The sequence below is a fragment of the Saccopteryx bilineata genome, chromosome 3 (assembly GCF_036850765.1).
Source record: "Saccopteryx bilineata isolate mSacBil1 chromosome 3, mSacBil1_pri_phased_curated, whole genome shotgun sequence".
Classification (NCBI taxonomy): Eukaryota; Metazoa; Chordata; class Mammalia; order Chiroptera; family Emballonuridae; genus Saccopteryx; species Saccopteryx bilineata.
Genome location: NC_089492.1, coordinates 292,604,899 through 292,868,765, shown reverse-complemented (window position 1 = coordinate 292,868,765; position 263,867 = coordinate 292,604,899). Strand labels below are relative to the sequence as shown.

Below are 263,867 nucleotides of genomic sequence, written 5' to 3'. Positions count from 1 at the left end.
AGCAATCAATGAACAACTAAAGTGCCCCAACTACCAGTTGGTGCTTCTCATCTCTCTCCCTTCCTGTCCCTGTCTCTCTTTCTAAAAAAAAAAAAAAAAAAAAAAATGCACACCAGCGAGTACAGGTTCTCACTTGCCATACATGCACCTTCTGTGGGGATATTGGTAGTGGGGGAAGTATCTGTACTTGACCCTCAGTTTGCCTGTGAACCTAAAGTTACTCTGAAAAATAAAGCCTATTAAAAAAAAAAGTGGATGATACCTTCACCTTCTTTCATCCAAAAGACATATATACACATAACACATAGACGCAGACAATAGGGTGGCAGTCGCCAGAGGGAAAGGAAGGTGGGGTAAGGTGGGGTGGGCACAGAGGGGGAAAATGGATCCAGGAAGAGACTTTGGTTGGGGTGCATGATGCAGTGCGCAGATGGTGTTTGCTTGTTTTCTTTTGTTTTTTTTACTTTTTTTTCTATTTTTTTTTTTCAGAGAGAAGGATAGACAGGGACAGGCAGACAGGAACGGAGAGATGAGAAGCATCAATCATCAGTTTTTTGTTGCGCATTGCGACACCCTAGTTGTTCATTGATTGCCCTCTCATATGTGCCTTGACTGTGGGCCTTCAGCAGACCAAGTAACCCCTTGCTTGAGCCAGAGACCTTGGGTCCAAGCTGGTGAGCTTTGCTCAAACCTGATGAGCCCGCGCTCAAGCTGGCGACCTCGGGGTCTTGAACCTGGGTCCTTCTGCATCCCAGTCCGAAGCTCTATTCACTGCGCCACCGCCTGCTCAAGCAATGTTTGCTTGTTTTTAAAGATTTTATTTATTGACCATACAGAGAGAGGAGGAGGCAGAGCAAAAAGTATCAACTCATAGTTGCTTCACTTTAGTTGTTCACTGATTGCTTTTCATATGAGCCTTAACTGGGCAAGCCGAGGGTTTTGAACCAGTGACCTCAGCATTCCAGGTCGATGCTCTATTCACTGTACCACCGCAGGTCAGGCAAGGTGCTGTGTTGAGTTGTACACTTGAAACTTGCATGGTTGTTTTGTTTAAATTTGTTTTTTATTAATTGATTTTAGAGAGATGGGGAGAGGAAGGGAGAGAGAGAGAGAGAAGCATCCATTTGTTGTCCTGCTTAGTTGTGCATTCATTGTTTGCCTCCTGTATATGCCTTGACTGGTGATTGAACCCACAACCTTGGCATTTCAGGAGGAAGCTCGAACCAACTGAGTTAACCAGCCAGGGCTGAAACCCACATGGTTTTGAGAACCAATGTCATCCCAATAGATTCAATTTAAAAAAAAAATTAGTGGAGGCCCTGGCCGGTTGGTTCAGCGGTAGAGCGTCAGCCTGGCATGCAGGGGACCCGGGTTCGATTCCCGGCCAGGGCACATAGGAGAAGCGCCCATTTGCTTCTCCACCTCCCCCTTCCTCTCTGTCTTTCTCTTCCCCTCCCGCAGCCAAGGCTCCATTGGAGCAAAGATGGCCCGGGCGCTGGGGATGGCTCCTTGGCCTCTGCCCCAGGCACTAGAGTGGCTCTGGTCGCAATATGGCGATGCCCAGGATGGGCAGAGCATCGCCCCCTGGTGGGCAGAGCATCGCCCCTGGTGGGCGTGCCGGGTGGATCCCGGTCAGGCGCATGCAGGAGTCTGTCTGACTGTCTCTCCCCATTTCCAGCTTCGGAAAAATACAAAAAAAAAAAAAATTAGTGGAGCCCAGCACCTGACCACCAGGAGTCCATTGATTGAAGCTCCAGACACATGTGGGGGTGACCTTGGGGGTTTCCTATGTGTTGGTGCCCTTTAGCCCAAGACCTCCTATCCAGATATCTATGCAAAACCTGTGGCAGCCAGGTCTAGAGAGACATGGTGTGGGTGGGAGGGCAGTGGGAGTGGGTTCTGGATGTGAGTGACAGATTGGGCTCTGAGTCATCATGGGTGAGCAGTGTCCACAAGAGGGCTCGTGCAGGGACACCCCCAATGCAGGTGGGACTCTGTCAAAACTGTCCCCTCTCTGTGGCCCTTGGCTCCCCGCTGAGCCACTCCCATCTCCACCTCCCTGGGGGGAGGGGCAAACACGGGTTTTTAAAGCTCTCCTTGGACTCCAAGAGGGTGTGGGGTTGAAGTCCCTCCATGAAGCCTCTAGACCTCCAGAGTCCACACCCACCAGACCTCAACTCTAAGCTCAGCACCCAGCAGCCTGGGGACCAACCCAGGGATCAGGATGAGCCTTCTCTCCCCGACTTAGCCAATCAGTCCTGGCGGGGCTCTAGCAGCTTGGGATGCCCCCCACACACAAACACACACCTATGGGCTGCAGCCTGCAGACACCCTGCACATGGCTCCCAGGGGAACTTCTCACCCCTCCCAACCCAGGGAGCTCCTCTGGACATGAGAATGTGTAGGTAGGGCTGGTGAGGAAAGGCCAGGGCATTGGCTAAAGCTTGAGGCACCTGAAGCCTGGACTGAAGAACATTCTCAACTTGAAATGGTCCCTTGTCTCTCTGAGCCTGTTTCCCCATATGGCACTGATGAGTTATGGGGCCTACCTCCTCTGTGAAGCTTACCTGGATTGTTCAGCCTTTATTTCCCAGCCTTGCAGTTGAGGCTCACTCAGCACATGAAAGCTGGTGAAGATCGCTGGTGATGCCGGGGATTGGGCAGTGGCGTCTTGGGAATGTGACCAGCGTCTGCTCACGGGCTGGAGTTGTACCGTCTGTGACACAGGCAGACCCAGCAGACCTGGTTCAAGCCCCTCTGAGACCTGGGCAGCTCCTTTTCTTTTTTTCTTTTTTTAATTGAGTAGTTTGTTTTGTTTTGAGAGAGAGAGAGAGAAGGTAGGGAGAAGAGAGAGAGAGAGAAACATGAACTTGTTGTTCCAGCTATCCATGCATTCATTGGTTACTCCTTGTATGTGTCCTGACTGGGGATCAACCTGCAAGGTTAGCATATCAGGACGATCAATGCTCTAACCAACTGAGCTACTTGGCCAGGGCGGCAGCCATTCCTTTTCTGAGGGAAATGATAGGAGTTAGCGGCTTGTGACTCAAGTCTTGTTCTTAAGTCCCAAGATGCACCAGCTCATCCTCAGGGAGGGGACTCCAGGATGGTTGTGGCTTTCAGCTGCCAGAGACTCAGAGGGTAAGGTGGATGGGTGGGGTCGGGGAGCCCTGATATCTCTGTTCAGCTCCTCATGTGGAGATGGGTCTGAGAGCTGGGACCAAAAGGGAGGCCTTCTGGCTGTACTTGAATGCTAGGGTAAAGGTGCTCTGCGTAGAGAATCAGGTGGCTCTGAACCTCTGCTGCTGCTCGAAAAGCGTGAGAGGTCAGGTCTGTGCTAGTATGTGTCACTCAATTTTGGTAAACACTCAATCTATGTGGCCCCAGAAATACCATGAATACCCTACAGTGATGTTTGTCTGCCTGTGTGCTGCATCATGTGGCCCTTCGGGCAGTGCCAACAGTTAGAACCTTCTGGGATTGGTTCATGGGGTGAAGATGGCAGGGAGGCAGCTGAGCTGGGCAGGGATCTGCAGAAAAGAGAAAAGTCCACTGGAGAGGGGGGTTGGGGCCCAAGCCAGCTGCCCTCACCTGCAGGACTATAGACATGGAAGGGCCAGGTTACACGGCCACACAGAAAGTGAGTGAAGGCCCTGGCCGGTTGGCTCAGCGGTAGAGCATCAGCCTGGCGTGCGGGGGACCTGGGTTCGATTCCCGGCCAGGGCACATAGGAGAGGCGCCCATTTGCTTCTCTACTCCCCCCTCCTTCCTCTCTGTCTCTCTCTTCCTCTTCCACAGCCGAGGCTCCATTGGAGCAAAGATGGCCCGGGCGCTGGGGATGGTTCCTTGGCCTCTGCCCCAGGCGCTAGAGTGGCTCTGGTCGCGACAGAGCGACGCCCCGGAGGGGCAGAGCATCGCCCCCTGGTGGGCAGAGCATCGCCCCTGGTGGGCGTGCCGCATGGATCCCGGTCAGGCGCATGTGGGAGTCTGTCTGACTGTCTCTCCCCGTTTCCAGCTTCAGAAAAATACAAAGAAAAAAAAAAAGTGAGTGAAGCCTTTATTTATTTGTTATCGATTGATTGATTTTTAGAGAGAGAGGAAGAGAGAGAGAGAGAGATCGATTTGTCATACCACTTATTTGTGCATTCACTGTTTGTCCTATGTGCCCTGACCGGAGATCAAACCTGCAACCTTGGTCTATCATGACGGTGTTCTAACCCACTCAGCACCCAGCCAGGGCGGTGAACAAAGCCTTTAAAAGGCAAGGGTGACGTCAGGAAGCATTTGTGCCCGTGGCTGCCTTCCTGTCCCAGCCACCGGGGAAGGCCCTTTGAGCTAGCATGGTTTCCGTGAGGGGCAGTGAGACACGCAAGGTGATGATCTCCTTGTCTCCATTTTCCAGTATCTCATGGGCTCTTATAATTTTGCATCATTTATTTCACCTTACAGAAGTAACCCATGTTCGTGCAGCGAGCATCCCAGAGGGAAAGCTGGCATTAACTAGACTGCAGTGTGGAGAGACAGAGAGCTGGCACTCCACAGAGCCAGATGGGGAGCCAGGTGGGGACATGCTGGGTGGGTGCTTGTGGGCCCTGGGGTAGGAGTGGGGGGGGGTACAGCTCAACACCCAGGTCTTGGACTCAGGCATGGAGCCCGGAGAGGAGAAAGTCTGGGGGCTGCCAGCAGAGCCATGGACAGAGCATGGACATGGGCCGTGTAGAAGCAACAAGGTGACCACCGATTGTCCACACATCCGTCTGACAGGGGACATGGAACAGCCAGACTGGGGCTGGGTTTGGGGAGGAAGCTTTTCCCCAAGATTCCAACCTTCTAAGCCCCAAGTTCTGTCACCTCCCACAGACCCCACTTGGGGACCAGTGTCCCCACATCAGAGGTGATGGCATTGTTTCTCACTGTGGGAGCTCAGTGAGCACCTGCTGACTGGAGAAGGATGGCTTCCTTCCATTGCAGCCAGAGGGCCCAGGGACAGGGGTCAGAGGTCTGAGGAAGGACAGATTGGAGGCCTCTGGGGCGACTTTAGAGAGAAAGCTGGCCCGAGGAAGGGGGTGCACTGAGGCTCTGCCAAAGCCAGAGCCCAGAGTCTTCCCAGCTGCGTGCATGTCGGTAATGGTGCCTGTGGCCACAAGGCACCCAGGAACTGTCACGGGCACTGGCAGGTCACCCAGTAGACAGCATGTCCCGGTCAGTGGGACTGGAGGGGTCAGGGAGCAGGAGACAGAGCAGGCCAGGTGCCCAGAGGTGGTCTCAGAGCCAGTCTTTGCCCAGTGCACCATGAAGTCTTATTCACGAGTGGAATGTTTAGTTTCTGATTCTCGCGGCAGCTCCTAGATGTGGTGCAGACACTGTGGGCAGACCCTAGCGAACGTCACGGCTTGTGGTTTCTGCTCACATTGGCTGGTCTCACACAGGTACACGTCAGCATTTCCACGGCTGGATACGGGCTTCCTGTGCACTTCAGCTCAGTTGAGGCGGATGTGTGCAGATTTGCTGAGGGGCAGACCACCTGTGCTCCCTGGACACTGCCTGGGGAGGCCGTCACAGGTGGGCACAGCTGGTCTCCTTCCCAAAGCACCATATATGGCCCATCTATGCTGTGCACAGAGGAGTGGTGTTCCGGAGTGCTGGCCAGCAGCTCATCTGAACACACTGTGATTTCTCTGCCTACCCTGCAGCCGAAGGACATTTGGGTTTCCACTTCCTTTTTTTTTTTTTTTTTTTAATTCATATTTAGAGATGAGAGAGAGAGGGAGAGAAAGAGACAGAGAGAGAGAAAAGAGAGAGACAGAGAGAGAGAGAAGGAGGGAGGAGCTGGAAGCATCAACTCCCATATGTGCCTTAACCAGGCAAGCCCAGGGTTTTGAACTGGCGACCTCAGCATTTCCAGGTCGACGCTTTATCCACTGCACCACCACAGGTCAGGCAGTTTCCACTTCTTTGGGACCTTTTTGTTCGCATCCACTTTTCCAAAGTGGTATTTGATGCCCCACCTGCGGGACTTGGGAGTATGGCCACCTATGAGGACCTCAGGTGGTGCTCGGCCCTAGGCACCCAGAGGGCACCAGGCAGCCTGACAGACTGGTGGGCCTGCAGGCACGGGTGGGGGTCCGGGTCACCACATGCTCAGGGCTGGCCGGTGCATGGGTGGGAGGAGCAGGAGACAACAGTTAGGCTCTTGGAGGAGCACAGAGACGGGGTTGTCCTCAATGCCCCTTTGGGAACAGGGCCTTGGTTTCCCTCTTGTTCCATTAGCAACAGCCCAACCCCCTCTGCTCCAGGCCATGGGCCTCACTGTGGGGACCTCGGCTCCACTTGCCCATGTTTAGAATCTCGCTGTCCAATTGCCCAGGACCTTTGTTTTAGCCTCCACGTCGCCCCACATGTGCTGGGATGTGCCCAGAGAATAGGGAGGACAGTGCCCCAGGGCCTGACAGCGCCCTGTGAGGCCCCTACCCCACGCCCCTGCCTCAGACACTCCCAGCCAGATGGACAAGGTCCCAGCCCCCGTGAACGTGCAGCCCCAGCCCACGGATGCCCAGACAGAGACCCCCATTTGCCAACGTCTTTTATTGGAGGATGCCACCCTGGGCGGGGAGTATGCATAGCATACATAGCTGAGCCCAGGTGCCAGCCCAGAAGCACCTAGAACGGTGCAGGTGACAGGGCACAGGAAGGGGAGTGATAGGGTGACAAGCCGAGGGGGTGACAGGGTGACAAGGTGAGAGGACAACAGGAGCGGACAACAAGCCGATAAGGCACTGGGGTGCCAGGGCGTGGCGGCCGGTGCCTTGGGGACACCCCCCGTCCCCCAGCCTGCTCAGATCTTGGCCAGGGTGGAGTGAACATCTGAGTGCTCCTCTTGGATGGGGGTCCGGAAGCTGTTTCCTCCTGGGGAGGTGCGGGGAGAGGTAGAGGTGAGCCTGAGCCGTGGCCTCGGCCTTCAGGCAGTCTGGCTGGGTTGCAGCGGCACTCACCAGGGGGTTTGATGGCATCGGTCAGCGGCCTCCAAGCCCTGGAGTGCAGGAGCAGAACCAGCACAGCAGCCACTGGGGCCAGCAGGCCCAGGCCCAGCCCCAGGCCCAGGACAGCAGCCAGCATGGAGCCTGTGGGGAGGGCGCTACTGGAGTGAGGTCCGCCAGAGAAGGCCCTGTGGGGCCAGCACAGTCCTACCACACCCTTCCCTCTCCACCCCCAGGTCTCCTTTGGGTTGGGGGCTCTGCTGGGCGAAACCAGGCACCCTCACCCCTGAGGGACTCTGTGGGGGGTGTCGCAGGCGCTTGTGAGGTCCTAGCCCAGGTAGTTGTGGGCTGGTTGGTAGAGGGCCAGGCTGAGGGGCTCTGGGTCTCCCAGGGCCGGGTGGCAGGCACGGTCCTGTCCTCACAGATGGCATCGGAGCTGTTGCTGGCTGCCCGTAGGGTGCGCTTTCCTGCCAGGGTGCAGCTGAGGGGGAGGGGTGTTGTCAGGCCAGGCCCTCCACCCCCCACTCCTCCCGATGGATCTGATGGCCCAGGACAGGGGCAGGACTGTAACAGCACAGGGACTGAGGGAGTCCACACTAGTTCCCTTCAGGCAGCATTAGACTCCAGATAGAAGGCGGTTGGCGAGAGGGGCCAGGACCCTGCCACCCTCCCCACAGAAACTTCAGTTGCATCCTGCAGGGTCTCCACGGCCACCTCTCATGTCCCCTCATCCCCTCACTCTGCTCCCCATGGGTTCCTCCTGACCCTTTCCCACAAACCCCTGCCCAACCACAGAGCCCTGAAGGCTGGGCCTCCCAGCCGTGCTGAGCGGGAGCCTCACACACACTCCTGGGTCCTGGGCTGGGTCTCACGGGTGCCCCACTGCAACCCAGCAGCAAGCACGGCGGGACGAGGCTGGGCAGGGGGACGGGGCCAGGGGCTCCCCCAGATGGTGGCTTCCTGCTTCCAGGCCACCTGTGCCTTTCAGCCCCTGAGACACTCACTTGGTCCAGGGTTTGCAGGCCTCATTGTTGCCAGGAGAGAAGTGTCCTGGTGGGCACGGGGCACAGTCTGCAGCAAAGACAGCAGGGCAGGCTCAGTCCCCGTCAGCCACTGCAGAGGCAAGGCCTGTGCGACTGGGAGCTCATATCCAGAGGCCTCTGGAAGCCCCTCCCTGCCCACATCCCACCCACTGGCACTGACCCAGAGCCCCCAACCCTACCCCACGTCCATATCTTGGCATGACCTGATAGGGGAGGAGCACCAGGCCTGGCCAGGGTTAGGGGTGCTGGGGAGGTGGTGACGTGAACCCGGTGGGAGGGGGAGAGATGGACCCGACCCTGGGCGGGCTCACCGACTCCTCGCTTGAAGCCGCCCTGGGGTTGGGTGCCAGGCTGGCAGCTGCAGACGGTATCTTTCTCCCGTGTGCATGGCTGCTTGATTTTGCTCCCACTTCCTGGGGGCACAGTTGGGGGGCTGGAGGACCAGGCGAAGGGCCCAAAGCCTCTCCCCCAGGCCACCAGCCCCCTTGGAGGCTGGCAGCTCCTCCTCCCCTCTAATCCCTAGATGCTGCATCCCTCCTGACCACATAGTCCAGGAATGGCCCTGTCCCAATCTGGCCTCTCTTCCCACCCTCCCTCCAGCCTGCAGCAGGACTCTGCATGGCCGACAGGCCACGTGGCCGCCGAGTGCTCCATCCTGATCCCACGTGGTCTCGGCCCCCTGGGAGGAGGAACGGAGGTACCCCTGGGGACCCCCAGGCAGAGCAAGCCCCACTGTGGTTTGGGGTTTGTTTCTGTGGCTGTGGGGGCCCCAGGCACCTCCTGTGAATGTGGTCTGGGCGGGCGGGGCGGGGGGAGCTGGGGTGGGCGGCCGGCGCTCACTCTGGTTGCACTGAGTGCAGGGCTTGCAGGGCTCGTAATTCATGTCCTCATTGTAGAAGCCTTGGTCACACGGGTGGCACACAGTGCCATGGTCCTTAGTGCAGCGGCTCTCCATCCCATGACCTATGGGGTTGTTGGGGCTCCTCAAGGCCTGGCCCTCTGCCCCAGGTCCCCCGCCACCCTGAAGCCTCATGCACCCCGTCACCTGAGTCCATTTGTCCCATAATACTTGCATCCCTCCCTCCCTCTCCCTGCATGTCCCTGTCTTCGTTCCCCTGTCCCTGTGTCCCCATCACTTCATCACATCCCATGACCCCGTCTCTTCGTTCTCACGTCTTCCAACCCCGTGTTTCCATGTCCCCCATCCCTGTGTCCCTGCAGGCACCCCTCCCCTAACTCCATGGCCAGGCCACTCACCTGGCTCACACTCCTGACAGCACTCGCTGCCCCTGGGGTAAGTGTGCCCGAGGCACTTGCGCTGGGCCGCGGCGCCCAGCACCAGCGCCAGGAACAGGAGGGCTGAACAGGGCGCTCTGGGCCACTGAGCACCCACACACATCCTCGTCTCACCAGTGATACAGGAGTCTGGGGTTTTTCCTTGCAGGATGTGGCTATAAAAGCTGCAGAGGAGGGGCGGGGAGGGCAGGAGGGAGGAGGGGACCAGAAGGACACCCCTCAACGATTATGTCCACTGACCCCTGGCTTTAGTCCTCCTGCTGTGTGCAGACCCAGGACCAAAGTGAGGAGCTGCAGCTTGACTCCCACTGGGCAGGCCGTGTACCCAGCCGTCTGGTCTACACCCACCCCACACCAGCCCTCCCATGCCATTTTCACAAGGAAATGGAGACCCTTTGGCTGGGTGCCTGGCTGACCCCTGCCCAGCCTGGCCGAAATGCCTGGACAGGGTGATCTCAGGACCCCTCACATGCTTGCTCCTTCTGGAAACACACTGTCCCTGCACAGGGCAGACCCCTCGGGAGCAATGGGGAGACAACAGTGCATGTCAATCCTCACCCCTTAGCAAAAGGCAGAGTACACTGGGTCAGGAGATGGGCTCCTCCTCATCAGCTGCAGGAGAGAGGGGCGCCCTGGGCTCCAGAGCATGATCACCAGCCTGTGCCCAAAGGCAGCTCAGAAGAACAGGGTGGCCAGCAGCCGTGGGGTGAGCGAGTGCGTGCAGGCATGTAAGCAGGTGCCTGAGCCGCTGAGCACCTGAGGGACTACACTGTGTCCCCAAATTCACATGGTGAAGACCTGACCCCCAAGGTGACTGCATTTGATGTGATTAAGGTCAGATGAGGTCATGAGGGTGGGGCCAGGACTGGTGTCCTTGCAAGAAGAGGGAGTGACCCCAGGAGAGCCACACAGAAGTCCATGTGAGGACACGGACAGGTGGCTGTTGGCTGGCTGACACCTGGGGTCGGAGGTCCAGGCCCAGGGCTGGGAACAAAAGCATCTGTCATCTAAGCCACCCATCCTTGGTACTGTCAGGAGAGCCCAAGCAGAGTGCACTCAACTGAGGTGTCTGTCCACTCCTGGGTGCGACGTGGCCTGTGTCCGTGTGGGCGTGGCATGTGTCACTGGCCTTGCGTGCTGGGGTTTGTGTGTATTGCTGCTCCCTGAGCACCTGGGCCTGTCTGTGGAGATCCCAAGGGGACAAACCATCAAGGTTCAGGGTCTTCCCGTGCTCCGCTGGAACAGGGAAGGCTGGAATGACCCAGCCGACCACCCTGGGAGCACATGGTGTCCTCAAACGTACACTTGGACAGTCCCAGGACAGGTGGCCACATGGTGTGTGAAGGGGGAACAGCACATGCACACACATGCACATATTCATACACTAGACACACATGTGAACACACGTCTGGTATCATCGCGTGCTTGAGACAAGGGAGGAACCATTCGTGTTTTTGTATCTTTTGTCTTGCCCATGGAACAGGATTGCCTATGTGACAGCTAATTTAAGTTTCAGGCTGAGAAGCCTCCCACAGGGCCTGGAAAGTCCCCTCCTCCTGAGCTCAGGTAAAAGCTCATTCCCAGCCCACCTGCGGGAAATTCCACCTTAACACTGTGGATCAGTTCTCCCTGAGCCTCAAGAGTGAGAGGGTCCACACGGGGAGGGGGCAGGGCATCCAGGCAGCCTGGCGTGCGTGTGTGTGCATGTGTGAGCACGTGTGCCCCATCTCCCACTGACAGTGGGCAGCACCCTTCTTCCCTGGGGCCTGCGTGGGGCCACCTGCCCTCTAGTAGTGTGGGTCTCTGTTGCCTGAGGTCCCACAGGCCTGGCCCACCTATGAGGTGTCCGCTCACAGGTGACCCGTGGGCACTGAGAACTGCACGTCACCGCAGGTCCTCCATCCTGTGGACCCAGCTGGACCGGGGCTTGGTCCACATCTTTGTCTGAGCTCATACTTGCTCACCACAGCCAGGCCCACCACAACCTCCCTGTTCCTGTCAGTTCTGAAAACAATCTTTGCTTTGTTTGTCTGGAAACCCAGGTGTCATCTCGCCCGTTCCTCTGTGATGGCCCCACCCCATGCTGCTCAGAAGTGGGTCCCTGCAGCAAGGGCTGGTCACATGGGCAGCTCAGGGCGGCCCCTCTGCCCACCCAGCCAGAGCCCCCCATCACAGTGGGACCTTCAGAGGCCTGAGCCAACCTGCTGGCCAGTGGATGAGCTGTACAGTCACCACAAGCCACAGCTCTGGGCTAGGAGGAGACCAGCAAGTGCATGGGGTGCTAGGAGGTGGGGAGCTTGCCAGGGACCTTAAGTCATTTAACCCTTCAAAGCACAATCCACTCCGTCCCCACACACCAACCAAAGCAATAGTCACAGCTGACCCTCCAGGAAGGCTCTGGACAGCAAGCGTGGGACAACCAGCCCCACAGCAGCCTACATTACCCCTCGTGTCCCCAAGTTCTTGGCCCCTTCATGCCTCTCCTGTCCTCAACCCCTGCCCCAACCCTAAAGCAGCGGCCCAGGGCTCGTTCTCAGATGTCCCCTATGCCTGCAGCTTGCACTCTCTCTTGGCCCGCGAGGGCAGTCCCCGCCTGGACCCCAGAGTGGCCCCATTCCACTGCTGTCCCGGCACAGGACACCACACTCAGACCTGGTGTTCTAACCAAACTGCCCACATCAAAAGCACCAAGGGGAAGCCACCTAGCTACAAACATTCCAGAGTGTCATTTTTCCTTCAGTCCACCGAAAAAATACACCTGAGAGAAAAAGGCAACTATATTTTAGAGCAAGTTGATGTGAATCTTGCCACAAGTGTGTGTATATTTCTCGGAGACTGAACACTGACAGCAGCTCTGAGGCCGCCCGCCCGTCGCCACACTGGTTTTCAGCAGGAGGGTCACCACAGCCTCAACCTCTCATCATCAAGGAAACCAGGGAGCTGCATTATTTCCCACGACATGAGGAGCCAGAGGCCCTGATGTGGTCAGTGACCCTGAGCGGCGCCCAGTTCTCAGAAGAACGATGCAGCGATTACGCGGGACTCCTGTGCATGCCGAACACGCCCTATGGGCACGTGACGCAGATGGGCGCAGGCGGGCTCAGAACTCCTCGTGCACGTTGCGGGCGTAGTCCATGAGCTTGCTGCCCGTGAAGAACTCACTATACTTGAGCACCTCCTCGGGCTCCAGGTGCTGGTTCTGGTTCTCATCTGCGATGGCGATCATCTGCTTGGCCTCGTTGAGGGCATTGTACTCGTTCATGGGGTCCATGTACTCCTGCAAGGGCGCCACACCCCTCAGCGGCAGCTTGGCCGTGAGACCCCTGGGACGCACCCTGCCTGCCCAGATGAGTGGCAAGGGCTCAGCACCCTCAGCTGGGGAAGCAGCTGGGCTTTCCCGCCACAGTGAGCTCCACCTTCCCTACAACACCCCGTCAGCTGGGGGCTGCAAGACGTGGGGCAGGCATGTTCTGGAATGTTCTGGAAAGTTGTAGAAGGTGGATGCCAGGCTGGCAGTGGCTCAGGGGCATGTGGGTGCTGCCTCTGTGGTTCCCGGGGGGGGCAGGGAGGGGAGTCCCTGCCCGGTGTGGAACGGGGGGCCAGTGGGTCACATGGGCACAAACACAGACAGACTCAGCCACCAGAACAGTGGTGCCAACAGAAACCCCTGACCCAGAGCTGCCCCCAGCTGTCCCAGGGATCAGAGAATTCTCGCGTAGAATGAAATGACTCATTTAGAACGGGAAAAACAAGCTCCACAGGCACCTACACACGAAGGTGTAAACGTCACACAGGAAGGCGCTGGTTCAGCCCACACCCTTGCTCCGGCACACGAGCAGTGGCCCAACTGCCCGACAGTGGCTTTCAGACCCAGTGGACAGGCACAGCCCCTTCCTTGGCCATGAAAGGCGACGAGGCCATCAGATGCAATTACATGGGCTCAGCCCAGGTCCAGGCCCCACAAAGTGACCAAGTGGCCAGTCACAAGAAGCCAAACCAATTCTGCCGTCCAGTTCAGGACCACCTTGCCGGCGGCTCTCCCGGCCAGGGCACACCCCCAGGGCACCCCACGCTCACCTCCAGCTCCGCCATGGTCACGATCCCGTCGTGGTTGACGTCGATCAGCTCCTCAAACTCCTTCTTCCTGTCTCTCACCCAGCTGTCGTCGATGTCCTGGCCTCGTTGATTCTCCACAGTGCCCACAGGCAGAGAGATAAACTCATGCAGAGAGAGCAGCTTGTCACCGTCTTGGTCTGTGGGGCGAGGGGATGGCATTCAGGACCTCAGAACTCATGAGCACGGGACCCCCTGGCCACTGACAAGAGTCAGCTAAGTGAGTTTTGCTGCTGAATTTTCAGTTTGTGACGTTTTAGACTAAAGCTAAAGAGCTACACCTCACCGAGTCTGCTGGAAGCCTGGCTGAGGCCCGGCGGTGCCCTCATGGCTGGGTTTCTCTTTAGAGCCAAGCCCACAGCCACCCCAGCCCCACATCCACCCACAGTGACTGCCCACCAGGGGAATAGGCGGGACTTAGGACAGCAAGCCCCACTGTCCCAGCCTGGCCACCAGCAGTGAGGATCTGACACCCTCAACAGGGCCCCGGGACGGGCCTCACCCAGATCCCGGACGATCTCCTTGACCATGAACTTGAGCATGCCGCGGCTGTGCTCCGGGTGCAGGAAGGACAGGAACTCGTCTTCGGTCAGCAGCAGGTCCGAGGGGGGGTTGTCCGCCTGGTACCAGCGGTCTTTGAGGTTCTCCAGAACTTCCTGTGCTGAGAGAGGTGCACCTGTGAGCATCCTGGCACTCAGAACACCTGCACATGTTCAGAAAGTTCCGAGACGTGCTGCCTGAATGCAGAGGCCAGCTCAGAACACGACCACGCGAGGCCACTAGCCCTGCCCCAGAGAAGAGCTCAGCCCCTGGCAGCAGTGCAGAACCACCCCTCCAGACACAACCCTCCCCAAAAGAAGCCCCCCAGACACCACAGCCAACTGGAGTCTCAGGCACAGACCCACCCAAAGGTGCAGCCCCCCAGCTTGCTGCCACGTCAGGGAAGTGCGCCCAAACTCAGACTGAAGCAGAACGTTGCCCGCTGCATCTTCCACGAGTGCTGAATGCAGAGGGAGGGCGCTTTCCGCTCCAACTCACATCCTCCACGCCCTCCCTGTGTGGGAAGGCTGCATGGGGAGAGAGCGAGGACTGCCTCCAAGGGCCACGGGAGATCAGTGACCATCTGGGCTCCAACAGAGCAGGGAGAGGCTGGAGGCAGAGGTCTTTCCACTGTCCACTGCCCCTGATCCCACCAGGTTTCAGGAGGGAACAGGGATTCCTGGGCCTAATCCAGTCACAGCAGGGTCACCCCACACATTTACTGCCTTCTGATGGACAGAGGTCCCTGCTGGCCGACTGTTAAGTGGCAAACGGGGAGCAGCTGGTGGTTCTGCACCTGCCCCACTGCAGGGACAAGAGTGGGGAACACAGACTTGTGTCTCCCTGGAGCCTATAAACCGACCTGACTTGGAGAAAAGGTCTTCGCAGCTGCACTGAGTTACAGATCCAAGATGAGGTCAGCCGGGATTTAGGGTGAGCCCTACACCCAGTGGCAGGTGCCCTTTGTGAGGGGACACACAAGACAGACTGGAGTGACATGGCCACATGCAAGGACACCAGCAGCACCAGCTGGAGGGACACTTGGGACAGACCCAGGCCCCAAGCAGCCCCCGCCCTCTGTCTGCTCCCCAAGACTGAAAGGGAAACAAGGACTTGTTCAACGTGCAGGAGTGCAGGGATAAGAGTGAGGGACAGGCTGAGAGATCACAGAGTGGATCTCTACATTGCCTCCTCCAAGCCCCAAAGGGAGGACATGTCCCAGCACCCAGACACACCAGCTCCTTAAAGCAGGAGGGGCGGGGCAGGCGTCCGCCAGTCACTTTCTAACAGCCATCCAGAAGCCAGCGCCAAGTTGCCAACTCTGGCAGGAGGAGGACAAGGGCCAGGACCCCAGAGGCCCTCAGAGGACAGCCTGAGCCCCACAGGGGAAACACAAACTGAAACAAGCACTTGAAAGAGGCAAACTCCGTCCCAGAGAGGACCCAGGGGCGCCCAGCCCCGCAAGGAGGGAGCCGCCTGCTGTTCAGGAGGAGAGCCACTGCGGGACGGTTACACAGGCTGAGCAGCAACAATGCCGGCGTGAGGCAGACATGGGGCAGACCAGGCAGCCCCAAGGGATGCAGAAGTGGCCAAGTCAGGGCACCACTGACAGAAGGGAATGTCAGTCTCTAAATCTCACATCAGCTGAGGGGGAAAATAGAAGGAAGAAAAAATAAAAATGTAAATGATGGCCCTGGCCGGTTGGCTCAGCGGTAGAGCGTCGGCCTGGCGTGCGGGGGACCCGGGTTCGATTCCCGGCCAGGGCACATAGGAGAGGCGCCCATTTGCTTCTCCACCCTCCCCCCCTTCCTCTCTGTCTCTCTCTTCCCCTCCCGCAGCCAAGGCTCCATTGGAGCAAAGATGGCCCGGGCTCTGGGGATGGCTCCTTGGCCTCTGCCCCAGGCGCTAGAGTGGCTCTGGTTGCGGCAGAGCGACACCCCCGGAGGGGCACAGCATCGCCTCCTGGTGGGCAGAGCATCGCCCCTGGTGGGCGTGCCGGGTGGATCCCGGTCGGGCGCATGTGGGAGTCTGACTGACTATCTCTCCCCGTTTCCAGCTTCAGAAAATCTTTAAAAAGAAAAAAGGTAAATGGGCTTAACTCACCCGTTAGCACGGCTCACAAAACAAAAACAAACGCTTTAGGAAAAATGAGAGTGAAGGCTCCCTGATGAGCCAACAGGTGGCCAAGAGGAGAGTCCACCCACCCTGCGGCCTCAGCTGGGAGACAGAAATGGGGGGTTGGGGGGAAATGATACTTTCTGACTGATCTGTGAGGTGGCTTCACCCCATCCCCCAGACCAGACAAATGTGAGGAAAAAAAACTGCAGACCTGCATCTCCCGTGAACCTAGATGCAAAATCATCAAAAGAAAAAAAAAATCAGCAAATTGAATGCAACAGGGTATAAAAAGTTACCTCCACGAGCAGGTGGGACTTATCTCAGGTGTGTAAGGCTGGTTTGTATCTGAAAATCAGCCCATCGTGTGAACAGGCTAAAGAAAAAGCCACGGTCATGTCACTAGACACACAGAAAGCATCTGACGAAGCCCAACACCGTTCACAATCTCGGCAAACTGACAGAGAGCTCCTACCACACATACAGCTACACCATGCTCATTGGCAAGATACACAAAGCTCACCCACCAAGGTCAAGAGAGACAGGAAACCCCTCTGGCCACCCTCCTCAGCATTGTCCTGGAAGCCCCCGCCCACACAGGAAGACAAGATGAGGAAAGAGAGGTAGGGTTGAGAAGGACATGAGCTGCTTGTTAGCAGACATCACATCACTTGTACAGCCCTCTGGGACGATGGCAGCCGCAGCAGGCTGACACACATGCACCAGTCACTTTCTTGTGCACCAGAGTAGAATACATGAGTTTGCGATTAAAAACCAAAGGGAAATGCAAGCAGCAAGAAGGCAGGATTGCAGGGCTGAGGCAGACAGGGTTGCAGAAACAGTAGCACCCAGCCCACGTGAAGACACGGCAAAAGAACATGGTGGCCATGGTGCCTTCACAAAGCAGAGGACAGAGGGCACTGGGGACACCACTGAGGCTGTAACACAGTTCACCCAACAGCCAGTGGACACGACACACATGGCATCAACATCAGCAGAGATGCCTCCTAGGAACTTCCGCACGTCCAAGAGAAAATGACAACTGTAGGCTCTGGGACCACGGCACACCCCAGAGCAGAAAGAGCAGGACCAAGAGGCACCACACGGCACGTCCATGAGGCCCCAACAAGCCCAACCAACACAGGGCTGCGGACAGCTCCCCAGGGCAGGGTGGGTGGCAAGCTGGAGGCAGTGCCCAGTGAAGGGCTCGAGTCTTCTTGGTGACGTGGTGGAAAGGGCTAAGACCCTTGTGCGTCAAGTTTATTCTAGTGACATTAGCTTTTAAAGGGACATCTCTGAGAACGGGGAGGGAAGGAACTGTCCCAGCTCCCACTGGCCAGCTCGCTGGGTTCTGTCCAACACGAGGCCCCCACACAGCACCCTGCTGGTGCTGCAACCCTGGGTCCGGCACTCACTCTCCTCGTCCACTTTCAGCTCCTGGTTGTTCTTGATCTTCTCAGCAACTTCCCTCTCGTCGTGGCCTTTGCTCGCCAAGAACTTCACCTTGTACTCATCCCACGACACACGGCCTGAAAGAGCAACCAGCAGGCTGACAATGAGTATGCTTAATGACATCTGATCATGCTAAGGTGTCTGTTAAAAACCCGTATGCGAGAGCAGCTGTGGAGGCAGATGCACCCAGGCACCGGCTCTGACCGTGTGCTTAGCCCCCATGCCGGCCCACAGAGCACCCTGGGAAGTGGCACCCATGAAGGGCCATCTGGCTTTCATGTTGTCTGTTCCAGTCCCCAGGCCCGTCAGGGTCAGGGTCAAGGCTGTACCGTCGCCATCAGGGTCCACTGCACGGAAGTGCGCCCTGCTCTCATCCACGGCCTCCTGGAAGTGCTCGGCCGTCTTCTCCACAATCCAGCGCTGCATCTCCTTAGCACTGATTCTCCTGTCGGCGTTCACATCCACCCTGCAAGTGGACAGGCCAGATCAGACAAGGCCTGGGACCCTGATTGGCAGGAGAACAGAAGGACACAGGATAGCCGGGGCAGCTGTGAAACTGCCACGAACAGCAACACTCTGTACCCACTGGGAACATCAGGGACAGGGAGGACACCGGGGGACATCGGGAGCCATGGGCAGTTCGCTCTACAGCTCTGCGTCACCACCCAGCAGTTTTAGGCCCACGGGCAGGTGAAGGGACTCTCCCTACCTGGCTGCTCAACGGCAGAACTACCACCCACACCTACAGACCCAGACACACAGACAGACCAGCAAGTCCCTGGGAATTGGATTATCAGTGAAACGCCAGAGCAAGGTGCAGAAACAGGTGCACACATGTACACGCTGGCACACACGCACGCATACACACACCGGGCAGTGCACGCATGTGTTCCCACAGGCAGTGACACCCGGACAGCAGTCGCACACCCAGTCCTGGGTCTGGGGCTGCAAGTATCACTCTCCAGCAGAAGAGATCAGGCTCCCAGAGACATGGCCACTTCCAGGGCTGAGAGAGGGACAGGAGATGAACCTGGAGCATCTGGTGGCACCAGAAAGGAAGGAGTGCTCCAAAACCAGCAGATGCAGCACATCCCAGAGACACAGGGCAGCCCCCTCCCAACCTAGTTCGCCCAGGGCAGGTCCAAGTAGCCCAGCTCCCCTGGTGTCTTCAGCTCTGTGCCTTACCCAGCCCACCCAGTGATGCAGACCAGTGATTTTAAACCTTTTTATACTTGGGGACCGGTGACCTACCAGCTGGAAATGGAAATACGCAACAAATAAAGTTTTATCTTTTTTTTTATTTTTTATTTTTTTTACTTTTTTTTTTTTTACCTAATTGTCCATGTTAGTCTGTCATGATTTTACCTGCATTAAGGCAAAATCAAAAACACACACGGTTTTCTTTCAGCAGGATAAATGGCAGTTACTTCCACACAATGAAGCACTGTAATTGCAACCTGCTTTAATAAAGTTTTATCTTAATGGCAATAACAGTGCAACACGATACAAGCTGGTGCTTAATTTTCTAACTCCGCATGTACGATGCATTGAATGCAACGTAAATTTGTATGAATTTTTTGTCTGTTGCACATGATTTGTAAATGCTCTGCACATGCAAAAGATTGTTCAAACAAAGCTACAAATTTCAAAGATATTTAAGACAACCTCAATAGTATTTTCATCAGTGATGCATGCTAATGAGTGGCAGTCACCCTGAACATAAGCAAATTTGACTAAGATAGTTGGATCTATGATTTTCATACAACATCAGGGTGGTTGACTCTTCCATGAACTGGCATTTGAAAAACACTGGTGTAGACCACCCTCCGCAGGCCGCCTGAGAAGGTGGCTCTCAGAGAGTCCGGGAGAGCCTAGCAGCTGGGAGATTAGCTGGCCAATCAGTATCAGATTAAGGGGTCACGTTAAGAGAAACATACACTGCCTCACACCATCCGCCTCTCCTCCCAACACCCTTCCTGGGGAAGTCCTTTGGGGCACCACGGAGAGGAAGGGACAGGGGCACCAGCTCCACCTCCTTTTGTGGCCCTGGCTCCACCTGATCGCTAAGAAACCACCTGCCACCTGCTGGCACAGTTCACAGATTCCTTCCTCTGCTCACCTGACACATCAAACTTCAAAGACCAGCGAGGTGTGCGTGATGGACCAGGCTCTGGTGCCTCCAACTCAGTTCTGCACACCTGGTGAGGAGCCATCCAAGAGGGTGATGCCGGCCAGGCTCAACGAGCTGACTGCTGCCCGCCCCCTGGCGGCTCCTTTTCTGGCCCCTCCCTTCTCCTGAGCACTGAATCTCAAAGGCGCTGGTCTGGCCATGGCCCTCTCTCCAACATTTCACCCAGTGCCCAAACATCACCCTCGATGCCATCAGTGGCGCACTTGATGACGGGCCCCTGGTGTCTCGCTGCTAGGCTTCATCTAACTGGTAGTGTGACCTGCTGTGACCACTGCCCATGACCGACGGTCTTTCAGCACAGCAGATGCTGGCATGTGGCCACCACACGCGAAGCAGGCCCCATTCTAGGCCATCCTGCATCCCTCCCGGCTGTAAGGTCCTGACACGGCTGGCCCTCTGAGCCCCTCTTGACCTGCATGCTGCTCAGGGCTGCACGTTACTCAGCCTGACCCTTGCAAACACTCTCCGAGTGTTGTCAACCAAGGGCAAAGGTCACAGCACCTTCCTCCAAAGCATGTCGGAGAGTGGGCCCCACGTCACTTCCCGCACCGTGCAAAGCCAGGACTGGTCCAACAGGGTAGCCAATGCCGCTCCCCCCACCCCATACTCCCACAGCCCCCGCCCGGGCACCTACTTGGAGAAAATGACCATCAGCTTCCTCCGGCTCTTCCGAGGCTCCGCATCTTCCTCGAACCCATCCGTGTCCTTCCCCAGGAAGACCTCCTGGTGGAAGTCCTTGTTGAGGTGCCCATCCATCTCCAGCTTCACTCCATTCAGGTGGTCTGGGGGCAGGATCTCATTGTCCTCCCTGTGGCCTGCTCTGTCTCGGGCAGAAGAGTGGTTGGCAGGCCGGGCGGACACGTCCATCAGAAGGGTGACACCCAGGAGCCAGAGGCAGCAAGAAGCCAGGCCACAGCAGAGAGCCTGCCTGGACGCCATGGCCCTTTGGGTCCAGACCACAGGATGGCCTTCAAGGGTGGCCAGGAGCTGGGGAGCAAGGAGAGACAGGTGAGGAAGTGAGGCCACAGCCCATAGCCACCAGACCCCAACAAGTGGTTAATGTTCTACAGAGAGGATGCAGAGCCATTGCTGGACAGGGCCCCAGAAAATACTTGACTGAAAAAGACAGTTTCTTTGTAATGCAAAATAAAAGTCCTCGATTTCCAGGACCCACATGAGGAACAGTGTTACTCCTTCTTCAAAGACACTGGGTTTCCAGCTCCTTCCCACCTTCCCATCTCGATGACCCCATGCATGTTCACATGTCTCCCACTGAGGGGAAGCAGCCCCTCCTCAGTGCCCACAGCAGCTGCTCCCAGCATTGTCTCCACCCCTCCCGGCATCCAGGCTGACCCCAGAGTCATGGTAACTCACTCTCTAGATTCCAATTCAGCACTTGAGAGCTTTGTGACCTTGGTTAAGCCACTTGACCTCCCCAGCCTATTTCCCTCTATGAAACAGGAAGCCCCCTTCTCTACCCCAAGGCTTTATGAGGAGTGGGCCTGGTGCAGCAAACACACAAGCCCAGTAGGGCACCAGCCCCCTTCCACCTCAATGACCCCTGTGCATGCTCACATACATATGTACACATACATGCATGCGCCCAGGCACATACACATACACTACACACATAGCACAAGCACATGCACACACACATACACACCTGCTTGTGTATAACCAGACACACATGCATACACAGCCACATATACATGTCCTTGTTCATGTTCAGGCAGGAGCACCCAGGAAGTCTGTCATCCTGCATGTACCTGGGCCTGGCAGCAAAGGAACAAGGCCACCCTTCTGTCCAAGTGGCCGTGCGAGGCATCCCATGGCCACAGCCTTCACCCACACCTGTCCCTCATACCCTGGGCTCCTTTCCCAGGGTCCCTCTGAGCTGGGAACAGGGCCTAGCTGCCTCCCCAGCTCCCCGCTTGGACCTTCACGCTTCACCTCTCCCAAATGGAACTCTAGCTCCTCCCTGCCCCTTATCTCTTCCTCTTGTAGTCTGTCTACCTAGTAAACACCTGCTGTCCTTCCAAGTACAGTGAGGCCCCACCTCCTCTGGCAGTTTTTACAGGAAGGAGCAGCGGAGGAAAGCTCACTGGCACCTGGGGCCCAGGGGTGGTAACCCTGCGCATACTCTTCCCAGGCCTGGGTGCTATCGGCAGCCAAGCTGGGGCATGGGGGGGTTCAGGAACCAGGGCCTGGCCCCAACCCACACCCTGAGGGCGCATAGGGATGGGATGGCCAGCAGCTACCCCAGCTGGCCTGGCAGCGCTGACAGATGCCACCACTTGCTTCTCTGATGCCTCCTTTCTACCCCACCTATTTCTGACTGACACCATGATGAGCTAATGCCTTTGCATGTAAGCCTCTGAACCCAAGTGCCACTTGGGCCCTTCAACGAGGTCTTGTCTTCTGGTCTCATTCCTTTGAGGGAATAATTCTCAGAGAGCAGCCTGACATCCCTTCTTCCAGGACGGGGGTGACCCTTGTCCTCCCTACACCCACTGGAGTCCACGAGCTGCTGCCCTGGGCTCTCTGTGCTATAACTGACCTGAGCCACATTTACAGGAACCCCCGTTTGGTGCCTGTCAAGGACACAGGACCCTGTCTTCCTCAGATTCGGCATCCCAGCACCTGTCACACTACCCACACACAGCACACAGGCAACAAAAGTGAGTGAATAAATGCAGGCGTTTCTGCTACATCACCACGTGGGGGTTTCGGAAGATGCCAGCATCCTGCAAAAGTCAACACCGAACAGCCCTGGCCAGGTAGCTCAGTCGGTTATAGCACGCTGTGCGGATACACCCGGTCAGGGCACATACAAGAAGCAATCAATGAATACGTAAATAAAGCAGAACAACACATCGATGTTTCTCTATCTCTCCTTCTTCGTCTCACTCGACAAGCAATTCTTTAAAAAGGGGCACACCAAAGGCCGCAGGACAGGTGACTCCAAACTGTAACTCGAGTGGGATGACCCGATTGCCCAGGTAAGCAGCTGGGAGGGGGGTATGAAAAGTGGACACCCTGGACGCAGGCGAGAGGCAATGCCAGGTGGCTGTGGTTAAGCCCCCCCCCCCCCGCAGGGTGCAGTCTTCTGCTTGCTGGGATGTGTGCTCCTGCGACGTCCCAGCTCTCCTGCCCAGCAAGGCCTTGCGCAAGCCAAGAAAGACAGCCAGCCCCTGGCATTCGCAGCGGCCATAAAACACGCCTCCCAACGGCTGCACTTGGCTCCTTGACCGAGAGTCCAGTCTCGAACTTACTCCTCCCGGCCGTAGGGCGCGGGGGGGGACCTGCGCACAGCGCTTCCCACCCACCGAGGCCCCAAGCTGCACGGACGGGAGACGGGCCAGGCGCCCCCCGGCCTCGGTCCAGCGTTTATCTGCATCCCCTGCTGACGTCCTGGAGGCGACCGCTCCCGAGACGCGCCCCTCCATAGCCGCCTCTAGGTGCCCGTCCTGGGGCAACTCATTTCTTGTTGCCCCAAAACCCGAACGTTTATCCTTAAAAGCTGCTCCAGGCTCCGGAGTCGCAGGCGGACTCCGGGTCTTCACCGAGTCCTAAGCCGCTGGCGTCACGGCCCCCGTTTCGCAACGAGGACAGCAGTGAGGTCGCCCCGCGCTGAACGCGGGGTCCATAACCTCCCGTGACAGCGTCCCTCGGCCTGTGTCACCGACACCCACGGGCCGGGCCGCCCAGGAACCCCGTCCAGCCTCCGCGCCCCTGCCCCCACGCCCCGTCTGGGGCCTCACTCACTCACTCACCGCCAAGACCCGCCGAGCGCGGCCGAGCGCCGTGACGGGACTCGGCTAGGCTGCGGCCATCTTTCTTCCGGGAAGAGGCGGGCCTCCGAGCGGAGAAGGTGGGCGCGGCCTGTGCGCGAGGACACCGGGCTGCCATCTTATCTCCGGGCGGAAGCGGCCGCGAAGTTCTCCCGGGGGCGACCAATGAAAAGGGCGCGTGGGGCCACGTGACGGGCGGCCGAGAATCGGCTAGCTGCCTTGCGACCCGCGGACCCCCGGGACCTCCGCGCGTCCGCTGGCCGGCCGTCGGGCCATGAAGCTGCCGCGGCGCGCGTGGCGGCACCGGACGGCGCTGGGCCTGGGCGGCCTGGCGCTGTGCGGCGCCGCACTGCTCTACCTAGCGCGCTGCACGGCCGAGGGCCCTCGCCCGCCTCCCGGCCGCGGCCCCGGGCCCCCGCTCGCCGAGCCCGCGCGCGCCGCCGCTTTCCTGGCCGTGCTGGTGGCCAGCGCGCCGCGGTCGGCCGAGCGGCGCAGCGTGGTCCGCGGCACGTGGCTGGGGGCGGCGCGGCGCGGCGGCCCCGGAGATGTGTGGGCGCGCTTCGCGGTGGGCACGGGCGGCCTGGGCGCCGAGGAGCGGCGCGCCCTGGAGCGCGAGCAGGCGCGGCACGGCGACCTGCTGCTGCTGCCCGCGCTGCGCGATGCCTACGAGAACCTCACCGCCAAGGTGCTGGCCATGTTGGCCTGGCTCGACGAGCACGTGGCCTTCGAGTTCGTGCTCAAGGCGGACGACGACTCATTCGCGCGGCTGGACGCGCTGCTAGCCGAGCTGCGCGCCCGCGACCCCGCGCGCCGCCGCCGCCTATACTGGGGCTTCTTCTCGGGTCGTGGCCGCGTCAAGCCTGGGGGCCGCTGGCGTGAGGCGGCCTGGCAGCTCTGCGACTACTACCTGCCCTACGCGCTGGGGGGCGGCTACGTGCTTTCTGCCGACCTGGTGCACTACCTGCACCGCAGCCGGGAGTACCTGCGCGCCTGGCAGAGCGAGGACGTGTCCATGGGCGCGTGGCTGGCGCCCGTGGACGTGCAGCGCGAGCACGACCCACGCTTCGACACCGAGTACAAGTCTCGGGGCTGCAGCAACCAGTACCTGGTGACGCACAAGCAGAGCCTGGAGGACATGCTGGAGAAGCACCAGACTCTGACACGCGATGGCCGCCTGTGCAAGCAGGAGGTGCAGCTGCGCCTCTCCTACGTCTATGACTGGTCTGCACCGCCCTCGCAGTGTTGTCAGAGGAAGGAGGGCATCCCCTGAGTCCTGACGCCTCTGTCGCAGAGAGGTGGCCAGAATGGGACACCTCAGGAGACGGTGGCAGCTCCAAGTCCTTTGGGAACCACCACCTCCACTCCCCACCCCTCCGCCTTACACTGGAGCAGAAGCTGGCAGGTCTGGCTGGTTGTCTGGGTTAAGTCCAGTACTCAAGAGGGACCTAGTTTATCTGGTGACTGGTAGGGTTTCAGGCAGATGCCATGCAACAGCGGACAGCTTATAAGCCCTAGCTCCAGTCTGCACCCAGGAGTGCATACGTCAGTGGCCATACCTACAGCCTAGCTCAAGAGTATCTTGTTTTGGGGTCTGGGAGACACCGGAGCTTGCCAGGGCAATGCATCATGTCCGGGTAGAAGTGTCCTGCCCCTGAATTTCAGCCAGCGTTTGTCTGGACTGAGAAGATGCTCAGCTTTGTGTATGAGTCAGGAAGAACCTCCTGGGTTTGCAGGGGCTTACAGACTTGTCTCCCCACCCCACCGCCTGTCCCCTGCTGTCCTGCCCAAAGGCAGTGACAGGAAGCTGAAGGCTGGAGCTGACCAACACTTGCGGAACCTGACCCCAAACACATACCTTACTTGTTCTGGTTGGGGACTGTGTCATGTCCTGCATCCAGTGTATTGACCCCCCAACTAGGAAGTCTCACTCTGCACCAAGAGCTTCTACTGCTATAAACTGACCGCAGGCCCTGGCCAGTTGCAACCGCCTCTGTTCTGTTCGGTCAGGTTACCTCCCTTATGTTTCCTGTTGGTGTCATTTATGTGTAAGTCTGACATCGAACTTTATTTCATGTTAATTAGTTTTGGTCTTTGTGTTTCCCTAGAGTGAATTTGTGGTCAGTGCTATTCCGTGCTTGTCTGTGATTTATTTATGAATATTGTAAATTTCTGTAGATAAGAGTTTTCAGTTGGGAGCGTTATGGGTCTTGGTATTTTTAAAATTATTTGAGAAGGCTTTCTATCAGAACTTGGAATTTGTGGATTAATCTGTTTTTACAGAGTGAGCTGTAGACCCGGTGCTGCATGTGTGTTTAAACAGGGAAGAATTTTAAAACTGTCCATTTCTCTTTTCAGTTTACACAGAAGTCAGTCCTATTGTCTCTTTCTGAAAAGACTTTCCTTTTAAGGCCTCCTCACGGCCACACAGGGGCAAGTGTTTCTCACTTCGGCGTCTGTTATTGTGCCCCAGTTCCAGGAATCTGAACCCTGGGAAGCGTGATGAAGTTTCCCACATTCTGTCTTAAGAATAACAGGCTAGCTGGCCGGCGTGTCCTCTTGGAGAAGAACGCCAGGATGTGCGCCAGGCGGTCGCTTCGCATACCCTCCCATCCTCAGGAGACCGAGCTTCCCTTCTATCCCCCATTAAATGTGAAAAGTGGGTGCTGTGGTCATGGCAAAAGTGAAATAAAGTGTCTGCAGGACATCCACGAGCCCTCCCCAGGCCGACACATGCGCACACTGGACTCTGTCCGGGTGACCAGGCTGTGCTGCCTGGCCTCTCGGGTCCACACTGGGGCCAGGTGAATGGGGGTACAAACTTCTGATTTGCCTCTTCATTGCCGTTCTTTTACATTTCAGGTGTCTTCATCAGCTCAGTCACCGTAAAAGATCCCACAGACCTGCGGCTTAGATAGCAGACAGTTACTGCTTGCGGCTCTATAGGCTGGAGGTCCGAGGTCAGGGTGCCCACAGGGTCGGGATATGGTGAGACCTCTTCTTGGTGTACAGATGCTCCCTTCTTGTGTCCTCTCTTCTAAGGACACTAATCCTGCCAGTGGGGGGCACCCTCATGACTTTTATGTCACCCGAGTCACCTCCGTGAGGTCCCACCTAACACCCTCACACTGAGGGGTTAGGGCTTCAACCTGAATTTGGGGGACACAGTCTATAGCAGCAGGTTTGGGTTATGTTTGTTTGAAGATAGAACATGTGACCTGACAGGTGGTGGCACAGTGGATAAAGCATCCACCTAGGATGCTGAGGACCCAGGTTTGAAACAAGGGCACTGGCTTGAGCGTGGGATCATAGACATGATCCCATGTTTGCTGGCTTGAAGCGTAAGGTCACTGGCTTGGCTGGATTACCCCAGTCAAGGCACATATGAGAAGCTATCAACTTTACTAAAGTGCCACAGCTATGAGTTGATGCTTCTCATCTCCCTTTGTTCCTGTCTTTCTCTTGGAAGGAGGGAGGGAGGAAAAGAAAGAATATGTGGAACTCAGGATCTTGGCTCAGAAAATGGGAAGAGTGGGGGTAACCTGAATGCAATTCAGCTGCCTTCAGAAGGTGGAGATTGAACCTCAGAGATCCCATGATTCCACACTGTCTGATTACAAGGTGAATGTGAGCTCTCTGATTGGCTGCTTTGAGCCAGGACTGACAGCTGTTGTGTACACCTTGTTCACAGGACAAGGGTCTATATCAGGTTTGGGGGCACCAGGGTGAGTATAACAGGGCCCTGCCTCCCCCAGGGGGATACTGACGACATCAGGACCCAATTCCTGCCAGCTCTTGTTACCTGGGATGTTTCATCAGAGTGGTTGGTGTGTACAGCCTCTCGGCTTTCAGACAAGGAGTAGGTGCTTGAAGAGACTGGAGCACTTGCTGAGGCCAGTACGACCAGTGGCACAGCTGGCATTCTGGTCAAGGTCTGGACCCCTGATTCCTGCCCCTCACCACCTAGTCCTGCCATAGCTTCCAGGTTTCTCCAGAGAGTGGACCCCACAGAAAGCATGGCAGCAGTGCCCAAGACTCCCCAGTAGAACGTCTGCAAGTCCAGGCACATGTTCTCGGGGAAACCTGAACTTTCGCATTCAGCCGAACCACACGTGCAACCAGATTTGACCTACAAAAGTGGAACTCTCATATTCAACCTGAAACATTGCATTTTGAAACAAAACAAACCCTATGTTGACCGCACTACAACCACACTGCAGTTGATGTGATGTCAGGATTCAGTTGAAGCTAAAGACAAGGGATCTCGGCCCTGGCCGGTTGGCTCAGCGGTAGAGCGTCGGCCTGGCGTGCAGGGAACCCAGGTTCGATTCCCGGCCAGGGCACATAGGAGAAATGCCCATTTGCTTCTCCACCCCCACCCCCTCCTTCCTCTCTGTCTCTCTCTTCCCCTCCCGCAGCCAAGGCTCCATTGGAGCAAAGATGGCCCGGGCGCTGGGGATGGCTCCTTGGCCTCTGCCCCAGGCGCTAGAGTGGCTCTGGTCGCGGCAGAGCGACGCCCCGGAGGGCAGAGCATCGCCCCTGGTGGGCGTGCCGGGTGGATCCCAGTCGGGCGCATGCGGGAGTCTGTCTATCCCCGTTTCCAGCTTCAGAAAAAATACAAAAAAAAAAAAAAAAAGACAAGGGATCTCTTCCTAGAATGACCCACACAATCCTGGTATCTGTGGTCCTGGAGCCTGCCATGAACTTGAGAACCTCCAGCCCTGGGTGGAGTCTGCCCTTCTCAGGTCTCTGCCTCTCAGCTGCTCTCTGGCGGATTCTCTCAGCCACGGTGCTGGCCCCGCACGCTCCCTAGCACCTTCCCCCTGCCCCATGGCTCCTCTTAACTGTGGACTGGCCACGGTGACCCACGCCCCCAGGCAGCCCTCCAAAGTAGGCAGCATGGGGTCTGTGCCGTCAGGAGACCTGTGTGTCCTGTGGACCAGGGCCAAGCTCAGGCTGTCTGAACCTAGTGCCAGCCCGGGGCCCAGGAGAGAACAGGCCCCCAGGAGATCGGAGAGTCGGGCAGGGAATCACTCAAGGGGAGGGGGAGGCAGAGAGGGGTGGCCTCATGGTGTGTACTGCTGGAGTCACCACACAGAGTCCTGAGGTGGTTCTGGGGGTGGCATGAGGCTCATAGTGGGCCAGAGCACCCACAGCTGGGCCCATAGGATGGGTGAAACATCTACCCATCTCTGAGGTCTGGGTGAAGACCTCTCCCTCCCCTTCCAGGCCCCCAAAGCCTGAGTCCACCAGATATGGTGGAGTTGGCAAAACCCAGGAACGGCCAGGGACTTGGGGCTGGGGGAGGGGAGAGGCCATACTGTCAGGTTTGTCCCGGATACATATCTGCCAGAGGACAGCTGGTTCAGGAAGGGCTGAAGGCTGGGGGTAAAGTCTCAGAGCCTGGCGGGAGCACAGAGAAGGTAAGCACCCCTCAGCGCTGGGGGCACTTTGTAGGCCCTGCGCCCTCCTGGCCACCCTCTGGACCCTGTGCACATGCTGGCTCCTGGTCACCCATGAGTGGCAGGACCCGGCCCCCCAGTGTTGCTGTGTATACGAGGTTTAGCTGGTAACTTCTGGCCCCAGGAAGATCCCTAGTTTCCATAAGCCCATGTTAAAAATAGAAACATTCAGATGCAAAGACCTGTCCAGTCTCCAAGCTGCAGCCAGGGGTCTGGTTCCCTGAGCACTGAGTTGTGCTCACAGATTTAGGGAGGAGGCCCAGGGAAAGACAGGCAGCCCCCAAGATGCCTACATCGTCAGGGTGGGGGCCATCGATGCTGTCCCCCCCCCCGGCCACCTCCAGCCCAGCCTGGCACTTGGAGCAGGAGGGTGAGCAGGGCACCAGGGGTCTGCAGCCACTGCCCCAGCCACCTGAGCCTTCTCAATGTGAGCTGTACTCAAAGTATACCCTTGGCCCTAAGGCCTGTCCCTTCACCTCTTCACCCTGAGGCTCCTGCCCACCATCTCACACATCCCCTGCTCCAGCCTCCACCATCCCTGGTTCTCTGGAATGTTACCCCTCCTGGGGGAGGCCTATTCAGACCACCCACCAACTGCAAGGCCCCAGGGGTGAGACTGGCTCAGGAGCCCCTCACCTGTCTACCTGGGTCCCTCTAGACAGGACAGGTGGCTACCTAGTCTCCCTGATTGCAGCCTCAGGATGCAAAATGCTGGTTATGCCTGGGTCCTCTCAGACCTTCACTGAGATCTTCATCCATCCACCCCCGAGTGGGGCCTTTGTTTGGCTGTGGTGACGGTTCTCAGAGATGTGCTCTGGATGGAATTGTGTTTCTCCAAAAGTATGTTCAAGTGTTGTCCCCAGTTCCTGTGCATGTAGCCTTATTTGCAGATGTACTTAAGGTTAAGCTGGGGTCATTAAAGGGGGGCCACTGCAGTACACCTGGTGTCCCTATGAGGAGACAGCCCTGGCTGGACAGCTCAGCTGGTTAGAGCATCATTTCAAAGCCTGGTGGTTGCCAGTTTGATCCCTGGTCAGGGTACATACAGAAACAAATTGATGTTCCTGTCTCTTTCTCTTTTCTTCTCTCATGGAAATCAACAAATAAAAAGAGGCAGAGGGCCACGGAGGAGACAGCATGTGACATCAGGCAGCAACAGAGTGATGCAGCTGAGCCAGATGCCACAATTGCCACCTCCAGAGGCTGGGAGAGGCCAGGAAGGGTTATACCCAGAGTCCTGGGGGAGTGCAGCCCTGCTAAGCCAGCACCTAGCTTCAAAGCAAACATGGGATCTTGAGAGGTCTCTTTCCAACCCCTGTGGGTCTCCTTGTTCTGAGACCATGAGGTCTGGGTCTCCCTAGAGCAAGGGTCCCCAAACTTTTTACACAAGGGGCCAGTTCACTGTCCCTCAGACCGTTGGAGGGCCGGACTATAAAAAAAACTATGAACAAATCCCTGTGCACACTGCACATATCTTATTTTAAAGTAAAAAAACAAAACAGGAACAAATACAATATTTAAAATAAAAAACAAGTAAATTTAAATCAAGAAACTGACCAGTATTTCAATGGGAACTATGGGCCTGCTTTTGGCTAATGAGATGGTCAATGTGCTCCTTTCAATGACCACCAATGAAAGAGGTGCCCCTTCCGGAAGTGCAGCGGGGGCCGGATAAATGGCCTCAGGGGGCCACATGTGGCCCGCGGGCCGTAGTTTGGGGACCCCTGCCCTAGAGGTCACCTCCCAGCTCCTGCACAAAGGACCCTCCCCACAGCATTGGGAGCTGGAACAGATCCCTTCACCTGGCCCCTATGACCACCCATTCCCCTTTCTTTGGGACCAGTATGAGCTCACACCCTCAGTTCTACTCCCCACAGAAAGTGCTCATCACAATCCCACCCTCTCCACTGTGCCCCCACAATCCCACCCTCTCTCCCTTCCCCCCAACATCCCTCTCCACTTGTCTCCAGTGCCCTTCTTGTTCCCAGCCCTTTCTGTCCCCACACAGTGAGTGAGTGCTGCTGGCTCCCCCCACCCACCCTGCTTCTGGCCCTCCTGCAGAAGACCCATGCAAGCTGGCCTCTCCTACCTTCCTGCTGGCCAGCCTCAAGGCTCTGCTTCTGCAGCAGTGACCCATGAGACCTGCAGCGTGACCTCGGCAGACGTCCCATGCCTGTGGCAGGAGCTCCCCGCTCTGCCCCGGGCCAAGGCTGGCAGGAGTTCAGAGGAAGCTCGTGGCCACAGTGGGTGGGGCTGGGGGGCTATACTCTCCATAGGTGCCTTGAAGCCCTTCTCACTGGCTGTGCCCTTGACCCACAAGGGAAACAAGAGACTCGAGAAAGATTAGCAACCCCTGGGAGGCAGGGGCCAGGTACCTGGGGACCTTCAGACCAGAGCCAGAGGGACCCTACTCTGGAAGCCAGCCACAGTTGCCCAGGTCAGAAGTCTAGACTGAGGTGCTGTCCCCAGTCCCGGCACCAACAGGCACCTGGGGGTCTACCAGCCCCACTGGACTAGTAGGCCCTGTAGAGATGGAGGCTCAGAGAGGGACAAGGTCTGCCCAAGCTGGTCCCAGAGAATCAGCCTTGGCAGAAGCTGAGTGTGAGAGTAAGAAGGCTCCTGTCCTTGCCCGGGACACACTAAGGGGCTGCAGCTGAGCCATCCCAGAGTGGGCGTGGGGGCCCCTCAGGCAGTGGTGAGGATCAAGGGTCTCTACCAAGGAGTCTCTCCTCGAGTCTAGAAATGAAAGCCAAAAAAAAAAAAAAAAAAGATAAAAAGAAGCCTGACCAGGCGGTGGCACAGTGGAAAGAGCGTCAGACTGGGATGCAGAGGACCCAGGTTCGAGACCCTGAGGTCGCCAGCTTGAGCACCTACTTATCTGGTTTGAGCAAAAGCCCACCAGCTGGGACCCAAGGTCGCTGGCTCCAATAAGGGGCTAATCGGTCTGTTGAAGGCCCACGGTCAAGGCACATATGAGAAAGCAATCAATGAACAACTAAGGTGTTGCAACATGCAATGAAAAACTAATGATTGATGCTTCTCATCTCTTTCCGTTCCTGTCTGTCTGTCCCTGTCTATCCCTCTCTCTGAGTCCCTCTCTGTCTCTGTAAAAAAAAAAAAAAAAGATAGAAATGAAAGCCACCCCTGCCCAGAAAGGGGACTCTGTTGCTGGGTGGGCAGCCAGACCTGGAGCCCCAGGGAGGCCCAGTAGTGAGGAGCAAGGGGGTCCACAAGGGGCAGCTGCTGGCCTAGCTACTCAGCAGGACAGTCCCACAGACACCTGTACCCACACACACAGGTGGTGCCCCGTGTGGCCTCTGCCCCCAGGTCCCTATACTTTTCCTGCACACAGTCCCAGGGCCCCTGATCCTGGCCAGCAGGATCCACCGGGCAAGGCTCAGCTGGCCATGGAGCTGGGTGAGCTCAAGGCTGGGAGAAACCAGGGGCTGTAGCATGTGGCCCTGGGAACCTGGACATTGTTCAGCAACATCCTCTAGAGCAGGGCTAGGCAACCTTTTTATACCTACCGCCCACTTTTGTATCTCTGTTAGTAGTAAAATTTTCTAACCGCCCACCGGTTCCACAGGAATGCTGATTTATAAAGTAGGGAAGAAACTTTACTTTATAAAATTTATAAAACAGAGTTACAGCAAGTTAAAGCATATAATAATAATTACTTACCAAGTACTTTATGTTGGATTTTTGCTAAGTTTGGCAGAATAAATCTTTATAAAACAACTTACTATAGTTAAATCTATCTTTTTATTTATACTTTGGTTGCTCTGCTACCACCCACCATGAAAGCTGGAATGCCCACTAGTGGGCAGTAGGGACCAGGTTGACTGCCACTGCCCTAGAGTAAACACCGCAGGCAGCAGCCAAACCTCTATGGCCTAACTGAAGGACAGGAGCCCAGGGAGAAGGCACTTGTCCAGCTCCCACCTCCTCTTAACCAAGGGCCTGACCCACCCCATGACCCGAAGAGAAGAAATCCAAGCCCCAGCCCCTCCCACCAGTGGCATCTGAGGGTCTCAGCAGCCCAGCCTCCAAGGGGCCCTCACACCCCACCAGCCACAGCTGCCCACCTGATCCCAACAAGAAGTGAGGGACAGATGGCCATAACCAGGAGCAAGCCCCTAGACATGTCTCCTCAGAGAAGGGATTGGTCAGCCTCCACAGGGGAGACATGAGATGTCTCCTGGGGTCTGGCCTTGGTGCATGGGGCTGTAGGGGGCCTCCTGCAGTCGGCAGGGAAATGAGAGGCTAAGAGACACTTCACTTCAGAAACGGAGCTATCTTGCCTGGCCTGTGGTGGCGCAGTGGATAGCACATCAACCTAGAACTCTGCGGTTGCCAGTTCGAAACCTGGGGCTTGCCCAGTCAAGACACATGCAGCAAGCAATGGACAACTCAAGTGAAGCAGCTGTGAGTCAATCCTCTCTCACCACTGCTCCGTAAAATCAATAAAATCTTTTTTATTTTTTTAAGAAAGAAATGGAGTTTTCTCAGCCTTCTGCTGACCCTCCCTGTTTCCTGCTGTTCTCCACCCCCTCACACACCCAGTCTCTGACAGGACAGCTTGGAGGGGCCGCGGGCACCAGCGAGGGTCCCTCCTGCTCTTGCCGCCGCCGCCCCGGTGTATGTGACACGGCGGCTGTTGCAAAACTGATGTTATCAGCCAGAGGAAGCTGTGAGTCATTGCGTGAGAGCAGGGCTGCACCCCAAACTCTCCCAAACAAAGGCCCTTTGTCCCCAAGCACCCCGTTCCTCACCAGGCCGCCTGGGCATACCGTCAGACACGCGGGCGGCCAGATGGGCCGATAGCGCCAGGCACAGGCGTGGGCAGGATGAGATCCTCAGCTGCCTTCACCCAGCTGCAGGGGGCAGGCCACGGGAGACCCAGGGCCGTGGGAGGCCCTGGGCTTTGAAGGCCTCAGCTCCTTGTTCCACTCAGGTTGCAGGGGCTGGAGATCCAGCATGTCCTTGACCCTGGGCAGGGCACTGAGGTCATGCAGAGGTCAGAGCCCAGAGGGCACACTGGACAAACCCAGTCAGTGAACAAAGGCCTCAAGACACAGCACCCTCTGCTCCCTGACAACAGCGCTGCCCCCAGGCAGCAATCTGTGCAGTACAGAGGCCTCAGACACCATAAGGGCTCCCTGCTACCCTCAGGGAGCTCCTGCCCCACTACCCATTGCTGGAAAGCTGTCCTTGAAGGAGGACACTCTTCCCTCATCCCACTGCCTGGGGTCCATCCCCACCTCAGGGTCCAGCAGTTGTGTGGCCGCCAGCCTGACCACCCAGCACGATGGGCTCCTTGGCTAGACCAATGCCATCAGGTATCCCCGACACCAAAGACCACAACCACAGCCAAGCCGGAGCAGTTACTGGCCAACCAGGGCTCCAGCCACCATGTCCCAGACACCGGCCCTGTGTCTGCTCCCAAGGGGTTTGGTGACTTTAGCTCTGCCAAGAGAGGCCAGGTCCCAGGGAGGAGACAGAGCGGACAGAGAGACCCCACTCCATACACGTCACACAGACACAGTTCCCTTTGAGCAGAGACAGTATCACAGCCACCAAGGATGCATGGGATCAGCACGAAGAGCCTGAGTACGCAGACCCAGAGAGAGGAGCATGAACATATCCACCTAGGTCCCCATGCCCCCCATGTCCCCCACATGCCTCTCTACCCCCTACACATGCCCCCATCCCCCTTATGCGCCCAGGCCACTCTCAGTCCTTGGCCCAGGCTACAGGAGTTCAGGATGTCTTGTCTGGGTGTGAGAACCTCCCAGGTCTGCAGGGAAGGGCCTGCCTAGGGACAGACAGCCCGAGGGATCCTTGGAGTAGACCCAGTGGTGGGATTCGGCTAGTTCGCACCACTCGCACCAGTTTGGCAGAACTGATACCTAACTTTTTTGTTGATATTGGCAAACCGGTTGTAAAAATGGCAGTTGTCATCAGGGTTCTCTCTAAGGTGGGTACCTGGGCAGCCACCCAATGTGGAAATCACAAATTTATATTCCCTACTCTCTTTTAACATTCGTCAGCACAACAGCGTATTCTTTCTTTTTTTTTTTCTGAAGTTGGAAACGGGGAGGCAGAGAGACAGACTCCCACATGCACCCGACCAGGATCCACCTGGTATGCCCACCAGGGGGCGATGCTCTGCCCATCTGGGGCATCGCTCTGTTGAGACTAGAGCCATTCTAGTGCCTGAGGCAGAGGCCATGGAGCCATCCTCAGCGCCTGGGCCAACCTTGCTCCAGTGGAGCCTCGGCTGTGGGAGGGGAATAGAGAGAAAGAGAGGAAGGAGAGGGGGAGGGGTGGAGAAGCAGATGGGCGCCTTCCCTGTGTGCCCTGGCCAGGAATCGAACCTGGGACTCCCGCACGCCAGGCTGATGCTCTACCACTGAGCCAACTGGCCAGGGCTCACAACAGAGTATTCTAAGTGCTTGTAGTCATGTTCATTTTGTCCATAGGGGGAAAAAATTGCAAATGAAGACACAAATCAAGAAGCAATATGGGGCCCTGGCTGGTTGGCTCAGCAGTAAGAGTGTCAACCCAGCATGTGGAAGTCCCGAGTTTGAGTTCCAACCAAGGCACACAGGAGAAGCAACCATCTGCTTTTCCACCTCCCCCCTCTAGCTCTTCTCTCTTCTCCTCCGGCGGCCAGCGTTCAAATGGTTCAAGCAAAAGTTGGCCTGGGCGCTGAGGATGGCTCCACAGCCTCCCCCTCAGACACTAAAATGACTCTGGTTGCAACAGAGCAATGGCCCCAGATGGGCAGAGCATCACCCCTACTGGGCTTGCCAAGTGAATCCCGGTCGAGTGCATGCAGGAGGAGTATGTCTCTGCCTCCCTGCCTCTCATTTAATAAAAATAAATAGCCTGACCTGTGGTGGCGCAGTGGATAAAGCATCGACCTGGAAATGCTGAGGTCGCCGGTTCGAAACCCTGGGCTTGCCTGGTCAAGGCACATATGGGAGTTGATGCTTCCTGCTCCTCCCCCCATCTCTCTCTCTCTCTTTCTCTCTCTCTCTCTCTCTCTCTCCTTTCTAAAATGAATAAATAAAATAAAAATAAAAATAAAAAAAAGAGACTTTAAAAAAAAAAGAAAAAGAAAAAAATAAAAATAAATAAATAAATTAATTAATTAATTTAAAAAACCAGAAAAGCGGCCCTGGCCGGTTGGCTCAGCGGTAGAGTGTCGGCCTGGCGTGTGGGAGACCCGGGTTCGATTCCTGGCCAGGGCACATAGGAGAAGCGCCCATTTGCTTCTCCACCCCCACCCCCTCCTTCCTCTCTGTCTCTCTCTTCCCCTCCTGCAGCCAAGGCTCCATTGGAGCAAAGATGGCCCGGGCACTGGGGATGGCTTCTTGGCCTCTGCCCCAGGCGCTAGAGTGGCTCTGGTCGTGGCAGAGCGTCGCCCCCGGAGGGGCAGAGCATCGCCCCCTGGTGGGCAGAGCATCGCCCCTGGTGGGCATACCGGGTGGATCCCGTTCAAGCGCATGCGGGAGTCTGTCTGACTGTCTCTCCCCGTTTCCAGCTTCAGAAAAATACAAAAAATAAAAATAAAAAACCCAGAAAAGCAATATGGAAATAAATAAGTTCTATTGTTTTTTGTCAGGTATCATTTAATATTTTTTCATTAATATTTTAAAACTCTTTCTTGGCCCTGGCCGGTTGGCTCAGCGGTAGAGCGTCGGCCTAGCGTGCGGAGGACCCGGGTTCGATTCCCGGCCAGGGCACACAGGAGAAGCGCCCATTTGCTTCTCCACCCCTCCGCCGCGCTTTCCTCTCTGTCTCTCTCTTCCCCTCCCGCAGCCAAGGCTCCATTGGAGCAAAGATGGCCCGGGCTCTGGGGATGGCTCTGTGGCCTCTCCCTCAGGCGCTAGAGTGGCTCTGGTCGCAATATGGCGATGCCCAGGATGGGCAGAGCATCGCCCCCTGGTGGGCAGAGCGTCGCCCCTGGTGGGCATGCCGGGTGAATCCCGGTTGGGCGCATGCGGGAGTCTGACTGTCTCTCCCCGTTTCCAGCTTCAGAAAAATACAAAAAAAAAAACAAACAAAAAAACAAAAAAACTCTTTCTTATCACATAATCTAGTTTGTGTACCTCTTTTATTATTCTTGTTTAATTATTAAATGTATAAAATAATAAACTACCTTTTGGTATATTGTTTTTTTTTATAGAGACAGAGAGAGGGATAGACAGGGACAGACAGACAGGACCGGAGAGAGATGAGAAGCATCAATTATTAGTTTTTCATTGCGCGTTGCAACACCTTAGTTGTTCATTGATTGCTTTCTCATATGTGCCTTGACCGCGGGCCTTCAGCAGACCGAGTAACCCGTTGCTGGAGCCAGCAACCTTTGGTTCAAGCTGGTGGGCTTTTGCTCAAACCAGATGAGCCCGTACTCAAGCTGGCGACTTCGGGGTCTCGAACCTGGGTCCTCTGCATCTCAGTCTGACGCTCTATCCACTGTGCCACCGCCTGGTCAGGCTTTTTTGGTTTTTTTTAAAGATTTTATTTATTCATTATAGGGAGGGAAGAGAGAGAGAGAGAGAGAGAGAGAGAGAGAGAGAGAGAAGGGGGGAGGAGCAGGAAGCATCAACTCCCATATGTGCCTTGACCAGGCAAGCCCAGGGTTTTGAACCGGCAACCTCAGCGTTTCCAGGTTGACGCTTTATCCACTGCGCCACCACAGATCAGGCCGGTATATATTTTTTTATACTTAAAACGGTCATTAGGGCGCAGAACGAGTTGTTAAATTATTTGAATCCCACCACTGAGTAGACCTCCCTCCCAGCCTCAGAATCAACCTGATGGGGGCAAAGTTAGCCCTAAAGCTCGACTCTGGACACAAAGGGCTGGCCTATCTTAGCTGTACCTTAAGTTTACGAGTACTCTACAGCCCAGGCCAGGTGAACAGTCTCTCCTGAAAGCCTCACTCCAACCTGTCCCTACCTGTGCCATCTCACCACCCCAGAGGGGATCATGGGAGGGGGGCCAGGCAGCCTCTTGCTCACAGTTGGGAGCCCCCAACCCTGCCTACCCCACCTCTCCCTGCTCCTGCCATAGCCTGGGATGGGGCCCGGCTGTCCAGTCCAGAGCTGCTCCTGGCCCCTGAGAGGACTTTCCAGCTATCCTGAGCCAAACATCTACATTCCTGTCTGCATTCAAACCGGACAGAAGCTGAAGGCGCTTGGGGAGTTGGCTCTGACCCAACACAGAGATCTATCTGTCCCTAGCACTCCAGGGCCACATAGGGGCCAGGAAAGGCCAATCAGCCCTGGGCCTGGCTATATCCCCAAGACCGGAGTTTGTGAAGCACTCAGCCAAGGTCCTCCCCTCAGCCCCCGTCCGGCAGGCAGCAGGTCAGACAGAGGTTCTGGGAAGTGAGCCCTAGGAGGGGTCAGCAAGGTCAGCCCAGCACCTCCCGCTGCTCCGGGTGGGGCTCCAGTCAGGGGTCAATCTGAGGCCAACTAGCAGTGTACTGGCCACTTGGCTCTGGCCATAGCCAGACGCTCAGGCCACCCCAAAGCCCAGCTCTACAACCGGAGACCAGTCCAGGGAGAGAGCCCAAACTCCCAGGCTCCTCTACCCCTGGGATCCCCAGCAAGCCCCCTGCCTTCAGCAGCAGCAGGTCTGGCTCAGTCTGCATATTATCCATAGGACCCCTGCTCAGGCTGGGTGAGCATGACCACAAAAACCCAAGGCCCTTTAGGGGGACTCTAGACCTCTCCCGAGGCCCCTGAGCAGCTTGTCAACACCGCAGTTTGGGCCGGGCCTAGGAGACGGTGCGACTGAGATGGGTGGGACAGCTGATCCAGGGTAGGGGGTCTTTGGGGGCTCACCTTGCGTTGACCCTTTGTATGCCCTGGGCGGGACAGCCTGTGTCCTTCAGGGCTGTTGTGAGCTTGGGGCCTAAACCCTGAGCCCTGAGCACCGCCCCCCAATTCATGTCCCTGGACCTCCTTACACCAGTAACCACTCTCCGCCCCCCACCCCTTGCTCCTGCACTCCAGCTGTGGGGGCTGGAGACAGCACATTCCAGGGGAGTCACAGCTAAGTGGCAATGACCTGAGATTAGGGGTCAGAGACAGGGGGGCAGGTGGAGCTGGGCGCCAGGACGCCGCTTCCCCAGCCCTGGCCACCTGCCCACGGCGAGCTCCTCGGGGCTGGCCTGGCCTTCCCTCTCCCCATCTCTCGTCTCCTCGTCTCTCGTCTCTTGTCTGTTCGCTGCACTTTGCAGAGCCCTGGGCCCCGTCTCTGGGTCTAGGTCTCCATCTCTGTCATCACAACTCCCTGCAGCAGGTCTGGATGGGGAGGTGAGACCTGCCCCCCTCTTGGGCCAGACAGGTCAGGGGACTGGCTGGTGTTGATGGACAGTCAGGAGAGCCCCCTGCTTTTGAGGACCCAGGAATGGCTGATGGGGTCTGGCTGGAGCCTGGCTGTGGTCCCTCAGCATTCCCACTGATAGCCCAGGGCGGTCGCCTCTGTAAACCGGCAGTCAGCACTTAACAGGTACCTATAGCCAAGCAGGCTGGCGCTCTGGCTCCGGGCAGCAGCCCCGTACAGGCCCCCAGGATGAGAGGTGGGGGCAGGGACTCATTCCTGCGCCTCCCTGGCTACCCTTCTTCTCCCCACCTCCTCACAGGGACTGCAGCCCGCACCCCCGCCTCATGGGCTGCCGGGACATCCCCACTCGGGCCAGGCTGGCGCCTACAGTCGCTGTGAAGCAGAGACACCTCCAGACTCCCCCAGCCTCTGACGCCACCCCGGGGGGACTAGAGGGAGAGGTGGGGACGGGTCAGTGGCCAAGCCCAGTGCTGCACAGACCAGCGCCCGACAGGCACCGAGGCTCTGCTGCCTCATTACCCAGCCAGGCCGGCCAGGGTCCCTGGGGGGAGGGGCTGGGTAATGGCCCTCAGGCTCCAGGCTCCACCTGCCCCACCTCCTACTCCTGCCCTCTGAGCCTGCAGACCGACCCCCAACCCCTGCAACTCCTCCAGCCCCCGCCCCCATCTACAGGATAAGGACTCTCTCCTCTTGTCTGCTCAGCCTTGAACTGGGGTCTCCAGGCTCTCGTGCTGTGGAGCAGAGTCGCCCCACACACCCCCGGGGCGTCTGCCAGGGGTCAGGGGCCAGCCTCATGCTCCAGGCGGCTGCCTGCCCAGAGCCCAGGTGCCAACCAGAGATGGTATCTCGACAGTTCCTCAGAGGCCTGGACATCCCGGGACCAATTTACATTCTTTGGTCTGGGTTTGCTGGAGCCGAAATGGGGTGGGGGCAGGGACCCCAAATCCAAAGGACCTACAGACCCCATCACTGGGGTAAGGTGTGGCAGCCACCAAGGGAAAGGTGGCCAGAAGCTAAGTGCCCTGCTGGTCTGGGCCTGGACAACCTTTGCTTAGCACCCCCACACACGCGCACACACAAACATGTGCAGTCAGCACACCTGGGCGGGCAGGGTCACCCTTCAGATTCACACTTGGTGCCTGTGGCCTGCACATGTGTATGCAGTCCTGTGCATTGCCCACACCCCATGCACTGCCCGTGCCTACCCCCACAGGATAAGGCTTCCAAGCCCCTCTCTGCTCCCCAGACACACACAGCACATGGCACATCGTCCTGCTCACCAAGTTCTGGGGCTTCGAGCACCCCAGGCTGAACGCATCTGTACCCTTGGCTCTGCAGGGGTCTACAGGCTGCTGTCCTGCAAGGCTGAACCAGCCCTGGGCAAGCAGAGGAGTGGTGTCAGGTGGTGGGCAAGACTACGCAGGGACCTGGCTGGACATCAGTCCTTGTCCTCAGGGTAAACAAGTACCTTGGCAGGCACAGGGCCTGTGGGGGCTACAGCTGAAGGATGCTCAGCTGGAGCCTTGCCTCCCCACACCACCCCCAGCTGAGGACTGTGTCCCAAGACCACGTGTTCCTCCATACCTACACTCCCACCCCCCACGGCAAGACAGTGACCAGACGACAGCAGCGAGGGCTAGGGATACTTTATTGCTGTGACCACATGTTTAACAGAGGGCAGTGGGGGTGGGTGACCAGGTAGTGTCCCATGGCCCTGAGAGTCCTCTTGATGCAGTTCCTCTGGGACCCGTCAGTGCCCTCACGTGCCCAGGAGCAGGCCGGAGAAGCTGGAGCCACTCTGGATGGTGAGGGCTGCCCCGGAGCCATTGTCCACGAAGATTGACGCATACTGTCCAGCCTGCAGACCCCCCACAGTGAATATCACCACCCACAGCACCCACATGCCCACAGGGAGCACATGGAGCACTCACCCCAGGTTTGTGGGGTCCCAAGGTCCTGAGTGGCCAAATGGCCGATGTTTGTCCATGTGCTGGGCTGGGGAAGCCCCTCTGAAGCTCAGAGGCACAGGACCCCTCCTTCCTGCCCAGCCCCTTCGGCCTCACCTGCAGCTGAAGCAGCCCCTGAACCAGCACTGTGAAGATCCTGCCACTGCCATCCAGGCCTGAGATGGCCTCCAGTGACCTGGACACAGTGCCCAGGGTGAGAGTCAGTGAAGTCCTGTGTGGGGACAGCTCCTCCACTCTCCATGGGCAGGGCAGTCCACACCCGGGCACCTACACCCAGCTCCCTATAATCCCCCAGTGTCAAGGGAGGCCCCCAGGAGGGCCCGCTCACGTGTGGCGATGGCACAGGGACTCGATGCAGATGAGCACCCGCACTGTGTCCCGGGCCCGGGCTCTGCCCTGCATCCCCCTGCGGTCTGCAGAGACAACCAGCTGCAGTGGCCCTCGGGGAGGATGGAGCAGAGAGGCGGGGGCTGGGGCTGGGGGCTTCGAGGCACACTGTCCAAGACAGGCCCAGGAGTGGCTGCTGGTTGAGGATGTGGGCGTTGGACCCCGTCCAAGCCCCCCATGGGAGCCAGGTTTGGAGCAGGAGGCAGCTCTGCCGTGGGACCCAGGCCTGGGACCTGCGATGTCAGGGCCTACCTGGGAGGGCCAGCCCCCACCCCACCCTGGCCCGGCCCCGCTCACCCACATGCAGGCTGGCGGAGAACTGGAAGATGGCGGTCACCGGGGCTGTGAATCGGCCAGACGCCAGGCTTAGGCCCGATCCCCGCAGGAAGGCGCCCTGGGCAGTGGGCTGCAGGGACAGCAGGTAAGTATAGTCTGCAGAACCCAGACACCCAGCCTGGGAGGCACCTGAGACCAACAGCCCCTGCCCCGAGAACACCCCAGGTGGACAGAACAGAGTATGACCTGTGCGTCTGCACCTACCTGGGCCTCTGGCCACAGGCTTCAGGCCCCTGGGCAGAAGAGGCCCCAAGAGCCCCCACAGAGAGGTAACTCTGCTGCCTGGCCACCTTGAACCCCATGCAAAGGCTTGGTGCAAGGTGGGGGTCTGGGCACATGGGACCTAGCCCTGACCATGGTGGCCACTTCCCCAGGGGCCCACTGCGTGCATGTGCTGTGGGCCCGCTCACTGTGGGGGACCCCTCAACATCCTGCCCCCAGCAGTGCTCCCAGAGACAACCAGGCTTTGCGGGGTCCCTGTGGGTGTCCCTCTAGCTCACTCACAGCCTGGAAGCCCTGCAGCTCCACCAGCGTCTTCTTGTCCACTATCACGGGACCCTTCAGCCGGCAGTGGAAGGCTTCAGCCACTAGCTGCCCACCCATCTCCTTGGGCAGCAACGAACCCCAAAACCCCGAGAATCGACGCTCAGTGGCCTCTGTGGGGCAAGAGCAGGGACAGCAGGTTGAGGCACCCTAGGGCCTGGGGGGCCCTCCTGAGTCTCTGGGAGGAGTCAGGGCAGAAGCACCTCACCTCTCAGCATCTCCTGAAACTCCTGCAGCAGAGCCTCCTGTGTGACTTCCGCACCAGCGGGCCCAGGGGGGCCCGGCGGCCCTGGGGGTCCTGGGGGGCCAGAGAGGCCTCGCTGGGGAAGGCAGGAGGACTTGAGGATCCCAGTAGGAGCCACTGCCACCCCAACCCTGGGCTCAGACCCCAGGCTCAGACTCCAGGCTCACCGACTTCTTGTCCCGGCCTCTGCACCGTTTCTTCGAGGCCCCATCATCCGGCCGCCGGACAAAGTTCAGCCATGTCATGTGGGCATCTGAGAACTCAGGCCCCGAGGCCTCAGGCAGCTAATAGGCCAAGGGGCAGATCTAGTGTTCTGATCTGGTCCCCACTGGGTCCTCTCTGCTGCCTCAGGGAAGAGTGGGGACCCTCAGGGCACAGGCCACCTCCGGCAGTACTTGGGGCACACACAGAAAGATGGTGCAAAGGCAGAGAAGGCCACTCCTGGGGACTCAGACCAGGACCTCAGGCAGGGTAATGGCTTAGGGCCTTGCTGGAAGCCAAGCCTGACATCCAGGCTCTGGCTGTGTGTTGGAGTTACCTGTCCCCTCCCACTGCACCCTGTTCCCAAGCAGACAGGCACACCTGTGCCTCCACAGAGGCTTGTTCCAGGCTGAGGCGGGTAGTGGAGGACAGGAGTAAGTTTTCCAAAGGTCTTTCTGAGAGTCCCAGAGCACCCCACTAAGCTGGGGAGGGGCCAAATGGGACCTGCTCCATGCTGGGCATTAAACATGCAAGCAAGCAGCCTGGAGCTCAGGCTGGCCCTGCTTCTCAAGCTTGAACCCGGGCCCCCAGCCACTGGCCAGAGCTCCCTGAGACTGTGCTCCCAACTCTCCAACCACTCTCCTGAGCTCCACACTGGGGGTAGAGGAAGAAACAGCCCTGCCTGTGTCAGAGAAGGAGATCTGTGCTCAGTAAGAGAGTGTGGCTGCAGAGACGGCCATCTCTGAGGAAGTCTGTGCAGGACTCAGACAGAAAGCTCATAAAAATGGGTAGGAGCAAAGCAAATGCTAGCCTGGCTTGATAGCCACTGCCTAGAAGCCAGCAGAATCTTGACAGTCCCCGGAGAGCCGTCCCAGGCTGGGCAAGACCAGGAGTCCTGGCCCCAGGTCTAGTCCCAGTCAACCCTCAGCCCAAGGCACAGATAGAGCAGCCTCCTGACCAGGGAAGACTGGGCTCTTTCCCAGTGGACCAGACAGGCCTCTGTCCTGAGGGGTTGGGAGAGGCAGGCAGGGTAGAGAGAACTTCCATCCCTGACCTGGACCCTACCAGGGAAGAGAGAGAAGCCAAGAACATTCATATGTCCCCTGAGTTCTGCCTGTGCCCCTGGCCACCACAGACCCTGGCTGTACCTGAGGTACGCAGGCATCGTAGAAGGCCAGGCGGGGGCGGATGAAGAACAGGGGTCCTGCCATGCAGGGAGGGTCGCCCTGGGGCATGTGTTACATGGCCCGTGGGTACTCCCATGGAGGCCCTGCCCTGGATAGAGGTCCACCTATCTGTCCCCAGATGGCCCTGTGCACTTGCTAGGTCAGCAACCACTCTTCTCTGGCTGGCAGGGCCCAGGGACGCACTCTCCTCACCTGCCCATCTGGAAAATGGTGCCTCCGGCTCAGTGGGGCCGCGTGGGCTGAGAGCAGCCGCTCTGGCCGCCACAAAGACGCCCTTGGGTGGAGGGAGGCTGGGATCAAAGGCACAAGGGCTGGCGGGGGGCCTGTCCTGGCAACTGCCGCTCCCCTCCCAATCCTGCGGCCCATGGGGTCAGTTCCAAGACCTCTCAGGAGATCCTCAGCCAACGATGGTGAGACCCAGGGCTGAGGCAGGTGTGGGGGTCTCAGATCTCAGAGGGGACCCGGGACAGGCTGGGGCCAGAAGAACCCTAAGGACAGGGGCACTCCCAAGCCAGAGGCCATGGGGTGGGAGAGTGCTGGCTACATAACAGAGTTGAGGGTGAGTACCTCCAGGAAGCACAGGTTCAGGCTAGCCTTGGCCTCTCCGATCCTGGCAATGTTGGGGGCCTGTTCTCAACAGAGGGTCTACTGGACAGCCGAGGAGCAGGCTACCCCAAGTGCCTCCCCAACCCCTCCTGAACTAGCAATTACACTTAAAGGCAGTAGGCTGCTAGGGCAGGACAGCCTAGGGCTTCAAAGCATTGGGTGCAGCCCTACTAGGAAGTCTCTCCTCTACCCCTATCCTCCCAGACTCATCGCAGGTCAGAGGCTAGCCCCAAATCCCTCTGCAGCAGATCCTGCCCAAAGCCCCACCCCACCAAGATGAAGAGGAAACCTGGACAGCCCGGTGGGCAAAACCTGCAGGTGAGAGCACAGTGCCCAGCCAGTCAAAGCCCCCTGAAACAAGAGGCGACCACAAGTGTGCTGCAAGCCCGCGCCCACGTGTGCTGGTCTGCGCGTACCTTGGGGGAGCCAAGCAGCCCCTCGCTGTTGGCTACGGTGGCGTTGGGGAGCTCAGTGTGCTGGCCCGGCTGCCGCGGCCTCTTTTGCTCCCGCCGGGCCCCGACGCCCCGGAGGAGCGTGAGCTGCGGCCAGAGGAGGACCACGGCCGCGGCCCAGGCCCAGCGCATGGCGGCAGCCCGCAGCTCCGGACCTCGGCGGCGGCTCAGCGCTGCATGTAGGGGCGCCCGGACGCGTTCATGGCTCAGAGCCCCCACGCGGAGGCGCTGCCCCGGGGAACGCCTGGCCGCCGCCAGTGCATGTCTGTGCGGGACGAGCCAGGCGCGGCGGCGCGGCGGGCAACCCGACGGGCAGATGGCCCGAGGGACGCGGCGGATCGCGCTCCTATCCCCGCAGGTTCGGCCAGCACCGGCTTTCCCTCGGGCGCACACTGCCCTCGCTTGCCCGCGCCGCCGCCAAATAAACCCTCCTCTCCGCCCCAAAGCTCCCGGGCTCCAAGGGGGAGGGCTCACAGGGATGATCCGTCAGCGAACTCCCAGGATGGCTGGGGGCGTGGACGGGGTCGGGCGCCCCCACTGACCACGCGCCTCCGCACTTGTACTAAGAAGCCAGCGTTTGTGGAGGAGCTCTCCTCCTCAGCCTTTCCCACGTGCTTTGGAAAGAGCCCCCACTCCTTCCCAGGAGACGGACTCACCCTGAGAACCGTTAACAAGGACTTGTCCTTCCCCCCATCCAAGCTAGGCTCCTGGCTTTTCACACTCGCCCCTTCAGGATGGTGCCCCAGAAACCCCAGGGTGGAGACACACATCAACCCCCTCCTGTGACCCACCTCCTTCAGGCTCTCCTGGATCCTGCTGGCCCTGCCAGGTTCCCCTGCCAGGGGTCCTGGAAACACTGAAAGCCTGGCCCGAGCCCTGCCCCTGGGAAAGGAACCATGGAAATGGAGCAGACCCACAAGGTTACCAGCCTTCTTTGGCCTTGACCACCCTGGGTGCTGCTTTTCCACTGTGCCTGGCGTGCCAGCAGGGGAGTGATGGACTGTTTGACCTCAAAGCAGTGACAGGTGGCCCCTCCTCATCTTGGGGGACAGGGCCAGTCCTTACTGCCCTCAGCCAGCCAGGACTCTTGGCTTCCTGAGCCAGCAGGGAAAGGGGGACTAGTCCCCAGGCCAGTCCCCTCAGAGGTCAGTACAAGCGTGAGCCCCAACTGACTGTCCCCTTCAAGAAGAGCCCATTCCCCCCACAGCCATCCTGCCCCAGGAGAGCGAGCATGTCCCTCCAGCTGGACCTGAGCAACAGTGTATGGGGAGTCCCCAGAGAGGCTTGGGGACTCTAACCACCTCTAGACTTCCAGATTTTCAAGCAGGACAGCTGGCGCCAGTTCAAGTCCACAAGCCCTGTGGACTGTTGCTGCATGGGGACCCAGGTGGAGCTCAAAGCCTGAGCCCAGACCCCAGCTGCCCATTGGGTGGTATAGATCAAGGCTAACGATGCAGAGCCATAGCTGGTCCCCAAAGGAGCCGCTGCTTATAGTGCAGCCTCAAGGAAGGTGGGGCACACTGGTCCCGGTGGACAGCACATTAGAGCCCTCCAGACCCTCTTTTATTTCTAGACATCTGCCAGGAATGACAGAGGCAGCCAAGCAGAAGACCCCAGCTCAAGCTATACCCATGGTCGGCTACAGGCAGAGCCAGCCCAGAGACAAGCTGGTGGGAAGATGTGAGGTGTGTCCACCCAGGAACACCCATCCTCCCTCCTGGCTCAGGCAGAGATGGTCACATCAAGGACAACAGTGCCAGTTCTGGTGACCTTGAGCTCACTTGAAGCCTCAGCTCCCTCATGTGTCCGGATCCAGGCACCTGGGTCTTGGGGGCCACATGGCAAAAGATTCCCTTCTCACCCCACCCAGCTGGACCCCTAGATACGACCTCCACCCTGTACTGGGTCAGGAAAGGTGGCCCAGGAGACTGCCAAGCTGCCAGACCTCTCCTCAGAGGCTGGGCACCTGCTTTTCACCTGGGTCCTGGTGGCCCAGTCATCCAAAGCCGGAGCATATACCAATGAGTGTGGCTGGCAGTGTTTTTGACAGGCTGCTGTGCCAGCCCCTAGCAGCCCCATGGTTGATGGCTCTGCCACTGGACAGGGAGCCACACAGCACAGGTAAGAGAGGCTGGGCCACAAACAGTTCTGACCCGACCCGAAACTCTGGGCTCAGCTCTCAGCTCCAGGAACCTTCACAAGCAGGAAGCAGGAAGCAGGAAACAGTGCTCTGGTCTACCAGTCTGTGTGCATGAGCTAGGCCACGCTCTGCAGTGGGGACACTGCATCCTCAGCTCAGGGCTGGGAGTGGCTTGTGTGACTGGAAACTGCCTCCTGGCTTTCCAGTGCCCCTCCCCCACATCCTGTGGCTCCTTCCAGGGTCCAGCTCTGGACCAGACACCTGGTAAAGGACCAGACCCTGTGGAGTCGTCAAGCCTTCCTGCTAGTTACCAGCTGCCCCAGAGGGGATACTCGGACCAGTGCTGGTGTCCTCACCCAGCCAGCTCACAGCCCAGACCTGGCCACCCTGACCCCCTGGGGGAGGACAGGACCACGGAACTTGGCATAGCTCCTACCGCAGGCCACCCATCAGGTCCTCCGAGCAGGAGTTAACTCTAGCCTCTCAGACTGAGACCTCTCAGTGTGAAAGCCTTAACTTCGGGGAGAGACGCAGGAAGTACTCTTATCCAGGGGCACTCTCCACACCAAAGCTGGCTTTGCAGGTATCCGTGAAACAGGATTTTGTTGGGTTCTGCTCCCTGATGTAGGCAGTTTTCACAACACAGCCTGCACGATGAAGGGTTCAGCTATGCGGACTGGCAGGGACACATATGCCCAAGGGGTGGTCTAAGGACATACAACTGTCCTGCACTTGTGGGTCATATAGCTGACTCTGGGGACACCAATGAAGGCTCTGCACAACGACAACCTACCTCCACCCCTGAGATCTCACATACAGAAAGGATGTAATTCTACTGTGACATTCTGCCCCTGTGAGCCGCAGGAAACATGAGTGTGTGGAGCACTGACCACCCCCCAGACATGCCTGCCAGCTGGCTGAGGGCAGAGGGTAAGGCCCAGCAGCATGGCATTGCCACCAGGGTCCACTGTCAGTCCCAGGGCACTGCCTCTGCTGCGGCCCCTCAGGTCAAGCCTGCAGCCCTCCCACAGGCCACTCGACGCACTTCCTCCAACAGATTCCAACAGCACAAAATTTAGGAACAAAGATGTAATGAAAGACTTTTTTCACAAGAGTGGATTAAACACATACAAGTGGTATAGGGCAGTTTTAAATAAATCGATCAAAAAACAAAGTCAAAGATGTAAAAACACATGGCTGCAATTTCCGTGTTCCTGCTGGCCTCTGCAGCGAGGTCACAGCGTGTCATCCAGTAGCTCCCAGGTGAAATCAGTAAACACAGACGGAGAACAGGAGGATGTCCAGGGGCCATGGGCTCTGCCCCTGAACTTGGCTGTGTCCTTCCAGGGCGGCCTTTCCCTTCTGTGATGCCCAGTGCCCTGTGTGGCCTTCTAGGAAGGGCCAGTACCTGATGTGGATCCACTATGAAGAGGGACAAGAGCCTACCTTTCAGGTCAACAACCCAAGGTTTGGACCAAGAGTGAGGTAAGTTCCAAAGTGCACAGAGCCTGCCTGCTGGGTGGGGACCTTCTGGGGCTGTAGGGGTCTCCAGGCACAGAAAGGGGCGCCTGGGCCACCCAAACCCAAGAAATGCATAGCTTCTGGGGGCACCAGAAGCGTAGAGGAGGCCAAGGTCCAGCAAGACACAGCAGCTCTGCCTCTCCACTCCCAGCCATTTCTTTAAGTAAAGGGTGACACCTTGTGGTCACAGTGAGCAGACTCTTAACTTTAGCCAAAGAGCAGGCTTTCCAGGGAAGTAACTGCTTCCCTCGAAAGTGAACACAAAGCCCATTCTCCTGGAACCGGTCCAAGCCTGTGGCAGCCCTGGGCCCCCCACTAGGCCCCCACCCATGTGGCCAACCGCAGTGTGGGACCAGCCGCTGCCTGGAGGGTCAGAGCTCCACTGGACTAAGAACACACGCAGAGTATTTGATAGGCATCGAGTTTTATATTTTTAAGTGACCAAATCTATAAAATGAAAAACAGTTTTACTAAAACAGGTCCAAAAGACAATACAGGAGATAAGCTATAAAACCAAAGCGTGAGGCCCCTCCTTCCAACCCCCGAGCTCCACAGCCCAAGACCCAGGGTGAGAACAGGGCTGGGAACTCGTGTCTGTATGCTCCAAATCCAAACCACAAGCTTTGGTTTTTGTTTTCCTCTTAATGGTTTTTAAAAAGCTAACCCCAGGAGTCAGGCGGGTCCACCCTGTGCTTGACGACATGTCCAGCCAGCGTAAGCGTGGGCCCAGTGTCCCTTGTTTTCAACCACCTCGGTGGCTGTGGCGTGTGGCTCACTCCTGCGCTATGCTTCTCAGCACGTACTTGACTGTGTAGGCAAAGGCTGCAAATCCAACTATAACAAACAAGTTCGCCAGGGCGCCGCCCAGGAGTCCGTGGTGCCGGTTGGCCTGCTGGAGCCCTGCAAGGTGTGGCCCAGCGCCCGGCGCACGCCCATTGAGGAGCTGAAGCCCATTCTGGCCGTGGTGCGTGTCCCCATCTGGGACCACATCTGGTAGGGGGAGTGCCTGGGGTCTGTTGCTGAGCTCCTCTTGTGCTTTCTGTTTCTGTTTAATTTCCTAAGAGAAAAACAGAGAGAGACAGAGGTGGGTCTGAACAAACCCACTCCCTGAGACCAGGAAGGGTCCTGTGATACCCACAAAGACCCTGAGCTGTCAGTGGTCACTGCCATTTCACAGATATAAGGGCCAAGTGACTTGCCAAATCACCAATCATTATCTAGTGGGCCCCGGACTGAGCCAGATATGAATGACACAATCACTATGACCTTGAATTGCACACAGCGCAGCCTCCCCTGCTCATGGCCACCAGAACCAGGGAGCATCCAATCCACCACACCAGGGCCCTCCCCCACTCCTCGCCCACCCAGGACCTTGGCAGCCCATGTTCAGCTGGCCAGCTCCACGTCCTTGGTGAGGACCGACCCAGTCCCTGCGCCCCCTGACCTCTCCCGGATCTGACAGCCCCATCTCCACAGTACCCGGGAACCTTAGGGGGAAAGGTCTGCTGCTCCTGCACCTAAAGCGATATGGTGACAAGTGCTCTTTCATGCTCTGTCTGCAGCACAGGACACATAGAAGCACACGTGCTCTGAAAAGAACTGAACTTCAGTGTTTCTGACCGAAGGAAGCAAAGCAGAGGCCAGCTTTCACTCTTACCTCCACGACTTCAGGAAACAGTTCACAGAAGACTTTGTCTTTTAAATTAAACACTAAACTCTGCGCTGCCAGTTGTCTTTTCTAGGAATAAAGAGAAGGGAATTGTCAGCCCAAAGGCTAACTTCAATTCTTCAAAGTTCTAAAAGCAGATGATTTTACAGCCAAGAGCTGCTATCTTCAGGTTGCTGGACACACTCAGCAAGCTTGCTCTCCACAGCAAGCTAATTCACAGTCATAAAGGCTTAGCTATGTCTCCATTATCATCAATTAATGATGATAAACTTGCTTCTCACTTAAACAACAGAACTAGTCAAAAGATGGAGTAGCACCGGGCGCGCAGGTAACACCATCAGTTCTGTGGAGCTGCCCAGGAAGCTCGGCTAAGAACGAGGGACCCCAGGGCCAGCCTCCATGATGCCTGGGGAGCAGGGACACAGGCAGGAGTACCCAACACACCAACCTGCTCTCTACCCCTCACCGTGAAGTCCGATGTCTCTATGCTGCCCAGGGTGGGGCCTTTCTCCACCATGAAGCTCAGGAGTCCAGTCAAGATGGTGGAGACAGACCAGGCCGGGTTCCACGTATCTGGGTGGAAATCCGTGATGGAAAGACACAGTCTGCAAAAAAGGGACCCACTCAATAGAGCACACGCTCGCCATGACCACAGCCACGATCCAGGTGCAGGGCGGAAATGCCTTACCTTGTATTGCACTTAAATCTTCCATTGGGGGTTATCATATAAATACTAGGAGGTTTAAAGGGAAATTCTCTGGGAAAAATTAGTTTTCCATGGTAATAGCCACCTGTAACAAAACAGAGAAAGAGCCCTGTCACGGTCCACAAAGCCACTCTAGGCCTTACCCCCGCACCCACTCCATCCCGGCTCACAGGCCCAACCTCATGCCCACCTGCCAACTGTCCCTGAACACACTGCGAGATCAGCTCCAAGGCTCCCACATGCCCCTCACCTAGCACAGAGCCTCAGATGAGCACACATGTGCTCTCCTCACCACCCCCTCATTCACACACAGGTGCACTGGCTGAGGTCACCCTACCCTAGGTCCTCTCTGACACACGACCTGTTCCTCCTCCATCAAACCATACCCAGCAGCAGGCAAACCTACCACTTCTCCCACCTTAAAAAAAACAAAACAAATCTCCGACCTCCACCCTGTAAGATTCCTGCCACCTGTGCCCCTCTTCTGTACAATCCCTGGGAGCATATCCAGGGCTGCTATCTCTCCAGTTCACCTTCCATCATGGCCCTCCAGACTTCACCTCAAGGTCACCAGACATCCCCACTGGGGGGTGACCACATTTATGGCTTCATGACCACTCCTGACCCTGCCTCCTTGGGCCCCACCTGGCTTGGCCCGCCCCTCCTGTGCTCACCACCCCCAGGTGCGGGCTGCCCAGCTCCTGTGGTGCTCTAGCTCCAGAATCACACTCCTGGGGTCTCACCTGGACTCATGTGACAGGGAGGAACGGTAATGACTCTCTAACTGGCACCTCCACCTGGACCTCTGGAGCCCTCTCCAAACTCCAGACCCATGTCCCAATCTTACTGTCCAGGCCAACAGTGCCCCAGAAAGGTCCAAGACATATTCCTGCTACTTCCCCCATACAGCAACTCCATCCTCTCTGTTGTTCAGACTAAAATCTGTGATCCCCATCACACCTGATTCATCCACAAATCCTACTGGTCCCACCTGCCAATTGATCCAGAGCCCTTCTCGCCGGCCTCACCGCTCCCACCCCTGCCGGTCAGCTCAAGGTCGCATCTGCCTATCCTCAACCAAGACCTCACAAGCTTGCTCCTGGACAGCCCCAGGAGTGTTGGAAGTGCAGAGCCTCAAGCCCACCCAGACCAGTGCTATATTTAAGTGTGCATGTGTGCATGTGCACATGCAGTGAGGCTTGAGGAGCGCTGCCCTGTCCTCACCAGGCGTGTTCCCATCTCAAGGACAGGCACACGCAGTTCCAAATGGGCACAGGGCTCTGCCCCAAGGCCACTCTTGGGTACAGCCTGCTACCACCCTATATGGCTGAATGCCCCAGCTGCCTCCCACAACTGCTGCCCCTTCCACTCCAAGGATCAGCTATGGGGCCAGCTCCACAGGCGGACAAGCCCCAGTGCAAGATGAGTGCTCAATGTGGTACTCAGAGCACCCACACACACCCTCACCCACACTCACTCAGAGCACCCTCACCCACACTCAAAGTACACTCACTCACACTGAGACAAACCCGACACACACTCAGGCAGTGTCCCCAAAAGGAAGGACAACAGCCTGTACACACGGGAACCCTGTCTGGCTCCAGTGCTAACCAGGAAGTGACCCGAATGAACAGCAAGTATCGTGCCACTGTGAGCGCCGTGGAGGGCAGTGTGGGGGGCAGCCCCGCCTCACTGAGGGGCACCGCGCTCCTCCTCCCACCACCCACCTGAGAAATAAAGGCAGCCCAGGGCACAAGAACCACTACGGGCCAAAGCCAGCGAACACCCACTTGTCCTCAGAGGTCAGGGCTCCAGGCCCAGCTCCGGGGCTGTCCAGTCCGTGGAGGAGCAGACTGCAGGCTGCACAGCTCAGGGAGAAGACAGCACACTGTGAGCCACACACATTAAACCCAGAACCTATAAAGATGTGCACCCCACATCTCAGAGAGGGAACTCTGGGAGAGCCTATGCTTGAAGGGAGCCTCGGGGGTGTCACTGAGGATGGCAAGAGGCAAGGCAGGGGCACCCGGAGAGCAATCCCCTCCATCCCAGCAGCCTGCACCCCAAGAGGGTGCAAGTGTGCAGGGGGACCGAGCCTGGGGAAGGGAGACCCCTGTGGGCAGCACGGCGCCTCCTCTCCACTGGACTGTCTTCGTAACTCGGTCAGCAATACATGTGGGCCACTGCAGTGCAAGCTGTCCTGCATCCCCCACCCTGTCCTGTCCCCATCCTCTCCTTCCAGACACAAGTCATCAGGCAAAGGGACTCTTTCCACTTTATTCTTTTTAAAAATGTGAGCTATTCTAGGCCCTTTGCCTTCCCATGTAAATTTTAGAGTAAGAACTTTAGAATAAGCTTCTGTGTTCTATGAAAAAGCTTGCCAGGATCTGAAGGGATTGGGTGAAGTCTGTAAATCAGCCTCGGAGGACCCTGTGGCAGCGCTGGGTGATGGGAAGCAGCTGTGAACTGTAGGGACTGGTTGTGCCCAGAGAGAGCTGGACAATGTGAGTGTGAACAGCGACGGGCATGGACGTGAGAGAGAAGCAGGGAGACCAGGAAGGGTGGGTGAGAACACCCAGGAGCCGGAGGAGGAGCAAGGAGGATAGTCACACCCTTAGGGCCCAAACAGCTGTCCCTACCACCTCCCCACCCCCCCTACACACACGGGGGGGGGGGGGGGGGGGCGGATGACAACATAGCAGCTCAGACTGGTCCCTTGAAGACCTTGCCGGGAGCAGTCAGCAGAGGGCAGCCCTGAGCTGAGCTGAGCTGAGCTGAGCTGAGGGGGCCTGGCAGCTTGTTCCATCCAAGTTTGTTAAAAAACACGTGCACCTTAATACGGCCTGTACAATGACCTGAGGCCCATCTTTGCTGTATATCTAGGAACTCCACCTGGACAAGGCTATCATCAAGCCCACACCCAGCTGCTGGACGCTGTCACAATCCCCAACGTTATCTTCTAGCAACACCCCCACCCTACAGATCTGCTTCTGTACACGCATTTCCTGGGGCAGATCCTCCCAGAACCAGGGCCCTGGGCCATAGAAGCATTGTGTGAAGCTAGTGACATATGTGCCAAACCACCTTGAGACAGCTGGGCCTCCTCAGCTGCCCACAGCTTTGACACCAGGAGTGGCTCTCACACTTTCTTCTCTGCTGCATAACTCCTCTCTAGTGAAACTCCTACGCAAACCCTCACATGTTGCTCCAGTCACTGCAGGACAGGAACCAGCAGCTAGAAAGCTGAAGGCACTGCCCACCAGGGCATAGCTGTGCCCTGGGCTTGTTCGGCCACGGCTCAGGTCTCCACCAAGGCTAGTGCACAGAGACCTCCTGACTGACAGCTCTAAGGTCTACTTTGTAAACAACACCAGGACCCTAGGTGGCATCAGCAGAGCAGCATGAGCACCAGTTAGGAGAGCAGAGGTGCTCAGATGACGCAGGGCAGGTCCCGCAGCCTCCCTCAGCCTCAGTGCCCTGTCCATACAAGGTGCCCACCACTGAGGCCCCAGGACTCGCCCAGAGAGAACAGTCACAGACCTGTCTTCTTCTTGACAACAGCCACCCTTCAGGAACACTAGGAGAACCTGGCGTGTTTTTTTTTTTTTTTTTTTTTTGCATTTTTCTGAAGCTGGAAACAGGGAGAGATAGTCAGACAGACTCCCGCATGCGCCCGACCGGGATCCACCCGGCACGCCCACCATGGGGCGATGCTCTGCCCACCAGGGGGCGATGCTCTGCCCATCCTGGGCGTCGCCATGTTGCAACCAGAGCCACTCTAGCGCCTGAGGCAGAGGCCACAGAGCCATCCCCAGCGCCCGGGCCATCTTTGCTCCAGCGCCCGGGCCATCTTTGCTCCAATGGAGCCTTGGCTGCGGGAGGGGAAGAGAGAGACAGAGAGGAAAGCGCGGCGGAGGGGTGGAGAAGCAAATGGGCGCTTCTCCTATGTGCCCTGGCCGGGAATCGAACCCGGGTCCTCCGCACGCTAGGCCGACGCTCTACCGCTGAGCCAACCGGCCAGGGCCGAACCTGGCGTGTTTTATTATTCACTGAGCTCTGACCTCAGACACACTGGAGACACGGCGTGACTACAGTACTTACAGATAGTCACTGAAACCCACGAGCAAAACCAAACTCTGAGCAAACACCTCCAGGACGGAGAAATACTAGGATGAATTCCAAAGGAGTCCAACATGGAAAGACTGTTATTTACAAGTACAGGGCATTTACCAGTCAAGATCTACTCAGAGTACACCACTACCTCTTGTTCTAATTCAGGCCAATGACTTACCTTCATAAGGAGTCATCTCAGGGCCTCGGACCACATAGTGCCTGAGGGAGAGAGAAAAGTTAGCTGGCTTTCGGGATGGCACACTCCCCAAATCTGAGTCATGCCAAGGCCAGGGGTTTGCCGGGCCACCAAAACCAGACACTCACAAACAGTTCATGACACTGAAGGTCAAGGCCCAACCAGCAAGGCCATTCACAGCCCTCAGGCTCTCCGGCAGCCAATGTTTTAGTCGTTTTTTAACAGATGTAGTATCTTCTAACTTTTCCACAAAGTACTTTGTCTCCACAATACAATATAAAAGCTAATCCTAACCACGAACATCAACTGTAAATTTTTAAAAACTTAATTTCACACCATTCTTGAGAACTTGAAATTCTGTATTTTTCTGTGTGCCCAAGTATCATGCAGAAGATGAAACAAGGGGCAGCTGGTGAGCAAAAATGACTGTGTCCCCCAGACTCCACCTCAGAGTGGCTGTCCTCAGGCAGGAGCAATGGGGATAGCCACGACGGTCACCACAGTCCACACACGGAGCCCGAGGGGTGCGTGTACCCCCACTCCCTACATCGATAACACAGGCTTCAGCTCTATGTCAAGAGGTGTTTGGACTTTTGGGTTTTCAAACACAACAAAAAAGCACAAAGGAGAAAGCTGAAGGAAGTTAAGCATAAATGTCAGACCAGACACAGCTGCACACCCACACTGTGCCTCCCAACCCCAGGGCATACATGGCAGGCTGTGGTAACACCACCCATCCATCAGACACCTGCTATCTGCTGGCTGATACATTTTATTTAAAAAAAATAAAACAAAAAAAACCCGCTTGACCGGGCAGTGGCGCAGAGGATAGAGCGTTGAACTGGGATACAGAGGACCCAGGTTCAAGACCCCGAGGTCGCCAGCTTGAGCGTGGGCTCATTCTGGTTTGAGCAAAGCTCACCAGCTTGGACCCAAGGTCACTGGTTCGCACAAGGGGTTACTCGGTCTGCTGAAGGCCCGCGGTCAAGGCACATGTGAGAAAGCAATCAATGAACAACTAAGGTGTTGCAAGGAAAAACTGATGATTGATGCTTCTCATCTCTCTCCGTTCCTGTCTGTCCCTATCTATCCCTTTCTCTGACTCTCTGTCTCTGTAAAAAATAAATAAATAAATAATTTTTTAAAAAAAAGTGTGCATCTACATCGGCCGACCAGGACCAGCCTTCAGAGCACATAACACACTCAGGAACATGGCCTTAATTGGTCACTGCTCCAGTTCCCGTGCCAACCTGGGCATACCAGGGAAGGAGGTACATGGGGTGGGGGGTAGGAGAGGCTGAGAGTGAGGCCAGGCAGCACAGGGCTCAGAGGACAGGCTTCCGGAAGAGGGCTTCCCCGCTCTCTGATGAGGGCCGACAAAGTGGTCCTCGCCACGTCTGAGTTGGATGTGCTGACAGGAAGCCTGCTTTCCTGTGGGGAGCCTAGAATTCTGCTGGATGCCAGGCAGAGGTACCTATGAGAGCCTCCCCCATTGGAACGGCTGGGCACTGGGCCTCTAACAGGCTTCCTGAGTGAAAAGCACCTCATACACGCTGTCCCTGTGGGACAGGAAGTGGTGCCTGGTCTCCCGTGGGCTCTACCCCCTGTGCCTTTCCCCTTTGCTGAGTGTTGTGTCTTTTTTCTTTTTTTAGATTTTTTATTCATTTTTAAAGAGAGAGAGAAGTGGGGAGGAACAGGAAGCATTAACTCCCATATGTGCCTTGACCAGGCAAGCCCAGGATTTTGAACTGGCAACCTCAGCATTCCAGGTTGACGCTTTATCCACTGGGCCACCACAGGTCAGGCGAGTGTTGTGTCTTTTCACTGTAATAAACCTTGGCAGTGGGTCTTCCTAGCAAATGACTGAATCTGGGGACCCCGACACCATGTAGGGAGGGGTCCCTGTGCCTGTGGTGAAACCAGCCCCTCTATCTGCCGACGATGGACTTTATCACTTGAGGTAGGGTGAGCTCTGCTGTGACACTGTGATCCCATTCAGACACTGGGGCCCGCATCACCCTGCAAGCACTCCAACCCACCTGGCCAGAGCTGGCCTTGGCCTAGTCTATAGGCCAAGGAAGGTGGACCTAGAATCCTTGAACACCTGGTCCCATCTGGGAAATACTTCTTATTAACTCAGTTGAACGTCTTTTTTCTGGATTTAAAAACAGTTTTAAGTACTTTTTAAAATAAAAATGTAAAACACTCTTCAAACAAGAGAAAATGCTTCTTAATATTTTGGCTCTACACCTTATTTCTCACAAAGCCACCAGCAAACCTATTAAGGGCAGCATTTCCACAGAGGTGTGTAGCCTCCTAACCCCACACTTTTAACACAGCAAAGAGCTACCACAGAGTCCATGTCCAAAAGTCACAGAGCCCCTCATATCACCTGCCTGGGCCAGTGACAGGGGCTGCAGCATCTGTTCCCTCTGTCACGCACTCTCCAGAGCAGAACAGGCTACTTCACAGAGCCCAGAAGTAAAAGAGCAGAGAAGAATCTAGAAATGCAGCTTCTCCTCCAACAGCTGTGAGGCCTGCATCAAAACCTCCCCTTTGGGCCCCCCAGATCCAGTCCTCTCCCAGGAAGGACCCTCTTCAACCCCAGCGTGCAGGAAGCAAGGACAACTGTCCTGGCTGCCATCTACTATGAGCCTGCAAGTTCACAATATCTATCGACACCTCGGACTGGTGCAGGCACCTCTTTCCGAGCTCCATGACGGGAGCACCGAGCCCACCAGCCCAGACCACAGGGAACCTGGGTGAGTCAGTGCGGGTGCATGAGGACGCAGAGCCTTACCATTCAAGAATATTGGAAGGGAGGGGCTCAGCACAGATGTAAGGCACTGGGTCTTTCTTAATTCGAAGGTAGTCCTGTTTCAGTCGCTGGGTGGCTGTGGTTGGAGCTCTCTTATTGCTGTTGCTGCTCATCTATTGAAAGTAAACACTGGAATTCACAAGAGACAAGGACATGGAGCCACCACATCCCTGCTCGGAGCCCCAACAGTCCACACTTGTGCACATCTCATGAACCCAGGGCCTCACTGGCTGTCCTGATTCGCCCACCCACTCAGACACCACAGGCTGTGCAGATTCTGTGTTTTCATCTGCCTGCCATAACCTTCATGTATGCAATGTCAGATGTAAAGATTTTTTAAAAACTTGATCTAATTTCAAACCATTGGTGGAGGTGTCTAAAGCCTGGACCAGACCCCGGGCAATGGCGCACACTGATCCAGCTCTGGGCTGGCGTCATGGCGTCAGGACACACCCACACCAGCCTCCTATAAAAGCCCACTCCCTGCACGTTCACCACTGTCAAGTGTGTGGGAGCAACAGGGGAACACAGAGCCTCTCTGAGACTGGAGAGAAACATGGGACCCCTGAAAGACTTGTACACAATTGCTAGGCAGAGTGGGAAGAAAAACCTTCCAAGGCAGAAGGCCTAAGAGAAGATTGTGCCCAGGAACAGCACTGGGTCACTGGGTCAGGAGCCAAAGCAGAATGGATTCTGGCTAACAAGTCCAGCCAGGGAGGCCAGGCCAGGTGGCCAAGCAGTGCTCCAGAAGGGTCTTAGGTCCACGTCTTAAGGTATATCTGACCTTCTTTTAGAAAGGTCACTTTGGTGGTTCAGTGTAGGATGGATGAACAGCATGGGACAAACAGGATGATGTGGAACAGACAGGATGGTGCAGGACAGCGATGGTGACAGACCAGGAGTGAAGCAGTGGCCATCATTCATCCCAGACATGGCCTAGGGAACCCTGGGACACTTCAGCTCTGCTCCAGAGGTGGAGGGGATGCTGGTCACCCCACTCTCACAGGCACCAGAACAGCTCCACCCAACTGCTCTAAACACCGGAGTTTCTCATAATGTAAGATGGAAAAACAAAAACGTTGTGCTGCTAAAAATGAAGTGTGAAAGCCACGGGCCCAGAACATGAAAGAGAGAGGACATGCAGGGTGTGCAGAAGTGGGAGAAGGAGGTGAGTCCAGGCCACAGGGGTGGCAGAGTAGAGGTGGGCAGGGGAGCAGGGGCCACACTCACCCCACTCAGCCCAGTGCTACCGACATTCTGCCACTCAAGTGTGCCCAACTCATCTTCCCGCAGCACTGGACACCGATAGCCAGGCTCACTTTCCACCCTGACTTCCTTATCTGTACAAACCTGAAGTCACTCATCCCCTCACTGTGCCTGCCCCTTCTCAGCCTCAGGCCATTGCACCTTTGGTTCCCTAGGGACAGCCACAGGACCACTCCTTCCCTCCCTTCAGCTTCAGCTTCTGCATCCCCTGTCAGAGAGGTCTGTGGACTCCTGCCCTGTGCCTATCTGATCGCTCCTCAGAGCACTACCCCCAACCATGACCAACTTAGTGTGCTCACTCTGCACCCCCAGGACCTACAGCCTGGGGCTCAGCCAGGGTACCCACAGGTGCACCATCATGCACCCCTGCTATTGGCTCTGGAGTCCGTCACCCTCAGAATCCTGCTTCCCCTTATCCCCAACCCACTCTAATGCAGGGGGTCGTTAGTTTTCCCATCATGACCCCAGCAGCCTCCCAACTGGCCTCTTGGCTTCTGTCTCTCCCCATTTTAGTCCATCTTGAACACTTAAGTCAGATTAACTTTGTCACCACAGTTCTGATCACAGCCCTTTAAGATCTGCCCAAACAGATAAACGCTAACACCTCCCCTGCTTGCCAGCCCCTCTTGGAAGCAACACCAGACAGTCCACCCAGTTCCCAACTCCCAAGGCTACTGAATGGTCTGAGGTCCAAATCCCCTTCTCATGCTAAAGCACTTGGCTGCTTCCCCACCCAGTCCACTGGCAGAAAACCCACCTACTCCCTTCCCAGTCTAGCTCAAAAGCCAAGTCTCTCAAAAGCCTCCCTGATTTCCCTGACCTAGCCAGATAGCTCTGTTGGTAGAGCACTGTCCTGAAGCACAGAGGTTGCCAGTTCAATCCCTGGATGGAGCACATACAGGAACAGATCTATGTTCCTGTCTCTCTCTCTCTCCCTTCCTCTCTAGCTAAAATCAATACATAAAAAATAAAATTTTAAAAAGCCTTCCTTGATTTCCTAGTCAAATGACACCACATTCTGTCCTTCACTAGCCTCCCAGTGGCCCAGCTCCATTAACCCAAGTGCCCAGCAGACAACTGGTGTGCCTGAAGCAGGCCCCAGACCAGCCTAGGAAGGCAGGTTCCCCACACAGCACTGCTCCCAAGCTCCTGGCTGGAGACGCCCAATGGGCCAGGTAGCTCACCTTGGGCCAACACCTAATAACAAACACAGCAAAAACAAACCACCACAGGGCTTGTCATTTCTTTTCAATGTTCATGCTGAAGTTAACACTCTGCCATCCACAAAACAATTCACCAGACAATTCAAATACAACTGAGATAAGTGGCCAGGCTAGACACTTAGTAGCAGGTTAATGGGCAGCCACACAAAACAAAATTGATCATGCCGGTCAGGAACAAACTTCTGGCTCATTTTTGCTTCCAAAGCTGTAATATGTTTACGTTCAACTACTGAGTTCACACAAAGGAAAGGGCTCCCTCCTTTGCCTCACACAGAACAGTGCTCTAGGTGATTTCAGGTGAGGCGGTTTCTCCCAATTTTTCCCATCAGAACAGAATGTATAGCACAGACCATGACGTGTCTCAGGGCTCCCTTCACACCAAGTCCCCACAGGCAGAACACATAAGGTGTATTAGAATGAAGAAAAAGACGTGGTATGGGTTAAAAAGAGAAAGTACACCCAAAGGCTGAAGGAAAGCAACCAACCCACTTACAGGACCCGAGTCCCTTCAGGCTCATATTGAGACAGAGTGTCTGCCCAGCATCTGTTCACCCAGCTCCTCTTCTCTTGGGACATCTCTCCTGCTCTATGTACGTGTAGCTCAGGTGATGGTGTGGCATGAGACCTTGGCCTGACCGACCAGATGGGCACGTGACACACCCCCGCCCAGAACTTTGAGAGAAGTCTCTCAGATCTCCACCAGGATTGCTTCACAGGCTGGACAGAAGCCCGGGCTGATGGAAGTAGCCCCACCACTCACACACCTGCCCAAGGACAGAGCTGCCACAGAGATAAGCCCTACCAAGGCACTAGATTATTAACTGCAGGTTTTGGGCACTGAGATCCAACTGTGCCTGAAGTTTGCACACTAGGCTTTTCAGTGAAGTGAGACCCTAAAGTTCCTTTCTCTTGAAGCTGGATCCCCTGGCTTCCTCTGCCTGGAATGAACGGAACCCCGCCCCACTGCGAGGTGTATCTCTTACCCACTTTTAGCTCTACTTGAGCTGTTTTGTGCCTGAGCCCCCAGCAATGGTTGGGAAACAGAACTGAATTAAGGTCAGCTAAGTGTGGCGTTAGTTGAAAAAGAAACTAGAAGTTTACACCTAGCCAGACTCTGAGAGTATAACTCTATTACTGCAGGTAACTAGCAGATAAGGAGTGAAGCCCACGCAGACGGGGCTTCCTGTATGTGCTCCAATCCAGGGATTGAACCGGCAACCTCTGTGCTTCGGGACAGTGCTCTACCAACACTGTCCAGACCCCAAATCCCACTCCAGCTGCCAGCGATGGAGTCATGCCGCCTGAATGCCCCCTCAGCTACCACCCCAAGGGGCACAACCCCGGGCACCCTCACTCCTCGGGGACTGGGGAAGCTGTTTAGGGTTCTAACTGTTCAGGTGAAGCAGCGGCAAGCTGAACGGTACCACCTCCATCCACCCCAACGGATTCCCAAGATACATTTACAAACCAAGATCTATGTCAGCTCATCCTGGAGGTGCCCGCAAGTGTGCCACTAACAGGGGCCTTTCCGCAGGAGACCCACCGTGTGGCCGGGCAACCAAATGCCCGAGCTGGCCGCAGGACCACCGCGGCCGGAGCCACGGGCGCCCCGCTGTAACCGACTTCGGGTTCCGCGCACGGGAGCTCCAGGCCGGAGCCCCGCGAGCGACGGATCGGACGGGGACGGGCAGTCCAGTGGCCCCGAGGCCCCGAGTCTCCTGCCCCCGCTCGGGCCGGCGCCGGCGGGTGGGACCAGCGGCCGAGTCCCCGGCGCAGGCGCACACTCACCTCTCCCCGTCGCCGCGCGTGGGCCGCCGCCGCGCTCAGGCTCGCCGTGGTCGAGGCCGGAGCAAGAAGCGGAGAGTGGGGCCCGCGCCGGAGAGCCGCACCGCCCCGGGACCGAGCCCACCGCACCGCCGCAGCGCCGCCGCCGCCGCCTCAGCTTCCAAGATGGACGCTCTCGTGGGTCGGGGCCATCCTCGCTTCCGATTCCGGTGCGCGGCTCGCCGGGACGGCCGCTCTAGGCGACCGGGAGGACGTAGCCCGAATCTCGCTGCTGCCTTCCGATCCCCGAGGTGGGGACTCAGCGCATGCGCACTGGCGGGCAGCTCCGCGGGGCGGAGCCCAAGATAGACAGTCGGCGCGTGCGCACTGGCGGGCAGCTCCGCAGGCGGGGCCCAAAATGGAGACAGTAGGCGCGTGCGCACTGGCGGGCAGTTCCGCGGGTTGGTACCCTGAAACCCTTGGCTGGTTTGGTCAGGCTGTCATCGCCCTCCCTGGCATCCCTCGGAAATACCTCCTTCCGGTGGGAAGCCCCGGAGGCAGTCCTCCTCTGAGACTATACCTCTTCACCCTATACCTCGGGCCAGAGGGTTTCCAGCCCAGAGCGGGGCGCGCCCAGATAAAGGGTGACCCCGGCGGTGCTGGCGTGAGCCCAGCCCTGAGTCACTGATACCGATTCCCCCACTAGCCACCTTCCAGAGGATTGGCCCAGTCCGGCTGGGCCCAGTTCTTCTGAGCACTTAATAGAAAAGAGCCAGGCAGCCGAGGTCTCCGGCCTATCAGTGACCCAACCGGCTCAGGGCCCCTGAAAATCAAGTCCTGGGTGCCCCGTGTCTGGTCTCTGCCAGAACCTGTGCCAGGTGGGGTCCGCCGTGGGCAAGCTTGCCCAGCCCCTGCCCATGGGGAGAGCCGTTCTCGTAAAAATAGTTCCACTGTTTCCCGACCGAAGTTTCCACCCAGCCTGTGAATAGGGTTATTATGCATCAGTGGACAGAGCATTGAGGCTTGCTTTCCGCTCCCACGGTCCCCTCCCTGGCCCTGGGGGCGGGGCGGGGGGCGTAGAGCCTGGCCACCCCACCATGTGAGTGGAACTGAAGCAAGCAAGTGGGGGGCCAGGGCCAGGACCAGGGTGGGGGTCTGGGAGGAGGGTACTGTTGTTTCCAGACAGCATTTGGATCCCTGAATGCATGGGCCTGGAGCTGGTACTCTCCACCTCACATATGCCATGGAGGAATGTTTGGAAGGACAGGAGGATGGCAGACAGGTGCGGGTGGGACGGCTGCTATCTGAACCAGGGAAGTGTTGGGTTGCTGGGTAGGCTAGAACATTTCCCACCACACTCCCTCAAGAGGCAGCCCACGATAGGACCATGTCAGGAACTGGAGTGTGCTGCATATTGACTGTGAGGCAGACAGTGGTCACCAGCCTGTACAGATCCAGAGGGGCCATCACTGTACAGGGCCACATGGCTCTGTGCAGCCGGGCTGGGATTCAAACCCTAACTCCTCATCCTCTGCTGCAACCCCGGCTGCCTCTCCGAATAGGTTGATCGACCACACAATTGACGCTGGACGCCAAGCAATAAGAGCCCCAGCAATAACCACTGACATAGGGTGGGAGGGCAGCCAGGCTCACCAGTTTTGGTGCATCCAGGGCACCTGGGACAGGATCTGAGCGACTGCTTCAGGGCTGGTCCCAGGTCCTATGCAGAACCCAGGACTGCACATCATCCCTCAGTCGACCGCCGCAAGTCAGCCCATGGGAATCCAGCCTGCTTCCTCTTTATGCACCTCATTCCTTCTGGGAAGGCTGACTTCCCCTGATTGCAGCTCCTGCTGCCTCTCACCTTTACTCCTCCACTTCCTCCACCTCCTCCTCCTCCTCCTCTTCCTCAGAGCTCACCATCCCCAAGCAGGGCTGGCCCAGCTGTTTTTAGCTTGTGGGAAATTACATAAGGAAGGTCACCCCAAGACACCTGGGGTTCAAGTACAGTGTGTCTAGTACATGCCCACCCACACATGCAGAGCACAGTGTGGGGCTGGGGCCTCACTTTGTCTCAATGGGAAGGTAGCAGAGGGAGGCTCAACTCTGAAGCCCCAGAATCAACTGCCAGCCTGCTGCTCACCACGCACCCAAGTTGCACCGTGAGGGAGTAGGTGCCTTAGATAGGTGTGGCCAGCAAACTGCCAAGACCCCACAACCTCCCCTCACCAAATCCACATATGCTACCTTCTTCTCAGCAAGACCCAGGCTGCCCAGCTCTCTGGCCATACAGCTGGTGGCCTCAGCAATTGGGATGGAAACGGGCAATTAGGATGGTGGCAGGTGGTAACTAAGACCTTCTCAACCCCAAAGCTGCCCTCTGGAGCAAGAGAGGCTGGGGTTAGGCTTTGGGGGGAACTTCCTGACAGCTAGTACTATAGATGGCCAAGCTGCAGGAAGAGGACAGGGGCATCTACCCCTGAGCACCTTGAATGAAAGGCCCACCCTCTGTGTCATAAGAGCTTCCAAGAAACCAAAAAGGGTTAGAACCAGGAAAACATGCCTCCATCTATGGCTGCCGCCCCTTCCCAGAGCAAGACGTGAAGGCCTCAGTCACATCTGACCAGTAAGAACTGTCTGGTCAGAGCACAGAAGAACCAGCCTGGAGGGGACGAGGAGGAAGTGTGCACACACCCTACCCCTTCCACCCGGAGACACATGGACAGACCCTCAGTCCCACAGAGGCGTGTCACACACTCTACACCCTCAGCCGGCAGGGAGGAGCCTCTGGGAGCGCCCTCTGTGGTGGCCAAAGGCACTGTTTGGCACTGCAGTCAGTGGTTGGGAAGGAGGGGTGACCTGCCATGGCACCAAGGAGGTCCATAACTTCCCGGGACAGGGACTCCAGAGGGGTCAGCCCCCATGCTCCACCCACAGGAAGTCAATGTGCCTGCAGAGCCCATGGGCTCAGACTTCGTGTTGCATCAGAACCCCACCACCACCACCACCACCACCACCACAGGCCAACTCTGACCTGCCTCTGAGGGTGAGGATGCCCACAGGGGAGGAAACCGAGCCTGGGGGGGGGGGGGGCTCATAAAATGTCAAGTACCACTCAGTATCCAGGGCACTCTGGCCTAGAAGGGTTCATCTTGATACCCCTAGGCCCAGGCCTTCTCTAAGGCATTCTCCCCTCCCCAGTGGCCCAGATATAGGTGTGGACCCAGTCACAGACCCTCAGCCCCCAGGACCTTCTGTTGGAATCTTGGCTGTTCTCAGGACATTCCCCAAGGAAGAAGTAAGGATGGTTTGTGTCTTCTGACTAGAGAAGCTCTGACTCCAGTCCCACAGTGTTTGGGTAATTGAAGGCAAGCTCTAACCCCTAGCCAGGGCTCCCTCACCCACAGGAAGGCCAAGGTTCCTGCCTGCAAGCTGCCTTTAGCTGGCCAGAGTTCTCTGAAGCAGGCCTCTGCAGTCCCCCTTTCCAGACAGCTCACTCTGCAACTTCATGATACTGGGTTCATGAAGGTTGAACCCAGAGGGTTCGGGGGCTTCCTCTTCTGCCGAGAGGCCTCTCCCAGGGCAGTGTGACCCTTTAGTCACCTCGATAACATGGCCTACCCCCTAAATGAAAGTTGTTCAGGCCTTTGCTGAGTCTGTGGGCTCTCACACAGGCCCAAGGAGTGAAGTCTACACACCAGAGACATCAGCTGGTCCTACCTCTGAGCCTGAGCATGGAGTGGCACCTCAGCCTCTTGAACTTAAGGAAATGGGCTCAGAGAGGTTGAGTAATTCAGGAAAGGTCACAGCAAGCGAGTGGAGAGTCATGATTCGCACCCACACCCTGATTAGTCCAAGACCAATTCTTCCCTCAACATGACTTCCATTCCCAGGTATTACCAGGAGCCATCTACCTCCTTCCAAAGTCACAAGGCTGGTGACCTCACCCCTCCTCAGAGACATGGCTACCAGCACAGCGTGTTGGGTCTAGGGATCTTTTTCTCATCTTAGCCCAGCTCCTCAGTACTGATATGGGGTGGGGTGTCAGGGACCCACAGCCTGTCTTGAGGAGGGAGCAGTAGGGCCTGAGCTGATCTCTCAAACCTGGGACCGGGCTGAGGTTTTGGTCATCTGATATGGTGAGGCTTCTGGGTCAGCATGGGGAAATGTTGGGCTCCCCAGTGGGACCAGTGTTGGTGGGTTATTCTGTGGGCTGAGTATTGGATCATCCTCCCTTCAACAAACCGTTTGGCCTCCCACAACCACACTTAGGCTGAGGATTCCAGCCTCAGAGACAGTGTGGTTTGGACTATGGATGCCATGTGTGTTGTTAACATGTGGTGTGTGGTCTTAGTATGTGTGTGGCCATGACATGGGGTGTGTTATCTTCATGAATGATATGTCATCTGAGTGTGCATGGAGTATGGTCTCAGGATGTGGGGGATAGTCCTGGCGTCTGGCGTGTTATTTTAGTGTGTGGTATGTTCAGTGGTGGCCTTAATGTCAGATGGGGACGTTGAGCCTTAGGACATCAAAGTGCCATCTTCACACCCAGGCCCCAGGTGGTTCCCACAATTAGTTCCCACCCCAGTGGCTGGGTGGCTGGCCTTGGGGGACACCTGGGTTCTTGAAACAGAGGCCCCCACCCAGCGTCTCTTGGCCACAAACACCTGTGCTCAGAGCTGGCAGAGTGAGCTGGGCAGGCAGTGGTGAGCAAGCAGGGAAGTGAGGGACCAGGACACACAGGATCTGCTGGGAACAGGAAGAGCAGATGTCCCACCTGAGGGATATCTGAGCTTTAGGGGCCAGAAGTGTCAGCTCAGGGAGGTGCAGATCAGGCATCCAAAGGGGTCCCAGCCCAACACAGGACCCTCCTCTCCCTCCAGAAACCTGAACCTGTTCATCTCCTGCCAGCATCTGGGTCCCAGGCCTCGTTTCCAGGGCTCTGGGCTTTGGGGACAGGGATGGGGGAGGGACCCCCATCCCTGTCCCCAAAGGCTTCCCCTTCCGTGTCCAGAGCAGGCGTGGCTGCCCCCAGTGGCTGGCCCCTCCCCAACACCTCGCCCCACGCCAGCCTGTTATAAATAGGAGGCTGCCCAGCCAGTGTTGGGCCACATCTCTTTGTTACCTGCTGGATCTGCCACCGTTGGGCCACCTACCCTAGGAGGATGGAGGCACCTGCACAGGTACCTGAGGTGGGCAATTTGGCAGCCATGTCCTGGGGTTTCCCTAGCCTGGAGTGGAGGGAGTGTGTCTCACATGTCACCTCAAGCCTGCATGTTTGTACACACACACAGGACAAGGGCAGGAGAGGCATGAAGGCTTCCTGAGGGCTTGTGAGTGTGCATATGTGTGCATGTGTGACAGGGCAAGCACCCTGTTCCTGCTGTGTCTGAGGTGTCTTGGACTTTGAGGGCCCCCATTTGCCCCAGTGTGTCTGGGGCCCCATCTTAGGAAGCTCTGGAGGCCTCTAATAGTAGAGGCCTATCTCCACCATCTCCAGAGCTCCCCTTCTGCCCCCGTAGCCCCAGCTGGGGTGGGTTGGGCTGGTCTGGGCTGCATGTCTGGGGGGAAAGAGACACGATGGTTCCTGGAGTCAGAAAGCATCTTCCAGAGCCTCCTTTGCCTCACCTGCAATAAACAGTTGAGGGTCCTACGTTCCCTGTGAGGGCTCAGAGTGATCATGGGGAGGGGAACACAGATGTGTGCAGAACTCTGTGCCATGTGGAAGCCACCATCAGAACCTTGTGGTGGCACGTGCGCCTGACTGCGAGGCAAGCAGGGGGCCCACAAACCTGAAGCCACAGGGTGGGGAGACCCACCCGGGGAGACCCACCCCCACCCCATACCAAGGGTCCTACAAAGCTGACTGGCTTGCTGGGACACTCATGTTTCCAGAATACATGGAGCAGCCTGCCTGGACGTACCTGGCTGGCATCTGCCTCCTTCCCCAGCTCAGCCCCCTCCCCAGGTGCCCCAGGCCCAGTCAGTGGGAGGGGCCAGCACCCAGGAGGCTGCACCCAGTTGCAAGGAGACCTAATGATTCACTCAGACCAAGATGGGGACAGTGTGGAAAGTCCACAGCAAGCCCATGCAGTGACTCAGTGTGTGTCCAGAGCCAGCTAGACTGGCCTCGTCAGGGCCCCATGTCCCTGTGTGCTACAGGAACTAGGGGTCTAGAAGCCCTAGATCTTGGGACACTGGAACGTCCAGGGCATGCCTGGGGCCAGGCAGGCCATGGCCCTACTCCCTGGGTCACCACCACTGGCTGGCCCACTGGCCCCCTGCCCACTTTTCCTGAAGCCCAAAGTTCACAAACGGGGCTTGCCCAGAGTCTCAGCTCAGTGGACCATTCCACGCCCTGGGCCCACAACACTGAACAACACTCAGGCCTGACCCTTGGCCCAGACATGGCCAGCCGGCCTGGCTCGTCACCTGCAATCAAATGTGCTCACTCTGGCTATTGGGCGTTGGAGGAGGACATCACGGCCCAGAATCAAGCCTTCCCAGGTTCCCCCCATATTGGGTTCTGGGGAATGGCAGCAGAGACCTACCCAGCCTTGTCTGCAAACAGTGCCGGGCAGGGCCCGGACACTGGTCCCCTGCTGTCGCTGCCCCCACTGCCCAGGCTGGGCTCTGCCCTGATAAGACATGACTGCCCAGGCTGAGTAGTGCCCTGCCAGGCATCATGGGGTTGGCTGCAGGGTCAGTCTCCAGCATGGACAAGCCTCTGATGTTGTCTCTTTCAAGCTTCAGCAGGCTGGGCCGTACCATTGGTGGCCAAGGACATGGCTGTCCTGGGAGTTCACAGGGACAGAAAATGGAAGTCCAACTGGTTGGGGGTGGAGACACCTGGGTGGGCGTCAGGCTGGCTCAGGCCCTGCTGAGGCTCGCTTCTCAGACACAGGCTGGAGCAGCGGCTCAAGCTGCTGGTGTGGGTCTCAGGACCTGGAAGTCCCCCCAGGCCCAGCCGCCACCGCCACCACCGACTGAGGAAGGGCATGGGGAGAGGCTGGTGGAGCTCCACACCTCCTTCAGGGAGCTGTTCACCTTCTTCTGTGCCAACGCCACCATACACGGTGCCATCCGTCTCGTCTGCTCCAGCCAGAACCGCCTCAAGACGGCATTCTGGGGGCTGTTGTTCCTGGGTGCCCTAGGCGTGCTCTACTGGCAGTTTGGGCTCCTTTTTGAGCAATACTGGAGTTACCCCGTCATCATGACCGTGTCCCTACACTCAGATCGAAAGCTCTTCCCATCCATCACTCTGTGTGACATGAACCCGCACAGGTGAGGGTTGGGGTTAGGGGGTGGGGGTGGGGATGGAAGGCCAGGCTGGGGCTAGGGGTCCGGATGAGGGTTCCTGAATCCTTACCTCTGCAGCCTGTGGCATGGCTTCAGATGTGCCTGGGTTACTGATGACTCCACCTCACCCCAGCCCTGTGCACAGTCAGGATCTCTGAGACCTCTGTGCCCTGGGGGTGGGTGTTAAAAGAGAAGGAAGAGCCAGGTGAAGGTTGGTGTGATCAGTGCAACCTGGCGGACACCCAGGTGCCAAGCAGCTGGGGAGGGTGAGGAGAGCTGGGAAGGGGCTTTAGTGGTGGGAGTCCCTCAGGAGAAGGGAAGAGAGCAGCATTTCAGGTGGGCAGACAGCAGGAACAAAGACAGAGAGGCTGTGAAATCCATAAGGGGCTAGGCCAGACTGGGGGGCCTGACTTCAGAACCTCCTTCTGGGTATCCCAAGGTGGGGAAGGGGCTTCTGTGCACTGATTTGGGGCTGAGAGGCTGGCCCTAGCAATGTCCTGTGACCAATGTAGGGGACCTTGGGGGCTGCCTCTGACCCAGCTCATCCCTCCCTCACAGACCCAGACTGGTGCGCAGACACCTGCAGGCCTTGGATGAGTTTGCCCACGAGAACATCTATGCCCTCTATAAGTTCAACTTCACTGAGAGTGGGGACACCCCCTTTGCAGAGGACCCAGGCCCAGAGCCCACCTTCCAGCTGGATCGCAGAATCCGCCTGCAGAGGCTGAGCGGCACGGGCGGCCAGAACGAAGTGGGTTTCAGACTGGTGAGTGTCCCCTGCAGGGCACAGCATTGGGTGTGGGCAAGTCAGGTGGGTGGGGGTCTGTGCTGAGCTGACATCTGCACCCCAGTGTAACAGCACAGGCGGAGACTGCTTCTACCGCGCCTACTCATCAGGCGTGACAGCCGTACAAGCATGGTACCGCTTCCACTATATGAACATCTTGGCTACGCTGCCCCCAGACCATGAGGACAACCACCTAGGCCACGGTGGCCACTTTGTCTTCTCTTGTCGCTACAATGGTCAGGACTGCCAGGCCCGGTGAGTGGGGGCAGGGCAGTGGCCACTCCCCTCGGCCCCACCCAGAGGGCATAGGTGCCACTCATGGGGTCCCGCCAGCTGCAAACAGCTCTCTATGAAGATAAGGCAGGCTGTGGTCCCTCAGGCCACACGCAATGGGTGATGAGTCAAAGGTATGTGCTGGTCTGAGCGTGGCCCTTGGTTCCAGGCACTTCCAGACGTTCTACCACCCCACCTACGGCAGCTGCTATACCTTCAATGGCATGTGGGCCGCGCAGCCAGGCATCACCCACGGTGAATACTAGCCTGGGGCTGGGTGTGGGCTGGGTGCTCCCACCAACCTGGCCTCACCCCCAGCCTTCCGCAGGGATCAGCCTGGTCCTCAGGGCTGAGCAGCAGGACCATCTCCCGTTGCTATCCACGGAGGCTGGCATCAAGGTCATGGTTCACAAGCGTGACCACATACCTTTCTTGGAGCACCCTGGCTTCAGCATCCGGCCAGGGACTGAGACCACCATCGGTATCCGAGAGGTGTGATGGCCCCCAGGGGCGGGCAGAGGAGGGGCCCCAACCCTCACTCTGGACCTCCCTGCCCAGCTCTGGTGCCTGAGGGCCAGGTTGGTCTTGTAGAACTGAAGGGGCCTCCTCCCCGCAGGACGAGGTGCACCGGCTTGGGAGCCCCTACAGCCGCTGCACTGACGGCGCAGAGGGCCTGGACGTACAGCTACTGTACAACGCCTCATACACCATGCAGGTGAGTCTGGGGCAGTGGCCGGGGGAAGGGGGAGCGGGGGAGACGGCAGGGGGGGGGGCTGGGGCGGCCCGGGATAGGGTGGGGAGTCGGAAAATGCAGAAGGCCGGGGGAGGACAGGTGGGCCGTTGAGAGGACATTGAACCGGGCCGGCAGGTAGGCAGGCCCTAGGGGAGGGATAGCTGTTCCCGGGAACCCCCTTCCAGTCCCCTGCTGTTCCCGCAGGCCTGCCTGGTCTCCTGCTTCCAGCAGCTGATGGTGAACACCTGCTCCTGCGGCTACTACTTCTACCCCCTGCCGGCGGGGGCTGAGTACTGCAGCTCGGCGCGGCACCGGGCCTGGGGTGAGCCCCGCCCACAGCCCCGCCCCGCCCACCTGCGCGGGGCCGCTGGGGCCCTATCCTACTCAGGCACGCCTGTCAACATGCAAACTTCCCCGCCACCACTGGGTCTCTCCTAAAGAGTTCACCTGTGGCAATCCCCCTCCCCAGGCCACTGCTTCTACCGCCTCTACAGACAACTGGAGACCCACAAGCTTCCCTGCTTCTCACGCTGCCCCAGGCCCTGCAGGTAAGTGGGGAATCCTGGAATCGGGGGTCATAACCCTGGGCACCACAGTAGAGGTGTTAAAGGGATCTGTCTCTCCTAGGGAGTCTTCATACAAGCTCTCTGCTGGGACCTCCAGGTGGCCTTCCTCCAAGTCAGAGGTGAGTCCCTGAAGGGGTGGGGTGAGAGATAGACAAGCAGACCAGCCTCATGGGTTCCACAGTGCCGACCCTAGACTAGCCTCTGCCCCTGTGGTCCCTGCCCTTGCACGGGCCTTCAGTGCCTCGAAGGCTGGGAGGAGCAGCGGCCACAAGGAGCCTTCTATGTGCAGGACTGGATCCTGACCGTACTGGGCAAGCAGAGTCACTGGAGCCCTAGCCAGAGCCTGCACCCCAGGTGGGTGTACTCCTCCTCCTCCTTCAGAGGTTGTGTCCTGGCCCCTCCTCCTGCCAACCTCACCCTTCAGGGCCTGAGCATGCAGGTCCAGGGCCCAAACCTTCCCATCTCTGCCCCACCCTAGGAGCAATGTGGCCAAGGTGAACATATTCTACCAAGAGCTCAACTACCGCACAGTGGACGAGACCCCTGTCTACTCTGTGAGCGGGCCAGGGACCAAGGGCTGGGGGCAGGGGCAGCATCTGGTCAGGCACAGAGGGGTGCCGTTCCAGCATAGCTCTGTACACTGACGTGCGCAAGTACATGAGGCTCCTGTACTCACTGTTCACTGATGCCAACAGGTGCCGCAGCTGCTGTCAGCCATGGGCAGCCTCTGGAGCCTGTGGTTCGGCTCATCTGTTCTCTCCGTTCTGGAGCTGCTGGAGCTGCTGCTTGATGCCATAGCCCTCACCCTGCTGCTGGGCTGCCGCTGGCTCCACTGCATGCAGATGTCCCATCCAGGGGCAGCCCACACCAAGCCAGAGGCTAACCAGCTGCCCAGTGACTGCAGGCATGATGTCAAACGCCCAGGAGCCCAGCTGGCAATGTTTCCCAGGGCTCTGGACCCAGAGTCTCAGATGAAAAGTTAGGTCTTGTGTGGGTCCCCCAAGACTCCCAACACTTGAACTAATCTGAACTTTGTCTGATCCTGGGGGCTGTGACCAGTAGTGGGCCCTCTAAGCTGCCCAGAGTGGGTCAGACCCACACCACAGGGCCTCCCTGGCCAACCAAGCAAAGCCTACAGCCCAGGGATCAGCAGCACCAGAGCCCAAAGGCTGGCAGGCAGGCACTAGAGTGCCCAGCACATGAGGGCCTCATTGGTACAGCCTTCCTGCTGAGTGGTGGCCTCACAGTTCTCAAGGAGCCTGGGGGCAGGGAGGGGTGTCCCCACCACTCTGGATTTCCATTTTCCAGGCATGAATGAGCATCTGTGCATGCGGGTGTGTATGCACAGGAACCAGTACACATCTGTGCATGCGTGTGCATGTGCATGTGCATGTGCATGTGCATGTGTGGGGGGTGCCTCCACACAGGAGCATGTCTGTGTTTGGTATCATGTTTACCTCTGTCAACACATCTACCTATACCTGTGTGTAGGTGTGTGCAGGTATCAGCTCAGGGCATGTGGGAGAGGAAAGGGAGGGCCAGGCCCAGGCACTTGGTAAACTTTAGGCTGCTTTGTAATAAAACTGACAATTCCACCTGGTGGTTAGAACATTTATGTGCGTCCCCAAACAGGAGTGAGCTGAAAACCTCAGGTTGTACCTCCACATTCTTTTTTTTTTTTTTTTTTTTTTTTTTTTCATTTTTCTGAAGCTGGAAACAGGGAGAGACAGTCAGACTCCCGCATGCGCCCGACCAGGATCCACCACCAGGGGCTACGCTCTGCCCACCAGGGGGCGATGCTCTGCCCATCCTGGGTGTCGCCATGTTGCGACCAGAGCCACTCTAGCGCCTGAGGCAGAGGCCACAGAGCCATCCCCAGCGCCCGGGCCATCTTTGCTCCAATGGAGCCTTGGCTGCGGGAGGGGAAGAGAGAGACAGAGAGGAAAGCGCGGCGGAGGGGTGGAGAAGCAAGTGGGCGCTTCTCCTGTGTGCCCTGGCCGGGAATCGAACCCGGGTCCTCCGCACGCTAGGCCGACGCTCTACCGCTGAGCCAACCGGCCAGGGCTGTCACCTCCACATTCTTTAGAGCCACAGACACTTTGGAGGTTGGGGGACAGGACACTGGGCATGGGGCCACCTTGCCCAGGAGTCAAGACCAGGCCCAGGTATCCTTGCCAGTTGGTATCTACCTTGACTCCCACTAGGAACCACAGTCCAGGTGAGAGAAGGGCAGAGGGTCCAAGGAATGGGGGCTGAGGTATCAGGGGTCAGTTTTCATCAAAGAAGCCCCAGGCCCTACATCAGACCCCTGGTTCTGGCTTACTATAACCTTTTGAGGCCCCGGTGCAACCCTACTCAGGGCCGCTCCCCAGGAAAGGCAGGGGACCCAGATACACCCCCTCCCCAGCTAAGACAGTGGAGTGAGGCGGGTGAGCCAATGACAGGCAGTGGTGCAAGCGGCAGTTTATTACTGAGTGATCTGGAGTGGGCAGTCCCTCCAGCCTGAGACCCAGGCATGAGGCCTTGACAGGCAGTGGGGTGGGAGGTGGGGGCAGAGCTCAAGCAGGAAGGGAAAAAGGAGTTAATTCTGTTCTTTAGGGGTCACAGCCAGCAAGTGAAGGATTTGAGGGGCCTGGTCAGTGCCCACCTTGCCACCCATGGAGCCTCCTTGGGCAGTCTTTGCATAGTGACCAGCCAACTGGCCATGGCCTGACCAATGACCCAGGTTGGGGAGAGACCCAGCGGCTGCCCCAGGGCTCTGGAAACAGGGAATGCAGAAGGCATTGTGGGCCCTGGGTAGTGAGTTGAGGGACCTCTGGACCCATCCGAGGGACCAGCCCAAGCAGTGAGCTGGCAAGTGCAGGACAGAGCTGCAGGGGCATCCCCCCAGCCGCAGACAGAGCTGGGGTCCAGGCGGTCCTCCAGAGTCAACAGAGAAAAGAGGCAAGACAAAGTGAGAAGTAGGTGGCTGTAGAAAATCCACTCAGTCCATGACAAAACATCGGATGCAAGGGTGCAAAGTGCCAAAGTCTTTTATGCACCTGCTCTGGGCCAAGTACTTCTGGAGGAGGCAGGGACCAGTCTAGGGCCACACGGTATGGGGCCTGCGTGGCCAGCCACGTGGCCTCGGGACGCCTGCGTCCAGCCAGGGCTGAGGCTCCATGCCAGATCTGCCCCAGCACCCGAGAAGCCCAGCCTGGACACTGGGGTCACTAAGTGAGGTACACGGGTTGATTCCCTGGATGGGCTGCCCCTTCTGCCCTCTTAGGGGCTGGTGGCCAGCCACCAGCCTCAGGGCATAGTGGAGGGGCTCTGGGGTGTGTAGGAGGGACCCAACTAGCAGGTCAGTGTCTGGAGCAATAAAAGTTGGGGCACACGGTGAAATAGGCCCCTGGGACAGAGGGACAGAGGTGACACAGGCCCCTGGGGCTGAGGGACAGAGGTGACATGGGCCCCTGGACAAAGGGACATAAGGTGACATAGTTCCTGGGGACAGAGGGACATGAGGTGGCACAGGCCCCGAGGACAGGGGGACATGAGGTGGCAAGAGCCTTCAGAGTGGTTTGTGACATGAGCAACCCAAGCCCCAGAGGAAGGAGTCACCTGAAGACATAGGGTCCCACACAGGTTGAGGGGCACCAGATGACGCAGCACCTCTAGGGAAATGTAGGGCTTTCAGAAGACTCAGTGCGGGGGTCCCTCCCCCTGATCTGGGGCTCCAGGCAGCGCTGAGGAGGGCAGAGCAGGCTGCTGGGGCCCCAGGAGTGCCCAGGCACCAGAACTCTCAGGAAATGGGCCAGGCAGCAGGGCTTGGCTGCTTCCCAGTCTGCCCGCCCTAGCTCTCCTCCAGGTGGAGGCTGATGAACTCCTGGATGCACCTGCGGTACTGGAGCTCCGTGGGGCTGCTGCTGGCCAGGGGGCCTGGCTGGCCTGGGGGCGCCTCAGCTTCCCGCATCTCCTCAGCCATGCGCGCCAGACGTAGCCTGATGGAAGCCCAGCATGAGGGTGCCACCCAGGTGCCACAGCACCCCACCCCCCATGGCGCCCCGCCCTCCGCTCCAGCACCCCCAAGCTGCCTGACACTCACAGTGTGACAATATCGGCATTAGCCTCCTGTATCGCGATGCTCAGCGGGTCCTGCTGCTCCTGATCCAAAGAGTGCTGGTCGGCACCCCGCTTCAAGAACAAGCACACCTGGCTGAGGGGCAGAGGAGCCGAGTTGGGGCGCCGCACGCAGGGGACACAGCCCAAAGGCAAGCAGGAAGGGCACCTGTGACTCACCCAGTGTGGCCCAGGAGCGTGGCATGGTGCAGGGGCGCCCGGCCTCGGCTGTCTCTTTGGTTCACATCCGCTCCATTTTGCAGGAGGTACTCGCAGATGATCAAGGAGCCCTGGGGAGCCAGGGGGCAGGTCAGACTGAACCCAGGAGATGGCCCCTTGGAGGGCCCTGTGTACAAGCCCCTGAAGCGGCAGGCCTGAAGATGCCAATGTGTCAGCATGCACCTGTGTCCGGCCCCCGGCCCCAGGCCTGCTCACCCCTAGCACGGCCTGCACCAATGGCGTCTTGCCCTCGTCCTCTGTGTCTGCCCAGTTGACCTCGGCCCCGTGGGCCAGCGCGGCAGCCAGTGCAGGAAGGTCGCGGGTACGTGCTGCACGGTGTGCCAGCAGACCAGGGTGCAGCTCCCGCACGTCCGCCAGGCCCCAGGCCTCTGCCTCTCCATCTGCCTCGCCACTGGACTCTTCAGACTCTGCACCCTCTGCGAGGATGGCGGGGGGGGGGGTAGTCAGGGACAGTGATCTAGCCTACTGCAGAGGGGAGGAAGAGCTGGGGAGGGACTGCAGCAGAGAGGTGGGGAGGTGTGCACCCACCTTCCTCAGTGACGCTGTCCACCATGGAACCTGCACCAAAGGCCAGAACATCCGAGCTGCCGTCGGAGCTACCACCTAAGCCACTGTCGCTGCTCAGACCTGCGGGGTCCGTGGGCAGACGGGGTACTGAGCATCCCTGACTCCTCCCCCAAACCCCAACCATCCTCCAGGGGATGCCCCCAGGGGCAGGACCAGCTCCCTCTAGGGAACACGGGGGAGCATGGCCCAGGATAAGAGGAAAGGGGAGAAAACAAATAATGGGCAGCTGCACATGGACACCCACCCTCAGGCAGGTCAGTCCCAGCAGGACGGGTGAGCATGTGCAGGCTGCGGGTGTTTAGCCCTGTTTGTGGCCAGTGCATGCCGGGAGGTCACTGTCCAGTGATGGAGTCTTGGCCAAGCCCTGGAGATGGGCCCCAGGCAGCACTGAGCAAGCTGTCAGTCCAGCTCACCCTAGGGGCAACCCTTGCAGAAGAGCACTGGGCTCAGGATGGTGAGGCAGCGCCCTCTGCTGCCCATGGTCACTCCCTGTCACCCCATCAGCCCTGCGCTTTCTTTCTTAGTGAGGGCCACGCCTTCTGCCCACACTGCCCAGACTGGTGGGTGCTGACCAACCATTAGCAGGCAGCCTTCAGGGAGGGCTCGACATGTAGCAGTTGTCCCCAACTCCAACAGAAGCAAGAAAAATGTGCATCATTGTGCAACGAGCTTTCTGGACCCCCAGCACACCGGTGCGCATACACTCACCCATCTGGACACCTGTGTGTACTCTGACCCACACATCCCTCTTGTGTGCACACAGCACATGCACACTCACACATATCACTCAAGGGTCATGGCCCCAGCTTTCAAGTCAGTGCTCAAGTTATCCCCAGCCCCTCAAGGTATAATCCCAGTCTTAGCTCTGCTTGACCCCGTCTTCCCCACTCCAAGACCAGCCTCTATGGTACCACCTCCTAACCTTGTCGCTTCTGCAAGTAACACCTGTCCTGCCAGTCCCCAAGTGAGTGGCCACAGTGATCCACCCTATTGGTGAGTCATGCCTGGTCCTGCCCTGCTGCCCTGGCTGGGCTGAGGGGTAGGCAGCAGGGGCTGGGGAGCTTGCAGCACTTACTGCGTGGACCAGCCGCAGCAGCCCCTGCATCAAAATAGGAGAAGAGGGAGTCCAGCTCATCAGGGCAGAAGAGGGAATCCCGGCGGAACCTGCGCTCCACAGCACCTGCACAGGAGTGGGAGACCCAAGGCCGTCATGCTGTGTGCCCCTGTGAGCCCTGTCTCCTGCCCTGCCCTGCCCCGACCTCCCTGGGGTCTGGGCTTAGTGGCTCACCCCGGCTAGAGCCCTCTCCCACCCACCGTCCAAGTGAGCTGACAGCCCTCCCACCTGAGGACAGAGCAGCCACGGAGGGCAGGACAGGCTCCATCCGGACCTTGCGGCGGGCGGTGGGGACACGGGGGGAGTTGTGGTGGCCTGGGCACTTAAGGGCCCGCCAGCGCCGTGGGGCCTCCCGGGCTGATGTGGAGGGCGGCTTCCGGAGGAACTTCTTTTCTACGTACTTGTCCTTGATCCAGGCCTCCTTGTCCTGCCTGGACCAGGGTAGACATGAGGCCACATTCAAGGCTGGGGCTCGCTGCCCCATCCCTGCTGCACCCACCTCACCTGGGGCTGCTGGCCGTGGGCTTCCTGCTGCCTGGCCCCTCACACTGGGCCTCGTAGATCTGGTTCATGGTGCTGTTTCCAAGCTCACACATCAGCTGGCAGGAGACAGGGGGTGCAGGCCTCAGGCCAGCTCACAGACACCCTCAGCTTACAGACCCAGCCCTCCCCACACCTCCACCAGGGGCTGTCAGCCTGCGATGGTCCCACACATACCTTTAGCAGCTCCGGCTCCCACGAGTCCAGAGTCAGGGACCGCACCTTGGAGCAGTGGACACCCAGGCTCCTAGGTGGTGGGGAGGCAGGGGTGAGTCAGAGGTGGCTCGGACTAGCGCCCCTGCCCACCCACCTGGTGGGCCTACCTGTGGATGCCTGAGCACTCGATGCACAGCAGCACACCCAGGTTGATGCTGGCCCAGCGAGGGTCGGGCTGGCCGCAGTCACCACACTGGCTATTGCCGGACACACCCTGCATGCGCTGAAGCACACTCTCGCCCTTGACACCGCGCTCCCGGGAGTCTGTGGCAGAGTCGATGCTGCTTGTGGATGGGGACGCCGTGCGGTCCAGCCTCTGGGGACGGTGTGAGGGGCCGTTCAGCCCTTCAGGAGCTGCAGTCTCAGTTTCCCCAGCAGGGCCCCACCCCCACTCCCCCCCCCAGCCAGAAGTGCCAGCTCAGGCTAGGACCCCCAACCAAAGCCCATGCTTACATGTGTGCAGGCACACTCACACATACCCACAATGCACACACATGTACATGCACACTTGCACTGCCCATACACACTTGCATGCGACCTGCAGGGGCTGTGTGCACACATGTGCAGGGTGCTGGCCGGGCCACACCTCGCTGTAGCAGCTGTCCGGGCTCTCCCGGTAGGCGGAGGCGATGCTTGCTTGCACGGCTTGGACCCAGGCCTGCCGCAACTTCTCAGAATCAGCCTGCAGCATGCAGCTCCTGGGGGGGAGGGGTCGTCAGGCCAGGCAGGCAGGGGCCCCCTCCCCAACCCTGCCAGGCTGGGGCTCCTCACTTGGTGGGTGACACGACCTCAAAGCAGAACCTCCGCTCGATGTCCTCGCATGGCTTTACGGAGCACAGGCGGAGGTCGTCCACCACCACCGTCAGCACATCCTGTGGGCAGCACACGGTGGCCCCTCCCACTCAACACGCAGCCCTGACCACCCACTGATCGCTCTGCCTTACAGACACAGACTGTCTGAGACCCAAGGGCTCTCTGTCCGCCTGACCACTCAGGCTGTGATGCCCGTCACTGTTCTCAGCCCACCTGAGCACCCCGGTGGAGAGGGGCCCTGTGCATACCTTCAGCCTCTTCTGGTAGACTAGCTGGCTGTTCTGGATGGAGAACCAGCGCCTGGGCAGGTGAATGGGCCAGGAGGGGTCAGGCAGGGCCAGCCTTATGACCCCACTGCCCCGGCCCCCAGGAAGGCTCTCTCACCGGTTCCATGTCTTAAAGGCATTGCTGGCCCTTTTGAAGAGGTAGCCCTCCATCACCACACCGCTGGGCGCATCTACATCGAACTCTGCTTTGGGCTCATCATAGGAGAAGTCCTGGGGGGGCAGTCAGAGCCGGGTTCCCAGTGAATGCTCACCCTGAACTGAAGCAAGGCCCCTGCCCAAAAGCCCCTGGGGGCAGTAGCCTCACATCACGGCTGGGGCCCCAGAGCCCAGGCCCTCACACCCCGCACCCTAGCCTTGTAGGAACAGCAGGCTCTGGGATCAGGAAGGAAGCTGCCTCCCCCATCCCGGGTCCCCCATTCATGTCGCCAGCTGGGCCCGCTCCCCTCCTGACAGAGCGCCATTCACCAGGCTGGGAGACACTGAGTCTTGTCCTGTGTGTCCAGCAGTGGGAGAGGAGGCCCAGCCACCTGCTTCCCTGGCTAAGCGGGGGGCAGGAAGGGACAGCTGCTGCCGCTCCCATGGGGGGGGAAGGGGGATGCATCCCGCCTCAGCTCGAGTCCTTGCTGGTGCCAGCCACCGCTTACAGCGAAGCGCCCACAGGTGCCTGGGGAGCTCTGAGGCCCGTGGGAGGTGTCCTTGGTGCTGAAGTGCCGGGGGGGGGGGAGGGCAGAGGCCCCGCCTATCTGGTCCCCCCTTTATTCCCTCTCCCTAGGGTGGACACCCACTCACCTGCAGCAGCGTCTGTGGCAGAGCAGGAGGGGTGGATGAGAGGAAGAAGAGAATGCCCGTGAGTGACAGCTCCACCCCCAGCCCCCCACCTGTCCAAGTTCTCCATGACTCTTTTTTTTTTTTTTTTTTCTTCTGAAGCTGGAAACGGGGAGAGACAGTCAGACAGACTCCCGCATGCGCCCGACCGGGATCCACCCGGCATGCCCACCAGGGGTGACGCTCTGCCCACCAGGGGGCGATGCTCTGCCCCTCCGGGGGTCGCTCTGCGGCGACCAGAGCCACTCTAGCGCCTGGGGCAGAGGCCAAGGAGCCACCCCAGCGCCCGGGCCATCTTTGCTCCAATGGAGCCTTGGCTGCGGGAGGGGAAGAGAGAGACAGAGAGGAAGGAGGGGGTGGGGGGTGGAGAAGCAAATGGGCGCTTCTCCTATGTGCCCTGGCCGGGAATCGAACCCGGGTCCCCCGCACACCAGGCTGACGCTCTACCGCTGAGCCAACCGGCCAGGGCCCAAGTTCTCCATGACTCTTAAATGGCAGGTTCCCCTGCAGCTCCCCCTGTCCTGGGCAGTGTGGGGGCGACTGTCTGGCAAGTGACCAAAGAAGCTCCAGGAGGAGCCATCGACTGAGGACCCAAAAGCTACCATTGACCTTGAAGGAAGGCCCCAGCATTTGTGCGCTGAGGAAGCTGGCCATCTACCCATCCTTACCCTGGCCTCTAAGTGGCCAGAGGGCTGCCCAAATCCTCCTGCTGTTGAGGCCCCTAAAGATGGGGACCCCAGAAGAGAGGGTAGGTCTGAGGGAAGGGTCAGAGAGTGTATATGTGCCAGTGGACCTCCCAGGTCAGCGGTATGGAGAGGGATGGAGGTGGTGGCCTCTTGGGGTCCTCCTATCATGTGCAGGGGGGTTGGGGCCTCACCCGTTGCTGGATGGCAGCATGTCTGTGCTCCATCTCCCGCTTCTCCACTGCTGAGTCAATCACCAGCTGGTCCAGCTGTGGGGACAGGTGTCAGGAGGGAAAGGAGCCTGAGACCTGGACTGGGGTTCCCCCCTCCCCACAGGCTCACCTCGGCTGCCAGCTTCTTCATGTAGGGGTCTAGCTGGTGCAGCAGGCTGTAGCCTTGCTGGAAGAAGCTGTACTGGGCGTGCATGAAGGACAGCATCTGCAGGTAGGAGGCACTGGTGAGGCCACCCACACCTGGCACACTTGCTGCACATGCCTGTATTCAAGGGCAGCTGCCCCCCCCCCACCTGCCCCTCACCGGGCACTCACAGAATCCAAAATCTCAAACTTCTTCTTGGCCTGAAGGACATTGATCTGCCAGGGGAGAAACGAATAGGGGAAGGGTGTCAGGGCTGAGATAGCCATGGCCTGCACCTTGCTACACAAAGTCCACTCTGGCTGCTTGTGGTTCCCTGAGATCCCCAGCTCATCTTCATATCCCTGCACTAGCACCAGCCCTATCTTCCTACTGCCTATATTCCTTCCCATGTCAACAATGGATCTGTTCCAGAGTCAAAGCCAGAAATTCTCACTTCTGCTCAAGGCCCTCTAAGCCCACCCTCAGTGAGGTCTCCCAGGCCTCCACCCCTTCAGCCTGCAGTCCCTGGCTTTTCCCAGCCCATCCCCACCTCTGGACCTTTGCCAGCCCCCCACCATGTTCCTTCCCGAGATATGATATTGAAAGCTTTCTCAAGATAGAGAAGCCTCTGTGGATGGCAGCTCTGTCTATCCACAGGAACACAGAGACACCTCCCCCCCCCTCACCCTAGGACCCAACCCTTCTATGCCCTGCACTGACCTGGAGCACATAGTCTAGTGCCAGGTGGCGGAAGCACTTGCGGGTTAGGGTCAGGGCACTTGTAGCCTCCTCCACCTCATGGGGCCGGTGCCTTGGGGCCTGGGCGTTCCTCACCAGGGACAGCTCCAGGTCCTCCCGTACTTTGTCAAACTGCTTCTTGGTCTCTTTGAACTTCCGCACATCCCTGGAGGCAGGAGTGTGAGGTCAGGGGCTTCCAGGAGGGGCGAATGTAGAGACTCCACCGTCATGAAACTCCCTTGCAATGCTCCCAGCCACACTCATGGCTCCTGGGAAGGGCCTGCCTCCCTTCCTCACCTCCCTGCCCACACCACACTGCAGCCTTAACCCCCTGCAGCCATTGCACTAGGTGTCCCCTTCCCCTTCCTCTCCACCTCCAGGCCCCTTTTTCCTGATCTAGGGCCCACCCTGGCCCTTCACCACCTCACTCCCAGGTCCAGCCTAGGATGACCCCCAACTTCAACCCAGACTCCAGGATCATATACCCAGCTTCAACATGACATCATTCGGGGGTCCCATAGGTACCCCAACTGCACACACAGGTGCTGAGCTCAGACCCCACCCAGCCCTCACCTCTTCCCACCACCACCCTGATTCTTTCCATGGTCATGCCCTCACCTGTCGCCTGAGGCCCTCATCCTACCCTCCAGCCCTGTCTGCCCTTCCAACACTTTGCTCTGGCTGAGCGCCCTGACCCAGAGCCCTGAGGCCTCGGGCCAAGGCCCCTCAGAAGCAAGCTCCAGGATCCTCCCAGGTCAAGCACAGCTGCGTCTGTCTGCTCCCTGACTCCAGCCAAGAGATCACCACTGATCTGTCCCAGGCTAGGAAAGGCCAGGCCTCCCTTCAGGTCTGGGGGCATTGAGCCACTCACTCTTTAATAAAGTTGTGGAGCTGTTGCCGCACGGACCTCTGGGCCTGGTCAAACAGGATCTGGGGACCAAGAGACAGTGTGTGGGGGGGTGAGAGTTCAGTCTCCATATGACCCCAGGGGCCAGGCCCCTGTCCCTCCCAGGTGAGAACCAGGGGAAGCCCCAGCCAGCCAGCCTGGACCTCCACTTGTCATCCCCACAAAGCCAGCCTCACAGGGCCCAGGGGAGTGGATGTGGCCGCCTAGGCGTGGGTTGGTGCCGAGAGGCGGCAGCTGTGGCCACCTGCCCATCTCTCCTCCTGATTCTAGGCCAGACTAGAGGCCAAAGCTATCCCTGATGGGCCCTTCCCATGGCCCCACCCCACACTGGCCCAATGGGAGAGGCCCACACAGAGCACCTGGTGATACCCACAGCCTCCTGTCCCTGGGAGGCCACATTGAGGATGACCAGCCCTGCAATAGGAAGGATTGGGTTGGAGCCGGAGCTCCCAAAGGACCTGGCCTAATGAGCAGAGTAGGTGGTTGTCAGGAGCTGGAGGGCTCCCCACAGCACTTATGGGACCCAAAATCAGAGCCTCCCACATGAGGGACTCTCTCAGGAAGCAGACAGACAGATAGACATGGCAGGACAAGCTGTTCTGAGATGGTTTATTTCTGAACTTCCCCTACGGGGGTGGGGCCCCTTGTTTAGTCTGGGGCTCTAGTTCCCAGGCCACTGTACAACCACCCACGTGTGCCTCAAGCCCTTTTCCATATATCTGTGCTGGGGGCCCTGAGGGCTCGAGGTCACCCAGCTCCAGCCCGGGTAGCAGTGAAGTTGGACTCGTCCAGGGGCCATAGGGTCAGCCTGGGAGATGCTTCTGCTACAAGGGCTGGATACCCCTGTGTGGTTAGGGGACCCTGGATGAACCTCCAAGACCTCTCCCTCCCTGAGACCCCACTGTCCCCAGTGCCTCCCTCACCCTCCCCACTGTCTGGCCCTCACCTGGGACACAGCAGAGAGCCTCATGACATCCCTCACCGCACAGACTAGAAGACCCAAAATGTGGCCTCTCCCAAAGATGACCCCGCCAGCCAGCTCAACTTCCTGATGGGCCCTTGGACAGACCCTCACACACATCACCCCCACCCTGGCAGCACTTACCATGTGGTAGTTGACCATCTCCTGCAGGCTGTCTCCAAACCTCTGCAGACATTCCTGGAGGGGCAGGATGAGGAGACCCTTCACTCAGGTGGAACAGCCATGCCCCCGAGTGGCCAGCACCTCCCCAGCCAAAGCCTATAGAACCATCCCTGCCACCCAGCACAGATGCCCACCTGCTCCCAGGCCTGGGCACCCTCGAGGGGTTGCCTGCCCATGCCCACCCCTAACTAACGGTCAGAGGTCAGCTGCCCCCCTCACCGAGATGACGGTGTCACCCTGGCATTGCTGAGACAGGTCTCGGACACCGCTCACGAAGAGCCTGTTGGTTGTGACGTAGGCCTTGCCAGCCTCGATCATGCCGCTGCACAGCTTGACCAGCTGTGGACAGGGTGGAGGGAATGACACTCAAGGCACCTGCCTTCACCAGCCCCCACCACTGCCAAGAGGCTGGGCCAGAGGAAGGCCAATCAGGGCCCAGTAGTGCCCAGAATACAACTGCTCTAAGCAGCCTGAGGCTGGGAAAGGACCTCCACTGCCTGCCTTCCATCGCAAGCCCACTGGGCACCAGGACAGCATGGTGCCACCTGGGCTTTGGCTACAGAGCAGGAGGTTGGAGCAGGACAAGGAAGCCTGAGCAGGGAGCTTAGGGCTGGGGTTGGCATGTCACCCTGGCCAACCAGCAGCTGTCTCCAGCCCTAAAGGTACACTGGAGAGAACACCTGAAGGCCCACCACCACCTAATGGGAGACCCAAGGGCAGACATACGTGTGTGCTGTGTATGTACCTAGGACAGTCATGGTAGGCATAGCTGGGGTGGTTGGGACAACACGTAGGCTGCATGCCCCATGTGCAACACAGCTGTGCTCACACACACATGCACACAAACAGGTGGCTAGCCGTGGGGGACAGAGAGCAGCACTGGACCCCTGTGCACCTTGGTCCCCTCACCTTGTCCAGTTTGGCCTCGATCTCGACCACATCTGTCTCCACCTCATCGATAGTTGCCCTGCAATGGGAACAGCAGCTGGAGATCAGCCTACAGCCCGCTTCCCTGACCACCTGGCAGACTGGGTCTTCACCCTCACGTGCATCTCCCCAAGGGGGCTGCTGAGCCAGTGGCTGCTTGCTCCTGTCAGCCAACCTACAGCCACATGGCCCCACGGGTCTCAGACAGGCCAGAAAATGGAAGTTGAGAGAGGTCGCTGCCACCCAGGAAGAGGAGTCAGGACAGGGACCCAGGCCTAGCTGACTCTAGAGCTGCCCAGTGCCCACCACAACCCCATGCAGGAAAAGGCCCAGTTGGATGTGATGTCCCCATCTGGGGTCAAGCTACTGGGGCCCGGGATAGAGGTCAGACAAGTCTGAGGACAGAGGGAGGGGCTGGAACCCCAGGGCAGGTGTGTGTAGACAAGGCAAGTCAGCTATTCTTGCCTAATGCCAAGACCCAGGGTTGATCCCAGACTCCACCTGGAACTGCCCCCCCCAAGCCTGGTGGCCCTGGTGGCAAATTTGTCTCAGTTGGAGCCGAGAACATGAGGCGGCCGCTCTCTCTCATTCCCTCGGCACCATGAGACCCCCAAGTCTCCGAACCTCAAAACACAGAATGGCACTGTAAGCTTGGAGAAAGGGGTAGGCTTTGGAGGAGCCCACTCCCCTGGGCAGCTTGACAATGGGCTATCTCGGGGAGGGGAGAGTTAACACATGACATCACCAGAGAAGCCGTGGACAGGAGAATCCCCGGAAGGCAGAGGCAGATGGATCAGGCACGTGACACCACCCCCCCCCAACCCCATGCTCCGAGAACAGGAAATAGGAAAATCAGGCCAGGATCCCGGTGCCCCCAACCCCCTCAGCTGGTGAGCTGGGCCCATCTGGCCTCCTGGGGATGAGGGACAATGGGAATAGGGCTCAGACCAGGGGCGGGAGGCAGGCCTCCAGGGACAGGCCTTGGGTGGAGTCAGGCAAAGGGGAGGGGGCAGGGGGAGGGACATATCCCAGGGTTTCTCAGGCCTGGGTGGTAGGACCTAGTCACCTCACTTGGGGTGTAGCTCAGAATGATCTCCATTAGGAGCTGGGGTGGGGAAGAGCACCCAGGGATTTTGTAAGGTCCCCCCCCCTGGCAGGACTCCTTCTGAGCACCGCCCATCCCTTCTGGAGGGGCTCAGGGGACTCTATTCTGGAGCAGAGAGGGTCAGAAAGGTTGTCTGCTTGGACTGGAGGTGGCCCAGGCCCCAATGGGGTGCCCTGCACCCCACCTAGGACTGCCCCTCTGAACCACTCGGTGGTGTGGCCTGAAATATGTAAGGCTGACTGCAGGAGGCTGCAGTCAGGGACCCCAGGGACCCTGACCTCTGCTGTAGCCTCTCCTGTCCCTCTCAGAGGATCCCAAGGCAAGGAAGGAGCACCCCACCCAGAAGAGGATGCCGCAGAGGGAGACACAGCCTTGGTGCTCCAACCACCCCAAATATCCTGGACAGCTGTACAGAGAGCTGCCACCCTTGGGCCTGGGCACCTGGTGCTTGGAGCAAGGCATGGGTGGGGTTGTACCAGGAGACAGTGTGCCAGCTCTCCTTCCCTAGCCCCTGAGGACCAGAGGCCTCCTCTCCTGCCCTCCCTCCAGGCTTTCCTCAGCAGCTTGGAGGATGAGATTGAGGGAGAGGCCAGTCCCCCCCAAAGCCATGACTCAGTGCCTGAAGCCCCACCCAAGGGAGGGGGCACCAAGAACAAGGGGTGGGAGGAGGCCCCACGCCTGTCTGGGAGAGTCTGGACCCCTGAGCCACATGCTCTCTCCAGGTCAAGAGTGTACAGGCAGGGTCCCCCTTCCCAGGGCTAGGGCCACATGGTCTCACATCACTGACCACATCCTCCTGGCCTGCCCCCCCACCCCCACCCTAGGCCAACCTCCAGGAAGCCCAAGTTTCATCTTCAGCTGCACCTAAGGCTGAGCAGACAGAGGGACTTCAGGGTGGCCTCAAACCCTTATTAAACCTCAACCCAACCCTGAAACCTAGAGCAAGGCTTCTGTGGCCCAGGGTTCCAGTGACTTCACTGAGCCCCTCCCCCAGGTCAGGCTGGGCACTTTCACTAGGGCAACTCCTCCCTACCAGAGGGAGCATGGCAAAGCCACCATAATCACTGCAGGCGCCACCAGCAGAACAGGCTAGTGTAGGAAGGAAGACCAGGAGGTAAATGGGATGCCTATGCCCCCATCTGACCAGGCAAGGTGGACCTGGACCCTTCTATGCAAGGGAAGGAGGAGCATGAGTCTCTGCAGGAGGTGCCAGAACAAGGCCAGTATGCCTCAGCAAAGTCCAAGCCCCCAGACTAGTCCCTGGCTGCACCTCCCCCCACAGCTTGGGTCCTGGAGAACAGTGGGCAGAGGTGGGGGTTACTCACACCCCCTCCCTTCATCAGTCATCAACAGAGGATGGGCAAACAGATGGTCATCCCCCACCTCTCTGCCCAGGGCCTGGGCCACCCTCTGGGCTGACAAAACCCCTTATCCATAGCCTCCCTTGTGAGGTGATTGTGCAAGAAGCTGGCTCCAGGGGCCCAGGAGTAAGAGTACTGATGCCTAGCCCCACTGGTGCAAGCACACATAGGCCCTCTTACTGGCAAACCCCAGAGACCCAGCACGCACACCACACATGACCAAGTGCACACATTCATAGAGACACGGTAGATATGCTCCTGTGCCATCCCATGTGCATGCATGCAGTGGCACAGTACACACACACACACACACACGTGCAGAGACGTGTGTCCTAGTGCTGGAATATGCATGAGCAAACTAACATGGGTGTTTAGTACCAACACTCATACCAACATGATAAACACCAAGAAGTGACACGCGACACATGTTCATGGACCTATCACTAGTCTACACACATGTATCAAGCATGCCAGCACAGAGTATACAGCTCATTTACACATTCACATCCAGGGTCTGCCACCTCAGGCAGGGTGTAGACGGACATAGCTCCCATGTGTACACCTGGCAAATATGCACACATAGTGAATGTGTAATGCACACAGGAGAACACACCTGCACTCCCAGAAAGCACTAAAAACACAAACCCAGAGCAGACCACAGCCCAAAACCTCCCACCAGAACCTCCAAACCAGTCTGCTCATCCCAGCCCCCACCATTCCAGGCTTCGAGGTCACGAGGTCACCCCCTGCCCAGCAGCCAGCCCCAGGCCCCACACGTGGCTCCGGCTGACTGTCCCCCGTGCACTGCTCTGGGCACATGGGCCAATGCAGAATCCAGAGACATACGCCCCACGTGCCCAGACAACCCTGGTCAGAGTAGCAATGCAGGGCCGGGGAGGGTCTCAGTCTTCTGCAGGTGACCAGCACGAAGGTGCAGACACAAAGCAGGAGTGGACACTCCCACGGAGAGGTGGCTTGCCGGCGGCAGCCCCGCCTCCACGCGCGCGCCCTCCGCGCGAGGTGACCAGCACAAGGGGCATCTTTTGTTCTGTCCCTTCGTCCTGGGGCGCTGCGGGCTTTGTCCGAGGCGGGGTCCTCCAGCTTCTGTCATCGGCTTCAGCGCCCGGCACAAAACGGGCACCGACACCCCCACCCCGCGCCCATCCCGCGTCCACCCCGGGTCCCCCAGGGGGCGGCGACCCCAGTGACCACAAAGGGCGCGCCCCGCGTGCACACCTGAAACGCGGCGAGTCCTTGATGCACTCCTCGAACTCCACCGTCATGGCTGCGACCGCGCGCGGCGCTCACTGGCACGAGGACCACGGCGCCCCGAGCAGCATCCTCGGCCAGCCCGGCCCGCTCGTCCACCCGCCCGCGCCGCGCTCGGCGCCCGCCCGCCCCGGAACGAGGCCGCTGAGCCGCCGCTCCGCCCCGCCTGTCACCGCCGGGGAGCGTCGCCAAAGTCCGCAGCGTGCGCGCGCCTCCCGCTGTCACCGCCGGGGAGCGTCGCCAAAGTCCGCCGCCCACGGGCGCCGCCCGCTGTCACTGCCGGGGAGCGTCGCCAAACACCCCTCCCTGAGGCCACAGGCACGCCCGGCTCCGGCGCGGACGCCCCGACATTCCGCCCCTCTTCGTTCCGAGGCCACTCCAGGTCGGGTAGGTAGGTGGGTTCAGCAACAGTAGGGCGTCGGGAGCTGTCTGCCGGGCCGCCGGATGCTGGGAGGGTCCGGGCACCGCCCTCTCCAGCGATCCGGTAGTTGCGCAACTAGGGGCGTTTGCAAAACCCGCTAGGCCGGAATGAGGCAGAAGGACAAGCTCCACGAGGATGGGGCGAGAGTTGCTGTGTGGGTAGGTGGGTGGATGAGTGCACGCACGAGGGGGCATGCAGGTCTGCACGTGGTTGTGAGAGCGTCTCCCAGGACGCCGCTGCCCGTATCGGGCCCACGCGCTCCGCAGTGCGCCGGCACTTTGCACCCACTCCCTAAGCCTGACCCCGCCTCCGCTTCCCCTCCCCCCGCCCCTGGCGGCCGTGGGGCGGGTGTGCAAAGCTGCCGGGGCCAGGCGAACGCAAAGACGCAGGCGCGGGAGCGTGTTCGGGAGGACGAGTCAGGCTGCATGAGCGCGCACGGGGTTCACGTGCAGCTCCCGCTCTTCTTAGTACCTCTCAGTCCGGTCCTGCACGGCCATGGGCTCGGTCCCGGCCGCGGGCTCGGTGCGGGCGCGCTACCTCGTGTACTTCCAGTACGTGGGCACCGACTTTAAGTACGTACCCCGGACCTTCCCCCACCCCGTGCCCGTGACCCCCACGTGCAGCCCGGCGCCGCGCGGAGCTAATCTCTGAGGGCAGCTGGCGCGCGAGGCAACGGCGGGAGCTATATTTAGGATCCGCAAGTCTGGTCTCTGGCCCCGACGCCGAGGAATGGCTGAGTTGCAGCAGAGGGTGGGGCCCGGGCGGGACGACCTCCTTCCACTGACCTACGCCCGCCTCTCCCCACAGCGGAGTCGCAGCTGTCAGGGGCGCCCAGCGCGCTGTCGGGGTCCAGAACTACTTAGAGGTGAGATCCACCGGCCTGTCGCCTAGGACGGAGGAGGGCGACTTCTGGGGGCGACCTGTGGGAGCCCCACGCCTGTGAAAGCATGGGGTCTGCTCTCTGCAGCTGCCCGCCCCGCCGCCTGCGGCTTTGTCTCCGTAGGAGGCCGCAGAGAAGCTGAAATCGGTCCTGCCGGTCAAGTTCATCATTTCCAGCCGAACGGATGCTGGGGTTCACGCCCTGAGCAACGCGGCGCACTTGGACGTCCAGCGCCGCTCAGGCCAGCCGCCCTTCTCCCCTGAGGTCCTGACAGAGGCCCTCAACACCCACCTGAGGCACCCCGCTATCCGGTGTGCAGTCTCTGCTCTAACCCACTTGTCCACTGTGGGTAGAGGTGGTGGTCAGGAGGAAGTGTGTGTCTGGACAGAACTTTTTGGGAGTAATAGGATTGACAGCAAGGCATCACTTGTGTGTGTGCGCGCGCAGTGGGGGTGGGGGTTGGGAGTCATTCCTCTAGTGTGCCTAACTTTACTCCCACAGGGTCCTGCAGGCCTTCCGTGTGCCCAGTGACTTCCATGCCCGCCACTCCGCCACATCCAGGACATACCTGTACCGCCTGGCCACTGGCTGCCCCAGGCCTGACCAGCTATCTGTGTTTGAACGAAACCGATGCTGGGCGCTGCGGGCAGAGTGAGTGTGGGGTTGTGTGACGGTGACTTGGGGGTGGGGGTGGGTTTACCAGGCCCCCCTGGCTGGCCACTTTCTCCTGATCACTCTCACCTGGTTTCCTATAGTGGCTTGGACTTGGCTGCCATGCAGGAGGCTGCCCAACACCTCCTGGGGACACATGACTTCAGTGCCTTCCAGTCGGCTGGCAGCCCATCCATTAGCTCAGTGCGCACACTGCGCAGAGCCTCTGTGTCTCCTGATTCAGCCAGCCCCTTTATCCTCCCTGAGGAAGGCAGGTGAGAGGCAGCCTGCATGCTGGTATGGAGGCTGTGGGGGCTGGAGTTAACTCCAGCACCTTTCCTGGTGAGGGCAGTGCAGAAGCAGGATGTCCTGGGCACCTGTTGAGAGCACACTGGGTGCCCAGGAACCTGCAGCTGTGCCCCACCCCCCAAGCTAGGGAACAGAACAGAATGCTGCCTTTCTTTGAGGACTCCCAGCTTTGCCCAAAGCTCACTGCCTAGTGGATGGATCTTGCCAGCTGCTGAAAAGGTCCCACTGGGGAAGAAGCACCAGGCCAGTGGTTCCAGCACAGCCTGATGGGATTGGTTCCACTGCTAACTGCACTGCCCCAAGGGTCTCCGGCCACATGGCAGCTGCTGACTTCTAGAATCTTCCTAGTTTGGGTCAGCACTGAAGGGAAGAGGGACTTCTTTACAGTCAGCTCTCGCAAGTGAGCTGCCCCAGAGACTATAATACTAGGACCTTAGCTCCTCTGAGGGCCCTGCCCCCACAGCAAGGCTCCCAGAAGTCTGCTGTCCCTCCCTCTCACAAGTGCTAGTTATCTGGTTTTAAATCTCTCCTACTGGTTTCCCTTAGGGGTAGGGTGGTCAGGGGAATCCCCTAAGGTGAAAGAGGGTGGGCACCAGTCTTTCCAGGTCCCTTGCCCTGCCCAGCCCAGCCCACTTCCCTTGTCTGGGGCCAAACTGGGCTGGGGCTCCCCTATGACCCGGACATCACAGGGTGCCTGTGTTCCCAGGAGGTTGCGGTTCTGGAACCTGGAATTTGAGAGCCAATCCTTCCTGTACAGGCAGGTGGGCTCTGTTCTGGGGTTCTCCTGGGGAGGGGGCAGCTCCGACCACAGTGGCAATCTTGGCCTTGGTTTGCAGGTGCGGAGGATGACAGCAATTCTGGTGGCTGTGGGGCTGGGGGCTTTGGCACCTGCTCAGGTGAAGATGATTCTGGAGAGCTGCGACCCCTTGGGCAAGCATCAGACCCGTGTGGCTCCAGCCCAAGGCTTGTTCCTGAAGTCAGTGCTATATGCGTGCCTCGGTAAGAGGTGGTAGCCCAAGGTCCCTGCTTGTACCCCACTGATTGACCCCCTCTCCAGGCTGGGTCCTTGGTGGCAGTGCAGTCAGTCCTCATCTGTCATTCTCGCAGCTGGGAGTCCAGCCTGTGTTGAGCAATAAAGCCAGGGCCCCGGGGGCAGAGAGGCCCCACTTTGGCCAGAAGACTTCCAGCTGGAAACCAGTGACCTAAAGGCAGGTGGCCTTGAGTGAGGTGCCCAGTTCTCTCAGGGCCACAGACCCCTCAGCCCATAGCCCACAAGTTCCCAAGTTCCCTCTAAGAGGGGAGGCTCCTAGAACTGAGCAGGGGCTTCCCAGCCCCTGCAGAGAACTCCCTGTCTCCAAGCTGACCTAAGATCTGTCCACAAGTCCTGCCTCCAGCAGCCCCAAAGCTTCCAGTTTCATGTGGTCTGCAGGGTCTACAGCACTGAAGTCACAGATGATCCCCAGTCAAGGTCAAGGCAGCCCTGGCTCCACTCCCTAAGGCAGGCCACTGGACCCTGCCCAGCTCTGCATACCACATGCCCTATGTTGTCGAGCACTCGGCTCCCTGGGGCTACAACAGGCCTACTACCTCCCCAAGTCTCCACTGCCCTGGGTACCCTTCTGCCTCAAGTGGGCTGCCACACGGTAGGCACAAGAGCCAGGTGTGAGCATCAAGACGGGAACACAAACAGCCTTTCCTTCTATTTTTACTTGAAGTTGCCCAGAAGTAGAAATAAAATGTGAAGAGGCCTCAAGGGCTATTTATTTCTTCCACCAAAAATGATTATTTAGGCAGAAGCGTGACACTGGTATTATCTCCAAAGATGAAGTCTGTGGCCAGGTGTGGGCTGCACATCCATAGAAGGAAGACCAGGACACACACACCATCCTAGAGCCAAAGCCCAGGTTCCTCTGATTGAGGAAAGAGGAGTGTGGCCTGCTGGTGGTCAGCTGCCTCCACTGGGAGCCTGGGGCAGACCCTTCTTGAGCAGGGATGTGAGGTAGCTCCCCAGCTCTTCATCCTACAACAGGATACCAGGGGCTGTTGTCCCCTCCTCACCACCCCACCCCACCCAGGCAGCTCAGGATGATGGGATGGCCCCGCCTGTCCTGACCCACTGCCAGGTGTAAGACCTAGGTCCTGCTACATACCTGGTAGGTCCACGAGACCAGCAGCACCTTGGTGCCTGGGTCTTCTGAATGGGCGGCAGCCTGGATGAGGATGGACTCCACAGTCACAGAGCCATCAGGAAGGTGCTGCACACAGTGGTCCTTGAGGAGGCTGCAGGGAGGCATGGTGAGACCCCCACCTCCAGGCCAATTGCACCCCGCCCCTCAGAGCCAGAAGAGGCCAGCTGGCACTCACCTCTTCAGGTGGCTGTAGACACGCATGGCTGTCTCCTGCTCTTTCCGTGTATCGTGCAGGTGCACACGGCAGGTGAAGCGCAGCTGGTGCTCGGCCAGGCCCAGCTCCTTGAGGGCCTGCTCTGAGGACACCAGCCGGAAGTTCTGAGGGGCAGAGGCAGGTCAGGCAGTGTGGGAACCCCGTAACCCACCCCCACCCCCACGATTGCCTGCGCACTCACACTGTCCTTCATGATCAGGGTGCCATGCAGGAGCCGGGGCTTTTTGGAGTCAGAGAGCAGCCCTTGATAGAAGGACAAGGATCAGAGTGGTCAGGCCCCCTTGCCTGGCCCCACCCTGCCCCAAGCATGCCTGCCCTGTGTACCCTGTGCCATCTCCCTCTTCAGTAGCCCCAGTGAGATGCCCACAGGGATGCTGGGGCTTGTGGGCAGCGTCACCGTCTCTCCATTGGCCGGCATGTAGCAACTGACTCCTAGGATGAGGGGCAAAGAGAGAGTCAGTAGGGCGGGCTGGCTGGCTCTGCCTTGCTGACTCTGTGAGTGGCCCCTGCCCACATCCCCCTGCCCTGGCGAGCCCACCCCCCACCCCTTTCCCAGGCTGCCTACGGAACTCCTGCTCAATCTTCTGCTTCAGGAACTCCATCTTCTTGGCCTCGCCGTGCACCAACAGCACACTCTCGGGCTCTGCCTGGCCCACCAGCTGCATGATGCCCTTGGCATCCGCGTGGGCGCTGAAGGACATGTACTCCACCTGCATCCGCACTTCTAGCTGCAGTGGCACAATGCACAGGACGTCACCACCTACCTGAGGAGCCCTAGGAGCTGGGGGAGGGTGGCACTCACCACCTGCCGCCCTTCCATCTCCAGCTTGCGCTGTCCACTGAGGATCTTGTGGCCCACAGTGCCCTGAACACAGTAGCCAGGCATGATGACCTGCAGGGAAAAAAAGGACAGAGCTGGTGTCCACCGTCAGGGACTACACACACCTGCCTTAGGGCCTCTTACCTCAGGACTTCCTCTCTGGACACTCCCACCCCACTTTTCTGCTCTTCTGAACCATGGGTGGAAGCCCCTTCCCCTTGCTGGCCCCACTGCAGATTCAGGTGGCCTTAGAGGTCTTGGGCTCAAGTCTGTCCAGGCCTGACCACCATGACCTCTACTCAGGACAGGGGGAATCCTGACCAGTACAGACAAAGTGGCAGTCTGAGCTGCCTAGGTCAGACACCAGGTCCCAGGGTACTGAGCCCCTCCTGACAGCAGTATCCCCAAGCCAGGGGAGCCCCTGCCCCCCACCACTATTCAACCTCAGTGGCCATCCAAACCCTGTCCTGGGGCCAGACCTCTCACCATGTTCTTCTCGTTTCCTGCCCACTTTCGGAATATCTGCAGGGACTGGCCAGCATGCAGCATTCCCGGTGTAGCAAACACGACCTGGGGGGTGGCCACAGGGACAGTCAGGGCAGCCCACACCACGACTGCCCAAGGACCAGGCTCCACAGCAAGCCTGGTCCCTCCCCCACCCTCAAAGCCTTCTGCTGCACCCACCATAGCCCCTCTCACCCCCAACCTTCGCCTCTCCCCAATCATGGGTGCAGCCCACCCCCCAGGTGACCACAGGCAGGGATCCCTGGCAGGCACCAGACATGTAGGAGGAATGCACATGTGGACACCCAGTGCCAGCCCATGCTCCAGCCTGGTGGCAAACCTTGACTATAGCAGACACAGATGGCCACATCCACCCATCCTGACTAGGGCCTCACCATTGGACCCGGGTTGTCAGCAAAAGCTCGGTCGAAGGCCTTGATGTGCTTGAACTCAAACATGTTTCTCTGAACGAAGGTCTTCCGGATCTTCTGATTGGTCCAGGTGATAAAGAGCTTGTAGTAGTGGTTGGCCTTCTCCGTCAGGCCCGTGGAGAAGTAGATGGGGGCCTTCAGGTTCATGCGCTCCCTGTGGACAGTGAGGGGGCCACCCAGGAGGAGATGCAGGGTGGGACTGGCTGTGTCAGCCCCAGACCTGCAGCCTGGGTTGAGCCAGGTGTCCTTCTATAAAGTGTTGGAGCTGACGTGTATGGAGGCTCAGTGCAAGAGGGTGGTGCCCGTGTACCACTAACAGGCCTGAGTAAGGCAGCACCCCCACAGCCATCGGGTGTCCTGCTCTCTACTGTCCCCTCCAGCCAGGAGCCCGGCTGCTATCGTGGCAGCACCTACCAGAAGGTCTCCAGCAGGATGCACAGCTCCTGAGCACGGCCCAGTGCAAACACAGGGATCAGCACCTATGGAGCAGGGGCCAAGACTGGCATGGGTGGAAGCCATGGCTCAGATGTTGGCCACACTGCCCACCCAGGTCAAGCCAACATCTGAGCACAGTGGGTGGACAGTTGCTCCCTGTGGCCACCTTGTCAGGAAGCAGCTTGCTATGAAGATGGGCCCTACTGGCAGCTCTTATAGCCAGAGGCCACATCCACTGAGAGGTCATGGCCAGCCATCCCTGAGAGCTGGAGGCCCCAGCCACATTCTGCCCCGACTCCTGCCTCCACAGGGGTCCCTGGTAGATGCTCTGGTCAGTCCTGTGATAGGACCTGAGCCGTGAGAGAAAACCAGTGCCCCACAGAGGTCACTGTGGAGCTCTTCCCAATGCTCAGCAAGCCCAGAATCACAGCACCTGGCCCCTGGCCACAAAGTCCAGAGCCCTGCCTAATGTCCCTGATGGAAATGGCTACCTTCCCACCACGCTCCACCGTCTCATGGACCTTCTTGAGGAAGTCTCGTTCCCGACAGCGCTTAGAGTCACGGATGGTCGTGGCATACGTGGATTCTGTGATGAGCAGGTTGGGGCGGCACTTGTCAATCCAGGCAGCTCTGGAACAGAGTGGGTGAGGCCCGAGGTGGACAGTCCACATGGCCACAATGTTGGGAGCAACAAACTGGATCCCAGCCCTGTTCACAGCCAAGGCCTTCTAGGACTGCTGGCTGGCAGCCTCCCCTGCACAGGCCCAGGCCACAGAATGTTATGAGCAGCACTCGAGGGAAGAAGACAGTAGAAGAGACTCTGCCTTACACGGGGACACATGGGAAACACTGACGGTGCTCAGGCACCTAGTACACCCTTGAAGGTCAATGCACTCCTGGGCCACGGGGACTTCACAAGATGAAACCAACACACCATCCGACTCACCCCAGGTGCCGGTCCGGGGTCATGTTGTAATCGCCCTGCAGAAGAGCAGCATTAAGGTAGGCGCCTCCTCCCCCGCCCCCCCCCCCCGGCCCAGATAGCCTTCCCGTGCCCTGAACACTTCCACTGACCGTGTAGACCACAGACTCCGAGCCCACTCTGATCTGGAACATGGCTGCCCCCAGTACATGGCCTGCATAGTAGGCCTTGATCTGCAGCTCCTCATCCACCTGGGAGGAGAGGGCTGAGTCAGGGCGGTGGTGGTGCTGGGTGGAGTCAGTCAAGCAAGAACAGCAGAGGGACTGGAAGAGGAAGACTGGGGAGGCAGTGCGCGCAAGTGGATGATGTTGTTCTAGGCCTTTCATTTCCTGCTTTTCACAGAAGATGTCATTTTCAACCAAAAGCAACTCAACACAAGAGATGAGACAACAGGGCTGGAAATAAGAGAAACAGCAGCCCGGAGGGGCAGACTCAAGAGCTCTCAGTTTTCAGATGGAGACTTCAAAAGGAGGTAATTAGTATATCCAGAGATAAAAGATAGGATTCAGAATGTTGGCAATAAAATCAGAAACTAATTTTAAAAAAATGGAAATTCTTGGCCCTGGCCGGTTGGCTCAGTGGTAGAGCGTCGGCTTGGCGTGCGGAAGTCCAGGGTTCGATTCCTGGCCAGGGCACACAGGAGAAGTGCCCATCTGCTTCTCCACCCCTCCCCCTCTCCTTCCTCTCTGTCTCTCTCTTCCCCTCCCGCAGCCGAGGTTCCATTGGAGCAAAGATGGCCCGGGCGCTGGGGATGGCTCCTTGGCCTCTGCCCCAGGCGCTAGAGTGACTCTGGTCACAACAGAGCGACGCCCTGGAGGGGCAGAGCATCGCCCCCTGGTGGGCAGAGCTTCGCCCCCTGGTGGGCGTGCCTGGTGGATCCTGGTTGGGCACATGCGGGAGTCTGTCTGACTGTCTCTCCCCGTTTCCAGCTTCAGAAAAATACAAAAAGAAAAAAAAAAAGGAAATTCTAAGACCAGAAACTATAATAACCCAAACTAGAATTCAGTGGAGAAACTTAGCAGCCCATTAAATATAACTAAAAACAATTACGAACTGAGGTACACAGAAGGCAGCACCCAGCAAGAGGCACAGACAGAAGGCAGACAGAGGACTAGCAGATATCTGACATTCACAGAGGGAGCCCCAGGCTGCAGGGCAACAGGCGGAGCAGCACGCAGCACAAAGAAGGTGAAGGAAATAGCCAAAATCACAGGTACATTACAGCAATAGCCAGAGGAAAAGAGGGGTGGAGGTGGGGGAGGGCAAAGGGGGGAAATGGGGTAGAAAGAAACTTGGCATGGGGCACGGGGGCGGCACAACGCGGGTGTCGAGGGTATTGTATTGAGTAGGACACTTGAAACCATGGTAACCCAATAAATTAAAAATCAAAATTAAAGCCCTGGCCAGATAGCTTGTTTGGTTGGAGCGCCATCCCAAGGTACAGAGGTTGCAGGTTCAATCCCCAGGTCAGGGCACATTCAGGAACAGATGGAATGTTCCTGTCTCTCCCCCACCCTTCCTCTCTCCCTAAAATCAATAAATAAAATTGTTTTTAAATTTTAAGAATTAAAATAAAAATAAAAAAAGACATCATGCCACAGATCCAAGAGCCCTGCACAGAGCCCAAGAAAAGGATTCTCTTCCAAGCAGCAGCTGGGAAGACGTATTCAGAGAACTGAGAGGAAGTAGTTTCCAACCTAGAATTCTGTACCTAATGAAAAAGTCCTCCCACAGTGAGGGTTAAGCAAGTCCATTTCAGGCAAATAATAGTTGAGATTCATCACCAGCAGATCCATGCTGGTGTTCTTCAGGCAAAAGGTAAATTATCCCAAATAAGGACTGGCCCTGGCTGGTTGGCTCAGTGGATAGAACGTCGGCCCAGTATGCGATATCCTGAGTTCAATCTCCCGTCAGGGCGCACATGAGAAGTGACCCAACTGTTTCTCTCCCCCTCTTTCCCTCTCACAGCCAGTGGCTCGACTGGTTCAAGTGTTGGCCCGGGGCACTGAAGACAGCTCAGTTGGTCTGATCATCAGCCCCAGATGGGGATTGCCGGATGGAAACCAGTCGGGGCATATGCGGACGTCTATCTCCGCTCCTCTCACTTGAAAAAAGAAGCAGTTAAGGACCACAGATAGATAAGAACAGCAAGAAGTGTGAAGAGCCAGCCAGCACACCAACACTCTGCCAGGCTAATATCAACTGAGGGAGTTAAAACACAGAAACAAGAGCCTATGCGTTGGGGGTGGGGGGGCTAAACAAGCTGAAAATGTTAAGACCCCTGTACTATCCAGGAAAGATCAAGTATCTTAGACGTTTGTTGTCGTGGATACATTTAGTTATGTCTACCCCTAAAATAATTAGAATATATAATTACTAACCAAATAAAACAAGAAATAGTTTTTTTTCAAATAAAATCTTTTTAAAAAAATGTATTGACTGATTTTAGAAAAAGAAGAAGGAAGGGAGAGGGTAGGGAAGGAGGGAGGGAGGGAAAAAAAGAGAGAGAAAGAGAGACAGAAACATAGATCTATTCCTGTAACATGCCCTGACCAGGGAATCGAACCCCCAACCTTTTCTTATCAGGATGATGCGCTAACCAATCGAGCTATCTGGCCAGGGTGAGAACAAGAATATTTTTTTAATCCATCCAGCCTGACCAGTAGTGGCACAATGGATAGAGTGTCAACTTGGTGCGCTGAGGTCCCAGGTTCGAAACCCTAAGGTCACCACCTTGAGCGCAGGATCACCGGCTTGAGCATAGCGTTACTAACATGTTCACATGGTTATTGTCTTGAGCAAGGGGTCACTGGCTCAGCTGGACTGTCCCCAACAAAGCCCACATGGGAAGCAATCAATGAATAACTAAAGTGATACAACTACGAGTTGATACTTCCCATCTCTCTCCTTTCTCTTTCTCAAAAAAAAAAAAAAAATCAAAAACCAATCCAAAAAAGGCAGCAAAGATAAGAAAAATCGCCTGACCAGGCAGTGGCGCAGTGGATATAGCATCGGACTGGGATGCGGAGGACCCAGGTTCGAGACCCGGAGGTTGCCAGCTTGAGCGCAGGATCATCTGCTTTGAGCAAAAAGCTCACCAGCTTGGACCCAAAGTCGCTGGCTCGAGTAAGGGGTTACTCGGTCTGCTGAAGGCCCGCAGTCAAGGCACATATGAGAAAGCAATCAATGAACTAAGATGTCGCAATGAAAAACTGATGATTGATGCTTCTCATATCTCTCCATTCCTGTCTGTCTGTCCCTGTCTATCCCTCTGACTCTCTCTTCTCTCTTCCTGTAAAGAAAAAAAAAGAAAAAGAAAAATCGTGGAGTATACAAGATATAGGAAGTGAATGATGACAGCACAGCCAAGCCCAAGTTCCCTTACGAAATGTAGAATCTAAATGCTCATCTAGGCCCTGGCTGGTTGGTTCAGTGGTAGAGCATCAGCCTGGCATGCAGGAGTCCCGGGTTCGATTCCCGGCCAGGGCACACAGGAGAAGTGCCCATCTGCTTCTCCACCCCTCCCCCTCTCCTTCCTCTCTGTCTCTCTCTTCCCCTCCCGCAGCCAAGGTTCCATTGGAGCAAAGTTGGCCCGGGCGCTGAGGATGGCTCTGTGGCCTCTGCCTCAGGCACTAGAATGGCTCTGGATGCAACAGAGCAGCGCCCCAGACGGGCAGAACATCGCCCCCTGGTGGGCATGCTGGGTGGATCTCAGTCAGGCGCATGCGGGAGTCTGTCTGACTGCCATTCCGTTTCCAACTTCAGAAAAATAAAAAATAAAAAAATAAATGCTCATCTAAAGAACAGGTAGCAGGTTGAATTTTAAAAAGTCCTAACCACAGCCTGGCCTTTGGTGGCACAGTATACAGACGACCTGGAATGCTGAGGTCACTAGTTCAAAACCCTGGGCTTGCCCAGTCAGGGCACACACAAGCAACAAGCAATCAACAACTAAAGTGAAGCAAGTTTGAGTTGCTACTTCTTGCTCCACCCACCTCCCCGCTCTGTAAAATCAATAAATAAAACCTTAAAAGAAAAGTGTTAAATTAAAAACAGAACATAACACTCTAACCACATACTAAAGAACCACATTTAAAATATGATACAGAAAAGCTGAAAGTAAAAGGATAGAAAAATGTATACTATGCAAACATTAACCGAAGGTGGGGGAAGTGAGAATGGTGTCAGCATACTACCAGAAAAACAGACTTTAAGATGAAAAGCATTACTTAAGATAGGCAACATAAACACTCCACATTTACAGAAGGTTCAACCAGGATAAAATGACCCAAGATGACACCTACTAACAAGCAAAACTCCAAGGAGAAATGAACAGATCCAACACCTCTGATCAATGTCTCACATGCTCTCAGCCCTCTACCTCCCCCGGAACCCACACACAGCAGTTATTGAGAGGGATCCCAAAGCCCAGAGCCCAGCACCATGCAGTACTGCCCCACTCCCTACCCCGGGTCAGCACATCAGAGCTCCATTATGCTCAGGTGGCAGAAGTGTCCCACAAGCCTGTTCCACTCCCACCAAATGCTGAATCTGGGCTGGGCCCTCTGCTGCCTCCAGGTGGCCCCAAGTGACTGACAGAGACACGGGGTTGGCCAGACCTGACCTGAACCGTCTGGTGGAGGTGGACAGCCACCACCTTCTTCATACAGTCTTTGATCATCTGGGAGGTGAAGAAGTTGGCCTCGCCCTTCTTGTCCACAGCGATCTTGCGGTAGTCCTCCAGCAGAATGGGGCAGATGGCCTGGGTGGGGTGGGTCATGTAGATGGGCCCGTCGTAGCCCACCATCTCGCTGAAGTAGGGCAGTGCCCCGCAGTGATCCAGGTGGAAGTGGCTGGGGGCGCAGCATGGTTAGCAGGCCACTGCACCCCACCCCTCCAGAGACCCTCCACACCAGGATCAACCTGCCTGCTCACTCATTCGCTCCCTCGCTGAGTGCTTGCTGTGCATCAGGAACTGTCCTGAGCACCAGTGAGTGTGGAATGGAATGAGCAAACAGACAGAAACTCCCGTCCTCCTGGACCTTACAGTCTAAACATCTAGTTTAGCAATAAGCAAGTAAGTAGCTAAAATGTGTACCAGGGGGTGACATGTTCCCTGAAGAAATGGGAAGCAACTAAAGGGACAGTGTACCAGAGCTGCCATCTTTGGTGGGTGGCCAAGGCCCCCATGGCACGTGTACCAAAGCAAAAAGGATGTGAGATACGAGGCCTGGAAGGGCACTGGGGCAGTGGGAACAGCAGTGCCAAGCCAGCCCATAGCTGAGGCAGATGCAGAAGCGCAAGTCCTTGTCTAGGAGGGATCCTCAGAGCAGTTGAGCATGGGGCATGACACAGGGCACCTCTGGCTGCAGTGGTGAGGAACCAGCAGCAGGCTGCTGTAGTCATCCAGGCGGTGTGAAGGTTGGGGTTGTGAGAGGCTGGATCCCAGAAAGGTTTGTGACTATCTAGGTGGAGCATGAGGGAGAGGAGGGAAGGCGGGGCCCCATTCAGCCGGGCAGGGAAACCTGAAGGTCAGGGGCAGGACAGACAAGATCATCTGGGAAGCTCGTCGAGAACTGAGGACTGGTGGGGCGGGGGCAGGACAGTCATTGCTGTAGATGGGCCCATTAAAGCCCACCATCTGGAGGCCTGACACAACCTCATCTTCCTGGGGCACCTAGGCTCTCGTCCACAACAGTTGAGGGGCACAGCACTGTCCACCCCTGACCCTCACAGGGCTGGTTAGAGTCTACCAAGCAGCAGCCATGAACACTGCGACCACACAAACAGACACCACCACTAGAGCCAGCATCCAGAGGTGGGCAGAGTCAGACCTAGAGGTGAGCCACAAAGGCAACCTGGGACAGGGCCCAGGCCAGCGACACCCCATGGCCTGCAGCCTCCACAGGCCCAGAGCAGCTCTCCTAGGCTCCTGAGGGTCCTGGAGGTAGGGAAGGCTCGAGCCAGCACAGTACAGCACTGTCATCAGCAGCCCTGTGATGGGGGCCCACCTAATTATCACACAGTCCAGGAAGTCGGTCAGCCGGCCATTGCGAGTGATGTAGGAAAAGTCGGGGAAGCGCCTCTGAAAAGTCAAAAGCAAGCATCAGAACGCAGCGGCTGCCCAGGTCTCCCGGTGACAGGAGGGCAGCCAGTGCTCCAGGGAGTAACTGGACACCAACATCCCAGTCCAGAAGGCTGCACCAGGACTGCTGACTGCTCACAGCCCCTGAGCACAGGGGGAGTCAAAGGCTGGAACCAATAACCAAGCCAAGCCCACCCCACACAACTCTGCAGAAGCCCACAAGCCCCCTCTCTATACAGACCAACCCCTATGCAGGGCACCCCATCTGTCATGTGATGGTGGGGGGCTGCCCAGAAATACAGTGACCCCAGACCCACCTGCCTCCGACACTACCCACTTGTCCACAAGTGTCCCCATTTCATAGGTCGGAGCCTGAGGCTCTGAGTCCCACGGTCCTCAAAAAGGAGCAGGCTGGGTGACAGACTCTCCCCAGCCCCCGGGGTGGCCTTCAGGCAGCCCGTTCACAGGACTCACGTCATCATTGAAGCCCATGTGCATCCCGCAGTCCAACATGACGTTCTTGCCCCCAATGGAGACCAGGATGCAGCTTCGGCCCACATCCTGGCCAGCCCCTGCAGGGACAGGTGAGGTGCTGCCACACCCTTCCTCCTTCCCCCCAGAGCCCTCTGCCCCTCCCCACACCGCAAGCAACAGCCCCAACCTCAAGGCTAAGGCCCAACTGCCTGCCCCAGGCCTCCACGGACACTCTGGGTCCCTGGCCCTGCAGACCCTTAAGTGCACTGGGAAACAACCCCATGCCTGCTGTGTGGACATGTGAGGTGAGAACACTGCCACCTCTAAAAGCATACAGGAAGAAGATGGAAGAAATAAAGCACCAAGTACCCCATGTGAGTTCTGGCCCAAGTATCCTCCCCCAATATGACTCCAGCCTCAGGCCTTCCCTGTGTTGCCCAGGCTGAGATGGAAGAAGGTTGCAGCCACTAGCTGTGACCCACCTGTACCCTCAAAGGCCAAGAGCTGAGTAACAAGTGCCGGACTGGTCCCAGCACCAACAGAGGCAAGTGGGTGCTCTGCAGGACCTCACCACACCTCCTGAAACCTGGGTGAGGGGTCACATCTGGGCTGTGGGACCCCTCCCCCAGGACCTGCCCCCCAAGAGGTGTCAGGTACTTTCTGGTGGTACCACCGCAGAGGTTCCCCTGTGGCTTTGGCCTAGCCATGGGGAAACAAGGCCCCAGATGTCCAGCAATGATCAACTACCGTGACCAGGCCTGAACCTGAGTCCGATCCATGTTCCTGACCTCCAAGCGCTGCCCCACTGCTCCAGTCACACAGCAAGACACGTCCTGGCCACTGCCTATGACCACCTGTAGCCTCCTCTGGGGCCCGGGGGCCCAGAAGGAAAGGACTACAACCTTCCAGGCACTGGTGACTGCGAATAGCCTGCTTCCCATCTTGAACCCTACAAGCCTCTGCCAGCCACCTGACCTTCTGTTGGCACTATAGACACCAGGGTAACTTCGCCACACCCAGAGTGGGATGAGGGCTGGCTTCAAGAAGCCTGTCACCCTGGCAACAGCGAGGGACACCAGCCAACAGCTTGGCCTGCACGCCTCAGGCAGCCCAGCAACAAGTGGTGGCCTGGATGTCTCTTATAGGCCTGCTCCTGTTCTCACAAGGATATGCTTTTTTAAGGGCAAGGTTGGAGCTGTCTGTTCCCTGCTAGGCCCCCCAGTCCTGGAGCCATGCCAGCTCATATGCCTTCCCGACATTTGTGGGTGAGGGAAGGACCCCCCTTTACAAATGAGGTGTGAAGCCACAGAGGTCATGAGATCAACCCCCTCCTCCATGCACATGACTTTAAAGCACTGGGGCCAGGATGGCCTTCCAGATTTCAAATCCCAGCTCTAGGCACTGGCCATGTGCCCCCAAGAGGAAACACAACAATCTTAGGGAGCAAAGACAGTGGCCTGAACTGGGCAGGAGATATGGGAAACAGTCCAGGGCACACAGGAGTGGGCAAGACTCAGGAGAAAACAAAGGAGACACCCTGTCTGCAGGGAGCTCATGTTCCAGGGCAAGGTGACAGATGATGAGCACGCGGACAAGACACACGGAGTGCATCAGGTGGAGATGAGCACCAGGGAGGTAAGTTAAGCAGAGAAGAGAACACAAACTTCCAGAACCATACAGGCTTATGACCTCCAAGCAGGGGGACAGACACACCAAGGGGGTATATGTGCACAGGCCCTGTGGCCTAGGTCACTTAGGAGACTCTCCATACCTGGCCCAGGTGAGGAGGGAGCCCATAAGGCAGAAACTGACAAAGGGAGACAGCAGAGAAACAGTTAGCTTTGGTGATGCTGAGGCTGAGTGACCTTGGGGGCACACCCAGGTATAGACTGGGTTCACAAAAGATAAGGACTGATTAAAGGTAGTAGGCATTGAGAAAGGAGCGAAATGGAAAAGGGGTTGGAAGGAGGGTCCTACAGAGGCCCTTGGAGAGGAGCCAGGGTCAGGAGCAGGTATGGGGCCACAGCAGCCCAAGGGTACCCTGTGCCAACAGCTACAAGAGACCATGGGGCCTGACCAGGCAGTGGCGCAGTGGATAGAGCGTCGGACTGGGATGCGGAGGACCCAGGTTCGAGACCCCGAGGTCGCCAGCTTGAGTGCGTGCTCATCTGGTTTGAGCAAAGCTCACCAGCTTGGACCAAAGGTCGCTGGCTCAAGCAAGGGGTTACTTGGTCTGCTGAAGGCCCACGGTCAAGGCACATATGAGAAAGCAATCAATGAACTAAGGTGTCGCAACGAAAAACTGATAATTGATGCTTCTCATCTCTCTCCGTTCCTGTCTGTTTGTCCCTAGCTATCCCTCTCTCTGACTGAGTCTCTGTAAAAAAAAAATAATAATAATAATAATAATAATAAATAAATAAAGTAAAATGGGAGTAATATACTGCTCACAAAAATTAGAAAACATTAAAAAAAAGAGACCATGGGTGAGGTAGGGCATATGGAGGTGAGCTGGCAAAGGCAGGGGAATTCGCTGTCAATGTGGCTGTTAACTCAGAGTCACTACTGAGTCTGAGGAAGAGTTCACACCATGAGGAAGGACATGAGAGGTGCGTAGGGCATCTGAAAGAGAAGACGCTGCGGACACACAGCCCAGTGAAGAAGGTAGGTGTTGGAACAGCGCATGTCATGTGTACAGGAAAAACATCCAGAGAAATCTGGAGGGTGGCCACCAAAATGACAACCCCAGTTGTTTCTGGGACCCTAGATGCTGAGTGATCTTTCTTGCTTCATACTGTTCAGGCTTTTAAAAGTGCACGTGTGCCTGACGTTTGGTGGCGCAGTGTATAAAGCATCGACCTGGAATGCTTAGGTTGCCAGTTCAAAACCCTGGGCTTGCCCAGTCAAGGCACATATGAGAAGCTACTATACTAATTGGTGCTTCCTGCTCCTCCTCCACCCCTTTCTCTCTCCTCTCTCTAAAAATCAATAAATTTTTTTTTTTTGAAAAGTGCACGTGTATTTTTTTTTAATTTACAGAAGTCAAGTAAACCAAGGGCTAAACTAATGGTAGACGGGCAAGCTGGGTAGATGGGAGGCTGCAGGCAGCCAGGCGCGAGACAGACGGAGAAGGCGGGAGAAAAAGAACGGTGAGGAAGGGGAGGCGGAAGGGGGGAAGCAAGGGCGGCCTGAGCATCAGTCCACGTGCAACGGAAGGGGCAATGCGGCCGCGGCGTCGCCCAGGGCCCGCTTTAGGCGATCTCGTCTTCACCTCGTTTTTAGGAAAAAACGAGGACCCTGCATAGCAGCAGGCCAAGAAGCAAGCCTAAGGCCATCCCCCCAACGTCCCTCCACGCCCGGCTTGAGCCGGGCGGGACTGCGGCCTCCGGGGACCACCGACGCCGTCACAGCGCCCCTTACTCACCCAGGGGGGTGACCCTGATCTCGGGCATCCTGCCCAGACGCGCTCTCAAGCCCCGTCGCTTCGGTGCTCTCTTAGCCGCGCGCCCACCTCACGGGACAAGACCCAGAAAGCTGCAGCCAAAACAACACAAGAGACCTGACTCGCGGGGACGCAGAACGCAAGAGCATCCCCAACGGCGCCAGCTTCCGGTGAGCGCGCCGGAAACGCGGGCCGCGCTCCGTCTGCTCATTGGGCGGCCAGCAACCAATCCTGAGCGGCCGGGGACGCCGGGGGCGGGGCGGTGGGTCGAAGGTGGGTCGGGTGGCGGCTGCAGCGGCGGCGTCGCAGGTGAGCGCGGAGCCGCAGATTCAGGTGAGCGCCGGGGGGACTCAAACGAGCCGGCCGGGCTGGCCTGGGCATCGCCGAGGAGCCGGGCGCTGAAGGGGGCGGCCGAGGACTCAGCTTTCACGCCTGCTAAGACCCCGGACCCTGGACCCCTGCTCCATCCCTGGGCCTGGACCCGGACCCGCTCAAGACTCGGCCCCCACCCGATCCAGCGCTACCTGGTGCCCCTTTCCAGGCGAGCCCGACTTGCAGGACTTATTGGGCCGGCCGCCGCTCCCACCCTCTGGGCCTAAGTGCCAGGGTGGGTGCCCCCTTCTCCTGGGGGACTTAAGCCTGCTGTCAGCAGTAGGACTCTGGTGCTCAGGTCGCTCTCCGGCTGAGCCCTGACCTTGAGGCCAAGGGGGAGCGTTGGCGGTGCCTTGCATCACCTTCCTAGACCTGGCAGGCGGCCCACCCCCAGCTGCACAGCCACTGCCCTTCCTGTTTCCAGGCTCTGAAAAGATCCTGGCAGCTCCTCTTGGCTGCTGACTTGGGTTCTGGTCAGGAAGGCTGGCCCACAGGATATCTGGTGGCCAGGAAGGTAACCCTGAGTGCCTGGAGACCATCTGCTCAGTATACAGAAAACTGAGGCCCTGGGAGGTGGGGATGCTGGAAGTCTCCAGAGCCATCTTCCTGAGGCCTGGAATGGCTGCCTCTCCCCACCTGAAGACAGGATGAACTCACCTCTGTGTCCTCCACCTGATGCCAGGCATTAGGCCCAACCCTTGGGGCCTTCAGGGCCTCTACACCCACTGGGCCCCGTCAATCACTCCCACAGCCTGGGCAGTGGACAGAGCAGGGTGTGCTGGCCCATTTTCCTCCGAGGTGAAGGAACAAGTCTTAGGATGGTGAGTGACCTGCCCACAAAGTGAGAGGCAGAGCATGCACAGGCTCCCAGGTGTCCAGTTCCTAGCTGCCAGGTCCCTCCATTGCCAGGTCCCCACAGGGCACCCAGCAACAAAAGCACAGGAACCCCCAGGCCCAGTGCGATCAGAGCTTATCCTGGACATGAGATGAGATGCTGCTGAGTCCTCAGGGCCCATAATAGCCACACTTCGGTGCTGGCCCTGGGCACCCAGGGAAGCAGGGGCTAGGGTGCTCAGTGGCACCCATTTGATGTATGGGTGCTTGGATGTTTGTGGAGTGACTGTATGAGTGCAAGCAGAATCCAGAGCAGGAAAAGACTGGTGTCTGTCCATCTGTCTATCATGTGCTGACTCGCAGCCTCTGCACTGGCTTTCAGGATGGATGTAACTGTAAGCGAGGAGGGACAAGGCTGCCCAACCCCCTCCCTGGCCATCCCACCTCAGTCCACTGTCTTTTTACATAGTACTGACTCTCTTTTAGCTACCTTGTTGCAATTTCCCATCTTTGTTATTGTGTGACCCCTTGCTCCATGATAATGTTGCCCTGACCAAGCTGGGCTGTTTGTCTCTGTCCCCGAGTGCTTAGAAGTGTACCTGGCCCTGGGTGGGGACTCAGCACATATTTCTCTAAGGAGTAAAGATAGATATTCTAGCAGTAGACAAATAATGCGAGCAGAGACATCTGCTGCAGGTAAGATGTGGCAAGAGTGGTTTGACGAAGCCCAAGTGACAGGGAGGGGCGGGACGAAGGCCTGTGGGCACCTGTTCTGGGAAAGGGCACAGTGGTGTCAGGTGGATTTCAGAGAGAGTGCTGCCCAAGCAGAGTGAGGTGGGCTCCTGGGGAGCAATGAGACCCCAACTGTTTCTTTTCTACTGCTCCTGCCCCCCTTCCCAAAGGAGTAAGCTGATTTCTCAGTGAGACAACCCACAGCCCTATTGAAAATGGACGACTTGGAGTCAAACTTCAATCTGAAAGTCGTCCTGGTCAGTTTCAAGCAGAGTCTCAACGAGAAGGAAGAGGTTCTGCTGGAGCACTACCTCGCTGGCTGGAAGGGGTTGGTCAGGTGCGTGGAGGGGCCACTGCCCAGGCGGAGCTCCCCCAGCCACACCCCCTGGATGGTGGGCACTGCTGCACCCCAGGCCCTGTACCCCAGGCTCAGCCCCTGCCTCCCTTTTCAGGTTCCTGAACAGCCTGGGTGCCATCTTTTCGTTCATCTCCAAGGATGTGATAACAAAGCTGCAGATCATGGAGCACCTGTGCAGCGGCCCCCAGCGGGACCACTACAGCAGCCTGCAGTCCATGGTAGCCTATGAGGTAGGCAACCAGCTGGTGGACCTGGAGCGCCGCTCCCGCCACCCGGACTCTGGCTGCCGGACAGTGCTCCGGCTACACCGGGCACTGCGCTGGCTACAGCTCTTCCTGGAGGGCCTGCGCACCAGCCCTGAGGATGCGCGCACTGCCGTGCTCTGCACCGACTCCTACAATGCCTCGCTGGCTGCCTACCACCCCTGGATCATCCGCCGGGCTGTCACCGTGGCCTTCTGCACTCTGCCCACGCGCAAGGTCTTCCTGGAGGCCATGAATGTGGGATCCCCTGAGCAGGCTGTGGAGATGCTGGGCGAGGCCCTGCCGTTCATCGAGCACGTGTACAATATCTCCCAGAAGCTCTATGCCGAGCATGCTCTGCTGGACCTGCCCTAGGGGCTGGAGGGCCCTGGCTGGGAGGGCATCCCCTTCTTTGGAGCTGGGCTGGGGCAGCCAGGGCCTGTCAGTCCCACCATGGAGCTTTCCGAGTGCCCCAGGAGCAGGAAAACCACTGTCTCCTCTGCAAGCTGAGCTTGTGGGGAGCCACATACCCAGTGTGACCCACTTGGGCTACAGACAGAGAAGGTGCTGGCAATGGATACAGTGCAGTACACAGGGAAGGTGGGGGCAGGATCAGTGTTCATCCAAAAGCCCTGGAGGCTGTCCTTACCTGGGGGTCAAGTCTGTGAAATGAGTGAGTCCCTAGAGTATAGACTCTTCAGCCAATGCACTCTGCTGGTGCAGGTCTCCAGGTCCATTGGGGCCCAGGTCCAGGACCGAGTATCTGTGGCCCCTCCATACCAGGCTGGCTATCTCCAGGACATAGAGGGAATCTGGGCAGCCATTGGCACTGCATCTTGTTCCCTGCCCCTCACCTTTTTGTTATCCAGGGGCCCACCTGTCCTCAGCGGTCACAGCCAGGAGCTGGAGCCTTGAGCATGGGCCTGCCCTGCCTCTGTAGGCCTGCACATATCAGCTGCCTCCTGCAGCCACACTGTTGCTGGGTGCTCTGCCAGAGCCCCCAAGAACCCCTGACTACTGGGCCAGCTGACCTCCCCCTCCTTGGCAGCCAGTGACATGCTGTATTCCCTCTCCTCTACCCCTTGCTACCTGTCCCCGTGGAGCTCAGCTGACCCACAATAAATGGCACAGGGCAGGGCATGGACCCCTTTGCCTAACAGGCTGGCAGACAGCCACACCCTGGGAGCCTGGACTATTCCACTAGCTCCTCACTGATCTCAACATCTTGGGTGTCAAGGATCCACCATGCAGCAGCTGTGCATGAGTGTGAGCTTGTGGGGACCTTTGGAAACTGTAATACAGGTGATGGTATTTCCAACATAAATAAATTACAATTTCAGCTCTGGCCAGATAGCTCAGTTGGTTGGAGCATTATCCCAAAGCACAGAGGTTGCTGGTTCGACCCCCAGTCAGGGCACATACAGGAACAAATCAATGTCCCTGTCTCCCTCGCTAAAATCAATAAATAAACTTTTTTTTTTTAAGTTACAATTAATTTTTATTTTATTTATTTTTATTTTTTACAGAGACAGAGTGAGTCAGAGAGAGGGATAGACAGGGACAGACAGGAACGGAGAGAGATGAGAAGCATCAATCATCAGTTTTTCATTGCGCGTTGCAACACCTTAGTTGTTCATTGATTGCTCTCTCACATGTGCCTTGACCGCGGGCCTTCAGTAGACCAAGTAACCCCTTGCTGGAGCCAGCGACCCTGGGTTCAAGCTGGTGGGCTTTCCCCTCAAACCAGATGAACCCGCACTCATGCTGGCGACCACAGGGTCTCGAACCCAGGTCCTCTGCATCCCAGTCCGATGCTCCATCCACTGCGCCACCACCTGGTCAGGCTTAAGTTACAATTAAAGAAGCAGATTCTGCATTCCAGGACGGGGTTGTGGAGTGTGCCAGGCCTCTGCTTACCAAGGGGGAGGGGTCCACGGCCCCACCGCCTATATGGCTGGACTGTCAACCACGGGAAATTAAGCAGGGCTGCTGCCTAGCTGTCCCTGTGCAGGGTTTAGCTTGGTCCCCCCACCCTGACCCTTGTTGAGGTCCACAGGACTATCATTTTATTGGTAAATCAGATGTGGAATCACCCAAGGTGCTGGATTAGAAGGGTAGGCCTGGGCCAGCTGCACACCCTGCAGAAAGAAAGACCTGCCCAGCTGCAGCCAGTGGAGCAGGGACTGCTCTGGGCCACAGCTGTGGTCCACAGAAAGGACACGTATCAAGAAGGGTCCTCACCTGACTAGGCGGTGGTGCAGTGGATAGAGCGTCGGACTGAGATGTGGAGGACCCAGGTTCGAGACCCCGAGGTCGCCAGCTTGAGCGCGTGCTCATCTGGTTTGAGCAAGGCTCACCAGCTTGGACCCAAGGTCACTGGCTTGAGCAAGGGGTTACTTGGTCTGCTGAAGGCCCACGGTCAAGGCACATATGAGAAAGCAATCAGTGAACAACTAAGGTGTCACAACGAAAAATTGATGATTGATGCTTCTCATCTCTCTGTTCCTGTCTGTCTGTCCCTATCTACCCGTCTCTCTGTCTCTGTAAAAAAAGAAGAAGAAGGGTCCTCTTGGACATTCAGTGTCAGCCAATGCCAGGCTCTGCTGCTGCACCCTGTCCAATTCTGCCCCACACCAAGCAGAGACCACAGCCCTGTGTGGTGCCAGCTAAGGCCAATGACAATGAAGAACTTGCTTGGGAGAACAACCTGGGGTCTACACAGGCCAATGAACAAAGGCTGCACATGTATATCCACATATGTGTGTGGGTGCAGTGTGTGCATGTATTGTGTATGTCATGCAGGTGCAGTGCAATAGCATGTGTGTATCATGGGTGTGCAGGTGCAATGCGCTGTGTGCCTTGTGTGTATGTATCATACAGTGCACTGGTGTATTTATCATGTTCAGGTGCAGAGCACTCTGTGTGTGTGTGTGTATTGTGCACATGCAGGTGTCCTACAATGTGTTGTATACATGCATGTGCATGTCCTGAGTGTGCTGAACAACGTGAACCCTCCCCACAGGCCAGTGCAGGTGGGCAAACATTGGTCCCCAGACCATCTGTAAAAGTCTGCAGGCACAGCCAGGGTTGAGACACCCAGAGCTCCTACCCCAGGGGAATCACCAGCCTCCCCCAGCTCCTCTGGGTACACTTCCACCCCCAAGCCTGGTATCAGTGAGGTGCCCAGGTAGGGGGAGATGGGTTCCTAGGAACTGCTGCACACCTGGTGCTGACTCAACTGCGGTGGCCCATTTGGTTACAGTTTTTCCTCCCTCCTTTGCATGCAACTCCCCTGCAGGTCCAGCTGGGAACCCTGTCCCCATAGGGGGGAACTTGCTGTGTCAGGTGCACAGACCTGGGAAGCAGAGCCAGCCACAGAGCTCCTGAAGCTTCCAAGCCCCAGGCCACTGCTGGAGGAATCACCCAAGCCCCCAAGATGCATTGTTCCCAGGCAAGCTGAGAAGCCAGGGCCCCCACAGCAGGACTGTCTCCAGCCACAGGGTGGAGGCCAGGCTGGCCAGCTGGCCACTGTCCTCCTGGCTAGTGTGCAGGCCTGTGGGACACCCCCCTCAGGCTGTCCCTGGGCTTGCAGATAGAGTTGCCGCTGCAGTCTCCTCCTGACCGCTGATGGTGCCTCCCTAGGGCTGGAGAGAGGTGCTTCTGTGCCCACTTCCCAGGGTACAAAGACCTCCACGCCCCTCCCACAGGGAGCTGCCTAGGACCCTCTGACAGAGAAATCCTGGGTGTCTCTTTCGCTCTCCAGGAATGGGGTGGGTGCCAAAGGGCTTGGGTACAAGCAGGTAATGGTCATGCTCAGTGGCTGCTCAAAGCCTGCCTGCCCGGGTCACTGTCAGCCAAAGGGCCTGGTAGCATCAGGATAACAGCAAATGATGTATGGAAATCTTGGGCCCAGGAAAGGAAGGCCATCTCCAGGGGCCCCTGGGCATGGCAGGTGAGAATGGGTGAGGGTTTTGCTAAACAAATCCTCCAACCCCTCCTAAGCCTCAACTCACCATATCTGGGCCCCTACCCAGCTCATGCACTTGCGGTCCCTGCCAGAAGATGCCACCCAGCATGTCAGTCCTGGCTTTCCTGGGCCTCTCCGCTCTACTGGGCTTTGAAGTGGGGGCCCCATTGTGCCTGTCCCGGCAGCTTAGGATGCAGGGGGACTATGTGCTGGGTGGGCTATTCCCTCTGGGCTCAGCAGAGGACAGAGGTCTCCGTGACAGGACACAGCCCAACACCACCGTGTGCACCAGGTAGGAGGTGGGGGGGGATGGCCCTGTGGGGGGGCGGTTTCCAGAGCAGGAATGAGGTGTTCCTGCCTACAATCCTGTGTGGTCCCAGGTTCTCGTCGCTTGGCCTGCTCTGGGCACTCGCTGTGAAGATGGCCGTGGAGGAGATCAACAGAGGGTCCACCCTGCTGCCTGGGCTGCACCTGGGCTACGACCTCTTCGACACATGCTCAGAGCCTGCGGTTGCCATGAAGCCTAGCCTTGTGTTCATGGCCAAGGCTGGCAGCCGCAACATTGCCACCTACTGTGACTACAGGCAGTACCAGCCCCGTGTGCTGGCCGTCATCGGCCCCCACTCCTCCGAGCTCGCCCTCGTCACCGCCAAGCTCTTCGGTTTCTTCCTCATGCCCCAGGTGCGCCCCATCTCTCCCCCATCACCTACCCTTGCCAGCCCTGCCCGCAGATCACCCCTGCCCCACCATTGGAACACATCTCCTGGCCACTGCAGGTCAGCTACGGTGCCAGCACAGACCGGCTGAGTGACCGAGAGGCCTTCCCATCCTTCTTCCGCACGGTGCCCAGTGACCGAGTGCAGGTGGCAGCCATGGTGGAGCTGCTGCATGCGCTCAGGTGGAACTGGGTCGCTGCCGTGGGCAGTGACGACGAGTATGGCCGCCAGGGCCTGAGCCTCTTCTCCAGCCAAGCCAACTCACGGGGCATTTGCATCGCACACGAGGGCCTGGTGCCGCTGCCTGGTGCCCGCAGCCTCTGGCAGCGCAGCCTGCTGGGGCTGCTGCGCCAGGTGAACCAGAGCAGCGTGGAGGTGGTGGTCCTCTTCTCCTCCGTCCAGGCTGCCCGTGTTTTCTTCCACTATAGCATCCACTACAGGCTCTTGCCCAAGGTGTGGGTGGCCAGTGAGGCCTGGCTGACCTCGGACCTGGTCATGACACTACCCGGCATGGCCCAGATGGGCACTGTGCTGGGCTTCCTGCAGCGGGGCGCCTCGATGCCTGACTTCTCATCCTACGTGCAGACCCGCCTGGCCCTGGCTGCTGACCCTGCCTTCTGCGCCTCACTGGAGGCGGAACAGCCAGACCTAGAGGAGCATGTGGTAGGGCCGCGCTGCCCCCAGTGCAACCACATATCACTGGAGAACGTGTCTGCCGGCCTGCTGCACCAACAGACCTTCGCGGCCTATGCAGCAGTCTACAGTGTGGCCCAGGCCCTGCACAACACGCTGCTCTGCAATGCCTCGGGCTGCCCCACACAAGTGCCCGTGCAGCCCTGGCAGGTGAGAACGTGGGAGCTGTGCCGGCCAGCGTGCGCCCAAGGGAAAAGGACAGTGGGGAGGCAGTCAAGGCTGCAGGCAGCTGGCCTGGTCCCACCCACTGCTCAACATGCCCACCAGCTCCTGGAGAACATGTACAACATGAGCTTCCGGGCACGCGGTCTCGCGCTGAGGTTCGACACCAGCGGGAACATAAACATGGACTACGACCTGAAGTTATGGGTGTGGCAAGGCCCGATGCCCGAGCTGCGCAACGTGGGCGGCTTTAATGGCCACCTACAGCTGCAGCTATCCCAGATGTGCTGGCACACCCCAAAGAACATGGTGAGCACTGGGCTGTCCCTTGCTGCACAGCAGCTCCAGATAAAGGTCTGCCCCACCTGAGGGGGGTGAGGGCGGCAGTAGGGGGGCATCCCCAGGTCCCGGGCGGGTACACCCAGCCCAATGGAGCCTGCCTGAGTCCTGAGGTCCGCACCAGAAGCCCGTGTCCCAGTGCTCGAGGCAGTGCAAGGTGGGCCAGGTGCGCCGTATGAAGGGTTTCCATTCCTGCTGCTACGACTGTGTGGACTGCAAAGCAGGCAGCTACCGGCGCAACCCAGGTGAGTCCCTTCCCAGACCAGCCATCTGCCCTGCGGGCCCAGGTGAGATCCCTCCCCAGGTCAGCCCTTTCTCAGGTCAGCCACATTTCCTGTAGGGCCCAGGCCATTCCCTTCGCTGCTGGTCTACACAAGCTGAGGCAGGGAAGGTGGGGAAGGGACCTGCAGGGTCCTGGTACATCCTGGCTCAGAAGCTGTCTCCTGGGCCAGAGCCTGTGGTGGGGGAAAGCCCAGGGGAGGCTGTGCTCCCAACACCCTCTCTCTCTTCCCGTACTCCAGACGACTTCCTCTGTACCCCGTGTGACCAGGACCAGTGGTCCCCAGACAGGAGTCTGCACTGCTTCCCCCGCAGGCCCAAGTTCCTGACGTGGGGGGAGCCTGCTGTGCTGGTGCTGCTGGTGCTGCTGGGCCTGGTGCTGGGGCTGGTGCTGGCCGCCCTGGGACTATTCATCTGGCACCAGGACAGCCCCCTAGTTCGGGCCTCGGGCGGGCCACAGGCCTGCTTTGGCCTGGCCTGCCTGGGCCTCGTCTGTCTCAGTGTCCTCCTGTTCCCTGGCCAGCCCAGCCCCGCCAGCTGCCTGGCCCAGCAGCCGCTGCTGCACCTCCCGCTCACCGGCTGCCTGAGCACCCTCTTTCTGCAGGCGGCCGAGATATTCGTGGAGTCAGAGCTGCCGCAGAGCTGGGCAGACCACCTGCGTGGCCACCTGCGGGGGCCCCGGGCCTGGCTGGTGGTGCTGCTCGCCTTGCTGGCAGAGGGGGCACTGTGCACCTGGTACCTGGTGGCCTTCCCACCGGAGGTGGTGATGGACTGGCGGGTGCTGCCCACGGAGGTGCTGGTGCACTGCCGTGTGCGCTCCTGGGTCAGCTTTGGCCTGGTGCACGCCGCCAACGCCGGGCTGGCCTGTCTGTGCTTCCTGGGCACCTTCCTGGTGCCCAGCCAGCCTGGCCGCTACAACAGCGCCTACAGCCTGACCTTTGCCATGCTGGCCTACTTCATCACCTGGGTCTCCTTCGTGCCCCTCTTTGCCAACGTGCATGTGGCCTACCAGCCGACTGTGCAGATGGGTGCCAGCCTCCTCTGTGCTCTGGGCATCCTGGCCACCTTCCACCTGCCCAAGTGCTACCTGCTGCTGTGGCAGCCAGAAAGAAACACTCCCGAGTTCTTCCTGGGAGGGGGTCCTGGCAATGCCAGGGGGCAGCACAGCAGCGGGGGTGGAGAGGAGACTCAGCAAAAACAAGTGACCCATGACCCGGTGACCTCACCCCAGTGAACCCAGACCTAGAAATGATACAGCAACCTGCAGACTATGCTGGACTCTGCTGAGACACCCTCACCTCCAGATTCTAACCCCAGGCTGACTGTTGACTCCATAACCCCAGGCCTCCACTGGGCATGAGGGGTCTTAGCCCTGTGAGATCTCACTACCCGGGGCCTCAGAGTCAGGTATGGTCTAGAGCTACACTGACCATGAACCCCAGTGCAGAACAGAGACCCACTCAAGGAGAAGGGGGACACCAGCTTCCTTCTCTCTCCCTGGCCTGGCATGTGCAGGTAGAATAGGGTCAACTCATCCCTAGCGCTGCATACAGAGTTGGGGGGGGGGGGGTAAGCACCAAGGCCAGAGCCAGCCGCCAGGACAGCTGGATGCAGGAGCCAGCACCACAGGCAGAAAATTTCCCACTGTGGACTTGCCTGCTGCCAGCACCAAGTGAGAGAGCCTTGTCACTGAGCTGGATCCAGAGGACAGCACCTGGCCGGTCCTGGGTCAGCTCTGGCCAGACCCTGGAGAGCCTGGACTAACCTCTATACCCCAATCATCTACGGCAGTTGGGCAAGACAAAAGAGACAGGCCACACGTCAGCCCCATAAAATTAAATGCTTTTTAGTGTTTAAAATAGCATTTACACAGAAGCAGCTCTATCAACTCTATCCAATGGTGCTCTGACTTGGTACAGTTATCTACAGCGCAGACTTGTGCAGGCCAGAGTCGCTGGGTAGCAGTGTGCACGGTGGGTGGTCACCTGAGGACAACAGGAAGGGCGGGCTGGCTGCCCCTCTCCCCCAGACCTGCCCAATACAGCTGAGCACCTGTGGGGCATGTGCCACTTCTCTGGCTGCTAAGATGCGCCCCGCTCCTGGGTCCCCCTCACCACCACCCCCCACCACATTTTCAGACACAACCTGTATCCCTGTATTCACTCTGAGACCCAGTAGGGGGGGCATGCAAACTGCTCCAGCTGGGTGTGGGGGCCGTCTGGGCCACCACCTTCCCCAGAGGAACACAGGCCAAGCAATAAATAAATAAATTATACCCCTACCCTAGGCAGCCAGAAAGGTCCGGGGGGTCCGATTCCACTCCTGACATGGCCCCCCCAGCCTGAACAAGATGGGCAGGGCCTGCACACAGGGTGACCAGTGGGGCCCAAGCCCAGCAGCCACCTCTCATCTTGGCCTGGGGCACTGTACGCAGCACTGGGGTGCACACCAAGGAAGCAAGTCAGCTCTGCTGGGAACAGAGGCGCCCCTGCAGGGTCCGCTTGAACACAGCTGCTCTGACCAGGAACGGACGGCTGCTGAGTGCAGATCATGGAGCTCGGGCTGCACTCCAGGCTGACCCTGCAGCATGGCCCCCGTGCACATGGAGAGCTGTCCTGACCTAGGACAACCACCGCTAAGGCAAGGCCACACAAGCTCCAGATGCAGTGCCCTCCTGCGGGAGCAGCAGGACCCCCGACGACCCCATTGCAAGGCCTGCAGAAGGCACACTGTCCTCAGTCACATGATGTCAACAAAGAACTCGCAGGGGTTCCCCATGGCCTTCTGGAAGGACTGTCGGCTGCCCGTCAGCTCTGGGGGGACAGCGGCCAGCTCCCGGACGGGGGGCCCTCCAGGTGGCCCGCCCACCACCGAGTACGCCTTTGTCAGGGGGTGCAGCGGGGGGAGCCCCGGGGCGGTGGCTGAAGCCTGGCTTTGTGGGCTGCTGCCACGACTGAGCTGGCTGGAGGGACGCTCACGCCAACCGCCACTGCCCGTTCCACTCGGTGCTGTGGGGTCTGACTCGCTGCCACTGCCCCCAGCTCCAGGTCCCCGGCGCTCCTGTTCTCGGCCCGGGGCCCGACGGCTGCTCCCGCCCGCACTCCGGGTGGACCCGCTGCTTTTGCTTCCTGGGGTGGAGAAGGAGGAATGTCCGGATGGTCAGTGCCAGGCCCTACCTCTTCCAGGACAACTGACCACTGCTAGAAAGCCAAGGGCAGAGCCTGGTGGTCCCAAGCCACAGTGGGGTAGGAGAGGCAGCCATGCAGACAAAAGGGCAGGACTGGCCCTGCTCAGAGACACAGGGGCAACTGCAGCAGGCAGGGAGAAAGGGGACAGTGGCAGGCAGGCAGGGGACACGCTGGGGCCAGCTCAGTGCCCCCACACCTCACCTCAGTACCTGCACCAAGGGCCTGGTCTTGCAGCTGAGAAACTGAGACACCAGTGAAAGCCCTGTGTGCTGGCTCCCACTGGCCATCCTGGGCCCCCACCCAGAAACCCACCTTCCATCGGACCCCAGGGCCCTGGCCAACTGCTCGGCGCAGCGTTGTCCTGGGTTCTCAGGAAGCGTTGGGAACCCGAGGACGACAGCTGGACAGGGACATGCCGAGAGGGACGCCGGGCAGGACCCTGGCTTACCGGCCCCGAGGGTCCATTCCGCTAGTCCTTCAGTCTAAGGCTTGCTCAGCACAAAGCAAGGGATAGCACAAGTTACACACCAGGCCCAGCCCAGGCACCCACGCGCCTACCAGAGCGTGCCCGCTACCAGCTTTCCCTCTGGCACCGCAGCCCTCCAACCCGCTCTGTCTGGGTCCTCTGGGCCCACTGTCTGACCTCTCCCCAGACCCCGCAGGCCTCGCCTGCCAAAAACTTGCTGGTACCACTCAGACTCATTCTCAGGCCACCGTTCTTTCTCAGGGATACCTCCGACCTCTTCCCTCAGCTCCCCACACATCCCAGTGTGGGGAGGAGGTTATCTGTGAGGTTGGCCACCTCTGGCTCCATGCCAGGCTACAGGTGTCCAGAGAAGCTGCCTGTCCTCCACTGTGTCCTGGGGCCCCTCTGCATCCACCCCCCCCATGCCAGGCCACCACACGGCCCTTCCCACTCCTGGCCTCCTGCCTCTGCCCCACAACCCCCAAAGCCTCCAGCTTCTACCTCCCACCTCCCTCAACCATTCACCCCCTCGCAAAGAAGCCCACCCAGAACCCAAGCAACAGCAGGCAGAGTGCATGGGGCAGAGCCAGGCAGCAGGCGCAGGGAACCGGGCACCAGCATGCTCTCACCTTCACTCTGCTGACTCCCGGCACTGCCGCTGCCATAGCTGAAGCCAGGGTCCTGGTATGCGGGCGGAAAGCAGGGAGGCCCCGGGTACTGGTAGGGGTAGCCCTGACCCAGGGGCCAGGGAGCCGGGTGGGGTAGCGGGGCCAGTGTGTCCTGATCCGAGGCCCCACTGGAGCCGCTGTTCAGGTTCAGGGCTTCGAGATCTGGCAGGAGGGGAGGGGAGGGGAGGGCAGGTGAGGGTGGCGTGGGCTCCCCCGCTCCGGGCACCTGGACCCGCACCTCCACACTCACTGCTGCACAGGTCCCCAAAGACGTAGTAGCACTGCTCGGAGAAGGTGACCTTGTTCACCGTATGCCGCAGGAAGCCACGCTTCAGCATGCTGCTGGCATACTTGCGGGCCTCCCGCCGCTCCTTGAAGCCCTCCACGTGCGTGTACAGCCAGTCCACCACGTCCGCCCCTACCAAGGATCACGTCAAGCAGAAGCCCAGCCACCGCCTGGCCTGCAGCGGCACCCAGCAGACCACTCACCGATGACAGCGTTGGCGATGGTGATCTTGAGCCACATGCGGTCACGAATCTCGAGTCCGGAGTCCGGCAGCTGCATGACCCGGACCACAGCATTCATGTCGCTCTTCACTGTCAGCGGCGCCTCCTCCAGCTCTGCAAGGCACGGCCCCTCCTCAGTGCGCAGCCCTGGGCTCTCAGGATGGACCGGCGCCCGCCCACTGCCACCCCTCAGAGGCTGGTGGCTAGGCTGTGGGGCCCCCAGGGCTGGTGGGGGGTTGGGGGACTGGTCTCCTACTCCTGCATATATTCAACAGGATTTGGGCCTAAACCAGGGCAAGGCCGTCCCCACCACAACCCAGAGCCACAAAGGGATATTGGCCTCTTCCTGCCCACCCCCTTCTCAATGCCATTAGTCGTGTTAGCCACAGAAAGCAGGAGGGGCTCCATGCATGCATGCACACACCTGCCCACCCCTGGACAGGGACCCAGGCTGGCCTGGCTCCTCAAGGCACCTCCACTCCCACCACACGAGACACGCATGCACTGGGAGGAGTGTGAGGCTGAGGCGCGTGCGGGCCCTGCATCCGCCCACAGGGGCCTCACAGCAGCATGGACACTGAGGCTGGCATGGCCTCGGGCGTGACCACGCCCAGTGGTACCTCGGCCTGGTCCTTGGCCCCGGTGCCTCAGTTCCCTGAACTAAGAGCTGCCACTTACGTGGGGCGCCGGGCACAGAGCTGGTTAGTGAGGAGGAGCTGGTGCGCGTGACGGCACTGGAGCAGGGGCTCGTACCGTAGCGGGGCAGGGCTCCAGTCAGCGCCGCCGTGTGGGACAGCCAGGCGGCCGGGTCGATGGGCCGAACAGGGTCAGCTGGGTGGCCGCCGTGTGACAACAGACAAATGGATGGACAGACATAGGGGAGAAAGTGGAGCACAGGGGCACAGAGGAGAGAGGCCCTCAGGCTGGGCCGGGCACCCCACCCCCTGCCCACCAGCCCCGTGGGCGCACTCACCCCTCGGGACCGTGAAGTAGCTCCGGGGGGTCGGGTCCCAGCACTTGGCCACCGTGAGGCTGATGGGCCTGCAGGGCAAGAACGGGCGAGGCCCCACATGACCTCACACCCTGTGACTCCTGGGGCCACCCCCGCCTGTCCCCACACCTCACCCTGTCTGGGACACGATCTCCCGCAGCACCCGCACAGCGTCGTCATTGCTCATGTTCTCAAAGTTGACATCATTCACCTGGGGGCACAAGGGATCAGTGCCCAGGGTGGGGGTGCCGACCTCTTGGCCCCTCGGCAGTTCCTCAAGCCCCCACCTGCAGCAGCATGTCACCGGGCTCGATGCGGCCATCTGCCGCCACAGCTCCGCCCTTCATGATGGAGCCAATGTAGATGCCGCCGTCCCCCCGGTCATTGCTCTGACCCACGATGCTGATTCCCAGGAAGTGGTGCCTCTCTGTGGGGTGTGGGGTCCAGTTAGCAGCCCAGTCCAGGGACCCCTGTTCCCATCTTGGGACCCCACACCTGCTCGGGGATGCCACGAAAGCCTCACCCATGTTGAGTGTGACAGTAATGATGTTCAGAGACATGGTGGAGTCTGTGATGCTGCTGAAGGACGAGGCCTGCAAAGGGGGCTGGGTGAGGGGCTGTGGGCAGCAGTGCAGACCCCACCCCCGGACCACCACCACCTACGCGGTCCGCCTGCCGCAGGCGCTGCTTTCGCCGCCGCCGCTTGTGCTTGCGAATGAGCCGTGACGAGGTGCTCTGCTGGGTGGAGCTGCTTAGCCTGGCAGGGAAGTAGGGGGGTGTGGAGGTCAGAGGGCATGAAGGTCAGAAGTGCAGAGGTCAGGGGTCAGGCTAAGGAAGAGGTACAACAGGGAGGAGGTGGCCAAGAGCAGACACCCCACCTTCTCCACAGAGGCAAGTGGAGGGAACCAAAGGTGGCAGGTGGGGCTCAGCTCCTGGCTGCATACACCCCACCCTGCACGCGTGACACACAAACCCCACACCTATGGGGATTGTTTCCCTCTGGCAAACACCAGAAAAGCTAGCATGGCCACCCACACTGGCACATACTCGTGTGTGTAGAAAGTGCACATGGACACACACCTGTGCACATATACGCATGTATACAACATAAACAGACCACTGTAAAACATCATGCATGCACACACACCCATGACATACACCCACCTATGCGCACACTCACATGCACACACATGGCTCATGCATACACCCACAGCCACAATGCACACCCATATACACTCACAACCACTGTATGCACACGCTCACACACGCACATGCTTGCACACATATACCAAAACGCACGGCACATGCTGCACATACACCCACACACTCATGCCGTCATGCATGCACACCTGCACGCACACACCTGAACACAAGTATACGCCCACACACCGGCTAGTATTGTCGTCCTCATCAGAGTCAATGAAACTGCTGGACTCGAGTTCACTGCTCAGCACTGTGGATGCGCTGTCAGGGGGCAGGCCCAGGTCCCGCCGCCGGTCCCCCCTCGGGTGCCCATTGGCCCGAGTGGCTGTGGGGACAGAAGGGAAGGAGGATTGCTGGAGGTCATGGGTGGCTTGTGCATCTCAAGCCCCTGTTGACCAGAGAGTGGGCAATGTGACTACAGGGCTGCTGAGGGGTCAGTGAGGTCCTTGGGTAGCTGGGTCTGGGACCTTTCCCCAGAGACCCCCATTTCCTAGAGCAGTAACTCGTGTCAGCAGGGATCAGGGGTGTGCTGTGGGGTATGGGATCCAGGGTGCGGCCTATTACCCTCTTCCCGGTTCCGGCGTCGTGTTCTCTCACGCCGGTGGCTGACCATGGACTCCATGCCAGTCTCATTGTCCATCCCATCACGGCTGCTGGCCACATTTGGGCTGTGCCAACAAGAGTGTTGGGCAAGTTAAACTCCCATCAGACCCCACTCCGTCCCTTGCCTCCCCTTGCCTGGTGAGGCCCTGACTCCACAGGGACCCTCGTCCACCCACCTGCCCAATCTGAGCCTCTCTGACAACCCCTCCTCTGCTGACCAGCTCCTACTGGCCATGAGTCCCTGCTCAGCTTCCCACCCCGACTTGGTAGAGGTCCTACAGGACCACTAGGCTCAGACGCACCGCCCAGAATTCTTACTGGAAAGAGGGGGGCCGGGAGTCTCCGATGCCACCCATCCGCTCCAGAGGTGGAGGCAGATCAGCATGGCCGTCGGTGGCCTGAGAGCCTGTGTCCGAGTGTGCACCCTCAGCCAGGACCAGCTGCGAAGGACAGCAAGGTTCAGAGATGCTGCAGGCATCTAGCCACCCCCCCCCATAGGTCACACCACCTGTGCCCTGGGAGACCAGCCTCCCACTCACACACTCAACTTGCCTGGGCCCAGCCCCCTGCCACTCCGGAACCAGCCCCACCCCAGCCTCTGCCAATGTCCCACAGCCTCACCCAGGAGACCACGCGGCCATTGAAGCAGGGCAGCCTGGCATTATCAGCAGAGATTTCCTCCTTCACCACCCTGTGGGCAAACACTTCAGTGAGACCACTGTACAGGGGCTGCTCCCACCAGTGGGCTCTGGAGATGAGACCCCCCCCCAACCCACCAGGATGCCTGCTACAAGCCCAGCTGTCAGTCTGTGTGGATGCCCCACCCACCACATTCTCTTCCTGGGGGGACTCTCATCCTCCTCATGAGGGTCACTTCCAGCCCAAGGAATCCAGACTGCCGACCCTCTGACACCAGGCTGCGACTGCCTGCAGCTCCCTATAATGCAAGTTCTGCCCTGCTCTGTATCTGTGCGCACCATGGGATAGATCCATGAGGGAGGGCTCTGTCTGGCTTCTTTCGTACCTACAGACACACCCCCATCTACAGCCCAGTACAGAACCTGGTTCAGAGCAGGTCTCAGCACAGATACAGACATGAGGTGGCACGGCACATACACCACCGCCACCACCCGTGCATGCACACACAAACACAGACTCCAAGGGCAGGCCACCTGCCCAGCCAGGGAAACAAGCAGACCCCACTTGCTACACAAGCCTAACAACTCAAGACCTGAGAGGACAGCTGTGCCCGCTCACAAGTCAACCTCAGAGGTCAGCAAGCCCTATTGGCCACACCACTGCACAGCCACCAGTCAAGCCTATTTCTTAATGCTGCCCCAGATCAGCCTGGGCTTGAGGGTTGGGAAAGTCAGGATGCAGCAGACCAGGACAACACTAACTAGAAAGGAAGCCCATGACCCCAGGGTCAGAAAACAGAGTCCAGGTTCCAAGTTCAAAGAGGTGAGGAGTACAGTAGCCAACACAGCTGGCAAGGGGCTGGGGACACGGGGCAGACATGGGCTGTGGCCCCTGGACGCCCAAGGAGTACTCTAGGCAGGGTAGGGGCCTGAAGCAGAAGGAGGCACAGACGCCCTGCCTCCCTGGAGCTCATCCCTGCCCAGTACAGCAGGATTTCCTCGCCCAAGACTTGGGCCCAGTTGAGAAACAGGAGCCAGGAGACTAGGCAGGAAGAAGCCTCAACTTGACCAGTCCTGGGCAGCAGCAAGTGGCAGGAAGTTCCCAGAGCTAGCACCCCATACTCCCGCCCAGAGAGCAAGGCCTCCATTCACCCTGCCCCCTGGGAGGGCAGAGTGGATGGAGGACAGGGTCAACCTGGGGGTGGGGGAGGAGCACCCACCAGGGCCCCGGGGCCGGCCCCACCTGTGACAATAAGGAGCACAGCCCAACCTGCAGAAAACATCATTTCTCAGTGTCCTCACTCCCCAGTAAGGGCCCAACCCCATGTCTGCCACACCCATTCACGCACCACAGCCCTGCAGAGCTGAGCTAGGGAGGCCAGGACCTGGCCCAGACCTGGACAAGGACACTCAAGAGGCTGTCACCATTGGAGGACCTGGGGTGGCACAGAGATATCTGGGACCCTGCCAGCTGCAGTTATCAGATTGGGGGGGGGGGAGCAGGCCGAGAGCACTGTCTATGATGGACAGCAGCAATGGAGACCTGGGTGGGACCTGGTCCCCACCCAGCTCAGGAGGCTCCCCCGGTATCCCCCCTGCTACACCCAAGCTCCTGACCTTTCCAACTCGCCCACAGGAAGGCAAGTGAGTACCCCCAGCCCCCATACCACAGGGCCTCCCTGGCTTCCCCAGAGGCCCCGGGGCATCCCAAGCCCCTACTGCCCACTCAGCCAGGGCCTGTAGATGACCCATCACCCAGGGCTACCCAAGGCCTCTGAGCCCCCTACCCAGGCAGAGACACCCCTCCCAGGTACAAGAGGTCCAGCTTCCCAAGCCCTCCCCAGCCTGAAGAACCGCCATCCTGCACTCACAACAGACATCCTTCCTTCCATCTGGGCTGGGGCAATGGGGGCTCTACAGGCCCCAGCCCAGCTAGGCCAGGTCAGCAGGGAGGGAGGACACAGAGGCCAGAGACCGCAGGACAATGGGCACAGGGCTCTCCTCAAAGTGTGCCCCACTGCTGGCTGGGAGCCAAGGGGTGAGGGTCAGGGGAAACACCTCCCAATAATTATGAGGCCCCTCCTCGACAGGCCTCACTAGGTGGGACAGCAGAGCCCTGGAGCAGTCTTCCCTGACCCTCAGAGGTGGCCACCCAGGCACCTGTGGCATCTTGCCCCAGATCCCAGTTAACCTTCGACTTGTGGCTGCCCAACCCCACCCGCCACCCCCGCAGACACCTCCCCACTGAGGAATCTGTTCAGTGCAGGGCCCTGGGAGCTGAGCATGGTCAAGGGCCCAGGAGGACTCAAGGGGCTCCCAAGGCCACAGCACACCATGGCCAGCCCTTCCCAATGGGACAGCCCTAAGTGCGTCCCCAGAGGCCCAGGTTCCGCCCATCCTCCCTTCCCGCCACAAAGCAGGAAGTTGGCAGAGAAAGCTGGCATAGACAAGGAAGCAAAGGTCATTCCCCAAGCCCCCAAGGAGTTTCCCCCACCAGGCTCAGACTCTGCAGGCTCCAGGGCAAGGGGAGCTCAGTCCTCCACACCCTGCCATAAGCTCTAGGGGGTGACCAACACTTCTAGGAGCCAGTGACCCCAAATGGCACAGCTGTGGAGAGCAAAGTGGGACTCACCCAGGCTAAGTGAGCACTCCCTGCCCTGTAGCCCCGACCCAGCACCCTGGGCCCATAGGCAGGTGGCCCCAGAGATAAGAGGTCCTGGCCCAGAAATACTGGGGCCTAGGCCACACCAGATGAGCTAAGTGCCTAGTTCAGCCAGGCTAAGGATCAGCCCAGCAGCCCTGATAGAGGGGCCATGAGCCCAGTCCTCTCAATCTCCACTTCACGGAACCGGAGAACTGGGTCCAGACACTCCCTGCCCTGCACCACTGCTCACCACAGGCCGAGACCTCCCCCAGCTTTGCTGGGTCAGAACAGCTGTGACATGCACAGGAAAAGTGAGGTGTGGGTTCAGGACTCTCTTCTCACTTTGCCAAAGACACCCCTGGAAAGTGAGGCCTGGTCCCACGTTATACTCCCCCTTCCCTCCTAGGTGGCCAGCCATGACCAGGAACAGAGACTCAGGGAACGCAGGACCCAGACCACAGTGGGATAGGGGTGGGAGTAAGAGCCTAGGCTCACCAGGGCACTCTTCACAGCCCCCCATCTGAGGCCACTCTACCCTGTCATAGGGGGGGGAGCTGCCCCAGCCCCACAGGACCTGCCGGCACTCCCCTCGCCTCCAGCCATGTCCTCTAGGCATCCAGGTCTCTTCACACTAAAATGTAACTGAATGCCCCTCCCAGAGAGAGTTTATCCCACTGAATAAATGACTCTATAGGAAACACAGACCTTAGGGCTCTGCAGATAAGACTCAGGGGAGGGGAGAAAAGAGGTAGCTGGTGGGGGTCCTCGGCCACCAGGTTACCAGCCAGAGATCCAGGGAGGAAATGAGGTGAGCTTCCCCCATTCTGACTGCCCACTGTGCCTGCCAACCCCTCCCCCTGTCCCCACCCACCTCGACCTCACAGCTGCCCCTTCCTCCCAGCCAGGTCCTGTTCCCTTCCTCACATCTCACCCATTTCCAGACCTGCCTAGATAAGCTAAAGAACTCCATCCAGTCCTGCTCCAAGACCCCGATGGTCAGCCCACCTGCCTCCTTCACTAGGGCACCCATGGGTCCTGCAAATACCCCAGCAGGCTGGCCTCTGCTGAGAATGAATGTGGGATGGGGGGGGGGGGTGTCTCTGCAGCTTGTGGGTGGCCCGCAGTGGCTCTTGGATACATGAGAAGCAGCAGGCCCTCAGGACACAGTCCAGAACATGGTCCGAGGACAGCAAATGGTCTGGGCACATGCCTTGCCATACCACACACTCTCTGCTGACTTCCATTAATGACAGAGAGCATAAGTGACTTCAGTAGTTTTTGTTAAAATAAACTAAGTTAAAAACAAAAGTGCTCTTTCACATTGCCAATGGTCATTGCCAAAGAAGCCCAGACCCAGAGAAGCAAATTTCATGAGTTTTCCCAGTAAGGGCAGAGAGGTATGGGATGCTGCACCCATGGAGCCTGGCCCCATGTGGGCTCCTAACCGGAGGTAGCAAGAAGGCCAGCTAGGCAGGGCCTGGAGCATCCAGCCTTCCAAGGCAGTGGTCCCCAACCTTCGGGCCGCGAACCGGTACCGGTCCATGGGCCATTTGGTACCGGTCCACAGAGAAAGAATAAATAACTTACATTATCTCCGTTTTATTTAAATTTAAGTCTGAATGATGTTTTATTTTTAAAAATTGACCAGATTCCCTCTGTTACATCCGTCTAAGACTCATTCTTGACACTTGTCTCGGTCACGTGATACATTTATCCGTCCCACCCTAAAGGCCGGTCTGTGAAAATATTTTCTGACATTAAACTGGTCCGTGGCCCAAAAAAGGTTGGGGACCACTGTTCCAAGGCTTCCAGGGACACACCCACCTCTCTCTGCCTCTCCCTGGTGGTGGTGGTGGGGGCAGTAAAGTCCAGTTGTCCAAAAAATCTTCAGGTCCCTAAAAGCTACAGAGTAGCCCCAGCTTGACCTGACCTGGGGCTGCCCAAGGCCCAGGCAAATCACAGAATCCAGGAAATGGCTTCAATGTCAAAGTCCCCAGACACAGCCACGCACAAGGACATGGGCTGCCTGAGGGCAGCCAGGCACACCTGCTCAGCCCACAGAGCCTCTGGCTCCCCCTCCTCAGCACTGCTGAGCTGGGGACTCAGGTTACGGTAGTTGTGCTGGGTCAGGCCTTGAGCAGACAGCCTCCTGCTCACTGTCCCAGAGACCCAGCCAGTGCAAGTGGGAAGTTCTCCCAGGGGAGGAAGCCACCATAAGACCAGACGCTGGGACGCTGACCTAGAGACTGCTCCCAGGACTCCAAGTGCTGTGTGGCTCAGCAGAGACAGAGGCCCAATGGCAAGCAATCCCAGGGCAGGGGTGTGCAGAGTGACCCTTAACCTCTGCCCTGCCCTCAGGATCCTGGAGGAGGGGATCAGAGGTAGGCAGTCTTGAGCCTCTGGAAATTTTTACAGATGCCAGCAAACAGATCAGTACCCTTGTCCCAGATCTCCTTATTTCCTCCCATGCTATTTAGGGGACCCACTGGGTGGCTGGGACTCTCTGCCCCTACTTTGACCCTTCCCCCCCCACACACACTCCAACAGACACTCCTCTGACTCCATGCCCCATAAATCACAAACTCTCCAGGCCAGCCCTAAGCACCTGCCCCACCGCAGAAGAGGGTAGCGGGCCCTGAGTATGAAGGGTCCCAAAGTAGGACTGCAGGGTCGCCCTGGGCCACAGACTCTGACCCGCACGCAGATTGCACACACTCAGGTACACAAGAACAGGCCCAAGATAGGCAAAGAAGCCTGCCCACCGTCCAGAGTTTTCAGGCTCCTGGGCTGACAGAGAGCCCCAAGGCTCCCCAGCTTAGGACACAGACAGGTGGACATAAATCACCCCGGAGCGTGGTGGCACGGCTCGGATCACAGCCCCAAGATCCCAAAGACGGCCCTGCCCGTACGCAGACAGGTGCCAACAAGCGCGCCGCGCCCAAGCCCACTGACCCGAAGTCCTGGTCCATGGACTTGAAGAAGAATTTGTAGGCGTGCACCGGCCGGTTGCTGAGCACGCTCTTGAAGTCGGCCAGCGTGACGCGCTCGGGCGCCACCGGCAGCTTGACGAGGTACGGCGTCTCCTCTTCGTCCATATGATAGATGATCTTGGTTTCCGCCATGGCGTGGAGACAGCGGCGGAGGGCGCGGAGCCCGAGCGGTGCTCAGGCCCGGCCCGGGGCTCGGGCGCGGGCGCCTCCCCGCCGCCGGCCTGCGCCCCACCCGCCCGCCGCTCCCGGACCGGCCACCACCACCCCGGCCTCGCCCGCCCCGCCGCCCGCGGCTCCGCGCTCGCCCTGGCTGCTGCCCCGCGGCCCGCGGCCGCCCATCCGCCCACCGTCCCGGAGACGCAGGCAGGGAGCGCGCGAGGCCCGGCCGCTTCCGTGCGCCCCGCCGCCCCCTCCGGCCGCGCAGTTCCAGGGACCGCCCGGCACCCGGCTGAGCGCGCCGCCCGCTGGGGGCGCCCGAGAGCGCGGCGGGGCCTGACGTCACCCGGCCGCCTGCGGCGCGGGGCGTGGCTGCGCACGCGCGGGAGGACGTGGTGCGCGCGTGGGATGGGACCTCCTGTGCGCGCGGAGGTGGTGGAACTAGCGTGTGCGCGCACGCGCGCGGCCTCTAACTTGCTCTCCCGGGGATCTCACCCCTTGCCCCCTCGCGCGGAGGCGTCGGAACATGCTCTGGACCCGGGCTGTCCGCGGGTGGGCAGACAGGGGCGCGCTCGCGGGGCAGGAGGTGGGTGCGGACCCACCTGCACGTCGCGCCCCCAGCTGTCAGAAGGGAGACCCTCAACCCGGGCCACGCCCCACCGGGAGACCCCCTAAGTGTCGCTCGACGGGGTTCCGGTCCTTCGCCCCCTCGCGCGGGCTCCTGGTTCCGTGGATGCCCAGAGTCCGAAGGCTTCCTGGTCACATCGGCAGGTTTCTGGGGACTTCGCAGGAAATTGAGGACTGTGTCACCACCTCCAGGAGCGGAGGACACCCGGACACTTTGCGCCTCTGCGCCAGCTACGACCCCATATAACCTCTGCCGGGACCCATGAGGGATTTTGAGAAACACGGGTCAAGTGAATGCGGGGTGGACTAGGGAGTGTAGGTGTGAGCACAAGTATGTGATGAGAAGGTGACAGCGAGCGGGCAGCACGGCCGCTGTGCGCGCGCACGTATGCACAGAAATGCTCAGGAATGGTGTTTCTGGCTGCAGGTGAAGGAATTTTTTACCCCGGCCGCTGTCAGTCGAACCAGCCTGAGGTCCTCCGTCAAGGACGACCCTGAGCAGCGTCCCTTGGGCTGTGACGTGTCCAGCCACATGCTGCTCCCACTGGAGTGAGGGAATCTCCCTCCCCTCACCCTCAGGAGGAAGTCCAGCGTCCACTAGAGGGTGTTCCACACTGGCGAGAGTAACAAGAAGAGGGGCGGCCCTAGAATGGGACTCAAGAATGATGATGGGGTAGGGTTGTGTGACGATCCCTGTGAGGAGACCTCAGGACACCCTTAAAGCTAGCTGGAGCTGGGGACTCACCCATCTGCCTGGTTGTGGCCATTTTCAGGCAGTGAGCCAGCACAGGAAAAGACCCCACCAGTCCACCACTGACTGGAAGAGCCAGAGTGTGTACGTCCCTGAGCTCAGGAGTCCTGACCTCCATTCCCCTAGGCCCTGTGAGGTTGTCATCCATTTGGCAAAGCCTGAGCTTTCTTGCTTTGGGTCTCAATTTCCCTTGAGGTAAATCTGAGGAAGCCAGGCAGGATGGGTTTGGAGGGAAGGTCCATGTCCATCACAGCTCTCTGCTGGCTGTCCAGGGAAGGAGAAAGATAGTGCCTGCCCTGAGAGCTCACAGAGTGACCAGCATCCTCCAAATGGCTGCTGGCACACACATGCAGAGGGTCTCATGCCCCAGTAGAACTCCAGTCCCAAGATTATCTATCTCACTTGACAGCCCAAGTCATAGGAAAGAAGCTCACTGTCAACCCCAGCTGATGCCACTGTGGTCAGGCTCAGGCCCCGAGGGGGTGAATGAGTTTATGGCCAGAGCCTAAGCCCTTACAGGTGGGGCCTGGTGGCCACTGTGGGCCCATGGGTCACTGGGCTGGAAGGGAAGCACATTCTCAAGCAAGCTACAGCTCCCAGGCCAGCCTCCCTCCCTGCCTTTCCCACTATGGGCTCTTGGAGGGGGGAGGGGAGTGGAGACAGCTGTCTGAGTCATCACCTGGGCATTTTACAGTGTGACAACACTGCTCACACCAGCATCTGGACTCAGATAAGCACCCGAGCTTAGGATTCCCACCCAAGTTCCCACCTTGCTTTTCCTGGGCACCTTTTAGAATAACCACTCAGTCTTGGCCAGTTCTCAGTGGCTAGAGTATCGGCCTAGTGTGCAGATGTCCTGGGTTCAATCCCCAGTCAGGGCACACATGAGAAGCAATGATCTGCTCCCCCTTCTCTCTCTTTTCTCCTCTCACAGCCAGTGTTTAAATTGGTTAGAGTGTCAGCCCCAGATGGAGGTTGCCAGATGGATCCTGGTCAGGGCACATGAGGGAGTCTGTCTTTCTATCCCCCTTCCTCTCACTTAAAAAATAAATAACCACTCAAAGTTGAGGTTGTGAAAAATTAGTAACCTCTACCCCAACTGCCTTATAAGTTACAGGTGCTTCCTTTCACCCTGCTCTGTTTCCTGCTGGCTTGTGACCTGGGACACAAGCCTTCCCACTGCCCCTGTTTCTGGGATCCACAAAGTAATAAATCTTGTGACTTTATTTCCTTTGTGTGCATTTATTGACACTGCGTCTTCATGAAAACAGCCCCGGAGTTTTCATTTCCTCAGTGGGAACTCTGATTCCCACCTGTGTTGGTGGCTTCTGCCTCCTCACTCAGCAGGTCATATTCTTAAGCATACCAGCTCGGGGGTGAAAGTCAAGCTTTCCTGCTCCCTGCTGTCACAGGAGGGCTTTGGAGTATGGGGTCAGGGTTGGGGAAACAACAGGCTCCTTCCAACCACAGCCCCTCCCTTCCACAGGAGTGTCACACCCGCACCCAGTGGTACCTCCTCCTGCCACCTCCACCTGTACCTTCACATATCCAGTCCCATCTGCCTCTCAGAGGACTGGACCAACACCACCCCCTCTGTCCTCACATCCACCAGTATACCCCCCCTTCCCCATATCCAAATAAACCTTCAACTCAGGAGCTGATCTCAAACTCCGTTCCAACCATGCACAAGTGCTGCAGAATTCTGAGGTCGCTCTTCCCAGGGCACCCACCCAGACCTTCCACTCCAATGGGTGCTGATGGTAGGACTTTAGATGAAAGAAAATATTTGGGGGTTCCCAGGCTCAGACTCTGCCCCCAGGGAGCTGGAGGGGGCCAGCAGAGGCATACCTGGGGCCAAGTCTAAAAATCAGACAGGGTCTTTATTGCGATGGTGGCAATTTCCCAAGAGGAGCAAATATGGGTGTGGGAAGTGGCCGCACAGGCCACTCTAGAACCATCTTCACCCCCTTCCTGGTCCTCAGACAAAATAGATGCCAAATGATGACCCAGCTTCAGACTCAGCCCAGGGAGGGGCCAAAAGTCAGCTGGAGCCCATCGACTGTCAAGGCAGCTTTTTGGAAAGGAGGCTGGAGCAGGGTGGAAAGCAGAGAAAGGGCCCAGGTGGCTGAAGGCAGCACAGAAGGGTATGACCCCAGGACCAGGGGTGTGCCATCCTCAAGTCCCCGTGCAGAGCCTATGGCAACCTGGCTGGGTAACAAATACAGTGCAGTCTGGGAGTCAGCAGGCAGCTGCCCCCCGGAAAGCATGAAGAAGGGGGCAGTGCCAGCCCTGAGGTTGACCCCAGCTCCAAGAGTCCCTGCTGAGTTTCCCTGCCAGGGTGTCTTGCAGCCCTACTCGGGCAGAGGCCTGGGAAGCCTGAGGGCTTGGTGAACATCAGCGAGGGCTTGGCTGTACCAGAAGGGGACAGGACCAGCAGTGAGCGCCTGCAGAGGGCTGCCGAGCGGGAGGCTGCAGCAGCAGCAGGCAGGGTTCCAAGGAGGCCGCTGTTGCTTGTGAGGATGAGGGCGGCTCTCAGGAGGGGGCTCCAGAGGCAGCCCACCCTGCACCAGTTCAAGCCAAGTTCCAGCACAGCGGGACCAGCCGCTGGAGGGGGGCCAGGTGGGTCGCATGGGGGTCAGTCAGGAAGACATGCTCCGTACAGATAAACAGGAGTTGGCAGAGCTGCTGGCCAGCCAGGAGCCCCAATCGCCTTATTTGCAGTACTCCTTCCTGAACTCTGGAAACCAAGGGGACAGGTGGGTGGGTGGCTGCCCTCTGCCCCTCCACCCAGCAAGACTGCCCAAGGATTCTGGAGCACAGAGATGGCCATGGACTCCTCCCCAGGGGGCTGGCTGGTGCCTTCTGAGAGGGAGTGGAGTGGGACTTGGCCTGGCTCGATGGGCAGAGGTCTCCCTCCAAGCCACTCACCTTTGTTCAAGTCGATATGCTTGGCAGGCAGAGGGCAGTGAGCCAGCTCAGCCCTCTCCTTCAGGATGTTGTTTTTGTAATCTGGTGCAGGGAGAGAGCAGGGTGAGCCTCTCCAGCCAGGGCATGGAGCCTCCCTCACTCCCTGCCTTTGTGTGTGGGGATGGGATGGGGGGGCAGGGAGGCCTCACCTAGTTGGATGTCCTCACTCCTGTAAAAAGCTTGGTCCCCTGTGGCCACAGCAAACTCTGCCATGTTCACATCCTTCCTGGAGGAGGGAGGGTGATGGGAGGTTTAGCAGCAGGTGGGGCGAGGCCTGGCAACCCAGGACAGAGGGAGGAGCACTCACCCCTTTGACTTCCTTGACCTCTTGTCCGAGTATTCATAACCTGGGAAGGGAGACTCATGTTCAGAGCAGTCTGGTCTCCTCACCGGCACAAACAGCCCAGAGGAATCCTTCCACCCCATCAAGGAGATTCACCGGGCCCCCTGCTTGTCCTCTGCTCAGACACTGCACCCCAAGATCCCCCTTTGGCCAGCAGGGAGAGGGTTCCTTGTTTTGGCCTCACTCCTGCTCTCCAAAGCAGGGCTCACCTCCGCAGCGGCGCTGACGAGTGGCCAGAATGACTGTGATGAGCAGCAGGATAAAGAGCAGCAGGGTGGCCAGCACATAGCCCAGCTGCTGGAAGAAGTGGGCCCGGCCCTCGGGGACGATGACGTTGATAACGCTGCTGCGGCCGCGCACCAGCGTGGGGTCTGCAGGGGCCATGTGGGGACAGGTCAGGGAATTCACCACGTGGCTGACCACACGGTGCACCCGACCCAAGCTGCCCCTGCTGTGCAACGTAGATCTCGGGAAGGGACAGGCGGTCCTGCAGCCCGTAGGGGCCTCCCCTCGCTGACACTGAGTTCCCTTATGTGGGACAGGGAGGGGCCCGGTTGGCTCCCACTAGATGGTCCTGGCCATTCTCAGCCCTTAGACATCCCCTGGAGCCCAGGGCGGCCTCCTGCACCTGGGGCCGGGGCGCTGCTGTGGATGGAACCGTTGCCCGGCGAGTCCCGTTGGGGCGGCTCGGGGGCGGCGGGCTCGGTGACTCTCAGGTGGAAGACGCGACGCTCATGCAGGCCGCAGTAGTGGTGGTGCAGGTGGCAGGAGTAGGTGCCCTCGTCGGCCGGCTCCAGCGGGTCAATGCGCAGCGAAAAGTCGCCGCGCTCAAAGGCGTCTGCTTCCACCGCCACGCGGTCGCGAAGGAAGGACGGCCCGTAGGCACGGCGCTCGCCTGACGCATACAGGTCAAGCAGGCGGTCGGCGCGGTCGTGCGGGACCCCAGGTGGCTGCCGGTCCCAGTGCACCACCTGCTGCGCCTCCTCCAGGTGATGGTCGGTCCACACATGAGCGCGGTTCACGCAAGTCAGAAGCGCGGGCGCACCGCGCTCCACCACCAGCACCTCTTTCTCGCCATCCCAGTGCGCGCCGGCGGCGTGGGCTGTAGGGCGCAGGTCTGTCAGCACCCGGGGCAGGGGAGGGGAGAGGGAGGGAACAGGGAGAGAGGGAGGGAACAGGGAGAGAGGGAGGGAACAGGGAGAGAGGGGTCCGCCGGGGCTGGCGCACTCACGGTTGTCTGTGACCTCCAGGCGGATGGGCAGGTTCTCGTAGAGGTGGCAGTAATGATGGTGCAGGTTACAGGTGTACAACCCCTCGTCTGTCTCTTCCACCGCTACGCACACAGAAGGAAACCACTCATGAACTTCCAGGCCCTGAAACCAGCCATGAACTCCCGGGCCCCTGCCCGTGCTGCGGTTCAAGGTCCTCATACCGCGGATAAGCAGCGAGAAGTTGCCATCGTGGAAGGCGGAGGGCGACAGCAGGAGGCGGTCGCGGTCGCGCGGCTCATACACACGCTGCTCGCCCGCGGAATACATGTCCACTAGTCGGCGCGCGGGCCCGGCTGGGCCACCGCTGAGGTCCCAGTGGACCACGCGCTGGCGGTCGTGCAACCGGTCTTGGGTCCATACCATGCGCGGGCTCTGACAAAGCAGCACAGCCCGAGCACCGGCTGCCCAGCTCACTGCAGACTCAGACACCACGGAGCTGCCTCCTGTCATGGACCCAGATGGCCCTGGTGGGAAGGGGAGTCACTGGAGGATGGGTGGGACCTAAGGGGACAGGTACTAGGTGGGTCTGGCCACACAGGAAGGGGACATTTGTGGTGGACAGGGGAGGGTATCATTTACCTGAGGACAGAATGACTGCAGAGCCTGGAAGGAGAGGAAGAGCGAGTGTCACATGGGGGGAGGGCGATTTGAGTGTTTATATCCAAGTCACCAACACAGTGGGAGGAGCACTTGCCCCCCCCCCCCCCCGTCCCTTTTATAGTCTTAGCTCAGGTGGGTGCTAATAACACCATTAATGGACGGTGATAAAGTCAAAGGAGCCAAGAGGAAACATGGGTACAGGGTGGGGTCTCCTCTAGCCCCACATGGCACAGGCACCTCTCCCATGGGCCCCCACTTAATCCTCACAGCCACTGCAGCTGGACTGCAGGGGACAGCACTAGTCCTTTCGGGGATGAGTGGTGGGGCTAGGGTTATACCACCCCCTCACTGGCTGGCTCTGGAGTGCATGCTGGTCAGGACCTGTGGCTGCCATCCCCATCACTGCAGCACGGCCACCAGACCCTGATGCATGGGGGGAAGCTGGTATCCAGTGTGGCAGGCACTGCACCTGCTAAGGGCCATACCACATGAGCCTGTGGAGGTCCTCTGTCCACTGGGAGCCACCCCCTAACACCAGTGCTCAGGGCCAGAGCCCCACTGGCCTTTCTGAAGGGCAGAGATCTGAAGCACAAAAAGGCTGGATGTGGAGAGCGACCCCACCATCTGCCACCTCACGGCCAAGTTCCTGCTCCAGAGAAGTGGCTGAGTGCCCAGGACAGAGGAATGTGCCGGGTCAGCAGGCCAGGCTTGGGGCGGGCTCAGGGGTCCGGAAGCCTAGGAAGGAAGCTAGAACAGACCCTGCAAGCCCCACAGTTCCCAGGCCCCCACAATCCCCAGCCGGCTCCCCTCCTGACAACGGGGAGTACAGGCCTGGGGGGCTTCCCCCAGCAGTGGGGTGCACGAGGGAAATAGTCTCCTGCCTCAACCTCCCTGCCTTTCTTGGCCTCTGGCTCTGCTTTGCTTCTGTGTGACAGGAAGTTCTGGAGGATGTCTAAAGATTCACAATCTCCTGGGTCCTGGAGACCCTTATCATCATGAGCTGCTCCCTCTGAGGCACCCCAGACCTGTCCCTTTCCGAGCCCCAGTGGGGACATCCTACCTCTCTGGGCTCAAGTTCAGACAGGCGGATTTACCTAAAGCCCCAAGCTCACTCAGACCCACTGGCAGTCTGCACCTCCTGACCCCCACAGCCCAAACTCACTCTGCAGAAGCAGAAGTTTCCAGAGTAAGACTCCGGACTGTAGCTCCATGGCTCCTGCCGCCAGCACGGCCCTGCCGGCCTCGCTTTGTCTCACTTCCTCCAGCTCTAACTCTCCAGAAAAACAGCCAGCCCCCTCCCCCTCCTTAGCACCCGCCATGACATCACGGAGCCCTGGGCTGGTCGGCAGTCTGCAGACCGCCCCCTAGCTCCTGCCCGGCCCCTTGGCCTCCCCGCCTCCTCTCCTGGCCTGGTGGGGAGGGGGACGCTGTGGCTACTATGTCCCAGACAGTGGGGGCAGTCCAGGCAGACCTGACCCCCTATCTGGCTTGGGTCCTGGAGAGGGGGCAACAGCCCAGCCCTTGGAAGGCAGGAGGACCTGAGGGCACAGTCTCAGATGCCATGTGACACATGGGGCCCTTCTGGGCTTGCTGCAGGGCTGGAGTTCTGGGGTGAGCATCCCCTCACCCCACCTCTGTAGGGAGACACTGCCACAAGGCATTCCCCTACATGGGCAGCCTTGCCAGAGCGCTGGGTGGGGTCCTCCCTTCTGCTTGCTGTGGAGCTGAAGGCTAGCAGAAAGGCATCCCGGGGCAGGGACCCCCAAGGACCCAGGCTGCCAGACCATGCCCTTCTTCTTTGGGGCTGCATTTCTTCATCTGCGAAATGGGGATCAGGATAGCACCAGCGCTGGCGGGATTAGGGGGGGAAGCCTGGGGAGAACATGAAGGCCCTGCTGTCTACCAATCATCTTTACCCCCATATTAGCTAGGGAGATGAGTGGTGGGGACCCTGAGCCCTGAGGAGGCCCGTGGGTGAGCAACACCCACCTCTCTGGCCTGCCCTGCCAAACCTTTTCCCCACCATCAAGGCGGAGTCTGGTGTCCCTGAAACCAAACCCGGGTTACACTGCTCCTAGGACCACCCCAGCCAGACCCAGTGAGAGTGCTCCAGGGAGCACCTCACCCATGCAGTGGAGAGGGAGAGAAGAGAAAAGAGAGGGTATGGGAGTCGCTATCCCCTCCCAGAAGGCACAAATTTGAAACTTTGGGAAAACCTACAAAGTCACATAAACAAATGCGAAATAACAGAGCATACACTGTGTACCAAACCCACTCCTTCTAGTTAAGCAAACCTCAGGGGAAAAAAAAAATCCAAACAACCACAAAAACCCATAGCGCATTTTTAGACAGTCCATTTGGATTGAATTATAGTCACAAGCCCCAGTCCCCGACAGGCTGGGGTCTCATCCTTGAACCCTGCCCTGGTCCCAAGTCCTCAGACAAGCCAGGAGCCTAGCCCAGCTCCAGGCAGGGGAGGAGGCCAAAGTTGCTGCAGAGGGGACAGGGGTGACAACAGGGAGGCCCACACCCACCCACATAACAGACAGATGTTCCTTAGCAGTATCCAGAGCCTGAGGGGTGGAGCCCATTTTCCAAACTGGAGTCAGAGCTCCATCCCCAGCTCCTCCCTGGGCCTTTCATTCTGGAAAAACAAGCCTGCCTGGCCAGCCTTGAGGCCTGGCCTGCCCTCCTGTTTTTCTAACTGGTTTATATTAGTGCTGGTGGCCGCCCTCCCGCTCTCCACACTCTGTGCCCTGCCTGCCCGTGTCTGCCTCTCCATCTCTGTCCTCTTTTCCTCCACGGAGGGAAGATGTCTAAGCAATGCTGGAGAGAGGCAGAGATGGCCCAGGGCAGACGGCTTGGTCTGGGGGGACCTTATCAGCTCTCAGCCCTGAACTAGGAGCCTGGGGGTGCCTGGTTAGCCTCTAAAGTCCCTGCACAGCCCTCCCTCTCCCAGCAGGTCCCTGGCATCAGGCCTGCTGTGCTGAGGTCTGGTGGGGCCTTCCTGCTGCAGGCCCAGACCTCACCTCAACCCAAATGCAGAAAGAAGTCTGAGGGGAGTGTCACTGAGGGCAAGTGGAGCCCCATGCCCCACTGGGCAAGGATGGACAGATTTAGTGGAGGGCTGCAACCCCCTCTTCCCTGCCCCATCCTGTTCTTTCTGCTCTGAGGCAAAGGGCTGCTGCACCCCCACCCTGCCGATCCTTGGATCCATGGCAGGAAATGGCCACAGAGGACAGCAGCCAGAGCCTGAGTCCCCCAGCTCCTGGAGTGCCTGTGGGCTGCTGACCCCCTAGCTCTGCCTGGCACCTCCATCTGAGAAGAGGACAGAACAGGACAGACAATGACAGTGATTTCACCACAGTTCCACCTCGAGAGCTCTGGCTGAGTCCCCAGCCATACCAGAGCCCTGGAGCCACCGCTCCTCTCCTAGGAGGCGTGACCGAACCGGGGCTCAGCCAGCAGCCCCGCTGAGGACTTGGACATTCCAGGCAGCCTAGCTCATTGGGAAGAAAAACCACAGGCACTCAGCCTGACCTGCCTGACCTGTGGTAACACAGTGTGAATAAAGCCTCAACCTGGAACGCTGAGGTCGCCAGTTCAAAACCCCCGGCTTGCCTGATCAAGGAACAAGAAGCAACTACTGCACAGTTGAAGTTTCCTGTGCCTCTCCCCCCTCCCTTTTTTTTCTCTCTCTCCTCCCTCTAAAATCAATAAATAAAGCAAAGAAAGAAAGAAAGAAAGAAAGAAAGAAAGAAAGAAAGAAAGAAAGAAGAAAGAAAGAAAGAAAGAAAGAAAGAAAGAAAGAAAGAAAGAAAGAAAGAAAGAAAACCTGACCAGGTGGTGGCGCAGTGGATAGAGCGTCGGACTGGGATGCTGAGAACCCAGATTCGAGACCCCGAGGTCGCCAGTTTGAGCGCAGGCTCATCTGGTTTGAGCAAAAGCTCACCAGCTTGGACCCAAGGTCACTGGCTTGAGCAAGGGGTTACTCGGTCTGCTGAACGCCCAAGGTCAAGGCACATATGAGAAAGCAATCAATGAACAACTAAGGTGTCACAATGAAAAACTGATAATTGATGCTTCTCATCTCTCTCCATTCCGGCCTGTCTGTTCCTATCTATCCCTCTCTCTGACTCTCTCTCTGTCTCTGTAAGAAAAAAAGAAAGAGAGAGAGAGAGAAAAAGACACAGAGGCACTCAGAGACTCAACCAGACACTCACACATATGGTTCACATGGATCTGCTGTTGAGCACCTACTGTGTGCCAGGCAGGGGAATCAGTGTGGCTCCCGCCCAGTTGAAGCCCTTGGAGGAACGGGAGCCATGCTGGATGATCAATAAGTTCATTTTATGCTCTGTGAGAAGTACTGTCAGGAGAATAAGACAGGGCTACTTCCCGACTGACCGCAATGGCCTCTGAGAGAGCTACACCCACCAAGTCCATGGCCCAGGGAAGCTACCTCCCAGGTGAGGACCAGTGGTGCTGGCGTGGTCTGGCTTCCACACCACCGCCACTGAAAGGAGAAAGCGTGGGCCTGGAAGAAATTAAGTGCCGGAGGGATGTGGTCTGGTGATACAGGAAATGCCAAGACAGTTAGTTTAGAGCTGTCAGGAGTCCCATGCACATACAAGGAAGACAGCTGTCTGCGGGCCAGGTTCTAAGAGACTCCCAGAGCTCTGGCTGCCATGTCCACACCCTGTGTCCTGCCCTCGAGTGGGCAGGAGTGGTGATTACAGGGGAATAGTGCTTCACACCCACATGACAAGGTGCTAAGATGTCACTCCCTGATTCAGAATCCCCATCACAGCTCACTGGAGTCAGCTTCCCCTGCCGGCTGCTGCACAGTGAAAACGCTCATGGAGGGGACCACATGGCAGCCCTGGCTGTGAGCCAATGAGAACGCAGACTTCCATCATACAACCGCAAAAAGCTGGAAGATCAGGAAGCTACTGGCACCACCGGTGAGGACGCAGGCCCCACTGAAGCAGGTTTCACCTGGCGAGACCCTCAGCCTGATCCATCGAAGCTGTATGGTGACAAATATGCTGTATTAAGCTGCTCAGTTTGTGGCAATTTTTAAATTCTTTAATTTTTCCATGGATTTGAGAGGGAGGGAGGGGGAGAGAGAGAGAAAGAGAGAGAGAGAGAGAGAGAGAGAGAGAGAGAAGCATCAACTCACTGTTCCACTGAGTTGTCCCATCTAGTTGTGCGCTCATTGGTGGGTTCTCCTACGTGCCCTGATTGAAGACTGAACCCTTGACCTCGGCATGTCAGCACGACGCTCTATCCACCAAGCCTCCAGGCCAGGTACAGTTTGTGGTGGTTTGTGATGCAGCCACTGAAGACAAATACAGCTGTGTCCCGGAGCAAAGCCAGGACTTAAGAAGGCAAGAGCCACCAAGTTGCACAAGGGGAAGTGATTGGAGTCTCTGTTCAGGATGGGCTGGTGGCCATGGAGCATGGTGTGGGTGACAGTGGAGCCACAAGGTGTCCTGGCATTTCCTCGGACGTGTGTTGATACAGCCTACTATTGAGGTCAGAGGGCAGAATGCAGCATAGACCATAGCAAGGTCACACTCACGCTCTTTCTACTGTTTTTTTGTTTGTTTGTTTGTTGTTGTTGTTTTTTACAGAGACAGAGAGTCAGAGAGAGGGATAAATAGGAACAGACAGACAGGAACGGAGAGAGAAGAATCAGTCATCAGTTTTTCGTTGCAACACCTTAGTTGTTCATTGATTGCTTTCTCATATGTGCCTTGACCGTGGGCCTTCAGCAGACCAAGTAACCCCTTGCTCGAGCCAGCGACCTTGGGTCCAAGCTGGTGAGCTTTGCTCAAACCAGATGAGCCTGCGCTCAAGCTGGCAACCTCGGGGTCTCGAATCTGGGTCCTCCACATCCCAGTCCAACGCTCTATCCACTGCGCCACCACCCGGTCAGGCTCTTTCTACTGGTTTTGACCCATCTTCCTGGCAGCGGTCACTTGCACATGTGTTTGTCCTGCCTCTGGAGTCCCGATGGTTTGCCACAAGGCATGGGGCTCTGCAGACCCTGGGTCTGAGACTTGGGTATGTCTCATGGAAGGCAGGGCTCTCATCTTCTCCTGGGGGAGAATCACCTGTCCCAATGGCTGGGGGACCATCGATGCACATTGTGATGTGAAAATATAGATAAGAAGACTTGGAAATATCTGAACAATATTTCATAGGCAGCCGACCTTTTATCCTGAGAAAATGTCAAGAAACCAAGGTCAAATGCGGGTGATTGCTCGTATTTGGCTTGATCCATGTGCAGGTTGGGGAGGCCAGTTGATGGATATGCAGAAAACTGCTTGTTGGGTTTGCAGATGAGAACTGTCACCTGGGTGCCTCTCTACTTTAATCTCTCCTCTTGTGCCAGTAATAGTTCCTGTTGTCCCTATCCACTGACCTGTTTTGAAATCTGCTTGTATCAGATTTCACCGGTTGTGCCTCTTAACTGTGGGACTGATGTTCGACCACATTCCCGGGAGGGAGGCAGGAAGGGATGATCTTTCTTTTGGAAAGCTGGGGTCCACAAGTATAGAGCAGCCCTTGGACCAGCTTTCTGCGTCCACACGTGACGTATATCCGGGTTCTGTAGCAGTGGCTTCCGACCCTAACCTGGGTGATTTGCCTTTAAATGTGACATCCAGGTGGTCGGTTTATGTGAATAGACCCTGACAGGAAAGGGACAGGCTTGCCCTGATCCTGCCTCCGCAACAGACACCCTCCTCTGCAAGCGCCGGGGTTCTAGTTAATTCATTTGGCATCTTGGCTTCAGAGTGAGCACCAGGGTTAGCTCTGCCAGCTGAGGGTGGGTGGCGGGGCAGGAGGAAGGGGTTCACGTGTGGCTACTGTGTCAGAGGTATCATGCCCATGGCACAGTCCCTCGCCATTCCCGCGTCTTGGCCTGGCCACAGTAATCTTCCTGCAGCCCTGTTAATATGGAAAACAACCCCTGCACTGGCCCCCGGGGGCTGCCCAGTGCTTTTCTGGCACCTGCAGACCAGCCCCAGCTGGTGCCAACCAAGGGCTTCCTGGGGAGGGTGCCAAGCAACCCTCGGAGCCTGTGATGCCTCTCCTGCAGCAGACGGGACAGGAGGCCCTGGGTGCAATGGTGCACCAATCCCGCCGTCCCAGTGCTTCTCGGGATAGGCCCAGTGAATATCTTGCATTGCTTCCTAGAGAATTCTAGGTTTTCCTGGGACTTATTGGCTTTTCAGGGATATAAGGTGCTTCACTACTTGCTCCTGAATTCAGTGGGTGAGTTGAAAAGAGACACTGTTCACAGAACCTCCCTGTGGCCTGTGCAGCCCTCCTGCCAGACCGAGAGTTAAAGCACAAATACAAATGGCTACTTGTGGAAATGGTTATAGACACATGTGTGCACGTGGGTAACCAAAATTACTTTCTAGCTTTGTTGTCTGAGAAGATGCAGAGGCAACGATCACACCCCGCACCCAGATGGGGAAATGGCTTGTTTGGGACTTGGGGTGGGGAGGAGGAGGATATACAAGGTCAAGCCGCAGAACCTGCTGACCCAACATGGAAGGAAGTGCTAACAAAATGATGGGGCATGCCCTGGCTGGTTGGCTCAGCAGTCGAGTGTCGGCCAGGCGTATGGAAGTCCCAGGTTCGATTCCCAGTTAGGTTACACAGGAGAAGCGCCCATCTGCTTCTCTACCCTCCCCCCTCTCCTTTCTCTCTTTCTCTTCCCCTCCCACAGCCAAGGCTCCATTGGAGTAAAGTTGGCCCGGGCGCTGAGGATGGCTCCATGGCCTCTGCCTCAGACACTAAAATGGCTCCAGTTGCAATGGAGCAATGCCCCAGATGGGAAGAGCATCGCCCCCTGGTGGGCATGCCAGGTGGATCCTGGTCGGGCGCATGCGGGAGTCTGTCTCTCTGCCTCCCTACTTCTTGCTTCAGGAAAAAAAAAATAAATAAATAAAGATGGGAGGTGTCCAATGGGCACAGGAGCCATTTGACAGAGCTTCCAGGGGCTATGATGTATCAAATGAAGCAGTAGCTAGCTACCCAGGAGTCCATCCTAACAGAAACGAGTGAATACACAGAATTCTTCCTTGCAGAGTTCCATATTACTTCAGCAGTTGCAGCAGGAATGTGGCATGCAGCATTCCAGCCCCTCATGCACAGCAGAGCACCGGTCAGGTCACCTTTCACCTTGTGGGTCAGACAGAGGTCCAGCTAGGGCTTGACAGGCCAGCTTGTCCATGCTCCACCTGGGAATGGCAGGGGTGGCTGGGTCCAGACAGCTTTACCCTGGCGGCTGGGCCTCAGCGTGGTCATCAGCTGGGTCTGCTCAGTCCATGGGGCCCTCACTCTGCCCACATGGCCCTAACCCTCTGCATGAGCTCCTCGCTCAGCGATCCGGGCCAGGCTTCCTCCTGTCACGGGTGGACACTGCCAGCCCTACAAGGCCTGAGGTCAGCAGCATTGTACCACATGCTATTGGTCAGAGCAGGTCACAACCCAGATCAAGGGAGGGGACACAGACCCTGGCTTTCGATGGAGGGACAGCAAAACCACATAGCCAAGGGGCTTGTGTACAGAAAAGGGGAAATGGTGACATTTTTACTGATGACACACAGGAGGCTAGAGACAAACAAAATAATGAAAGGCAGATAACTCAGAGAATTGTCTGAGGTTTACAAGAACACATCCTTTATGAAAGCTGTTTTTTAATCTAATATAGTTAAACATATATCTTAACATTGAAAAGACCAGAAAATATTTTTCTTGAAGAAAAATAACTTACCTGACTCATAAAAACCAGGTTAGAAAATTTAGGAAAGTTTAAGTGTTGCATAAGAAAATGCCTAATTCTTCCAGAAGCTATAATATCAAGTCACATTATCTTTCACACCTTCATAAAGCCTGAAGTCTGGAAAAGATACACAGCTGTTTTAAATCATAAGTATGAAACCAATCTGATTTGTCCAAGGATTCATCTTTTTTTTTTTTTTTTTTTTTTACAGATACAGAGCGACAGTCAGAGAGAGGGATAGACAGGGACAGACAGACAGAAACGCAGAGATGAGAAGCATCAATCATCAGTTTTTTGTTGTGGCACTTTAGTTGTTCATTGCTTGCTTTCTCATATGTGCCTTGACCTTGGGGTTACAGCAGACTGAGTAACCCCTGCTCAAGCCAGCAACCTTGGGTCCAAGCTGGTGAGCTTTTTGCTCAAACCAGATGAGCCCGCGCTCAAGCTGGTGAGCTCGGGGTTTTGAACCTGGGTCCTCGGCATCCCAGTCCGACGCTCCATCCACTGCGCCACCGCCTGGTCAGGCCAAAGATTCATCTTGATTAAAAATATCACCTGAGGCCTGACCTGCAGTGGCACAGTGGATAAAGTCTCAACCTGGAATGCTGAGGTTGCTGGTTCAAAACCCTGGGCTTGCCTGATCAAAGCACCTATGGGAGTTGATGCTTCCTGATCCTCCCCCTTTCTCTTCTTTTCTCTCTAAAATGAATAAAAGTCTTAAAATATTAAAGAATATATATCAACTGAGCCTAACCGATGGTGGCTCAGGGGATAGGCCGATAGGGCATCAACCTGAAACACTGAGGTCCCAGGTTTGAAACCCTGAGGCTGCCAATTTGAGCATAGGGTCCCTGGCTTGAGAGCAAGATCATCAACATGATCCCAAGGTTGTTGGCTTAAGCAAGGAGTCACTGGCTCAGGTTGATGCCCCCAGTCAAGGCACATGTGAGAAGCAATCAATGAACAATAAAGTGAAGCAACTATAGGTTGATGCTTCTCACTCTCTCCTCACTGTTTCTCTCCACTTTCCTGTGTGTCTCTCTCAAAAGTCAATTATGTGTGTGTACACATAGATCACCTGAACTTTTTCTAATATAAATTGTAAAAGTTCATACTTCCCAGCCTGACTTCAACACTGAAATCACTACGTGAGATAAAGTCTCCTTGGCAATATTTGCTCTCTGCATGAATTTACATTTTATCCAACAATCAACCTCTATCCTACCTTTTCTTTTCTCTTTCCTCTCTCTCTCTTTCTAGCTGTAGATTCTGCCTGGCTCCTTCGTTGGCCTACCATGTGGGCAGGAATGCCCAGGCCAGAAGACACCAGCTATGCCCCAGGCATGGAATAGCTGCCGAAGAGGTAGGGTCCCCAGCAAATACCCCCAGGCCACCCCCATCAGCTCTGGCCTTGGCTGGGGCCTACCCCAGCTGGTATGCAAGTCCTAGGGACCTGCTAGGGGAGGCCGAGGGGAGAGGCAGGCTAGAAGCCGGGACCACACCCCACAGGCAGCCCGTTGGCCCCCACTGACTCACCCCACCCACCTCTGTACTCTGATTCAGGGGGTGCCCAGGGCCAGGGCAGAGGAGACAACAGGGAGAAGGGGCTGCACTTTCCACAGCTTGGAGGCTTCACAGGGAAGAGAAGAGAGGCAGCCTCTTGCAGCCTGGGAGGAGCTGCAGATAAAAATAAAACCCAGAATTCCCTCCTGTGTTTGTGGTCCAGGCCCAAAGGCATCCAAGCCACAGGCAGCACAAGCTGTGTACACGCCACCCAGTAGGGGCAGGGAGAGAGGGGTGCCACAGTCCAGGCCCTGTAGAGGAAGAGGGGGCTGGGAAGACCCTGGAGCTACCTTGACAGGATCAGTGGAATCTGGACCAGGGGTCTTGACTATGATGCTTGGGGCTAATTATTCTAAGAGAGCTGAGGGGCTGCCCTGCAGACAGTAGGACATTTAGCACATCCCTGACCTCCAACCACTGTTGTCAGTACAACCCACACTGTGACAACCAAGATGTCTCTAGATGTTGCCAGGTGCCCTGGAGGCCACAGGCCACCCACCTCCAGCAGGCCCCCCAGCTGGTGCCCAGCCCAGGATGAAGGAGGCTAGAGCAGACGGGCCCTGTGGTGCTCTGCCAGCCCCCAGGTCCTGGTTCTGTGCAGGCTTGCCAGCTGCACAGCCCAGATCCTGACCGAAGCTTTGTCTCCAATGCTCTAACCAAGGACCACATTTCTCCTCCCACTACCCCAGGAAGGGTGGGGTGAGCCAAGGGGCGGCTACACTGCAGAAGCCCTGTTGCAGAGCTGAGACCAGACTTGGCAACAGCAGGGAATGGTCCACTCCACCCCAGGGTGGCTCCACCACTGAGGCTCTGGCCCTGGAACCCCCATGCCACCCACAATTAAAGAAACCAAGACGTAGGAAGGATGTCCTTGACCCCTTCCAGAACTGGGGGCCTTCCAGAGGTGCCCTGGGTCCCCTTAGGCAACGGAGCCAGCAGGGAACGCCATCCTCAGCCCAGACCCCAGGAGCCTGACTGCTGCCCCCTGGCGGCCACCAGCAGAAGCAGGCTTGCGCCATGAATAGCCACAAGACCTCTCCAGGTCATGTATGGCCAGCTGCATCTTTTTCCCTGTCCAGCAGACACAGCTGGTGAGTGCAGGTCCTACCAGCGCCTCTGTCCCCTGACGGGCCCAACGGTCAGAAGCCTGCCTGCCCACCTAGCACACACAGGCAGGGGCCTGCCTGACCCTGTGAAGCTACGTTAGTTGCCACGGCATGATCTGCTCTGTTCCAGGCAAACCACGGGGAAACCTGTGCTCAAGCCTCCCCAAGATCTGCCTTCTCCACAGGGAACTCAAACCCAGGCTCTGCACACACCCCTGTGACAGGGCTATAGAAGGCCCAACAGCCCCATGGGAAGTGGCATGGCCCTTCAAGGGTGGGGGAACACGGGACAGCTCGGGAAGGATGCACTGGCTTCCATCCCTTTCACTCACGATGTCAGGGAGCAGAGCCAGTGCTGAGGGTGAGAACCAGCCTTCCCTACCTCAGCCCAGCCCCTGCCCCCAGACCCACACAGAAGCACAAGGCCCCTCCAGGACCCCACTATTAGGGATAATGCATTCCTCCTCCCTACCCAGAAGGAATCTGGAGTTACCAGGGGCCACGGGCTCACGCCAAGGATCCAGAACTTTTACAGTTCCACACATGGCAACTTCCTCAGCCCACCCCAACCCTGAACCTGCCAGAGCACACCCTCCAGGCTACCCCCATTCAGGCCGCAGGAAGTGGTAAAGGACAAGGAGCCCATAGCCAGCCAGAGGTGCCCACAGCCCAGCCCTAGCTGAGCAGAGTGGCTCAGACGCTCACATAAGGTTCAGGTCATTAGGATCTGCAGGGCACTGTCCGTTATCTCCGGGGCACCAGGGCCTTACCTGCCTCCCTCCCCATTCTCCCGTGAGGCCCTCCCTGAACCCGCCCCCCCCCCACACACACACACTCGCATATCTAAGCATGGGTGTTCTCTGACCTCTAGGGTTATCTGTGGCCCCTGCCATCTGTGTGGCAATTGAGACTGCTTCCCCTGGTAGACTGTAACCACGCTAAAGGCAGGGCTGGGCCTCTGTTCACAGCTATTCCCACGACATACACTCATAGACTGTCGTTCCTGCAGGCTCAGCACCAGGACAAGAGCCAGCTTGGGGTAAAGGACCGCCAGTCTGCTACCCAGAGCCTTTGTGACTTGTCTGACACCAGAAGTTGGTGTCAGTCTCAATCCCGAAGGCAGCTCATGCCAGGCAGAAGAAGGTCCAGGCCCATGGGAACATCTGAGCTCTGTGAACATTTATTACAATGGGGGTTGGTGGCAGTCTATACTCATTTGGCTTTCAGATAGATCTTCGGGGTCTGCCAGCCCACAGGGGCTTCCTTCAGGCCTGCTTTCAGCCAGATGCGCCGCAGGTCTCTCTCGAACTTGATCTGTGAGGGCAGAGAGAGGGACTGCTGACTGGTCTGTGGCACGGTCATGCACTCTTGGCCACCTTAATCCACCCTGGGCCCAGAGCCTGCATGTACCTGCTTCCGTTTCAGGCGTCCTTCCCGGACCTTCCTCCGCAGGAACCGGGTCCTCTTGACCAGTTTGCGGTACTTATGATGGTTCATCTTCCGCCGGCGGATCTTCAGCACATTTTTGCACTGCATCTGGGGTATATCCTGGACCCCCTTGTCCCCCTGCTCAGCACCTTCCTCCACCTGGCTAGGGGGACAGTCGTAGAGCTGGGCTGGAGCCATAGTCTCTGGGGTCCCAGCATCCCGTCTGGGCAGGAGGTACTGGGCGGCCAGCCAGCTCTCCAGGGGGCTGATGGACATCTTCCTGGGGACCAGCATCTCCTCAAGCTCCAGCTGGACCCCCTTGCCCAGGAGGATGGCAACCCCACTGGGGCCTGTTGGCTGTGTGCTGTAGCCAGGCCTGTAAACATGGCTGCCCAGCACTCCTGAGATAGACCAGGGCCGCCAGAGTCCTGCAGGAAACACGGGGGTAGTTACCATCCATAGGGATACCATAGACCTAAGCATGGTCACCTGGAGCTGATGGGCAAGACCTCCATTGCAACCTGACTAGGCAGTGGTGCACTGGATAGAGCGTCGGACTGAGATGTAGAGGACCCAGGTTTGAAACCCTGAGGTCACCAGTTGAGCGCGGGCTCATCTGGTTTGAGCAAGGCTCACCAGCTTGAGCCCAAGGTCGCTGGCTTGAGCAAGGGGTCACTCAGTCTACTATAGCCACCCCTATTCAAGGCACATATGAGAAAGCAATCAATGAACAATTAAGGTGTCACAACGAAAAATTGATGCTTCTCATCTCTCTTCCTTCCTGCCTGTCTGTCCCTCTTTCTGTCTCTGTCACACACACACACACAAGATCTCCATCGCAGACTGGGAGGACCTGCACACCCGTTGATGTTGGGGGGGGGCAGACTTCCTGCTTGAGATGCTTGGATGTGAACAGGGCAGTTGGTGTGGGCAGGCCCTGGCCTCCAGCTGGTGAGGCACCCATTCCTAATCCCGTTGTGTATCCCGCCCATCCACCCCACGGGACTTCTTACCTGGCCTGGGAGCAGCCTTGAGCAGCTGAGAGGTCAGGCGCAGCAGGAACATAGTCCGTGGGTGGCGTAGGGCCCGGACGTTGATGGGAGCTGGAACACAGGTGCACGCGGAGGTCACGCAGGAGCGGCCAGGCAGCCAGGACTGGGTACTGCAGTCCCGCCCCGACCGTGCATCCCGTCACCGTCTCACCCTCTCCCGCCCCGAGGACGTTACTTCAAACATCGCTTCCTCCCTCCAACGACCAGATGCGAGGATAAACCCCGCCCCTGCCAATCAATGCGTGAACGTGGGCAGGTCACCGACCCTGCCTGGGCCCCAGCTTCACCCCGAGGCAACCTCCACGCGGGTCGGAGTCGACGCTCGAACGCCCGGAAGGCGAGGAGGGGCGCCCCAAGGCCGCGGCTGGGCTCTGGTCCCTGGAGCCCGCACGCCGCGGGCGCCCAACCACCCTCTCTCTCCAGGCCGGACCCAGGGACTAAAACTGACCATTCCACCGCCGCTCTCGGACACTTCCGGTCCCTTCCTAAACCAGTCTCCAGCCCCGAAAGTGGCCTCCCGGCAATTCCGACGTGAAACGCCTCCTGCCGTCCCTACGAAGCCCGACTCCTCGTTGGCTCAGGCCCCACCAGGCCCAGAAAGCCACGGTTTCCGGCCAGAGGACCCGCCCCCACTTCCGCCACGCCCCCAGCTCTGCCCGGCCCTTCCGGAGAAAACTACGTCTCCCACAATCCCAAGGGACGCCTTCTGCGCCTGCACTGTTCGAATTCGCAGGGGAAAGGTAGTCCAGAAAGGCAGGCGAAGTAGCGTTTCGGGACTGCGAAAGAAACGTGATCCTAGCGACGGAAGTGTTCGCACGGCGCCGGAAGTGGCTGGAATGCGGCGCCCCCTGAGGCTGGGGGCGAAAGACCCAGAGCTACTGGACTTGCGGGGTGCGTCCTCCCGCGACTCTTCTCCGCAGTCAGGACGTGAAGGTGGTGGAAAGGCGAGGGCGGCCCGGCCTGGGCTCCGCTCCCGCAGCTCGGGCACCAGGGGCGCCGCCCTTTGGCTTGGCGATGCCGGTACTCTGTGGAGTCCCGTTGGTGGCTCTACCAGCGAGTCTTAACAGTATGTGCCAAGCCTGGTCATCCCCAGGCCCCAATATAGCTAAGCCATGAGCTGTACACGCCCATGCGGAGGGCAGACACCCCAGGCTTCAGGCCGCGATATCCAAAGGAGGTCACAGGATGACGCTGCATGCTCCCTTCCAGAGGACTGCTCAAGTAGGAAGGTCTGTGAACATGCCTGTCAGCCCCTCTCGCCAACCGCAGGGCATCCCAAGCTTTTATGATTTGGTCATAAAGAGCACACCACCTGGTGCTGACCCTGTCACTTCCATAGTCCTTGGCTGTATGACTTCCATATGCCTTTCTCCAGGCCCCCTGGCATCAGGAAAGTCATATCCAGACCTGCACAGACGTGCTAGTCTGGGGAAAGCCAACACAGAGCATATGACAGGCCCTAACAGCCCTCACTCCTCACAGCCCACTCAGGACTGGAAAACAGCACCAGACCTACCCTTCTGACCTGCACTGCTACCTGTCCCATTCACTTGCCACTAACCCTGAGGGGAACAGTGGCAGGGGTGATGCTCCCAGGGCCTTGTTCCCAACACACCACGGGTTACAAACCAGTGTCCCTCAGGTGCAAGCTGTTTGTTTTTTTTTTTTAAGTGAGAGGGACAGAGGAAAGGAGAGATGAGAAGCACCAATTCATAGGTGGCACCATCTTAGTTGTCCATTGATTGCCTTCTTATGTGTGCCTTGATGTGGGTGGGGTGGTCCAGCTGATCTAGTAACCTCTTGCTCAAGCCAGTGACCTCTAGGCTGAAGCCAGGGACTTCAGAGTTTCGAACCTAGGTCTGTAGCATCAGGCCAATGCTCTATTCACCTCGCCAGTGCCTGGTTAGCCTATTTGTACTTTTTCTTTTTTTGAGAGAAAGATACGGACAGATAGGGATGGACAGACAGGAAGGGAAAGAGATGAGAAGCATCAATTCTTTATTGCAGCACCTTAGTTGTTCATTAATTGCTTTCTCATATGTGCCTCTACTGGAGGGGGGGAGCACAGCAGAGTGAGTGACTCCTTGCTCAAGTCAGTGACTTTGGGCTCAAGCCAGCAACCTTGGACTTCAAGCTAGCAACAATGGGGTCATGTCTATGACCCCAAACTCAGAGACCTAACGCTCAAGCTGGAAGAGCCCGCACTCAAGCTGGCAATCTCGGGGTTTCAAACCTGGGTCCTATACACCCCAGTCTGATGCTCTATCCACTGTACCACTGCCTGGTCAGGCCTATTTGTACTTTTCAAACCTTCCCTACTTTGCCCACAGAAAGCAGCTTTTCAGAACATGCAGACAGCTGAGGCCCCTATAAGCCTTTGACAGAAGAGCAGGCGCACAGCAGCTCAATACAAAACAACTTTAATGAGATCAGAGACGGCAGCGCGAACACACCACTAGAACGGGTGCTGCGGGCTGTGTGCAGTAACAAGCAAGCAGAAGGACAAACTACAAATTCTTTAATGTTCCAAATATCCTGAGTAGAGAGAATTGTGTTTATTTAACCACATAAAATGCATATATAGGAAACCTCTATTTAGGAGCTGGTGACCTGCACTCAGCATCGCAGATAAAAATATACGACTTTCAACACAGATATCAATACCTTCACATTTTAAAAATCAGAATTCTCTACACAAGTGTTAAGCTGACAGAATTCAAATTCTGAGTTCTCATATATAGCTTTAACTTGTATTAAACACGTTTATTTATAATGTGGATAGAGAATACAGGGCTATTAAGGCCATTTTCTCATTGTGAAACACTGAAAATATGTACATAAGTACAACCTAATATAGGCAAAGGTTCTTAGTCATTTTCTTGGTTGAACGTAATTGAGTATCAGTATAATGAAGACAGCCTGTCGTTAGCACCAATCCACACCACCAGGATGTGTCTTATCTACTTCTGCAGCTCACTACCGCAGAGCTGCGGCCAGGGTGGGCCCTGTGCCAGGACCAGTGTGCACCATGCCCAGGCCAGCCTGAAGGGCACCTTGCCAGCCTCTCGATTCCATCTCCAAATTCATCACAAGGTCCAGAGCCAACAAGCACTTACAAAGAGTTGCGTCACAGGCCAGAGGTGTGCAGGGTAAGGGCAGCCCTCCGGGACCCCCGCACCTCACCTCCGATGCCTGCTGTGCCCAGGGTGGTCCCGCTCATAGCGATGGCCTGTTCGTTCATAAGACCGCGAACGCTCCCGTCGCTGATCTCTATAGTAATGACTTTTTTTCTTGTACTTTCCAGAATGATCTGCTCTTTCCCGTGAACGGCTTCGAGAGCGGGAGGAGCTCCGGCTCCGAGACTTGTGTGGTTTCTGGGCGGGATACTTGCAGTCCTTGGACTTCCGGTAGCTCCTCACCTTGGAGCCCTTGTAGGGAGCGCCGCGGTGTGCCTGTCTTGGTGGTGAGTCACTCCGGCTCCGTGAGCGGCTCTGGGACTTGGACCCACCAGACGTTGAGCCACTGTCACTTTTCCTATGAAGGAAACACCACCAAGCGGGTGACCAATGGCCCCAACACCCGAGGGGTGGCCACATCACCTCTGCACCCTGGGGAAAATGCCCTCCCACGAGGCACAGGACCCCAGGGCACACACCTCCTCTTAGGAGAAGCGGATCTCGATGGGGACCTTGAGTAGCTCTGCTCACGGCTCCCACTTCGACTTCGACTGCCTCGTCCCTTTGGCAAGCTGAGAACAAGCGGTAGCAGTTACAAACCTGAACTCCACCGACCCCCATGGCCTCTGGGCACTCAGGCACTCACCCATTCACAGGGCTGTCAGCCTTGGCTTTCTTCACGCCCTCTGCTTTCCTCTTGGTGTTCTTCACAGAGAGTGGGGAAGCCTTGTTCCCTTTACCTTCTTTGGGAGATTCCGCTAGAACCACATACAAGAAGTTAATAACTCAACCATCAGAAAGCTTACAAAGAGGTTAAACAGAGCAAAACAGCACTTCCATAGGACTCATGGAGACACATGCCAATCTTAACTTCCTGCTCCCAGCCTGGGACCTGGCATCTAAACATGCACCAGAGAGATGCAGAGGGCCACCTGTCTGGCGCAACTTCCCTCAGGAGCTGGGAAAAAGTGTCACGCTAAATCTAGGGTCTGACAACACAGATCTACTGCTCTAGATCTATACAACTGGGTAGGCTGGGCAAACAAAAGCATTTGAAAAGCCTGTCCATAGCCCTTGCTAATAAAAATTAAACAATGACGAAAGCTAACTCCTTTCGGAGTCCCATTCCATTTCAAAGAGCACCAAGAGTTTGCTGTAGGCTCTGGTGCCTGTGGTACCCAGACAAGTTTGGAGGAAGGAGGGTTGTCTTGCAGAGAGCAGAATGACTTACTGGGCTTGGGAGCAGGTGAGAACCCCGCAGTGCCATCCAGGGCCTGGGTACCGCCTGGCAGCAAGCCCTTGGCTTGCGCCTTTGCCTCTTCAATGGCGTGCTTTCTCTTTTCCACCTCATTTTCCAGATGTGTCAGATCGACCTATAAAAGTCAAAATCCATCTGTTCAGAACCAAAGGCTTCTAGTCAAACACAAATTATATGTTACACACACAAAAAAAAAAACACAGGAGAACCTTTTTCCGAGTATAAAGCTGCAGGATTTTTAAACAGATTTCTTGAATTTCTTCTTCAGTTGCTCCAAACAAAAGAAACCAATGGGGACGATTGGGCAATGGAATCTGCAAACACAAATGCCACTAGTGAGCCTTTCCTCATGGCCAAAAAGGTTCTTAGTACAATAAAAACATGGCTGCTGGTCACTAAGAAATAGGCTTCTTATTGGCACCAGTGAGCATAGTTCGAAGAACACTATGTGAACATGTACTGGAGGCTGGAGAAAGGGTTGGACTGGAACCCGCGGTGGAGCAGCACTGACCTCCAGTGTCCGGGCGGCGAGATAAATGCAGGCACAGGCGATGCTCTCAGGCTGGAACCTCACAAACACGTCCGTGCGGAGGCTGTCATTCATGTAATTCCTGAAACCAAAAACAAGAAGAACTGCAACACCATGGCAACCCAGGACACCCGTCTGCGTTATCTACAGAGGTCACTGCTCCTCTAAGGAATCTACTGCTAGGACTGGAGCTACACAGTCCTGTGACTCCTGAGTTCAGGGAAAAAAGTTCTAACTGCTTTTTCTGGACAGGACAGAAAAATGGGGAAATTGTTGGCAAAAATTTTTTAGGCTGGCTGAATGTCAGACAATTCGTGTTGCTATGAAAGAGAACCAACTTTAACTTTACTTTTCCCTCTCAACTTTGGCCTGCTCTCATGCAAAGCACAATGCCTCAGAAAGAAAACGGCTACTGTAGGGGTGAGAAAGTACTTGATTAAAGAAATCTAAACGCTCGGAATCCATAGTGCAGAGAAACATGCAAACTCAATGGACTGCTGAGCACGGAGCCGTGAGGCTTTTCTGAGACAAGCCATCCTCTCGCATTCCTCTTCCTTCAAGTGTCCACAGCCCGGCCGTTCTTCATCCTCAAGGAAGTCCGCTCGGAAAGGGGGAAACGCCCTGGGAGCATGGGAACATCACGCTGAGGAGGGCTCAGTGCCCAGAGGGCAGTCCTCTTCTCAGGCTTATCAAAGACCTGTTTCTAAATTGTCCCATTTCAACAAGGAGTCTTAAAATGAACATTCATAAAATCAGACAAAAGCAAAGAAACACTACAGGCTTCACCACAATCAATACATTTATAAACTTTACCATAATTTAAAAAATAGAAAAATACAAAACATTTGCATTTTTAATTTAAAAGGTTTTAAAATGGCTACACATAACATTTCCTCTCATATATATTGCTCTAAGATTTAACAGATCAAATTCAGACCTCATGTTGTTAAACATTATCAATATTGCATACAAGAATTAATCCCATGAGAAAACTGAACAGGGGGGATAGATTCACTGCTCCCAACATAGCCCAGTATGGCAAGCCTTAGTCAGGCTGCATCCACAGTAAACCAAATCATTCTGTGCTCTGACTGATACACACCCCACCCCCACATACACACACCCCCATCCTGGTATCCTTGCTCCTAAACCCCGGAGAAGGTGACATACAAACCCACTCTGAAATTTTTCAATGATAAAGCTACCCGCACTGACTAGCAGCACCCGGCTCTGGAAGCCCTTGCTCCAGGCCATCGAGAGGTGATCAAGAGAAGTCTGTGTGTTGGCACCACGGCCACACAGACCAGAGCATTGTAAGTGAACAGTTCAAACATTTTTATAAACATAACCATCAAGAACTTTGGTTCTAATAAAAAATGTTAAGTACTCAAATAGTGATAAAAACATTAATCCATTAACTTTTAAGTTCTAAAAACAAAACAAAGTCCTCAAAACATATATTTAAACTTACTGCTATATTTGAAATATTACAATATAAAGTGTCCATGGAATAATTTAAAGATGCAAACCTTTTTTACTAATGTGTATCAAAACTTAGCTGCTGAAAGGAGCAACTTTAGAATTTCCAGAAACAATGCCATAATCCCATACTGAAATTTCAACTCCCATCAGCCAATTCTTACAGCTTTCCATAGAATATTTTTCAAAGAAAGGTATTGCATCTTTATTGCACAGGTAGGTACAGCAATTTTAAAAGGCAAAATTCAAGTCAAGACAGTTATCAAGTCTAATCAATACAGTTACCAACGCACGACAGAGGTTAACAAGAAGCACAACCGTGAGCACCACAGCAGCAGTCGGCCAGCACTAGACTATCGTGAGCATACCACCATCTAGAGCCAGCCTTCGGTGGAGAGCCTGCACGGGAGTGGCTGCAGACGACCGCTGTCCCTGCACCGAAGCGCTTGGACAGTAGAGGAGAAGTCTTAGTCACTTACCCTCAGAGGCTACCCTTTGATTGAAAGAGTACAGAAAAGAAAAGTCAAAATAGGTTCTCTATTAGACATAGCATAGCACCAGACAATTCAGGCAGCAAAAATATGACCCATATAGACTTTACTTTGTGGGAAAATTCTACAAAGCACCCAGCACTGAACTGTTACTTCAGGCTTCATTTCTAACATATGCATTAAAATCACTCCCCAGAATTGTAGACAAACTTTACAACCCTCCCCTTTTCTCCCACAGGATTCTCTTTAGCTGACACAACTAGGAGCAACTTCACAGGATATACAGGACCACTAAGTCCATGCTGGCATCCATGGGAAAGATCCCGGGGTGCCCAGTCAACACCCCCACAGTAAGCCCACTGACTGCTCCAGGGACAAGAAGGACTGTGGGCCACCTTACCGTTACACTAGTGCCTGTTATTTGGGAGGCTGGTTGGAATTTACACTGCAGGAACACTGGGCATAGACAAATCCAGCCCACAGCCAAGTCATGGGACTGACTACCCACTGCCCAAGTGCCTCAAATAAACATATTCCTGCACTGCCCTTGCTGGTCTCATAAAACAAGGAAGGTCAACTCACCATGAAGTCTGGACCAGGTGTTGGTTACGCTCACACTCTAACACCTGAAGGTACATAACGATTATCTGGAAGATACGGGTCAGGCAGTTATTACCAAGAACCCTGGGAACCCAGAACTCAGATCTTGAGGGCATCCATGCAGCAAATAAGAGCCTCATGCTAGATTCCAGCGTGGCTCCTGGTCACACGCCCGGTGCACAGCTCAGGTGGAGGGTTTGTGCTGATGTGCCTGCACCCTGCCTTCACAGCCGGGCCGCAGGAAAGCATGAGGCCCACGCTGCACCCATGGAGAAGGTCTTGTTTATCACATGTGTTCACCCGTGAAATCAACCCGCCTTACACAACTCTGTACCCAGTCTCCAACTTACACAAACACAGTGTGAAAACACTGCCGCAAATGAAGAAAAGTTCTCACACCTACGAGTAATTTACTGAGACTCTGGGTTAATGCCAGAAAGTCATATAAGCAAAAGAGAGAATATCAAGAAACCCATCAATAAAAAGGGGATAAAAGCAAAGACACAAACAGCAATCTGTTTTTGAAACAAGCTTTGTGTGTGAGTAGAATACAGAAGGAACACAGGGCATTGTACAGCAGACAGCAGCCACACTCTTCAACTAACACTAGCTGCAAAACTGCTTCTTTTCCAAATAAAAGGATTCAGAATTCTTCCAAATCCCCCAGAAGAGGAAATGAGGCCGTAACTAAAGCAACTTTAGAAGTGAACTCTTAACAGAGAAAAATGTAAACTGGCATACATTTTTTTTAAGTTCATCACTATCTTTGAAAGCTCAAACTTATAAGATTCCACTTCCAAAACTCTTAAGAACACGTTACTAAAATTAACATAACACAACAAATCTAATGAGTAAAGAGTATTTTCAGGCTATAGATATAAACTGGAAAACCAAGTTGGGGACATATTTAATCCTCTTCAGAGTTTTATATCTTGGTGTGAATTGAACAAGTGGCTTGGTGGGCTCATGGGGCAATGGGGCCTCATACCCACCTTGTGAGGGTGCTTCACATGGACACAGAAACCCAGCTCTTTGAGAACTCGTCTTTCCGCCTTTATAATTTGGTTCTTTAAATTAACATAATCTTGATCCAACACTAGAGGCACAGGTTTCCTACAAAGACATAGCATGGCAGATCAAATAAAACAAACTCTTTCAAATCCCAATTACTCTAAAACAACGAAAATCTACTGTAAACACCACAAAACAGATGTGGCAAACAAGTTCATTTCCTTCCAAATCTTCATCCAACCCCAACACTAACCGGACCTCACTGCACATGTACCAACTACACTCTGGCTAAAGGCACAAGGGTATGGATGAATGAAAATCCAAAGAACCAAAGGAAGCACAACCATCAAACAGCCAGGCTGTGTTCTCCACAGGACTACCATCAGTTTCATTTTTACTTTAAAAAAATTTTTTTTTGTTTATTCATCTTAGAGAGGAGAGTGAAGGGGTATGTCACAGAAATATCAACTCCCACATGTGCCTTCACCAAGCAAGCCCAGGGTATCCAACCACACCCTAAGTGTTGCAAGTCGATGCTTTATTCACTGCGCCACCACAGGTCAGGCTCCATCAGCTTTAGAAGTGTAAAGTCTAGAAAGTAAGGTCTGAGGAGTAGTTCCCAATTCGGGGCACTTGTGCTGTCCTGGGGCCACATCTGGAGATGTTTTGGCCATTGAAACCTAAGGAGCAGCTGTTTGCATCTAGTGTGCAAGGGCCAAGGAGTTTGCTGAACACCCAACAATAAGCAGGACAGACTACACAACACAGAATCCACCATCCTGAAATGTCAACAGTGCAAAGGTGGAGAACCCAGCTCTGGAGCTTTCAGAGACTGACATGGGAAAACCAGGAAGCCAATGCCAGCAAACTGTAGCCACTGTGGGATGCCCTCCCTACCATGGTCCCTGCCCACATTCAACAGGACTTTGGGGACATGCTGGGCACACCCTGAATTTTGTTTCAAAAACATGAGTGTCATTTAATAACCATAGAAACAACACAGATGTTCTTAACAAATCTGATATAAACTCACTTTTTCTCTCTCAGATGTCGAAGGCGATGAAACACGTTCATGACATCCCGTATCCGTCTTGGAGCCTCTTCAATTTTGGAGGCCAGGTGAACACAGGCCATTGACACGTGCTGAAATGTAAGCATTGCAACACACAGATGTTTCCGTGTTGATGGCCTCCAACAGCTTAAGGGCGATAAAGAGCAAAGAGCAGGTGCACCGGAGGAAGAGGTCACCTGGGTCACAAGTAGGGGCTTCCCAATCCCTCCAGTGCAGCGCTCTGAATGGAAAAAAGGCAGGGACTCTCTTATGAGTAACCCGGCAAAACAATAAACCCAAGTTTCCTCCCAACACGTTTCTGTGGGTAAGAAACGCTGGCAGAACCCCCTTACCTCCATGGAATGCTTCACAAAGGACTTGGTATAAAAGAACCGCTGGAACAACACCTGCCCAGTAGCCATAGCCACCTGGAAAACACAAAAACAAAGGTTGCCATTGTTTTAAGTGCGCACAGTTCGGAATTTTGGGGTTCCCAACACAGTCAAAATACACGTTTTCCACGTCCTCCGGGGTCTTCGCGTCCGTTGCCTCGCCGCCCTCACCACCTGTGGCGGACCGATGGCGGAGAAGCGTTGGGCCCGGTCCCGGGCGGGGACAGGCCTGGATCGGGGGCGGGCGCTGGGCCCGCGTCCCGGGCTGACAAGAACCGGGGTAGGGGTGGGCGCTAGGCCCCGGCCCCAGGTCCCGGCGGGGACAAGATCGGGGGTCGGCGCTGGGCGGGCGGGCACCCCACCAACAAAGGGCCCGGCCACTTCCCCCGGCGCGGCGGTTACCTCGGCCCGAGACTCGCGGCTGCGCCCTCACCTGCGGCAGGCGGAGCAGGATGCCGGCCGCCTGGATGAGCTCGCAGCCCACCACGCGGAGGTCGGTCTCCGTGTCGGTGTCGAGACCACTCGACATGGACGGGGTGAAGCGGAGCTTGTCGTCAGGCAGGAGACAGTTCTCCAAGGTGATGAGCACCCCGGAGTACAGCCGGTCCCCAATCAGCACCCCCTGCGACCCGGGGGCTGTGCTCCCCGAGCCCGCGGTCCCGGCCCCTGCTGCGGGGGCCGCTGACCCCGGAGCCCCGGCCACGGCTGTAGCAGCCGCTGCCGCCGCCGCCGCCATTTTGTGCCGCCGACTCTTCTTCGGGCTCCTTCCCGGCAGGGCGGCTCCTGGCGAACTTCTGCTGCTGCGATCGCCCCGCCCAGCCACGTGTCATTGGTCCGAACGGCGGACAGCCAGGCGCCACCTTGCCACTATTGGCTAAATGACCTGCCCGTAAAAGTGGCAGCCGACGCCGGAACTCGGTGCGGGTGGGGGTGCGCTCGTTACCCAGAGGACCCCGCGGGGCCCGGGGTAGGCGCGGTCTGGGCCTCGACCCGGAAGCATTACCTGCCGGTGCTGTCCTGGGCCATTCTGGCGCGTGTGCACATTTCTCACGTAGAGTTGGGAACTCTTTAGTCCTGCGCTGCAGCCCGAAGTCTCCTTACTGGGGATCTCGCTATTCCCGAAGGGGTTTTCGGGAAGTCCGCAGGCACTGAGGGTTCGGGCCGCGGGCGGTGCGACTAGGCGGGACGACCCCTCCCAGAAGGGTGCGTTTAGAGATCGGCGGCTGTCCTTCCGCTGCTGGATTATGTTTCACGAACCAGTGGGAACCAGGACTTGGGAGGAGGCCTCCTGGAGGTGTCTGAGGATGTCAACATTTATGATAAACGTTAACTAAGTCAGGACGTGTGGGAGGGGCTCTTACACTCTGTCATCGGGAAAACCCTGCAGGGACAGCTTTAGAGCTAAGACCGACATCCACGACAGTGACTGCCCCTGTCCATAACTTCCTCTTTCCGCTCTTGAAAGTACTTCCCCCATTTTCCTCCGGGCGGAAACCTCCACCGGGTTGGCCTTCGCTGCACATTCTGGATTGCAGTCTTTATCCCCCTGAGTAAATTATTTTTGCTGAATTAACACCTGGACGATGTTTTCTTTATGTCGGCATATTTGGAGCTCATTCGGGATCCAGAGGACCCCCCCATAGCTCCAGGGCTGGTGAGCAAACAGGTGTGGCGCCCACAGAGCCATCTAAGCTCCGCTTTTCTCCTTGGGACCTTAAGGGTAAGTCCTGGATCCGAACTTCTGCTTTTATGTTCTGATGTTTTCTGGGCTCTAGACTCAGGATCTATTTAGAGGGCATTCTTGTTTGCCTAAATTAATACGTGGCCGCTGGCGTGGTCATTCCACTCCAGATCTTAGTGAATCCAGGTTTTGAGGTACAAATATTAACACCAGAGCATCACAGTTAATGCCTTTAGAATAGTCCAAAAGAAAAATTAAACAAGGAAAAAAATCAGTTGAGTACACAGGGAAGAGGAGTACACTGAACTTACTGTTTCTACAAAGCCCATGGGATCATGAGGAAAGGCTTAAGTTCCTGCAGGAGTTGTGAGTTGGCATCGCCAGCCTGGAATGCCTCAGGAGCCATGGTAAGGGGGCTTGGACTTCCCCCTACAGTGGGAGCCCTTAACATATTTACACATTTATGAACCCCTCTTGACTCTACTGACCCTCCACTTCCTCACTGGTTATACCAGGTACTCTCTGGGTTAGTGACTGCCAACCTCTGGTGGTATTTAAATCACCTGACTGCGTGCTGCTATGACATCTATAACAGAGGAGCAGATGCAGTATTAGATATCTGTTGCTACAGTTACCCCAAACGTTAGCCAGGACTAATGGTGGGAAAGGAGGAATTTCTTGTCTGTAAACCCAGACAAGCAAACAGCTTATCATTGGCCCTGCCCTGACTACTTGTCCATCCCCAGAACAAAGACTGGCTAGAGGAGAGGGAAAAGCTGATGGCTATAGCCAGTCAGGATCAGGTCGTGGGACGGAAAGGGGTCCAGTAGTTGGGAGGAGGAGGAAGTACTGGGAGCCTCCCAGTTGTCTGCCACACGCCCATCATCCTTTTTTTTTTTTTTTTTCTTTTCATTTTTCCAAAGCTGGAAACGGGGAGGCAGTCATACAGACTTCCGCATGCGCCCGACTGGGATCCACCCGGCATGCCCACTAGGGGGCGATGCTCTGCCCCTCTGGGGCATCGCTCTGTTGCATCCAGAACCATTCTAGCGCCTGAGGCAGAGGCCACAGAGCCATCCCCAGCGCGGGGCCGCAGGAGGGGAAGAGAGAGACAGAGAGGAAGGAGAGAGGGAGGGGTGGAGAAGCAGATGGGCGCTTCTCCAGTGTGCCCTGGCCAGGAATCGAACCTGGGATTCCTGCACGCCAGGCCGACGCTCTACCACTGAGCCAACCGGCCAGGGCCCGCCCATCATCCTTTATTGAGATAAAGGCAGCTTCTCTAGTGCTGTGCTTTGTGCTCCACCCCTTTACCCAAGCAATAGCCATTTACCAATGAGCATGTGCATTGAAGACCTTGTGCACATAGCTGGGCACTGTATGAGGTGCAACTAAAAAGTGACTCATCCTCAGGCCTCCAAATGTTTTTGGTCTAGTGGCCATCAATACACACGGTGAAAGGACCAGGAGGGGTTTTTTAGGAGGCCAGTGCAGTGATTGGAGGCGGAAGAGAAGCTGGCCTACAATGAGGATGGAGAAAAGTGGACAGACTCAGATCACTAGGCAGTAGATGACCTAGACTTGATTGGCTCTGGATGGCATTGAAGGTGGGTGTTGAGTCCAAGGAATAAACCCGGAAGGACCTCCAAGGGGACTGCTGGCAAAGGAGGGACGGAATAACCCACAGAACCCAGTGTGGGAGCATTAAGAATGGGGCAACGTAGGTGTGCATTACCAGATAAATATAGGAGTCACCAACAGGCAGTGAATGCTACCTTGGGCCTGCAGAGCTTCCCTAGGGCAGGGCCCTGGGGGGAGTGAGGAGAGAAGGAAGCGCGTGGTCCTTAGAAGCCACGGGCTGACAGTTTTCACTGAACTTGGTTCTAGAAGATGGCTCTGTTGAGTGCCACTGAGGCCAACTGCAGACTCGGAGACAGAAGGCTAGAGGTAGAGACCAGAGCAGGGTTAAGAGGAAGGAAAGCATACTTGAGGTGGAAGGGGCTCACAATATGGATGGGAAACCCTGGCCCTGAGCAGGAGGGGGCACATCCTGTATCTCTGGGTGGTAATGGTCAGAGGACATGTGGGGGGTATATAAGGGAGGTACAGAGCTGGCATCTCTGGATCCTATCAGTGGAGTTAGGGTACTAAGAACTCATTCCTGGGCTTGACTCTGGACTCCGTGAAGTAGTTATCTGGGGAAGGACCTCCCCAGGTGATCCAATGGTTACCCAACTTGTGGGAGTTATGGTGAGATGGACCAGAAGAGCAACTCTGCCTGCTGTTCCTTCTGGGTTGGGGAGTGAGGGAGATGGCAGGGAAAGGCTAGCCCACAGCATGGCTGAAGAGCTGAGCCACGGGTCCCTGCTGGAAAGGTGAGAAGGGTAGAGGGTAACGTCAAGCACAGGTAGGGCCAGAGTGGGGCTGGGGGCCTTGGGCGCTAGACGGGCACCCACAACCCCAAGGGGAGCCAGGGTCAGAGTCCCGGTGTAAACACCGCACTTGCAGGAGAGGATCTAAGGTTCTGAGAGGAAGGCAAATGCTCAGGTGACCCCTCCCCCCACAAGGAAGCAGGTGACAGGCACTGGAGGCAGAGCACACCAGGTGTGTTTGCTTGATGCCAGAGGACACAACTTAAGACACTGACCACCACACAAGCTTTATTTGCACAATCTACGTGAAATGTTTCTGGTCTGTCCCAAGGAGGACAAACAGGCCTTTCTCTCATACCTGTTCCTGAAATGTAAATTAACACAATTGCAAATCAAAATTAACACAGTCTTGGCAAATGATTCTTACCCCTTTCCAGTTATGATCATTGGGGTGGAAGCCTTTTTCTAAGACACTCGGCTGCAGATGGCAGGTGGTGTCAGCGTCCCCCTCAGTAGTACTGTACCACTCTGGAAAAGATGCCTTCAGGCTCCTTCCCGTCCCCCAAGGCAGCAGCAAATCCTTCCTCTCGCCTCCTTTTGGCCAAAGCAGCCAAGGATTTAAAAGTCTTTGGTTCATAGATGGCTAGATCAGCCAGTACTTTCCTGTTGAGCTCCACTTGGCACTGGAAAGAGAATTAGAGACTGTGTCAGCATCCAAAATGCATTTTCCTGAAGCAGGAAAAGAGAATGCCGCTGAGCACCGCTAAGCACATAAGCTTGGGCATCTCAAAGGAGCACCTTCTGCACTGTTCCAGGGCAGACTCTGCCCTCATAAGACACAGTGTCTGTTTAGGGAGGGGGGAGGAGGAAGGTGAGAAGAGAGTGGTGAATTCCATCCAAGCGGAATGTTGGAAGATGAATGTGGACAAGGAGGGAAAGGCATTCCTGCAGGAGGTGACTGGAGAGGAGGCTAGCATCCAGTCCTGATGCCAGGAAACCAAGGAACCTGTTTACGGTGAACAGTCATCACCCAGACAGAACTACCCCTGCAGGGCTAGGGGTCATCCTTGAAGTCAGTTCAGAAAAATGACAATTCCCATTTACAAACAATGAAACAAGATGAGCAGAGGAAGCAGGGACCAAAACGGGACATTCCCAAGTCCCACAAAATCATCTGCCATGTAAAACTACAGGTGACTTCAGAAAACCAGAGAAGAGGTGGGATGGTGTCCAGGCATTACATGCAGGAGGGGAGCCTGTTCCACCAGCTGGGACCTGTGCCCTAGGCAAAGTCTTCTTTCTAAACCTCAGTTCCCCAGCAAGACCCCAAAGATCTTTGTACAGTACCAAAGACAGGAACTGGTTCAAGGTAGAAGCTCAACACCCACCCTCCTTAGGGAACAGTATAATCACCAGATAAAACAATTACCAAAAACAAAACAATAACCAAGATTTGGTGACACATATTTACTTTCCTCCTCCAAAACGTTTTCCTCCTTTCTAATCGCATGAATTTCAACTTTATCTGCTGCCTCATCAGAACTCAATCAAGGTAAAAACTCTGAAATTAAACTTTAAAGTTAGAGCCAAGTTTTTCCCTTGATGGGGAAACACCAGGGCTCATGTCTTGCTACCCCATACTCATTTCCAATTCTGCCACCAGGAAGTCAAGAGCAACATGGAAATGGGGAGTCCCTGAACTAGCCAGAGCTCCACCCAGAAGACAAAAGCAGTGTTCAGGTGCTAACACTGTGCTGCCCTGCTGTGGGGCCAGGCCAGCTTGGGCTGGTTTCTGTAGACGTTCAGCGTCTTGTTAGAACCACATCCTCAACCATACCTTAACTAAATTGGCAATGAACGCTGAGTACTTCAGGCCATGTTCCTGGGAGGCAGCTGTAATTCGATTAATCCAGAGCTGAAATAAGAAAACATTGAGATGCTTAAGAACTAACTCTATATTATCTCCACATCTCCCAGCAACGGTTCTGACTGAACTAGGTTTTTTGTAAAAATGCAAAAGTCCGTGTTTTCTGTTCGAGTAGTGAGCAAAAGCTGGTGCTGTTCGTGCACACCCCAGCTTCTTTCTCAGCAAGTAGGGAAGTGGTGGGTCGTGAAACTAAATTCAAAACCCAGTTAGGCACTGGGAACACAAAGAAGGGCTAGAGACCGTAGCAGACACAGCTCCGGCTCTGAGTAAGGAAAGGATTGGATCCATGTGGTGAGTTGCAGCAGCCTCTGAGATGAGTGCTGCCATGTGGGATGAAACACTTGGAGGGAAACTTAAAGAACAGCTTGAGGAAGAGCAGGGCTGGGCGGAGGGAGGACCTGGCTGGCAAGGAGCCGCCGGGTATTCCAGGGCAGGGGAGTCGAGGCTAGGGCAGGACCAGGAGAGATCTGGAAGGATGAGCCAGTGATGCACATGCTTCTGAATGGGATCTTTTCTAATTTTTTTTTTTTTTTTTTTTTGGTATTTTTCCGAAGTTGGAAACAGGAAGGCATTCAGACAGACTCCCGCATGCACCCGACTGGGATCCACCCGGCATGCCCACCAGGGGGTGATGCTCTGCCCATCTGGGGCATTGCTCTGTTGCAATCAGAGCCATTCTAGCACCTAAGGCAGAGGCCATAGAGCCATCCTCAGCGCCCGGGCCATCTCTGCTCCATGGAGCCCTGGCTGCGGGAGGGGAAGAGAGAAACAGAGAGGAAGAAGAGGAGGAGGGGTGGAGAAGCAGATGGGTGCCTCTCCTGTGTGCCCTGGCCGGGAATCGAACCCGGGACTCCTGCACGCCAGGCCAACGCTCTATCACTGAGCCAACCAGCCAGGAATGGGATCTTTTCTGTTACATAAAGATTCTCTTAAGCCACTCTTGACTCAATGTGAAGACTCCAGTCCACTTTCTTCCCCTCCTTCAGTGGTTCTCAAGTTTAATCGTGCATCAGAATTACCCATAGATTTGATAAAATATTGTTGGGCTCCACTTCTGGGTTTCTGCTTCAGTAGGTACAGGTGTGGCCTGAGAGTCTGCATTTCTAACACGTTCCCACAAGACACTGCAGCTGTGCAGGGACTCCACTCTGGGAACCTCTGCTCCCTCTGTGGCAGTCCACATGCATATGCCAGCAGCCACTGCTCACAAACCTTCATACCACTTTCGGACAGATGCACCGTTGGATTCCTGGGGGCCCCTGGGGCATGCACCTCCTCTATCCCATGCTGAGAAAACCCACAGGCCCAAACAACAGTGCTGGTCCGCAAAAGGCACTCTTCATTAACCGTAGATTAGACCCCACACATGTGGGTCTGTACCTGAGACCCACATGCGTGGGGTCTAATCTACGGTTAATGAAGCACCTATGATTGATTATAAAGGCTCAGAATTACCACACACACACACACACACACACACACACACACACGTTCCTTATTCATTCAGCCCATATTTGCAGAGTGTTACTAATCTGGACCCTGGGGTCACAGCATTCAGCAGCATAAAGATCCCTTGTGAAATCTACATTCTAGTGGCAGTGGCAGAGGATCAATAAACAACTGACCAAGTAAAAATATGACGCCCTGAATGCTGAATTCACAAGGGTGCTAAGCTGCGCTGACCTGAGAAGGTGGCACTCCGTGGAAACCCAAGTGCAAACTGCTTGGGAGGGATCAGGTGAGCAGGGGCGTGGAGGTGCTCCAGGACAAAGCCAGAGTAACCAAGTCCCCTGCATTCGACTTTCCTTACGAGTGGGATGGACAGCCACACAAACAAGGTCTCAGGCAGAGGGGCGTGAGAGCAGCAGACACAGCAGAGTGGTTGGGGGAGCAGGGATACTGGCGAGGGGGCTGCTCTGGTGGCGCAGGCGGGAGGTGGCGATGAGGGCGCGGTACCCTGGGCACCGGAATCCTGCCCGGGTTTGAGGGTGGGGGTGAGAACAAGACACACAAAAGCACTGAGGGAGGTGCTGAGGTTTCTGCCTCGGCAGCATGAGGATAGAGAAGTCATCCCCTGAGATGCGGGGTCTGGCTTCAGGCACGCCGGCGGTCCTAGCGGGAGGGAGGGCGGCGGGCCAGGCCCCTCCTCCACCTGCAGAGACACGGCTCCAGGGCCACGACGCGGGGTGGGATGACGGGACCCCCAGGTCCAGGCTCACCGTCCTCAATATCCTCCTTTTCATTCTCCGGGCTTTCGTGCATTTCACAAACGCTCTCGTTACAGCCCGGACTGCCAGCCGGTAGCAGCGGTTCTTCCTTCCCCGGAAATGCTGGGTCAAGAAACGGAAGAGGGTTGGCGGTGTAGCCAGCAGGCTCCCGGGACGTGCAGGGGACGCGGGGCGTCGGCAGCCAACTCACCCGCGCGTGTTTCAGCACTTCCTGGACCCGCCAGTAGCGGTCGGTGACGCGGTTCCGCAGCCAGAGCTGCGCAGTGATGAAGACCATAGCACCCCGGGTTTGGGGGTCCTCTGCTCAAAGACACGCGCCGCGCCAGCCGAGCGCTTCCGGGTTAGCGCCCTACCCCCACCCTACTCCGGGAACTTCCGGGGCATCGCTCATGCGCTCCAACCCTACTGTGGCTTCCAGTGCGTGCTCAGCCTCCTGGGAATCCGGGAAGAAGACGTGGGAAAGAAAAGAGGTACCCCATGCCTAAGTTGGGGCCTGTCCGTGTGCCGTGCGAAGATTGTTTATTTTTGTTTTTGTTTTTTACAGAGGCAGAGATAGACAGGGACAGACAGACAGAAACGGAGAGAGATGAGAAGCATCAATCATTCGTTTTTCGTTGCGCCTTGCGACTTCTTAGTTGTTCATTGATTGCTTTCTCATATGTGCCTTGACCACGGGCCTTCAGCAGACCGAGTAACCCTTTGCTGGAGCCAGCGACCTTGGGTCCAAGCTGGTGAGCTTTTTTGCTCAAGCCAGATGAGCCCGCGCTCAAGCTGGCGACCTCGGGGTCTCGAACCTGGGTCCTTCCGCATCCCAGTCTGACGCTCTATCCACTGCGCCACCACCTGGTCAGGCGCCGTGCGGAGATTGAAGGACCCACGCACTCGCCGCTGGGTGAACCTGGCGGAAAACGGCAGGGCTCAAAGGCTACGTGTTATGCGGTTCCGTCCTACGGAATGCCTGGAATAGGCCGATCCACCGACACCGAGCCCACGGGGACGGGCTGGGAGCTGGGGGGTGGCTGCCAGGGGACTGGGTTTCCTTTCGGGTGATAACAGGTTGTGCAGTTGAATAGTGGTGGCGGTTGCATAACACTGTGAAAGTCCTAAACGCCACTTAATTGGACCCTTTGAAGTACTTAAACTGGTAAATTTTACAGTATGTGTATTTTACCACAATAAAAAAATAGTGAGGAGGCCCGGGCAGAGTAGCTCAGTTAAAGCATCTTTTCTACACGCCAGGGTTGGGGGCTGATCCCTAGTTAGTGCACATACAACAAGCAACAATGAATGCATAACTAAGTGATTCAACAAATGGATGATTCTCTCCTCCCTACCCCCTTTCTCCCTAAAAATAAATAAATAAAATTTAAATCCGACTGACAATCTTTACCTGTGTGCAGGATCTGATCACTTTTCACCTCTTGTATAAAATAATAATAATAAATTGTGCCTGAGCTGTGGTGACCCAGTGGATAAAGCATCAATCTGGAATGCTGAGGTTGCTGGTTTCAGGCCCTAGGCTTTCCTGGTCAAGGCACATATGGGAACTTACTACTAGGAATTGATGTTTCCCACTCCTCCACCTCCCTTTCTCTCTCTCTAAAATCAATAAATAAAATCTTAAAAGGACCCCCACAAGACTTGCAACCAGAGGAGCAATGGGCAGCAGCAGCTTGTCCCAGGCTAACCCCCTAAACCTGTCTCCAAGGCCCCCTTTTCTCTGACTCCAGTGAGTTACAGCCGCCCCACCTAGGCTCTCTCCTGTTGCTTCTTTCATCCTAAGCCCTTCCTTGTTTCACTAACCACAGCTTTAATAAAGGTACTCTTAAGCAAAAAGATGGTAGCTGCTGCTTTGAGAAAGGACTGCAGAGGCAAGTGCTCAAGCAGGAAGACCAGTTAGACTGGAGCTGGCCTGGCTGTGGCAACATCCCAGGCAGGACTGATGGTGGCTTGGACCATAGTACATGCAGGGGAGGAAGTGAAACACAGTAGGCTCTGGGTGAGCTCTGAAGGTAGAACTCACAGGCTGTGTATCTGCTCTCCCCATCTGATAAAAGGTCTACCACCTACCCCTCCACCTCAGGCCCAAGCCTCCCTAGGAGTCACTGTTATTTCTCCCTTCCCCTAGCCCCCACGTCCAACCCAAAAGCAAGTCCAGAGGACTCTGCCCACAGAATCATTCAATTCTGCTCATTTCTCCCACCTCCACTGCCACAACCACCATCTCACTGGTCTCCTCATGCCCAGGTACAGCCCACTCTGCACTTGGCAGGTGGAGTAAGCTGAGTGGGTCATGTAATACATGCACAAATCCCCTAAAGGCTTCCCATTGCCTTGGGAGTAAAATCCAAGCCCTTCCATGGCCCTAAGCAGAGGTGCTCACAGAGTATGAAAATTTTCACTCTTTATGGGTGAACTCTGTCCTGTAAAAGCTATTCTTTCAGAAAAAGTATACTTTTTTTTTTTTTAAGTGAGAGGAGGGGAGATAGACAACTCCCACATGCACCCTGACCAGGATCCACCCAGCAACCTGGGGTTGGTGCTCAAATCAACCAATGTATCCTTAGTGCCTGAGCCTGACACTCGGACCCCAATCCTGGGCACCTAGGGCCTACATTCAAACCAACTGAGCCATGGGCTGAGAGAGGGGACGAGAGAGAGAAGGGGGATAGGGAGGGGAAGTGAAGCAGATGGTCGCTTCTCATGTATGCCCTGACCAAGGATTGAACTGTGGACATCCATACACCGGGCCAACACTCTATCCACTAAGCCAACTGGCCAGGGCCAAAGTATACTTTTTAAAAATTTTTTTTATTTATTCATTTTAGAGAAGAGAGAATGAGAGTGAGAGAGAGAAAGGAGGAGGAGCAAGAAGCATCAACTCCCATATGTGCCTTGACCAGGCAAGCCCAGGGTTTTGAACTGGTGACCTCAGCATTCTAGGTCAACTTTATCCACTGCGCCACCACAGGCCAGGCCCAAAGTATACTTTTTTTTTTTTTTTTTTTTTTTTTTACAGAGGCAGAGATAGACAGGGACAGACAGACAGGAACGGAGAGAGATGAGAAGCATCAATCATCAGTTTCTCGTTGAGCATTGCGACTTCTTAGTTGTTCATTGATTGCTTTCTCACATGTGCCTTGACCGCGGGCCTTCAGCAGACCGAGTAACCCCCTGCTGGAGCCAGCGACCTTGGGTCTAAGCTGGTGAGCTCTTTGCTCAAGCCAGATGAGCCCGCGCTCAAGCTGGCGACCTCAGGGTCTCGAACCTGGGTCCTTCCACATCCCAGTCCGATGCTCTATCCACTGCGCCACCACCTGGTCAGGCCCAAAGTATACTTTTAAATTGAGCAAAGGCAATGATTTTCTATGACGGTACTGAAGTGGGCAGTCAGAGAAAACTATGTTTCAACTGTACCAGGGTATTTTCATTTATGGAGATGGCTGAGTGGCAATATGGAGGGATGGATGCCATAGAAAGATTTTTATTACTTACTTTTCCCAACAGGAGGGGACACTCCAGGGACACAGGGAGACCAGTATCAGTGAGGAGGCAAGAGGGAGAGAAAATTTAGCAGAACCTTTACTGGGTTTCCAGCAGGAAAGGCAAGGCAGGGCAGGAGAATCTTTTAGAACTGTTTTATTTGAAAATCCCAGTGGGCCTTGCTGTAGAGGGGCTGTCTCTAGCTGTCTAGTACCTGGCCCTGGTGATTTGGGCAGGGAGTATCAGCTGGGTGTGTGGGCTCAGGATCACAGAACTGTAAACAACTTTGGCTGTGGGATTGTCCCTGTAATTAATGGGTGCAAATAGACAAATGCTAAATCTGAGAAAACACAGTAAGGCCTTGACTGGATAGCTCTGTTGGTTAGAGCAGTGGCCCCCAACCCCGGGGACGCGGACCGGTACCGGTCTGTGGGCCATTTGGTACCAGTCCACAGAGAAAGAATAAATAACTTACATTATTTCCATTTTATTTATATTTAAGTCTGAATGATGTTTTATTTTTAAAAAATGACCAGATTCCCTCTGTTACATCCATCTAAGACTCACTCTTGACACTTGTCTCGTAAGTTCGACAATTGTATTTAAAAATACCACAGTTTTTACGCCGGTCGCATAATTTTATTTTGTGCATTTATCCGTCCCACCCTAAAGGCCGGTGCATGAAAATATTTTCTGACATTAAACCAGTTCGCGGCCCAAAAAGGTTGGGGACCACTGGGTTAGAGCATTGTCTGGAAGCACAGAAGTGCCCAGTTTGATTCTCCATCAAGGCACATGAGGAAACAGATTGATGTTCCTGTCTCTCTCTCTCTCTCTCCCCCTTCCTCCCTCACTAAAATCAATAAATAAAAAATTAAAAAAAAAAACACACAGTAAGAACACCTCCATGTACAGAGAGAGCAGCTGAAGGTGACACCATCATGGTGGACGAAGAGGAGACCATCAGCCTGACCAGGTGCTGGTTCAGTGGATAGAGTGTCAGACTGAGATGCAGAGAACCCAGGTTCAAAACCCCAAGATCACCGGCTTAAGCTGGGCTCATCCAGCTTGAGCACGGGGTTGCTGGCTTCAGCATGGGATCATAGACATGATCTCATGGTTGCTGGCTTGAGCCCAAATGTCACTAACTTGAAGCCCAAGGTCACTGGCTTGAGCCCAAGGTCGCTGCCTTAAGCAAGAGGTCACTCACTCTGCAGCTCCCCGGTCAAGGGACATATAAGAAGCAATCAATGAACAACTAAGGTGCTACAATGAAGAATTGATGCTTCTCATCTCTCTCTCTTCCTATCTATCCCTTTCTCTGTACTTCTCTCTCTGTCTCTGTCATAAAAAAAAGAGAGAGAGAGAAACTTATGTTTTTGTGAAATCTATGGCCATGACTCAGTCTCTGTACCAAAGATGGTGAAGAAGGCTGGAGCTACAGAGGTGATGCACCCCCGGGAGTCATGGGGCAGTCTCAGGTCAGGCCCTAGGCCCATTGCTGGAGTTCAAGCCACTGTCTCCTTGTCCTCCGGGAATGTCTCAGTTGTCCTCCCCTCCACCCAGGCAGGTGGCCTCAGCCTAGAAAAGAGTAGCCTGGCACACTCCCAAGGCTGTGAGAGCCAGGAGTCTTCTGCCCTGCACTGGCCATGCAGGCTCAGACCTCCATAGCTGTGTGCCCCTAGCAGTCATTCTGTTCTCTGCCCCAGGGTTGATGCCTGGGGCAGACCACCCTCAGACACCAGGTCCTGGGCCACCTCACCCCACTGTGTTCTCAGTGTGGGGTTGGCCCCTTGACTCAGTAAAAGTTCTGTGGTGGGGCCGTGGCCACGCTCCATAGCGAGGTGCAGGGGTGTCTTGTGGAGCCAGCCAGTAGCATTGACCTTTGCACCCCTGTGCAGGAGGTGGCTGGCAACTTCCATGTGGCCCCCTCGAGCGGCATAGTGCAGGGGTGTGAGGCCCAATGAGTCTTGAGTGTCCACCTCAGCTCCCCAGGCTGCCAGTAGCTGGACAGCAGTCAGATGTCCACTAGTGGCAGCCCTATGGAGTGCAGAGCGTCTGTGTATATCCTTGAGGCTTGGGTCTGCCCCGTGGTCAAGCAGCACCTCCATAACCTGGAAGGGGGGGAGACAAGACAGAGGTCAGCCTTGGCCAGACAGGTGAGGGCCTGGGGCCATGCTTCCATTTGCCAGACCCAGACTTCATCTGGCCTATCGCCTAACCACCTCATTCTCTACGGTGTTTTCCCAGTTAGTAAATGAGGCAGCACCTATAAGCACCCTGGAGGGGCCCTGCTTAGAGATTTCCATTTGTCTCCCTAATCGTCCTTAGATCAAACCCAAGACTTGCAACCACCTGCTGCCCCTCTCACCGTCTAGGGGCTGGCTAAATTTGAGCACGTGCCTGATCAATAAATATTTGTTGCTGCCGGTCACTGGAATAAAGTCCAAATGACCGGTCAAGCGTCCTCCTCTGCCTTCCCTGAGACGGTTACAAACCCGGAACATAGTCAAGACGGCGCTCAGGCCTCCGGCAGCCAACTCCTTCCCCCCATCCTCCAGCCCTGCAGCCTTGAGCGGTTCCTCCCCAACTCCTCCGTCTGCCCAAGAGATCTGCGCCCTCCCGGCACCTCGGGTGGATGGTTCAGCCCCTGGCACTAAGGCTTCTCTTCAACACCCGCCCAGTTACTTGGGGATCTGGCCGGAACGTACCTGCCGGTGGCCCAAACCGGCGGCGACACCCAGAGCGGTGGCCCCCATACCGTCCCGGGCGTCAACCCGCGCGCCGCTCGCCAGTAGGAGGCGCAGCGCCGCCGCGCGCCCGGCAGCGGCAGCCACAAGCAGGGCGCCGTCCAGGTCCGCGCCGCCGCCCGCAGCCAGCAGCTCCAGCACCGGCAACCGGCCGCCCGCGGCCGCCCAGTGCGCCGCAGTCCAGCCCCGCGCATCCGCGTCCACGTAGCCCACGCCCGGCGCGCCCAGCAGGAGCCCGACCAGCAGCGTTCGGCCCAGCGCGGCCGCCCAGTGCAGCGGCGTGAGGCCGGCCCCGGAGCGCGCCGCCGTCGGGGCTCCGCGCCGCAGCAGCAGCTCCGCCACATGCGAGTGACCCAGCCAGGAGGTCTCGTGTAGCGGCGTGCGCCCCGCGCGGTCGGCGGCTCCTACTGGCGCCCCACGCTGCAGCAGGAGCCGCACCAGGGGCACATGGCCCCGCAGGACGGCCAGATGGAGCGGGGTCCTTCCCGCGTTGTCCCTGTGAGGCATGACAGCTGCATGGGCGAGGGCAGCGGGTGCCCAGGTATAAAACCCTGACCTGCCCCAACTAGCAAGGGGGGCCCTGCCCTCCCTCCCCAGTTTAGCGAAGGGGCCAGCTACTTTACCCATGAGGGAACCCCCTCCTTTCCTGCTCAGAGAAAAAACCTCTGTTCCCCACCCCCTTCCAGTGAAGAGACCCTGTCCTGCCCTGAGGCTCACCTCTCCTCCACACTGGCTCCTTGCCTCAGAAGCTGTGTTGTGAGGCCCAGGTGACCGCTCCACGCAGCCTGCAGCAGGCGCCCCCAGGCCTGTGGGGTACTGGGCTCCTCTGCCTCTGCTCCCAGAACCTCCTGGGAACCCAGCTCTATCCACCTGAATTCCTGCTTTGCTTCTGCTTCTGTTAGGTCCTGCTTCCTGAGCTCTGAGCAACCAGAGTTCATCTGGGAAGAACAGGAATTCTGCATAAATGCTGGAGGCTGGGGGCCAGCCCCAGCCCACCTGTCCCCAGGCCCATGTGGAAACCCCCTATTCTCTCCCCTCCCCACCCAGGAGGCAACCAGTTAGGCTTGGCTCTTAGTTACCCCCAGAGGGAGACTGCCTAGGGACTCTGTCTGCTGGCCGGGGGGCCTCTCCATGCTGATGCTGGTCCAGCCACAACGTGGTGGCCCTCTCAAGAAACTCCTTGAAGGTGTGGAGGTGGGGGTGTCTGCTCCCAGAAGGCTAGAGCTGCGGTTGCCTGTGTCTGTGGTGGGTGAATGGGGGAGTAGAGCTGATTCCTAAGCCTGGATAAGTGACACTTCTCCACACTGTTTACCCAGCAACTTAAGCAGAGGCCCTGCCTGGTGGCCACAGCCCCTGCCCCAACACCCATCCTCCACGGCCAACTGCCAGAGCTCCAGGGAGACAAAGGCCAGGCAAGCAGGAGCACGCCCACAGACTTGACCGCTGCTCCTTCAAGAACACAGCCTTTGATGTGCCAGGACTTGTCTGCCTTCCCCTCACCCACATGCCTTCTTTTTTTTTTTTTTTTTTTTTTTTTACAGAGGCAGAGATAGACAGGGACAGACAGACAGGAACAGAGAGAGATGAGAAGCATCAATCATCAGTTTCTCGTTGCGCATTGCGACTTCTTAGTTGTTCATTGATTGCTTTCTCACATGTGCCTTGACCGTGGGCCTTCAGCAGACCGAGTAACCCTTTGCTGGAGCCAGCGACCTTGGGTCCAAGCTGGCGAGCTCTTTGCTCAAGCCAGATGAGCCCGCGCGCGACCTCGGAGTCTCGAACCTGGGTATTTCCGCATCCCAGTCCGACGCTCTATCCACTGCGCCACCGTCCGGTCAGGCACCCACATGCCTTCTTATGGGTTCTTCCCTCAGACCCTGCCTGTCACCTCTACTCCTGTCCCTGCTGACTAAGACCACCTCCTAGCTGCAGCCTGGCCTATAGTTGGATTCCAGGCTGGGGAGGTAGACAGGTTGAGGTGGGACCCTTCCCTCCCTAAACCAGGCAATCTGGATAAGGGAGTCTGGAAAAAAAAAAAAAAAGATAAGGGAGTCTGAGGTAGGAAGCCCCTTGTGATGTTGAGGCAAGTCAGTGGAGCTGGTGATGGGCAGAATGCTGGGCAGTAGGAGGAGGGAGCCAGGCAAAGGCAGCATTTTTAGGACAGGAGACTAGAAGCACCTGGAAATGGTGCTGAAGGAAGGGGCCGGAGTAAGGCCTGCAGGGTGGGTCAGCTTGATTTCCGGGGCCTGGAGCAGGGGCAGGGTGGGTCAGATGGGGGCTGGCCCTACCTTCCCATACCCCAATCCCTGGAGAAAGCCACCTATCCACAGCCCTGACAGGAAAAAGAGGTGGTCCAATGGCCTCTTATGACTGTCCACCGGAAGGCAGCACAGCTTTGGGGCTGTTGCTCCATCCCAGCTCCCACCCTTGGGCTCCCAGGGATGTGTCTGTCATGTGGGCCCTGCCCTGTGTCCCCACCACACCCCTCACCCCAGCACTACACACACACACACACACACACACACACACACACACACACACACACAAGAGGAGCAACAGAGCCTTGGCCCCTCCTCCACCTCCCTAGAAAGCAGCACTTCCAGGTGCCAGGTCCACAGGATGGGGTCTCCAGGCAAGAGACTGATGGACCCTATCTCAACACCAAGCCACACGGACCCCATCCCATAAGCCTCAGTCACTCTGCTCAGATGTCACCTCCCCAGAAGAGCCCTCCAGCCTGACCACCAATCTGAGGCATCCCTGTCCCCAATTGGGTTTTATCACTCCACAAAAGTATGCTTTATTTTTTTAAACCTTTTTTTTAAGCCTTTTTTATTTATTTATTCATTTTAAAGAGGAGAGGGAGAGACAGAGAGAGAGGAGAGACAAAGAGAGAGAAGGGGGGGAGGAGCTGGAAGCATCAACTCCCATATGTGCCTTGACCAGGCAAGCCCAGGGTTTCGAACCAGCAACCTCAGCATTTCCAGGTTGACGCTTTATCCACTGCGCCACCACAGGTCAGGCTTTATTTTTTAATGTTATTGATTTGAAAGAGAGAGAGAGAGAGACAGGAAGGGAGAAAGCTTTACTTTTTAGATACTTATTGATTGCTTCTCATATATGCCTTGACTGGGGGGAGGGGCAAAGCTGAGCCAGTGACTTCTTGCTCACGCCAGTGATCTTGGGTTTAAGCCAGTGACCTTGAGCTTTAAGTCAGTGACCTTAGGATCATGTAAATAAGCCCACGCTCAAGCTGACTAGCCCATGCTCCAACCTTGGTGCTTCAAATTGGGGACCTCAGTGTTCTGGGCCGATGCTCTATCCACTGCACCACCACAGGTCAAGCAGTCTTCCCACCTTCTGCCATGGCCTAGGGGACCTCTGTAGGTTTGTGCAAGGCCATCAGGACACCTGCACAGAGCCATCCCCTCTGTCAGCTTCACTCACCACTGAATCCACATGGCCTAGAGTCGTGCCTGCCAGGCACCCAGTGGGAGCTCAATGAGTGTTTGTTGATGACCAATCTGAAGAGAGGGTGGGGCTAGAAAGATGAGACAGGTATCTTTGCCTTCTGTACTCTCTATCCAAATATTACCATCCACAGCATTTTTTACCCTACATTCACTGTCTGGTTAAATAGCTACTATAAGATCTTGGTATGTGTGAGCTGTGTTTGTGTCTAGCGACAGAACATAGCACGAGTTGCAGAGGAGCCTCTGTTGTCCTGATGGGGTCTTTCACAGCCTTGCGCTCCTTGAACATGCCTCCACTATTGCTGTCATCTCCTCCACTCAAAGGTGTCCGAAGGGAGCTGGAACCCGTTAGAAAAAAAAAGGTAACTGCCAAAGAGTGAAAGGGAAATCAGTACCTGATGCCCATGGCCTCCTATTCAGCTCATAGGCAATCTGTTCATTAGCTTGAGTCAATTCATTATGCAAGGAAAATCTGGGGATCTGGGAAGTGGTAAGAGTATTTTAGTGATATTAGGGGACATTTGTTGGGGTTTTCAGAGGGGCAGGGAATGCTTTTTCCCCACTTGAGATAACAGAATCTGTGCTCTCAGTTTCCAGGATGGATTGGACCCCAACAAGGATGCCTGTCATGGTGCTTGCTGTTACTGTGCACCAACTCTGTGCTGGGTCCCACGTGCCCTCTCAACAGCCCGAGGATGTAGGCACCAGCCTCTTCCCTGTTTTGTGGAGGCTGAGAGGGGCCAGGTTCAGAGATGAGGGGACCAGCAAGGGCTAGGGCTGGGAAGTGGGATGGATGGATGGTAATCTCTACATGACAGCTCCTGATGGGGCTGTTGTCAGAGTCAAGACCTATGAGATGACATCATTGTGGGGGGAAGTTGGGAGGGGGAGAAGGCGGGACAAAGAAGGAGGACAGCCCCAGTGCTAGGTCGTAGGGACAGCTGGGCAAGCCCTGACCAGAGCACAGAGGAACTGGCTACAGAGGCTGGCCACAACCAGAGCTGTAGTTGCCTGGCAAAGAGAAATCTAACCCAGCAGTGGGGGAAACTGAGGTAGGGGTGTGACCGTGGAGACTTGATGGACAGGGCTGGACCTACCTGGCCTGGGGTCCTGCCCTCCAGCAAGGTCCATTATCTGGCCGCTGGGATCTGAGAAGGGGTCTGACCTGGCAACCCTAGAGCTGAGCTCGGAAGTCTCAGTCACTGTCTGACTCCTGCTGTAGGCCACCAGGCCCATTGTCTGAGAGAGCATGAGTGAGCAGGAGAGGGAGACAGAGGAGGATGAGGGAGGGGGCACTTCAGACACAGCACCCATGCTGCCCCGAAGGCGTCCTGACCGTCCAGCATCAGCCCTGATGTCTTCAGGGTGGGCAGACCTGGCTGCCCGAGACCTCAACACCCTGCTGCTGCCCAGCCGGATTCTGGCCTGCCTCCTGCTCCACCTGCTGCTGCCTGTGATCGTGTTCCTGCTGGTGTTGATGCCAGCAGCCGCCATCATCTTCCTGGGATTCCTGTGTCACTCCAGGGTGAGCTGGCCCTTCCATGGTTGGGGCACTGGCTGGGATCACTGGGGAGTGGGGTCCTATGGAAGTTCAGGGCCCTGGGCCTGAAGGTGAATCTTCCCCCTTCTGGCATGGACTCCTTGTTTCCAGAGACATGTGTGCCATGCCTGGAGAGCAGTTCTTCTGCCAAACCCTCCCCCATCAGCCACAGCAGAAGAAGGGCTTTGTTCCCCACTGGGGGTGGTAGTGACAAATCTCTCCCCTCCCCTAAGGCCTCCCTCCCAGCTTTGTACCAGGGGCCACCAGGACCTGGACAGCTGGGTAGGGTGGGAGGAGATGTCAGATGTCACCAATCCACAGCCCTCCCCCACCCCTCACCCCTGACACACAGCTCATGGTAGACCCCTCCTGCCCTGGGCTAAATGTCCCCATGTGCAATGGGCTGTGTTTTGGTCCGGGGCAGGGAGGGTGTAAGCCCATGTGCTCCCATATCCCCTTTCTAGAGGCATAGGCAGGGGCGTGGGACTGAACATGGGCCACTGAAGAGCAGGTGACGCCAGCTGGTGACACCCACGGGTTCGGGGCTTCTGGTCAGATGCCACCATGGAGAAAGGCCATGGAAGAGCAGTGGTTGCGAGGGAGGGAAGCAGGGCGTCAGGCAACCGCGGGGAAGGAAGGGAATTCTCTGAGCCTCCCTTCAAGGGATTCCTACTCTGGTCATGTGGAACCCATTGGGTTCCACATCTCCCATCATCCCCTCAGAAATGACAGGCCCATAGCTGGCTCCAGCCGGGGTCTCCACCATACCTCAGGCCCCGCCCCTGGCTTAGCGGTTGGCAGTGCGCTCCCCCGCCCTGCCCGGGTCCACCTGCTCCCCCGCCCGCCCCTCCGGGTCCTGCCCCTCTGGCCCCGCCCCTGCTGACCGCCTGCACCGTCCGGGTCCACCTGCTCCCTGGCCCGCCCCTCCAGGTCCTGCCCCTGCTGACCGCCCGCACCGCTTCCAGGTCCACCCGGCGCCCAGCCCCACGTGTCGCGCGCTCTTCTCGGATCGCAGCTCCGCGACGCTCATCGTGTTGGGCTTCCTCCTGCTGCCTCCGCTGCTGGTGCTCGCCTCGGCCGCCCGCGCCCGCCTGGCCCGGCGCCTCAGCTCGCTGCTGCCGCCCCCTACTTGGACCCCCGGACCCCGCCGCCACCCAGGGTCCAGCGACCGGGGGCGTTCGGAACGCCACCCCAACGAGGAGAAGCAGCTCTGCGCTTGGGTGTGACCCCGGAAACCCTCTAAAGGACCTGAGACATCCAGGTCCCTGGAGGACCCCGAACTCCTCTCTTTCCCCGTGACTCCCATAAGATGGCTCAAGGCCGGCGAGTTCGCGGTCTGTACCCAGGTCTGGCCAAGGAAATCGCGTGCGTGCCTCGGGCTCGTGCGCAGTGCTCCTGGTGGCCGCGAGGTGGCACTGGACTCCCCCAGAGGCTGAGAAGCCCGCAGGGAGGCGGGATGGCTCTCGGAGAAGGGTCACAGTGGCCAGGCTCAGAGAAAGGTAGCCTTTCTGGCTTCTGCCACTGTGGCTGCCCTGGGCTCCTGCTCCTCACAAAGGACAGCCCCTGCGGGCCCCAGGGAGCTTCCAGCAAGTTTTAGAGGTGGTGAGAGTTCCACATTCCACCAGGGAACATGTTTCCAGAAGCTCAGCAATGGCCAGCTGCACCAGGGTGTACAAGGTTCAGCCTGAGACTCGGGCCAGGGTTCAGTGTGTGACCAGAGTCAGGGCTCAGCCTGCGACCGGGATCAGGACTCACCATGTGACCAAGGTCAGAGCTCAGCCTGAGACCGGGGTCAGAGGTTAGTCTGAGGCAGGAGTTAAGGATCAGCTAGTGCCCAAGTGTTAGCGTTTAAATAGGCACCAAAGGCCCTGGCCGGTTGGCTCAGCGGTAGAGCGTCGGCCTAGCGTGCGGAGGGCCCGGGTTCGATTCCCGGCCAGGGCACACAGGAGAAGCGCCCATTTGCTTCTCCAACCCTCCGCCGCGCTTTCCTCTCTGTCTCTCTTTTCCCCTCCCGCAGCCAAGGCTCCATTGGAGCAGGGATGGCCCCGGGCGCTGGGGATGGCTCTGTGGCCTCTGCCTCAGGCGCTAGAGTGGCTCTGGTCGCAATATGGCGATGCCCAGGATGGGCAGAGCATCGCCCCCTGGTGGGCAGAGCGTCGCCCCTGGTGGGCGTGCCGGGTGGATCCCGGTCGGGCGCATGCAGGAGTCTGTCTGACTGTCTCTCCCCGTTTCCAGCTTCAGAAAAATGAAAAAATGAAAAGAAAAAAAAAAAAATAGGCACCAAAGTAAAGGCTCAGTCTGTTCTCTCTGGATAATTTTAAGATCTTCTCTGTCTTCTGCATTCTGTTCTATGCTTTAAGCTTGTTTCTAGTCATGGAATGTGTTCTTAATCATCCATTTGGTATACACAGTGTTTCCCGTTCCTAGGGATTTATATATTTCATCAGTTCTGGAGAGTTCTCAACCAATATCCCTTGAATTCTGCCTCTGATCCCATGTTCATTTTGGGAAAAGCTTCACCCTCTCCTTTGACCTCTATGTCAATTCATCTCTCTCATATTTTCCATCTCATTGTCTCTCTCTGCTGCCTTCCGGGCAATTCTTTCAGATCTAATCGCTGAGTCTAATCTGCCAATTAACTCACCCACTTAATTTTAAATTACGATAACTAAAAGTTATGCTCGCTTCCTTTTCCAATCAGGTAATTTTTTGATGGTCTCTTGGTGGCGGGCTTGATGTTTGGATTCCAGCTTGGATTTCTTGAACATTTCACAGTTATTTTATATTCTCTACCTAACCATTGCAGTGTGTCAGTCTTTGAGGGTCTGTGTTATGTGTTATTTCTTCTGATTCTCACTAATAACATTGTTTCTCTGAAAGTTGGCTAGTGTTTCTTCCTCAGCCCATACCTGTGAAAACTCTGAGGTCACTTCTCTCCAGAGAATTCTCTTTGGAGGCACCAGCAGCCTGGGGCCCGTTTGGCCCTGGTTTGGTGGCACCTGTGCAGTGCCACACTGGCTCCCTGACTGCAGGGTGGCTCCCCACCCTGTGTCCAGAGAATCCACTGCCTCCCTGTCCACTTTCCTCCATATTCCTGGGTTTCTGCTCACTATTCCACTGTTTATTTTCAGTGTTTAATTTTGGAGGGAACTTGAAGATATTTACTTCCTTGTAAGCCCAGCAGTGTATTAAAAATGTATGCTTGTTGTAATCTGTCCCGAGCCTCGTGGTAGCTGAAAAGCCTTTTAAAGTATCTAGCACACCATGTGGCCAACTGGACTCTGCCTGTGGTCAGCAGAGTCAGATCTCAGGTGTGCCCAAAGATGGCAGCTCACGGTTCTGGGTCTGACCAGGGTCAGGGCTCGTTCCATGGCCTTGAGCAGAGCCCGCTGTGTGGCTGGCTCAGGTCCAGCAGGAGTTCTCGGGGTTTTCCAATTGTCTGAGCCCAGCCCTGATGCTGTTCCTAGTCAGACAGGAGCCTGGCCAGCCGCCCAGCTGCCAAGGCTAACTTCCCTTGGTCCAAGGCCGCCTTCCTTCCCCTCCTGCCCAGGATTGGGCCAGCTCTGGCCGGCGTCTAGAATGAGGACTCTCCTGAGGATCCGCTGGCCCTGGAGTCATCAAACAGCTGGGCCTGGTGGGGGTGGGGAGCAAGGTAGAGAGCTCAACTGCCTGAGCCTGCAGGATTCCTAAGGTGTGTCCCAGTGTCACAGGCCACCCCTGAGCCTTGAGCCTCGGGGGAAGTCCTGTCTCAGCCCGGGCTCTGCCCCACCCACTTGCAGAAGGACACCTGTGGGGGGCTGTGGGAGGTTCACAGAGGGGCCTTGGGATCTGCTTTTAGAGGGCCAGCTGTCAGGTAAATTGGGACACTGCATGCTGGGATCAGGGACTCACCCAGCAGAGAGAACCAGAAACAGGCCCCAGGGTCTGGGAAGGCTCAGGAGAACCTTCCATTCTTTTTTTTTTTTTTTTAATGGTTTTTATTTATCTATTTATTTATTTATTTATTTATTTTTTTAAATTCATTTTAGAGAGGAGAGAGAAAGGGAGAGAGAGAAGAGAGAGAGACAGAGATAGAAGGTGGGGAGGAGCTGGAAGCATCAACTCCCATATGTGCCTTGACCAGGCAAGCCCAGGGTTTTGAACCAGCGACCTCAGCATTTCCAGGTCGACGCTTTATCCACTGCGCCACCACAGGTCAGGCGAACCTTCCATTCTTTTGAGTGTCCTAGGTGCTCTTCCTCATCTGCCACCATTTGGACAGGTTCCTGTAAGGGGGTGGGGTGTCTGGGCTAAGAGAGGAGCAGGGCCCTGGCCCTCCAGCCACAAGACTCCCCCTCCTCAAGGCCTATCATTCAGACAGCCTATCCTGGCCCTTCTATTCCCCTGCCTGGGCAGGACCATTCCCATTGGGACCCCACAGATCTCTGCCTCTAACCTTTGCCCAGCACAGAGCTCCCCCGCTCGGCCCTGGACTGTACTCCCACCTCTGGGAAGTCCCCCTCCCCAAGGTGTTAACTCAGGTCTGTACCTTCCTGCTCTCTCCTTCTCCATGCAAACTTGTCTGTACCCTGCCTGGGACCAGGGCAGGGTACAGTGGTCACCTCCTTGTAACAGAAGGTTCCAGCAGAGGGAACCAAAGTTAGGGGTCCCACCTCTGGAGGACACTACTGTTAGTTCCCTGCACAGGCTGAAAACCCAAGAGTTTCAGCTTGTCTGAATGCTTGCCTTTCTCTCTAATTCCTCTGACAGCGGCTACCCAGGTGTCCTCTCTGTGGCATCAGCCCCACCCTACCCATGATTCTTGAGCTGCCCCAAGAAGGCCCTACAGCCCACGTCCACCCTCTCTACACCGCTCAGTGCTTCCTTACTGCTCTCATACACACCTGCCTGTGCCCACCCCAGGGTCTTAGCACTTCCTGTATGTAGCTCCTGGTCTGACATGGCCCCACCCTCTCTGGGGAAAATCAGTAGACAAGAATCTTTGCAAAGCACACCACTATTCATTCCCCTTCTAACTTGACAGATTGGGAGGATGAGGGCTGTGTCCAGCACCTGCATGTGCCCTCTGCAGAATCTGCCTATGGCCAGGCTCAGCACAGAGGATGGCTGAATGCAGATGGGGTGGCACCCACCCCACACCCAGGCTACCCACCCCACCACCATCTTCCCTGCCACCCTGGCAGGGGGAATGGGTAAAGCTCGGCTCTGGCACCACAGGGTGCAGACCTGGGCTCCTGGGGAGGGAGAGGCTGGGACCTGCAGACCCCCAGACAGGTCCTCAGGCTCTGGCACACCCCTGACCACAAACAGGCAGGTTGAGTCTAGAAGAATATTCGAGTGGGGCAGCTGGGTGGGCTGCAGAAAGGGCCTCTGTGCCCTGCTTGCTGCTCTTGGCTGCTACTCTCTGTGTCCCACTTACTATTGTGGGGTGGAGTCAGGGGGCCTTAGCTTGTCTCACATCCCAGCTCCAGGCCTAGGGCAGCCATCCATCCCCCTTTCCTGTTTCTTCCCCACCCCACGTCCCATGCGTGGGTGGGTAGATATAAAACCATAAAAAACAGCTGAAGGGCACACCCCCGCATAGTGAGGACCAGAGCCCAGGCCCATCTGCCCCTCAGACCCAGCAGAGAGTCCTAGGCAGGGGTCAGGGGTGAGGTCAGAGGCCCTGGGGAGCTGCCCTTTTTCTTGGGATCAACATGACCACAGTGAGCTGGGGACAAAAGGCCCTTCTTCGCTGAGGCCTGGATTGTGCGGAGGAGGGAGCATTCTAGGATCCGGTGGGGGCAGGGGCGGTGCCTGCAGAGCAGCTTCCCGGTTTCCCGGAACCCTCTCCACCTGCCTGTGAACAGACAGGCGGGGTTGGCCAGCTCTGGGAAGTGATGCACGGGGGCTCCCAAATGGGCCAAGGCCAGGACACCAGGACTAAGCAGGCCAGGGGAAGGGAAAGGCCTGGGGTCCAGGGCCTGCTGTGTTCCAGTGCCCCTGTTCTTCTCTGTCTAACCCCACCCCACTTGCTCCCAGTCTGCCTTTTTCAGAGACGAGCTTTCCGGACCATTATATTTGTGCTTCCTCTGGCGTCTGCCGCGAGCTCAGCCCTGGCCCTGACCATTACACCCCTGGCTGACCCCTAGCTCCATAGGGACTCTGTCTGCCCATGTCTCTCCAGAGCAGTATGTGGGGGGGCTGCAGGACATAGAAATGAGACTTGGGCCTGACCAGGCGGTGGCGCAGTGGATAGAGCGTCGGACTGGGATGCGGAAGTACCCAGGTTCGAGACTCCGAGGTCGCGCGCGGGCTCATCTGGCTTGAGCAAAGAGCTCGCCAGCTTGGACCCAAGGTCTCTGGCTCCAGCAAGGGGTTACTCGGTCTGCTGAAGGCCCACGGTCAAGGAACATGTGAGAAAGCAATCAATGAACAACTAAGAAGTCGCAATGCGCAACGAGAAACTGATGATTGATGCTTCTCATCTCTCTCTGTTCCTGTCTGTCTGTCCCTGTCTATCTCTGCCTCTGTAAAAAAAAAAAAAAAAAAAAAAAAAAGAAATGAGACTTGGAATCTCTGGGAGCAAAGCCTATGACCAGGCAGGGGGAGTCTCCTGGGGTCGGGCTGGAGCTCAGCGTGAGCAGCAGAAGTGACTCTGGGAAGAGCTGAGGATGAGTTCTCGGCCAGGGCAGGTGGCCGAGCTCAGGGGAAGGCTGAGCAGAGGCCCTGGCTGACAACTTAGGCCTCCCATCCCGTCTCTCTCTGATGCTAGGCTGGAGGCAGTAGGGCGGCTGCTTCCTCGAGGGCTTGAGTCCCAGCCAAGGAGACCCGCTCAGTTTTTCCAAAAGGGACGGAAACTTCCCCATCAGTCCTGCAGCACAAGCCTTGCTGTGACTGTGGGCCCGTCCGCTGGGTAGGAGTGGAGGACAAGTGGGAAAGCCACTGCCTCGCCACAGGGGGGACCCAACCATGGCCCAGCTCGCTGTCTCGGCAGGTGGGTACCCAGGGAGATGGAGGAGGAACCAAGAAGTGTTTATATGTGTCTACATGGGTGTGCCAGCCCCAGGGCCCCCTGGGCTTCCTCCGGCTGTTGCTCCTGCCTGACCTTGGCCTCTGCTCATGAACTCCATCTCCCCAGCAGCCCTTGTTAGACTTGTGTGCCGGGGAGCCAGAGGCCAAGTGGGGCCCCTCTGGGTAGCACACCCTGGGCTTTGGGGGCTCAAGCCGAATGTTCCCCCCACAGGGCCCAGGCGGAAGCACCAGGCAGCTTCTGGTCCCCGCTGAGGGCTGAGGTCTGTGGAGCTAAGCCAGCATGGTCACTGCCAAGATTCCCGGGGAGGGGTGGGGGTGGGGGCGGCGGGGACACAGTTCTCATTTTGTTCCTGCCCCAGCTCCTCAGGCTCCACGGAGCTGCTTCCTTTTTTAGGCAAAGTGGAGCTCAGCCTGCCTGCCGGCTTCTCACCTGCCAGAAAGGGAGGAAGGAAAACCATTGAGTCTCATCTTCCTCGCAGAGCATCCCCTGGGAGGGTGGGAAGGGAGGGAACATCCTGGCAGAATTGCCCACGGGGACCTGTGCCCGCATCAGCAGAAGGGAGTGGCTGGGAGATAGGGCAGTGGTTACCCCACAGGGAGGAGTCTTAACAGTGAAGGGTTCGGGATCTCCTGGGGACACTGCCCCACCCCACCTAAAGGCAGGAAATCTGCCCTGGGGGGCTAAGTGCCTCTCAGGATGCCCCCTGCAGCTGGCTACCTCTGGTCTGGCCTAGCAAAGCATGCAAGGCTCACCAGCGTGTCCCTCCAATGGCTTGCTGAGGGTCTGTCCTCAGGTGTGGAGTTTGACCTCAGCCCAGGATCTGGGCCCCTCAAGGGGCAAGGTGTAGAGGGACAGCAATAAGTCTAGTATGGTCACACTGGACGGGGCTTGAACCAGCCATTCCCAGATCCCATGCCTTTTCCGCCAAGGAGCTTGGTGGGTTGGGGATTTTGCATCCCCCAAAAAGTCAGCCTTCACGTTAGAGGCTTCAAGTGTCTCAGGCTTCTGTGCTATGTCCAATGCCCTGCATCTTCTCTAAGTTAGGCCCTTCCGATTCCTGTTGGTCAGTCCTTGGGAACACATGTCCCAGCCCCCAGACAACTCCCGCTCCCCCAGCCCTGTGACCCAGTGGAGGCCAGAGCTGAACCTTGTTATGGGCACGCTGTTATCGGTGTCACACCCCAACCTCTCACACCCTCTGGCTCCTCTTGGGCCTGGCTTCAGGGACTCCCAGTACTGCTAAGACATGGGCAGTGGGCCTGGGGATGACCCAGCTTGGTGGACCCCTGTCTCTTCCTGGCTGGGAGCAGGGGGCAGAGCGGACGCCAAGTCTGACAGCCCAAAATGAAGACTTTAGTCTGTGCGCGCGCGCCCGGTACCTTTGGGCACGCGCCTCCCCCACCCCACCCCGCCCCAGTCTGTGCGTCTCAGCACGCGGCTGAGTGCGCGCACCGGGGCGGGGCTTCTGGGGGGCGGGGCCCGGGTCCAGCCCTTGCGGCGGCGCGCATTGCTGCCCAGGAGCCAGCCAGCGAGGGGCGAGCCGAGTCCAAGCGCGCCCGGTTCCGTCGCGCGCGATGCTACCCTGGACGGCGCTCGTCCTGGCCCTGAGCCTGGCGCTGGCGCGGAGCGGCGCAGAGCGCGGTAAGTGCGGCGGACGGCGGGGCCGGGCTCCGGCGCCCCCCTTCACATCCCACTGCTCGCTCTGGGCCATCGCTCTCCTCTCGCGGCCGCGGGGCGGGGGTGGCCGGCAGGGCACCCCACCCACCTGTGGCGGGCGGACCCAGATGCCCCAGGCGGCTCGACCGAGTGCCGGGACGTGGAGGCCACCGTCTGCCCCGTCGGCAACTCCGCCGGATGGTGGGGCCTGGACAGGAGGGGGAGGTGTCTGTCAAGGAGACTGTCCCTGCCTCAGTTTCCCTTTCCTTGGAATGACCCTTAGAAGAGGGATGACAAGAAGGTTGGAGTCGCCCCACCGAATTAAGGAAAACTGAGGCCCCCAAGGCCCAGACCAGAATGGAGACACGCCAGCTCCTGTCTGCCCATGGCCCAGTGGTGGAGGGGCCCATCTCCTCTCCCGGGGTGCGGGGAGGAAGAGGGAGGCCCGGGAGGTGCTGGTGGAATCCTAAGGCTTCTGCATCAGGTAATTTGCTTTCTGGGTTCAGATGGAGCCGAAGATGGGGGCCAGGGGAGGGGTGACATCATCTGTAAGTGGGGTTAGAGCTCCAGCCTGGCCATCTGGGTTGTGGGAGGGGCTGTGATCAGTGCTCTGTCTCCCACATCTTTCCATCTCCGCCCCCAGTGTTCCCGGCTGCTTTGTGCCCCACTGCCCCGTGTCCCACCTGGTGCCTTACTTGGAGGCTGAGCCCTATGGCTGAACTCCAGCCTGGGGGTGCTTCTTTGGAGGACAAACCTGAGGGAGCAGCCCCTCACTGCCCAAGCGGGTCCACCTGCCACTCCTGAGCACTGGGCCAGGACCCTTGACTCCAGCCTGCTTGCCATCTGCTGAGGAAATGGAGTGTGTGGGGGCTTGGAGGAGTCAGCTTTCCTTTACAGATGAGATATGAGCCCAGAGAATGCCCCAGATTCATGGCCAGGGTTCAGAGATGGGACCCACTGAGAATGTAGACCTCTGTTGGCTCAGGACCCTCTGCTCCCTGGATGTCACCTCCAGGACCTTTGGGGTGAGACTTAGCAGGCTTTCAGGCCCTACTTGGGTGAAGGCAAGTGCCAGCTTAGGGAAAGCCCAAACCCTGGGGGTTCTACCATGGGTGTGGGGCTGTCTGGGAGCCGCCACCTGGGGCTGAACCCTCCCTTTCTCCCCCAGGACTCCCAGCACCAGCCCCCCAAGGCGACCTGCTTTTTCTGTTGGACAGCTCAGCCAGCGTGTCTCATTATGAGTTTTCCCGAGTTCGGGAGTTTCTGGGACAGCTGGCAGCCCCACTGCCCCTGGGCCCTGGGGCCCTCCGTGCCAGCCTGGTGCATGTCAGCAGCCAGCCACACACCGAGTTCCCCTTCAACCAACACAGTTCAGGGGCAGATGTCCAGGATGCCATACGTGCTGCAACCCAGCTCATGGGTGACACCAACACTGGCCTAGCGCTGGCATATGCCAAGGAGCAGCTGTTTGCTGAAGCGGCAGGGGCCCGGCCAGGAGTCCCCAAGGTGTTGGTGTGGGTGACAGATGGTGGCTCCAGCGACCCCGTGGGACCCCCCATGCAGGAGCTGAAGGATCTGGGTGTCACCGTCTTCATCATCAGTACTGGCCGAGGCAACCTCCTGGAGCTGTCGGCAGCCGCCTCAGCCCCTGCTGAGAAGCACCTGCACTTTGTGGATGTGGATGACCTGCACATCATCGCCCAGGAGCTGAGGGGCTCCATTCTCGGTAGGTGGGAAGAGAAAGGGCCTGGGGTGGGGACCCCAGCTAGAATCCAGGAAGAGAGCTGGGGTGAGACTTTTAGGAGGAACTTGTGTATCTGGAGCAGGGACCAGGGCTGCAACATAGGGGTGATTCCCAGGGGTTCATCAGGGAGATGCCCCACTACCTGGGCTGTGAAGGGACAGGGAAGGCCTATGGAAACAACTCCAGGTGGGGTTCTTTCTGAGGGGCCCAGCCCATTGCTGAAGGCCTCACGATGTGGGGCGCCTGTTGTGGACCCAGGGACCGAGGGCTGTCCTGGTGGAATGTAGCTAAGTGGAGAGGAAGAGGAAGGAGGTTCCAAGCTTGAGGACTCTGCAGGAGGGCAGCAGGTGCTCCTGTATATGTGCCAGGGTCCAACATGCCTGGCGCTTGGAGCTCCCTAGGGCTCTCCTTCCCTCCATTGCCCCCCCTGGGTGAGGACAGCTAGAAGGCTTTAAGCAGATTTGCTAGTAGCTCTCTGCAGACTTTCTTCTGGACCCCTGATCCAGCCAACCCACAGGAGGCAGGGCTGGAAATGAAGGGTCTGGTCACTGGCTCGGCCTGTTATAGCCACTGAAAGATGCCACTAAACCCCAGGGTTCTTCCCAAGTCTCCGCCTGTGGGTTAATCATCCATCCCAAACCGGAAGGGGTTGGATTGTGGGTTGTAGAGGGGTACAGGGTGCTTCTGAAGATCTATCTCCTCCAGGGATACCTGGCTCCTGGTTACTCCAGGTCAACCACTGTGGCTGGGCCTGGAGGACAGCAGGAGAAAGAGCAAGCAGCTGGACAGGAAAAAAACGAAGGCTGCAGGACAGTCAGGCAGTGTGGGGGCTCTTGGGATGGGGAGTAGGTCTGTGAGGTGGGGGGGCTGGGCAGGAGAGTGAGTGCCAGGCTGGCAGTTGGGGCCCCCAGCATCAGAGAAGGAAGCAACAGGATCACAACGGGCTTAACCTTGCCCAGACATGTATTAGCCATACCGCCAACATGGTCATAGATGGCTCAGGAGTAATACACATTTTGGGGAATCCCGCTTTGGGGGTCATACTCTCCTGGGGACCTGAGGCAGAGAGCATGCCCGACCCCAGGTCCAGCAGCTCCCTGGGGTTATCACATGTCCACCACCCTTCAGGGCGTCCCCTAGTGGCCTCCCATTTCCTGTCCACACCATCCGCCCATTTGCCTTGACAATCCAGAGGTAAGGGGTCCAGAGCTGACCCCAGACTCTGTGCCATTCTGGCTGTGTTGGGGGTTAGTCCCCTGTTCTCAGACACTACCTGGGGCCCTGCCACTTTTAAGGGGACCTTGTGCTTGTCCAGGCCACTGGACTGAGTGGGAGGTGGCTGAGATAGCTTCCCAGCCATCTGGGGCTGGGACTGAGGCAGCAGGGAAGTTTCTGATGGGGCCAGAAGTTGGGGGACTACATTCCTGAACTTTCCCCAGGCCTGTCACTGGTCTGCGTATTATTAGCATCTGCTGGGCTAGCTCCCAGCGTTCCTATTCTGTGGTTCTCCCTGATGAGTGGCCCCTACCCCTGAATTAGATGTCGATCTTGTGTGTGTGGGGGTGTCTTCCCTAAGTCAGCAGTTAGGGCCCCCTGACTGGGCGTGAGTAGGTGACATTGGTTCCCTGACCTCCTCCACCACCTGCAGACGCTGTGCAGCCGCAGCAGCTGCGTGCCTCTGAGGTCACGTCCAGCGGCTTCCGTCTGGCCTGGCCAGCCCTGCTGACAGCCGACTCCGGCTATTACGTGTTGGAGCTGGCACCTAGCGCGGAGCCGGGAACCGTGCGTCGCCAGCAGCTGCTGGGGAACGCCACCGGCTGGACTTGGGTTGACCTGCACCCCGACACGGACTACGACGTGGCACTGGTACCCGAGTCCAACGTACAGCCGGTGAGACCGCAGCACTTGCGGGTGCGCACGCTACCAGGTGAGGCGCGGATGCGGGTCGCGGGGTCGCGGGCGGAGGAGCCCGGGTAGAGGGCGCGCTCAGTGATGGGCGAGGGGGTGGGGGCCGCGCCTCACAGGCGTTTCCCCTCCCTCCAGAAGAGGCAGGACCGGAGCGCATCGTCATCTCGCATGTCAGACCACGCAGCCTGCGCGTGAGCTGGGATCCAGTGCTGGGCCCCGACGCGGCGCTTGGCTACCACGTGCAGTTCGGGCCCCTGCGGGGCGGGGCGGCGCAGCGCGTGGACGTACCCGCGGGCCACAACAGCACCACGCTGCAGGGCCTGGCGCCTGGCACCGCATACCTGGTGACCGTGACTGCGGCCTTCCGCTCGGGCCGCGAGAGGGCACTGTCGGCCAAGGCCTGCACGCCGGACAGCGAGCGCAGCCGCGCCCCGCGCCCCCCGCCGCCGCCGGGGGCCGGGGGCCGAGGGCCGTGAGCCGACCGCCCCGCGCCATCGAGGGCCCCTTCTCCCGATCCCAGTGGGGGAGGCGCCCGCCGCCGAAACCAGGGTCTTGTCCTGGGGGTTGGGGGTGCGGGCCGGGCCTTTGCCGCGCGGCGACTCGACGTGACCCCTAAGTCCTCTCCCCGCGGCCGGAGCCTGACTCAACGGCCTGATGACCCTCCGCTGCAGCTCTGGCCGCAGCACTGGCCATCGTGACCCCTCCCTTACCTGGCCCAGAGCTGGGCACTCGGTGGTGTCCTTTGGGTAGAATTTCGCAGGGAGATGGATAGGGAGTCTGGGTGAGGGTTGAGAACATCAGACCCAGGACAGGCACCCCCGCCCAGGACAGGAGGGCGGCTGAGCAGAGCCGGACCTCCCATTTATGTGAAGGGCTAGTCCCTCTGGGGTGAGAGCTGGCATCGGGAGCTTGGTCCAACTGGCCACTCAGGTCTAGGATATTGATAGAAAGGTGAATGGGGGCAGAGGAGGAGCTGGCTCTGGCCAGGTCCCAAAGGCTTCCTTAGAGAAGACAGGATCTGCAGAAAGGGTTGGGAGGAGTGTTGGAAGGTGGACGCTGTGTGTGGTCAGTAGCTGGTGGGAGGAAAGGTAGTCTTAAGCAGGACGCTCAGCTGGCGGTGTGGGGGCAGTGCCTGCCAGGGACAGTGGCCCTGTCTTCCAGCTACAGGCTCCTTCTGAGAGGACCAGAGCCTGGCATTCAGGATCCTGGGGACAGCACTGGCAGGAAGCCTCCTCTTGCTTCTGGATGGGGGCCTTCCGTGCTGTGATGGGGACAAACAAGGTTCCCCTGGGTAGATTCACCCCAGTGATCCTCTGCATCTTCTGATACCCACTCTTCTGTCACTACTTACTATCTGGGGCCACCAGACCAGTCCAGTCCCAAGGGCAGTCGGTACTGCTGACCCCCAGCCCCACCAGGCACATCCTCTGCGTCTTCCCTACTAACATCCATACTTTAAAATACAGTAAAACAAATGTAAACTGAGTCCTGCAGTCTCTTTAGAATACTTTACTCCTTGTCAAACAGCCCCATAAAAGGCCTCAGGGAGTGGATCTGTGGTGCACAGGATGGGGCTGGGGGGGGGCACCTTCTGTGACGCCTCTGTACACCTCCTATTCAGAGAGCCCTGGCCATTTCTGTAGGCCTGGATTCCACCCTCAGCCGGCAGGATGATGCCCTCAACTGCAGTGCAAGTTTCTGACTTTCTGTGCCAACTGAGTGACTGCAGGGTTGAGAGATGGCCTCCTGGCCCTGCCCTGGTCTCCGCGCGCACCTTTGAACATCACATGGCCCCTGCCCAAGTGCCGAGACCTGCACCACAGACTAGTTCAGTGTGCTACGTGTTGGTGGGGGGCCTGCTGTGTGGCAGCACAGGGGTTGCTTGTGTGATGGTGGCATGAGAGACAAAACCCTCTGCCCACCCTGACAGTGTGAGCAGAGGGAGGAGATTGGGAAGTGGGGCTAAGGTGGTGGGTCCTGGGCCACGGGGACAGTTGACAGTGCCCAGCCAGGCCAGAATTGGTGGGGTGGGGGGCTCTGTCAGGTGGGTGTTGGGTTTTTCCTCCATTTCCTTCAATGCTCTTGAGTAAGACTCAGGAGCCAGCCTGACCAGGTGGTGGCGCAGTGGATAGAGCGTCGGACTGGGATGCAGGAGACCTAGGTTCGAGACCCCGAGGTCGCCAGCTTGAGTGCAGGCTCATCTGGTTTGAGCAAAGCTCACCAGCATGGACCCAAGGTCGCTGGCTCGAGCAAGGGGTTACTCAGTCTGCTGAAGGCCTGTAGTCAAAGCACATATGAGAAAGCAGTCAATGAACAACTAAGGTGTCGCAACAAAAAACTGATGATTGATGCTTCTCATCTCTCTCTCCGTTCCTGTCTGTCCCTATCTATCCCTCTCTCTGTCTCTGAAAAAAAAAAAAAAAAAAGACTCAGGAGCTAGAGTGGGACTGTTGCCTATGTATGCTCTGTGGGTTTCTGCTTACACCCTGACTGGTGGTCAGCAGACAGCCGAGAATCATGACTCCTGTGACTTCACAAGCTGCCTTGTCCAGTGGCTGGTGGATGTGAACAGCAGAGTTCCAGGACCCTAGGCAACAAGAGGAATGCTTCCTGGGCCTGGGTCTGGGCCTTGGGCCTGATTTGTGGATGAGGGTCAGAATTTCCCTCATGCAAGCTCATGTCTTCTGGTGCTTATAGGTCCAAGACCACTGGCCACTTGGAGAGGTCCCCCTTCCACACTGAGCCCCTGCCTGCTGGCTAGTCCTTTCCAAATGGCTCAGTCACCCACTGAGTGATGAGACAAGCTGAGTGATGAGCCCCTTCCCCCAAAACATGCCTGCAACCCCAAGAGAGGACAGAGTGGCTGAACAAACGCCCACACCCTCTGGAAGAGGTTCCGGTTCCCCTCATGTCTGATGGACGCCAAGGCCCAGGGAGAGGGGCCCCATTCACATCTCCCTCCCAAAGAATACCTCTCCTGGCGGCCCTTATCTTGGAAGCACTGCCTTTTGCATCGTCCCAGGCGGTTCTTAAAGGTCTTTGAGTCTGGGCCACAGCTGGGAACATTCTGGAGGAAAACAATTTTGTCCACGCCTCCTCCCCTCCCCTGACCCCTCAGTCCCCTCTGAATCCAGGGCCCTGACCGACGCCTGCCAGGACTGACACCCTTCACACATAAGGCAACTAACTATGGGCTCCCCCATCCCTCCCTGGAAACCAGAAAGAACTGTGCTGGGGTTGCTTCTGGTTGAGGAGGTTGAGATCCATGCAGCAGGCTGGTGTCCGCATGGCAGGGAGGGTCCTGGACACTGGGAGGTGACCCCAAGGGGATGCTCTTCCAGTGCATGGGGACACACACGTGAGAGCTGTTTTCACAGCTGTGCCGGTTCTGCTGACGTCCTCCATTTGATGAGAGAGCCGCGTGTTCACTCATCCTCACGGGGCCTTTGCCGCTGCCAACTGCATGGCCGGGGGATGGCTTTTCAGCTTTATGTGCTCTTGGACCAAAGCTGTCAGTGAGGAGGACAGATGGCGGCTGGGGTCTGGAGCCCCAGGTCTCAGTTAGTGAAATGTCCACCAGGGTGGGGTGCAGCCAGCTCACAATTCCCTCAGGCAGAAGCTGTTTCCATGGCAACAGTCCCACTTGAGGGACAGGCTGGCTGCTAGTCCTCAGTCTCCAGCTGGAGAAAGGGGACCGTTAAGGAAAATGAGAACTCAAGGGCACAACTGTGTGTCTGGGATGCAAAGTTTTATTCCAACCTTTAAAACAAAAGGCCAGTGGAAGTCAGATCTCCTCCTAGAAGCGAGTATGCTGAGGTGGGGGCACAGGGAGACCTTGCCCCTGGGACCCAGCCCCAGGCAGGGGGGCTCCTAACTCTGTTGCCATTCTCCAGAAGAGTTGAGGTCTCCTGGGCAGAGGCGGGATTTGATGGGAATGAAACCTATTTACTATGTTCTCCTTAAAACACCTGCCACCGCCTGACCCGTGGTGGCGCTGTGGATAACACATCGACCTGGAATGCTGAGGTCTCCGGTTCCAAACACCACGCTTGCCTGGTCAAAGCACATACAAGAAGCAACTACTATGAGTTGATGCTTCCTGTTCCTCCTCCCCTTCTCTCTCACTCTCCTCTAAAATCAATAAATAAAATCTTTACAAATTAACTTCAAATTAAAAATTAAATTAAAATATAACACCTGCCACTAATTGCCCACATTTCAGAAATACAGGTGAAGGCACCCATGACAAATGATAGCATCTTTTTTTTTTTTTTTTTTTTTGCATTTTTCTGAAGCTGGAAACAGGGAGAGACAGACTCCCGCATGCGCCCGACTGGGATCCACCTGGCATGCCCACCATGGGGCGATGCTCTGCCCATCCTGGGCGTCGCCATGTTGCGACCAGAGCCACTCTAGCGCCTGAGGCAGAGGCCACAGAGCCATCCCCAGCGCCCGGGCCATCTTTGCTCCAGTGGAGCCTTGGCTGCGGGAGGGGAAGAGAGAGACAGAGAGGAAGGCGTGGCGGAGAGGTGGAGAAGCAAATGGGTGCTTCTCCTGTGTGCCCTGGCCGGGAATTGAACCCGGGTCCTCCGCACAAATAATAGCATCTTAGCCAACAATGTGAGAGCTTTGCTGGAAGAAATAGAAGAGAGCCCCTGGCTACACCTTCCGCAGGGGCAGAGGCCAAGGCCCACCTGGGTGCGCAGTGCTGCCAGGGAGAGGGTGTAAGCCATGAACTTCTCAACTCACCATGCGGCTGGGCCCAGCTAGTTCCTGCTCCTGCTGCCTCCTCTGCTCCAGGGCCAGCCCTTACTGGGCATGAAAGTGCCCCAGGACGGGCTGGAGTCTCCTCCAGGGGCCCCTCTCCCAGGCGCCTACTTACAGCCCCTCCCAGAGGACACCAGAGCTCCCTGAGTGGCCATGGGGTTTGAAGGACTGTTGCTTCTGAGGTCTTTCCAGACTGTGTAACTGACCTGATCTTCTCCTAAGAAGGCAGAGGTCTGGCTCAGCCCTGTAAAGGGCCAGCAAGTGCTCAAAGCATGCATCTTGTCATCAGGGCAAGAGAGCAACCCAGTGCCTGCGTTCAGATTGCCCCACGCCAAGTGCCTCTGGGGATGGCCTAGCCATGCCAACCTTCTGCTGGATAGCTCTTCTCTTTGGGTTCAGCTGGTGAGTGGGAGGAGCCTCCGTAGAGGACAGATCAGTGGGCTGAGGCACCCAAGTAGGCAACTGTTTACCTAAATGCAAACATCTTGCAGGAGGACAAGCCTGGAGGGGCAGCGAGCTTTGGGTTGGTCCTCAGTCCCTCTCCGGTGCTGAGCTCAAGGCAGCATGTGTCCAAGGGTTCAGCGTGGCCATTCCCCATACTTAACCCCGGGGCCATGGGAAGCAGCTGCAGGGCCCTTACAGAGAGCTGGGAGCCTGCATGTTTTTTCTTTCAGCCATTTTTTTTGTTTACACTTTGTGTTCAATGCAAATCAATTCCATAACAGGAGAAGTTACTATGAATCAAAGCATAAATACACAAAAACAATATACAACCCACAACAGATGCACAGCATTCATGTATGAGACAAAAATCAGTGTCCTTCACGGGGTAGCTTGAGATCTGTCAGACATTGTGTTCCTGTGGCGGTTTCCAAACCTGAGAAAAAGGACTTTGGTTACCTAATTTACTATTTTGGCTCCTTCACATAGTTGTAATTCCAATCTTAAGCTTTGTCAATTTTACCTTTAAAATAGATCTCTTTTGGCCCTGGCCGGTTGGCTCAGTGGTAGAGCATCGGCCTGGCGTGCAGGAGTCCCGGGTTCGATTCCCAGCCAGGGCACACAGGAGAAGCGCCCATCTGCTTCTCCACCCCTCCCCCTCTCCTTCCTCTCTGTCTCTCTTCCCCTCCCGCAGCCAAGGCTCCATTGGAGCAAAGTTGGCCAGGGCGCTGAGGATGGCTCCATGGCCTCTGCCTCAGGCGCTAGAATGGCTCTGGTCGCAACAGAGCAACGCCCCAGATGGGCACAGCATTGCCCCCTGGTGGGCATACCAGGTGGATCCCGGTTGGGCGCATGCAGGTCTGTCTACCACCCGGTTTCCAACTTCAGAAAAATAACACACACAAAAAAAATATAGATCTCTTTTGCCTGACCAGGCAGTGGCGCAGTGGATAGAGCATCAGACTGGGATGCGGAGGACCCAGGTTTGAGACCCCAAGGTCGCCAGCTTGAGCATGGGCTCATCTGGTTTGAGCAAAGCTTACCAGCTTGGACCCAAAGTCTCTGGCTAGAGCAAGGGGTTACTCAGTCTGCTGAAGGCCTGCGGTCAAAGCACATATGAGAAAGCAATCAATGAACAACTAAGGTGTCGCAATGCACAATGAAAAACTAATGATGGATGCTTCTCATCTCTTCGTTCCTGCCTGTCTGTCCCTGTCTACCCCTCTCTCTGACTCTGTCTCTATTAAAAAAAAACCAAAAAAAATCTTTTTACTGCAAAACGTACTCAACATGTGCAGAAGTAAAAGGCATTTTGACATTAGTTGAGGTCTGTGTACTTCCCTACTCTGTGGAATTAGTGTAAGGAGACAAATCAGGTTCTCTTGTTGAGTAGGAACAGGTGGTAAGTATATATAAGCAAGCTTTACTCATTATGCTTGTATCTGGAGTAGATTCTCATCCATTTTGCCAAAAGGATGTCAATTATCATATAAAGCATCAAATGTAATGCCTCAGAGGAGAGTTCAGTTTCCAAGAGAACAGTGATAGTGTAGCAATGTAAAACTTTGTATAGAGTTGCATGGGCATTAAATCAGAGCTATGAAGCAGCACAGGGACCCCGAGAATTCCTTCTAATGTGCGCATAAATATAATCTTAGAAGATTTCTATGTTATGTAACTTTTATGGCTTTACAGCTCTAATGAACCAAATGAAAACCAACCTCTATTCCATATTCCATCCTTTATGTCTAGACAGAGAAGCAACAACTTGTAGTTGTGTCGATTTAGTTATTCACCAGTTGCTTTTCGTATATGCCTTGACCAGGAACTCCAGTCAAGCCAGAGACCCCCTTGCTCAAGCCACCGACCTTTGGGCTCAAGCCCACAACCATGGGGTCATGTCTATGATCCCATGCTCAAGCCAGTGACCTCAAGGTTTTGAACCTGGCTTCTCAGCATCTCAGGTTGACACTCTATCCACTGCACTACCACTGGTCAGGCATCTGTTTTCAAGGTAGAGTTTTATGTGTATCTCCTTCTTAAGCCACATATAAGGAAATCATCTCTCAACTAATTTTGGATGTATGACTCATCTGGAGCACGACACTCTAGATTTAATATTGGCATTCATCATCTCGTCAAATCAGGCACATGCTCTTTAGACCAATCAAATTTGGACAGGCTTCTGCACAAGTGCCATGCAGGGGAGACACCAGACAGGTTGGTGTCTGCAGCCCTGGTGATGAGAAGTCCAGGCTTACAGGGGCCCTTGCACTGAGTGGAAGGCCACAGCTCTGGTATGCTGTGCAGATCCCCAGAGGTCTAGTTCGGATCAGGGGACTCAGAAGCCATGCCTGCTGCCAGGAGTCTGAGGGCAGAGTGCTCTGCATTTAGCCTGAGTGGGGCCTACTCTGCTTCTATTGGCCTGTGCAACTGTGTCTTCCCTCTCTGGGCTCAAGGTCAGGCTGAAGGCCAAGCTTCCACCTACATCTTTAACCTGTGCAATCTCCCCTCCAGGTCTTCAAGGTTGGAGGGCTCCTTTAGAAGAAAGCCGTGCTGTGGGAAGGGGGGATGTTGGGGGAATCCCGCCAGCAAAAAAGGCTGAGCATGAGCAGAGGTGAACACCCTATTTGCCAAGCAAATGTGACTGCATCACATAGAAAGCACCATCCTAGTCCCTTTTATTAACTTAGTGTCTTTAGGAAAGGTGTGTCTGTCCTCCCCAATGGCTTCCTGTCTGAGACTTTTAAGTGACAAACACAAGTGGACTGGATATTTTGCAGGGTCCATTGGAAATCGGAAAATATGGAGTTACAGTGCTCAGATGAGGGAAACTGGAGGGAACATCTCGATCAATTACCTAAATCTTCAGACAGCAATCAACACTTTCTTTTTTTGTATTTTTCCGAAGCTGGAAATGGGGAGGCAGTCAGACAGACTCCCGCATGCACCCGACCAGGATCCACCCGGCATGCCCACCAGGGGGCGATGCTCTGCCCATCTTGGGGCGTCACTCTGCCACAATCAGAGCCATTCTAGCACCTGAGGCAGAGGCCACAGAGCCATCCTCAGCGCCCGGGCCAACTTTGCTCCAATGGAGCCTTGGCTGCGGGAGGGGAAGAGAGAGACAGAGAGGAAGGAGAGGGGGAAGGGTGGAGAAGCAGATGGGCGCTTCTCCTGTGTGCCCTGGCCGGGAATCGAACCCAGGACTCCTGCACGCCAGGCCGATGCTCTACTACTGAGCCAACCGGCCAGGGCCCAGCAATCAACATTTTTAACACTTTCTTTTGATTTTTTAAAAATTTCAAGTACAGTTGACATATAATACTATGTCTATTGCAGGTGTACAACATGATTACCTACTGCCTAGCTCAGATGGTACAACATGAGACTCTTTAACACACATATAACTTATGAAGTGATCACTCCTACAACCCATTTACACCATAGCTATTACATTGTTTTGAAACTAAAACAACTTTAATGAATCTATGTGTTTTTTTAAATTTTTATTTATTTATTCATTTTAGAGAGAGAGAGTTAGAATGAGAGAGAGAGAGAGAGAGAGAAAGGGGGGAGGAGCAGGAAGCATCAACTCCCATATATGCCTTGACCAGGCAAGCCCAGGGTTTTGAACCGGTGACCTCAGTGTTCCAGGTCAATGCTTTATCCACTGCACCACCACAGGTCAGGCTGATGTGTTTTCTCTTTAAAATAACTTTAAATGCAGAGCTATATTCTCAGTTATTCCTTTTTGTATAAAAGTAAGCCAGCTTGCCTGACTTGTGGTGGCCCAGAGGATCAAGCGTTGACCTGGAATGCTGAGGTCACCAGTTTGAAACCCAGGTCAAGGCACATATGGGAGTTGATGCTTCCTGCTCCCCCCCCCACACACACACACTTCTCTCTCTCCATCTCTCTTCTCTCTATATAAAAAACAAAACAAAACAAAAAAACTCCGAATAAATAAAATCTTTAAAAAAACCAACGCAACACAACACTACATGAGTTTGCCAAGTGCAGGCCTGCAGACAGACCTAGAGAGGGGCCTGTGGCCAAGTGTGTGAGCAAGAGCTTGGGCCTTTTACCTATTTCCTCTTGATCCAGCCAAGCGCTGGCAGGGCTGCTGAGGGAGGAAGGGTTTGTGACTAGTCCATGAAAACCTTGAATATGGCCACTGGGGGGGGGGGGCTCTGGCTGGAAAACGCATTTGGTTTTACTCTTCATTGGGGGTGGGAATCACAAAATCATTCTTGAAATTTTTTTCTCTTTTTATTCAGGTTTACACTTGTTTTCATTCTCGTGGGGAAACTTACTCTCTATAATTCCAAGGACTCAACCAATTCTATAAGGAAAGAACGAAGGGGCTAGTTGGACTTTTATTACTTTTGGACACTACACTGTGGTTCCTAGAGCAACCCTGGCCTGTGCCCACCCTTGTTTCCCTCTGTCCCAGGAGGGTCTTGCCTGCCCCTTTGTCCACGCAGCAGGCATGTGCCCTTTATAAGTTCCCAAGAAGTCCTTACCAGAGACTAGAAGCCAGGAACCTAAGTTCTCCTTCAGCGAGGGCACCCTCTGTGGGGCTTTGGTGGCCTGCTCTGCCTTTGCAGGTCGGAGATCTGTCCCCGTCCCTTCTGAGCCACTTCTGAGTGACACAAAAGATCACACAACCATGCCTGACCAGGCGGTGGCGCAGTGGATAGAGCGTCGGACTGGGATGCAGAGGACCCAGGTTCGAGACCCCAAGGTCGCCAGCTTGAGCGCGGGCTCATCTGGTTTGAGCAAAAATCCCACCAGCTTGAGGTCGCTCAGTCTGCTGAAGGCCCGCGGTCAAGGCACATATGAGAAAGCAATCAATGAACAACTAAGGTGTTGCAACGAGCAATGAAAAACTAATGATTGATGCTTCTCATCTCTCTCCGTTCCTGTCTGTCCCTGTCTATCCCTCTCTCTGACTCACCCTCTGTCTCTGTAAAAAAAAAAAAAAAAAAAAAAGATCACACAACCACAGACCACTGTAACTCCATGAGACAGCGAGAGGAGGATCGGCAGGGCCTCACTCCAGTCCGGCACTTCATCCAGGGGAGGTTGCGGGAGACTGGCCTGGAACCACGCTTCTACCCTTTCATCGCCGTACTGAGCGCAGCCTCACGCTCCAGAACCGCGCTCGCCCGCCCGGCACAGGCTCCACCTCTTCGGCCCCTGGCGGGCGCTGCGCCAGGACCACGTGACCGCGGAAACCGGCCGCTGCGGGAGGCGGTCGAAAGTGCCGCACGGGGTGTCAATGCCAAGCCTCGCACCACAGGTGGGGTTTTCCCCCGCGGTTTAGCCGCTTCCGCAGGCTCCTCCTCTCGCAGCCTCTCCGGTCCCCGCTGCACATCAAGAAGCCTCTCCGCGGCCGCGGCGTCTGGACCTCTGCGGGCGCCCAGGGCAACGGGACACGCCGTTGCTATGCAGAACTGGTATCCCAGGACGCATACGCTTCCAGCCCATGAATTCTGTCCCCGACCTGATCCCGTAACGGAGCCCCGCCCCACCCTAGGCGGCCAGCCCCAGAGCACGTTCGGCAATCACGGCGCCGACTCTAATGACGTCATGGTCACCTCAGTCAATCCAAAGGCCGCGCGCGGGACGGGGTCCACACGCGCTTCCGTCGCCCCGGAGGAAGAGGCGTGTGTCGCGCCTGCGCAGTGGCTCTGACCGCCGGCTCACAGCGCGTGGAGGCTGCTCCGACTCGCTCGTGTCAGCTCGGCTTCGGGTCCAGGCTGCTGCGGCGGCGCGCAGCGCTCGCGGGCTATGTCGTGGCTCTTCGGAATCAAGAGCCCCAAGGGCGAAGGCGAGGGTCCACCGCTGTCCCTGCCGCCAGCGCCGCCTGGGGCCGCGGGCGGCGGGGACCGCGGCGCGGGAGACCGGCCGGGACCCAAGGACAAATGGAGCAACTTCGATCCGACGGGCCTGGAGCGCGCGGCCAAGGCGGCGCGCGAGCTGGAGCACTCGCGTGAGTGCGGCGGCGTGGGCGTGGGCGAGGGTGTGACGGGCCCGGGCGGGGGCTCCTCTACAGAGAGCCAGTTCACCGAGCGCCCGGCCATCTGGGGGTCTTTAGCCCCTTAGTCGTCTGAGCAATAGAGTGGCACGTGGCTGTCAACAGCCCTACTTGTCAGATGAGGATACTGACCTTCGGAAGTGAATCTGCCCGAGCTACCTTGCCTGGAGGGAGGTTTGGGATCCTATCGCCCTTGGCACCTTCCCAGCTGACACTTGCCCTTCAGGTGAGGAAACCAGCGCAGAGAGGACTTTCAGAGATAACAAGTAGCAGGTTCCAGGGCTGGGCCTTGGTCTTCAGTTCCTGCTGTGTGCGGCAGTTCCTGTCCCCCTCTTGCTGCTTCCACGTGGAACGGCCAAGGCGTGGCCAGATCCGGGGTCCTGTTGTAGCGGTCGCTAGTAGTTTTCCACTGAAGAAGCATGGTCGAGGGTCATTGGTTTTAAGAAGAATATAGCAAGATTAGGACACCTTAGCTTTCAGGCAGGCGAGGTCTGTAAAGCAACGAGTCAGACAGCCCTGGCACAGCCTGATGACCTACCTTCCTGACCCAGGGCCTTCAAGGCATCAGCAGCAACTGGAGCTTCACTAAGCCCACATCTTTTCTCCAACTTTCCTTTCTCCCGTGGCTTTAACCATTTGTTTCAAGATGTAGTATAAAGTTAAGAGCCTGGAATGTAGAAGACGTTGAATAAACATTGAAAGAATACAATGGCTCTCAAACTTTTGTCTAAGCAGAGGTGCCCTTTTTTCCAAAGGATACCTTGTAGAGAAGCCTTGTAAGCTGGTATGAGCTTAACATCCCTGTCACTTTGTGGCTCAGTCCCCACCCTTCTCCGGAGGCTATACAAACATCCTGGGCAAAGGTCTCTGGACCTGTCTGGCTCTCAGATCCTAGAGCAGGGGTTGGGAACCTATGACTCGCGAGCCAGATGTGGCTCCTTTGATGGCTGCATCTGGCTCGCAGACAAATCTTTAATAAAAAAAATAATAACGTTAAAAATATAAAACATTCTCATGTATTACAATCCATTCATTTCCTACCGCTCATGTTCATGGGACAACACCAAATTTTTATTGGATAATGCATAACATGTACATAGGTCATTGTAATGGCTCTCACGGAATTACATTTTAAAATATGTGGCGTTCATGGCTTTCTCAGCCATGTTTCCCAACCCCTGTCCTAGAGGGACATTCAAAACATCTAGACATCTGGTCCAGGCCCAGAACAGTTTTATGTCTAGCTGGGACACACTGAACCCAGCCTAGGTGTATTAAGCTTTCTAGGCAATTTTAATCATCAGGTTGGGTACGGAAACAATAGAGCACCTCAGATGATAACAGACTTCTGACATGTGACCTGATTTTTTGTTAAAGGCTTAGTTGGGGGACACCTTTCTATCCCAGATCCTGTGGTTTTTGCCCACTTACCACATCCAGAATGCCAAAGTTTTCCCACTTTTAGAAGCTGAGCCCTGACTGTTGGCTCCCCCACTCCACGTAGGCATACAGGCTGGGCTAGCAGCCTTGTGTGTATGAGGGGACAGCTCCTGCCTGCTCATGCCCCAAGATGCTCCCATGTCTCCTGCCCCAGAACGTTCCAGAATGTTTTCCACGTGGTCCCCAGGACCTCTCTCTGCTCTCCTAGCACCAAGCCCTCACTCTCCCACCAAGCAGCACGTCCTATAGAGTTCTCAGGTGCTGCTACCACCTACACTTATATTCCCATCGGTCTCCTCATCCAGTGACTATTCCAGATGTGGTCTCTACCTCATTTTTGTTCCTGCTGTCCTTCCTGGTCTCATCGCTGCCCAGTGGGAGAGGATTTGCCATGGTGCCCCGCCCCTTCCTGTCCCAAGCCGGTCTTCCCAGGGTGCCTCATGCCCCTGTGTCTCATCCCCTCTGCAAGCCCATCCTTTCTAGACACCTGGTTCTCAACCAGCAGCACCTGAAGTGCTTGGCCTCAGCCTGCTCTCTTGAAGCCAACTGGAGCTGTCCTTAGCTGTTCCTTGCAGGGGGGCTGCCATCGCGGTCCCTTGGGCCCCTGGTGCACCCTGTGTCCCAGGTCTCCGGCCCTTGGAGGCCAGAACACATTTGGTCTTGAGCAGCCTGTGAGCTCCAGTCTACCTGCCTGTACATTCCAGGAAGACAGGTGCCTAAAAGAGCACCCTGCCCGTGGTGGCTGCTGCTTGATGCTGTGGGGTATGTGTCTCCTGGTGCAGAATGATTTCAAGGTGATGAACTGTTACTGTTAGTGCCAATATTGCAGCCTGTGGCCATCCGGGAAGCTGGGTGTCAGGCCTGTGGCGAGCAGTTCACCTGCTTCCTCATTTCACTCCAAGAGTCGGGGTTGGATCTTGGGTGTGTGTGTGGGAGGGACTTTGCTTGCTCCCTTGTCAGGCGAGGTGCTCAAAGGTTAACCTGGCTTGCCAGGGGTCACATGAGGAAACTGGCAGCTGGGATTCGGTCTCAGTGTGGTGGGCCTCTGACACCCATGTTCTGATGTTCTGTCTTGTGCTCTCTGCTCCCTCTGCATCATTTGTTGAAAGGCCTCCTCTGGTCTGTTCAGTTCTCAGCTCTGGGTTCCCACACTCACCAGTGCAGTGGGCTGGGGCTCTTTTGCCCTCATGCCTCCTCTCAGAAGGGTCCTGATATAATATAATCAGCCTCCTGTCACCATCACCAGAGACCCTGGGGAGGCTTGGCAGTGGGGCTCTAGGAGGTCCTTCCCCAGATTTGACACTAGATCCATATCACTGTATACCCCAGCAGACCGTGCAAACACGGGGGCTTCTTCCACATCTAATGTGTGGGGTACACTTGCAGTGGCAATTTGACTCCCCCCCTCAAAAGCCCCAGGACTGTAAACAGGTGTTATGCTTTAGTTAATGACATGTTTGCTGCAGGGAGTGATGGAAACTGAGGTCCACAGTTTCCTTTGAAGGCTTCGAAACGTAAGACAAATCATGGGGGATAAAAGGATGGACAAGCTAAGGGAGCCAACTACGAATGTGGTAGTATCAGGGATCTGGGTTCACGGAGCCCCTGCCTTCTTTCCAGGCTTTTGCCTGGCAGAAGACTTCCAGCTGACTCGTGGACAACGCAGGGGTCAGGGCCACCCACCTCCATCCACCCAGTTTGTACAACTTGGGTCGGCCTTCCATATATGCGGTTTCATAACCTCAGATAGAAAATACTGTTTTCAGCCCACAGTTGGCTGAATCCATGAAGATGAAATCCAGGGATACTGAGGGCCAACAGTGTGTTGATTGGAAAAAGTCCCGTGTATGAGTGGACCCGTGGAGCTCGTGTTCAAGAGTCAGCTACGTTGTGCTCGGGAGAACTGGGTCACAACAGTGGTGCTTGAGTGACCTGGTCTTTCTCAGCCAAGAAGGGACCAGAAGTCAATTTCTTTTCCAAAGCACCCAAACGTAGATGTGAATTCTACGTTATGAAGGAAGTGCCTGTGGAAGGCATTACAATACATGTGAAGAGCTGCCTCCTGGTGCACACAGCTTGTTTCCGAGTTACTTCTCATTTGCTTTCCATTCGTCTTCTCACTTGCCTGTGCTAGTAGGTCGATAACATGTCGGAGGTTTAAGAGAAATGTACGGACCATGAGGAACAAGGGACATTTGCCACGGGCTTGCTGTTTGTTTAATTGGGAAAGGATTGCCGTGTTGACCTCAGTGCCCATGGGTCAGCCTTTCTGATGGAGCCTTCTGGAATGTGATGACCCTCTGGGGGACAGGCCCTGGCACAGGCGTGGGGGTCATTCTCTTTGGGGCAGATCAGACATGAGTGATGGTCACTGGGCAAGGTCTGACCAGGATGAGGTGGAGCACATGTCCTTTGAGGTTGGGGTGAGCTGTGGTCTCCCTGGCAGCATGAACGCACACCCGGGCCCGTGAGTCCTAAGGCCCATATCTCCCGTGCTCCTCGCAGGACACGCGAAGGAGGCACTGAAGCTGGCGCAGATGCAGGAGCAGACGCTGCAGCTGGAGCAGCAGTCCAAGCTCAAAGTGAGTAGTGGCGTGGGGCTGCAGGGCAGCTCCAGCGGAGGAGAGGGGGTGACCTTGAGTGATGGGTGCCTCCTTCCGCAGTGTATAGGCTGGGAGCAGGGAGCGGCCAGAGATTGGTGCTCGGTGCACGGTGGGTTCCTGCAGCAGAGCCTGGGCCCAAGCACTTCACAGACCTGTCCACCCCCATGTATACGCGGAATGGGAGGGGCTGTTGGGCTGCCCAAGCCTGCGTTGGGAGTCCTGAGCCTCAGCGGGTTTGTGTCCACAGGAGTATGAAGCCGCCGTGGAGCAGCTGAAGAATGAGCAGGTCCGCGTGCAGGCCGAAGAGCGCAGGAAGACCCTGAGTGAGGAGACGCGGCAGCACCAGGCCGTAAGGGCCACGGGGCCACTCCACTCAGGCAGGGGGGGGCCTGGGTGACCAGGAGGGGATCCGGGGGTGCACCATGTCCCACATGCAGTCAGGGTCACCTGTTGACCCATCAAGTACCTAGGGTGGCCTTGCACACACACTGGAGACCCACGGGTCCCTCAGTGTTGGATATTCCGGGAGCCTGTGTATCTGCACGTGTGTGCTCGCTGACAATGCAGGCAGGGCTGGGGGGCTTCTCTGAGGCCCCAGCGCCCAGTCGAGTCTGAGTCCACGTGTTGGTTTTGGATGATCCACCAGCTTCTTCAGCTGAGCTGTGTTCACGCTGCTCTCTCCCTTCCTAGAGGGCCCAGTACCAGGACAAGCTGGCCCGGCAGCGCTACGATGACCAGCTGAGGCAGCAGGTGAGGTGGCACACCTGCACGGGAGGGTGCCTCGTCCTCCCTGAGAGCATGGTGTCTTCTGGGGCAGGTGATGGGCCCCAGGCCGGGGCTGTGGACATGTGGGTCATGCTGGCTCCTGGGGGATCTTTTTTTTTTTTTTTTTTTTTTTTTTTTCTGAAGCTGGAAACAGGGAGAGACAGTCAGACAGACTCCCGCATGCGCCCAACCGGGATCCACCCAGCACGCCCACCAGGGGCGACGCTCTGCCCACCACGGGGCGATGCTCTGCCCATCCTGGGCGTCGCCATGTTGCGACCAGAGCCACTCTAGCGCCTGAGGCAGAGGCCACAGAGCCTCCCCAGCGCCCGGGCCATCTTTGCTCCAATGGAGCCTTGGCTGCGGGAGGGGAAGAGAGAGACAGAGAGGAAAGCGTGGCGAAGGGGTGGAGAAGCAAATGGGCGCTTCTCCTGTGTGCCCTGGCCGGGAATTGAACCCGGGTCCTCCGCACGCTAGGCTGACGCTCTACCGCTGAGCCAACCGGCCAGGGCCACCTGGGGGATCTTTTGTCAGACACCCACACGTGTACACAGGTGCATGCACACGGGAGAAACACACCTCCCGGCTCCTGCCACACAGCGTGCTGTGTCCCCTCCATGGCAGAGGCACCACTCTCAGGGTTCTCCAGGTGGGATGAGACCAGAAACCTGGCTGTGACAGGGTCACGGGAGGTTTTAAATGTTCGTGCCTGCCTGACCTGTGATGGCACAGTGGATAAAGCGTTGACCTGGAAAGCTGAGGTTACAGGTTCAAAACCCTGGGCTTGCCCAGTCAAGGCACATACGGGAGTTCATGCTTCCTGCTCCTCCCCCCATGTGTCTCCCTTCTCTCTCTCTCTCTCTCTCTCTCTCTCTCTTTCTCTCTCTCTCCCCTTAAATGAATAAATCTTAAAAAAAATATATTCGTGCCTGACACAGGCATTATAGCTTTAAAACTTAACAGTCAGTCAAAACCACAGTAGAGCTGTGCTGGTGGTAAGGGCTCCTGAGCCTGGCCCCTCAGGACATGCATGTCCCCAGCCATGTTCAGACCTGCCTGCCACGGACTATGGATTACGCAGGTGTCTGGTCGCTTGGCCCAGAGGAGGTCTGAGCGTCTGGAGTGGTGGACCCTTCCACAGCTGGAGCAGCTGCCCTCTTAATTGGATGCTGTTTCCTGACTCTGAAAGTGTTCCCTCTCTCTTGTGGCTTCTCAGCAACTTCTCAATGAGGAGAATTTACGGAAGCAGGAGGAGTCCGTGCAGAAGCAGGAGGCCATGAAGCGAGGTAGAGTTGCCAGTTTGCCCAGGGTGCTGGGGGTCGTGTCCTCAGAGCCAGCCTAGGAGGCTGCCACTCAAAAAAAGGCTTGCAGGCTTGTGGGTGGGTAGATGCTGCTTCAGACCCTTCGAGCCCTGGCCAGGCTTCCTGAGACCCACAGTGGGGGCTTTGCCTTCTGAGCTGGGGCTTCAAAGTAGAAACTGGGGGACTGGGCATTCTGGGACTCACCCTTCTGCCCCGGGTACCCCAGGTCTCCGTGAATTACTCCCCTTTGAGAAGGGTGCTTGGGCCTCAGGTCCATATTCACGGCTCTGTTGAGGACCGGTGTAGCCCCAGTGAGCAGAGTGGTGGCGGCCGGGTACATTGGGCCTGGGGCTGAGAGCTGCACCCTGCATCCCCGCGGCAGCCACCGTAGAGCGGGAGATGGAGCTGCGGCACAAGCATGAGATGATGCGGGTGGAGGCCGAGGCACGCGCCCGGGCCAAGGCCGAGCGCGAGAATGCCGACATCATCCGGGAGCAGATCCGTCTGCAGGCTGCCGAGCGCCGCCAGACCATTCTGGAGTCAATCAGGTGAGGCCATGCTGAGGTCCCCGCGGATCCCGTGATCCGCATGCTGACGGGAAAACTTTCTGCTGGGGCCCTTGCCCTCTCTCCAGCCAGGTGCACAGGCCCAGTTCCCTCCTGGTCACATCAGTGCTCCCCCTACAGGACGGCTGGCACCCTGTTTGGTGAAGGATTCCGTGCCTTTGTGACAGACTGGGACAAAGTGACAGCCACGGTAAGCACCACTGCTACCATGGGGTCTGGTGCCTTTGCTGAGCCTCATCCCTGTCCCACGGGAAGGTGGCTGCTGGGCCTCCCGCTGCCCCCATGCATACTGCACATGACGGAGTCTCCAGGTTTGGGCACTTGAAACAATTCCGCGTTGATACCAGCAGCATTGGGTAAAGGGCATTGGGTTACCAACCTTCGGCTACAAGGGTAGCATGGGAAGCGTGTGCTAGGGTCTAGTTCTCCATCACCCTTTGGGAAGTGTCGCTAAGTGCCTGGCAGCGTCAGTGGTGGGACCCAGCTGAGACAGCAGGTCAGGGTCATGCTGGGGAGCCCCCCTCCAAATGAGCTTCTGTGGGGGTTTCCACCATCCAGCAGGAAGCAGTGGTTGTTCCAGTGAGGCCATAGGGCCATGGGCCCACACTCTGAAAGCCCACTGCTGTGCCCTGTACTTCGGGGTGCTGGCATCGGCTGGAGTAGCTCCTGGAAACCCTCTAGCTGGGCAGCGCTTCCCACACACGGCCCCGGGCTGAGGCCTGATGCCCCAACGCGGCTCAGACAGCACATGTGCTGATCCCCAGCCCGGTGGCCAAGTGGTGAGGAGCCAGGTATCCCAAAGCACCTGTGTTCCTGGAGCCCTTCCACAATGTCCTGTTCTGCACACGGTTCCAGCCTCACTCTGGGAATGGAGGGGCATGAGGTCAGGCTATACCTCAAGGAAAGCAGGGACTGGACTGTCCTGGTAAGACAGTTGGACCTCCCATTGAGGGACCTTGCAGCTGGTCAGTCAGACTGGTGGTTCTTACATTGGCCCTAGAGCTGTCCTCCTCAGGCCAGCGATGTGGGTGGACACGGGCTCCTGTCATACTCTACTAAAAATGTGTTGTGAGTAATGTGCTGGGGACCCTAGCCCTCGGCGTGGGGGCCCTGAATAACGCGGGTCCAGGTTCTGAGAGTCCAGTCTGCCGCCCAGTTGGACCGAGTGAGCTTGGCAGGTTCTCAGGCTTCTGAGCAGGGCTGCCTTGAGTTGAGTGCCGGTTCTAAGTGCCGGCCACCTCCTTCTCTTCCCTCTTTCCGTTCCCTGCTTCACACAGCCAGCTGCTTGGGTGGCAGCCTCTTCCAAATTGACTCTGTCCTGCCTCCCCTCATGTCTCTGCGCAGAGTGGCGTTCATAGGAGGGAGACCTGGTGTTGGGGTCTGTTCTGCAGAGGCTGTGGGTTTGGCTCCATGTCCTCAGTGTCCTTGCCCAGCACGCGGGAGTTGCTCAGGTCCTGCTGTGGCCTCAGCTGCCGAGTGTTTGCACGGAAAGCCTCAGAGGAGACAGTTGCGACTGGTGGTTAGACCCTCAGGACTCTCACCAGCTTGGTCGTGATCGTCACAGGAAGTTAAGGGCAGGACTTAAAAGAGGTTAATAAGCCTTGGCCGGTTGGTTCAGTGATAGAGCGTCAGCCCGGCATGTGGAAGTCCCGCGTTTGATTCCCAGTCAGGGCACACAGGAGAAGTGCCCATTTGCTTCCACCCTCCTTCTTCTCCTATCTCTCTCTTTCCCTCTCACAGCCAGGGCTCCATTGGAGCAAAGTTGGCCCAGGCGCAGAGGATGTCTCCATAGCCTCTGCCTCAGTCACTAGAATGGCTCCCGTTGCAACGAAGCAACGCCCCAGATGGGCAGAGCATCGCCCCCTGGTGGGCATACCAGGTGGAACCCCGTCGGGTGCATGTGGGAGTCTGACTGCCTCCCCACTTCTAACTTCGGAACAGTACAAAAAAAAAAAAAAGAGGTTAATAAACCTACAAGAAAAGTCAAGGTCACAGTCCTGGGGCTTAGCTAACCTCAGTCAGTAATGGCTTTTCACTGTCCACTGGTGGGTTCCACGCAGTCCTGCTCTTGTCACGACCTTGTCTTTAGGAGGTCAGAGAGCCCTGAGGTTCCATTTGAGCCGAGACCCTGCAGGGTGGTGTGTCCCTGAGCGAGGAACAAGTGTAGCCGGGTTTCCCGCTGGTCCCCACTGTTCTGACTGGGAGGAGGCTCCTGGTGCCTGGACCATCGGCCCCCTCCTCCCAGGTGCTGTCTGCTGAGACACTGGCCCCTGCACTCTGGGGCAGGTCCTGACCACGTGCCCTTGCTCAGACAGCAGGAAGGGTCACAGGGACACTGAGTGGAGAAGAGAAGGCCCAACGAGGCAGAGCTGACTGAGCAGGGTTCCAGAGGGAGGCTAGCTCTGCAGTACAGGGGTCTCGTGTCCTGGAGTCCTGCATGCATCCCCTGCTCCCAGTGGGGACCGGCATTCCGTCCGTTTCAGTGGTCACTGCCCCTGGCGTATTCTGACGGGTGTCAGGGTGCCCTGGCTCTCCCTCTGTGGTCTCCGTGCTGCGGGCTCCAGACTTCACTGGCTGTTCCTAGAAACCCCTCAGCAGCTTATTCACGGGAGGATCCAGAGGCACGTGTGCTGGTTAAGTCTCAGGCCGTCCTCATTTCAGAGTCCCTGCCAGCCCTTGGCTGTCTGTCCTGTTTGAAGAGCTGTCTGAGCTGTTTACCTTCCAAGCTGGATGGACACGGGCAGGAAGCAGGATGACACGTGGGGTCACTGGGATTTGATACTCTCTTCTCACCATCACAACTAGAACTAGTTCATATAGCCTACGGGTCAAGAGCCTATGGGTCATCGTCCTCCTGCAGAGGCCCAGCCATTTACTTTGTGGGGAATAGTTTTAGTTCCATTTTCAGATTTTGGCATAGGTTCTGGGAGCCTCTCACTGCAACTCCTGGTCAAGTGCCCAAGCTCCCACCCTGGTGTTGGGTTTGTCCCCCAGCAGCTTATTGGAGCTCAGCTGGGCTGAAAGCTTCCCTAGTCCTGCTGGAATACATCCTCTAGTAGCTTTCTGAGAAAGGGCGTTTGGGATGAGCTTTTTGGTGTCTTACTTTCTGCAGTCATGTGTGATGGCGCACCACTGGGATCTGGACACTCTCCCACGTGACTCCTGACATAGGAGAGATGAGGTGGTGAGGGCACCCACTGTGGAGTGACATGGTGAGGTGGGCATCACTCAGCTCCTTTCTGTCCTGCTGCAGGTGGCTGGGCTGACACTCCTGGCTGTCGGGGTCTATTCTGCCAAGAACGCCACATCAGTGGCTGGGCGGTACATCGAGGCCCGGCTGGGAAAGCCATCCCTGGTGAGGGAGACCTCTCGTATCACTGTGCTGGAAGCGCTGCGGCACCCCTTACAGGTAATGAGTGGGCCTGGCTGCGGGGCTGACCCAGTCCTCGGTGGAGCTATGTCTCGCCCACTTCTGACATGACAGCCAAGCATTCTTTGTCCTCCTTCCCTCCTATTTTATCCAAAGCCTGCCCTCTCCTTCCTGCATGTTGGGTTTGCTTTGGCTTTGTGCTCTTTGATGGCGTCCCTGGGGGTCTGTCCATCAGCACTAGGAAGGAGGAACTTCAGCCCGGTCTGCTCAGTCACCCCTGGGACTGTGGATGTGACTGCATCTCTGGGTCGACTCCAGAGTGCTTACAAACGGCTGGGGCTCCTTTCTGCCCTTTTCTTGTAAGAAGTTGCTGGAAGTATTAGTGCTGGCAGCCCCCCTGCCAGGGAAGCCAGCTCCAGGCCCAGCACTGATCCCAACGCATGTCTCCCATAGGCTGCAATGTCTGTTTTGTGATGTGGGAGATTGAGGAAAAAAGAGATCAGCAACGGTCCTGGTGGCTTCCCAAAGTGGCCTGTCCCACGTGTCCTGGGCTCTGGGCCCCAGGGAGGATCTGTTCCATGTGGCAGGCTGTCTGTTCCAAAGCTTGGTGGCCACGCTGTGGGCTGGTAGTGACCCTGACCCTCCTTCCTCCACAGGTCAGCAGGCGGTTGCTCAGTAAGCCTCAGGATGCTCTGGAGGGTGTGGTCCTCAGCGTAAGTAGGGCTGCTGGCTGGGTGGAGGCGGGGCGTGTGGGCCAGCCCTTGTGAGCCCAGCTGGGGATGAGCGGCCTCTTGCGCTGGCCCAGGTGGCAGGTGCTTAGGATGGACGGACTTGGTGGAGTGTGCCCCAAACCGAGCCGCCCTGTCCCCTGGTAGCCCAGCCTGGAGGCGCGTGTGCGGGACATCGCCATTGCCACGAGAAACACCAAGAAGAACCACAGTCTGTACCGGAACATCCTGATGTACGGGCCGCCCGGGACTGGCAAGACGCTGTTTGCCAAGGTGAGATGTGCCATTGCCAGGGTTTGCACCGGCCTGGGATCCAGATGCCATGGGCAGTGCCATGGGGGTGGTGTGGCCCTTCCCTGTGAGGGCCGTCTCTTTTCAGAGATGTGGGTGGAGTGTAGACCTCGCCTGTTGTACCAGAGGAAGACTGTGCTGGGCTCACCCTGCCCTCCCCACCCCCACCTCCCGTCTTCCCCTCTAGAAACTCGCTCTGCACTCAGGTATGGACTACGCCATCATGACAGGCGGGGATGTGGCCCCCATGGGGCGGGACGGCGTGACTGCTGTGCACAAGGTCTTCGACTGGGCCAACACAAGCCGGCGAGGGTGAGCGGGCAGCGCCTTTCCACAGGCCCCCAGTGCACGCTCCCAGGCCTGGTTCCTGGCGGCCACCCAGCTGTTGCTGGGCAGGGGTCAGTGACTTGTCTGCAGACTGCTCTGGTGGTCCTGGTGGTCCTGCAGCACCACAGCGGGGTGGGAAACTCACGCAATGCAGTCCCCGGTGACCTGTGAGCAGCATAGGAGCCTCTGAGTACGGGCCGAGAATGTCATTTAGGCTGAGCTGTGTGTCCCCCCACTTTTTCCTGACTGACACTGTACATGCCCTGCCCCAGGTTGAGGTCTGGGGTCTTCAAGTTGCTGAGGGTGGCGTGTAGTTGGGGTTCCTGAGCACCCGGCTGTCCTAGAGGGTCAGTGCTTGTGCTGGACCCCCTCCCACCCCTCATGTAGCTCCTCCCCTTCACAGCCTCCTCCTCTTCGTGGACGAAGCAGACGCCTTCCTCAGGAAGCGAGCCACTGTGAGTATTCTGGAAACTTCTGTCCAGTGGTGGGCATGGGTGTTGTGTCTAGCGTCTTAAGCCGGCCTACAAATCCAGCTATGTCTGTGCTTTCTGGGAGGGTCGTGACTGGCCTGCGCCTCAGCTGAGGAGCTGTGCTTCCTTTCTAAATTTGGTTTGAAAAGCAGACGTCGTAGCTGTGGCATTTTTTAGAATCTTCTTGGAAGTTTCGGTTTTCAAGTTTAGATTCCTAGATGCCGTCGTGCCCCCGGGAAGAGAGGACAGCCCTTTCCGTGGCCTGCCCCCAAAGCTCCGCGGCCCAGGCCAGCGGCTCGTGCCTGACGCCCGCTTCTGTCTGCAGGAGAAGATAAGTGAGGATCTCAGGGCCACCCTGAACGCCTTCCTGCACCGGACGGGCCAGCACAGCAGCAAGTGAGGACCGCCTGCCGGCATGAGGCTCTGTGTGCACGCTCTCCTGTGTCGGCCCGTGTGGTCCTCACACTGCCTCCCACAGAGGAAATCCAAGGTGTTGCCTCTGCTCACACTGCTGCTGCAGGGCAGGAACAGTGGAGCCGAGGCAGCGTCCCGGATCTGGGACGTCCCCACATCAGTCACCCGAGCAACGTGTAGGAACCACTGAGATTTGCTCAGTGTCTCAGGCTCAGTTGGGTGGCTAGGTCACTGCCCCTGGCGCCTCTGGCTGCCCCCCAGAGAGGGGCTGCGCGGTGGTGGCCCACAGCTGGGTACCCTGGGGCACAGATGCCCTGCGAGTGGGCTGGTCTTTTCCCATCCCCTGATCACACTCTTGCGCGGTGGCGAGATGCCCTCAGTCCGCCGCCTGCTGTGGCTGAGACCCCTGGAGAGGTGGTGTGTCTGTGCCTGTTGAGTTGGCTCCTCTGCTCAGCTGAACCCCAGGCTCTGAAACCTTGGTTTCCTGTTTGGGGAATGGAGAGGTCTGTCTCAGACCCGGGGGTGCCTGTCCCTCTTGTGCACAATGAAGTTTTTCCAGGTGGGGCTGTTGGCCAGAGAAGCGTGAAATGGGGGCAAGAACAGAACTGTTGGAGTGAAGGTGGGCGGCAGAGGGCAATGCTTTTTTAAAAAGCTGCCCAGTGAAATCTAGAATGCTGCCCTGGGTGGGTTTGAGGCCTGTACCCTGGGTAGTGCTTGGCTCTGGAGCCCCTCAGCTCCTGCTGTCTGTCGGCTGCAGGTTCATGCTGGTCCTGGCCAGCAACCAGCCCGAGCAGTTTGACTGGGCCATCAATGACCGCATCGACGAGATGGTCAGCTTTGACCTGCCGCAGCTGGAGGAGCGGGAGCGCCTGGTGAGGATGTATTTTGACAAGTATGTTCTTAAACCAGCCACAGAAGGAAAGCAGTAAGTGTCCTGGGCAGCCTGCTGCTGCTCCCACCCTGTCTCACTCCCAACAGTGCCTTGGCCCCACCAGGTCCTGGTCCACGTGCCGTACCCTAGTCCTAACCCTGTGACTTCATGAGGGGCTCAAGGTGGGGTCATGCGGCTCTGTCACTCGAGACCCTGCTGTGCCCTGTCCACCTGCCCTGTCCTGTGCAGTTGCCACCTGCTGTTCTCTACCCACTGCTCCCTGTCTTCCTGTCCCATCCTTTCCACCTGTTCAGACCCCGGGCCCCTGTCCAACTCTTTGCTAGGTCTTCTAGTTAACAACCCATCACCCTGTATGACTAGTCTCTCCATCCTCTTGTGACACAGAGCACCTTAAGGAAACAGACGCCTCGCTGCGGTCAGGCCTGGTAATTAGAGGCCATTGTGGCCATTTGCAGATATGTGGGGAGCTTCGCTCTGAGACTGTCCCCTGTCAATCCTGACTCCCAGGAGCCGGGGGCCCCGTGCCAGCACACAGCAAGGCCCACAGCAGGGTGGTGCCCTCCACGCCGTCCGTCTGGGCCGTGCTCTCCCTGGTTTGCTGGAGTGCTCCAGATAGGCAAAGGCTGGACTATTTTAACCATCTCCAGGGGACAGAGCTCAGCAGCACTGACCTGAATCCCTCCTGTCACTGTCAGCAGCGAGTGTGGCTTCCGTTCCAGACGGACTTTGCCCGCCCGCTGCCCTGTGCTGCCTGTCCTCTCTGGCTCCCTCTGGGCTTCCTCCACCCTTTGCCCCTGGCTGCCCCCCCCCATTGCCCACGGGCTCATCCCAGCCAGACTGCAGCCCACACAGTGTGCGGTGTCAGTTTGAGGCCCTCCTTAACTGGCCTTCAGCCTTCAGCCTTCAGCCAGACCCACCTGGGGAAGGCTCAGCTCACACGTGGAGATCCAGTGTGAACTTTGCTGCGATGCGAAGCCCTGTGCCCCCGCTTTGATTTCCCACGTGCTTGGTCAGCAGCTCACCCCTCACGCAGTTTTAGCTGCCTTGCCGTTTGGCATGACAGGACATGGTCTCTACCCCTTGTTCCCATACATCCTGATCAGCGCCACAGCTGCTCCTGCAGCACGTCCTACCCCACCATCCTTACCACCTGCCCCCCCGCCTGGGCTCCAGGGGGAAAGGAAGTGCCCACCAGGGTGGGAAGAGCAGATAAGCTGTGCCTGGGGGTTCCCTGCACAGGCTCCTGCCCCGCACAGTCATCCCCGCCCTGCCTCTGTGGGTCCTGGGGCGCCCTGGGCGTCACTGGGGAACTCCTCCTCACCAGGCGCTTGAAGCTGGCCCAGTTTGACTACGGGAAGAAGTGCTCGGAGATAGCGCATCTGACAGTGGGCATGTCGGGCCGGGAGATCTCCCAGCTGGCTGTGGCGTGGCAGGTGAGCTGGAGACGTGTGCCCTGTGGGCACAGGTGGGACAAATGGAGAGACCCTCAAGAGTCACGTGAAGGCGCACGCCTCCCCTGCCTTCCCCTGGAATGTTTTCTGTGGAAGGATTTCCAGCACAGATGAGACCAGCTACCCTATCTGCCTGCGCCACCCTGGTGGGGAGGGGTCAGGGCTGTCATTGGCTTTCATGCGGTGCTCTCCATTTTCATCCATATCAGTGGGGCATTGGGGTGCCCTGGGCTGAGTGTCTCGGGAACCACTGGACTGTCCCAGACGGTGCCCAGGGCAGTTGGCACAGGCAGCTCTGATGCCAGGTGGGGATCCTAGGGGACACCACCAGGCTCAGACACGTCCCATGAGCTGTCTGTGGGCTTGTCAGAGGGCAGAGGAGGTGAGGAACCAGGAAGTCCATCTGACCGGGTCAAGTCCCGGGCGGTGCTGACCACTGGTATTCAGGATCCCTGCTCCTGCAGGGCAGGACAGGCTGCCTGTTACCTCGCTGGCTGCCTCGACCACGCAGCTTAGTTCATCCACGTGTTGTGGCTCGGGGCACACAGGCCAGGGGCTCTCCTCACTCCCCCACTCTGTTCTCCTCTGAGCTGTCTCAGCAGCCGCTCCACAGGCAGCCCCTGACCCCTGGAGCCTCAGCTGCAGCCTTCCTGGAGGTGTTTGCTCCTTGGCTGTGGACAAGGAAAGCCTGGTTGGGTGGAGGGTGCCGCAGGGCTTCTGTCCGGGGCCTCCACAGCGTCGCTCTTAGGTGTGTCTCAGGCTATGCAACAGCCCGAGCACCTTGGATTTAGAAGTACTTTTAAGTGAATGTGTGTTTAATTAACAAAGGATACACCTACTTCAGTTAGTAGATCATAGCTCAGACATGCGGGGGTTTGTAGCAGCATGAATGGGGCTGTGCTGCTGTAATAGCCCCAAATGGCAGACTTGTCCCCTGTGGGTCAGAGGGGAGCTCTGCTCCAGGCTGTCCTCACATAGGACCCAGGCCTATGACAGTGGCTGTTCCCACAGCCCACACAGTGGAGAACAGATGCTATACAAGCACCACAGGCCAGGGGATTTAATCACACATTTATTTCTCATGGTTCTGGAGGGGTCAGTGTCAAATCAGGGGGCCATCTTGGTGGGGCTGTCTTGCTGTGTTCTCACAGCAGACAGGGCTGTCTGGTGTCTCCTAATAAGGACACCAGTCTAAATTTTACCTAAATTAGTTTCTTAGAGGCCCCATCTCCAATATAACCACACTGGGGGTTAGGGCTTTGCCGTCTGGATTGGGGGTGGGCGTAGGCATTTGGTTCCTAACAGTGGGTCATGCCCTGGGTCTCGACTTTTGCATCAAGACCCATAAACCTCCCTTCTCTTCACATCTCATTGGCCAAGCCAGGTGACAAAGCCCTCCAAATGCCTGGCAAGTAAGAGTTGGGGATCAGCAGACCCCACACGAGTGTGGGAGGAAGTGTGAGTGGGTTCCTGGAGCCCGAGGGGCTGGTCCTCACACTAGGGTGTATCCGGTCATGGACTGGTCAGCTCGGCCCAAGGCCTGTTAGTCCCATGCCTTGTGGGAGGGGAGGCAGTAAATGCGTGTGCTGCACCGTCTGGGAAGGAGTGTGGTCAGTCTCCCTCCGTGCGGCCTGAGTTGCTGGGTGGCTGCAGTTGCCCTGTCCACCAGGCTGGGAGCCAGGCCACTCGTGCTTGTGCTCTGAAGTTCACCCTTGTGGCATCACGCGGACCCACAGCAATAGTCTTGTCAATGCAAGTTTATGCCTCATCACTGGAGCCACTTGTGGGGACTCACTGTATACTAATCACGTCTGTGTGCACAGCTCGAGGACATTAAGCACATTCACATTGTTGTATAGCCGTCACCACCATCCTGTCCAGAACTTTCCCATTTTCCCAAACTAGCACTCTGTTTCCATTAAATACTAACCCCTGCCACCCCCTCCTGCAGCCTCCGCACCACCATCTACTCTCTGTCTCTATGGACCTGACCCCTCCAGGGATCCCTATGAGTGGATCAGTGACACAGCATTTGTCCTTCTGTGTCTGGCTTATTTCACGGAGCATAATGTCCTCCAGGTCCCTCCATGTAGCAGGTCAGGCTTGAGTTAATTTTTATATATGGTGTGAGGTAAGGGTCCAACCTCATCCTTTGGTGTGTGGACATCTGGTTCTCCCAGCTCCGTTTGTTGAAAAAACTGTCCTTTCTCCTTGATAGTCTTGGAACCCTTGTTGGAAATCACTCCACCACAGATGTAAGGGTTTATTCTGGGCTTCTGTTCTGTCTCACTGTTCTCTTTGTCTTGATGCCAACACCATGCTGATTTGATCACTGTAGCTTTGTAGTGGGTTTTTTTTTTAAAGATTTTTTTTATTCATTATGGGGGGGGGGGAGAGAGAGAGAGAGGGGGAAGGAGCAGGAAGCATCAACTCCCACATGTGCCTTGACCAGGCAAGCCCAGGGTTTTGAACCGGCAACCTCAGCGTTTCCAGGTTGACACTCCATCCACTGCGCCACCACAGGTCAGGCGCTTTGTAGTGGGTTTTAACATCAGGAAGTATGGGTCCTCTAGCTTTGTTGCCCTTATCCAAGGTTGCTTTGGCTGTTTGGGGTCTCTTCGGATTCCATATGAATTGTAGGATGAGTTTTTGTTTTTTTTTAGTTTCTGTACCTATAGTTAGTTGCCATTGACATTGTAACAATACTAAGTTTGACATTGTAACAATACTAAGTTTCCTGGTGCATGAACACAGACAGACATCTTTCTATATTTTAGTGTCTTAATTTCTTTCAGCAACATTTTGTAGTTTTCAGTGTCCAAGTCTTTTACCTCCTTAGGTAATTCCTATTTTCTTTCTGATGCTATTGTAAATGAAATTATTTTCTTAACTTCTTTTTCTCCCAATAGATCATTGGTACTGTATAGAAACATTTTTTTTGTGTGTTAATTTTGTAACCATCAACTTGACTGAATTTATTTTAACAGTTTTGAGGGGAAATTTTTTATTGATTTTATTTATTTATTTATTTATTTATTGTGGCAGAAACAGAGTCAGAGAGAGGGACAGATAGGGACAGATAGGAGGGGAGAGAAACATCAATCTTCATTGCAGCTCCTTACTTAGTTCATTGATTGATTTCTCATATGTGATTTGATGGGGGGGATACAGCAGATAGAGTGACCCCTTGCTCGAGTCAGCAACCTTGGACTCAAGCTGGTGAGCCTTGCTCAAACCAGATGAGCCGCCCTGGCCGGTTGGCTCAGCGGTAGAGCGTCGGCCTAGCGTGCGGAGGACCCGGGTTCGATTCCCGGCCAGGGCACATAGGAGAAGCGCCCATTTGCTTCTCCACCCCTCCGCCGCGCTTTCCTCTCTGTCTCTCTCTTCCCCTCCCGCAGCCAAGGCTCCATTGGAGCAAAGATGGCCCGGGCGCTGGGGATGGCTCTGTGGCCTCTGCTTCAGGCGCTAGAGTGGCTCTGGTCGCAACATGGCGACGCCCAGGATGGGCAGAGCATCGTCCCCTGGTGGGCAGAGCTTCGCCCCATGGTGGGCGTGCCGGGTGGATCCCGGTCGGGCGCATGCGGGAGTCTGTCTGACTATCTCTCCCTATTTCCAGCTTCAGAAAAATGCAAAAAAAAAAAAAAAAAAAAACCAGATGAGCCCGCGCTCAAGCTGGCAACCTCGGGGTCTCGAACCATGTCCTCCACATCCCAGTGCGACGCTCTATCCACTGCGCCACCGCCTGGTCAGGCTAACTGACTGATTTTAGAGAGACAGAAACATCAATTTGTTGTTCCATTTAGTTGTTCATTCATTGGTTGCTTCTTGTATGTGCTCTGACTAGGGATTGAACCTGCAACCTTGGTGTATCAGGATGATGCTCTAACCATCTGACCTACCTGCCAGGGCCAGTTTCCTTTTCTTACCTAACTGCCCTGGCTAGGAATTCCAGTGCTATGTTGAATAGAAGTGAGAATGGGCATCCTTGTCTGGTTCCTGATCGTGGAAGAAAAGCTTTCTGTCTTTCACCACTGAAATGTTTCTGGTGGGTTTTCTATTTGTGTCTTTTATCATATCAAGGAATCTCCTATTTCTAGTTTATTGAGCATTTTTCATCAAGAAAGGGTGTTGGATTTTGCCAAATGCTTTTTCTATATCAACTGAGATGATTATGTGCTCTTTGTCCTCTTTTTTTTTTTTTTAACAGAGATAGAGGGACAGAAACGGAGAAACGGAGAGATGAGAAGCATCAATCATCAGTTTTTCGCTGCGACACCTTAGTTGTTCATTGATTGCTTTTTCACATGTGCCTTGACTGGGGGCCTTCAGCAGACCGAGTAACCCCTTGCTCGAGCCAGCGACCTTGGGTCCAAGCTGGTGAGCTTTTTGCTCAAGCCAGATGAGCCTGCGCTCAAGCTGGAGAGCTCGGGGTCTCAAGCCTGGGTCCTTCCGCATCCCAGTGCGACGCTCTATCCACTGTGCCACCGCCTGGTCAGGCTGTCCTCTTTCTTTTCTTAAAATTTTTTTTTTTGTTTTTAGATTTTATTTATTCATTTTAGAAAGAAGGGACACAGGGAGAGGGGGCGGGGGATGGGGGGAGGAGCAGAAAGCATCAACTCCCACATATGCCTTGACCAGGCAAGCAGGGGTTTCAAACCAGCGACCTCAGCATTCCAGGTCGATGCTCTACCCACTGCGCCACCACAGGTCAGGCCTGTCCTCTTTCTTAATGGTGGTGTCTCACATTCATTGGTTTTGCTGTGCTGAACCCTGGAATAATCCCACGTGGTATGGTGTGTAATCCTTTCCCTGTGCTGCTGTTGCATTCAGTTTGCTGGTGTTTTGTTGAGCATCTTTGTGTTTATAAGGCATGCTTTTCCTTGTAGTGTGTTTGTCTGGCTTTGGTGTCAGGGTTAGGGCCTCCTAGAGTTAGGAAACCTTTCCTTCATCTTCAGTGTTTGGAAGAGCTTGATGAGGACTGGTATTAGTTTTCAATCATTTCGAGTTCACAGAGAAGTGCCCAGGATGACACAGAGGGCTCCTGTGTGCTGTGCATGTCTCTACGAGGCACGTGTGCCACATCACGAGCAGTTTCACCTGGACTCGTCTTCCCCAAGACCCCACCCAGGATGCCCCGTTGCACCTAGTCGTCACGTCTCCTTCTTAGGTTCCTCTGGGCTGTGACGGCTCCTCAGATGTCCCTCGTTTGTGATGACCCTGGCAGTTCTGAGGGTGTTGGTTTTGTGTAGAATGCCACTCGTTGGGTTTGTTTGATGTTTTTCTTATGATTAGATTGGGATTGTGGGTTTTGGGGAGGAGACCGCAGAGGTGAGGCGCCCCTCTGGTCACGTCATATCTGGATCACCTGATCGCCGCAGGACATCACAGGGATGGTGGCCTGGGTCACCCCTATGATCAACTGGTTAAGGTAGTGGCCACTGTGTTTCCCCTTTTCCTCATTTATTTGGAAGAGCATCACTAAGCGCAGCCCTTCCTCCACAGGGTCCAGTCCCTGTTGGGGGCACATGGCTGCACAGATGCTCTGGAATTCCGGAAGGAGCAGCTGCTCTCTCTCTTCCTGCCCCTTCCTGCCAGAGGGGCCTCTGACAGCTTCCAGACCCCGACCCACATGGGCCACTGGGCTGGAGCACTCCCCCTGGGGACTTTGCCCCCCTTTCTCTCTGCTTTGCAGGGCGTGTATGCTCCTCATAGGAGGCTGCATGGGCAGCCCCCTCTCTGCACAGCCCAGGCTGGGCACTGAGCAAAGTGAGCAAAGTGACTGGTCATCTCAGATGATGGGAGCTTGCTCACGATGCCCCATGTGGACTGAGGCTGCTCAGATAGCTGGAGACATCTGGCTGGAGTGGCTCAGGCCATCGGCCTGATAGACACTGAGTACCATCTTCACAGCAGCCTTGATCAGAGCAACAGGCCGGGTGACAGGAAGCAGGAGGGGTACTGAGTCATCTGGGAAGGGGCATTGGCCAATGGACACCCAGAGGTAACCTGTTTGACAACTGAGGTGTTGTGGACCACACTGGGGCCTGATTATAAAACTTTGGTGCCCTCCCCAGGTGATTGGCCAAGTTTGGGGCAGGAAATCCTGGGTATTAGGAGTGCAGAGCTGCTGGACTCTCAGTGGCCCATGGATCTGAGAGGACTGTTTGTAGACAGTGGAGATCCTGTGAGAAGCAGGTCCTGCTGGACCACCACTGCTCAGTATTCAGGGGCAGTTGGGCCTGGTAGGGCTACTCTGACCCAATCCCAATTGCTGGGGGCTCCTGGGAAGCTTTCTGCCTGGGGACCCTGCTCTCCCCTCTGTGTCAGAGTGGACCTGTCCCCTAAATGGCCTGTGGTGGTTCTGGCTTCTGTGCCCTGGTATTGAGAGCAGCTCTGCTGTCTGAGAAGCAGGGGTGCTCCAGGTCTGCAGTGGGGGGCTGGGCTGCTTCCTGAGCAAGTAGCCTGGGCTTTCAAACTTCAGAAAGTCATTGACAAACTGTGGAGCATGACAGGGCTTGGGGGTGGTGCAGGGATGGCGCCAGCTCTGGGCTGCACACCACCTGCGAGCAGGCATGTGTGGGCACACGTGTGTGCCATCAGCAGGTAGGAGGGTGTTGACCAGGCATCCCCTGGTAGACCCAGCATCCCTGGCTTTGATCCCACCTGCCCCTACCCCAAAGGAGGGCGTCTCTAAGAAATGGGCTCATGGAGGGGGAGGTGACAGCCAAGCTGTCTCATCCCTGGGTCTGGCCCTGGCCTACCGGCCCCTGGTGCCTGGTGGTCTTCAAAGGCCTGAGGCTGGGAGGCCCTTTCCCCATGCACGCAGCTACCTCAGGTACCCTGCTCAGCATTCTATTTCCTTGCTAGGCCATGGCATATGCCTCCGAGGACGGGGTCCTCACAGAGGCCATGATGGACACCCGGGTCCAGGATGCCATCCAGCAACACCAGCAGAAGATGCAGTGGCTGAAGGCTGAGGGAGCTGGGCCTGAGGGCAGCCAGCCCCTACCCCCAAGTGCGCGGACTGCGTGAGCCAGGCCTCGACACCCCGGGGCCCTGTGGCACACTAGCTGGGTAGAATCACCGAGAGGAAGCAGTGAGGCGCCCGTGTCTCATGGCGGCCAGCAGAGGAGCCGCACAGCCGCCCGCTCCTCAGCGTTTTTTAATATTCCTCCAGCCAGGGCAAGCGTGACATTAAAGGCTCTGATGAGGACCAGCTGCAGCTGCCCCCTCCAAGCTGTGGTTTTGGCGGGGGAGGTCAGGCTAGGGCCACCCTCAGGACACTTTGAAGATATGTCTCTAAGCCAGGCCCAGAGCAAGAAGACACAGCCCCCATGCCCAGTGAAAGTGGCCAAGGTGACCCTGCCTGGTGACCAGCAGTAGGGAGGAGCCTGATTTGGCCCAGTCCCATCTGGGACCAGAACCCACTGATGGCCAAGCCAAACAGAGCAGGCCTGTCCTGTGGTGCCCTTCACAAGTTTGTGTCCTTGGGTACCTGGCAGGATCTGCACCTGAGACTGGAGACCTTGAACCTACTGGCTAGGGTCATCCAGTGCTTGAGAACTGCCCTGGCCCAGACAACCTGCTTCCCTCCCTCTATAGGAGCTGGAGTCTTTTTGTCCAGCATCTAATAAAAACTCTTGACACCATACCTCAGTGTCTTGTCTCGTGGCTGGTGTGAGGGGCGGGGCTTGAGGTGTCAGAGGTGAAAGAAGAGGCAGAGGCTGGAGCTTTCTGGAGAATTTACTGACCAGCAGGGGTAGGGGTCACAGTGAGGCGCTGACCGGGGATGCCCTGGGCAGAGTGGCCGCACTTGCCACAGCGGGGCTCAGGGGCCTTATTGCTGCTGGGCAGGGGCCTCCCCCAGACCCCTGCCCCTACCTCCCCCCACCCCACTGCGGCCCGCGGGCGCACACGCCCCATGCACATGCTCCCGTGTGCAGACGTGGGTGCGGCCGGGGTCCGGCCCCCTTCCCTGCCCAGACTATCTCCCCGCCTCCCTCCGCCAGAATGGAGAGGGACACAGGCGTACAGGAAACAGCCGGTTTTAAGTAACAGACATTGTCCCAGGCCAGGCGCAGGCAGGACTGCAGGATGTGGGGCCCCCGCCGCCCCAAGCCCCCGCACCCAGCCCGGCCCTGGAGACCGGGGTCCTGCCCCCAGACCGGCCCCACCCCGACCCCTTTATAAAAAGAAGAGGAGACAGCACCTTCCGCTGGACACGCCCGGCGGCCGGGGCGCCCTGGCCCAAGCGGCCGTCCAGTCCCGTGTACGTGGGCGCAGTGGCCGGTGGCCCCGCGAGTCCTGCGCGCGGCTCAAAGGTGCCGCGGGCTCGGGTGGCCGTTGTGGTAGAGTTTCTGCTTCACGTGCACCATGTTCCCGGCCGCCTCCTCAAAGGGCCTGTGTGGCCGCCGGCCGAATTCCCGCAGGTTGCACAACTTGGGCAGCCAGGTCCAAGAGCCATCTGCAGGGGCGTGGGGGGCGTGGTCAGTGTCGGGGCGCGTACCGGAGATGGGCGTGGCCGAGGGCCAGCATGGCCCGAGGGTGTGGCTTTGATTTGGGACGTGATCGGGGCTGGGTGTGGTCGAGGGGCCCCGGGGCTGGATGTGGTCGAGGGGCTCCGTGGGCGCGGCGTGGCGGCAGCGCGCCCTGGAGGCACTCACCGTAGCGCCGGCCGGCCCTCCAGGCGCGCACAGCGCAGTGCAGGACCCCGTCCATCCACACCAGGAACCAGCTGATGCAGAAACCGAGCAGCAGCCCCAACATGAGGTCGATCTCCTGCTTGGTGACGTTGTCTGTCACGAAGTAGTTCTCGGAGGCGTCCACCACCGACTGGTCCCCGTCGTACGGGATCACGTAGTGGATGTGGTGCCTGGGGGCGGCAGGGCGTGCTGGCACCTCTCCCGCGGGGCGCGCGGGGATCCCTGCTGGGGTCTTTGAAGCAGCCCTGGTGGGAGCTGAGGTCCGAAGGGGCCAGCAGACTCGCCCAGGGCCCCGGTTCCCCAGGCGGAGGCTGCCCAGAAGGGTGGGAGTGTGCGAGATCAGTGGTCAGAGTGAAGTCCGGGAGTTGGCCAGGGTTGCCTCTGCCCACACATCACCCCTCCCTCCTCCGCTGGGCCTGGGGCTCATTGTTGACCCTGACTGGGTCATAGGAACAGTGCAGGTGGACCAGTCGTTCCAGGGTGAGGGCCCAGGGCAGGGTGTCCCTATCTGGTGGCAGTGTTACAGCCCACCTGCTGGACACTGGGCTGATGTGGCTCCTCTGGGACCACCCCTCTGCCCTCTCCATTCATCACTAGCCCTTCCTCAGCTTCCATTCTAGGCAAAGCCAAATGCTATCAGTCTGCCCTGGGCCTCTGGTTTTTCTTCTGCTCCTCTGTCCCCGATTCTCTGCCCAGCACCCTGTTCTTCCATCCCCTCTCCTGGGGGTGCCCCCTGGCCGATGCCCTGCATGAATCTGCATGTCCTCCAGCTGCTCTGCACTCCGGCAGGATGATGAGATGCCGAGATTTCAGTTGTCCAGGGTTTCCTGGGCCGTGGCCCCTCCCCTTCGTTTGGCACCCACCAAGGCCTGTACCATGCATGCTGCTCATCCTCTCCTCCCTCCACTGCCCAGACTCAGGCTACTGAACCCTCCAGAGGCAAGTGAGGGCCACATCAAACCCTCCCCATGAGGCCTCAGACCTGCCTGGATACCCTCCTCTTCCAGGAAGTCTTCTGGGCCCCATGATCCCAGGTGGAGTGGCCCCGCCGAGGAGACCACACTCAGGATGACAGACTCTGGGTTCGCTCCCCTTTCCCCGCTGTCAAGATAGCCTGGAAGCCAGGTACAGTGGGGGGTCCATGTACCCTTTATAGTCCCTTCTCTTGTCCAGCAGTGCAGGGGCCTCCCTGAAGTCCTCCTGCTCAGGAGGCCACCTCTCCTGGTTCCCTCTCCTCTCTGAGCCCCTCTGCTGGCTTTTCCAGCTCTGCATCCCCACGCACTCAAGTCCCTGCCACCCTACACGTCTGCTCCAAGCTCCAGCTGCCTGCCTAGCGTCTCCACGTGGGATCTTCAGACACCTCAAACTCACATCTAAAAATAGTTTCTCCCTCCCCAAACCTGCTTCCCCCGTCTTCCCTTCAGTTAGATGTTGACACCTCCGCCTGGTTTTCCATGGAGCTAGATCCTTTTCTCCCCCCTCCCTTGCTCCCCTCCCCTCCAAAATGGAAAACTTGCTAGTTCTCCCTGACCCCAGGCCCCTGCTTCAACAACATTGGCCATACAGTGACTTCCTTCTTGTGGCGTCAGGATAGTTCTGGAGCCCCAAACCCAGACCAAGGAATGACAGCAGGCAGGCCTTTCCTCGCACCCCTTCCTGGCCCTCCTGTGGACCCCTGGAGGCCATTGCGTCCAGCATGTTGAGTGAGATCAGTCCCAGGGGCTGGGCTTTGGCCACCAGAGCCCCACAGAGCAGGGACCACTGGCCCTGGGTCATTTAGCAAGGACTGCCTGACATCTGGCAAGCATTGCTCATCTGATCAGTTTGTCAATAGTGATTATGAATAATCAGTAAGTGATGGGAAATTATTGATCACCACCTAGAATGTACAGCAGCTGCGGGCCCCTAGGAGAGCATGCCCTTTGTGACCCATTAGCAGTTCCCATCACCCAGGCCACCCTGGGCCTCACAGGGACTGATAATACTGGACATCACCACCTTCCCTGGCTTCCCAGCCTTCTGGGCCTAGAACCTCAGGTGGGGTCCTCCTCAGGGCAACTGCTTCTTACCCTTGGACACAGAGTTTGGTCAGGGCAGGACACTTCAAAGACTGGGTCACCAAGGGAGCAAGGAATGCCCCTGGTGCTCTGCAAAAAGGATGAGGCCCAACCAATCCAGGTAGCTCAGGACCCCCAGGGGTTGGAGGACACAACCTATGCCATCATCACTGGCCTAGCACCTGCCTCTCCTCCCCCTTGCCCTTTTCCTTCCTCCAATGCGGACCCCCTGGGGACGTGGACTCAGGAAATATGTGCACACGTATTTCCATAATGTGTACATACATGTGTCCTGCCCAGAACACACATGCTGCATGTGTTCATCTGAGGTCCAACGCATGTCATGTATACACACCGGCCACATGCACAGGACATGGCGTGTATACTATGGACTCGACCCATGAGGTCCACATGTGTGTATGTGCATGCTAGCCCAGGCATGAGCATGGTATGTATCACGTGGAGATGCACATGCACATGGCTTTGCACACAGCCATCCTCTGTGGGCACCGTGGCACATGTAAGAATTTGTGTGCACAGACACAACCTGCTGGCACGCACACTTTGAAGCATTAATTTACACACATGTCATCTCCATAAAGTTTTCTCTATAGGTATATAGAAGGCATACATGTGTTTGCATGCTTACTCTGTACACGGTGTATACACACATGGGTAGAGTCCATTGTGGCAATGCGTGTACATGGTTTATACACGGATACTCCATGTGCAAAACTACTCTGCAGAGTCGCTGGACCCAAATAGAGCACATTGGCCACTGTATATTGCATTACATATACATGTACTAGGCATGCACATGTATGTTGTCAATAAACAAGAATATTTTGTACACTGAGTTTACATACCCTGTATGTAGTGAAGTGTACAAAGCACACACATGTGGACAAATACACGCAGAAACACTATGTCTACAGCAGGCGTAGCTTTCCATGTTCTCTGTGTCTACAGACACGCTAACCTGTGCACACAGGTCCAGCTCAGCGTGTACCCCATAAACATTTGTTTACAAGAGTCCACATGTACTCCGGACACTGCATGTGACACACACACACCCTGTGCAAATGCACTCTGAAAACGCATCCTGCCTGCCCTCAGTATGAGATCACAGGCACAGAGATGCTGGTCATAATACAAGAGCCCGCACACCTGTAAAATGTGTGTTACGAATGCTTCCAGAGCTCAGAGTTGGGCACTGTGCTATGCACGCCACCAGTCCCGGGAGGGTCTGCAGGTCACACCAGCCTGCACCCACTCACAGTCATGGCCACCCCAGGAGGCAGTGAGCTGACTCTGTGCCTTTCCTTACTGTGGGGCCATGTGCCCCAGGCAGAAACACAGGGATCTCTGGGAAAGTATGGCCACTTGGGGAATGTTCTCAATGGTTTTCCAGCAGCCCAGGTGAGGGCTGCATGCAGTGCTGTCACTCTGTCCCAATGCCTGGTTCTGCTTCAACACACCGGTCAGCACCCACAGGCATGGAGCATGCTGAGTGAGGCACAAAGCTGTCTAGACTCTCACCCTCACCCCTTTGCTTGCCATGTGTGCACATGTCTGAGCAGGAATCCAGGTCAAGGATGAAGAACATTAGGTTTTGGGTTTGTGCCTCGATCCCTTATAGCGGTGTGACCTTGGGCAAGTCTCTATCCGCTCAAGCCTCTGTCCGCTTTCTCAATGAGCCCAGCACGATGGTGTCCTGCAGGGCTGAGGGTGTGCATGCGGACATGCGTGTGTACTGTGTACCCACATGTATATGCACAGACGGTACACACATTCGCGTCTTATGAGATGTTTATTTCATACATGGACATACAAACATGCATGGCCAGGAGGACGCCATCATCACATGTGCACAGGATGGGGGTCATAGTGGGCGGAGGGCCCTGGGCTCTCCCAGCTCTCTGAGTGACCTTGAGCAAGCTCCACCCCCTTGCCTCAGTTCCTCCTTTGTACAATCAGGGGGTTGGGCCCTGCCCACCTTGATCGGCTTCAGTTCCCTGTACCTGGCTCCCAGGAAAGTTCATGAACACAGTGCAGTGGTCCAGGGCAGAGGCTGGTGTGCTCCGTGGGCACAGCCCTGTGCAGGATCCCTCCCGGACACCAGGCTGGGCTGCTGTTTCCTGGTCTCCAGGCCCTGGACCAGGAGGCCTGGGGCCTGTTCTGCCCATCACTTTCTCTTTGAAGGCGTTTTGGGAGAGGGTCCTAACAAACTCAGGCATGCTCCCCCCTCCCAAACCCAACTGGCCAATCCCCAGGTGCCCCCAGGAGGCTGGACAGTGCTTCCCCCACCGGGCCTGATGCGGGACTCAGCAGCCCCTCAGGCCTAGCGCGGCCCTTCGCAGGCCTTCCCGGGGCTCCCCACACCCCAGTGGGCCCTGAGCCTCACACATGTGCGATCACGCGTGTGCCCCGCCGGGCACAGACTCACCGGCCACAGTTGCAGTGGCAGACGCGGTCCTCGCCCCGCAGGTGCGGGAGGATGTAGTTGTGGAATCGATCCAGCAGCGCGTTCATGTCCATCAAGCACGCGATGGCCTGGAAGAGCCCATGACCGGTCAGAGCCCAGGAGCTGCCGGGCCCGGGTGTCCAGTTGAGGGCGGGGGCGCTGGTGATGGGGAAGCTCAGATGGAGGAATGGGGAAGCGGAGGAGGCCGAGGAGTGGAGGAGCGCAGGCTGGGGGATGGGGTTCCTCAGGGCAGTCCGGGTCGGGGAGCGCAGGCCGGGCAGGGGGAGCGCAGGCCGCGCGGGCCAGTAAACAAGGCGCGGGAGGGGGAGGCGGCAGGCGGCGCGCGGGCGCGGGAGGCGGGAGCGGGTGGGGGAGCGGACGCGCGAGAAGCCCCTGCGCTCACCATCACGATCGACGCCCCCAGAATCATGAAGATCATGGTGTTCGCGCTCATGGACATCGGGCGGGGCCGGGCCGGGCCGGAGCGCCGCCCCCCGGCCCCGGCGCCCCCCCGGCCCCGGCCCGATGCTGAGCCCCCGGCGCCTCCGCAGAGGTCAGCGCGCCGCGCACCCACCTCCGCTGGCCTGGTAAGAGGCGCGGGCCGGGGGTGCAGGGCAGGGGACGCGGCCGCTTCGGGGTCGTACGGCCGCTCGGCCACCGCGCTCGCCGCGCTCCGCTCCGCCCTCGGCCCTGCCTCCCTCCCTTCCTCCCTGCGCGCACTCCGTCCCCCACTCCCTGCGTGCCCGCCTCCGGGAGGGACCACGCGGCCGCCCCGCCCCCGGAGGCTTGCCCGACCCCTCCCCGGGGCATCTGGTCAGTATGGGCACTGGTCGCCGGACCAGTGGCCCTGGAGCGCAGCCCAGGTCCCGACCTGAATGGCGATCTTGGAGAGGGCTCTGGGGTCCCTCTCCCTCCCCTTCGTGCTACTTGTCAGCTGAGGTTCCTCCTCCTGGGTCTCTGGGGTCACGGTGAGGGGTTTTGGGCAGATTCGACAACAGTGGGCCCCCTCCAACTGCTTTTAGTGGAAAGACCTACAGGGTCACTGGGGAGCGGCCAGGGATGTCATGCCAAAGCCATGGCTACATGGCATGATGGCACCTGAGCAAAAACCAAAGAATGTCCCGCTGTGGGGGCAGGACCAGCTTCAACCTGGGCTTCCATCACTGGTCAGCTCCAGGCACCTGGGCTGGGCAGCCTAGAAGCCTGAAGATCAGGGTCATGTCTGTGCTCTGGTGGTGCCATGAGGCTGGGGACTGGGGAGGCACGCGAGTCAATCCCACAACCACAGTCCAGGGCAACACCAAAGCACCCCACTCTCCTCACAGGTGACCTGAGGTTTTCCATGGCTGCACAAATCAGGAGGGGTCACTGGGAAGTAAGACTACTTGGGGGACAGTGATAGGGAGCAGGTGCCATAGGGAGTAGGGCCTCATTCTGCTAGCAGCCCTAGTGGGTGCAGAACCTCTGGGAAGGTAGGCTAGACCCACACCCCCTGGATGGCAACCATGGAGGCCTTCTAATTGACACTCTGCGGGAGCATGTCAGGGGCCTGCTCTGCCTCCTCCAGAGGGGGACTTGCATGGGGCCAGCAGGGATGGGCCACGTGTGGAGCTCAGGACAAAGCAGAGGACCAGCAGCATGTTTATTGGACAATTGAAGTTTCTCTCCCAAGAAGTGTTTGTACATTCCAGCCAGGTAGGGGGAGTGGAGGAATGCACAATGAAAGCGATGTATTGGCCCTGGCCGGTTGACTCAGTGGTGGAGCGTCGGCCTGGCGTGTAGAAGTCCCGGGTTCGATTCCCGGCCAGGGCACACAGGAGAGGCGCCCATTTGCTTCTCCACCCCTCCCCCTCTCCTTCCTCTCTGTCTCTCTCTTCCCCTTCCGCAGCCAAGGCTCCATTGGAGCGGGGATGGCCAGGGCACTGGGGCTCCTTGGCCTCTGCCCCAGGCGCTGGAGTGGCTCTGGTCGGGGCAGAGCATCGCCCCCTGGTGGGCGGAGCTTCGCCCCCTGGTGGGCGTGCCAGGTGGATCCCGGTCCGGCGCATGCGGGGGTCTGACTGTCTCTCCCGGTTTCTAGCTTCAGAAAAATACCAAAAAAAAAAAAAAAAGGAAAAGAAAGAGAAAAGAAAGCAATGTATTGAGGAAAAGAAACTGGGAGCCATGCCTGACCTGTGGTGGCGCAGTGGATAAAGCATCGACCTGGAAATGCTGAGGTCACCGGTTCGAAACCCTGGGCTTGCCTGGTCAAGGCACATATGGGAGTTGATGCTTCCAGCTCCTCCCCCCTGTCTCTCTCTCCTCTCTCTCTCTGTCTCTCTCTCTCTCTCCTCTCTAAAAAAAAATGAAAAAAAAAACAAAAAAAAAAACTGAAGCTCATGAGTAAGTTCTTCAATAAAAAAAAGAAACTGGGAGCCATGTTTTTCCATTGCTAAAAGAAAAAAAAACTTTAATATCACACTCGTCACTAAGAGTGGGACACCAAACTTGATCGTGTGGATCCGCACATGTGTCTAACCTCTCAACTCATATGTACAGTGCAGGGCAGCTGTCACCGGCAGCAGCCGTCAAGAGTCAAAACAAGGGTAGGGAAAGAACAAGTATTAACAACAGGAAGCGCAAGAAGGCCGCTTCGGGGTGCCGGGCGCGGGCTCAGTAGAAGCAGACAGTGTGCAGGAAGGTGCGGCCACTCTTCTCCTCAAACTCCTGCAGCAGCTCATCGATCTCGTTCTCCATGTCCTCCGTGTGCTGTATCTGTGGGGAGAAAGCCGCCTGAGCAGGGGCAGCACCTGGGACCGGGACACCAGGCCTGGAGCTGCTGGTGCTGACCAGTGCTTTCCACTCTGCATGGCCAGGGGGCCCAGGGTCCTGCACTGGAGGAGCCAGAACGGAAGTGGGCTGAGCTCTGAAACCAGGGTTTGCCTTCAAGGGTCACATGACTTCACCTATATGGGACCCTCACTCTACAGATGAGCATATCTGGGCACAGAAGGTACAGTCCTTTGCCCAAAGTCACCCAAGGAGGAAAGCCAGCCCATGCTTGGGAGGCGGGGTGAGAAGGCATCACCCTTTGCAGGGATCTAAGCAGAATCTGTGAGCTCTACCTGCCACCAACATCCCTCCCAGGTGTGAGACCCAAGTGTGCAGACATGGCCAGACATCACTGGTGGACAACTGCTGCCCTAAAAGGAGCAGGTGCTGCCAGGCAACAGCCGCAGGGTGGTCCAGGCTGGACTGCAGCCAAGGCCACTTGCTGTCCCTGGTCTCAGCCTATAAGCAGGGTCTCTGAGGAAAAGCCCTTTGCCTCCCACCCCAATAACTCAGCTCTCGCCAGCATGACCCAAGTCATGTGTGCAACTTCTGGGACATATCTCCCCCACACCCCCCACAGCCCTTTCTCTTGCATGATAGCTGGATTATGGGCACAACTGCTGGAGCTTCAGCAGCCACACTGGACCACGAGGCAACCTGGGAATGAAAGCTGTGCTGGGTCCCTCAGAGAACACTGGGAGAGCCTGCCCATCTCTAGACTTCCTGGTTAAACCACCTGTTTCCGTCACTCAGAGCCGGCTGACCTAAATGCAAGTACCATGGGCAGCAGAAGAGCCATATGGGCTCCCCCTTGCTGGTGCTTTTGTCACATTCAAGAGGAAATGTTTTGCTCTGAGCACAGCTGCACAGTGCCTGGAAAAGCCCTGGGGTTTTCCACACAAGGGAGACTTCCCAGAGTCGCAGGGGCCCAGGTGACCCCTGTGGACACAAGCACCCTCAGAGCCCTTCAACACCCTGACACATGGCATCTTCCTGGAGGAGAGACACCAGCTGTCACTGCCTTCTATCAACTCGTCCCATCAAGTAAATTAACCAGAGCCAGCTGGTCAATTCTCAAACCTGTGGGCACCTTTGCATTGTGTGGTTTTGTTTGTTGTTGTTGTTGTTGTTTTTTTACAGAGACATAGAGAGATAGATAGGGACAGACAGACAGGAACGAAGAGAGATGAGAAGCATCAATCATCAGTTGCAACACCTTAGTTGTTCATCGACTGCCCTCCCACATGTGTCCTGACCGCGGGCCTTCAGCAGACCGAGTGACCCCTTGCTCAAGCCAGCGACCTTGGGTCCAAGCTGGTGAGCTTTGCTCAAACCAGATGAGCCCGCGCTCAATCTAGCGACCTTGGGGTCTCAAACCTGGGTCCTCTGCATCCCAGTCTGATGCTCTATCCACTGTGCCACCGCCTGGTCAGGAGCATTGTATGGTTTTAATATTTGAAAATAACTTGAATGTGAATTTGTGTGACAGTCGTTTCCACTGCAGAGCCCTCATGTACAGGAGGTTTCATGTGCCTGGTTTTCATGTGCCTGGTGGAGCCCATAGTAGGAACTGGGTAGAGGAAGTGGACACTCACACACTGGCAGAGCTCACAGATGAGGAATGCCCCCAGGGTGGCCTCTTCGTGGTTGTCCTGGATGTCCACATTGATCACATGCACTGGCTGGCAGGTCTCCTGCTCTCTGGAATTCAGATCTAACAGGATCGTAAGACACAGATGTCAGAGGCCCTGCTCAACCTGCCCTGGCTGAGCATCAGACCGCCTCCTCCCCCAAAATGGCTCTGATTCACCCTTAGCACCAGGCCCCTGCCTCACCCTCAATCACACAACCTGTTCCAGGATAAAGCATTCAGCAGCACGGTCACTGTCAGCACCAGGTCCAAGCTCCCCACTCACAATACTTTTCACAGACCAGACCCTCACACCCACAAGATGCGACCAGCAGCACAGGCGGCCTCGCCCTGATGAACACGATTAGCCAAGGGCCCTGCCAGGGATCTTCCCAGGCTGCCACTTGGCCCCCCCGCAGGCCGGGGAAGAGGACACTGTGGGTCCCCAGCACGCGTGGAGGCACCAGGTCTGCGAGCTTACCTTCTACCACCTGGTCGTACACTCTCTCTTCACAAGTGAGGATCAGGTCGAACAGGTCTTTGCAGTTCTGGAACCTTTCTGGTCGGGGCTTGATTCGCTTATTCCTGTCCAACATGTGCAAAATGCCATTCTGTGTGTAGCTGGGCGCTGGAGTTAAGGAACTTCAGAGGAGATGTGTCATTCAGCTAAGAGCCTAGGTGTCTGCACAGGCAGAGCTACCACAGCCCTGGGGGCCGCAGAAGACAGGCGAGTAGGCAGACCAACCCTGGTCAGCGTCTGGACGTGCCCACTTCAGCCAGCCAGGCCACAGCTTTTGGACCAACGCATTCCAGAAAGCAAAGGCCTAATGCCTGCAATCTTACCTTGTCTGTTTCCTCACCCCGCCAGCTGCCTTTAAGCCCTGTCCTGTAGCGCCTTTGCTCATACTGAGCCTGACTCTGACCCTTCAGCAAGGACAAAACTCACCTGAAAACCCATCCCAGCCAGGCTCGGCCAAAGCAAAGAAACTCCAGAAACACAGCAGCAAAAGGGGCCCAGGAGGGGGACACAAGAGTCAGTAAGAACAGAGTATAGCCTGACCAGGCAGTGGCGCAGTGGATAGAGCGTCGGACTGGGATGCAGAGGATCCAGGTTCAAGACCCCGAGGTCACCAGCTAAAGCACGGGCTCATCTGGTTTGAGCAAATCTCACCAGCTTGGACCCAAGGTCGCTGGCTCGAGCAAGGGGTTACTCGGTCTGCTGAAGGCCCGCAGTCAAGGCACATATGAGAAAGCAATCAATGAACAACTAAGGTGTCGCAATGCGCAATGAAGAACTAATGATTGATGCTTCTCATCTCTCCCTTCCTGTCTGTCTGTCCCTGTCTATCCCTCTCTCTCTCTGTCTCTGTAAAAAAAAGAAAAAGAACAGAGTGTAGGGGCCCCAGGCCGGGAGCCTCAAGGGGTGTGTCCTTTAGAGCTCAGAGGGGACACACAGGTCCTGCAAGTGAGGTCTGTGCCAAGTAGGCAAGCCAAGCTGAATGCACTTTCTCAGGGGCACTCCAGACGAGAACACACTCCCACCAACAGCAGTCACCTCTGTCCTGAGGGCCCCGGTTCACCTTGACAGAGACAGAGCCCAAAGATGCAGACATGTTCTGGACAGTTGGGGAGAAGTACCTTGTTAATTCTGTTTTACAGACAGACTGGATGATTCAAGAATCCTGAGATGAAACATTGATGTCTCCCAGCCTTTTTAAGTTGTGGTAGACATTTCCTACCTTCCAGGAGACTGAGGACAGGTTTTAGAATATATTTAAGTGGTTTAGCTAAGAGTTTTAGCTTAAAAACACTGGACTGTTAGCTATGGTGGTTTTGGTTGACACTTTCCAGCTAAGTTCATAAAACTGCTGTCCATCCACGCTGGTACCCACAAGAGCCCTGTTGCCACGTGGAGTCCATCTTTCTATAACGAGGTCCATCAAATGCTTGGCATCAAAGATCGAAGCCCAGCGAAGAGATCTGGGCTGAGGGGAGGCCCACCTGCCTGCAGGGTTGGTAGCTAAGACTCGGGCATCCAGTGTAAGCCTGGGGTCAGGTTCCCTGCACTCCTCTGAGACCTCCCACACTGACAAGTATGGCCCTCAAGAATGAGCCTGATGCCTGACCAGGCAGTGGCGCAGTGGATAGAGTGTCAGACTGGGATGCAGAGGACTCAGGTTTGAGAACCCGAGGTCACCAGCTTGAGCGTGGGCTCATCTGGTTTGAGCAAAATCCCACCAGCTTGGACCCAAGGTCGCTGGCTCAAGCAAGGGGTTACTCGGTCTGCTGAAGGCCTGCAGTCAAGGCACATATGAGAAAGCAATCAATGAACAACTAAGGTGTTGCAATGCGCAACGAAAAACTGATTGATGCTTCTCATCTCTCTCTGTTCCTGTCTGTCCCAGTCTATCCCTCTCTGTCTCTGTAAAAAAAAAAAAAAAAAAAAAAAGAGCCTGACCAGGTGGTGGCACAGTGGACCAAGCGTTGGCCTGGGATGCTGAGGACCCAGGTTCAAAACCCCGAGGTCCCAGGCTTGAGTGTAGGATCAGACATGACCCCATGACTGCTGACTTGAAGCCCAAGGACATTGGCTTCAGCAAGGGGTCACTTACTCTGCTGAAGTCCCCTGGTCAAGACACATATGAGAGAGCAATCAGTGAACAACTAAGGCACTGCAAGGAAGAACTGATGGTTCTCATCTCTCTCCCTTCCAGTCAGTCCATCTTTCTCGTTCTCTTGCTTAAAAAAAAAAAAAAAAAAAGAGATGACCACCAGGTGCTCAAGTCAGGGCTGTAACAGCCCTGTGAACTTGCCAAGCGCCTTCCTCCTTCACTTCACCCTCAACGACTTACCCAGATGACATCACAAATGGAGCTGAAAGACCAAGGTAGGGGATTAGACCCCCCAGTCTCTCACCCAAGCAACAGGGAAATAGATCAGTGGCCTTTCTAGACTATATTATGGCAACTTCAGGGACGCGCAGCCTGGGCTAAGCCAAGCAGGACCAAGGATAGGAGGTGCCTGTGCCAGGAGCCCTTGAGAAAGAAACCACAACTCACCCACTGTTTCAAATCCCAGGGACCCAGAGCAACTTAAATTCTGGCTTCAAACCACAAGGGACAGGAGTGGGGATGAGGATGAGCAGGCAGTGAGGCCAAGATGAGTCAAGCCACCAGGACAAAGCCCTTACTAGTCACGCTGGGGTCAGAGTGAGGAGCTCTGAGGGCCAGCTTCTAAAGAAAGACCCGTGCATGGGAGCCAGATGTGGACTGCTGAAAGCCAGCAGACCTCAGAGGCATTGTCAGGGTATTAAGCATTTCACAAAAATACTTCCCTGCTGGAGGAGGCCTTTAAGCAGCAGCAGGGCCAGCAGGGCAGCGCCTATCACTTGCCCCTGAACCAGAGGACACAGCCCGGGGGTACCAGTGGATACAGGAAGCCCGAGGCCCAAAGCTACACTGGGAGCAGGGCAAGGACAGAGCTGCCCACCCTGGGGCCCAAGCAGGCAAGGATTTGTTTCTAGAACCATACCCTGCCCCCCCACACACACACACTGACACACAGGTGTTCCGGTGGCTGACAGTGACCACAGGCCCAGACACAATGGGCCTGATTGAAGCTCCCCTGCAGCTGACACAGTTTTGAGACACGAACTGCTGGTTCTGGAGCCCCACTCGAAGGTGTGGGCACAGGATGCCAATCGCCTGTGCACCTTCCAATCACCAAGTTCTGTGCTCAGCAGCTGGTCCCCAAAGGAGTCTGGCCTCAGGCTCCCAGGGACCCCATGATGCTTCTGAAGGCAAAGGAGACAGGATAAAGCCACAGTTAAGCCATTGGCTCTGGTGGAATTCAGCATTCCTCCTTGGACACCTATTACGGTACCTAGAGACTGTTTCTACGACGTGGGCACATTGCACCTGCCTCTCCATGGACTGTGCAGGAGCACTTGGGGGCTGGGCCCAGCTATGCAGGGGGACTCGGTCTGGCTGGTTAGGTGTGAGGAACCACTGGCTCCCGTGGGAGGAGGGTGCAGGCAGTTGGGCAGTGGGAGTTGGGGACTGGTGCAGAACAAAGTGTGGGCTGGAGACCTCTGTGGGCACTCAGCTCAAAGCAGCGGTCCCACGGAGGTGTGGGGAGATGCACGAGAATTTTCAGGCAAGGGAAGTGCTGGCAGGAACCTGAAAAGGGCCCCAACGCTCATTCACAAAGGCCGTGGGTTCAGCAGCGGAGCCCATGTACTCCACATCCTCAACAAGTCCCCCAATGATAGTTGAATGGCCACAGGGCCTTCTACCTGCCTCCCTGCTCCCACCCCGCAAGCTCCAGTCCTGAGTTGACAGAATGCTCCCCAAAGGTGGCAGAGGGGAGCGCAGATCCAGCCTCATTCAACCCCAAATATCACCCATGGGAAATGAGCAAGGCAATGGGGTAGGAAAAGACACACTCAGAACTCTCAGGACAGAAGCAGGGCCAGCCCCAGCCCCCAACCACGTGGCACCTGGTCACAAAGAGGCTTCAGGGCCAGCAGCCAGGCATACCCTGGACAGGGCAGAGGCCCAGCCCCCAACACAGACCCCATGTGTTCATCTTGCAACCAGTGGGATCAGAGTCTTCACCGCAGCACCCCCACCCAGGCTCCCCTCACGCGCCTTCAGTCACCTGCTCAGGTCCTGGCTGGACTGTCATCATCAGTGCTGCGCTGAAGGACGCCTCTCGGCTGCTTTGCAGACGCTCACCGAACAGACCCAAGAACATCCTAGTCGGCACCATCTCCTCAGTTCCCAGACGCTGCCACACCTAATCCAGGTGCCCCCACTTTGTGCTTCGGCCCTGGAGGTGACCCCAAATCCATCAGTTGACATTCCTTGAGGGTGGGCCCGGCCAGGGGGCCGGCTCAGCACTGATATCCTGTCACTCAATCTTACTTCCTATCTTAAACTTGATCAAACAAATGTCAGACAAGTCATGAACTCTCAAAAGGGACTCAAGTTCCCCCTGAGGAGATTCTCAAAAGGCACCATGGCTTAGAAATATCCAAGCCAGCACCTCCCACAGGCTCAACCAGGGTGCTGGGGCCACTGCAGGTGGTCACAGTGGGTCCAGATGCGCTTGCCTGGGGGCAATGCTGAGGACAGGGCTGTGGCCTGCCCCACTCATGCACACATTTCCTGGAATGGTCATGGGCTGCCCCCATGGCTCTCCTTTGAGGTCAGCAGGGCCACATACCCAGGGAAGTCCAGGGCAATGTCTCAATCTCACAGTCACCATTAGGGGCAGCCCCAGCCCAAGACATCAGACTCCTGGTCAGCACCCTCCTCTCTTCTCTGGTGTCGAGGGTACCCTCAGACCCCTGCCTGCCTGGCATGCCTGTCCAGGGAGCCCCTTCCTTGCAACTGGAGCCTCCCAGGTACCCCATGGATGATGGTTCCTCAACGGGGAAGCTGCCCCTGAGCCCATTTTGGGAACAGTTTGAGTGTTTTGGTCAAATTTTAGGAATGTTACGTAGCATAATCCTATATAATCTTGCCTTTGTTTTTGATCAGCATAAACTGAACGGGGCCTATGGCCTGGTGACTTCTGGGATTCAAGGACCAGTTAGATTGGCAGCCCTGGCCTGAGCCTGGTATCCTCTTCAGTTCTCACTCTCACCCCTGGCACCCTCCTTGCTGCCACTGTCCAGTTGGCCAACGCTGCTTATGCACCATAGGCCATGACCACCTCGCTTCAGATGTCACGTGGGGGATCATTGCAAAGCACACCCAGCAAGAACCAGGGGGTGTCCCGCTGGCCCCACCAGAAGAGGAGGCTGCCATCTTCTTGTTTGCCAGATTCTCCCGTGCCGAGGAAAGCCACTTGGGGAACGTGCCCACCCTTCTCCCATCATGGACATAGGTGACACCCCCAAAGGGCCAAGGCTAGCCCACATTTTCCTGAAAAAAGAATTGGCACAAATACAAGATGCTTCCCAGGTGGAACAAGTGAATGCTTCGCTCTCCCTTCCTCTGTCTAAAATCAATCAATCAATAAAAAATAAAGATGCTTCCCATGAGCACAGGCCTTGCCCAGTCGCCACCAGCTGGACCCCTCCCTCTCTGTCCTGGGAGGAGGAGCCGACGGCTATGGGGACTGGTAGATGGTTTGGGAGGCCCATCCTGGAGCTGTGCTGCGGTCATAAGGACACAACACAGCCCATGTACCCTGGGGAGGACCGGCACTCATAGCAGGAACCTGTGAGCGAGCTCCAGGCACACCTGGGGAGAGCGAGCAAGGCCAGGAGCAAACAGCTTTAAGCGGGCGGCCCTCTAACGGGTTGCAGGGACAGCTGAGACCCTTGAGCCACAGTCAGAACTGCTACAACGGAAGCTTTCGAGACAGCCCTGCTGTATGTGAAAATAAACTCAAATCCTTTTCAGTAATCAGAGCAGTTCTGACAAAGCCCGTAGGTGGCACAAAAAAAGAACAGGGGACCCCTGACACCAGCTCCAAGAGCTACTGGGCACTGTCCTAACTACTGCCCTGACCTGATGCTTGGGGGCCACCTTTGGCTGGGTCTACAATGGCCTTACCTCCCTCCCCGACTTCAGGCAAAGTGATCCACTTTCAACACACCTGGTATCAGCATTTCAGGTGGGGAACCTGGTCCGTCCCGCGGGTGTGGGCGAATATGCAAAGCAGTGGTCACAGCCAGGGCACCTCCATTATGTCCAGACCCATGAGTGACCCCCGGCAACTACCTTGGCCAGTCAACTCTGCTTGTGTCATCGAACCAGATGAGAAGGGCAGGCAAGCATCTCAGACATGACAGCTACTATTCTGCATTATCTGAAACATCTTAAGGCCACAAGTTATATTTAAAGGACAAGTCTTCTCTAAAACCAGACAGCTTAAATATCAGCAAAATTAGAATGCACTTTCTCTGGTAATCATTATCTAGCTTGGGAACAGATTCATTTGTTAAATAGACACTGTGTCTAAAAATTATTTAAGAAATGTAGCTGCTGACCCAGGGAAACAGGATACGGGTTGGAACACAGCAGAAGTGGGGGGGGGGCAGCCCAAGTGCCCCTAGGATAGGGTGCCAGGGACCACCAGGGAGGGGAGCATGGGATTTGAAGGGCAAGACCAGGCAGTGGCCGCTATTTCCACCCACCAAGCACAGCACAAGAAAACTGGCTAGCCTGACACTAGTCTGATGAGACCCTAAGAACAAGTTTCTGGAAAAGCAATTCAAGTGAAGGAGAGGGGCCTCAGAGGGCTGGCTGCCCTCTCGCGCTGCTGTATCCACTGACCACACACCCAGGATGGAGGTCAGGAGGCTGTGGGGATCTATAGTGTGAGAAACATTTTATTTTTACCTTTTATCCCAAAACAAGAAAAAGGGTACACAGTGAAGTGGGCATACACATAAATTAAGACCTAAAAGACAATAAAATTGAGATGGAAAAGAACAAATAAATAGTTTTTAAAAATACTCCAAAGAGAATTAATTATAAAAGATCCACAAGAAAAAAAAAAAAACTATGCTGGATACAGGCTCCTAGGCTCAGTGTCCAATCAGGGGAATGAAGTAAGGATCCAGGAAAAGTGTTACATTTGCATTTCAAATCCCCCTTTAGGGACAACTGCTGGCACTTAAGATTGCACCATATTCAGAGGTAGGTTTTACTTGCTTTTCAAGGCAAATGGTTAGGTTAAGTTACAAAGTATCTACTGAAAGGTTTCCAAGGGGGGCTCAGCATCTCCTGAAGACAGGCCAGCCCCTCCTTCCTTGCCCCAGGGACTATGGACTGCATGGCGCTGCAGGCTTGGTCATTCTTACATTAGAAGAAAATAATCTTTTCACCAAAGGCTCTCCAAGTAAGCTCAGGATTCAGCCGTAGACTCCTCTCTGTGGAAGCTGGAAATCCCTGGGAAGGTCAAGTGTGGAAAATGAAAAAACAAAAAAGTAAATCCTAGAAGCCTTGGCTCGGAAGCTACACTAACGCTGGCAGGAAACATGCAAAGTTTACACTATTCTGTGTTCACAGGGACTTTGTGACAAAGGGAAGAAAAATAAATAAGGTCAAGGGAAACAATGTACACTTAAAAATGGACAGTTTGAGGCCAAGGACGTCATCGAGGAACACTTCAATTACAAGAAACAGAACAAATAAACCTGGCTTTTGTTTCTAAAAACAAAACAAAGCCAGTCTGTCTGACATACACTACAACTACAACGTGGACAAACCTGAAGACAAGCTGGGTGGAAGCGGCAGCAGACCACACGCTGCTGGACTCCAGCTGTGGCCACTGCCCAAACGGGAAGAATCCAGAGGTGGACGGGCCACAGCTGGGAGAGTTGGGGACATAAGCAGCAACTGCTAGTTCTTGGGGGAGATGAAAACATTCTGAAAGCTGCCTGACGGCTGTACCTTATGAAACACACAAACCATTGAACTGCACTTTAAATGGATGAGCTGCACCACACCACAGAACTCCTCTTTTTGAGTCCTCTCATTAAAAGAGAAATTAGAAGATATTTCTTGTCTGTGGCGGGTCAGGTGAACTCAGACTACCTAAAGACTATTAGTAGATGCCTGACCAAGCAGTGGTGCAGGTGGATAGAGCGTCGGACTGGGATGCGGAAAGACCCAGGTTCGAGACCCTGAAGTCAGTTTGAGTGTGGGCTCATCTGGTTTGAGCAAAAGCTCACCAGCGTGGACCCAAGATAGCTGGCTTGAGCAAGGGGTTACTCGGTCTGCTGAAGGCCCATGGTCAAGGCACATATGAGAAAGCAATCAATGAACAACTAAGGCGTTGCAATAAAAAACTGATGATTGATGCTTCTCATCTCCCTCTGTTCCTGTCTGTCCCTATCTCTCTCTCTCTCTCTATAATAAAATTAAAAAATAAAAAGACTATTAGTAGACAATCTGCAAAAAGAAAATGGTAACAAAACTGTTACCAACCTGCCCTGACTGGGGAGCTCAGTTAGTTCCACCATCCCAGTGCACCAAGGTTGCAGGTTTGATCCCTGGTCAAGGAACGTACAGAAAAAGACCATTTCTGTCTCCCTTCCTTTCTCTCTAAAAATCAAGCAATGAAACAAAACAACAAAGTGTTACCAATGTAACCTAGCTTTACTAGAGCTGGGAGAACCACAAGTTCAGTTCTGGTTTAAAAAGGTTTCCACGCCCACTGCCCTAGTTACCAGAGGCAGGGTCTCCAAGGACGAGAGCCCAACACTTCAGCCCCACGAATGTTGATCCCAAGTGGGAAGCCTGAGAAGCCATAGTCCCGTAAATCCAACATCAAAGCCAGCTATTTACAGCCAACCACACTGCTCGCAAGTTAGGGGATCAGGGAACGTGCAGACTCCATTACTCCTACTGTATTTCCCCACATATAAGACACACTTTATTTACTTTTTTTAATTTTGGGGGGTCTAAAAACTGGGTGCTTCTTATACAGTGGTTGTGGCATTTCAAATGCCATAGATGGAACTGAGGCCGAGACACTATATGAAGTGTCTAGTGCATTTTCATCAATGAAGTAAGTTGGTTTTGCATCTCACTTTATATAATTGAACTTTGACTTGTCATTTGCTTTTCTGATGTTAATTAAAAAGTCAAGTGCTTTTGCTTGACCAGGCGGTGGCGCAGTGGCTAGAGCGTCAGACTAGGATGCAGAGGACCCAGGTTCAAAACCCGAGGTTGCCCACTTGAGCATGGGCTCATTAGCTTGAGCCCAAGGTCGCTGGCTTGAGCAAGGGGTCACTCGGTCTGCTGTAGCCCCACAGTCAAGGCACATATGAGAAAGCAATCAAGGAACAACTAAGGTGCCACAACGAAGAATTGATGCTTCTCATCTCTCTGCCCTCCTGTCTGTCCCTATCTGTCCCTCTGTCCCTGTAAAAAAAATAAAATTGAGTGAAATAAACAGCACATAAAATTCACCATTAAAAAAAAAAGTCAAGTGCTTTTTTAATCATTTCATATTCATTTTGAAAATATCCCCTAATTTTTGTGAGCAGTATATTTCATCTGGTCCTTTGATCCTGAGGGAACCACTAGCCAAACTGTACTGAGGGCCTATTCTCAGAACAGTGAGGTGGACACACACGGACCCCTGTCATTCTCTCTGGAAAATTCATTTCCTGAATGTTGTTTACCTATGGGTTTTTTTTTTGAGAGGTGGGGAGGCAGAGACAGACTCCCACATGCACCCCAACTGAGATCCACCCAGCAAGCCCCCCTACTGGGGAGATGATCTCAGTCTACTGTATTTCCCCACATATAAGACACACTTTACTTTTTTAATTTTGGAGGGTCTAAAAACTGGGTGCTTCTTATACAGTGGTTGTGGCATTTCAAATGCCATAGATGGATCTGAGGCTGAGACACTATATGAAGACAGTGATTCGTCATCAGACACAGATGAGGACAAGCTAATGGATAGGAGTTTTGACAGTGATGAGTTTTATGAGTTTATGATGAATAAAACGAGTTCAGTAACTTTATGTAATTTTTTTTTCTTCAAATTTTGGGCCCCCAAATTAAGGTATGTCTTATACATGGGGAAATACAGTAGCTATTTTAGTGCCCGAGGGAAGCATGGAAGCCATCCATAGTACCTGGGACCATGGCTGCAGGGAGAGGTGGGGGTGGAGCAGATGGGCACTTGTGTGTGCCCTGACCAGGAATAGAACCCAGGACTTCTACATGCCAGGCTGACGCTCTACTGCTGAGCCAACCAGCCAGGGCCTTCAGGTTAAATCTTAAAATGTTTCTCTAGCTTTCCACTGCAGGTTATAGGAACTGCCACTTCTGCAAGAGCCCATCAAGTATTCTGTCCCAGACCTGGGTTTTTAGCACTTAGCTGCATGAACCATGAGCAAATGAGGAAACAAGCTAATCACCAGGCCCTCTGCAACCAGATACTTGTCCTATCACTAATCAAGTGTCCACTGCAGTATTCCAGGGCACCTCTCCACTGATGCTTTTCCCCTCCCTCACCTGTGGTGTTTGCCAGGGTAGTGACCCCACCCTTGGAGCAGATATCCCTTCATTACTGGCTAAGGGTTGTATCTGTGTGGAGCTAAGCACCAAGCACAAAGCTGTCCTGTCTCTCCCCTATCCCCCCAGGAGACAGAAATCCCACTCAAGTGAAGTCAATAAACACAAAGGTGTTCCTCCCAGAGCTTTGTGAAGGGCAATCAAAGAGGAAGGGGACGTTCCTACACAGGGTCCACAGGAAGCAAGTACTGTTAGTGGCGGTGGGCACAAAGCTTCCATCCTCCCCACACACAAGAAAGCAGGGAAGTGCACAGACACACAAGTGTGCAGCCATCTTCAGGACGGACAGTTGGTGGGGACACTATGGACCTGCACAAAGTGACCCTATAAAGGAGGACACCCGAAATCCAAGAAGTGGGTTTCTGCTCCTTTGTGTTAACTATTAGGGCCATGCACACACCCCTGCTGAGTCCCTCTGGATCTGGTCTTTTAAACTGTGTCAAGCTGCTAGAGCCTGCGCACAAGGGCCTGTCTGGGATAACTGAGGGAGCGCGCAGACGCTCTGTTTCTGTTTCTCCTGCTTGGTGTAAGCTCAAAAATGAATGGTGCTGACTGAAGAATCGTCGTCAGAATCAGCCAGGGTCTCCAGATAAGCAAGTGAAAGACCCTGGAATTAAGATCCCAGCTCTCTCCAGGGAAAGACCTGTGGCCAGTGCTTCCTGAAAGACTAAGGGCAGCCTCAGCTCCAAGGGGAACCCCAGGGGAGCCTCTCCAGGGGCTGCTCCTCGGCAATAGAGCGCAATCTCTGTTTTTGGCCCAGGGATGTGAGCAGAGCGGTCACTCCAATATGGAGACAGGACATAGGTGATGACGACTCAAGGGAGACACCTGCGAAATTTCTTCCAAAGTGCGTCCTGGGGTCTCTGAGAAGGGGGGGAGGCTGAGAATGTGCTCCTCCCATCTGTGTGAGTGGGCCTGCCCCCTGGAAGGCTGGCTTCAGGTGCCTTTCAGGACACTACCCCCACCACCACCCAGACTCCCACCTGCCCGGCTATGGCACTGACAAGAAATGCCTGTTTCTGCCCCAAGGCCTCTACTGACCACCTTACCTGCAGCCAGGAAGAGAGCAGGGGGACCCAGCTCACATCAGCTAGGACTTTTAGGGCCACTCCCAGCTAACTGATCTACAGAGGTACAGAAAACGTATGAAATTTATAAAAAGTTGGAGCGTGCCAACATGAAGACCAAGTTTCCATTTGGTGTTATGACCCTTTTGGCTGCAATGTGTTCGGGTTCAACCCTGAGAAATAACTTTCCCTGACTGCAACGGTGGCCCGGGGTCTCAGGGAGCATGGGATCACGTGCTGATCAGACCAGATCCTGAGGGTCACAACCAAACACAGCCTGTGAACCTTTCACAGAAATCTAAATACCTTTTCCTTCATGAGTCTTAAGTAACAGATCCAGCCTGTTCTGTGTGCCTGAAGGGAAGCAAAGTTCTATCAAATTATCGGCTAACAGCCTGACTAGGTGGTGGCACAGTGGATAGAGCGTCAACCTGGGACGCTGACGTCCCAGGTTTGAAACCTGAGGTCATCCACTTGAGCACAGGCTCATCTGGCTTGAATGTGGGATTATTGAAATGATCCCATGGTCGCTGGCTTGAGAAAAGGGTCACTGACTCAGCTGGAGGACTGGTCAAGGCACATATGAGAAGCAATCAATGAACAACTAAAGCAATGCAACTAGGAGTTGATGCTTCTCATCTCTCCCTTCCTGTCTCTCTCTTGCTCGCAAAAGAAAAAAAATTGCAAACTTGCTTCCTTTGCTCACAAACAAGGCCTTTTAACCAATGTGACCCTCAAGAGACATTACCCGAGGTGTGTGCAGCAGCCAGCCCGTGTATCAGTGCACACTATACCTATATACTCACAGGTACACACGTACTTACAAAGGAGAGCGGGTGGCCCTGCAGTGTGGAAAGGATTCTGCCTCCCCCACCTATGCTGTGTGTGGTGTCAGGCCTTCGTCACCACGAACTTCGCGTGTACAACAAACAGTGTGCCCCACATGCCCACAGCCTGCATAGTGCCAACCCTCGTACTATCCGAGTAGTGCCAGGAATAAACTCAATTCTCTGAAACAAAAGGAGGGTGTCTGCATTGCACTTGTCTAGCTCAGTGCAGCACACAGTGACAGCCACAACCCACCCACCTCCCAGATGCCTCTGATGTGCGGGTCAGTGTGATCCACAGGTCACGCCTGCCACAAACAGCCACACTGGGGTCTTTAAAAAAGGTAACCAGCTGGGATACAGTTCTTTGTCTTTCCTAAGAAGATCATTGTACATCTGATCATATGTGGTTTTGAAATCGTAAACATTGGGCTTGTCGGGCGCTGGCCCTGGAAGCTTCACGTGAGTCCCTGTTCCAAAGGACCGGACACTGAATCCCCGTTTGCTGAAAGACACAAAAGGAGACAAAGATCACAGTTGGATTAAATAAGACACAAAACCCTACAAATAAGGGACATAAGATAGGAAATGGACAAAATGAGTACCTTTGTTGACATGTAAGAACACTGCATGAAAACCTCAACATTAAATACTTTATTCAAAATTTAACAAGTCCTGCAGCACGTCACACAAATGCTAGATGAAACCTGAAATGGCTGAGACGAAGACTGTCCACGGGGCTCTCTCGCACTGCAGAGTCAGTGCCTCTAGCGGCCCGTGTGCAGCAGGCACACAAGCAGCTGCTGCATGGCAATGGGGAAGCTTCGCAAGGGAGACGAGCCTGGCTCAGACGGAGCTGCTAGAGGGACCAGGAAGCCGCTGGATAAGGCGCAGACATCCCACGCAACCAGGTGGGAAAGCCGCTGTAACTTCCACCTGAATCCTCACTTCTGGGAGCCCCCACCCCACTCACACGCACCAGCCACCAGTCCCCAGGACAGTGGGCAGCCGTGCTGTAGCCACTCAAGGTGGAACCTGCGGCCATTGCCCAGTCGGGCACTTCCTGCCATGGAGACACAGGGAGGGGCAGCACATGCACTGAAACCCAGAATTAGTCAAGAACACAGGGAAATGAGAGATGAATGACCAACAAACCAAGGGACAGCCGCCTCACTGTGACATTTCTGTTGTCTGGCTGCCATCGCAGATTCTGATGCAAAGGGAGTCAGCTAACAAAGACATTCGCAAATGTGTGCTGTGACCAGAGAGAAGTCAATAGGCCCAGCCACCAAACTTGGACACACCAACCACCTTATCCCAAACTGAACCTGTTCCTCATCAATTCAGTAACATACAAGAAAAGTGGTATTTTCTATCAGAGCACCAACAAGCCTGATGAAGGCTATCACGACTGTGGTGGTGGGAACCTGCTGTTGTGCAGGCACCTACTTATTAATTCCACGCAATGTGGTTGTGATCACGCAAGGTTGGCTGGCACCTGCTTCTGGGGAAGTCTTGTTCCCATAGGATGGTAATAAGGGAAGACAGTGGGGACCACGCTGGCCTCACCACTGACCACTGCCCAACAAAAACACCCCCAACAAGCACTTTCCTTGTGACCCCAAGCCGCTTACCCTGCAAGTGCCCTAAAGGCCCTGCCAATGCTCCAGCAGCTTAAGGGCCTGTCAAATACCCGTCATTGAGGAAAAGTGTGATTTATTCCTCAGATCAACCCTACATCAGCAGGGAGTAAAAAATCCATCAACCCTCAAGTCTTCTGTAGAGGGCAGGAGGGACTAGTGGAAAAGCAGGGTGCCCGGAAGCACCATACAGCACCGACTCCACCATCCACTTCCCCTGTGTCCAGGAGGGTTTACCCCGAGGGCACCAGGGTCAGAGCTAACAAGACCAGGAGCTGCCTCTCTAGCCAAGGGGGGACAGAAGTATGCTATGAAAAAACACAGACCCACAGAAAGCAAGGTGGACTGGGTATCCTACCAAGAGCTGAAAACATGTGGGCTGAAGGTGTCAGTTAACAAGGAGTGACCTGAAGTTGGAAAGCAGCTGCTCAACACGTAGGTGGAACAACTCTGCCTCCAGAGCCTGCAGGTCTATCCCAGGCTCTGATGTGACAGACCCACCTCTGACGGGAGTTCTGAGGTTCTCAAACAAGTCATGTGGAGCCACAGAGGCACACTGGCTTCACTGCGCTTTTCAGACATTACAAACTGAAGGTTTGTGGCAACCCTGCTTCGAGGAAGCCCACAGGCGCCATCTCCCAACAAGCTAAGATGGTTAATATTTTTTAGCAAGAAAATATTTTCACATAAGGTACGTAAACTGTTGTTGTAGACATACTACTGCACACTTAACAGAGTACAGTAGAGTGTACACATGACTTATATGCACTGTGAAACCAAAAACAAAGGAACTCACAGTATCTGTGGTGGTCTGGAATGCACCCCACACTATATCTCAGGTGGGCCTGCAACAAGCAAACTGGACGGTCAAGAGAGAAACTCTTTTGGGGCCAGAGTAAGAAACTCTTCTGTGATCCATCAACCACCCAAGAAGCCTGTTGTGAGCAACAATGGGAAAAGCAACAAGCTTTCCAACAAAGACGTGTAAAAGGTCTACTTAGAGTTCACATACCACTCTTTTAAAAAATAAACACTTTTATATAAATGTAAACATTTTATATAACTCAGTTATTTCCTCTTGGTCATTTCTTTGAGATACTTAGCCAGAATAAAAGAACTTAAGCCTGACCAGGCGATGTTGCAGTGGATAGAGTGTCGGACTGGGATGAGGAGGACCCAGGTTCGAGACCCCAAGGTCGCCAGCTTGAGCGCAGGCTCATCTGGTTTGAGCAAGGCTCACCAGCTTGAGCCCAAGGTCGCTGGCTCAAGCAAGGAGTCACTCGTTCTGCTGTAGCCCCCGGTCAAGGCACATATGAGAAAGCAATCAATGAACAACTAAGGAGCTGCAATGAAGAACTGATATTTCTCATCTCTCCCTTCCTGTCTGTCTGTCCCTATCTGTTCCTCTCTCTGTCTCTGCCACAAAAAAAATAAATAAATAAATAAATAAATAAATAAAAGGAGCCTAGGCTTAACTACTTTTGAAATCTCGAATGAAATGGCCAGTGAGTACATTTCATCCAGCCAACCACAGCAAGGAAGTCATGAAGCCTTCAATAGTTGACATTTCAACATGAGAAAACTTCGTTGTGGCACCTTAGTTGTTCATTGATTGTGTTCTCATATGTGCCTTGACCGGAGGGCTACAGCAGAGCAAGTGACCCCTTGCTCAATTGCTCAAACCGGCAACCTTGAGGTTTCGAACCTGGGTCCTCCATGTCCGAGTCCGACACTCTATCCACTGTGCCACCGCCTGGTCAGGTTACCATTCCATTTAGACTCAACAGTATTTCCTGGAGATAACTCTATACTGGGGACACAGCAGTGATCAAACAGACCCAAATCCCTCTACTCAGATCCTTGGGGTGAGAAAAATAACTAAAATATCCAGCACACAGGGCAAAGAACAGCACAGCATGGAGCAAGCCATGGAGCGGGAGTGGAGGTGATGGGCACAGAGACCCTGGGCAGGACCAATTGTTTCCAGGTGGGAAACAGCAGGTGTACCACCCAGAAGTGGCCACAGGGCTCTCAGGAGGCTCTAGGTAGAGACCCCCATGCAGGGTCTTCCCCTCTAGCTGCTGCAGTCTGCAGTCTGACCTGCCTGGAGGACACCACCTGGCAGGGCCCACCTCCTGTACTCATTTGGCAGCACACTGGGTCTGAGGTTTGCACTGGTGTCCAGGTGGAACATGTTATTTCAGTCTGCCCAAATCCCAGGAAAATAAATCACCCTCAAGGTAACCTGGCCCCAACTTCCACCCAGCGGACCCCAGACAAGGCTCCTCACTGGCTGGCTCTGTCTGAAGGGAACTGCCTACTGCCTGTCCTCATCCCCCTCCCGACTCTCTGAAATCTTCACCAAGTATGTTTAAAAATAAGATAAAATGCAGTTTGTTCCTCCCCCAACAAAATGTTCACAAGTGGCAAAAAGGCTAATTAGCAACAGAAGTGCTGTTTCTTCTAAGCTGGTAAAATCGACATCACAGCCCATCTTGTGTGGTGACAACAGTAGAGTGTGACAATTTTTAAAAATTACTAGATTTTAGAGAGACGGGTTGGAGGAAGCATTCATTTGTTGTCCCACATATTGTGCATCCACTGGTCGCTTCCCCTATGTGCCCTGACCAGGGATTGAACCCGTAACTGTGGTGTTTTGGGATGACGCACTAATCTTCTGAGCTAACCAGCCAGGATCGCAATTTGTTTCTTACTCAAAAGAAATGCATGCTAGAAAAACACTCCTGACAACTATAGGATTCTACATTAAACTAACCTTCCAGATAAGTAACTATCAAATGTCTTCCCAACTGTAAAAAAATCTTTCATAAAGAAGATATCAAAGAAAATGTTAAATGTAGGAGCACAGAATTGCAAGATACTAACGTTAAAATGAACACCAAAAGAATCATAAGAAAATGTTACATTACTTCGGCTAAGACTGAAAAGTCCCAGACCCACGGCCAACTTTCCGAGAGCATACCTGTGAGGACACACCCATGTCACCTTCATCACTGCTCCTCAGCCCGCTCTCTATTGTGCCTTCATGCCCACAGAACACAAATCAGCTGCTCCCAAGTTATGACACCAAAATGCCTGCCTGTAATTTCATTGTGAAACGGTCAAGACTGGGAAGACAAGCTTCTAAAATGTAAACATTGCCAATAAAATCTATGTTCTCATTAGCAACTGTGGGCCCTAAACACATTTCAGTAAGTGTTTTCTGGGATTTTATTAGATGTCCCTCCTCTGCTGGCCACTGTTGGCCCCTCTTCACACAACACTAATGTGTTTCCTTCCAGCACCAATACAAGGTGTCCTCGGCAAGGACATGCTACTAACCTGCTGCACCTGCCCGTCCTCATCTGTAACAGAGGCTGGACAAGACCCCAATGCAAGCGAGAATGTTGCAGCTGTTGGAGCTGTTCCCATGCTTGGTCTGCCCAGTTTTGTCTCACGTTCACCTTCAAACACGACTCTCCACCCTTAGTCCTGCTTCTGAAGACAAAAACCACACAGTCCCTCAGAACCGATGAGGACGAATGGGGTCCCATGCAAGGCACCTTCTTCGCATCCTCTGCCATTTTCAGGACTTAGTTTCAGACCCTTTTCCTCTCCCACGTGGTTTCCAGTCGACTTTCAAGTGTTCCCAGGACAGAGATGTCAAAGATGCAGCCATAGAGGCCACAGGGTCCAGCTGACCTTCCCTGGTAAGAGGTTTCTAAAAATTTGCTCACACTGCAAGTATTTAGCACCATGACTGGGGGCATCCTGTGTCTGGGACATGCCAGGTTGTGTGACCCTACAACCCTAGGCAGCCCTGAGACATAGCCCCCTGTGAAAGGAGGTTTGAGTGCCTCACTCCCAGTGTGCCTGGTGGCCCACAAGCTCTAGTCGTGAAGTTAAAATTTGAGAACCCCACCCCAAATCGCAGAACCACAGGACCTCAGCTGATTGTGGCAACCCTCACACCCCGGACCCCTCGTTCAGCCCACATTTTCTCCCATCTGGAGTCTCAATTCTCTTACTCGTCTATCAGGACCAGAGCACCTTGTATCCAAAACCCTGCTGTTGTCACGCACAAGCTGGGCTTCTTGCTCTGGGTAGTATTTCCTCAACTGTGAAAGTGTGGACATCTAAGAGCTGTCTAGTCGAATATCAGATGGGGTTGAAAGAGCACCTGGGACAGAGGAGCTCGAGAGATTGACTAAACTGTTTCTTCCACACTTGCAGCCTCTGCTCATCTTCCCCAAACCACACTGGGAAGTAATGACTGAAAACACTGAGGACTCCATCTAGCAATTTATAGAAATGCGTCTTTAAAATGTTTTGAGCCTGACCAGGCGGTGGCACAGTGAATAAAGCGTTAGACTGGGACGCGGACAACTGAGATTTGAAACCCCGAGGTCACCAGCCTGAGTGCAGGCTCATCTGGTTTGAGCAAGGGGTCACTTGGTGTGCTACAGCCCCCCAGTCAAGGCACATATGAGAAAACAATCAATGAACTAAGGTGCCACAACGAAGAATTGATGCTTCTTATCTCTCTCCCTTACTGTCTGTCTGTCCCTATCTGTCCCTCTCTCTGTCTCTATCATACACACACACACACACACACAATTTGTTTTGAATTGTGACAATTAAAAATGTAGCTTATTGATCAATGTCACCCCATTAAATTTAATTTTCTAAAAAAAGAGGTCAGACCTGGGGAAAAAAAAAAAAGTCACTTTCAAAAATCAACATGCCTCTTAACATCCAGAAGGCAGTTTGGAACAACAAAAAAATCAGCTTCAAAGGTAAACCTTAATTCATTGGGTACAAAGAACAGCAGTCTGTGGAAAAATACAAGTCTTCCAACACCCTTAAAAACTTAAAAGGGGCCCTGGCCGGTTGGCTCAGCGGTAGAGCGTTGGCCTGATGTGCAGGGGACCCGGGTTCGATTCCCGGCCAGGGCACATAGGAGAAGCGCCCATTTGCTTCTCCACCCCCCCCTTCCTCTCTGTCTCTCTCTTCCCCTCCCGCAGCCACGGCTCCATTGGAACAAAGATGGCCCGGGCGCTGGGGATGGCTCGGGCGCTGGGGATGGCTCCTTGGCCTCTGCCCCAGGCGCTAGAGTGGCTCTGGTCGCAGCAGAGCATCGTCCCCTGGTAGGCAGAGCGTGGCCCCTGTTGGGCGTGCCAGGTGGATCCCGGTCGGGCGCATGCGGGAGTCTGTCTGACTGTCTCTCCCCGTTTCCAGCTTCAGAAAAATACAAAAACAAACAAACAAACAAAAAAAAACCTTAAAAGGCCCCCAGAATAGTATTTGAAACAATTTAGTCTCAAAAGACCAAAAACGGTCACCCAAGGGAACATTCTGACTAGTTCTAGAAAATGCCAACATTTTTTTATCACTTGTATTCCACTCATCAGAAAAACACAGTCCAAGCTGATTTTCAACAGGGCAAAAGTAAAATAAAACAAAACAGGGTTTCACTGATAAACTACCTACCACCTGTGTTCAGTTAACTGCATTCCTTTGGAGATTTCATTTAGTAGTCTTCCTTTGTATTATAACCAAGCTGAACACAATTTCCCTGCTTTTTTTCACTATCATACCATTTTTCTATGCTTTCCACAAACATCACCTTTAAGACTGAAATCCCCAAATCTGACTTTCATAAGCTCTCCTACTTGCAACAGAAAACCTTCATATAAATTTCTTAAAGATGGTTTTAAGCCCTGTATAAAAATCCAAATATATAAAGCCATAAGTAGCTTGTTAAAAGTGAAAATGAGCTTCTGGCCAGTTAAGTCAGTTGGTTATCGAGTATTGCCCTGAAACACCAAGGTTGTAGGTTCAATCCCCAGTCGGGGAACAAAGAGAAAGTGACCAATGAATGCAGAAGTAAGTGGAACAACAAATGAATACTTCCCTCTCCCTCTCTAAAATCGATCAATAAGAACAAAAAAAGTAAAAATTACATGAAGAGTTATTCAAATCTCATAGCAACTTTAAAACTAAAAGAAGGCAAGGTATTTTTTTTTTATTGCCTGGTAGCATAAAAAGATTGGGAGGAAATAGGAATTTTATAAATAAATATTTTCTTGAAGACAGTCTGGCAAAATATATAAAAATATAAAACGTCTCTACCTCTGACTCACCAATTCACCTCTAGGAATTTATGCCAAAGAACTAAAAAAATGTGCAGATATTTATATGGCATAGGGATGTCGACATTTTTTTTTTTAAGTATTTTTTTTTTAGTATTTATTTATTTATTTATTTCAGAGACAGAAAGTGAGTCAGAGTGAGGGATAGACAGGGACAGACAGGAATGGAGAGAGATGAGAAGCATCAATCATTAGTTTTCCATTGCGCTTGCAACACCTTAGTTGTTCATTAATTGCTTTCTCATATGTGCCTTGACCGCGGGTCTTCAGCAGACCGAGTAACCCCTTGTTGGACCCAGCGACCTTGGGTTCAAGCTGGTAGACTTTTGCTCAAACCAGATGAGCCCACGCTCAAGCTGGTGACCTTGAGGTCTCGAACCTGGGTCCTCTGCATCCCAGTCCGACGCTCTATCCACTGCGCCACCGCCTGGTCAGGCAGATGTCGACATTTTTAAGAAGGGAAAACAGAAAACCCAAATGTCTATTCCAAGTCACCCCAAGATTCCTCTGGATCCCTCTGGATTCCTGGGCTGCAGGTTCGCAACCACTTTCGCTGCTCCACAGGAACCGGAGTGTTCAAATTCAATACATCAAAATGAAACCGAGGGGGAAAAAATGAAATCGGAAATGAATACTGAAGTCAATCTATGTTCACAACATTAGGTGTAGACAGGTTACAGGCATTAGACACAGAAAAATGATATTCTGAGTGATCTTTATCTTCATTTTCCATATTTCCTACAGTGAAAATTTTGCAACAAATACTATTTTTTTATGCTGCAACTAAGAGTTGAAGCTTCTTTTTTTTTTTTTTTTTTTTTTTTTTTTTAAGATTTTATTCATTTTAGAGAGGAGAGAAGGAGGAGAGAGAGAGAGAGAGAAGAGGGGAGGAGCAGGAAGCATCAACTCCCATATGTGCCTTGACCAGGTAATCCCAGGGTTTTGAACCGACGACCTCAGCATTCCAGGCCGACACTTTATCCACTGCGTCACCACAGGTCAGGCAACAAATACTATTTTAACAAAGGAAAATAACCCCCTCCAAAGTAGGAGTTACAAAACTTAAAGACTCACGTCTAAAATAACTTCACATTCACCATAACAATACCCTAAACTTACCTCCTTTGTCCTCATTCTGAGCCTGTTCCTTTGATGAGTAAATTGGAAAGACGATAAACCAGGTAAAAGCAGGAGCACTCCAGAGTTCCTAACCTGGCTCTTCTCTCACCTGTCTTTACTAGGATGTTGTGCCAGCTCCTGCCACTCTGACCTAGAAAGGACTTGTCATCTTGTAGTGAACTGTCCCAGGCAACAGATATCCATGCCTTTGAAACAGACTTCACTACCCAAGTTACCACAGGCAATTTTTTTTTTAAGTTTTCCTTTCCTAAGATTTCATCCCAACTTTGTTATGCAGCTATAGGAGGACTTAAACAAAGGACCCCCACCCAGAACCAGCAGAATGAGGCGCTCTCTACATCAACTGTTACTCTAATCAAAGACACTAAAACTTTACTGTTTTAAAATAACCTGACAGTTTAAAAGTTTTAGTTTAAAATCAACCTTCACATCGATTTCTTAGGTTCAAAGCATATCCCACTCTACCAGAGGTGACATTAAGCCAAGAGTGTGGACAGTGCAGTAGAGGTTGGGAAGAACCAAAGTTATATTTAGCAGAGTCTGGTTGCTTGACACTTCTGGTTTCAACAAAAAATCAGAACGTGAGAGAACTCTACTTTTCCCCAAGTTACTCGAGTCAAAGCTGACTGTAAAAGAAAACAAGTCTTGCTCTTTACGTCCACATATAAAAACTTAGGAAGAAAAGGCAGTTTCAACTTTGTCTTTTTTGTTTGCTTTTTATTTATTCATTTGAGAGAGAAGAAAAAAGAGAGAGGAGGGGGAGGAGCAGGAAGCATCAACTCCCATATGGGCCTTGACTGGGCAAGCCCAGGGTTTTGAACCAGCGACCTAAGCACTTCAGGTCGAGGCTTGATCCACTCACTGTGCCACCACAGGTCATGCTCCACTTCGTTTTACTTATCAAAGTTGACGTGTACCCCCAACTTGAATAGTAATGGCAAGTGGCCAAAGAAAAAAACTAGATCGAATGGGAATCAACGTTTACTTAACATGTAACAGCATGGTCCCAGAAGAGTCGTTAATACTGAAAATATCAACTTCAAGCTCCAAACCAAGTCGAGGACAGGGGAGGAGGGGTTGACATGAGACCTGACAATGGAGGTAGGAGCCAATACACAAATTCATCAAGTTAACAGAATAGGCCAAAACCCCCTTTTTTTAAAGCCGCCTCCTTTCCTAAGGTTCTGTCGTGCCACTTTTCCACTAAAGTTTTTATCCATGACACGCCTTGGGGACAGTCGTCAGGCACTACCGCCTACTGGACCCTCACCGTGGTCTTTGGTCTTGGGCTTACGGTCTCACTCAGCTCTGTCCACCGGCCCCACGGCTCCCTGATGCCGACGTGCGCGAAGCGGGCGCACCCAGCACACCGGCCCTGAGACTTCACGGGGCGCTCGGAGGTCCCCGAAAGGTGGGGACGTTTAGATGTAGAATCTGAATTTTCCCGCGAAGCTAAACCCACGTGGGGGTCACCGCGCGGCCGACCGAATCTTGTCCACTCCTCGCAGCGCTCGGCCTCCCGGAGCCAACGAGCCCGGACAAAGCAGCCCCTCAGGTTTCCTTCGGGGGGCCGGCTCGCCCCACACGGGCCGGGGCCAGAGACACGGCCGGTCAGCCGGGGGCCCAGGAGTCGCGTAGGGCCAGGGAGAGGCCCCACCTACCTGAGGATGTTGTGCGCCTCCATGCTCCGGTTTTGGTTGCTCGAGCAGACTACCGCCACCCGCAGCGGCGACGACGGCATGGCGGCGGCCTCGCCCTCCGCGCTCTCGGGCTCCGGACTCCCACCCAGGCGCGGTTCCTCCACGCGAGGAAGATGGCGGCCACGGCACCCGGAAGTCATGACGCCAAGCGGCGCCGCCGGCGACGTATCGCGTCGGGACGGGCGATGCGAGCGGCTACACGGCGTTCAGAGGCCTCCCGGCGCGGTCTCAGAGCCCCGGCAGTGAGCAGAGGGAAACCCACCGAACGGGGGCCGGATTGGCAGGCGTGCCTCTGCTCCGGGAGTGCGCAGCACCGAGGCGAGTGTTCCTCCCAGAAGAGGCCGGCCGACCCGCGCCGGCGTCCTGACGTCACAAGGCCCCGCCGCCGTCGCCGAGAATGACGCAAGAGGCGTCACGAATGTCCCGCTGTCGTCGACGGGAGTGACGCCACGCCAGCCCGGACAGGCGTGGGAGCTGACTGGGTGCGAGCGGGTTCCTGTCGCCGGCTCTGCGCGCCCCGAGACCCCATTTGGGTCCGGCGTTCTAGCTCCAGTGCGGTAACTGTCGCGCCTGCTTAGACCCGCTCTGCGCATCTCCGTCGGCCGGCCCAGGAGGCTCCACGTCCTCCTCTCCCTGCCCCGCGCCTCTCCTGGGACAACGCCATTGCCCTCTGTCACCTCCCGTCCCCAGGCTCGCGCAGGCGTCTGCCATTCCCTCCCGCGGAAACCCTGCAAAGTGTAACATTAAATGAAGTTATGGATGTATGTGTAGAGAGAGAGAGAGAGAGGAAGCCTAGATGATGCTAGGAGTCAACATTTATGACGGAGACCTTGACCAAGACAAGGGCGTGTGGGAGGTGCTCTTACACCTGTGTCACTGGGAGAACCTGCAGGGACAGCTCTAGAGCCAGGATCGAGCTCCACAACAGTAACTGCCCCTGTCCTCAACTTCCTCTTTCCGCTCTCGAAAAGTACTTCCATTTTTCTCCGGGCAGAAACCTCCACTTGGCTGGCCTTGGCTGCACATTCCGGATGGCAGTCTTTTCTCCCCGCGAATAAATCATTTTTGCTGAATGAACACCTGGCCGTCTTTTTACTTATGTCTGGCATATTTGGGGCTCATCCGGGATCCAGAGGACACCCCCCACCCCCACCCCGCATAGCTCCAGCGCTGGTGAGCAAACAGGTGTGGCGCCCACAGAGCCATCTCAGCTCCTTGTTTTTTTGCCGCGGCCTAGGAGCTAAAGGGTAAATTTTCTCCTGGATCTGAGCTTGTGCTTGTTGCGTTCTGAAGCTCTCCAGGTTTTACTAGGAATCTATTTCGAGTTTTGGGGGGTTTTGTCTTTTTTTTTTTCTGTTAAAAGGCTTTCTTTGAGCTCTCGTTTGACACTGGCTTAACCCCCTCAGACTGTTTCTTGGGACTGGTTTATTTGTGTCCCCGTGAACAATCTGATTCTATCTGGAACCAGACTGTCCCACTGTAATTGTACTGTAATTCATCTACTGCTCCAAGATGTGACCTCTGATGCCAGACCCCTGGGGAGGGAGATTGTTCACTTCAAACCCCTCTGGAGACTGTTTGAACCTCATCGATGTTTGTTCTGAAACGAGCCAGCACCCCTCCCCTGCCTCCTGCTATGTGCTGGTTTCTGGAATGTTATCTGCACCTGAGAATAGTCACGTAGTAGTAGTAGTGTGATGATTCCGTCTTACCCTATATAATTGTCTGGCGCCTGCTAAGTTGTGCCAGGATGTTTATCTTGCAGCTACCCAAGGCACACAGTGTGTGTGAGTTTCCTTTCATAAATTTTACCAGTTACCAGACTGGAGTGGCAGCCTCTTCCTTTGGTCTCTCCCTGACCTCTCTGCTGAGGTAGCTTTTCAGTCTTGGTGCCTTTCCCTGGGTTTCCACACACTGACACCAGGCTCTTTCAGGAGCAGGCTTTCTCTACAGAACTGGCTGTTCAGCTCTCAGCTGACCATTTTGTGACCAGGCTGTCCTAAAGATGACTGGTCAGTACAAAGCCTGCAATTTACTTAAGCTGTTTTAGACTGTTTGGGAGAAAAGTCCCTAAATAATGGGATCTGAGTTATCTAAATACTTTCAAGGTGCCCTTTCTACATGGACCCTGACTGAATTGATGTTTAAAACTACAGTCCTGCCCTGGCTGCTTGGCTCAGTGGTAGAGCGTCAGCCTGGCGTGCAGGAGTCCTGGGTTCGATTCCTGACCAGGGCACACAAGAGAAGCGCCCATCTGCTTCTCCACCCCTCCCCCTCTCCCTCCTCTCTGTCTCTCTCTTCCCCTCCCGCAGCCAGGGCTCCATTGAAGCAAAGATGGCCTGGGCGCTGAGGATGGCTCTGGGGCCTCTGCCTCACGCACTAGAATGGCTCTGGATGCAACAGAGTGACGCCCCAGATGGGCAGAGCATCGCCCCCTAGTGGGCATGCCGGATGGATCTCGGTTGGGCGCATGCGGGAGTCTGTCTGACTGCCTCCCCATTTCCAGCTTCAGAAAAATACAAAAAAAATTTTAAAAACAAAAACAACAACAACAAAAAACTACAGTCCTGCCCTGGCTAGATAGCTTGGTTGGTTAGAGTGTCATGCCGAACTGCAAAGATTGCCAGTTAGATCCCCAATCAGGGCACATGCAGAAACAGATTGATGTTCCTGTCTGTCTCTCTCTCTCCCTCCATTCCTCTCTCGCTAAAATCATTAAGTAAAACATTTTTTTTAATTCTGAAAAAAAAAAAAATACAAAGTACAGTCCTACCTGGCCTGTGGTGGCACAGTGGATAGAGCATCGACCTGGAATGCTGAGGTTGCCAGTCTGAGACCCTGGGCTTGCCTAGTCAAGGCACATACGAGAAACAAGTTGATGCTTTCCATTCCTCCCCCACCCCATCCTTTCTCTCTCTGTCTCCTCTATCCAAAATCAATAAATACAGTAAAAAAAACAAACACCAAACAGCTACGGTCCCTCCTCGTGCACTTTTATAACTAAATGGACAATGTTAGACTATCAATATCTGTCATGAGGAATGTTTGAAATTTCTCAACTTTTCTGAAAACCGAATTGGACAATCATAGTTCTGAAATGGCCAAGAGTAAATGGAGCACACCTATTTTGAGTGGCATTTTGAGGCTTCCCAATGTTACTAAGGAATCTGAAGTTGCCTCTTTGCAAAATGAAGTTTTAGAATTAACTGAGGCCAATGAACCTTTGAAGAAAGAGAAGACAGCATAGGAAGGCTCCTGTGACCTGCCTCTGGTATCCGCTTGCCTTCTGCCGGGACTGCTTTTTCTCAGGCTCCACCTTTGGAGCCATTTGGCTTCCACTCCGGCTTCACCTTTGGTGCAGTCCCCCTCTGGACCTTCTCTCACTCCCTTCTCTGAACCTATCAGTACTTGACCCTTTCAAGTTAACCCCCCTGAGGATCTGTGGCAGGTAGAACAGGACGATGGACCGGGTACAGAAGGTCACCAAGGTGGAAAGCCCCGGGTACCTAGCAATGGGCAAAACTGGGAAGACAAGGCCCTCAGCCCCAGGGTGACCTTTCCTCCCCTAGCATAGCACTGGTTGTGCAGTTTAGAGCCCCCCTGACCTTTCATATAACTGCTCATGTGGGTTAGACTTCTCTAGAAGGGGGGACAAACAAGGGGGCTGCAGAATAGCCCATAAGCATGAAGTCCCAATGAGGTTCTGATCTGCATCAAAATATATCTAGATCCAGTGTTTTGGCTCCAGGCCCAGAAAAGCAACAAAACCAGACAAGTGACATCAGCGCTGGCCCCAAGACCTGGAAAGCTGATGAATATCCCATTGAGATCCTCCCCAGGACCTCCCCTAAGATCTCCACTCTTAAAAGTGTTAGGGCCCTGGCCAGTTGGCTCAGTGGATAAGAGTATTGGCATGGTGTGTTGAAGTCCCAGGTTCGATCCTTGGTCAAGGCACACATGAGGAACGACCATCAGCTTCTCTTCCCCTCTCTCTTCCCCTCTTGCAGCCAGTGGCTTAACTGGCTTGAGCATCAGCCCAGGTGCTGAGGATAACTTGGTTGATTTGAGCATCAGCCCCAGATGGGGGTTGCTGGCTGAATCCCAGTTGAGGTGCATGGGGGAGTCTGTCTATCTCCCCTCCTCTCACTTGAAAAAAAAAAAGCATTAGGCTGACCTGTGGTGGCACAGTGGATAAAGCGTCAACCTGGAAACGCTGAGGTTGCCGGTTCAAAACCCTGGGCTTGCCTGGTCAAGGCACATATGGGAGTTGATGCTTCCTGCTCCTCCCCCCTTCTCTCTCTCTCTCTCTCTCTCTCTCTCTCTCTCTCTCTCCTCTCTATAATGAATAAAAAAAAAAAAGC

At 56.3% G+C, this 263,867-nt stretch overlaps 22 protein-coding genes, 1 long non-coding RNA gene and 2 other non-coding genes across 45 annotated transcripts; 10 read left to right on the top strand and 15 right to left on the bottom strand.

Moving 5' to 3' along the window:
• Positions 1-6,587: 6,587 nt before the first annotated feature.
• On the bottom strand, positions 6,588-11,944 carry TNFRSF4 (TNF receptor superfamily member 4). Of its 2 annotated transcripts, none has more exons than XM_066270727.1 (8): positions 9,875-11,944; positions 9,278-9,480; positions 8,861-8,983; positions 8,332-8,433; positions 7,982-8,048; positions 7,262-7,458; positions 6,993-7,121; positions 6,588-6,906 (listed from the first exon to the last, which is right to left on the bottom strand). In XM_066270727.1, the coding sequence occupies exons 2-8, from the start codon at positions 9,417-9,419 to the stop codon at positions 6,836-6,838; spliced, it is 831 nt and encodes a 276-aa protein (XP_066126824.1). In that variant the 5' UTR covers positions 9,420-9,480; positions 9,875-11,944; the 3' UTR covers positions 6,588-6,835. The 2 variants fall into 2 exon arrangements, with proteins under 2 accessions (XP_066126824.1, XP_066126823.1); XM_066270726.1 differs by having other exon boundaries at positions 10,378-11,944.
• A 131-nt stretch (positions 11,945-12,075) lies between these two features.
• Positions 12,076-23,630, bottom strand: SDF4 (stromal cell derived factor 4). Of its 2 annotated transcripts, none has more exons than XM_066270729.1 (7): positions 23,501-23,630; positions 20,362-20,714; positions 17,866-18,002; positions 17,500-17,613; positions 13,932-14,090; positions 13,394-13,569; positions 12,076-12,593 (listed from the first exon to the last, which is right to left on the bottom strand). In XM_066270729.1, the coding sequence occupies exons 2-7, from the start codon at positions 20,664-20,666 to the stop codon at positions 12,417-12,419; spliced, it is 1,068 nt and encodes a 355-aa protein (XP_066126826.1). In that variant the 5' UTR covers positions 20,667-20,714; positions 23,501-23,630; the 3' UTR covers positions 12,076-12,416. The 2 variants fall into 2 exon arrangements, with proteins under 2 accessions (XP_066126826.1, XP_066126825.1); XM_066270728.1 differs by lacking the exon at positions 23,501-23,630 and adding an exon at positions 22,285-22,374.
• On the bottom strand, positions 18,871-19,000 carry LOC136332827 (small nucleolar RNA SNORA69). Its single transcript, XR_010730959.1, has one exon. It is a non-coding gene; the product is annotated as a small nucleolar RNA SNORA69 (small nucleolar RNA).
• Positions 23,631-23,647: 17 nt separating the features above from the next.
• Positions 23,648-26,222, top strand: B3GALT6 (beta-1,3-galactosyltransferase 6). The gene has a single exon (XM_066270731.1). The coding sequence runs from the start codon at positions 23,793-23,795 to the stop codon at positions 24,786-24,788; it is 996 nt and encodes a 331-aa protein (XP_066126828.1). The 5' UTR covers positions 23,648-23,792; the 3' UTR covers positions 24,789-26,222.
• A 14,751-nt stretch (positions 26,223-40,973) lies between these two features.
• Positions 40,974-46,016, bottom strand: C1QTNF12 (C1q and TNF related 12). 3 transcript variants are annotated; one of them, XM_066265215.1, is made up of 8 exons: positions 45,230-46,016; positions 42,987-43,103; positions 42,784-42,895; positions 42,537-42,688; positions 41,998-42,102; positions 41,638-41,832; positions 41,406-41,484; positions 40,974-41,200 (listed from the first exon to the last, which is right to left on the bottom strand). In XM_066265215.1, the coding sequence occupies exons 1-8, from the start codon at positions 45,395-45,397 to the stop codon at positions 41,010-41,012; spliced, it is 1,119 nt and encodes a 372-aa protein (XP_066121312.1). In that variant the 5' UTR covers positions 45,398-46,016; the 3' UTR covers positions 40,974-41,009. The 3 variants fall into 3 exon arrangements, with proteins under 3 accessions (XP_066121312.1, XP_066121313.1, XP_066121314.1); XM_066265216.1 differs by having other exon boundaries at positions 41,638-41,722; positions 45,230-46,014; XM_066265217.1 differs by having other exon boundaries at positions 41,638-41,722; positions 41,994-42,102; positions 45,230-46,011.
• A 3,317-nt stretch (positions 46,017-49,333) lies between these two features.
• UBE2J2 (ubiquitin conjugating enzyme E2 J2) lies at positions 49,334-62,989 on the bottom strand. Of its 2 annotated transcripts, none has more exons than XM_066270724.1 (7): positions 62,706-62,989; positions 58,411-58,541; positions 55,593-55,633; positions 51,284-51,386; positions 51,062-51,200; positions 50,584-50,664; positions 49,334-49,983 (listed from the first exon to the last, which is right to left on the bottom strand). In XM_066270724.1, the coding sequence occupies exons 2-7, from the start codon at positions 58,539-58,541 to the stop codon at positions 49,699-49,701; spliced, it is 780 nt and encodes a 259-aa protein (XP_066126821.1). In that variant the 5' UTR covers positions 62,706-62,989; the 3' UTR covers positions 49,334-49,698. The 2 variants fall into 2 exon arrangements, with proteins under 2 accessions (XP_066126821.1, XP_066126822.1); XM_066270725.1 differs by lacking the exon at positions 62,706-62,989 and adding an exon at positions 62,386-62,643.
• Positions 62,990-67,795: 4,806 nt separating this feature from the next.
• SCNN1D (sodium channel epithelial 1 subunit delta) lies at positions 67,796-73,930 on the top strand. 2 transcript variants are annotated; one of them, XM_066265212.1, is made up of 13 exons: positions 67,796-67,867; positions 69,583-69,968; positions 70,542-70,749; positions 70,835-71,025; positions 71,213-71,298; positions 71,372-71,535; positions 71,660-71,758; positions 71,981-72,098; positions 72,246-72,324; positions 72,404-72,461; positions 72,632-72,696; positions 72,821-72,896; positions 73,038-73,930. In XM_066265212.1, the coding sequence occupies exons 1-13, from the start codon at positions 67,850-67,852 to the stop codon at positions 73,323-73,325; spliced, it is 1,836 nt and encodes a 611-aa protein (XP_066121309.1). In that variant the 5' UTR covers positions 67,796-67,849; the 3' UTR covers positions 73,326-73,930. The 2 variants fall into 2 exon arrangements, with proteins under 2 accessions (XP_066121309.1, XP_066121311.1); XM_066265214.1 differs by having other exon boundaries at positions 67,799-67,867; positions 69,839-69,968.
• Positions 73,931-74,413: 483 nt separating this feature from the next.
• On the bottom strand, positions 74,414-89,681 carry ACAP3 (ArfGAP with coiled-coil, ankyrin repeat and PH domains 3). Of its 4 annotated transcripts, none has more exons than XM_066270715.1 (24): positions 89,504-89,681; positions 85,784-85,841; positions 85,094-85,213; positions 84,836-84,889; positions 83,695-83,753; positions 82,806-82,989; positions 82,277-82,321; positions 82,071-82,166; positions 81,923-81,997; positions 81,010-81,021; positions 80,318-80,430; positions 80,182-80,233; positions 79,892-79,992; positions 79,707-79,818; positions 79,228-79,436; positions 79,082-79,151; positions 78,869-78,963; positions 78,593-78,795; positions 78,326-78,430; positions 77,212-77,319; positions 76,879-77,099; positions 76,624-76,733; positions 76,430-76,540; positions 74,420-76,325 (listed from the first exon to the last, which is right to left on the bottom strand). In XM_066270715.1, the coding sequence occupies exons 1-24, from the start codon at positions 89,548-89,550 to the stop codon at positions 76,178-76,180; spliced, it is 2,508 nt and encodes an 835-aa protein (XP_066126812.1). In that variant the 5' UTR covers positions 89,551-89,681; the 3' UTR covers positions 74,420-76,177. The 4 variants fall into 4 exon arrangements, with proteins under 4 accessions (XP_066126811.1, XP_066126812.1, XP_066126813.1 ...); XM_066270716.1 differs by having other exon boundaries at positions 74,421-76,325; positions 77,212-77,310; XM_066270714.1 differs by lacking the exon at positions 81,010-81,021 and having other exon boundaries at positions 74,414-76,325; positions 79,659-79,818.
• A 625-nt stretch (positions 89,682-90,306) lies between these two features.
• Positions 90,307-93,931, top strand: PUSL1 (pseudouridine synthase like 1). Of its 4 annotated transcripts, none has more exons than XM_066270722.1 (8): positions 90,307-90,529; positions 90,765-90,822; positions 90,961-91,148; positions 91,339-91,488; positions 91,593-91,763; positions 92,504-92,558; positions 92,634-92,796; positions 93,873-93,931. In XM_066270722.1, the coding sequence occupies exons 1-8, from the start codon at positions 90,453-90,455 to the stop codon at positions 93,884-93,886; spliced, it is 876 nt and encodes a 291-aa protein (XP_066126819.1). In that variant the 5' UTR covers positions 90,307-90,452; the 3' UTR covers positions 93,887-93,931. The 4 variants fall into 4 exon arrangements, 3 of the variants coding, with proteins under 3 accessions (XP_066126819.1, XP_066126818.1, XP_066126820.1); XM_066270721.1 differs by lacking the exon at positions 93,873-93,931 and adding an exon at positions 93,227-93,395; XR_010730533.1 differs by lacking the exons at positions 92,504-92,558; positions 93,873-93,931 and adding an exon at positions 91,925-92,150 and having other exon boundaries at positions 92,634-92,745.
• INTS11 (integrator complex subunit 11) lies at positions 93,530-107,538 on the bottom strand. 2 transcript variants are annotated; one of them, XM_066270719.1, is made up of 17 exons: positions 107,356-107,538; positions 103,932-104,029; positions 103,384-103,457; positions 101,997-102,225; positions 97,465-97,563; positions 97,337-97,371; positions 96,882-97,020; positions 96,370-96,434; positions 95,920-96,109; positions 95,507-95,590; positions 95,003-95,092; positions 94,766-94,928; positions 94,525-94,632; positions 94,382-94,443; positions 94,162-94,304; positions 93,948-94,077; positions 93,530-93,817 (listed from the first exon to the last, which is right to left on the bottom strand). In XM_066270719.1, the coding sequence occupies exons 1-17, from the start codon at positions 107,381-107,383 to the stop codon at positions 93,743-93,745; spliced, it is 1,812 nt and encodes a 603-aa protein (XP_066126816.1). In that variant the 5' UTR covers positions 107,384-107,538; the 3' UTR covers positions 93,530-93,742. The 2 variants fall into 2 exon arrangements, with proteins under 2 accessions (XP_066126816.1, XP_066126817.1); XM_066270720.1 differs by lacking the exon at positions 107,356-107,538 and adding an exon at positions 104,720-104,825.
• Positions 97,027-99,469, top strand: LOC136331745 (uncharacterized). The gene is made up of 3 exons (XR_010730534.1): positions 97,027-97,392; positions 97,715-97,844; positions 99,341-99,469. It is a non-coding gene; the product is annotated as an uncharacterized lncRNA (long non-coding RNA).
• Positions 107,539-107,614: 76 nt separating the features above from the next.
• CPTP (ceramide-1-phosphate transfer protein) lies at positions 107,615-111,393 on the top strand. 3 transcript variants are annotated; one of them, XM_066270711.1, is made up of 3 exons: positions 107,615-107,706; positions 109,482-109,648; positions 109,764-111,393. In XM_066270711.1, the coding sequence occupies exons 2-3, from the start codon at positions 109,527-109,529 to the stop codon at positions 110,284-110,286; spliced, it is 645 nt and encodes a 214-aa protein (XP_066126808.1). In that variant the 5' UTR covers positions 107,615-107,706; positions 109,482-109,526; the 3' UTR covers positions 110,287-111,393. The 3 variants fall into 3 exon arrangements, with proteins under 3 accessions (XP_066126808.1, XP_066126810.1, XP_066126809.1); XM_066270713.1 differs by lacking the exon at positions 107,615-107,706 and adding an exon at positions 107,714-107,980; XM_066270712.1 differs by lacking the exon at positions 107,615-107,706 and adding an exon at positions 108,000-108,566.
• A 2,592-nt stretch (positions 111,394-113,985) lies between these two features.
• On the top strand, positions 113,986-117,301 carry TAS1R3 (taste 1 receptor member 3). The gene is made up of 6 exons (XM_066265211.1): positions 113,986-114,170; positions 114,259-114,559; positions 114,655-115,437; positions 115,555-115,758; positions 115,913-116,033; positions 116,310-117,301. The coding sequence occupies exons 1-6, from the start codon at positions 113,986-113,988 to the stop codon at positions 117,299-117,301; spliced, it is 2,586 nt and encodes an 861-aa protein (XP_066121308.1).
• Positions 117,302-117,897: 596 nt separating this feature from the next.
• On the bottom strand, positions 117,898-130,432 carry DVL1 (dishevelled segment polarity protein 1). Of its 3 annotated transcripts, XM_066270709.1 has the most exons (16): positions 129,928-130,432; positions 124,315-124,384; positions 124,012-124,133; positions 123,655-123,758; positions 123,277-123,415; positions 122,551-122,644; positions 122,411-122,480; positions 122,175-122,314; positions 122,022-122,098; positions 121,870-121,937; positions 121,575-121,727; positions 120,879-121,010; positions 120,640-120,807; positions 120,351-120,551; positions 119,704-119,743; positions 119,068-119,195 (listed from the first exon to the last, which is right to left on the bottom strand). In XM_066270709.1, the coding sequence occupies exons 1-15, from the start codon at positions 130,095-130,097 to the stop codon at positions 119,733-119,735; spliced, it is 1,719 nt and encodes a 572-aa protein (XP_066126806.1). In that variant the 5' UTR covers positions 130,098-130,432; the 3' UTR covers positions 119,068-119,195; positions 119,704-119,732. The 3 variants fall into 3 exon arrangements, with proteins under 3 accessions (XP_066126804.1, XP_066126805.1, XP_066126806.1); XM_066270707.1 differs by lacking the exon at positions 119,704-119,743 and having other exon boundaries at positions 117,898-119,195; positions 129,928-130,431; XM_066270708.1 differs by lacking the exon at positions 119,704-119,743 and having other exon boundaries at positions 117,898-119,195; positions 121,650-121,727; positions 129,928-130,431.
• Positions 130,433-133,360: 2,928 nt separating this feature from the next.
• Positions 133,361-137,959, bottom strand: MXRA8 (matrix remodeling associated 8). The gene is made up of 10 exons (XM_066270710.1): positions 137,843-137,959; positions 136,660-136,683; positions 136,242-136,544; positions 136,041-136,142; positions 135,438-135,911; positions 135,019-135,180; positions 134,774-134,813; positions 134,616-134,692; positions 134,428-134,508; positions 133,361-134,236 (listed from the first exon to the last, which is right to left on the bottom strand). The coding sequence occupies exons 1-10, from the start codon at positions 137,889-137,891 to the stop codon at positions 134,211-134,213; spliced, it is 1,338 nt and encodes a 445-aa protein (XP_066126807.1). The 5' UTR covers positions 137,892-137,959; the 3' UTR covers positions 133,361-134,210.
• An 11,360-nt stretch (positions 137,960-149,319) lies between these two features.
• Positions 149,320-151,242, bottom strand: AURKAIP1 (aurora kinase A interacting protein 1). Of its 2 annotated transcripts, none has more exons than XM_066265209.1 (4): positions 151,084-151,242; positions 150,597-150,686; positions 149,566-150,011; positions 149,320-149,469 (listed from the first exon to the last, which is right to left on the bottom strand). In XM_066265209.1, the coding sequence occupies exons 2-4, from the start codon at positions 150,646-150,648 to the stop codon at positions 149,368-149,370; spliced, it is 600 nt and encodes a 199-aa protein (XP_066121306.1). In that variant the 5' UTR covers positions 150,649-150,686; positions 151,084-151,242; the 3' UTR covers positions 149,320-149,367. The 2 variants fall into 2 exon arrangements, with proteins under 2 accessions (XP_066121306.1, XP_066121307.1); XM_066265210.1 differs by lacking the exon at positions 151,084-151,242 and adding an exon at positions 150,901-151,053.
• A 1,797-nt stretch (positions 151,243-153,039) lies between these two features.
• Positions 153,040-161,479, bottom strand: CCNL2 (cyclin L2). Of its 2 annotated transcripts, XM_066270703.1 has the most exons (11): positions 161,056-161,453; positions 160,584-160,658; positions 160,213-160,322; positions 159,161-159,281; positions 158,151-158,215; positions 155,581-155,680; positions 155,279-155,383; positions 155,043-155,184; positions 154,458-154,569; positions 154,291-154,383; positions 153,040-154,169 (listed from the first exon to the last, which is right to left on the bottom strand). In XM_066270703.1, exons 1-11 carry the CDS (start codon positions 161,356-161,358, stop codon positions 153,815-153,817), a joined length of 1,581 nt encoding a protein of 526 aa, XP_066126800.1. In that variant the 5' UTR covers positions 161,359-161,453; the 3' UTR covers positions 153,040-153,814. The 2 variants fall into 2 exon arrangements, with proteins under 2 accessions (XP_066126800.1, XP_066126801.1); XM_066270704.1 differs by lacking the exons at positions 153,040-154,169; positions 154,291-154,383; positions 154,458-154,569; ... (1 more) ...; positions 155,279-155,383; positions 155,581-155,680 and adding an exon at positions 157,256-157,570 and having other exon boundaries at positions 161,056-161,479.
• Positions 161,480-164,934: 3,455 nt separating this feature from the next.
• On the bottom strand, positions 164,935-169,191 carry MRPL20 (mitochondrial ribosomal protein L20). Its single transcript, XM_066270706.1, has 4 exons — positions 169,018-169,191; positions 168,819-168,929; positions 166,510-166,587; positions 164,935-165,355 (listed from the first exon to the last, which is right to left on the bottom strand). Exons 1-4 carry the CDS (start codon positions 169,102-169,104, stop codon positions 165,182-165,184), a joined length of 450 nt encoding a protein of 149 aa, XP_066126803.1. The 5' UTR covers positions 169,105-169,191; the 3' UTR covers positions 164,935-165,181.
• A 3,630-nt stretch (positions 169,192-172,821) lies between these two features.
• On the bottom strand, positions 172,822-176,499 carry ANKRD65 (ankyrin repeat domain 65). The gene is made up of 4 exons (XM_066265208.1): positions 176,140-176,499; positions 175,778-175,998; positions 175,022-175,556; positions 172,822-174,424 (listed from the first exon to the last, which is right to left on the bottom strand). Exons 1-4 carry the CDS (start codon positions 176,191-176,193, stop codon positions 173,999-174,001), a joined length of 1,236 nt encoding a protein of 411 aa, XP_066121305.1. The 5' UTR covers positions 176,194-176,499; the 3' UTR covers positions 172,822-173,998.
• A 2,925-nt stretch (positions 176,500-179,424) lies between these two features.
• TMEM88B (transmembrane protein 88B) lies at positions 179,425-183,249 on the top strand. Its single transcript, XM_066265207.1, has 2 exons — positions 179,425-180,058; positions 181,039-183,249. The coding sequence occupies exons 1-2, from the start codon at positions 179,783-179,785 to the stop codon at positions 181,297-181,299; spliced, it is 537 nt and encodes a 178-aa protein (XP_066121304.1). The 5' UTR covers positions 179,425-179,782; the 3' UTR covers positions 181,300-183,249.
• Positions 183,250-188,568: 5,319 nt separating this feature from the next.
• VWA1 (von Willebrand factor A domain containing 1) lies at positions 188,569-193,881 on the top strand. Its single transcript, XM_066270702.1, has 4 exons — positions 188,569-188,729; positions 189,913-190,470; positions 192,137-192,415; positions 192,532-193,881. Exons 1-4 carry the CDS (start codon positions 188,663-188,665, stop codon positions 192,870-192,872), a joined length of 1,245 nt encoding a protein of 414 aa, XP_066126799.1. The 5' UTR covers positions 188,569-188,662; the 3' UTR covers positions 192,873-193,881.
• A 7,975-nt stretch (positions 193,882-201,856) lies between these two features.
• On the top strand, positions 201,857-225,916 carry LOC136331734 (ATPase family AAA domain-containing protein 3). The gene is made up of 16 exons (XM_066270701.1): positions 201,857-203,602; positions 207,593-207,669; positions 207,938-208,039; positions 208,381-208,440; positions 209,672-209,741; positions 210,139-210,304; positions 210,443-210,512; positions 213,576-213,731; positions 214,349-214,405; positions 214,568-214,693; positions 214,899-215,023; positions 215,442-215,493; positions 215,834-215,904; positions 216,680-216,847; positions 218,139-218,247; positions 225,133-225,916. Exons 1-16 carry the CDS (start codon positions 203,401-203,403, stop codon positions 225,295-225,297), a joined length of 1,776 nt encoding a protein of 591 aa, XP_066126798.1. The 5' UTR covers positions 201,857-203,400; the 3' UTR covers positions 225,298-225,916.
• A 524-nt stretch (positions 225,917-226,440) lies between these two features.
• On the bottom strand, positions 226,441-232,140 carry TMEM240 (transmembrane protein 240). Of its 2 annotated transcripts, none has more exons than XM_066265205.1 (4): positions 231,892-232,140; positions 231,471-231,577; positions 226,929-227,137; positions 226,441-226,729 (listed from the first exon to the last, which is right to left on the bottom strand). In XM_066265205.1, exons 1-4 carry the CDS (start codon positions 231,946-231,948, stop codon positions 226,581-226,583), a joined length of 522 nt encoding a protein of 173 aa, XP_066121302.1. In that variant the 5' UTR covers positions 231,949-232,140; the 3' UTR covers positions 226,441-226,580. The 2 variants fall into 2 exon arrangements, with proteins under 2 accessions (XP_066121302.1, XP_066121303.1); XM_066265206.1 differs by having other exon boundaries at positions 231,471-231,647; positions 231,892-231,978.
• Positions 232,141-233,890: 1,750 nt separating this feature from the next.
• On the bottom strand, positions 233,891-259,923 carry SSU72 (SSU72 homolog, RNA polymerase II CTD phosphatase). Its single transcript, XM_066270700.1, has 5 exons — positions 259,468-259,923; positions 249,236-249,379; positions 236,408-236,547; positions 235,892-236,010; positions 233,891-234,239 (listed from the first exon to the last, which is right to left on the bottom strand). Exons 1-5 carry the CDS (start codon positions 259,644-259,646, stop codon positions 234,138-234,140), a joined length of 684 nt encoding a protein of 227 aa, XP_066126797.1. The 5' UTR covers positions 259,647-259,923; the 3' UTR covers positions 233,891-234,137.
• Positions 255,394-255,469, top strand: TRNAI-GAU (transfer RNA isoleucine (anticodon GAU)). Its single transcript has one exon. It is a non-coding gene; the product is annotated as a tRNA-Ile (tRNA).
• Positions 259,924-263,867: the final 3,944 nt, after the last annotated feature.

What these genes read in the sequence shown, in the direction of transcription:
- ACAP3 (XM_066270714.1), bottom strand. Translation starts at nt 89,550, where the DNA reads ATGACGGTGGAGTTCGAGGAGTGCATCAAGGACTCGCCGCGTTTCAG. An exon ending in AGGGTGACACCGTCATCTCG is followed by an intron (nt 84,890 to 85,093) that starts GTGAGGGGGGCA and finishes CTGCCCCTCCAG; the next exon opens with GAATGTCTGCAGAGGTTTGG. An exon ending in ATGCTGCCATCCAGCAACGG is followed by an intron (nt 80,431 to 81,922) that starts GTGAGGCCCCAA and finishes CTGCCCCCCCAG; the next exon opens with GACTTCTCCTATGATGAGCC.
- TMEM240 (XM_066265205.1), bottom strand. Translation starts at nt 231,948, where the DNA reads ATGTCCATGAGCGCGAACACCATGATCTTCATGATTCTGGGGGCGTCG. An exon ending in TGCCACTGCAACTGTGGCCG is followed by an intron (nt 227,138 to 231,470) that starts GTGAGTCTGTGC and finishes TGCCGCCCCCAG; the next exon opens with GCACCACATCCACTACGTGA. An exon ending in GAGGGCCGGCCGGCGCTACG is followed by an intron (nt 226,730 to 226,928) that starts GTGAGTGCCTCC and finishes ACGCCCCTGCAG; the next exon opens with ATGGCTCTTGGACCTGGCTG.
- SCNN1D (XM_066265212.1), top strand. An exon ending in GGTCAGGACTGCCAGGCCCG is followed by an intron (nt 71,026 to 71,212) that starts GTGAGTGGGGGC and finishes CCTTGGTTCCAG; the next exon opens with GCACTTCCAGACGTTCTACC. An exon ending in GGCCTTCCTCCAAGTCAGAG is followed by an intron (nt 72,462 to 72,631) that starts GTGAGTCCCTGA and finishes TTCTATGTGCAG; the next exon opens with GACTGGATCCTGACCGTACT.
- TAS1R3 (XM_066265211.1), top strand. Translation starts at nt 113,986, where the DNA reads ATGTCAGTCCTGGCTTTCCTGGGCCTCTCCGCTCTACTGGGCTTTGAA. An exon ending in TGCCCGTGCAGCCCTGGCAG is followed by an intron (nt 115,438 to 115,554) that starts GTGAGAACGTGG and finishes CATGCCCACCAG; the next exon opens with CTCCTGGAGAACATGTACAA. An exon ending in CAGCTACCGGCGCAACCCAG is followed by an intron (nt 116,034 to 116,309) that starts GTGAGTCCCTTC and finishes CCCGTACTCCAG; the next exon opens with ACGACTTCCTCTGTACCCCG.
- SSU72 (XM_066270700.1), bottom strand. Translation starts at nt 259,646, where the DNA reads ATGACTTCCGGGTGCCGTGGCCGCCATCTTCCTCGCGTGGAGGAACCG. An exon ending in CTTAGGAAAGACAAAGAACT is followed by an intron (nt 236,548 to 249,235) that starts GTATCCCAGCTG and finishes TCCAGCGCCCAG; the next exon opens with CTACACACAGAATGGCATTT. An exon ending in GTACGACCAGGTGGTAGAAG is followed by an intron (nt 236,011 to 236,407) that starts GTAAGCTCGCAG and finishes CGATCCTGTTAG; the next exon opens with ATCTGAATTCCAGAGAGCAG.
- AURKAIP1 (XM_066265209.1), bottom strand. Translation starts at nt 150,648, where the DNA reads ATGTTCCTGCTGCGCCTGACCTCTCAGCTGCTCAAGGCTGCTCCCAGG. An exon ending in CAAGGCTGCTCCCAGGCCAG is followed by an intron (nt 150,012 to 150,596) that starts GTAAGAAGTCCC and finishes TGTTTCCTGCAG; the next exon opens with GACTCTGGCGGCCCTGGTCT. An exon ending in GACGCCTGAAACGGAAGCAG is followed by an intron (nt 149,470 to 149,565) that starts GTACATGCAGGC and finishes CTGCCCTCACAG; the next exon opens with ATCAAGTTCGAGAGAGACCT.
- B3GALT6 (XM_066270731.1), top strand. Translation starts at nt 23,793, where the DNA reads ATGAAGCTGCCGCGGCGCGCGTGGCGGCACCGGACGGCGCTGGGCCTG.
- INTS11 (XM_066270719.1), bottom strand. Translation starts at nt 107,383, where the DNA reads ATGCCCGAGATCAGGGTCACCCCCCTGG. An exon ending in CTGGACTGTGTGATAATTAG is followed by an intron (nt 102,226 to 103,383) that starts GTGGGCCCCCAT and finishes CTGCGCCCCCAG; the next exon opens with CCACTTCCACCTGGATCACT. An exon ending in GAAGATTGAGCAGGAGTTCC is followed by an intron (nt 94,633 to 94,765) that starts GTAGGCAGCCTG and finishes CCCTCATCCTAG; the next exon opens with GAGTCAGTTGCTACATGCCG.
- PUSL1 (XM_066270721.1), top strand. Translation starts at nt 90,453, where the DNA reads ATGGGCTCGGTCCCGGCCGCGGGCTCGGTGCGGGCGCGCTACCTCGTG. An exon ending in TACGTGGGCACCGACTTTAA is followed by an intron (nt 90,530 to 90,764) that starts GTACGTACCCCG and finishes CTCTCCCCACAG; the next exon opens with CGGAGTCGCAGCTGTCAGGG. An exon ending in AATCCTTCCTGTACAGGCAG is followed by an intron (nt 92,559 to 92,633) that starts GTGGGCTCTGTT and finishes CTTGGTTTGCAG; the next exon opens with GTGCGGAGGATGACAGCAAT.
- LOC136331734 (XM_066270701.1), top strand. Translation starts at nt 203,401, where the DNA reads ATGTCGTGGCTCTTCGGAATCAAGAGCCCCAAGGGCGAAGGCGAGGGT. An exon ending in GCGCGAGCTGGAGCACTCGC is followed by an intron (nt 203,603 to 207,592) that starts GTGAGTGCGGCG and finishes TGCTCCTCGCAG; the next exon opens with GACACGCGAAGGAGGCACTG. An exon ending in AGACGCGGCAGCACCAGGCC is followed by an intron (nt 208,040 to 208,380) that starts GTAAGGGCCACG and finishes CTCCCTTCCTAG; the next exon opens with AGGGCCCAGTACCAGGACAA.
- TMEM88B (XM_066265207.1), top strand. Translation starts at nt 179,783, where the DNA reads ATGAGTGAGCAGGAGAGGGAGACAGAGGAGGATGAGGGAGGGGGCACT. An exon ending in GATTCCTGTGTCACTCCAGG is followed by an intron (nt 180,059 to 181,038) that starts GTGAGCTGGCCC and finishes CACCGCTTCCAG; the next exon opens with GTCCACCCGGCGCCCAGCCC.
- CPTP (XM_066270711.1), top strand. Translation starts at nt 109,527, where the DNA reads ATGGACGACTTGGAGTCAAACTTCAATCTGAAAGTCGTCCTGGTCAGT. An exon ending in GGCTGGAAGGGGTTGGTCAG is followed by an intron (nt 109,649 to 109,763) that starts GTGCGTGGAGGG and finishes CTCCCTTTTCAG; the next exon opens with GTTCCTGAACAGCCTGGGTG.
- C1QTNF12 (XM_066265215.1), bottom strand. Translation starts at nt 45,397, where the DNA reads ATGCGCTGGGCCTGGGCCGCGGCCGTGGTCCTCCTCTGGCCGCAGCTC. An exon ending in GGCTGCTTGGCTCCCCCAAG is followed by an intron (nt 43,104 to 45,229) that starts GTACGCGCAGAC and finishes TTGGCCTATTAG; the next exon opens with CTGCCTGAGGCCTCGGGGCC. An exon ending in AGTTCTCCGCCAGCCTGCAT is followed by an intron (nt 41,833 to 41,997) that starts GTGGGTGAGCGG and finishes ATCCTCAACCAG; the next exon opens with CAGCCACTCCTGGGCCTGTC.
- TNFRSF4 (XM_066270726.1), bottom strand. Translation starts at nt 10,697, where the DNA reads ATGAATATGTGCATGTGTGTGCATGTGCTGTTCCCCCTTCACACACCA. An exon ending in AGGAGTGGACAGACACCTCA is followed by an intron (nt 9,481 to 10,377) that starts GTTGAGTGCACT and finishes CCTCCTCTGCAG; the next exon opens with CTTTTATAGCCACATCCTGC. An exon ending in CTGCACTCAGTGCAACCAGA is followed by an intron (nt 8,434 to 8,860) that starts GTGAGCGCCGGC and finishes CTGTGCCCCCAG; the next exon opens with GAAGTGGGAGCAAAATCAAG.
- VWA1 (XM_066270702.1), top strand. Translation starts at nt 188,663, where the DNA reads ATGCTACCCTGGACGGCGCTCGTCCTGGCCCTGAGCCTGGCGCTGGCG. An exon ending in GCGGAGCGGCGCAGAGCGCG is followed by an intron (nt 188,730 to 189,912) that starts GTAAGTGCGGCG and finishes TTTCTCCCCCAG; the next exon opens with GACTCCCAGCACCAGCCCCC. An exon ending in GCGGGTGCGCACGCTACCAG is followed by an intron (nt 192,416 to 192,531) that starts GTGAGGCGCGGA and finishes CCCTCCCTCCAG; the next exon opens with AAGAGGCAGGACCGGAGCGC.
- MRPL20 (XM_066270706.1), bottom strand. Translation starts at nt 169,104, where the DNA reads ATGGTCTTCATCACTGCGCAGCTCTGGCTGCGGAACCGCGTCACCGAC. An exon ending in AAGTGCTGAAACACGCGCGG is followed by an intron (nt 168,930 to 169,017) that starts GTGAGTTGGCTG and finishes TTCTTGACCCAG; the next exon opens with CATTTCCGGGGAAGGAAGAA. An exon ending in AAAGGAGGATATTGAGGACG is followed by an intron (nt 166,588 to 168,818) that starts GTGAGCCTGGAC and finishes TTCTTATTTCAG; the next exon opens with CTCTGGATTAATCGAATTAC.
- ANKRD65 (XM_066265208.1), bottom strand. Translation starts at nt 176,193, where the DNA reads ATGGAGAGGCCCCCCGGCCAGCAGACAGAGTCCCTAGGCAGTCTCCCT. An exon ending in TAGGCAGTCTCCCTCTGGGG is followed by an intron (nt 175,999 to 176,139) that starts GTAACTAAGAGC and finishes TGTTCTTCCCAG; the next exon opens with ATGAACTCTGGTTGCTCAGA. An exon ending in GGAGCCAGTGTGGAGGAGAG is followed by an intron (nt 175,557 to 175,777) that starts GTGAGCCTCAGG and finishes CATGCCTCACAG; the next exon opens with GGACAACGCGGGAAGGACCC.
- SDF4 (XM_066270728.1), bottom strand. Translation starts at nt 22,359, where the DNA reads ATGCCGAATCTGAGGAAGACAGGGTCCTGTGTCCTTGACAGGCACCAA. An exon ending in AGTGGACCCTGATGGCGACG is followed by an intron (nt 17,614 to 17,865) that starts GTACAGCCTTGA and finishes TTGCTCTTTCAG; the next exon opens with GCCGTGTGTCGTGGGATGAG. An exon ending in GCTGAAAGTGGACGAGGAGA is followed by an intron (nt 14,091 to 17,499) that starts GTGAGTGCCGGA and finishes CACCTCTCTCAG; the next exon opens with CACAGGAAGTTCTGGAGAAC.
- UBE2J2 (XM_066270724.1), bottom strand. Translation starts at nt 58,541, where the DNA reads ATGAGCAGCAACAGCAATAAGAGAGCTCCAACCACAGCCACCCAGCGA. An exon ending in TGAGATGACTCCTTATGAAG is followed by an intron (nt 51,387 to 55,592) that starts GTAAGTCATTGG and finishes GTTTTGTTACAG; the next exon opens with GTGGCTATTACCATGGAAAA. An exon ending in AGATTTAAGTGCAATACAAG is followed by an intron (nt 51,201 to 51,283) that starts GTAAGGCATTTC and finishes CCTTTTTTGCAG; the next exon opens with ACTGTGTCTTTCCATCACGG.
- CCNL2 (XM_066270703.1), bottom strand. Translation starts at nt 161,358, where the DNA reads ATGGCGGCGGCGGCGGCAGCGGCTGCTACAGCCGTGGCCGGGGCTCCG. An exon ending in CGACATCTGAGAGAGAAAAA is followed by an intron (nt 159,282 to 160,212) that starts GTGAGTTTATAT and finishes ATGTCTTTGTAG; the next exon opens with GAAACCTGTGCCTCTAGTGT. An exon ending in TCCGCTTCTCCTAAGAGGAG is followed by an intron (nt 154,170 to 154,290) that starts GTGTGTGCCCTG and finishes TTTCCTTCATAG; the next exon opens with GAAAAGTGACAGTGGCTCAA.
- MXRA8 (XM_066270710.1), bottom strand. Translation starts at nt 137,891, where the DNA reads ATGGAGCTACAGTCCGGAGTCTTACTCTGGAAACTTCTGCTTCTGCAG. An exon ending in CAGCAGCGCCCCGGCCCCAG is followed by an intron (nt 135,181 to 135,437) that starts GTGCAGGAGGCC and finishes TGGCCCCTGCAG; the next exon opens with ACCCCACGCTGGTGCGCGGC. An exon ending in AGGTCAAGGAAGTCAAAGGG is followed by an intron (nt 134,693 to 134,773) that starts GTGAGTGCTCCT and finishes TCCCTCCTCCAG; the next exon opens with GAAGGATGTGAACATGGCAG.
- DVL1 (XM_066270707.1), bottom strand. Translation starts at nt 130,097, where the DNA reads ATGGCGGAAACCAAGATCATCTATCATATGGACGAAGAGGAGACGCCG. An exon ending in GAGATCGTGTCCCAGACAGG is followed by an intron (nt 121,938 to 122,021) that starts GTGAGGTGTGGG and finishes CTTGCCCTGCAG; the next exon opens with GCCCATCAGCCTCACGGTGG. An exon ending in CTTTGGGGACCTGTGCAGCA is followed by an intron (nt 120,552 to 120,639) that starts GTGAGTGTGGAG and finishes CCCTCCTGCCAG; the next exon opens with ATCTCGAAGCCCTGAACCTG.